The sequence below is a fragment of the Heterodontus francisci genome, chromosome 24 (genome assembly GCF_036365525.1).
Source record: "Heterodontus francisci isolate sHetFra1 chromosome 24, sHetFra1.hap1, whole genome shotgun sequence".
NCBI classification, from domain to species: Eukaryota; Metazoa; Chordata; class Chondrichthyes; order Heterodontiformes; family Heterodontidae; genus Heterodontus; species Heterodontus francisci.
Genome location: NC_090394.1, coordinates 43,790,518 through 44,078,875, shown reverse-complemented (window position 1 = coordinate 44,078,875; position 288,358 = coordinate 43,790,518). Strand labels below are relative to the sequence as shown.

The 288,358-nt window shown below is 40.5% G+C and overlaps 2 protein-coding genes across 8 annotated transcripts; both read right to left on the bottom strand.

Moving 5' to 3' along the window:
* Positions 1-152,993: 152,993 nt before the first annotated feature.
* On the bottom strand, positions 152,994-166,860 carry LOC137383354 (SUMO-conjugating enzyme UBC9-A-like). Of its 5 annotated transcripts, none has more exons than XM_068056086.1 (7): positions 166,435-166,860; positions 165,172-165,248; positions 163,877-163,960; positions 163,716-163,788; positions 162,659-162,768; positions 161,516-161,595; positions 152,994-153,147 (listed from the first exon to the last, which is right to left on the bottom strand). In XM_068056086.1, coding segments are annotated over exons 2-7 (414 nt in total). In that variant the 5' UTR covers positions 165,238-165,248; positions 166,435-166,860; the 3' UTR covers positions 152,994-153,146. The 5 variants fall into 5 exon arrangements, with proteins under 5 accessions (XP_067912187.1, XP_067912185.1, XP_067912183.1 ...); XM_068056084.1 differs by lacking the exon at positions 152,994-153,147 and adding an exon at positions 153,568-153,729 and having other exon boundaries at positions 166,490-166,860; XM_068056082.1 differs by lacking the exon at positions 152,994-153,147 and adding an exon at positions 153,568-153,729 and having other exon boundaries at positions 166,435-166,859.
* Positions 166,861-173,147: 6,287 nt separating this feature from the next.
* LOC137383353 (BTB/POZ domain-containing protein KCTD5-like) lies at positions 173,148-258,423 on the bottom strand. Of its 3 annotated transcripts, none has more exons than XM_068056079.1 (7): positions 258,143-258,420; positions 215,833-215,941; positions 215,005-215,096; positions 209,120-209,215; positions 206,053-206,169; positions 188,157-188,282; positions 173,148-176,563 (listed from the first exon to the last, which is right to left on the bottom strand). In XM_068056079.1, exons 1-7 carry the CDS (start codon positions 258,362-258,364, stop codon positions 176,534-176,536), a joined length of 792 nt encoding a protein of 263 aa, XP_067912180.1. In that variant the 5' UTR covers positions 258,365-258,420; the 3' UTR covers positions 173,148-176,533. The 3 variants fall into 3 exon arrangements, with proteins under 3 accessions (XP_067912180.1, XP_067912179.1, XP_067912181.1); XM_068056078.1 differs by lacking the exon at positions 173,148-176,563 and adding an exon at positions 180,939-181,196 and having other exon boundaries at positions 258,143-258,423; XM_068056080.1 differs by lacking the exons at positions 173,148-176,563; positions 206,053-206,169 and adding an exon at positions 180,944-181,196 and having other exon boundaries at positions 258,143-258,419.
* Positions 258,424-288,358: the final 29,935 nt, after the last annotated feature.

The following is a 288,358-nucleotide window of genomic DNA, read 5'->3' as shown; positions in this document are numbered from 1 at the left end:
TATTCAGTCACTCACACACACACAGTGACAGATTAAACATTCAGTTCCTCACACACATAGAGTGACATATTAAATATGCAGTTACTCACATACACAGTGACAGATTAAACATTCAGTTACTCATACACATAGAGTGACATATTAAATATTCAGTCACTCACACACAGTAACATATGAAATATTCAGTCACTCACACACAGACAGTAACATATTAAACATTCAGTTACTAACACACACAGTAACATATTAAATATTCAGTCACTCACACACAGTAACATATGAAATATTCAGTCACTCACACACACACAGTAATATATTAAACATTCAGTTACTAACACACACGGTGACATATTAAACATTCAGTCACTCACACACACACACAGTAACATATTAAACATTCAGTTATTAACACACACAGTGACATATGAAATATTCAGTCACTCACACACACACAGTGACATATTAAACATTCAGTCACTCACACACACACAGTAACATATTAAACATTCAGTTACTAACACACAAAGTGACATATGAAATATTCAGTCACTCACACACACACAGTAACATATTAAACATTCAGTTACTAACACACACACAGTGACATATTAAACATTCAGTTACTAACACACACACAGTGACATATTAAAGATTCAGTTACGAACACACACACAGTGACATATTAAATATTCAGTCACTCACACACACAGTAACATATTAAATATTCAGTCACTCACACTCACACAGTGACAGATTAAACATTCAGTTACTCACACACACACAGTGACATATTAAAGATTCAGTCACTCACACACACAGTAACATATTAAATATTCAGTCACTCACACACACAGTAACATATTAAATATTCAGTCACTCACACACACACAGTGACATATTAAATATTCAGTCACTCACACACACACAGTGACATATTAAATATTCAGTCATTCACACACACAGTAACATATTAAATATTCAGTCACTCACGCACACAGTAACATATTAAATATTCAGTCACTCACACACACACAGTGACATATTAAATATTCAGTCATTCACACACACAGTAACATATTAAATATTCAGTCACTCACACACACACAGTAACATATTAAATATTCAGTCACTCACACACACAGTAACATATTAAATATTCAGTCACTCACACACACACAGTAACATATTAAATATTCAGTCACTCACACACACAGTAACATATTAAATATTCAGTCACTCACACACACAGTAACATATTAAATATTCAGTCACTCACACACACACAGTGACATATTAAATATTCAGTCATTCACACACACAGTAACATATTAAATATTCAGTTACTCACACACACACAGTGACATATTAAATATTCAGTCACTCACACACACAGTAACATATTAAATATTCAGTCACTCACACACACAGTAACATATTAAATATTCAGTCACTCACACACACACAGTGACATATTAAATATTCAGTCACTCACACACACACAGTGACATATTAAATATTCAGTCATTCACACACACAGTAACATATTAAATATTCAGTCACTCGCACACAGTAACATATTAAATATTCAGTCACTCACACACACACAGTGACATATTAAATATTCAGTCATTCACACACACAGTAACATATTAAATATTCAGTCACTCACACACACACAGTAACATATTAAATATTCAGTCACTCACACACACAGTAACATATTAAATATTCAGTCACTCACACACACAGTAACATATTAAATATTCAGTCATTCACACACACAGTAACATATTAAATATTCAGTTACTCACACACACACAGTGACATATTAAATATTCAGTCACTCACACACACAGTAACATATTAAATATTCAGTTACTCACACACACACAGTAACATATTAAATATTCAGTCACTCACACACACAGTAACATATTAAATATTCAGTCACTCACACACACAGTAACATATTAAATATTCAGTCACTCACACACACACAGTGACATATTAAATATTCAGTCACTCACACACACAGTAACATATTAAATATTCAGTCACTCACACACACAGAAACATATTAAATATTCAGTCACTCACACACACACAGTGACATATTAAATATTCAGTCATTCACACACACAGTAACATATTAAATATTCAGTCACTCACACACACACAGTGACATATTAAATATTCAGTCACTCACACACACTCAGTGACATATTAAATATTCAGTCATTCACACACACAGTAACATATTAAATATTCAGTCACTCACACACACACAGTGACATATTAAATATTCAGTCACTCACACACACTCAGTGACATATTAAATATTCAGTCATTCACACACACAGTAACATATTAAATATTCAGTCACTCACACACACACAGTGACATATTAAATATTCAGTCATTCACACACACAGTAACATATTAAATATTCAGTCACTCACACACACTCAGTGACATATTAAATATTCAGTCACTCACACACACACAGTGACATATTAAATATTCAGTCACTCACACACACTCAGTGACATATTAAATATTCAGTCATTCACACACACAGTAACATATTAAATATTCAGTCACTCACACACACACAGTGACATATTAAATATTCAGTCACTCACACACACTCAGTGACATATTAAATATTCAGTCATTCACACACACAGTAACATATTAAATATTCAGTCACTCACACACACACAGTGACATATTAAATATTCAGTCACTCACACACACTCAGTGACATATTAAATATTCAGTCATTCACACACACAGTAACATATTAAATATTCAGTCACTCACACACACTCAGTGACATATTAAATATTCAGTCACTCACACACACACAGTGACATATTAAATATTCAGTCACTCACACACACTCAGTGACATATTAAATATTCAGTCATTCACACACACAGTAACATATTAAATATTCAGTCACTCACACACACACAGTGACATATTAAATATTCAGTCACTCACACACACTCAGTGACATATTAAATATTCAGTCATTCACACACACAGTAACATATTAAATATTCAGTCACTCACACAGACTCAGTGACATATTAAATATTCAGTCATTCACACACACAGTAACATATTAAATATTCAGTCACTCACACACACACAGTGACATACTAAATATTCAGTCATTCACACACTCAGTAACATATTAAATATTCAGTCACTCACACACACTCAGTGACATATTAAATATTCAGTCATTCACACACACAGTAACATATTAAATATTCAGTCACTCACGCACACAGTAACATATTAAATATTCAGTCACTCACACACACAGTAACATATTAAATATTCAGTCACTCACGCACACAGTAACATATTAAATATTCAGTCACTCACACACACACAGTGACATATTAAATATTCAGTTACTCACACACACAGTAACATATTAAATATTCAGTCACTCACACACAGTAACATATTAAATATTCAGTCACTCACACACACAGTAACATATTAAATATGCAGTTGCTCACGCACACACAGTGACATATTAAATATTCAGTCATTCACACACACAGTGACATATTAAAAATTCAGTCATTCACGCACACAGTAACATATTAAATATTCAGTCACTCACACACACAGTAACATATTAAATATTCAGTCACTCACACACACAGTAACATATTAAATATGCAGTTGCTCACGCACACACAGTGACATATTAAATATTCAGTCACTCACACACATAGAGTGACATATTAAATATTCAGTCATTCACACACACAGTAACATATTAAATATTCAGTCACTCACACACACAGTAACATATTAAATATTCAGTCACTCACGCACACAGTAACATATTAAATATTCAGTCACTCACACACACACAGTGACATATTAAATATTCAGTCACTCACACACACACAGTGACATATTAAATATTCAGTCACTCACACACACTCAGTGACATATTAAATATTCAGTCATTCACACACACAGTAACATATTAAATATTCAGTCACTCACACACACTCAGTGACATATTAAATATTCAGTCACTCACACACACAGTGACATATTAAATATTCAGTCACTCACACACACTCAGTGACATATTAAATATTCAGTCATTCACACACACAGTAACATATTAAATATTCAGTCACTCACACACACACAGTGACATATTAAATATTCAGTCACTCACACACACTCAGTGACATATTAAATATCCAGTCATTCACACACACAGTAACATATTAAATATTCAGTCACACACACACTCAGTGACATATTAAATATTCAGTCATTCACACACACAGTAACATATTAAATATTCAGTCACTCACACACACACAGTGACATATTAAATATTCAGTCATTCACACACACAGTAACATATTAAATATTCAGTCACTCACACACACTCAGTGACATATTAAATATTCAGTCATTCACACACACAGTAACATATTAAATATTCAGTCACTCACGCACACAGTAACATATTAAATATTCAGTCACTCACACACACAGTAACATATTAAATATTCAGTCACTCACGCACACAGTAACATATTAAATATTCAGTCACTCACACACACAGTAACATATTAAATATTCAGTCACTCACACACACAGTAACATATTAAATATGCAGTTGCTCACGCACACACAGTGACATATTAAATATTCAGTCATTCACACACACAGTGACATATTAAAAATTCAGTCATTCACGCACACAGTAACATATTAAATATTCAGTCACTCACACACACAGTAACATATTAAATATTCAGTCACTCACACACACAGTAACATATTAAATATGCAGTTGCTCACGCACACACAGTGACATATTAAATATTCAGTCACTCACACACACACAGTGACATATTAAATATTCAGTCATTCACACACACAGTAACATATTAAATATTCAGTCACTCACACACACAGTAACATATTAAATATTCAGTCACTCACACACACACAGTGACATATTAAATATTCAGTCATTCACACACACAGTAACATATTAAATATTCAGTCACTCACACACACAGTAACATATTAAATATTCAGTCACTCACACACACACAGTGACATATTAAATATTCAGTCATTCACACACACAGTAACATATTAAATCTTCAGTCACTCACACACACAGTAACATATTAAATATGCAGTTGCTCATGCACACAGTGACATATTAAAAATTCAGTCATTCACGCACACAGTAACATATTAAATATTCAGTCATTCACACACACAGTAACATATTAAATATTCAGTCACTCACACACACACAGTAACATATTAAATATTCAGTCACTCACACACACAGTAACATATTAAATATTCAGTCACTCACGCACACAGTGACATATTAAATATTCAGTCATTCACACACACAGTAACATATTAAATATTCAGTCACTCACACACACACAGTAACATATTAAATATTCAGTCACTCACACACACAGTAACATATTAAATATGCAGTCACTCACGCACACAGTGACATATTAAATATTCAGTCACTCACACACACACAGTAACATATTAAATATTCAGTCACTCACACACATAGATTGACATATGAAATATGCAGTTACTCACACACACAGTAACATATTAAATATTCAGTCACTCACGCACACAGTGACATATTAAATATTCAGTCACTCACACACACACAGTAACATATTAAATATTCAGTCACTCACACACACAGTAACATATTAAATATTCAGTCACTCACACACACAGTAACATATTAAATATTTAGTTACTCACACACACAGTGACAGATTAAACATTCAGTTACTCACACACTTGAGTGACATATGAAATATGCAGTTACTCACACACACAGTAACATATTAAATATTCAGTTACTCACACACAGAGTAACATATTAAATATTCAGTCACTCACACACACAGTAACATATTAAATATTCAGTCACTCACACACAAAGTAACATATTAAATATTCAGTCACTCACACACACAGTAACATATTAAATATTTAGTTACTCACACACACACAGTGATAGATTAAACATTCAGTTACTCACACACACACAGTAACATATTAAATATTTAGTTACTCACACACACACAGTGACATATTAAATATTCAGTTACTCACACACACACAGTAACATATTAAATATTTAGTTACTCACACACACACAGTGATAGATTAAACATTCAGTTACTCACACACACACAGTAACATATTAAATATTTAGTTACTCACACACACAGTAACATATTAAATATTCAGTCACTCACACACACACAGTGACAGATTAAACATTCAGTTACTCACACACACACAGTGACAGATTAAACATTCAGTTACTCACACACACAGAGTGACATATTAAATATGCAGTTACTCACACACACAGTAACATATTAAATATTCAGTCACTCACACACACAGTAACATATTAAATATTCAGTCACTCACACACACACAGTGACATATTAAATATTCAGTCACTCACACACACACAGTGACAGATTAAACATTCAGTTACTCACACACATAGAGTGAAATATTAAATATGCAGTTACTCACACACACAGTAACATATTAAATATTCAGTCACTCACACACACAGTAACATATTAAATATTAAGTCACTCACACACACACAGTGACATATTAAATATTCAGTCACTCACACACACACAGTGACAGATTAAACATTCAGTTACTCACACACATAGAGTGACATATTAAATATGCAGTTACTCACACACACAGTAACATATTAAATATTCAGTTACTCACACACACAGTAACATATTAAATATTCAGTCACTCACACACACACAGTGACAGATTAAACATTCAGTTACTCACACACACACAGTGACATATTAAATATTCAGTCACTCACACACACAGTAACATATTAAATATTCAGTTACTCACACACACACAGTGACAGATTAAACATTCAGTTACTCACACACACAGTGACATATTAAATATTCAGTCACTCACACACACACAGTAACATATTAAATATTCAGTCACTCACACACACACAGTGACATATTAAACATTCAGTTACTCACACACACAGTGACATATTAAATATTCAGTCACTCACACACACAGTAACATATTAAATATTCAGTCACTCACACACACACAGTGACATATTAAATATTCAGTCATTCACACACACAGTAACATATTAAATATTCAGTCACTCAAACACACACAGTAACATATTAAATATTCAGTCACTCACACACACAGTAACATATTAAATATGCAGTTGCTCACGCACACAGTGACATATTAAAAATTCAGTCATTCACGCACACAGTAACATATTAAATATTCAGTCACTCACACACACACAGTGACATATTAAATATTCAGTCATTCACACACACAGTAACATGTTAAATATTCAGTCACTCACACACACAGTAACATATTAAATATTCAGTCACTCACGCACACAGTAACATATTAAATATTCAGTCACTCACACACACACAGTGACATATTAAATATTCAGTCATTCACACACACAGTAACATATTAGATATTCAGTCACTCACACACACACAGTAACATATTAAATATTCAGTCACTCACACACACAGTAACATATTAAATATGCAGTTGCTCACGCACACAGTGACATATTAAAAATTCAGTCATTCACGCACACAGTAACATATTAAATATTCAGTCACTCACGCACACAGTAACATATTAAATATTCAGTCACTCACACACACACAGTGACATATTAAATATTCAGTCATTCACACACACACAGTGACATATTAAATATTCAGTCACTCACACACACAGTGACGTATTAAATATTCAGTCACTCACACACACACAGTGACATATTAAATATTCAGTCACTCACACTCTCACAGTGACATATTAAATATTCAGTCGCTCACACACACACAGTGACATATTAAATATTCAGTCACTCACACACACACAGTGATACATTAAATATTCAGTCACACACAAACACAGAGTGACATATTAAATATCCAGTCACTCACACACACACTGTGACATATTAAATATTCAGTCACTCACACACACACAGTGACATATTAAATATTCAGTCACTCACACTCTCACAGTGACATATTAAATATTCAGTCACTCACACACACACAGTGATACATTAAATATTCAGTCACACACAAACACAGAGTGACATATTAAATATCCAGTCACTCACACACACACAGTGACATATTGAATACTCAGTCACTCACACTCACAGTGACGTATTAAATATTCAGTCACTCACACACACACAGTGACATATTAAATATTCAGTCACTCACACTCTCACAGTGACATATTAAATATTCAGTCACTCACACACACACAGTGATACATTAAATATTCAGTCACACACAAACACAGAGTGAAATATTAAATATCCAGTCACTCACACACACACTGTGACATATTAAATATTCAGTCACTCACACTCTCACAGTGACATATTAAATATTCAGTCGCTCACACACACACAGTGACATATTAAATATACAGTCAACAACACACACACAGTGACATACTAAATATTCACTCACTCGCACACACACAGCGATATATTAAGTATTCAGTCACTCACACACAAACGGTGACATATTAAATATTCAGTCACTCACACACACTCAGTGACATATTAAATATTCAGTCACTTACACACACATAGTGAAATACTAAATATTCTGTCACTCACACACACACAGTGACATATTAAATATTCAGTCACACACACGCAGAGTGACATGTTAAATATTCAGTCACTCACATACTCAGTGACATATTAAATATTCAGTCACTTACACACACATAGTGAAATACTAAATGTTCTGTCACTCACACACACACTGTGACATATTAAATATTCAGTCACTCACACTCTCACAGTGACATATTAAATATTCAGTCGCTCACACACACACAGTGACATATTAAATATACAGTCAACAACACACACACAGTGACATACTAAATATTCACTCACTCGCACACACACAGCGATATATTAAGTATTCAGTCACTCACACACAAACGGTGACATATTAAATATTCAGTCACTCACACACACTCAGTGACATATTAAATATTCAGTCACTTACACACACATAGTGAAATATTAAATATTCTGTCACTCACACACACACAGTGACATATTAAATATTCAGTCACACACACGCAGAGTGACATGTTAAATATTCAGTCACTCACACACTCAGTGACATATTAAATATTCAGTCACTTACACACACATAGTGAAATACTAAATGTTCTGTCACTCACACACACACAGTGACATATTAAATATTCAGTCACTCACACACACACAGTGACATATTAAATATTTAGTCACTCACACATAAACAGTCACATTTTAAATATTCAGTCACTCACACTCTCACAGTGACATATTAAATATTCAGTCGCTCACACACACACAGTGACATATTAAATATACAGTCAACAACACACACACAGTGACATACTAAATATTCACTCACTCGCACACACACAGCGATATATTGAGTATTCAGTCACTCACACACAAACGGTGACATATTAAATATTCAGTCACTCACACACACTCAGTGACATATTAAATATTCAGTCACTTACACACACATAGTGAAATACTAAATATTCTGTCACTCACACACACACAGTGACATATTAAATATTCAGTCACACACACGCAGAGTGACATGTTAAATATTCAGTCACTCACACACTCAGTGACATATTAAATATTCAGTCACTAACACACACATAGTGAAATACTAAATGTTCTGTCACTCACACACACACAGTGACATATTAAATATTCAGTCACTCACACACACACAGTGACATATTAAATATTTAGTCACTCACACATAAACAGTCACATTTTAAATATTCAGTCACTCACACACACACAGTGACAGATTAAATATTCATTCACTGACACACACACAGTGACATATTAAATATTCAGTCACTCACACACACACAGTGACATACTAAATATTCAGTCACTGACACACACACAGTGACATATTAAATATTCTGTCACTCACACACACACAGTGACCTATTAAACATTCAGTCACTCACACACACAGTGACATGTTAAATATTCAGTCACTCACACACTCTCAGTGACATATTAAACATTCAGTCACTCACACACACAGTGACATATTAAATATTCAGTCACTCACACAGACACAGTGACATATTAAATATTCACTCACTCACACACACTCAGTGACATACTAAATATTCACTCAATCGCACACACACAGCGACATATTAAATATTCAGTCACTCACACACATTCAGTGACATACTAAATATTCAGTCACTCACAAACACACAGTGATACATTAAATATTCAGTCACACACAAACACAGTGACATATTAAATATTCACTCACTCGCACACACACAGCGATATATTAAGTATTCAGTCGCTCACACACACACGGTGTCATATTAAATATTCAGTCACTCCCACACACTCAGTGACATATTAAATCTTCAGTCATTCACACACACACAGTGACATATTAAATATTCAGTCACTCACACACACACAGTGACATATTAAATATTCAGTCATTCACACACACACAGTGACATATTAAATATTCAGTCACCAACACACACACAGTGACATATTCAATATTAGGTCACTCACACACACACAGTGACATATTAAACATTCTGTCAATCACACACACAGTGACATATTAAGTATTCAGTCACTCACACAGTGACATATTAAATATTCAGTCACTCACACACACACAGTGACATATTAAATATTCAGTCACTCACACACACACAGTGACATATTAAGTATTCAGTCACTCACACAGTGACATACTAAATATTCAGTCACTCACACACAGAGTGATATATTAAATGTTCACTAACCAACACACACACAGTGACATATTAAATATTCAGTCACTCACACAGACACAGTGACATATTAAATATTCAGTCACTCTCACACACACAGTGACATATTGAATACTCAGTCACTCACACTCACACAGTGACATATTAAATATTCAGTCACTCACACACACTCAGTGACATATTAAACATTCAGTCACTTACACCCACATAGTGAAATACTAAATATTCAGTCACTCACACACACACAGTGACATACTAAATATTCAGTCACTCAAACACAAACAGTGACTTATTAAATATTCAGTCACTCACACACACTCAGTGACATATTAAACATTCAGTCACTTACACCCACATAGTGAAATACTAAATATTCAGTCACTCACACACACACAGTGACATATTAAATATTCAGTCACTCATACTCACACAGTGACATAGTAAATATTCAATCACACACACACACAGTGACATACTAAATATTCAGTCACTCACACACAAACGGTGACATATTAAATATTCAGTCACTCACACACACTCAGTGACATATTAAATATTCAGTCACTTACACACACATAGTGAAATACTAAATATTCTGTCACTCACACACACACAGTGACATATTAAATATTCAGTCACACACACGCAGAGTGACATGTTAAATATTCAGTCACTCACACACTCAGTGACATATTAAATATTCAGTCACTTACACACACATAGTGAAATACTAAATGTTCTGTCACTCACACACACACTGTGACATATTAAATATTCAGTCACTCACACTCTCACAGTGACATATTAAATATTCAGTCGCTCACACACACACAGTGACATATTAAATATACAGTCAACAACACACACACAGTGACATACTAAATATTCACTCACTCGCACACACACAGCGATATATTAAGTATTCAGTCACTCACACACAAACGGTGACATATTAAATATTCAGTCACTCACACACACTCAGTGACATATTAAATCTTCAGTCATTCACACACACACAGTGACATATTAAATATTCAGTCACTCACACACACACAGTGACATATTAAATATTCAGTCATTCACACACACACAGTGACATATTAAATATTCAGTCACCAACACACACACAGTGACATATTCAATATTCAGTCACTCACACACACACAGTGACATATTAAACATTCTGTCAATCACACACACAGTGACATATTAAGTATTCAGTCACTCACACAGTGACATATTAAATATTCAGTCACTCACACACACACAGTGACATATTAAATATTCAGTCACTCACACACACACAGTGACATATTAAGTATTCAGTCACTCACACAGTGACATACTAAATATTCAGTCACTCACACACAGAGTGATATATTAAATGTTCACTAACCAACACACACACAGTGACATATTAAATATTCAGTCACTCACACAGACACAGTGACATATTAAATATTCAGTCACTCACACACACACAGTGACATATTGAATACTCAGTCACTCACACTCACACAGTGACATATTAAATATTCAGTCACTCACACACACTCAGTGACATATTAAACATTCAGTCACTTACACCCACATAGTGAAATACTAAATATTCAGTCACTCACACACACACAGTGACATACTAAATATTCAGTCACTCAAACACAAACAGTGACTTATTAAATATTCAGTCACTCACACACACTCAGTGACATATTAAACATTCAGTCACTTACACCCACATAGTGAAATACTAAATATTCAGTCACTCACACACACACAGTGACATATTAAATATTCAGTCACTCATACTCACACAGTGACATAGTAAATATTCAATCACACACACACACAGTGACATACTAAATATTCAGTCACTCACACACAAACGGTGACATATTAAATATTCAGTCACTCACACACACTCAGTGACATATTAAATATTCAGTCACCTACACACACATAGTGAAATACTAAATATTCTGTCACTCACACACACACAGTGACATATTAAATATTCAGTCACACACACGCAGAGTGACATGTTAAATATTCAGTCACTCACACACTCAGTGACATATTAAATATTCAGTCACTTACACACACATAGTGAAATACTAAATGTTCTGTCACTCACACACACACTGTGACATATTAAATATTCAGTCACTCACACTCTCACAGTGACATATTAAATATTCAGTCGCTCACACACACACAGTGACATATTAAATATTCACTCACTCGCACACACACAGCGATATATGAAGTATTCAGTCACTCACACACAAACGGTGACATATTAAATATTCAGTCACTCACACACACTCAGTGACATATTAAATATTCAGTCACTTACACACACATAGTGAAATACTAAATATTCTGTCACTCACACACACACAGTGACATATTAAATATTCAGTCACACACACGCAGAGTGACATGTTAAATATTCAGTCACTCACACACTCAGTGACATATTAAATATTCAGTCACTTACACACACATAGTGAAATACTAAATGTTCTGTCACTCACACACACACAGTGACATATTAAATATTCAGTCACACACACCCACAGTGACATATTAAATATTTAGTCACTCACACATAAACAGTCACATTTTAAATATTCAGTCACTCACACACACAGTGACAGATTAAATATTCATTCACTGACACACACACAGTGACATATTAAATATTCAGTCACTCACACACACACAGTGACATACTAAATATTCAGTCACTGACACACACACAGTGACATATTAAATATTCAGTCACTCACACACACACAGTGACATACTAAATATTCAGTCACTGACACACACACAGTGACATATTAAATATTCTGTCACTCACACACACACAGTGACATATTAAACATTCAGTCACTCACACACACAGTGACATGTTAAATATTCAGTCACTCACACACTCTCAGTGACATATTAAACATTCAGTCACTCACACACACAGTGACATATTAAATATTCAGTCACTCACACAGACACAGTGACATATTAAATATTCACTCACTCACACACACTCAGTGACATACTAAATATTCACTCAATCGCACACACACAGCGACATATTAAATATTCAGTCACTCACACACACTCAGTGACATATTAAACATTCAGTCACTTACACCCACATAGTGAAATACTAAATATTCAGTCACTCACACACACACACACGGTGACATATTAAATATTCAGTCACTCACACACACTCAGTGACATATTAAACATTCAGTCACTTACACCCACATCGTGAAATACTAAATATTCAGTCACTCACACACACACAGTGACATATTAAATATTCAGTCACTCACTCACACACAGTGACATATTAAATATTCAGTCACTCACACACACACAGTGACATATTAAATATTCAGTCACTCACTCACACACAGTGACATAGTAAACATTCAGTCACTTACACCCACATCGTGAAATACTAAATATTCAGTCACTCACACACACACAGTGACATATTAAACATTCAGTCACTTACACCCACATCGTGAAATACTAAATATTCAGTCACTCAAACACACACAGTGACATATTAAATATTCAGTTACCAACACACACACAGTGACATACTAAATATTCAGTCACTCACACACACACAGTGACATATTAAATATTCATTCACTCATACTCACACAATGACATAGTAAATATTCAATCACACACACACACACACACGGTGACATATTAAATATTCAGTCACTCACACAAACTCAGTGACATATTAAACATTCAGTCACTTACACCCACATCGTGAAATACTAAATATTCAGTCATTCACACGCACAGTGACATATTAAATATTCAGTCACTCACACACACTGCAACATACTAAATATTCAGTCACTGACACACACAGAGTGACATACTAAAAATTCAGTCACTCACACACAGAGTGACATGTTAAATATTCAGTCAGTCACACACACAGTGACATATTAAATATTCAGTCACTCACACACACACAGTGACATATTAAATATACAGTCATTCACACACACACAGTGACATATTAAATATTCAGTCGCTAACACAGTGTCATATTAAATATTCCGTCACTCACACACACACAGTGACATGTTAAATATTCAGGCACTCAGACACTCTCATGGACATATTAAATATTCAGTCACTCACACACACACAGTGACATATTAAATATTCAGTCACTCAGAGACTCTCAGTGACATATTAAATATTCAGTCACACACACACAGAGTGACATGTTAAATATTCAGTCAGTCACACACACAGTGAAATATTAAATATTCAGTGATTCACACACCTACAGTGACATATTAAATATTCAGTCACTCACACACACACAGTGACATATTAAATATTCAGTCCTTCACACACACACAGTGACATATTAAATATTCAGTCACTCAGACACACAGTGACATATTAAATATTCAGTGATTCACACACACACAGTGACATATTAAATATTCCGTCACTCACACACACACAGTGACATATTAAATATTCAGTCCTTAACACACACACAGTGACATATTAAATATTCAGTCACTCAGACACACAGTGACATATTAAATATTCAGTCACTCACATACACACAGTGACCTACTAAATATTCAGTCACTCAGACACTCTCAGTGACATATTAAATATTCAGTCACTCACACACACTCAGTGACAGATTAAATATTCAGTCACTCACACTCACACAGTGACATATTAAATATTCAGTCGCTCACACACACACAGTGACATATTAAATATACAGTCAACAACACAAACACAGTGACATCCTAAATATTCACTCACTCGCACACACACAGCGATATATTAAGTATTCAGTCGCTCACACACACACGGTGGTCATATTAAATATTCAGTCACTCACACACACTCAGTGACATATTAAATCTTCAGTCACTTACACACACATAGTGAAATAATAAATATTCTGTCACTCACACACACACACAGTGACATATTAAATATTCAGTCACTCACACACACAGTGACATATTAAATATTCAGTCACTCACACACACACAGTGACATATTAAATATGCAGTCACTTACACCCACTTTGTGAAATACTAAATATTCAGTCACTCACACACACACAGTGACATATTAAATATTCAGTCACTCAGACACACAGTGACATATTAAATATTCAGTCACTCACACACACACAGTGACATACTAAATATTCAGTCACTCACAAACACACAGTGATACATTAAATATTCAGTCACACACAAACACAGTGTGACATATTAAATATTCACTCACTCGCACACACACAGCGATATATTAAGTATTCAGTCGCTCACACACACACGGTGTCATATTAAATATTCAGTCACTCCCACACACTCAGTGACATATTAAATCTTCAGTCATTCACACACACACAGTGACATATTAAATATTCAGTCACTCACACACACACAGTGACATATTAAATATTCAGTCATTCACACACACACAGTGACATATTCAATATTCAGTCACTCACACACACACAGTGACATACTAAATATTCAGTCACTCACAAACACACAGTGACATATTAAGTATTCAGTCACTCACACAGTGACATATTAAATATTCAGTCACTCACACACACACAGTGACATATTAAATATTCAGTCACTCACACACACACAGTGACATATTAAGTATTCAGTCACTCACACAGTGACATACTAAATATTCAGTCACTCACAAACAGAGTGATATATTAAATGTTCACTAACCAACACACACACAGTGACATATTAAATATTCAGTCACTCACACAGACACAGTGACATATTAAATATTCAGTCACTCACACACACACAGTGACATATTGAATACTCAGTCACTTACACCCACATAGTGAAATACTAAATATTCAGTCACTCACACACACACAGTGACATACTAAATATTCAGTCACTCAAACACAAACAGTGACTTATTAAATATTCAGTCACTCACACACACTCAGTGACATATTAAACATTCAGTCACTTACACCCACATAGTGAAATACTAAATATTCAGTCACTCACACACACAGTGACATATTAAATATTCAGTCACTCATACTCACACAGTGACACAGTAAATATTCAATCACACACACACACAGTGACATACTAAATATTCAGTCACTCACACACACACAGTGACATATTAAATATGCAGTCAACAACAAACACACAGTGACATATTAAATATTCAGTCATTCTAACACACACAGTGACATATTAAATATTCAGTCACTCACACACACACACAGTGACATATTAAATATTTAGTCATTCACACACACACTGTGACATATTAAATATTCAGTCACCAACACACACACACAGTGACATATTAAACATTCAGTCAATCACACACATAGTGACATATTAAATATTCAGTCACTCACACAGTGACATATTAAATATTCAGTCATTCACACACAAACAGTGACATATTAAATATTCAGTCACACACACACAGAGTGACATATTAAATATTCAGTCATTCACACACACACAGTGACATATTAAATATTCCATCACCAACAGACACACAGTGACATATTAAATATTCAGTCACCAACACACACACAGTGACATATTAAATATTCAGTCACTCACACAGTGACATATTAAATATTCAGTCACACACACACACAGTGACATATTAAATATTCAGTCACTCACACACACACAGTGACATATTAAATATTCAGTCACTCACACACACACAGTGACATATTAAATATTCAGTCACTCACAGACACACAGTGACATATTAAATATTCAGTCATTCACACACACACAGTGACATATTAAATATTCAGTCACTCACAAACACACAGTGACATATTAAGTATTCAGTCACTCACACAGTGACATATTAAATATTCAGTCACTCACACACACACAGTGACATATTAAATATTCAGTCACTCACACACACACAGTGACATATTAAGTATTCAGTCACTCACACAGTGACATACTAAATATTCAGTCACTCACACACAGAGTGATATATTAAATGTTCACTAACCAACACACACACAGTGACATATTAAATATTCAGTCACTCACACAGACACAGTGACATATTAAATATTCAGTCACTCACACACACACAGTGACATATTGAATACTCAGTCACTTACACCCACATAGTGAAATACTAAATATTCAGTCACTCACACACACACAGTGACATACTAAATATTCAGTCACTCAAACACAAACAGTGACTTATTAAATATTCAGTCACTCACACACACTCAGTGACATATTAAACATTCAGTCACTTACACCCACATAGTGAAATACTAAATATTCAGTCACTCACACACACAGTGACATATTAAATATTCAGTCACTCATACTCACACAGTGACACAGTAAATATTCAATCACACACACACACAGTGACATACTAAATATTCAGTCACTCACACACACACAGTGACATATTAAATATGCAGTCAACAACAAACACACAGTGACATATTAAATATTCAGTCATTCTAACACACACAGTGACATATTAAATATTCAGTCACTCACACACACACACAGTGACATATTAAATATTTAGTCATTCACACACACACTGTGACATATTAAATATTCAGTCACCAACACACACACACAGTGACATATTAAACATTCAGTCAATCACACACATAGTGACATATTAAATATTCAGTCACTCACACAGTGACATATTAAATATTCAGTCATTCACACACAAACAGTGACATATTAAATATTCAGTCACACACACACAGAGTGACATATTAAATATTCAGTCATTCACACACACACAGTGACATATTAAATATTCCATCACCAACAGACACACAGTGACATATTAAATATTCAGTCACCAACACACACACAGTGACATATTAAATATTCAGTCACTCACACAGTGACATATTAAATATTCAGTCACACACACACACAGTGACATATTAAATATTCAGTCACTCACACACACACAGTGACATATTAAATATTCAGTCACTCACACACACACAGTGACATATTAAATATTCAGTCACTCACAGACACACAGTGACATATTAAATATTCAGTCATTCACACACACACAGTGACATATTAAAAATTCAGTCACTCACACACACACAGTGACATATTAAACATTCAGTCAATCACACACAGTGACATATTAAATATTCAGTCACTCACACACTGACATGTTAAATATTCAGTCTCTCACACTCACACAGTGACATATTAAATATTCAGTCACTCACACGCACACAGTGACATATTAAATATACAGTCAACAACACACACACAGTGACATACTAAATATTCACTCACTCGCACACACACAGCGATATATTAAATATTCAGTCACTCACACACACACAGTGACATATTAAATATTCAGTCACTCACACACACAGTGACATATTAAATATTCAGTCAATCAGACACACAGTGACATATTAAATATTCAGTCACTCACACACACACAGTGATCCATTAAATATTCAGTCACACACAAACACAGAGTGACATATTAAATATGCAGTCACTTACACCCACTTTGTGAAATACTAAATATTCAGTCACTCACACACACACAGTGACATATTAAATATTCAGTCACTCAGACACACAGTGACATATTAAATATTCAGTCACTCAGACACTCTCAGTGACATATTAAATATTCAGTCACTCACACACACACAGTGACATATTAAATATTCAGTCACCAACACACACACACTGACATATTAAACATTCAGTCAATCACACACACAGTGACATATTAAATATTCAGTCACTCACACACACACAGTGACATATTAAACATTCAGTCAATCACACACACAGTGACATATTAAATATTCAGTCACTCACACACACAGTGACATATTAAATATTCAGTCATTCGCACACACAGTGATATATTAAATATTCAGTCACTCACACAGTGACATATGAAATATTCAGTCACTCAGACACTCTCAGTGACATATTAAATATTCAGTCACTCACACACACACAGTGACATATTAAATACTCAGTCACCAACACACACACAGTGACATATTAAACATTCAGTCAATCACACACACAGTGACATATTAAATATTCAGTCACTCACACACACACAGTGACATATTAAACATTCAGTCAATCACACACACAGTGACATATTAAATATTCAGTCACTCACACACACAGTGACATATTAAATATTCAGTCATTCGCACACACAGTGATATATTAAATATTCAGTCACTCAGACACTCTGAGTGACATATTAAATATTCAGTCACTCACACAGTGACATATTAAATATTCAGCCACTCACACACACACAGTGACATATTAAATATTCAGTCATTCACACACACACAGTGACATATTAAACATTCAGTCAATCACACACACAGTGACATATTAAATATTCAGTCACTCACACACACAGTGACATATTAAATATTCTGTCAATCAGACACACAGTGACATATTAAATATTCAGTCACTCACACACACACAGTGACATACTAAATATTCAGTCACTCACACACACACAGTGATACATTAAATATTCAGTCACACACAAACACAGAGTGACATATTAAATATGCAGTCACTTACACCCACTTTGTGAAATACTAAATATTCAGTCACTCACACACACACAGTGACATATTAAATATTCAGTCACTCAGACACACAGTGACATATTAAATATTCAGTCACTCAGACACTCTCAGTGACATATTAAATATTCAGTCACCAACACACACACAGTGACATATTAAACATTCAGTCAATCACACACACAGTGACATATTAAATATTCAGTCACTCACACACACACAGTGACATATTAAACATTCAGTCAATCACACACACAGTGACATATTAAATATTCAGTCATTCGCACACACAGTGATATATTAAATATTCAGTCGCTCACACAGTGACATATGAAATATTCAGTCACTCAGACACTCTCAGTGACATATTAAATATTCAGTCACTCACACACACACAGTGACATATTAAATATTCAGTCATTCACACACACACAGTGACATATTAAATATTCAACCACCAACACACACACAGTGACATATTAAATATTCAGTCACTCACACATACTGTGACATGGTAAATATTCAGTTACTCACACAGTGACTTATTAAATATTCAGTCACTCAGACACACAAAGTGACATATTAAATATTCAGTCACTCAGACACTCTCAGTGACATATTAAATATTCAGTCACTCACACACACACAGTGACATATTAAATATTCAGTCATTCGCACACACAGTGACATATTAAATATTCAGTCACTCACACAGTGACATATTAAATATTCAGTCACTCACACACACACAGTGACATATTAAATATTCAGTAAATCACACACACAGTGACATATTAAATATTCAGTCACTCACGCAGTGACATATTAAATATTCAGCCACTCACACACATACTGACATATTAAATATTCAGTCATTCACACACACAGTGACATATTAAATATTCAGTCACTCACACAGTGACATATTAAATATTCAGCCACTCACACACACAGTGACATATTAAATATTCAGTCATTCACACACACAGTGACATATTAAATATTCAGTCACTCACACACACACAGTGACATATTAAATATTCAGTCACTCAGACACTCTCAGTGACATATTAAATATTCAGTCACTCACACACACACACAGTGACATATTAAATATTCAGTCACTCACACAGTGACATATTAAATATTCAGTCACTCAGACACTCTCAGAGACATATTAAATATTCAGTCACTCACACACACACAGTGACATATTAAATATTCAGTCACTCACACACTGACATGTTAAATATTCAGTCACTCACACTCACACAGTGACATATTAAATATTCAGTCGCTCACACGCACACAGTGACATATTAAATATACAGTCAACAACACACACACAGTGACATACTAAATATTCACTCACTCGCACACACACAGCGATATATTAAGTATTCAGTCGCTCACACACACACGGTGTCATATTAAATATTCAGTCACTCACACACACTCAGTGACATATTAAATCTTCAGTCACTTACACACACACAGTGAAATACTAAATATTCTGTCACTCACACACACACACAGTGACATATTAAATATTCAGTCACTCACACACACAGTGACATATTAAATATTCAGTCAATCAGACACACAGTGACATATTAAATATTCAGTCACTCACACACACACAGTGACATACTAAATATTCAGTCACTCACACACACACAGTGATACATTAAATATTCAGTCACACACAAACACAGAGTGACATATTAAATATGCAGTCACTTACACCCACTTTGTGAAATACTAAATATTCAGTCACTCACACACACACACAGTGACATATTAAATATTCAGTCACTCACACAGTGACATATTAAATATTCAGCCACTCAGACATTCTCAGAGACATATTAAATATTCAGTCACTCACACACACTCAGTGACATATTAAATCTTCAGTCACTTACACACACATAGTGAAATAATAAATATTCTGTCACTCACACACACACAGTGACATACTAAATATTCAGTCACACACACACACAGTGACATATTAAATATTCAGTTACTCACACACACACAGTGACATATTAAATATGCAGTCACTTACACCCACTTTGTGAAATACTAAATATTCAGTCACTCACACACACACAGTGACATATTAAATATTCAGTCACTCAGACACACAGTGACATATTAAATATTCAGTCACTCACACACACACAGTGACATACTAAATATTCAGTCACACAAACACACAGTGATACATTAAATATTCAGTCACACACAAACACAGTGTGACATATTAAATATTCACTCACTCGCACACACACAGCGATATATTAAGTATTCAGTCGCTCACACACACACGGTGTCATATTAAATATTCAGTCACTCCCACACACTCAGTGACATATTAAATCTTCAGTCATTCACACACACACAGTGACATATTAAATATTCAGTCACTCACACACACACAGTGACATATTAAATATTCAGTCATTCACACACACACAGTGACATATTAAATATTCAATCACCAACACACACACAGTGACATATTCAATATTCAGTCACTCACACACACACAGTGACATACTAAATATTCAGTCACTCACAAACACACAGTGACATATTAAGTATTCAGTCACTCACACAGTGACATATTAAATATTCAGTCACTCACACACACACAGTGACATATTAAATATTCAGTCACTCACACACACACAGTGACATATTAAGTATTCAGTCACTCACACAGTGACATACTAAATATTCAGTCACTCACACACAGAGTGATATATTAAATGTTCACTAACCAACACACACACAGTGACATATTAAATATTCAGTCACTCACACAGACACAGTGACATATTAAATATTCAGTCACTCACACACACACAGTGACATATTGAATACTCAGTCACTCACACTCACACATTGACATATTAAATATTCAGTCACTCACACACACTCAGTGACATATTAAACATTCAGTCACTTACACCCACATAGTGAAATACTAAATATTCAGTCACTCACACACACACAGTGACATACTAAATATTCAGTCACTCAAACACAAACAGTGACTTATTAAATATTCAGTCACTCACACACACTCAGTGACATATTAAACATTCAGTCACTTACACCCACATAGTGAAATACTAAATATTCAGTCACTCACACACACAGTGACATATTAAATATTCAGTCACTCATACTCACACAGTGACACAGTAAATATTCAATCACACACACACACAGTGACATACTAAATATTCAGTCACTCACACACACACAGTGACATATTAAATATGCAGTCAACAACAAACACACAGTGACATATTAAATATTCAGTCATTCTAACACACACAGTGACATATTAAATATTCAGTCACTCACACACACACACAGTGACATATTAAATATTCAGTCATTCACACACACACTGTGACATATTAAATATTCAGTCACCAACACACACACACAGTGACATATTAAACATTCAGTCAATCACACACATAGTGACATATTAAATATTCAGTCACTCACACAGTGACATATTAAATATTCAGTCATTCACACACAAACAGTGACATATTAAATATTCAGTCACACACACACAGAGTGACATATTAAATATTCAGTCATTCACACACACACAGTGACATATTAAATATTCCATCACCAACAGACACACAGTGACATATTAAATATTCAGTCACCAACACACACACAGTGACATATTAAATATTCAGTCACTCACACACTGACATATTAAATATTCAGTCACACACACACACAGTGACATATTAAATATTCAGTCACTCACACACACAGTGACATATTAAATATTCAGTCACTCACACACACACAGTGACATATTAAATATTCAGTCACTCACAGACACACAGTGACATATTAAATATTCAGTCATTCACACACACACAGTGACATATTAAAAATTCAGTCACTCACACACACACAGTGACATATTAAACATTCAGTCAATCACACACAGTGACATATTAAATATTCAGTCACTCACACACACACAGTGACATATTAAATATTCAGTCACTCACAGACACACAGTGACATATTAAATATTCAGTCACTCACACACACAGTGACATATTAAATATTCAGTCACTCACACTCACACAGTGACATATTAAATATTCAGTCACTCACACGCACACAGTGACATATTAAATATACAGTCAACAACACACACACAGTGACATACTAAATATTCACTCACTCGCACACACACAGCGATATATTAAATATTCAGTCACTCACACACACTCAGTGACATATTAAATCTTCAGTCACTTACACACACATAGTGAAATACTAAATATTCTGTCACTCACACACACACACAGTGACATATTAAATATTCAGTCACTCACACACACAGTGACATATTAAATATTCAGTCAATCAGACACACAGTGACATATTAAATATTCAGTCACTCACACACACACAGTGATACATTAAATATTCAGTCACACACAAACACAGAGTGACATATTAAATATGCAGTCACTTACACCCACTTTGTGAAATACTAAATATTCAGTCACTCACACACACACAGTGACATATTAAATATTCAGTCACTCAGACACACAGTGACATATTAAATATTCAGTCACTCAGACACTCTCAGTGACATATTAAATATTCAGTCACTCACACACACACAGTGACATATTAAATATTCAGTCACCAACACACACACAGTGACATATTAAACATTCAGTCAATCACACACACAGTGACATATTAAATATTCAGTCACTCACACAGACACAGTGACATATTAAACATTCAGTCAATCACACACACAGTGACATATTAAATATTCAGTGACTCAGACACACTCTGTGACATATTAAATATTCAGTCACTCACACACACACAGTGACATATTAAACATTCAGTCAATCACACACACAGTGACATATTAAATATTCAGTCACTCACACACACACAGTGACATATTAAACATTCAGTCAATCACACACACAGTGACATATTAAATATTCAGTCATTCGCACACACAGTGATATATTAAATATTCAGTCGCTCACACAGTGACATATGAAATATTCAGTCACTCAGACACTCTCAGTGACATATTAAATATTCAGTCACTCACACACACACAGTGACATATTAAATATTCAGTCATTCACACACACACAGTGACATATTAAATATTCAACCACCAACACACACACAGTGACATATTAAATATTCAGTCACTCACACATACTGTGACATGGTAAATATTCAGTTACTCACACAGTGACTTATTAAATATTCAGTCACTCAGACACACAAAGTGACATATTAAATATTCAGTCACTCAGACACTCTCAGTGACATATTAAATATTCAGTCACTCACACACACACAGTGACATATTAAATATTCAGTCATTCGCACACACAGTGACATATTAAATATTCAGTCACTCACACAGTGACATATTAAATATTCAGTCACTCACACACACACAGTGACATATTAAATATTCAGTAAATCACACACACAGTGACATATTAAATATTCAGTCACTCACGCAGTGACATATTAAATATTCAGCCACTCACACACATACTGACATATTAAATATTCAGTCATTCACACACACAGTGACATATTAAATATTCAGTCACTCACACAGTGACATATTAAATATTCAGCCACTCACACACACAGTGACATATTAAATATTCAGTCATTCACACACACAGTGACATATTAAATATTCAGTCACTCACACACACACAGTGACATATTAAATATTCAGTCACTCAGACACTCTCAGTGACATATTAAATATTCAGTCACTCACACACACACACAGTGACATATTAAATATTCAGTCACTCACACAGTGACATATTAAATATTCAGTCACTCAGACACTCTCAGAGACATATTAAATATTCAGTCACTCACACACACACAGTGACATATTAAATATTCAGTCACTCACACACTGACATGTTAAATATTCAGTCACTCACACTCACACAGTGACATATTAAATATTCAGTCGCTCACACGCACACAGTGACATATTAAATATACAGTCAACAACACACACACAGTGACATACTAAATATTCACTCACTCGCACACACACAGCGATATATTAAGTATTCAGTCGCTCACACACACACGGTGTCATATTAAATATTCAGTCACTCACACACACTCAGTGACATATTAAATCTTCAGTCACTTACACACACACAGTGAAATACTAAATATTCTGTCACTCACACACACACACAGTGACATATTAAATATTCAGTCACTCACACACACAGTGACATATTAAATATTCAGTCAATCAGACACACAGTGACATATTAAATATTCAGTCACTCACACACACACAGTGACATACTAAATATTCAGTCACTCACACACACACAGTGATACATTAAATATTCAGTCACACACAAACACAGAGTGACATATTAAATATGCAGTCACTTACACCCACTTTGTGAAATACTAAATATTCAGTCACTCACACACACACACAGTGACATATTAAATATTCAGTCACTCACACAGTGACATATTAAATATTCAGCCACTCAGACATTCTCAGAGACATATTAAATATTCAGTCACTCACACACACTCAGTGACATATTAAATCTTCAGTCACTTACACACACATAGTGAAATAATAAATATTCTGTCACTCACACACACACAGTGACATACTAAATATTCAGTCACTCACACACACAGTGACATATTAAATATTCAGTTACTCACACACACACAGTGACATATTAAATATGCAGTCACTTACACCCACTTTGTGAAATACTAAATATTCAGTCACTCACACACACACAGTGACATATTAAATATTCAGTCACTCAGACACACAGTGACATATTAAATATTCAGTCACTCACACACACACAGTGACATACTAAATATTCAGTCACACAAACACACAGTGATACATTAAATATTCAGTCACACACAAACACAGTGTGACATATTAAATATTCACTCACTCGCACACACACAGCGATATATTAAGTATTCAGTCGCTCACACACACACGGTGTCATATTAAATATTCAGTCACTCCCACACACTCAGTGACATATTAAATCTTCAGTCATTCACACACACACAGTGACATATTAAATATTCAGTCACTCACACACACACAGTGACATATTAAATATTCAGTCATTCACACACACACAGTGACATATTAAATATTCAATCACCAACACACACACAGTGACATATTCAATATTCAGTCACTCACACACACACAGTGACATACTAAATATTCAGTCACTCACAAACACACAGTGACATATTAAGTATTCAGTCACTCACACAGTGACATATTAAATATTCAGTCACTCACACACACACAGTGACATATTAAATATTCAGTCACTCACACACACACAGTGACATATTAAGTATTCAGTCACTCACACAGTGACATACTAAATATTCAGTCACTCACACACAGAGTGATATATTAAATGTTCACTAACCAACACACACACAGTGACATATTAAATATTCAGTCACTCACACAGACACAGTGACATATTAAATATTCAGTCACTCACACACACACAGTGACATATTGAATACTCAGTCACTCACACTCACACATTGACATATTAAATATTCAGTCACTCACACACACTCAGTGACATATTAAACATTCAGTCACTTACACCCACATAGTGAAATACTAAATATTCAGTCACTCACACACACACAGTGACATACTAAATATTCAGTCACTCAAACACAAACAGTGACTTATTAAATATTCAGTCACTCACACACACTCAGTGACATAGTAAACATTCAGTCACTTACACCCACATAGTGAAATACTAAATATTCAGTCACTCACACACACAGTGACATATTAAATATTCAGTCACTCATACTCACACAGTGACACAGTAAATATTCAATCACACACACACACAGTGACATACTAAATATTCAGTCACTCACACACACACAGTGACATATTAAATATGCAGTCAACAACAAACACACAGTGACATATTAAATATTCAGTCATTCTAACACACACAGTGACATATTAAATATTCAGTCACTCACACACACACACAGTGACATATTAAATATTCAGTCATTCACACACACACTGTGACATATTAAATATTCAGTCACCAACACACACACACAGTGACATATTAAACATTCAGTCAATCACACACATAGTGACATATTAAATATTCAGTCACTCACACAGTGACATATTAAATATTCAGTCATTCACACACAAACAGTGACATATTAAATATTCAGTCACACACACACAGAGTGACATATTAAATATTCAGTCATTCACACACACACAGTGACATATTAAATATTCCATCACCAACAGACACACAGTGACATATTAAATATTCAGTCACCAACACACACACAGTGACATATTAAATATTCAGTCACTCACACACTGACATATTAAATATTCAGTCACACACACACACAGTGACATATTAAATATTCAGTCACTCACACACACAGTGACATATTAAATATTCAGTCACTCACACACACACAGTGACATATTAAATATTCAGTCACTCACAGACACACAGTGACATATTAAATATTCAGTCATTCACACACACACAGTGACATATTAAAAATTCAGTCACTCACACACACACAGTGACATATTAAACATTCAGTCAATCACACACAGTGACATATTAAATATTCAGTCACTCACACACACACAGTGACATATTAAATATTCAGTCACTCACAGACACACAGTGACATATTAAATATTCAGTCACTCACACACACAGTGACATATTAAATATTCAGTCACTCACACTCACACAGTGACATATTAAATATTCAGTCACTCACACGCACACAGTGACATATTAAATATACAGTCAACAACACACACACAGTGACATACTAAATATTCACTCACTCGCACACACACAGCGATATATTAAATATTCAGTCACTCACACACACTCAGTGACATATTAAATCTTCAGTCACTTACACACACATAGTGAAATACTAAATATTCTGTCACTCACACACACACACAGTGACATATTAAATATTCAGTCACTCACACACACAGTGACATATTAAATATTCAGTCAATCAGACACACAGTGACATATTAAATATTCAGTCACTCACACACACACAGTGATACATTAAATATTCAGTCACACACAAACACAGAGTGACATATTAAATATGCAGTCACTTACACCCACTTTGTGAAATACTAAATATTCAGTCACTCACACACACACAGTGACATATTAAATATTCAGTCACTCAGACACACAGTGACATATTAAATATTCAGTCACTCAGACACTCTCAGTGACATATTAAATATTCAGTCACTCACACACACACAGTGACATATTAAATATTCAGTCACCAACACACACACAGTGACATATTAAACATTCAGTCAATCACACACACAGTGACATATTAAATATTCAGTCACTCACACAGACACAGTGACATATTAAACATTCAGTCAATCACACACACAGTGACATATTAAATATTCAGTCACTCACACACACAGTGACATATTAAATATTCAGTCATTCGCACACACAGTGATATATTAAATATTCAGTCACTCAGACACTCTGAGTGACATATTAAATATTCAGTCACTCACACAGTGACATATTAAATATTAAGCCACTCACACACACACAGTGACATATTAAATATTCAGTCATTCACACACACACAGTGACATATTAAACATTCAGTCAATCACACACACAGTGACATATTAAATATTCAGTCACTCACACACACAGTGACATATTAAATATTCTGTCAATCAGACACACAGTGACATATTAAATATTCAGTCACTCACACACACACAGTGACATACTAAATATTCAGTCACTCACACACACACAGTGATACATTAAATATTCAGTCACACACAAACACAGAGTGACATATTAAATATGCAGTCACTTACACCCACTTTGTGAAATACTAAATATTCAGTCACTCACACACACACAGTGACATATTAAATATTCAGTCACTCACACACACAGTGACATATTAAATATTCAGTCACTCACACACACACAGTGACATATTAAACATTCAGTCAATCACACACACAGTGACATATTAAATATTCAGTCACTCACACACACAGTGACATATTAAATATTCAGTCATTCGCACACACAGTGATATAATAAATATTCAGTCACTCACACAGTGACATATGAAATATTCAGTCACTCAGACACTCTCAGTGACATATTAAATATTCAGTCACTCACACACACACAGTGACATATTAAATATTCAGTCACCAACACACACACAGTGACATATTAAACATTCAGTCAATCACACACACAGTGACATATTAAATATTCAGTCACTCACACACACACAGTGACATATTAAACATTCAGTCAATCACACACACAGTGACATATTAAATATTCAGTCACTCACACACACAGTGACATATTAAATATTCAGTCATTCGCACACACAGTGATATATTAAATATTCAGTCACTCAGACACTCTGAGTGACATATTAAATATTCAGTCACTCACACAGTGACATATTAAATATTCAGCCACTCACACACACACAGTGACATATTAAATATTCAGTCATTCACACACACACAGTGACATATTAAACATTCAGTCAATCACACACACAGTGACATATTAAATATTCAGTCACTCACACACACAGTGACATATTAAATATTCTGTCAATCAGACACACAGTGACATATTAAATATTCAGTCACTCACACACACACAGTGACATACTAAATATTCAGTCACTCACACACACACAGTGATACATTAAATATTCAGTCACACACAAACACAGAGTGACATATTAAATATGCAGTCACTTACACCCACTTTGTGAAATACTAAATATTCAGTCAATCACACACACACAGTGACATATTAAATATTCAGTCACTCAGACACACAGTGACATATTAAATATTCAGTCACTCAGACACTCTCAGTGACATATTAAATATTCAGTCACCAACACACACACAGTGACATATTAAACATTCAGTCAATCACACACACAGTGACATATTAAATATTCAGTCACTCACACACACACAGTGACATATTAAACATTCAGTCAATCACACACACAGTGACATATTAAATATTCAGTCATTCGCACACACAGTGATATATTAAATATTCAGTCGCTCACACAGTGACATATGAAATATTCAGTCACTCAGACACTCTCAGTGACATATTAAATATTCAGTCACTCACACACACACAGTGACATATTAAATATTCAGTCATTCACACACACACAGTGACATATTAAATATTCAACCACCAACACACACACAGTGACATATTAAATATTCAGTCACTCACACATACTGTGACATGGTAAATATTCAGTTACTCACACAGTGACTTATTAAATATTCAGTCACTCAGACACACAAAGTGACATATTAAATATTCAGTCACTCAGACACTCTCAGTGACATATTAAATATTCAGTCACTCACACACACACAGTGACATATTAAATATTCAGTCATTCGCACACACAGTGACATATTAAATATTCAGTCACTCACACAGTGACATATTAAATATTCAGTCACTCACACACACACAGTGACATATTAAATATTCAGTCACTCACACACACACAGTGACATATTAAATATTCAGTAAATCACACACACAGTGACATATTAAATATTCAGTCACTCACGCAGTGACATATTAAATATTCAGCCACTCACACACATACTGACATATTAAATATTCAGTCATTCACACACACAGTGACATATTAAATATTCAGTCACTCACACAGTGACATATTAAATATTCAGCCACTCACACACACAGTGACATATTAAATATTCAGTCATTCACACACACAGTGACATATTAAATATTCAGTCACTCACACACACACAGTGACATATTAAATATTCAGTCACTCAGACACTCTCAGTGACATATTAAATATTCAGTCACTCACACACACACACAGTGACATATTAAATATTCAGTCACTCACACAGTGACATATTAAATATTCAGTCACTCAGACACTCTCAGAGACATATTAAATATTCAGTCACTCACACACTCACAGTGACATATTAAATATTCAGTCACTCACACACTGACATGTTAAATATTCAGTCACTCACACTCACACAGTGACATATTAAATATTCAGTCGCTCACACGCACACAGTGACATATTAAATATACAGTCAACAACACACACACAGTGACATACTAAATATTCATTCACTCGCACACACACAGCGATATATTAAGTATTCAGTCGCTCACACACACACGGTGTCATATTAAATATTCAGTCACTCACACACACTCAGTGACATATTAAATCTTCAGTCACTTACACACACACAGTGAAATACTAAATATTCTGTCACTCACACACACACACAGTGACATATTAAATATTCAGTCACTCACACACACAGTGACATATTAAATATTCAGTCAATCAGACACACAGTGACATATTAAATATTCAGTCACTCACACACACACAGTGACATACTAAATATTCAGTCACTCACACACACACAGTGATACATTAAATATTCAGTCACACACAAACACAGAGTGACATATTAAATATGCAGTCACTTACACCCACTTTGTGAAATACTAAATATTCAGTCACTCACACACACACACAGTGACATATTAAATATTCAGTCACTCACACAGTGACATATTAAATATTCAGCCACTCAGACATTCTCAGAGACATATTAAATATTCAGTCACTCACACACACACAGTGACATATTAAATATTCAGTCACTCACACACTGACATGTTAAATATTCAGTCACTCACACTCACACAGTGACATATTAAATATTCAGTCGCTCACACGCACACAGTGACATATTAAATATACAGTCAACAACACACACACAGTGACATACTAAATATTCACTCACTCGCACACACACAGCGATATATTAAGTATTCAGTCGCTCACACACAAACGGTGTCATATTAAATATTCAGTCACTCACACACACTCAGTGACATATTAAATCTTCAGTCACTTACACACACATAGTGAAATACTAAATATTCTGTCACTCACACACACACACAGTGACATGTTAAATATTCAGTCACTCACACACACAGTGACATATTAAATATTCAGTCAATCAGACACACAGTGACATATTAAATATTCAGTCACTCACACACACACAGTGACATATCAAATATTCAATCACTCAGACACTCACACAGTGACATATTAAATATTCAGTCACTCACACACACACCGTGACATGTTAAATATTCAGTCATTCACACACACACAGTGACATATTAAATATTCAGTCACTCACACACACTGTGACATATTAAATATTCAGTCACTCAGACACTCTCAGTGACATGTTAAATATTCAGTCACTCACACACACAGTGACATATTAAATATTCAGTCACTCACACACACAGTGACATATTAAATATTCAGTCGATCACATACACAGTGACATATTAAATATTCAGTTACTCACACAGTGACATATTAAATCTTCAGTCACTCACACACACACAGTGACATGTTAAATATTCAGTCATTCACACACACACAGTGACATATTAAATATTCAGTCACTCACACACGCTGTGACATATTAAATATTCAGTCACTCAGACACTCTCAGTGACATGTTAAATATTCAGTCACTCACACACACAGTGACATATTAAATATTCAGTCATTCGCACACACAGTGATATATTAAATATTCAGTCACTCACACAGTGACATATGAAATATTCAGTCACTCAGACACTCTCAGTGACATATTAAATATTCAGTCACTCACACACACACAGTGACATATTAAATATTCAGTCATTCACACACACACAGTGACATATTAAATATTCAACCACCAACACACACACAGTGACATATTAAATATTCAGTCACTCACACACACTGTGACATGGTAAATATTCAGTTCCTCACACAGTGACTTATTAAATATTCAGTCACTCAGACACACAAAGTGACATATTAAATATTCAGTCACTCAGACACTCTCAGTGACATATTAAATATTCAGTCACTCACACACACACAGTGACATATTAAATATTCAGTCATTCGCACACACAGTGACATATTAAATATTCAGTCACTCACACAGTGACATATTAAATATTCAGTCACTCACACACACACAGTGACATATTAAATATTCAGTCACTCACACACACACAGTGACATATTAAATATTCAGTAAATCACACACACAGTGACATATTAAATATTCAGTCACTCACGCAGTGACATATTAAATATTCAGCCACTCACACACATACTGACATATTAAATATTCAGTCATTCACACACACAGTGACATATTAAATATTCAGTCACTCACATAGTGACATATTAAATATTCAGCCACTCACACACACAGTGACATATTAAATATTCAGTCATTCACACACACAGTGACATATTAAATATTCAGTCACTCACACACACACAGTGACATATTAAATATTCAGTCACTCAGACACTCTCAGTGACATATTAAATATTCAGTCACTCACACACACAGTGACATATTAAATATTCAGTCACTCACACAGTGACATATTAAATATTCAGTCACTCAGACACTCTCAGAGACATATTAAATATTCAGTCACTCACACACACACAGTGACATATTAAATATTCAGTCACCAACACACACACAGTGACATATTAAATATTCAGTCTCTCACACACACACAGTGACATATAAACATTCAGTCAATCACACACACAGTGACATATTAAATATTCAGTCACTCAGACACTCTCAGTGACATATTAAATATTCAGTTACTCACACACACACAGTGACATATTAAATATTCAGTCATTCACACACACACTGACATATTAAATATTCAGTCACTCACACAGTGACATATTAAATATTCAGTCACTCACACACACACAGTGACATATTAAATATTCAGTCACTCAGACACTCTCAGTGACATATTAAATATTCAGTCACTCACACACACACAGTGACATATTAAATATTCAGTCACCAACACACACACAGTGACATATTAAACATTCAGTCAATCACACACACAGTGACATATTAAATATTCAGTCACTCACACACACACAGTGACATATTAAACATACAGTCAATCACACACACAGTGACATATTAAATATTCAGTCACTCACACACACAGTGACATATTAAATATTCAGTCATTCGCACACACAGTGATATATTAAATATTCAGTCACTCACACAGTGACATATTAAATATTCAGTCACTCACACACACACAGTGACATATTAAATATTCAGTCACTCAGACACGCTCAGTGACATATTAAATACTCAGTCACTCACACACACACAGTGACATATTAAATATTCAGTCACTCACACACACAGTGACATATTAAATATTCAGTCGATCACATACACAGTGACATATTAAATATTCAGTTACTCACACAGTGACATATTAAATATTCAGTCACTCACACACACACAGTGACATGTTAAATATTCAGTCATTCACACACACACAGTGACATATTAAATATTCAGTCACTCACACACGCTGTGACATATTAAATATTCAGTCACTCAGACACTCTCAGTGACATGTTAAATATTCAGTCACTCACACACACAGTGACATATTAAATATTCAGTCATTCGCACACACAGTGATATATTAAATATTCAGTCACTCACACAGTGACATATGAAATATTCAGTCACTCAGACACTCTCAGTGACATATTAAATATTCAGTCACTCACACACACACAGTGACATATTAAATATTCAGTCATTCACACACACACAGTGACATATTAAATATTCAACCACCAACACACACACAGTGACATATTAAATATTCAGTCACTCACACACACTGTGACATGGTAAATATTCAGTTCCTCACACAGTGACTTATTAAATATTCAGTCACTCAGACACACAAAGTGACATATTAAATATTCAGTCACTCAGACACTCTCAGTGACATATTAAATATTCAGTCACTCACACACACACAGTGACATATTAAATATTCAGTCATTCGCACACACAGTGACATATTAAATATTCAGTCACTCACACAGTGACATATTAAATATTCAGTCACTCACACACACACAGTGACATATTAAATATTCAGTCACTCACACACACACAGTGACATATTAAATATTCAGTAAATCACACACACAGTGACATATTAAATATTCAGTCACTCACGCAGTGACATATTAAATATTCAGCCACTCACACACATACTGACATATTAAATATTCAGTCATTCACACACACAGTGACATATTAAATATTCAGTCACTCACATAGTGACATATTAAATATTCAGCCACTCACACACACAGTGACATATTAAATATTCAGTCATTCACACACACAGTGACATATTAAATATTCAGTCACTCACACACACACAGTGACATATTAAATATTCAGTCACTCAGACACTCTCAGTGACATATTAAATATTCAGTCACTCACACACACACACAGTGACATATTAAATATTCAGTCACTCACACAGTGACATATTAAATATTCAGTCACTCAGACACTCTCAGAGACATATTAAATATTCAGTCACTCACACACACACAGTGACATATTAAATATTCAGTCACCAACACACACACAGTGACATATTAAATATTCAGTCTCTCACACACACACAGTGACATATAAACATTCAGTCAATCACACACACAGTGACATATTAAATATTCAGTCACTCAGACACTCTCAGTGACATATTAAATATTCAGTTACTCACACACACACAGTGACATATTAAATATTCAGTCATTCACACACACTACTGACATATTAAATATTCAGTCACTCACACAGTGACATATTAAATATTCAGTCACTCACACACACACAGTGACACATTAAATATTCAGTCACTCAGACACTCTCAGTGACATATTAAATATTCAGTCACTCACACACACACAGTGACATATTAAATATTCAGTCACCAACACACACACAGTGACATATTAAACATTCAGTCAATCACACACACAGTGACATATTAAATATTCAGTCACTCACACACACACAGTGACATATTAAACATTCAGTCAATCACACACACAGTGACATATTAAATATTCAGTCACTCACACACACAGTGACATATTAAATATTCAGTCATTCGCACACACAGTGATATATTAAATATTCAGTCACTCACACAGTGACATATTAAATATTCAGTCACTCACACACACACAGTGACATATTAAATATTCAGTCACTCAGACACGCTCAGTGACATATTAAATACTCAGTCACTCACACACACACAGTGACATATTAAATATTCAGTCATTCGCACACACAGTGACATATTAAATATTCAGTCACTCACACAGTGACATATTAAATATTCAGTCACTCACACACACACACAGTGACATATTAAATATTCAGTCACTCAGACACTCTCAGTGACATATTAAATATTCAGTCACTCACACACACACAGTGACATATTAAATATTCAGTCACCAACACACACACAGTGACATATTAAACATTCAGTCAATCACACACACAGTGACATATTAAATATTCAGTCACTCACACACACAGTGACATATTAAATATTCAGTCATTCGCACACACAGTGATATATTAAATATTCAGTCACTCACACAGTGACATATGAAATATTCAGTCACTCAGACACTCTCAGTGACATATTAAATATTCAGTCACTCACACACACACACAGTGACATATTAAATATTCAACCACCAACACACACACAGTGACATATTAAATATTCAGTCATTCACACACACACAGTGACATATTAAATATTCAGTCACTCACACACACACAGTGAAATATTAAATATTCAGTCACTCACACACACTGTGACATATTAAATATTCAGTCACTCACACACACACAGTGATATATTAAATATTCAGTCACTCAGACACACAAAGTGACATATTAAATATTCAGTCACTCAGACACTCTCAGTGACATATTAAATATTCAGTCACTCACACACACACAGTGACATATTAAATATTCAGTCATTCGCACACACAGTGACATATTAAATATTCAGTCACTCACACAGTGACATATTAAATATTCAGTCACTCACACACACACAGTGACATATTAAATATTCAGTGACTCAGACACACTCTGTGACATATTAAATATTCAGTCACTCACACACACACAGTGACATATTAAACATTCAGTCAATCACACACACAGTGACATATTAAATATTCTGTCACTCAGACACTCTCAGTGATATATTAAATATTCAGTCACTCACACAGTGACATATTAAATATTCAATCACTCAGACACTCTCAGTGACATATTAAATATTCAGTCACTCACACACACACCGTGACATGTTAAATATTCAGTCATTCACACACACACAGTGACATATTAAATATTCAGTCACTCACACACACTGTGACATATTAAATATTCAGTCACTCAGACACTCTCAGTGACATGTTAAATATTCAGTCACTCACACACACAGTGACATATTAAATATTCAGTCACTCACACACACAGTGACATATTAAATATTCAGTCTATCACATACACAGTGACATATTAAATATTCAGTTACTCACACAGTGACATATTAAATATTCAGTCACTCACACACACACAGTGACATGTTAAATATTCAGTCATTCACACACACACAGTGACATATTAAATATTCAGTCACTCACACACGCTGTGACATATTAAATATTCAGTCACTCAGACACTCTCAGTGACATGTTAAATATTCAGTCACTCACACACACAGTGACATATTAAATATTCAGTCACTCACACACACAGTGACATATTAAATATTCAGTCTATCACATGCACAGTGACATATTAAATATTCAGTTACTCACACAGTGACATATTAAATATTCAGTCACTCACACAGTGACATATTAAATATTCAGTCACTCACACACACACAGTGACATGTTAAATATTCAGTCATTCACACACACACAGTGACATATTAAACATTCAGTCAATCACACACACAGTGACATATTAAATATTCAGTCACTCACACACACAGTGACATATTAAATATTCTGTCAATCAGACACACAGTGACATATTAAATATTCAGTCACTCAGACACACAAAGTGACATATTAAATATTCAGTCACTCAGACACTCTCAGTAACATATTAAATATTCAGTCACTCACACACACACAGTGACATATTAAATATTCAGTCATTCGCACACACAGTGACATATTAAATATTCAGTCACTCACACAGTGACATATTAAATATTCAGTCACTCACACACACACAGTGACATATTAAATATTCAGTGACTCAGACACACTCTGTGACATATTAAATATTCAGTCACACACACACACAGTGACATATTAAACATTCAGTCAATCACACACACAGTGACATATTAAATATTCTGTCACTCAGACACTCTCAGTGATATATTAAATATTCAGTCACTCACACAGTGACATATTAAATATTCAATCACTCAGACACTCTCAGTGACATATTAAATATTCAGTCACTCACACACACACCGTGACATGTTAAATATTCAGTCATTCACACACACACAGTGACATATTAAATATTCAGTCACTCACACACACTGTGACATATTAAATATTCAGTCACTCAGACACTCTCAGTGACATGTTAAATATTCAGTCACTCACACACACAGTGACATATTAAATATTCAGTCACTCACACACACACAGTGACATATTAAATATTCAGTGACTCAGACACACTCTGTGACATATTAAATATTCAGTCACTCACACACACACAGTGACATATTAAACATTCAGTCAATCACACACACAGTGACATATTAAATATTCTGTCACTCAGACACTCTCAGTGATATATTAAATATTCAGTCACTCACACAGTGACATATTAAATATTCAATCACTCAGACACTCTCAGTGACATATTAAATATTCAGTCACACACACACACCGTGACATGTTAAATATTCAGTCATTCACACACACACAGTGACATATTAAATATTCAGTCACTCACACACTGTGACATATTAAATATTCAGTCACTCAGACACTCTCAGTGACATGTTAAATATTCAGTCACTCACACACACAGTGACATATTAAATATTCAGTCACTCACACACACAGTGACATATTAAATATTCAGTCTATCACATACACAGTGACATATTAAATATTCAGTTACTCACACAGTGACATATTAAATATTCAGTCACTCACACACACACAGTGACATGTTAAATATTCAGTCATTCACACACACACAGTGACATATTAAATATTCAGTCACTCACACACGCTGTGACATATTAAATATTCAGTCACTCAGACACTCTCAGTGACATGTTAAATATTCAGTCACTCACACACACAGTGACATATTAAATATTCAGTCACTCACACACACAGTGACATATTAAATATTCAGTCTATCACATGCACAGTGACATATTAAATATTCAGTTACTCACACAGTGACATATTAAATATTCAGTCACTCACACAGTGACATATTAAATATTCAGTCACTCACACACACACAGTGACATGTTAAATATTCAGTCATTCACACACACACAGTGACATATTAAATATTCAGTCACTCACACACACTGTGACATATTAAATATTCAGTCACTCAGACACTCTCAGTGACATGTTAAATATTCAGTCACTCACACACACAGTGACATATTAAATATTCAGTTACTCACACAGTGACATATTAAATATTCAATCACTCACACAGTGACATATTAAATATTCAGCCACTCACACACAGTGACATATTAAATATTCAGTCATTCACACACACAGTGACATATTAAATATTCAGTCACTCACACACACACAGTGACATATTAAATATTCAGTCATTCAGACACTCTCAGTGACATATTAAATATTCAGTCACTCACACACACACAGTGACATATTAAATATTCAGTCACTCACACACACACAGTGACATATTAAATATTCAGTCATTCAGACACTCTCAGTGACATATTAAATATTCAGTCACTCACACACACACAGTGACATATTAAATATTCAGTCACTCACACACACACAGTGACATATTAAATATTAATTCACTCCCACACACACAGTGACATATTAAATATTCCGTCACACACACACACAGTGACATATTAAATATTCAGTCACTCAGAAACTCTCAGTGACTTATTAAATATTCAGTCACTCACACACACAGTGACATATTAAATATTCAGTCATTCGCACACACAGTGACATATTAAATATTCAGTCATTCACACACACACAGTGACATATCAAATATTCAGTCACTCACACACACACAGTGACATATCAAATATTCAGTCACTCAGACACTCTCAGTGACATATTAAATATTCAGTCACTCACACACACAGTGACATATTAAATATTCAGTCAATCACACACACAGTGACATATTAAATATTCAGTCACTCACACACACACAGTGATATATTAAATATTCAGTCATTCACACACACAGTGACATATTAAATATTCAGTCACTCACACACACACAATGAAATATTAAATATTCAGTCACACACACACACAGTGACATATTAAATATTCAGTCACTCAGACACTCTCAGTGACATATTAAATATTCAGTCACTCACACACACACACAGTGACATATTAAATATTCAACCACCAACACACACACTGTGACATATTAAATATTCAGTCATTCACACACACACAGTGACATATTAAATATTCAGTCACTCACACACACACAGTGAAATATTAAATATTCAGTCACTCACACACACTGTGACATATTAAATATTCAGTCACTCACACACACACAGTGATATATTAAATATTCAGTCACTCAGACACACAAAGTGACATATTAAATATTCAGTCACTCAGACACTCTCAGTGACATATTAAATATTCAGTCACTCACACACACACAGTGACATATTAAATATTCAGTCATTCGCACACACAGTGACATATTAAATATTCAGTCACTCACACAGTGACATATTAAATATTCAGTCACTCACACACACACAGTGACATATTAAATATTCAGTGACTCAGACACACCCTGTGACATATTAAATATTCAGTCACTCACACACACACAGTGACATATTAAACATTCAGTCAATCACACACACAGTGACATATTAAATATTCTGTCACTCAGACACTCTCAGTGACATATTAAATATTCAGTCACTCACACACACACAGTGATATATTAAATATTCAGTCACTCACACAGTGACATATTAAATATTCAATCACTCAGACACTCTCAGTGACATATTAAATATTCAGTCACTCACACACACACCGTGACATGTTAAATATTCAGTCATTCACACACACACAGTGACATATTAAATATTCAGTCACTCACACACACTGTGACATATTAAATATTCAGTCACTCAGACACTCTCAGTGACATGTTAAATATTCAGTCACTCACACACACAGTGACATATTAAATATTCAGTCACTCACACACACAGTGACATATTAAATATTCAGTCTATCACATACACAGTGACATATTAAATATTCAGTTACTCACACAGTGACATATTAAATATTCAGTCACTCACACACACACAGTGACATGTTAAATATTCAGTCATCCACACACACACAGTGACATATTAAATATTCAGTCACTCACACACGCTGTGACATATTAAATATTCAGTCACTCAGACACTCTCAGTGACATGTTAAATATTCAGTCACTCACACACACAGTGACATATTAAATATTCAGTCACTCACACACACAGTGACATATTAAATATTCAGTCTATCACATGCACAGTGACATATTAAATATTCAGTCACTCACACAGTGACATATTAAATATTCAGTCACTCACACACACACAGTGACATGTTAAATATTCAGTCATTCACACACACACAGTGACATATTAAATATTCAGTCACTCACACACACTGTGACATATTAAATATTCAGTCACTCAGACACTCTCAGTGACATGTTAAATATTCAGTCACTCACACACACAGTGACATATTAAATATTCAGTTACTCACACAGTGACATATTAAATATTCAGTCACTCACACAGTGACATATTAAATATTCAGCCACTCACACACAGTGACATATTAAATATTCAGTCATTCACACACACAGTGACATATTAAATATTCAGTCACTCACACACACACAGTGACATATTAAATATTCAGTCATTCAGACACTCTCAGTGACATATTAAATATTCAGTTACTCACACAGTGACATATTAAATATTCAGTCACTCACACAGTGACATATTAAATATTCAGCCACTCACACACAGTGACATATTAAATATTCAGTCATTCACACACACAGTGACATATTAAATATTCAGTCACTCACACACACACAGTGACATATTAAATATTCAGTCATTCAGACACTCTCAGTGACATATTAAATATTCAGTCACTCACACACACACAGTGACATATTAAATATTCAGTCACTCACACACACACAGTGACATATTAAATATTAATTCACTCCCACACACACAGTGACATATTAAATATTCTGTCACACACACACACAGTGACATATTAAATATTCAGTCACTCAGAAACTCTCAGTGACTTATTAAATATTCAGTCACTCACACACACAGTGACATATTAAATATTCAGTCATTCGCACACACAGTGACATATTAAATATTCAGTCATTCACACACACACAGTGACATATCAAATATTCAGTCACTCACACACACACAGTGACATATCAAATATTCAGTCACTCAGACACTCTCAGTGACATATTAAATATTCAGTCACTCACACACACAGTGACATATTAAATATTCAGTCAATCACACACACAGTGACATATTAAATATTCAGTCACTCACACACACACAGTGATATATTAAATATTCAGTCATTCACACACACAGTGACATATTAAATATTCAGTCACTCACACACACACAATGAAATATTAAATATTCAGTCACACACACACACAGTGACATATTAAATATTCAGTCACTCAGACACTCTCAGTGACATATTAAATATTCAGTCACTCACACACACACAGTGACATATTAAATATTCAGTCACTCAGACACTCTCAGTGACATATTAAATATTCAGTCACTCACACACACAGTGACATATTAAATATTCAGTCAATCACACACACAGTGACATATTAAATATTCAGTCACTCACACACACAGTGACATATTAAATATTCAGTCATTCACACACACAGTGACATATTAAATATTCAGTCACTCACACACACACAATGAAATATTAAATATTCAGTCACTCACACACACACAGTGACATATTAAATATTCAGTCACTCAGACACTCTCAGTGACATATTAAATATTCAGTCACTCACACACACACAGTGACATATTAAATATTCAGTCACTCAGACACTCTCAGTCACATATTAAATATTCAGTCACTCAGACACTCTCAGTGACATATTAAATATTCAGTCACTCACACACACACAGTGACATATTAAACATTCAGTCAATCACACACACAGTGACATGTTACATATTCAGTCACTCACACACACAGTGACATACTAAATATTCAGTCACTCACACAGTGACATATTAAATATTCAGTCACTCACACACACACAGTGAAATATTAAATATTCAGTCACTCACACACACACAGTGACATGTTAAATATTCAGTCACTCACACACACAGTGACATATTAAATATTCAGTCACTCACACACACACAGTGACATGTTAAATATTCAGTCACTCACACACACAGTGACATATTAAATATTCAGTCACTCACACACACACAGTGACATATTAAATGTTCAGTCACTCACACTCACACAGTGACATATTAAATATTCAGTCACTCACACACACACAGTGACATATTAAATATTCAGTCACTCACACAGTGACATATTAAATATTCAGTCACTCACACACACACAGTGACATATTAAATTTTAATTCACTCCCACACACACAGTGACATATTAAATATTCTGTCACACACACACAGTGACATATTAAATATTCAGTCACTCAGAAACTCTCAGTGACATATTAAATATTCAGTCACTCACACACACACAGTGACATATTAAATATTCAGTGACTCAGAAACTCTCAATGACATATTAAATATTCAGTCATTCGCACACACAGTGACATATTAAATATTCAGCCACTCACACACACACAGTGACATATTAAATATTCAGTCACTCACACACACACAGTGACATATTAAACATTCAGTCAATCACACACAAAGTGACATATTAAATATTCAATCACTCAGACACTCTAAGTGACATATTAAATATTCAGTCATTCGCACACACAGTGACATATTAAATATTCAGTCACTCACACACACACAGTGACATATTAAATATTCAGTCACTCACACACACACAGTGACATATTAAACATTCAGTCAATCACACACAAAGTGACATATTAAATATTCAATCACTCAGACACTCTCAGTGACATATTAAATATTCAGTCACTCACACACACACAGTGACATATTAAACATTCAGTCAATCACACACAAAGTGACATATTAAATATTCAATCACTCAGACACTCTCAGTGACATAGTAAATATTCAGTCACTCACACACACACAGACATATTAAATATTCAGTCACTCAGACACTCTCAGTGACATATTAAATATTCAGTCACTCACACACACACAGACATATTAAATATTCAGTCACTCAGAAACTCTCAGTGACATATTAAATATTCAGTCACTCACACACACAGTGACATATTAAATATTCAGTCACTCACACAGTGACATATTAAATATTCAGTCACTCACACACACACAGTGACATATTAAATATTCAGTCACTCATACACTCTCAGTGACATATTAAATATTCAGTCACTCACACACACACAGTGACATATTAAATATTCAGTCACTCATACACTCTCAGTGACATATTAAATATTCAGTCACTCACACACACACAGTGACATATTAAATATTCAGTCACCAACACACACACTGTGACATATTAAACATTCAGTCAATCACACACAAAGTGACATATTAAATATTCAGTCACTCAGACACTCTCAGTGACATATTAAATATTCAGTCACTCACACACACACACAGTGACATATTAAATATTCAGTCAATGTCACACACAGTGATATATTAAATATTCAGTCACTCAGACACTCTCAGTGACATATTAAATATTCAGTCACTCACACACACACAGTGACATATTAAATATTCAGTCACCAACACACACACAGTGACATATTAAATATTCAGTCACTCACACACACACAGTGAAATATTAAATATTCAGTCACTCACACACACTGTGACATATTAAATATTCAGTCACTCACACACACACAGTGATATATTAAATATTCAGTCACTCAGACACACAAAGTGACATATTAAATATTCAGTCACTCAGACACTCTCAGTGACATATTAAATATTCAGTCACTCACACACACACAGTGACATATTAAATATTCAGTCATTCGCACACACAGTGACATATTAAATATTCAGTCACTCACACAGTGACATATTAAATATTCAGTCACTCACACACACACAGTGACATATTAAATATTCAGTGACTCAGACACACCCTGTGACATATTAAATATTCAGTCACTCACACACACACAGTGACATATTAAACATTCAGTCAATCACACACACAGTGACATATTAAATATTCTGTCACTCAGACACTCTCAGTGACATATTAAATATTCAGTCACTCACACACACACAGTGATATATTAAATATTCAGTCACTCACACAGTGACATATTAAATATTCAATCACTCAGACACTCTCAGTGACATATTAAATATTCAGTCATTCACACACACACAGTGACATATTAAATATTCAGTCACTCACACACACTGTGACATATTAAATATTCAGTCACTCAGACACTCTCAGTGACATGTTAAATATTCAGTCACTCACACACACAGTGACATATTAAATATTCAGTCACTCACACACACAGTGACATATTAAATATTCAGTCTATCACATACACAGTGACATATTAAATATTCAGTTACTCACACAGTGACATATTAAATATTCAGTCACTCACACACACACAGTGACATGTTAAATATTCAGTCATTCACACACACACAGTGACATATTAAATATTCAGTCACTCACACACGCTGTGACATATTAAATATTCAGTCACTCAGACACTCTCAGTGACATGTTAAATATTCAGTCACTCACACACACAGTGACATATTAAATATTCAGTCACTCACACACACAGTGACATATTAAATATTCACTCTATCACATGCACAGTGACATATTAAATATTCAGTTACTCACACAGTGACATATTAAATATTCAGTCACTCACACACACACAGTGACATGTTAAATATTCAGTCATTCACACACACACAGTGACATATTAAATATTCAGTCACTCACACACACTGTGACATATTAAATATTCAGTCACTCAGACACTCTCAGTGACATGTTAAATATTCAGTCACTCACACACACAGTGACATATTAAATATTCAGTTACTCACACAGTGACATATTAAATATTCAGTCACTCACACAGTGACATATTAAATATTCAGCCACTCACACACAGTGACATATTAAATATTCAGTCATTCACACACACAGTGACATATTAAATATTCAGTCACTCACACACACACAGTGACATATTAAATATTCAGTCATTCAGACACTCTCAGTGACATATTAAATATTCAGTCACTCACACACACACAGTGACATATTAAATATTCAGTCACTCACACACACACAGTGACATATTAAATATTCAGTCATTCAGACACTCTCAGTGACATATTAAATATTCAGTCACTCACACACACACAGTGACATATTAAGTATTCAGTCACTCACACACACACAGTGACATATTAAATATTAATTCACTCCCACACACACAGTGACATATTAAATATTCTGTCACACACACACACAGTGACATATTAAATATTCAGTCACTCAGAAACTCTCAGTGACTTATTAAATATTCAGTCACTCACACACACAGTGACATATTAAATATTCAGTCATTCGCACACACAGTGACATATTAAATATTCAGTCATTCACACACACACAGTGACATATCAAATATTCAGTCACTCACACACACACAGTGACATATCAAATATTCAGTCACTCAGACACTCTCAGTGACATATTAAATATTCAGTCACTCACACACACAGTGACATATTAAATATTCAGTCAATCACACACACAGTGACATATTAAATATTCAGTCACTCACACACACACAGTGATATATTAAATATTCAGTCATTCACACACACAGTGACATATTAAATATTCAGTCACTCACACAGTGACATATTAAATATTCAATCACTCAGACACTCTCAGTGACATATTAAATATTCAGTCACACACACACACCGTGACATGTTAAATATTCAGTCATTCACACACACACAGTGACATATTAAATATTCAGTCACTCACACACTGTGACATATTAAATATTCAGTCACTCAGACACTCTCAGTGACATGTTAAATATTCAGTCACTCACACACACAGTGACATATTAAATATTCAGTCACTCACACACACAGTGACATATTAAATATTCAGTCTATCACATACACAGTGACATATTAAATATTCAGTTACTCACACAGTGACATATTAAATATTCAGTCACTCACACACACACAGTGACATGTTAAATATTCAGTCATTCACACACACACAGTGACATATTAAATATTCAGTCACTCACACACGCTGTGACATATTAAATATTCAGTCACTCAGACACTCTCAGTGACATGTTAAATATTCAGTCACTCACACACACAGTGACATATTAAATATTCAGTCACTCACACACACAGTGACATATTAAATATTCAGTCTATCACATGCACAGTGACATATTAAATATTCAGTTACTCACACAGTGACATATTAAATATTCAGTCACTCACACAGTGACATATTAAATATTCAGTCACTCACACACACACAGTGACATGTTAAATATTCAGTCATTCACACACACACAGTGACATATTAAATATTCAGTCACTCACACACACTGTGACATATTAAATATTCAGTCACTCAGACACTCTCAGTGACATGTTAAATATTCAGTCACTCACACACACAGTGACATATTAAATATTCAGTTACTCACACAGTGACATATTAAATATTCAATCACTCACACAGTGACATATTAAATATTCAGCCACTCACACACAGTGACATATTAAATATTCAGTCATTCACACACACAGTGACATATTAAATATTCAGTCACTCACACACACACAGTGACATATTAAATATTCAGTCATTCAGACACTCTCAGTGACATATTAAATATTCAGTCACTCACACACACACAGTGACATATTAAATATTCAGTCACTCACACACACACAGTGACATATTAAATATTCAGTCATTCAGACACTCTCAGTGACATATTAAATATTCAGTCACTCACACACACACAGTGACATATTAAATATTCAGTCACTCACACACACACAGTGACATATTAAATATTAATTCACTCCCACACACACAGTGACATATTAAATATTCCGTCACACACACACACAGTGACATATTAAATATTCAGTCACTCAGAAACTCTCAGTGACTTATTAAATATTCAGTCACTCACACACACAGTGACATATTAAATATTCAGTCATTCGCACACACAGTGACATATTAAATATTCAGTCATTCACACACACACAGTGACATATCAAATATTCAGTCACTCACACACACACAGTGACATATCAAATATTCAGTCACTCAGACACTCTCAGTGACATATTAAATATTCAGTCACTCACACACACAGTGACATATTAAATATTCAGTCAATCACACACACAGTGACATATTAAATATTCAGTCACTCACACACACACAGTGATATATTAAATATTCAGTCATTCACACACACAGTGACATATTAAATATTCAGTCACTCACACACACACAATGAAATATTAAATATTCAGTCACACACACACACAGTGACATATTAAATATTCAGTCACTCAGACACTCTCAGTGACATATTAAATATTCAGTCACTCACACACACACACAGTGACATATTAAATATTCAACCACCAACACACACACTGTGACATATTAAATATTCAGTCATTCACACACACACAGTGACATATTAAATATTCAGTCACTCACACACACACAGTGAAATATTAAATATTCAGTCACTCACACACACTGTGACATATTAAATATTCAGTCACTCACACACACACAGTGATATATTAAATATTCAGTCACTCAGACACACAAAGTGACATATTAAATATTCAGTCACTCAGACACTCTCAGTGACATATTAAATATTCAGTCACTCACACACACACAGTGACATATTAAATATTCAGTCATTCGCACACACAGTGACATATTAAATATTCAGTCACTCACACAGTGACATATTAAATATTCAGTCACTCACACACACACAGTGACATATTAAATATTCAGTGACTCAGACACACCCTGTGACATATTAAATATTCAGTCACTCACACACACACAGTGACATATTAAACATTCAGTCAATCACACACACAGTGACATATTAAATATTCTGTCACTCAGACACTCTCAGTGACATATTAAATATTCAGTCACTCACACACACACAGTGATATATTAAATATTCAGTCACTCACACAGTGACATATTAAATATTCAATCACTCAGACACTCTCAGTGACATATTAAATATTCAGTCACTCACACACACACCGTGACATGTTAAATATTCAGTCATTCACACACACACAGTGACATATTAAATATTCAGTCACTCACACACACTGTGACATATTAAATATTCAGTCACTCAGACACTCTCAGTGACATGTTAAATATTCAGTCACTCACACACACAGTGACATATTAAATATTCAGTCACTCACACACACAGTGACATATTAAATATTCAGTCTATCACATACACAGTGACATATTAAATATTCAGTTACTCACACAGTGACATATTAAATATTCAGTCACTCACACACACACAGTGACATGTTAAATATTCAGTCATCCACACACACACAGTGACATATTAAATATTCAGTCACTCACACACGCTGTGACATATTAAATATTCAGTCACTCAGACACTCTCAGTGACATGTTAAATATTCAGTCACTCACACACACAGTGACATATTAAATATTCAGTCACTCACACACACAGTGACATATTAAATATTCAGTCTATCACATGCACAGTGACATATTAAATATTCAGTCACTCACACAGTGACATATTAAATATTCAGTCACTCACACACACACAGTGACATGTTAAATATTCAGTCATTCACACACACACAGTGACATATTAAATATTCAGTCACTCACACACACTGTGACATATTAAATATTCAGTCACTCAGACACTCTCAGTGACATGTTAAATATTCAGTCACTCACACACACAGTGACATATTAAATATTCAGTTACTCACACAGTGACATATTAAATATTCAGTCACTCACACAGTGACATATTAAATATTCAGCCACTCACACACAGTGACATATTAAATATTCAGTCATTCACACACACAGTGACATATTAAATATTCAGTCACTCACACACACACAGTGACATATTAAATATTCAGTCATTCAGACACTCTCAGTGACATATTAAATATTCAGTTACTCACACAGTGACATATTAAATATTCAGTCACTCACACAGTGACATATTAAATATTCAGCCACTCACACACAGTGACATATTAAATATTCAGTCATTCACACACACAGTGACATATTAAATATTCAGTCACTCACACACACACAGTGACATATTAAATATTCAGTCATTCAGACACTCTCAGTGACATATTAAATATTCAGTCACTCACACACACACAGTGACATATTAAATATTAATTCACTCCCACACACACAGTGACATATTAAATATTCTGTCACACACACACACAGTGACATATTAAATATTCAGTCACTCAGAAACTCTCAGTGACTTATTAAATATTCAGTCACTCACACACACAGTGACATATTAAATATTCAGTCATTCGCACACACAGTGACATATTAAATATTCAGTCATTCACACACACACAGTGACATATCAAATATTCAGTCACTCACACACACACAGTGACATATCAAATATTCAGTCACTCAGACACTCTCAGTGACATATTAAATATTCAGTCACTCACACACACAGTGACATATTAAATATTCAGTCAATCACACACACAGTGACATATTAAATATTCAGTCACTCACACACACACAGTGATATATTAAATATTCAGTCATTCACACACACAGTGACATATTAAATATTCAGTCACTCACACACACACAATGAAATATTAAATATTCAGTCACACACACACACAGTGACATATTAAATATTCAGTCACTCAGACACTCTCAGTGACATATTAAATATTCAGTCACTCACACACACACAGTGACATATTAAATATTCAGTCACTCAGACACTCTCAGTGACATATTAAATATTCAGTCACTCACACACACAGTGACATATTAAATATTCAGTCAATCACACACACAGTGACATATTAAATATTCAGTCACTCACACACACAGTGACATATTAAATATTCAGTCATTCACACACACAGTGACATATTAAATATTCAGTCACTCACACACACACAATGAAATATTAAATATTCAGTCACTCACACACACACAGTGACATATTAAATATTCAGTCACTCAGACACTCTCAGTGACATATTAAATATTCAGTCACTCACACACACACAGTGACATATTAAATATTCAGTCACTCAGACACTCTCAGTCACATATTAAATATTCAGTCACTCAGACACTCTCAGTGACATATTAAATATTCAGTCACTCACACACACACAGTGACATATTAAACATTCAGTCAATCACACACACAGTGACATGTTACATATTCAGTCACTCACACACACAGTGACATACTAAATATTCAGTCACTCACACAGTGACATATTAAATATTCAGTCACTCACACACACACAGTGAAATATTAAATATTCAGTCACTCACACACACACAGTGACATGTTAAATATTCAGTCACTCACACACACAGTGACATATTAAATATTCAGTCACTCACACACACACAGTGACATGTTAAATATTCAGTCACTCACACACACAGTGACATATTAAATATTCAGTCACTCACACACACACAGTGACATATTAAATGTTCAGTCACTCACACTCACACAGTGACATATTAAATATTCAGTCACTCACACACACACAGTGACATATTAAATATTCAGTCACTCACACAGTGACATATTAAATATTCAGTCACTCACACACACACAGTGACATATTAAATTTTAATTCACTCCCACACACACAGTGACATATTAAATATTCTGTCACACACACACAGTGACATATTAAATATTCAGTCACTCAGAAACTCTCAGTGACATATTAAATATTCAGTCACTCACACACACACAGTGACATATTAAATATTCAGTGACTCAGAAACTCTCAATGACATATTAAATATTCAGTCATTCGCACACACAGTGACATATTAAATATTCAGCCACTCACACACACACAGTGACATATTAAATATTCAGTCACTCACACACACACAGTGACATATTAAACATTCAGTCAATCACACACAAAGTGACATATTAAATATTCAATCACTCAGACACTCTAAGTGACATATTAAATATTCAGTCATTCGCACACACAGTGACATATTAAATATTCAGTCACTCACACACACACAGTGACATATTAAATATTCAGTCACTCACACACACACAGTGACATATTAAACATTCAGTCAATCACACACAAAGTGACATATTAAATATTCAATCACTCAGACACTCTCAGTGACATATTAAATATTCAGTCACTCACACACACACAGTGACATATTAAACATTCAGTCAATCACACACAAAGTGACATATTAAATATTCAATCACTCAGACACTCTCAGTGACATAGTAAATATTCAGTCACTCACACACACACAGACATATTAAATATTCAGTCACTCAGACACTCTCAGTGACATATTAAATATTCAGTCACTCACACACACACAGACATATTAAATATTCAGTCACTCAGAAACTCTCAGTGACATATTAAATATTCAGTCACTCACACACACAGTGACATATTAAATATTCAGTCACTCACACAGTGACATATTAAATATTCAGTCACTCACACACACACAGTGACATATTAAATATTCAGTCACTCATACACTCTCAGTGACATATTAAATATTCAGTCACTCACACACACACAGTGACATATTAAATATTCAGTCACTCATACACTCTCAGTGACATATTAAATATTCAGTCACTCACACACACACAGTGACATATTAAATATTCAGTCACCAACACACACACTGTGACATATTAAACATTCAGTCAATCACACACAAAGTGACATATTAAATATTCAGTCACTCAGACACTCTCAGTGACATATTAAATATTCAGTCACTCACACACACACACAGTGACATATTAAATATTCAGTCAATGTCACACACAGTGATATATTAAATATTCAGTCACTCAGACACTCTCAGTGACATATTAAATATTCAGTCACTCACACACACACAGTGACATATTAAATATTCAGTCACCAACACACACACAGTGACATATTAAATATTCAGTCACTCACACACACACAGTGAAATATTAAATATTCAGTCACTCACACACACTGTGACATATTAAATATTCAGTCACTCACACACACACAGTGATATATTAAATATTCAGTCACTCAGACACACAAAGTGACATATTAAATATTCAGTCACTCAGACACACACAGTGACATGTTAAATATTCAGTCACTCACACACACAGTGACATATTAAATATTCAGTCACTCACACACACACAGTGACATATTAAATGTTCAGTCACTCACACTCACACAGTGACATATTAAATATTCAGTCACTCACACACACACAGTGACATATTAAATATTCAGTCACTCACACAGTGACATATTAAATATTCAGTCACTCACACACACACAGTGACATATTAAATTTTAATTCACTCCCACACACACAGTGACATATTAAATATTCTGTCACACACACACAGTGACATATTAAATATTCAGTCACTCAGAAACTCTCAGTGACATATTAAATATTCAGTCACTCACACACACACAGTGACATATTAAATATTCAGTGACTCAGAAACTCTCAATGACATATTAAATATTCAGTCATTCGCACACACAGTGACATATTAAATATTCAGCCACTCACACACACACAGTGACATATTAAATATTCAGTCACTCACACACACACAGTGACATATTAAACATTCAGTCAATCACACACAAAGTGACATATTAAATATTCAATCACTCAGACACTCTAAGTGACATATTAAATATTCAGTCATTCGCACACACAGTGACATATTAAATATTCAGTCACTCACACACACACAGTGACATATTAAATATTCAGTCACTCACACACACACAGTGACATATTAAACATTCAGTCAATCACACACAAAGTGACATATTAAATATTCAATCACTCAGACACTCTCAGTGACATATTAAATATTCAGTCACTCACACACACACAGTGACATATTAAACATTCAGTCAATCACACACAAAGTGACATATTAAATATTCAATCACTCAGACACTCTCAGTGACATAGTAAATATTCAGTCACTCACACACACACAGACATATTAAATATTCAGTCACTCAGACACTCTCAGTGACATATTAAATATTCAGTCACTCACACACACACAGACATATTAAATATTCAGTCACTCAGAAACTCTCAGTGACATATTAAATATTCAGTCACTCACACACACAGTGACATATTAAATATTCAGTCACTCACACAGTGACATATTAAATATTCAGTCACTCACACACACACAGTGACATATTAAATATTCAGTCACTCATACACTCTCAGTGACATATTAAATATTCAGTCACTCACACACACACAGTGACATATTAAATATTCAGTCACTCATACACTCTCAGTGACATATTAAATATTCAGTCACTCACACACACACAGTGACATATTAAATATTCAGTCACCAACACACACACTGTGACATATTAAACATTCAGTCAATCACACACAAAGTGACATATTAAATATTCAGTCACTCAGACACTCTCAGTGACATATTAAATATTCAGTCACTCACACACACACACAGTGACATATTAAATATTCAGTCAATGTCACACACAGTGATATATTAAATATTCAGTCACTCAGACACTCTCAGTGACATATTAAATATTCAGTCACTCACACACACACAGTGACATATTAAATATTCAGTCACCAACACACACACAGTGACATATTAAATATTCAGTCACTCACACACACACAGTGAAATATTAAATATTCAGTCACTCACACACACTGTGACATATTAAATATTCAGTCACTCACACACACACAGTGATATATTAAATATTCAGTCACTCAGACACACAAAGTGACATATTAAATATTCAGTCACTCAGACACTCTCAGTGACATATTAAATATTCAGTCACTCACACACACACAGTGACATATTAAATATTCAGTCATTCGCACACACAGTGACATATTAAATATTCAGTCACTCACACAGTGACATATTAAATATTCAGTCACTCACACACACACAGTGACATATTAAATATTCAGTGACTCAGACACACCCTGTGACATATTAAATATTCAGTCACTCACACACACACAGTGACATATTAAACATTCAGTCAATCACACACACAGTGACATATTAAATATTCTGTCACTCAGACACTCTCAGTGACATATTAAATATTCAGTCACTCACACACACACAGTGATATATTAAATATTCAGTCACTCACACAGTGACATATTAAATATTCAATCACTCAGACACTCTCAGTGACATATTAAATATTCAGTCATTCACACACACACAGTGACATATTAAATATTCAGTCACTCACACACACTGTGACATATTAAATATTCAGTCACTCAGACACTCTCAGTGACATGTTAAATATTCAGTCACTCACACACACAGTGACATATTAAATATTCAGTCACTCACACACACAGTGACATATTAAATATTCAGTCTATCACATACACAGTGACATATTAAATATTCAGTTACTCACACAGTGACATATTAAATATTCAGTCACTCACACACACACAGTGACATGTTAAATATTCAGTCATTCACACACACACAGTGACATATTAAATATTCAGTCACTCACACACGCTGTGACATATTAAATATTCAGTCACTCAGACACTCTCAGTGACATGTTAAATATTCAGTCACTCACACACACAGTGACATATTAAATATTCAGTCACTCACACACACAGTGACATATTAAATATTCACTCTATCACATGCACAGTGACATATTAAATATTCAGTTACTCACACAGTGACATATTAAATATTCAGTCACTCACACACACACAGTGACATGTTAAATATTCAGTCATTCACACACACACAGTGACATATTAAATATTCAGTCACTCACACACACTGTGACATATTAAATATTCAGTCACTCAGACACTCTCAGTGACATGTTAAATATTCAGTCACTCACACACACAGTGACATATTAAATATTCAGTTACTCACACAGTGACATATTAAATATTCAGTCACTCACACAGTGACATATTAAATATTCAGCCACTCACACACAGTGACATATTAAATATTCAGTCATTCACACACACAGTGACATATTAAATATTCAGTCACTCACACACACACAGTGACATATTAAATATTCAGTCATTCAGACACTCTCAGTGACATATTAAATATTCAGTCACTCACACACACACAGTGACATATTAAATATTCAGTCACTCACACACACACAGTGACATATTAAATATTCAGTCATTCAGACACTCTCAGTGACATATTAAATATTCAGTCACTCACACACACACAGTGACATATTAAGTATTCAGTCACTCACACACACACAGTGACATATTAAATATTAATTCACTCCCACACACACAGTGACATATTAAATATTCTGTCACACACACACACAGTGACATATTAAATATTCAGTCACTCAGAAACTCTCAGTGACTTATTAAATATTCAGTCACTCACACACACAGTGACATATTAAATATTCAGTCATTCGCACACACAGTGACATATTAAATATTCAGTCATTCACACACACACAGTGACATATCAAATATTCAGTCACTCACACACACACAGTGACATATCAAATATTCAGTCACTCAGACACTCTCAGTGACATATTAAATATTCAGTCACTCACACACACAGTGACATATTAAATATTCAGTCAATCACACACACAGTGACATATTAAATATTCAGTCACTCACACACACACAGTGATATATTAAATATTCAGTCATTCACACACACAGTGACATATTAAATATTCAGTCACTCACACACACACAATGAAATATTAAATATTCAGTCACACACACACACAGTGACATATTAAATATTCAGTCACTCAGACACTCTCAGTGACATATTAAATATTCAGTCACTCACACACACACAGTGACATATTAAATATTCAGTCACTCAGACACTCTCAGTGACATATTAAATATTCAGTCACTCACACACACAGTGACATATTAAATATTCAGTCAATCACACACACAGTGACATATTAAATATTCAGTCACTCACACACACACAGTGACATATTAAATATTCAGTCATTCACACACACAGTGACATATTAAATATTCAGTCACTCACACACACACAATGAAATATTAAATATTCAGTCACTCACACACACACAGTGACATATTAAATATTCAGTCACTCAGACACTCTCAGTGACATATTAAATATTCAGTCACTCACACACACACAGTGACATATTAAATATTCAGTCACTCAGACACTCTCAGTCACATATTAAATATTCAGTCACTCAGACACTCTCAGTGACATATTAAATATTCAGTCACTCACACACACACAGTGACATATTAAACATTCAGTCAATCACACACACAGTGACATGTTACATATTCAGTCACTCACACACACAGTGACATACTAAATATTCAGTCACTCACACAGTGACATATTAAATATTCAGTCACTCACACACACACAGTGAAATATTAAATATTCAGTCACTCACACACACACAGTGACATGTTAAATATTCAGTCACTCACACACACAGTGACATATTAAATATTCAGTCACTCACACACACACAGTGACATGTTAAATATTCAGTCACTCACACACACAGTGACATATTAAATATTCAGTCACTCACACACACACAGTGACATATTAAATGTTCAGTCACTCACACTCACACAGTGACATATTAAATATTCAGTCGCTCACACACACACAGTGACATATTAAATATTCAGTCACTCACACAGTGACATATTAAATATTCAGTCACTCACACACACACAGTGACATATTAAATTTTAATTCACTCCCACACACACAGTGACATATTAAATATTCTGTCACACACACACAGTGACATATTAAATATTCAGTCACTCAGAAACTCTCAGTGACATATTAAATATTCAGTCACTCACACACACACAGTGACATATTAAATATTCAGTGACTCAGAAACTCTCAATGACATATTAAATATTCAGTCATTCGCACACACAGTGACATATTAAATATTCAGCCACTCACACACACACAGTGACATATTAAATATTCAGTCACTCACACACACACAGTGACATATTAAACATTCAGTCAATCACACACAAAGTGACATATTAAATATTCAATCACTCAGACACTCTAAGTGACATATTAAATATTCAGTCATTCGCACACACAGTGACATATTAAATATTCAGTCACTCACACACACACAGTGACATATTAAATATTCAGTCACTCACACACACACAGTGACATATTAAACATTCAGTCAATCACACACAAAGTGACATATTAAATATTCAATCACTCAGACACTCTCAGTGACATATTAAATATTCAGTCACTCACACACACACAGTGACATATTAAACATTCAGTCAATCACACACAAAGTGACATATTAAATATTCAATCACTCAGACACTCTCAGTGACATAGTAAATATTCAGTCACTCACACACACACAGACATATTAAATATTCAGTCACTCAGACACTCTCAGTGACATATTAAATATTCAGTCACTCACACACACACAGACATATTAAATATTCAGTCACTCAGAAACTCTCAGTGACATATTAAATATTCAGTCACTCACACACACAGTGACATATTAAATATTCAGTCACTCACACAGTGACATATTAAATATTCAGTCACTCACACACACACAGTGACATATTAAATATTCAGTCACTCATACACTCTCAGTGACATATTAAATATTCAGTCACTCACACACACACAGTGACATATTAAATATTCAGTCACTCATACACTCTCAGTGACATATTAAATATTCAGTCACTCACACACACACAGTGACATATTAAATATTCAGTCACCAACACACACACTGTGACATATTAAACATTCAGTCAATCACACACAAAGTGACATATTAAATATTCAGTCACTCAGACACTCTCAGTGACATATTAAATATTCAGTCACTCACACACACACACAGTGACATATTAAATATTCAGTCAATGTCACACACAGTGATATATTAAATATTCAGTCACTCAGACACTCTCAGTGACATATTAAATATTCAGTCACTCACACACACACAGTGACATATTAAATATTCAGTCACCAACACACACACAGTGACATATTAAATATTCAGTCACTCACACACACACAGTGAAATATTAAATATTCAGTCACTCACACACACTGTGACATATTAAATATTCAGTCACTCACACACACACAGTGATATATTAAATATTCAGTCACTCAGACACACAAAGTGACATATTAAATATTCAGTCACTCAGACACTCTCAGTGACATATTAAATATTCAGTCACTCACACACACACAGTGACATATTAAATATTCAGTCATTCGCACACACAGTGACATATTAAATATTCAGTCACTCACACAGTGACATATTAAATATTCAGTCACTCACACACACACAGTGACATATTAAATATTCAGTGACTCAGACACACCCTGTGACATATTAAATATTCAGTCACTCACACACACACAGTGACATATTAAACATTCAGTCAATCACACACACAGTGACATATTAAATATTCTGTCACTCAGACACTCTCAGTGACATATTAAATATTCAGTCACTCACACACACACAGTGATATATTAAATATTCAGTCACTCACACAGTGACATATTAAATATTCAATCACTCAGACACTCTCAGTGACATATTAAATATTCAGTCATTCACACACACACAGTGACATATTAAATATTCAGTCACTCACACACACTGTGACATATTAAATATTCAGTCACTCAGACACTCTCAGTGACATGTTAAATATTCAGTCACTCACACACACAGTGACATATTAAATATTCAGTCACTCACACACACAGTGACATATTAAATATTCAGTCTATCACATACACAGTGACATATTAAATATTCAGTTACTCACACAGTGACATATTAAATATTCAGTCACTCACACACACACAGTGACATGTTAAATATTCAGTCATTCACACACACACAGTGACATATTAAATATTCAGTCACTCACACACGCTGTGACATATTAAATATTCAGTCACTCAGACACTCTCAGTGACATGTTAAATATTCAGTCACTCACACACACAGTGACATATTAAATATTCAGTCACTCACACACACAGTGACATATTAAATATTCACTCTATCACATGCACAGTGACATATTAAATATTCAGTTACTCACACAGTGACATATTAAATATTCAGTCACTCACACACACACAGTGACATGTTAAATATTCAGTCATTCACACACACACAGTGACATATTAAATATTCAGTCACTCACACACACTGTGACATATTAAATATTCAGTCACTCAGACACTCTCAGTGACATGTTAAATATTCAGTCACTCACACACACAGTGACATATTAAATATTCAGTTACTCACACAGTGACATATTAAATATTCAGTCACTCACACAGTGACATATTAAATATTCAGCCACTCACACACAGTGACATATTAAATATTCAGTCATTCACACACACAGTGACATATTAAATATTCAGTCACTCACACACACACAGTGACATATTAAATATTCAGTCATTCAGACACTCTCAGTGACATATTAAATATTCAGTCACTCACACACACACAGTGACATATTAAATATTCAGTCACTCACACACACACAGTGACATATTAAATATTCAGTCATTCAGACACTCTCAGTGACATATTAAATATTCAGTCACTCACACACACACAGTGACATATTAAGTATTCAGTCACTCACACACACACAGTGACATATTAAATATTAATTCACTCCCACACACACAGTGACATATTAAATATTCTGTCACACACACACACAGTGACATATTAAATATTCAGTCACTCAGAAACTCTCAGTGACTTATTAAATATTCAGTCACTCACACACACAGTGACATATTAAATATTCAGTCATTCGCACACACAGTGACATATTAAATATTCAGTCATTCACACACACACAGTGACATATCAAATATTCAGTCACTCACACACACACAGTGACATATCAAATATTCAGTCACTCAGACACTCTCAGTGACATATTAAATATTCAGTCACTCACACACACAGTGACATATTAAATATTCAGTCAATCACACACACAGTGACATATTAAATATTCAGTCACTCACACACACACAGTGATATATTAAATATTCAGTCATTCACACACACAGTGACATATTAAATATTCAGTCACTCACACACACACAATGAAATATTAAATATTCAGTCACACACACACACAGTGACATATTAAATATTCAGTCACTCAGACACTCTCAGTGACATATTAAATATTCAGTCACTCACACACACACAGTGACATATTAAATATTCAGTCACTCAGACACTCTCAGTGACATATTAAATATTCAGTCACTCACACACACAGTGACATATTAAATATTCAGTCAATCACACACACAGTGACATATTAAATATTCAGTCACTCACACACACACAGTGACATATTAAATATTCAGTCATTCACACACACAGTGACATATTAAATATTCAGTCACTCACACACACACAATGAAATATTAAATATTCAGTCACTCACACACACACAGTGACATATTAAATATTCAGTCACTCAGACACTCTCAGTGACATATTAAATATTCAGTCACTCACACACACACAGTGACATATTAAATATTCAGTCACTCAGACACTCTCAGTCACATATTAAATATTCAGTCACTCAGACACTCTCAGTGACATATTAAATATTCAGTCACTCACACACACACAGTGACATATTAAACATTCAGTCAATCACACACACAGTGACATGTTACATATTCAGTCACTCACACACACAGTGACATACTAAATATTCAGTCACTCACACAGTGACATATTAAATATTCAGTCACTCACACACACACAGTGAAATATTAAATATTCAGTCACTCACACACACACAGTGACATGTTAAATATTCAGTCACTCACACACACAGTGACATATTAAATATTCAGTCACTCACACACACACAGTGACATGTTAAATATTCAGTCACTCACACACACAGTGACATATTAAATATTCAGTCACTCACACACACACAGTGACATATTAAATATTCAGTCACTCACACTCACACAGTGACATATTAAATATTCAGTCACTCACACACACACAGTGACATATTAAATATTCAGTCACTCACACAGTGACATATTAAATATTCAGTCACTCACACACACACAGTGACATATTAAATTTTAATTCACTCCCACACACACAGTGACATATTAAATATTCTGTCATTCGCACACACAGTGACATATTAAATATTCAGTCACTCACACACACACAGTGACATATTAAACATTCAGTCAATCACACACAAAGTGACATATTAAATATTCAATCACTCAGACACTCTCAGTGACATATTAAATATTCAGTCATTCGCACACACAGTGACATATTAAATATTCAGTCACACACACACACAGTGACATATTAAATATTCAGTCACTCACACACACACAGTGACATATTAAACATTCAGTCAATCACACACAAAGTGACATATTAAATATTCAATCACTCAGACACTCTCAGTGACATATTAAATATTCAGTCACTCACACACACACAGTGACATATTAAACATTCAGTCAATCACACACAATGTGACATATTAAATATTCAATCACTCAGACACTCTCAGTGACATAGTAGATATTCAGTCACTCACACACACACAGACATATTAAATATTCAGTCACTCAGACGCTCTCAGTGACATATTAAATATTCAGTCACTCACACACACACAGACATATTAAATATTCAGTCACTCAGAAACTCTCAGTGACATATTAAATATTCAGTCACTCACACACAAAGTGACATATTAAATATTCAGTCACTCACACAGTGATATATTAAATATTCAGTCACTCACACACACAGTGACATATTAAATATTCAGTCACTCATACACTCTCAGTGACATATTAAATATTCAGTCACTCACACACACACAGTGACATATTAAATATTCAGTCACTCATACACTCTCAGTGACATATTAAATATTCAGTCACTCACACACACACAGTGACATATTAAATATTCAGTCACCAACACACACACTGTGACATATTAAACATTCAGTCAATCACACACAAAGTGACATATTAAATATTCAGTCACTCAGACACTCTCAGTGACATATTAAATATTCAGTCACTCACACACACACACAGTGACATATTAAATATTCAGTCAATGTCACACACAGTGATATATTAAATATTCAGTCACTCAGACACTCTCAGTGACATATTAAATATTCAGTCACTCACACACACACAGTGACATATTAAATATTCAGTCACCAACACACACACAGTGACATATTAAATATTCAGTCACTCACACACACACAGTGAAATATTAAATATTCAGTCACTCACACACACTGTGACATATTAAATATTCAGTCACTCACACACACACAGTGATATATTAAATATTCAGTCACTCAGACACACAAAGTGACATATTAAATATTCAGTCACTCAGACACTCTCAGTGACATATTAAATATTCAGTCACTCACACACACACAGTGATATATTAAATATTCAGTCACTCACACAGTGACATATTAAATATTCAATCACTCAGACACTCTCAGTGACATATTAAATATTCAGTCACTCACACACACACCGTGACATGTTAAATATTCAGTCATTCACACACACACAGTGACATATTAAATATTCAGTCACTCACACACACTGTGACATATTAAATATTCAGTCACTCAGACACTCTCAGTGACATGTTAAATATTCAGTCACTCACACACACAGTGACATATTAAATATTCAGTCACTCACACACACAGTGACATATTAAATATTCAGTCTATCACATACACAGTGACATATTAAATATTCAGTTACTCACACAGTGACATATTAAATATTCAGTCACTCACACACACACAGTGACATGTTAAATATTCAGTCATTCACACACACACAGTGACATATTAAATATTCAGTCACTCACACACGCTGTGACATATTAAATATTCAGTCACTCAGACACTCTCAGTGACATGTTAAATATTCAGTCACTCACACACACAGTGACATATTAAATATTCAGTCACTCACACACACAGTGACATATTAAATATTCAGTCTATCACATGCACAGTGACATATTAAATATTCAGTTACTCACACAGTGACATATTAAATATTCAGTCACTCACACAGTGACATATTAAATATTCAGTCACTCACACACACACAGTGACATGTTAAATATTCAGTCATTCACACACACACAGTGACATATTAAATATTCAGTCACTCACACACACTGTGACATATTAAATATTCAGTCACTCAGACACTCTCAGTGACATGTTAAATATTCAGTCACTCACACACACAGTGACATATTAAATATTCAGTTACTCACACAGTGACATATTAAATATTCAGTCACTCACACAGTGACATATTAAATATTCAGCCACTCACACACAGTGACATATTAAATATTCAGTCATTCACACACACAGTGACATATTAAATATTCAGTCACTCACACACACACAGTGACATATTAAATATTCAGTCATTCAGACACTCTCAGTGACATATTAAATATTCAGTCACTCACACACACAGTGACATATTAAATATTCAGTCATTCAGACACTCTCAGTGACATATTAAATATTCAGTCACTCACACACACACAGTGACATATTAAATATTCAGTCACTCACACACACACAGTGACATATTAAATATTAATTCACTCCCACACACACAGTGACATATTCAATATTCTGTCACACACACACACAGTGACATATTAAATATTCAGTCACTCAGAAACTCTCAGTAACTTATTAAATATTCAGTCACTCACACACACAGTGACATATTAAATATTCTGTCATTCGCACACACAGTGACATATTAAATATTCAGTCATTCACACACACACAGTGACATATCAAATATTCAGTCACTCACACACACACAGTGACATACCAAATATTCAGTCACTCAGACACTCTCAGTGACATATTAAATATTCAGTCACTCACAAACACAGTGACATATTAAATATTCAGTCAATCACACACACAGTGACATATTAAATATTCAGTCACTCACACACACACAGTGATATATTAAATATTCAGTCATTCACACACACAGTGACATATTAAATATTCAGTCACTCACACACACACAATGAAATATTAAATATTCAGTCACACACACACACAGTGACATATTAAATATTCAGTCACTCAGACACTCTCAGTGACATATTAAATATTCAGTCACTCACACACACACAGTGACATTAAATATTCAGTCACTCAGACACTCTCAGTGACATATTAAATATTCAGTCACTCACACACACAGTGACATATTAAATATTCAGTCAATCACACACACAGTGACATATTAAATATTCAGTCACTCACACACACACAGTGACATATTAAATATTCAGTCATTCACACACACAGTGACATATTAAATATTCAGTCACTCACACACACACAATGAAATATTAAATATTCAGTCACTCACACACACACAGTGACATATTAAATATTCAGTCACTCAGACACTCTCAGTGACATATTAAATATTCAGTCACTCACACACACACAGTGACATATTAAATATTCAGTCACTCAGACACTCTCAGTCACATATTAAATATTCAGTCACTCAGACACTCTCAGTGACATATTAAATATTCAGTCACTCACACACACACAGTGACATATTAAACATTCAGTCAATCACACACACAGTGACATATTAAATATTCAGTCACTCACACACACACAATGAAATATTAAATATTCAGTCACACACACACACAGTGACATATTAAATATTCAGTCAATCACACACACAGTGACATATTAAATATTCAGTCACTCACACACACACAGTGATATATTAAATATTCAGTCATTCACACACACAGTGACATATTAAATATTCAGTCACTCACACACACACAATGAAATATTAAATATTCAGTCACACACACACACAGTGACATATTAAATATTCAGTCACTCAGACACTCTCAGTGACATATTAAATATTCAGTCACTCACACACACACAGTGACATTAAATATTCAGTCACTCAGACACTCTCAGTGACATATTAAATATTCAGTCACTCACACACACAGTGACATATTAAATATTCAGTCAATCACACACACAGTGACATATTAAATATTCAGTCACTCACACACACACAGTGACATATTAAATATTCAGTCATTCACACACACAGTGACATATTAAATATTCAGTCACTCACACACACACAATGAAATATTAAATATTCAGTCACTCACACACACACAGTGACATATTAAATATTCAGTCACTCAGACACTCTCAGTGACATATTAAATATTCAGTCACTCACACACACACAGTGACATATTAAATATTCAGTCACTCAGACACTCTCAGTCACATATTAAATATTCAGTCACTCAGACACTCTCAGTGACATATTAAATATTCAGTCACTCACACACACACAGTGACATATTAAACATTCAGTCACTCACACAATGACATATTAAATATTCAGTCACTCACACACACACAGTGAAATATTAAATATTCAGTCACTCACACACACACAGTGACATGTTAAATATTCAGTCACTCACACACACAGTGACATGTTACATATTCAGTCACTCACACACACAGTGACATACTAAATATTCAGTCACTCACACAATGACATATTAAATATTCAGTCACTCACACACACACAGTGAAATATTAAATATTCAGTCACTCACACACACACAGTGACATGTTAAATATTCAGTCACTCACACGCACAGTGACATATTAAATATTCAGTCACTCACACACACACAGTGACATGTTAAATATTCAGTCACTCACACACACAGTGACATATTAAATATTCAGTCACTCACACACACACAGTGACATATTAAATATTCAGTCACTCACACTCACACAGTGACATATTAAATATTCAGTCACTCACACACACACAGTGACATATTAAATATTCAGTCACTCACACAGTGACATATTAAATATTCAGTCACTCACACACACACAGTGACATATTAAATTTTAATTCACTCCCACACACACAGTGACATATTAAATATTCTGTCACACACACACAGTGACATATTAAATATTCAGTCACTCAGAAACTCTCAGTGACATATTAAATATTCAGTCACTCACACACACACAGTGACATATTAAATATTCAGCCACTCACACACACACAGTGACATATTAAATATTCAGTCACTCACACACACACAGTGACATATTAAACATTCAGTCAATCACACACAAAGTGACATATTAAATATTCAATCACTCAGACACTCTCAGTGACATAGTAAATATTCAGTCACTCACACACACACAGACATATTAAATATTCAGTCACTCAGACACTCTCAGTGACATATTAAATATTCAGTCACTCACACACACACAGACATATTAAATATTCAGTCACTCAGAAACTCTCAGTGACATATTAAATATTCAGTCACTCACACACACAGTGACATATTAAATATTCAGTCACTCACACAGTGACATATTAAATATTCAGTCACTCACACACACACAGTGACATATTAAATATTCAGTCACTCATACACTCTCAGTGACATATTAAATATTCAGTCACTCACACACACACAGTGACATATTAAATATTCAGTCACTCATACACTCTCAGTGACATATTAAATATTCAGTCACTCACACACACACAGTGACATATTAAATATTCAGTCACCAACACACACACTGTGACATATTAAACATTCAGTCAATCACACACAAAGTGACATATTAAATATTCAGTCACTCACACACACACAGTGACATATTAAATATTCAGTCACTCACACAGTGACATATTAAATATTCAGTCACTCACACACACACAGTGACATATTAAATTTTAATTCACTCCCACACACACAGTGACATATTAAATATTCTGTCATTCGCACACACAGTGACATATTAAATATTCAGTCACTCACACACACACAGTGACATATTAAACATTCAGTCAATCACACACAAAGTGACATATTAAATATTCAATCACTCAGACACTCTCAGTGACATATTAAATATTCAGTCATTCGCACACACAGTGACATATTAAATATTCAGTCACACACACACACAGTGACATATTAAATATTCAGTCACTCACACACACACAGTGACATATTAAACATTCAGTCAATCACACACAAAGTGACATATTAAATATTCAATCACTCAGACACTCTCAGTGACATATTAAATATTCAGTCACTCACACACACACAGTGACATATTAAACATTCAGTCAATCACACACAATGTGACATATTAAATATTCAATCACTCAGACACTCTCAGTGACATATTAAATATTCAGTCACTCACACACACACAGACATATTAAATATTCAGTCACTCAGACACTCTCAGTGACATATTAAATATTCAGTCACTCACACACACACAGACATATTAAATATTCAGTCACTCAGACACTCTCAGTGACATATTAAATATTCAGTCACTCACACACACACACAGTGACATATTAAATATTCAGTCAATGTCACACACAGTGATATATTAAATATTCAGTCACTCAGACACTCTCAGTGACATATTAAATATTCAGTCACTCACACACACACAGTGACATATTAAATATTCAGTCACCAACACACACACAGTGACATATTAAATATTCAGTCACTCACACACACACAGTGAAATATTAAATATTCAGTCACTCACACACACTGTGACATATTAAATATTCAGTCACTCACACACACACAGTGATATATTAAATATTCAGTCACTCAGACACACAAAGTGACATATTAAATATTCAGTCACTCAGACACTCTCAGTGACATATTAAATATTCAGTCACTCACACACACACAGTGACATATTAAATATTCAGTCATTCGCACACACAGTGACATATTAAATATTCAGTCACTCACACAGTGACATATTAAATATTCAGTCACTCACACACACACAGTGACATATTAAATATTCAGTGACTCAGACACACCCTGTGACATATTAAATATTCAGTCACTCACACACACACAGTGACATATTAAACATTCAGTCAATCACACACACAGTGACATATTAAATATTCTGTCACTCAGACACTCTCAGTGACATATTAAATATTCAGTCACTCACACACACACAGTGATATATTAAATATTCAGTCACTCACACAGTGACATATTAAATATTCAATCACTCAGACACTCTCAGTGACATATTAAATATTCAGTCACTCACACACACACCGTGACATGTTAAATATTCAGTCATTCACACACACACAGTGACATAATAAATATTCAGTCACTCACACACACTGTGACATATTAAATATTCAGTCACTCAGACACTCTCAGTGACATGTTAAATATTCAGTCACTCACACACACAGTGACATATTAAATATTCAGTCACTCACACACACAGTGACATATTAAATATTCAGTCTATCACATACACAGTGACATATTAAATATTCAGTTACTCACACAGTGACATATTAAATATTCAGTCACTCACACACACACAGTGACATGTTAAATATTCAGTCATTCACACACACACAGTGACATATTAAATATTCAGTCACTCACACACGCTGTGACATATTAAATATTCAGTCACTCAGACACTCTCAGTGACATGTTAAATATTCAGTCACTCACACACACAGTGACATATTAAATATTCAGTCACTCACACACACAGTGACATATTAAATATTCAGTCTATCACATGCACAGTGACATATTAAATATTCAGTTACTCACACAGTGACATATTAAATATTCAGTCACTCACACAGTGACATATTAAATATTCAGTCACTCACACACACACAGTGACATGTTAAATATTCAGTCATTCACACACACACAGTGACATATTAAATATTCAGTCACTCACACACACTGTGACATATTAAATATTCAGTCACTCAGACACTCTCAGTGACATGTTAAATATTCAGTCACTCACACACACAGTGACATATTAAATATTCAGTTACTCACACAGTGACATATTAAATATTCAGTCACTCACACAGTGACATATTAAATATTCAGCCACTCACACACAGTGACATATTAAATATTCAGTCATTCACACACACAGTGACATATTAAATATTCAGTCACTCACACACACACAGTGACATATTAAATATTCAGTCATTCAGACACTCTCAGTGACATATTAAATATTCAGTCACTCACACACACACAGTGACATATTAAATATTCAGTCATTCAGACACTCTCAGTGACATATTAAATATTCAGTCACTCACACACACACAGTGACATATTAAATATTCAGTCACTCACACACACACAGTGACATATTAAATATTAATTCACTCCCACACACACAGTGACATATTCAATATTCTGTCACACACACACACAGTGACATATTAAATATTCAGTCACTCAGAAACTCTCAGTAACTTATTAAATATTCAGTCACTCACACACACAGTGACATATTAAATATTCTGTCATTCGCACACACAGTGACATATTAAATATTCAGTCATTCACACACACACAGTGACATATCAAATATTCAGTCACTCACACACACACAGTGACATACCAAATATTCAGTCACTCAGACACTCTCAGTGACATATTAAATATTCAGTCACTCACAAACACAGTGACATATTAAATATTCAGTCAATCACACACACAGTGACATATTAAATATTCAGTCACTCACACACACACAGTGATATATTAAATATTCAGTCATTCACACACACAGTGACATATTAAATATTCAGTCACTCACACACACACAATGAAATATTAAATATTCAGTCACACACACACACAGTGACATATTAAATATTCAGTCACTCAGACACTCTCAGTGACATATTAAATATTCAGTCACTCACACACACACAGTGACATTAAATATTCAGTCACTCAGACACTCTCAGTGACATATTAAATATTCAGTCACTCACACACACAGTGACATATTAAATATTCAGTCAATCACACACACAGTGACATATTAAATATTCAGTCACTCACACACACACAGTGACATATTAAATATTCAGTCATTCACACACACAGTGACATATTAAATATTCAGTCACTCACACACACACAATGAAATATTAAATATTCAGTCACTCACACACACACAGTGACATATTAAATATTCAGTCACTCAGACACTCTCAGTGACATATTAAATATTCAGTCACTCACACACACACAGTGACATATTAAATATTCAGTCACTCAGACACTCTCAGTCACATATTAAATATTCAGTCACTCAGACACTCTCAGTGACATATTAAATATTCAGTCACTCACACACACACAGTGACATATTAAACATTCAGTCAATCACACACACAGTGACATATTAAATATTCAGTCACTCACACACACACAATGAAATATTAAATATTCAGTCACACACACACACAGTGACATATTAAATATTCAGTCAATCACACACACAGTGACATATTAAATATTCAGTCACTCACACACACACAGTGATATATTAAATATTCAGTCATTCACACACACAGTGACATATTAAATATTCAGTCACTCACACACACACAATGAAATATTAAATATTCAGTCACACACACACACAGTGACATATTAAATATTCAGTCACTCAGACACTCTCAGTGACATATTAAATATTCAGTCACTCACACACACACAGTGACATTAAATATTCAGTCACTCAGACACTCTCAGTGACATATTAAATATTCAGTCACTCACACACACAGTGACATATTAAATATTCAGTCAATCACACACACAGTGACATATTAAATATTCAGTCACTCACACACACACAGTGACATATTAAATATTCAGTCATTCACACACACAGTGACATATTAAATATTCAGTCACTCACACACACACAATGAAATATTAAATATTCAGTCACTCACACACACACAGTGACATATTAAATATTCAGTCACTCAGACACTCTCAGTGACATATTAAATATTCAGTCACTCACACACACACAGTGACATATTAAATATTCAGTCACTCAGACACTCTCAGTCACATATTAAATATTCAGTCACTCAGACACTCTCAGTGACATATTAAATATTCAGTCACTCACACACACACAGTGACATATTAAACATTCAGTCAATCACACACACAGTGACATGTTACATATTCAGTCACTCACACACACAGTGACATACTAAATATTCAGTCACTCACACAATGACATATTAAATATTCAGTCACTCACACACACACAGTGAAATATTAAATATTCAGTCACTCACACACACACAGTGACATGTTAAATATTCAGTCACTCACACGCACAGTGACATATTAAATATTCAGTCACTCACACACACACAGTGACATGTTAAATATTCAGTCACTCACACACACAGTGACATATTAAATATTCAGTCACTCACACACACACAGTGACATATTAAATATTCAGTCACTCACACTCACACAGTGACATATTAAATATTCAGTCACTCACACACACACAGTGACATATTAAATATTCAGTCACTCACACAGTGACATATTAAATATTCAGTCACTCACACACACACAGTGACATATTAAATTTTAATTCACTCCCACACACACAGTGACATATTAAATATTCTGTCACACACACACAGTGACATATTAAATATTCAGTCACTCAGAAACTCTCAGTGACATATTAAATATTCAGTCACTCACACACACACAGTGACATATTAAATATTCAGCCACTCACACACACACAGTGACATATTAAATATTCAGTCACTCACACACACACAGTGACATATTAAACATTCAGTCAATCACACACAAAGTGACATATGAAATATTCAATCACTCAGACACTCTCAGTGACATATTAAATATTCAGTCATTCGCACACACAGTGACATATTAAATATTCAGTCACTCACACACACACAGTGACATATTAAATATTCAGTCACTCACACACACACAGTGACATATTAAACATTCAGTCAATCACACACAAAGTGACATATTAAATATTCAATCACTCAGACACTCTCAGTGACATATTAAATATTCAGTCACTCACACACACACAGTGACATATTAAACATTCAGTCAATCACACACAAAGTGACATATTAAATATTCAATCACTCAGACACTCTCAGTGACATAGTAAATATTCAGTCACTCACACACACACAGACATATTAAATATTCAGTCACTCAGACAATCTCAGTGACATATTAAATATTCAGTCACTCACACACACACAGACATATTAAATATTCAGTCACTCAGAAACTCTCAGTGACATATTAAATATTCAGTCACTCACACACACAGTGACATATTAAATATTCAGTCACTCACACAGTGACATATTAAATATTCAGTCACTCACACACACACAGTGACATATTAAATATTCAGTCACTCATACACTCTCAGTGACATATTAAATATTCAGTCACTCACACACACACAGTGACATATTAAATATTCAGTCACTCATACACTCTCAGTGACATATTAAATATTCAGTCACTCACACACACACAGTGACATATTAAATATTCAGTCACCAACACACACACTGTGACATATTAAACATTCAGTCAATCACACACAAAGTGACATATTAAATATTCAGTCACTCAGACACTCTCAGTGACATATTAAATATTCAGTCACTCACACACACACACAGTGACATATTAAATATTCAGTCAATGTCACACACAGTGATATATTAAATATTCAGTCACTCAGACACTCTCAGTGACATATTAAATATTCAGTCACTCACACACACACAGTGACATATTAAATATTCAGTCACCAACACACACACAGTGACATATTAAATATTCAGTCACTCACACACACACAGTGACATATTAAATATTCAGTCACTCCCACACACACAGTGACATATTAAATATTCAGTCATTCGCACACACAGTGACATATTAAATATTCAGTCACTCACACAGTGACATATTAAATATTCAGTCACTCACACACACACAGTGACATATTAAATATTCAGTGACTCAGACACACTCTGTGACATATTAAATATTCAGTCACTCACACACACACAGTGACATATTAAACATTCAGTCAATCACACACACAGTGACATATTAAATATTCTGTCACTCAGACACTCTCAGTGACATATTAAATATTCAGTCACTCACACAAGTATCATCACCTCATTCCATGACAATATGAAAGGCACAATTCAACATGGTGGCTCCTCATCAGAGCCCTTTCCTATCCTGAGTGGTGTGAAACAGGGCTGTGTTCTCGCACCCACACTTTTTGGGATTTTCTTCTCCCTGCTGCTTTCACATGCGTTCAAATCCTCTGAAGAAGGAATTTTCCTCCACACAAGATCAGGGGGCAGGTTGTTCAACCTTGCCCGTCTAAGAGCGAAGTCCAAAGTACGGAAAGTCCTCATCAGAGAACTCCTCTTTGCTGACGATGCTGCTTTAACATCTCACACTGAAGAATGCCTGCAGAGTCTCATCGACAGGTTTGCGTCTGCCTGCAATGAATTTGGCCTAACCATCAGCCTCAAGAAAACGAACATCATGGGGCAGGATGTCAGAAATGCTCCATCCATCAATATTGGCGACCACGCTCTGGAAGTGGTTCAAGAGTTCACCTACCTAGGCTCAACTATCACCAGTAACCTGTCTCTAGATGCAGAAATCAACAAGCGCATGGGTAAGGCTTCCACTGCTATGTTCAGACTGGCCAAGAGAGTGTGGGAAAATGGCGCACTGACACGGAACACAAAAGTCCGAGTGTATCAGGCCTGTGTCCTCAGTACCTTGCTCTACGGCAGCGAGGCCTGGACAACGTAGGCCAGCCAAGAGCGACGTCTCAATTCATTCCATCTTCGCTGCCTTCGGAGAATACTTGGCATCAGGTGGCAGGACTATATCTCCAACACAGAAGTCCTTGAAGCGGCCAACATCCCCAGCTTATACACACTACTGAGTCAGCGGCGCTTGAGATGGCTTGGCCATGTGAGCCGCATGGAAGATGGCAGGATCCCCAAAGACACATTGTACAGCGAGCTCGCCACTGGTATCAGACCCACCGGCCGTCCATGTCTCCGTTATAAAGACGTCTGCAAACGCGACATGAAATCGTGTGACATTGATCACAAGTCGTGGGAGTCAGTTGCCAGCATTCGCCAGAGCTGGCGGGCAGCCATAAAGACAGGGCTAAATTGTGGCGAGTCGAAGAGACTTAGTAGTTGGCAGGAAAAAAGACAGAGGCGCAAGGGGAGAGCCAACTGTGCAACAGCCCCAACAAACAAATTTCTCTGCAGCACCTGTGGAAGAGCCTGTCACTCCAGATTTGGCCTTTATAGCCACTCCAGGCGCTGCTTCACAAACCACTGACCACCTCCAGGCGCGTATCCATTGTCTCTCGAGATAAGGAGGCCCAAAAGAAAGAAAGAAGAAAGAAAACACACACACAGTGATATATTAAATATTCAGTCACTCACACACACACAATGAAATATTAAATATTCAGTCACACACACACACAGTGACATATTAAATATTCAGTCACTCAGACACTCTCAGTGACATATTAAATATTCAGTCACTCACACACACACAGTGACATATTCAATATTCAGTCACTCAGACACTCTCAGTGACATATTAAATATTCAGTCACTCACACACACAGTGACATATTAAATATTCAGTCAATCACACACACAGTGACATATTAAATATTCAGTCACTCACACACACACAATGAAATATTAAATATTCAGTCACTCACACACACAGTGACATATTAAATATTCAGTCACTCAGACACTCTCAGTGACATATTAAATATTCAGTCACTCACACACACACAGTGACATATTAAATATTCAGTCACTCAGACACTCTCAGTCACATATTAAATATTCAGTCACTCAGACACTCTCAGTGACATATTAAATATTCAGTCACTCACACACACACAGTGACATATTAAACATTCAGTCAATCACACACACAGTGACATGTTACATATTCAGTCACTCACACACACAGTGACATACTAAATATTCAGTCACTCACACAGTGACATATTAAATATTCAGTCACTCATACACACACAGTGAAATATTAAATATTCAGTCACTCACACACACACAGTGACATGTTAAATATTCAGTCACTCACACACACAGTGACATATTAAATATTCAGTCACTCACACACACACAGTGACATGTTAAATATTCAGTCACTCACACACACAGTGACATATTAAATATTCAGTCACTCACACACACACAGTGACATATTAAATATTCAGTCACTCACACTCACACAGTGACATATTAAATATTCAGTCACTCACACACACACAGTGACATATTAAATATTCAGTCACTCACACAGTGACATATTAAATATTCAGTCACTCACACACACACAGTGACATATTAAATTTTAATTCACTCCCACACACACAGTGACATATTAAATATTCTGTCACACACACACACAGTGACATATTAAATATTCAGTCACTCAGACACTCTCAGTCACATATTAAATATTCAGTCACTCAGACACTCTCAGTGACATATTAAATATTCAGTCACTCACACACACACAGTGACATATTAAACATTCAGTCAATCACACACACAGTGACATGTTACATATTCAGTCACTCACACACACAGTGACATACTAAATATTCAGTCACTCACACAGTGACATATTAAATATTCAGTCACTCACACACACACAGTGAAATATTAAATATTCAGTCACTCACACACACACAGTGACATGTTAAATATTCAGTCACTCACACACACAGAGACATATTAAATATTCAGTCACTCACACACACACAGTGACATGTTAAATATTCAGTCACTCACACACACAGTGACATATTAAATATTCAGTCACTCACACACACACAGTGACATATTAAATATTCAGTCACTCACACTCACACAGTGACATATTAAATATTCAGTCACTCACACACACACAGTGACATATTAAATATTCAGTCACTCACACAGTGACATATTAAATATTCAGTCACTCACACACACACAGTGACATATTAAATTTTAATTCACTCCCACACACACAGTGACATATTAAATATTCTGTCACACACACACACAGTGACATATTAAATATTCAGTCACTCAGAAACTCTAAGTGACATATTAAATATTCAGTCACTCACACACACACAGTGACATATTAAATATTCAGTGACTCAGAAACTCTCAATGACATATTAAATATTCAGTCATTCGCACACACAGTGACATATTAAATATTCAGCCACTCACACACACACAGTGACATATTAAATATTCAGTCACTCAAACACACACAGTGACATATTAAACATTCAGTCAATCACACACAAAGTGACATATTAAATATTCAATCACTCAGACACTCTCAGTGACATATTAAATATTCAGTCATTCGCACACACAGTGACATATTAAATATTCAGTCACTCACACACACACAGTGACATATTAAATATTCAGTCACTCACACACACACAGTGACATATTAAACATTCAGTCAATCACACACAAAGTGACATATTAAATATTCAATCACTCAGACACTCTCAGTGACATAGTAAATATTCAGTCACTCAAACACACACAGACATATTAAATATTCAGTCACTCAGACACTCTCAGTGACATATTAAATATTCAGTCACTCACACACACACAGACATATTAAATATTCAGTCACTCAGAAACTCTCAGTGACATATTAAATATTCAGTCACTCACACACACAGTGACATATTAAATATTCAGTCACTCACACAGTGACATATTAAATATTCAGTCACTCACACACACACAGTGACATATTAAATATTCAGTCACTCATACACTCTCAGTGACATATTAAATATTCAGTCACTCACACACACACAGTGACATATTAAATATTCAGTCACTCATACACTCTCAGTGACATATTAAATATTCAGTCACTCACACACACACAGTGACATATTAAATATTCAGTCACCAACACACACACTGTGACATATTAAACATTCAGTCAATCACACACAAAGTGACATATTAAATATTCAGTCACTCAGACACTCTCAGTGACATATTAAATATTCAGTCTCTCACACACACACACAGTGACATATTAAATATTCAGTCAATGTCACACACAGTGATATATTAAATATTCAGTCACTCAGACACTCTCAGTGACATATTAAATATTCAGTCACTCACACACACACAGTGACATATTAAATATTCAGTCACCAACACACACACAGTGACATATTAAATATTCAGTCACTCACACACACACAGTGACATATTAAATATTCAGTCATTCGCACACACAGTGACATATTAAATATTCAGTCACTCACACAGTGACATATTAAATATTCAGTCACTCACACACACACAGTGACATATTAAATATTCAGTGACTCAGACACACTCTGTGACATATTAAATATTCAGTCACTCACACACACACAGTGACATATTAAACATTCAGTCAATCACACACACAGTGACATATTAAATATTCTGTCACTCAGACACTCTCAGTGACATATTAAATATTCAGTCACTCACACAAGTATCATCACCTCATTCCATGACAATATGAAAGGCACAATTCAACATGGTGGCTCCTCATCAGAGCCCTTTCCTATCCTGAGTGGTGTGAAACAGGGCTGTGTTCTCGCACCCACACTTTTTGGGATTTTCTTCTCCCTGCTGCTTTCACATGCGTTCAAATCCTCTGAAGAAGGAATTTTCCTCCACACAAGATCAGGGGGCAGGTTGTTCAACCTTGCCCGTCTAAGAGCGAAGTCCAAAGTACGGAAAGTCCTCATCAGAGAACTCCTCTTTGCTGACGATGCTGCTTTAACATTTCACACTGAAGAATGCCTGCAGAGTCTCATCGACAGGTTTGCGTCTGCCTGCAATGAATTTGGCCTAACCATCAGCCTCAAGAAAACGAACATCATGGGGCAGGAAGTCAGAAATGCTCCATCCATCAATATTGGCGACCACGCTCTGGAAGTGGTTCAAGAGTTCACCTACCTAGGCTCAACTATCACCAGTAACCTGTCTCTAGATGCAGAAATCAACAAGCGCATGGGTAAGGCTTCCACTGCTATGTTCAGACTGGCCAAGAGAGTGTGGGAAAATGGCGCACTGACACGGAACACAAAAGTCCGAGTGTATCAGGCCTGTGTCCTCAGTACCTTGCTCTACGGCAGCGAGGCCTGGACAACGTAGGCCAGCCAAGAGCGACGTCTCAATTCATTCCATCTTCGCTGCCTTCGGAGAATACTTGGCATCAGGTGGCAGGACTATATCTCCAACACAGAAGTCCTTGCAGCGGCCAACATCCCCAGCTTATACACACTACTGAGTCAGCGGCGCTTGAGATGGCTTGGCCATGTGAGCCGCATGGAAGATGGCAGGATCCCCAAAGACACATTGTACAGCGAGCTCGCCACTGGTATCAGACCCACCGGCCGTCCATGTCTCCGTTATAAAGACGTCTGCAAACGCGACATGAAATCGTGTGACATTGATCACAAGTCGTGGGAGTCAGTTGCCAGCATTCGCCAGAGCTGGCGGGCAGCCATAAAGACAGGGCTAAATTGTGGCGAGTCGAAGAGACTTAGTAGTTGGCAGGAAAAAAGACAGAGGCGCAAGGGGAGAGCCAACTGTGCAACAGCCCCAACAAACAAATTTCTCTGCAGCACCTGTGGAAGAGCCTGTCACTCCAGATTTGGCCTTTATAGCCACTCCAGGCGCTGCTTCACAAACCACTGACCACCTCCAGGCGCGTATCCATTGTCTCTCGAGATAAGGAGGCCCAAAAGAAAGACAGAAGAAAGAAAACACACACACAGTGATATATTAAATATTCAGTCACTCACACACACACAATGAAATATTAAATATTCAGTCACACACACACACAGTGACATATTAAATATTCAGTCACTCAGACACTCTCAGTGACATATTAAATATTCAGTCACTCACACACACACAGTGACATATTCAATATTCAGTCACTCAGACACTCTCAGTGACATATTAAATATTCAGTCACTCACACACACAGTGACATATTAAATATTCAGTCAATCACACACACAGTGACATATTAAATATTCAGTCACTCACACACACACAGTGACATATTAAATATTCAGTCATTCACACACACAGTGACATATTAAATATTCAGTCACTCACACACACACAATGAAATATTAAATATTCAGTCACTCACACACACAGTGACATATTAAATATTCAGTCACTCAGACACTCTCAGTGACATATTAAATATTCAGTCACTCACACACACACAGTGACATATTAAATATTCAGTCACTCAGACACTCTCAGTCACAAATTAAATATTCAGTCACTCAGACACTCTCAGTGACATATTAAATATTCAGTCACTCACACACACACAGTGACATATTAAACATTCAGTCAATCACACACACAGTGACATGTTACATATTCAGTCACTCACACACACAGTGACATACTAAATATTCAGTCACTCACACAGTGACATATTAAATATTCAGTCACTCACACACACACAGTGAAATATTAAATATTCAGTCACTCACACACACACAGTGACATGTTAAATATTCAGTCACTCACACACACAGTGACATATTAAATATTCAGTCACTCACACACACACAGTGACATGTTAAATATTCAGTCACTCACACACACAGTGACATATTAAATATTCAGTCACTCACACACACACAGTGACATATTAAATATTCAGTCACTCACACTCACACAGTGACATATTAAATATTCAGTCACTCACACACACACAGTGACATATTAAATATTCAGTCACTCACACAGTGACATATTAAATATTCAGTCACTCACACACACACAGTGACATATTAAATTTTAATTCACTCCCACACACACAGTGACATATTAAATATTCTGTCACACACACACACAGTGACATATTAAATATTCAGTCACTCAGAAACTCTCAGTGACATATTAAATATTCAGTCACTCACACACACACAGTGACATATTAAATATTCAGTGACTCAGAAACTCTCAATGACATATTAAATATTCAGTCATTCGCACACACAGTGACATATTAAATATTCAGCCACTCACACACACACAGTGACATATTAAATATTCAGTCACTCACACACACACAGTGACATATTAAACATTCAGTCAATCACACACAAAGTGACATATTAAATATTCAGTCACTCACACACACAGTGACATATTAAATATTCAGTCACTCACACACACACAATGAAATATTAAATATTCAGTCACACACACACACAGTGACATATTAAATATTCAGTCACTCAGACACTCTCAGTGACATATTAAATATTCAGTCACTCACACACACACAGTGACATATTAAATATTCAGTCACTCAGACACTCTCAGTGACATATTAAATATTCAGTCACTCACACACACAGTGACATATTAAATATTCAGTCAATCACACACACACAGTGACATATTAAATATTCAGTCACTCACACACACACAGTGACATATTAAATATTCAGTCATTCACACACACAGTGACATATTAAATATTCAGTCACTCACACACACACAATGAAATATTAAATATTCAGTCACTCACACACACACAGTGACATATTAAATATTCAGTCACTCAGACACTCTCAGTGACATATTAAATATTCAGTCACTCACACACACACAGTGACATATTAAATATTCAGTCACTCAGACACTCTCAGTCACATATTAAATATTCAGTCACTCAGACACTCTCAGTGACATATTAAATATTCAGTCACTCACACACACACAGTGACATATTAAACATTCAGTCAATCACACACACAGTGACATGTTACATATTCAGTCACTCACACACACAGTGACATACTAAATATTCAGTCACTCACACAGTGACATATTAAATATTCAGTCACTCACACACACACAGTGAAATATTAAATATTCAGTCACTCACACACACACTGTGACATGTTAAATATTCAGTCACTCACACACACAGTGACATATTAAATATTCAGTCACTCACACACACACAGTGACATGTTAAATATTCAGTCACTCACACACACAGTGACATATTAAATATTCAGTCACTCACACACACACAGTGACATATTAAATATTCAGTCACTCACACTCACACAGTGACATATTAAATATTCAGTCACTCACACACACACAGTGACATATTAAATATTCAGTCACTCACACAGTGACATATTAAATATTCAGTCACTCACACACACACAGTGACATATTAAATTTTAATTCACTCCCACACACACAGTGACATATTAAATATTCTGTCACACACACACACAGTGACATATTAAATATTCAGTCACTCAGAAACTCTCAGTGACATATTAAATATTCAGTCACTCACACACACACAGTGACATATTAAATATTCAGTGACTCAGAAACTCTCAATGACATATTAAATATTCAGTCATTCGCACACACAGTGACATATTAAATATTCAGCCACTCACACACACACAGTGACATATTAAATATTCAGTCTCTCACACACACACAGTGACATATTAAACATTCAGTCAATCACACACAAAGTGACATATTAAATATTCAATCACTCAGACACTCTCAGTGACATATTAAATATTCAGTCATTCGCACACACAGTGACATATTAAATATTCAGTCACTCACACACACACAGTGACATATTAAATATTCAGTCACTCACACACACACAGTGACATATTAAACATTCAGTCAATCACACACAAAGTGACGTATTAAATATTCAATCACTCAGACACTCTCAGTGACATATTAAATATTCAGTCACTCACACACACACAGTGACATATTAAACATTCAGTCAATCACACACAAAGTGACATATTAAATATTCAATCACTCAGACACTCTCAGTGACATAGTAAATATTCAGTCACTCACACACACACAGACATATTAAATATTCAGTCACTCAGACACTCTCAGTGACATATTAAATATTCAGTCACTCACACACACACAGACATATTAAATATTCAGTCACTCAGAAACTCTCAGTGACATATTAAATATTCAGTCACTCACACACACAGTGACATATTAAATATTCAGTCACTCACACAGTGACATATTAAATATTCAGTCACTCACACACACACAGTGACATATTAAATATTCAGTCACTCATACACTCTCAGTGACATATTAAATATTCAGTCACTCACACACACACAGTGACATATTAAATATTCAGTCACTCATACACTCTCAGTGACATATTACATATTCAGTCACTCACACACACACAGTGACATATTAAATATTCAGTCACCAACACACACACTGTGACATATTAAACATTCAGTCAATCACACACAAAGTGACATATTAAATATTCAGTCACTCAGACACTCTCAGTGACATATTAAATATTCAGTCACTCACACACACACACAGTGACATATTAAATATTCAGTCAATGTCACACACAGTGATATATTAAATATTCAGTCACTCAGACACTCTCAGTGACATATTAAATATTCAGTCACTCACACACACACAGTGACATATTAAATATTCAGTCACCAACACACACACAGTGACATATTAAATATTCAGTCACTCACACACACACAGTGACATATTAAATATTCAGTCATTCGCACACACAGTGACATATTAAATATTCAGTCACTCACACAGTGACATATTAAATATTCAGTCACTCACACACACACAGTGACATATTAAATATTCAGTGACTCAGACACACTCTGTGACATATTAAATATTCAGTCACTCACACACACACAGTGACATATTAAACATTCAGTCAATCACACACACAGTGACATATTAAATATTCTGTCACTCAGACACTCTCAGTGACATATTAAATATTCAGTCACTCACACAAGTATCATCACCTCATTCCATGACAATATGAAAGGCACAATTCAACATGGTGGCTCCTCATCAGAGCCCTTTCCTATCCTGAGTGGTGTGAAACAGGGCTGTGTTCTCGCACCCACACTTTTTGGGATTTTCTTCTCCCTGCTGCTTTCACATGCGTTCAAATCCTCTGAAGAAGGAATTTTCCTCCACACAAGATCAGGGGGCAGGTTGTTCAACCTTGCCCGTCTAAGAGCGAAGTCCAAAGTACGGAAAGTCCTCATCAGAGAACTCCTCTTTGCTGACGATGCTGCTTTAACATCTCACACTGAAGAATGCCTGCAGAGTCTCATCGACAGGTTTGCGTCTGCCTGCAATGAATTTGGCCTAACCATCAGCCTCAAGAAAACGAACATCATGGGGCAGGATGTCAGAAATGCTCCATCCATCAATATTGGCGACCACGCTCTGGAAGTGGTTCAAGAGTTCACCTACCTAGGCTCAACTATCACCAGTAACCTGTCTCTAGATGCAGAAATCAACAAGCGCATGGGTAAGGCTTCCACTGCTATGTTCAGACTGGCCAAGAGAGTGTGGGAAAATGGCGCACTGACACGGAACACAAAAGTCCGAGTGTATCAGGCCTGTGTCCTCAGTACCTTGCTCTACGGCAGCGAGGCCTGGACAACGTAGGCCAGCCAAGAGCGACGTCTCAATTCATTCCATCTTCGCTGCCTTCGGAGAATACTTGGCATCAGGTGGCAGGACTATATCTCCAACACAGAAGTCCTTGAAGCGGCCAACATCCCCAGCTTATACACACTACTGAGTCAGCGGCGCTTGAGATGGCTTGGCCATGTGAGCCGCATGGAAGATGGCAGGATCCCCAAAGACACATTGTACAGCGAGCTCGCCACTGGTATCAGACCCACCGGCCGTCCATGTCTCCGTTATAAAGACGTCTGCAAACGCGACATGAAATCGTGTGACATTGATCACAAGTCATGGGAGTCAGTTGCCAGCATTCGCCAGAGCTGGCGGGCAGCCATAAAGACAGGGCTAAATTGTGGCGAGTCGAAGAGACTTAGTAGTTGGCAGGAAAAAAGACAGAGGCGCAAGGGGAGAGCCAACTGTGCAACAGCCCCAACAAACAAATTTCTCTGCAGCACCTGTGGAAGAGCCTGTCACTCCAGATTTGGCCTTTATAGCCACTCCAGGCGCTGCTTCACAAACCACTGACCACCTCCAGGCGCGTATCCATTGTCTCTCGAGATAAGGAGGCCCAAAAGAAAGAAAGAAGAAAGAAAACACACACACAGTGATATATTAAATATTCAGTCACTCACACACACACAGTGACATATTAAATATTCAGTCACTCACACACACTGTGACATATTAAATATTCAGTCACTCACACACACACAGTGACATGTTAAATAGTCAGTCATTCACACACACACAGTGACATATTAAATATTCAGTCACTCACACACACTGTGACATATTAAATATTCAGTCACTCAGACACTCTCAGTGACATGTTAAATATTCAGTCACTCACACACACAGTGACATATTAAATATTCAGTCACTCACACACACAGTGACATATTAAATATTCAGTCTATCACATACACAGTGACATATTAAATATTCAGTTACTCACACAGTGACATATTAAATATTCAGTCACTCACACACACACAGTGACATGTTAAATATTCAGTCATTCACACACACACAGTGACATATTAAATATTCAGTCACTCACACACTCTCAGTGACATGTTAAATATTCAGTCACTCACACACACAGTGACATATTAAATATTCAGTCACTCACACAAACAGTGACATATTAAATATTCAGTCTATAACATACACAGTGACATATTAAATATTCAGTTACTCACACAGTGACATATTAAATATTCAGTCACTCACACACACACAGTGACATGTTAAATATTCAGTCATTCACACACACACAGTGACATATTAAATATTCAGTCACACACACACTGTGACATATTAAATATTCAGTCACTCAGACACTCTCAGTGACATGTTAAATATTCAGTCACTCACACACACAGTGACATATTAAATATTCAGTTACTCACACATTGACATATTAAATATTCAGTCACTCACACAGTGACATATTAAATATTCAGTCACTCACACACACACAGTGACATGTTAAATATTCAGTCATTCACACACACACAGTGACATATTAAATATTCAGTCATTCACACACACACAGTGACATATTAAATATTCAGTCACTCACACACACACAGTGACATATTAAATATTCAGTCATTCACACACACAGTGACATATTAAATATTCAGTCACTCACACACACACAGTGACATATTAAATATTCAGTCATTCAGACACTCTCAGTGACATATTAAACATTCAGTCACTCACACACACACAGTGACATATTAAATATTCAGTCACTCACACACACACAGTGACATATTAAATATTCAGTCATTCAGACACTCTCAGTGACATATTAAATATTCAGTCACTCACACACACACAGTGACATATTAAATATTCAGTCACTCACACACACACAGTGACATATTAAATATTAATTCACTCCCACACACACAGTGACATATTAAATATTCTGTCACACACACACACAGTGACATATTAAATATTCAGTCACTCAGAAACTCTCAGTGACTTATTAAATATTCAGTCACTCACACACACAGTGACATATTAAATATTCAGTCATTCGCACACACAGTGACATATTAAATATTCAGTCATTCACACACACACAGTGACATATCAAATATTCAGTCACTCACACACACACAGTGACATATCAAATATTCAGTCACTCAGACACTCTCAGTGACATATTAAATATTCAGTCACTCACACACACAGTGACATATTAAATATTCAGTCAATCACACACACAGTGACATATTAAATATTCAGTCACTCACACACACACAGTGACATATTAAATATTCAGTCATTCACACACACAGTGACATATTAAATATTCAGTCACTCACACACACACAATGAAATATTAAATATTCAGTCACTCACACACACACAGTGACATATTAAATATTCAGTCACTCAGACACTCTCAGTGACATATTAAATATTCAGTCACTCACACACACACAGTGACATATCAAATATTCAGTCACTCAGACACTCTCAATGACATATTAAATATTCAGTCACTCACACACACAGTGACATATTAAATATTCAGTCAATCACACACACAGTGACATATTAAATATTCAGTCACTCACACACACACAGTGACATATTAAATATTCAGTCATTCACACACACAGTGACATATTAAATATTCAGTCACTCACACACACACAATGAAATATTAAATATTCAGTCACTCACACACACACAGTGACATATTAAATATTCAGTCACTCAGACACTCTCAGTGACATATTAAATATTCAGTCACTCACACACACACAGTGACATATTAAACATTCAGTCAATCACACACACAGTGACATGTTAAATATTCAGTCACTCACACACACAGTGACATACTAAATATTCAGTCACTCACACAGTGACATATTAAATATTCAGTCACTCACACACACACAGTGAAATATTAAATATTCAGTCACTCACACACACACAGTGACATGTTAAATATTCAGTCACTCACACACACAGTGACATATTAAATATTCAGTCACTCACACACACACAGTGACATGTTAAATATTCAGTCACTCAAACACACAGTGACATATTAAATATTCAGTCACTCACACACACACAGTGACATATTAAATATTCAGTCACTCACACACACACAGTGACATATTAAATATTCAGTCACTCACACACACACAGTAACATATTAAATATTCAGTCACTCACACCGTGACATATTAAATATTCAGTCACTCACACACACACAGTGACATATTAAATATTAATTCACTCCCACACACACAGTGACATATTAAATATTCTGTCACACACACACACAGTGACATATTAAATATTCAGTCACTCAGAAACTCTCAGTGACATATTAAATATTCAGTCACTCACACACACACAGTGACATATTAAATATTCAGTGACTCAGAAACTCTCAGTGACATATTAAATATTCAGTCATTCGCACACACAGTGACATATTAAATATTCAGTCACTCACACACACACAGTGACATATTAAATATTCAGTCACTCACACACACACAGTGACATATTAAACATTCAGTCAATCACACACAAAGTGACATATTAAATATTCAATCACTCAGACACTCTCAGTGACATATTAAATATTCAGTCATTCGCACACACAGTGACATATTAAATATTCAGTCACTCACACACACACAGTGACATATTAAATATTCAGTCACTCACACACACACAGTGACATATTAAACATTCAGTCAATCACACACAAAGTGACATATTAAATATTCAATCACTCAGACACTCTCAGTGACATATTAAATATTCAGTCACTCACACACACACAGTGACATATTAAACATTCAGTCAATCACACACAAAGTGACATATTAAATATTCAATCACTCAGACACTCTCAGTGACATAGTAAATATTCTGTCACTCACACACACACAGACATATTAAATATTCAGTCACTCAGACACTCTCAGTGACATATTAAATATTCAGTCACTCACACACACACAGACATATTAAATATTCAGTCACTCAGAAACTCTCAGTGACATATTAAATATTCAGTCACTCACACACACAGTGACATATTAAATATTCAGTCACTCACACAGTGACATATTAAATATTCAGTCACTCACACACACACAGTGACATATTAAATATTCAGTCACTCATACACTCTCAGTGACATATTAAATATTCAGTCACTCACACACACACAGTGACATATTAAATATTCAGTCACTCATACACTCTCAGTGACATATTAAATATTCAGTCACTCACACACACACAGTGACATATTAAATATTCAGTCACCAACACACACACTGTGACATATTAAACATTCAGTCAATCACACACAAAGTGACATATTAAATATTCAGTCACTCAGACACTCTCAGTGACATATTAAATATTCAGTCACTCACACACACACACAGTGACATATTAAATATTCAGTCAATGTCACACACAGTGATATATTAAATATTCAGTCACTCAGACACTCTCAGTGACATATTAAATATTCAGTCACTCACACACACACAGTGACATATTAAATATTCAGTCACCAACACACACACAGTGACATATTAAATATTCAGTCACTCACACACACACAGTGACATATTAAATATTCAATCACTCAGACACTCTCAGTGACATATTAAATATTCAGTCACTCACACACACACAGACATATTAAATATTCAGTCACTCAGACACTCTCAGTGACATATTAAATATTCAGTCACTCACACACACACAGACATATTAAATATTCAGTCACTCAGACACTCTCAGTGACATATTAAATATTCAGTCACTCACACACACAGTGACATATTAAACATTCAGTCAATCACACACAAAGTGACATATTAAATATTCAATCACTCAGACACTCTCAGTGACATATTAAGTATTCAGTCACTCACACACACACAGACATATTAAATATTCAGTCACTCAGAAACTCTCAGTGACATATTAAATATTCAGTCACTCACACACACAGTGACATATTAAATATTCAGTCACTCATACACTCTCAGTGACATATTAAATATTCAGTCACTCACACACACACAATGACATATTAAATATTCAGTCACTCATACACTCTCAGTGACATATTAAATATTCAGTCACTCACACACACACAGTGACATATTAAATATTCAGTCACTCACACACACACTGTGACATATTAAACATTCAGTCAATCACACACAAAGTGACATATTAAATATTCAATCACTCAGACACTCTCAGTGACATATTAAATATTCAGTCACTCACACACACACAGTGACATATTAAACATTCAGTCAATCACACACAAAGTGACATATTAAATATTCAATCACTCAGACACTCTCAGTGACATAGTAAATATTCTGTCACTCACACACACACAGACATATTAAATATTCAGTCACTCAGACACTCTCAGTGACATATTAAATATTCAGTCACTCACACACACACAGACATATTAAATATTCAGTCACTCAGAAACTCTCAGTGACATATTAAATATTCAGTCACTCACACACACAGTGACATATTAAATATTCAGTCACTCACACAGTGACATATTAAATATTCAGTCACTCACACACACACAGTGACATATTAAATATTCAGTCACTCATACACTCTCAGTGACATATTAAATATTCAGTCACTCACACACACACAGTGACATTTTAAATATTCAGTCACTCATACACTCTCAGTGACATATTAAATATTCAGTCACTCACACACACACAGTGACATATTAAATATTCAGTCACCAACACACACACTGTGACATATTAAACATTCAGTCAATCACACACAAAGTGACATATTAAATATTCAGTCACTCAGACACTCTCAGTGACATATTAAATATTCAGTCACTCACACACACACACAGTGACATATTAAATATTCAGTCAATGTCACACACAGTGATATATTAAATATTCAGTCACTCAGACACTCTCAGTGACATATTAAATATTCAGTCACTCACACACACACAGTGACATATTAAATATTCAGTCACCAACACACACACAGTGACATATTAAATATTCAGTCACTCACACACACACAGTGACATATTAAATATTCAATCACTCAGACACTCTCAGTGACATATTAAATATTCAGTCACTCACACACACACAGACATATTAAATATTCAGTCACTCAGACACTCTCAGTGACATATTAAATATTCAGTCACTCACACACACACAGACATATTAAATATTCAGTCACTCAGACACTCTCAGTGACATATTAAATATTCAGTCACTCACACACACAGTGACATATTAAACATTCAGTCAATCACACACAAAGTGACATATTAAATATTCAATCACTCAGACACTCTCAGTGACATATTAAGTATTCAGTCACTCACACACACACAGACATATTAAATATTCAGTCACTCAGAAACTCTCAGTGACATATTAAATATTCAGTCACTCACACACACAGTGACATATTAAATATTCAGTCACTCATACACTCTCAGTGACATATTAAATATTCAGTCACTCACACACACACAATGACATATTAAATATTCAGTCACTCATACACTCTCAGTGACATATTAAATATTCAGTCACTCACACACACACAGTGACATATTAAATATTCAGTCACTCACACACACACTGTGACATATTAAACATTCAGTCAATCACACACAAAGTGACATATTAAATATTCAATCACTCAGACACTCTCAGTGACATATTAAATATTCAGTCACTCACACACACACAGTGACATATTAAACATTCAGTCAATCACACACAAAGTGACATATTAAATATTCAATCACTCAGACACTCTCAGTGACATAGTAAATATTCAGTCACTCACACACACACAGACATATTAAATATTCAGTCACTCAGACACTCTCAGTGACATATTAAATATTCAGTCACTCACACACACACAGACATATTAAATATTCAGTCACTCAGAAACTCTCAGTGACATATTAAATATTCAGTCACTCACACACACAGTGACATATTAAATATTCAGTCACTCACACAGTGACATATTAAATATTCAGTCACTCACACACACACAGTGACATATTAAATATTCAGTCACTCATACACTCTCAGTGACATATTAAATATTCAGTCACTCACACACACACAGTGACATATTAAATATTCAGTCACTCATACACTCTCAGTGACATATTAAATATTCAGTCACTCACACACACACAGTGACATATTAAATATTCAGTCACCAACACACACACTGTGACATATTAAACATTCAGTCAATCACACACAAAGTGACATATTAAATATTCAGTCACTCAGACACTCTCAGTGACATATTAAATATTCAGTCACTCACACACACATACAGTGACATATTAAATATTCAGTCAATGTCACACACAGTGATATATTAAATATTCAGTCACTCAGACACTCTCAGTGACATATTAAATATTCAGTCACTCACACACACACAGTGACATATTAAATATTCAGTCACCAACACACACACAGTGACATATTAAATATTCATTCACTCACACACACACAGTGACATATTAAATATTCAATCACTCAGACACTCTCAGTGACATATTAAATATTCAGTCACTCACACAGTGACATATTAAATATTCAGTCACTCACACACACACAGTGACATATTAAATATTCAGTCACTCATACACTCTCAGTGACATATTAAATATTCAGTCACTCACACACACACAGTGACATATTAAACATTCAGTCAATCACACACAAAGTGACATATTAAATATTCAATCACTCAGACACTCTCAGTGACATAGTAAATATTCAGTCACTCACACACACACAGACATATTAAATATTCAGTCACTCAGACACTCTCAGTGACATATTAAATATTCAGTCACTCACACACACACAGACATATTAAATATTCAGTCACTCACACACACAGAGACATATTAAATATTCAGTCACTCACACACACAGTGACATATTAAATATTCAGTCACTCACACAGTGACATATTAAATATTCAGTCACTCACACACACACAGTGACATATTAAATATTCAGTCACTCATACACTCTCAGTGACATATTAAATATTCAGTCACTCACACACACACAGTGACATATTAAATATTCAGTCACTCATACACTCTCAGTGACATATTAAATATTCAGTCACTCACACACACACAGTGACATATTAAATATTCAGTCACCAACACACACACTGTGACATATTAAACATTCAGTCAATCACACACAAAGTGACATATTAAATATTCAGTCACTCAGACACTCTCAGTGACATATTAAATATTCAGTCACTCACACACACACACAGTGACATATTAAATATTCAGTCAATGTCACACACAGTGATATATTAAATATTCAGTCACTCAGACACTCTCAGTGACATATTAAATATTCAGTCACTCACACACACACACAGTGACATATTAAATATTCAGTCACCAACTCACACACAGTGACATATTAAATATTCAGTCACTCACACACACACAGTGACATATTAAATATTCAATCACTCAGACACTCTCAGTGACATATTAAATATTCAGTCACTCACACACACACAGTGACATATTAAATATTCAGTCATTCAGACACTCTCAGTGACATATTAAATATTCAGTCACTCACACACACACAGTGACATATTAAACATTCAGTCAATCACACACAAAGTGACATATTAAATATTCAATCACTCAGACACTCTCAGTGACATATTAAATATTCAGTCACTCACACACACACAGTGACATATTAAACATTCAGTCAATCACACACAAAGTGACATATTAAATATTCAATCACTCAGACACTCTCAGTGACATAGTAAATATTCAGTCACTCACACACACACAGACATATTAAATATTCAGTCACTCAGACACTCTCAGTGACATATTAAATATTCAGTCACTCACACACACACAGACATATTAAATATTCAGTCACTCAGAAACTCTCAGTGACATATTAAATATTCAGTCACTCACACACACAGTGACATATTAAATATTCAGTCACTCACACAGTGACATATTAAATATTCAGTCACTCACACACACACAGTGACATATTAAATATTCAGTCACTCATACACTCTCAGTGACATATTAAATATTCAGTCACTCACACACACACAGTGACATATTAAATATTCAGTCACTCATACACTCTCAGTGACATATTAAATATTCAGTCACTCACACACACACAGTGACATATTAAATATTCAGTCACCAACACACACACTGTGACATATTAAACATTCAGTCAATCACACACAAAGTGACATATTAAATATTCAGTCACTCAGACACTCTCAGTGACATATTAAATATTCAGTCACTCACACACACACACAGTGACATATTAAATATTCAGTCAATGTCACACACAGTGATATATTAAATATTCAGTCACTCAGACACTCTCAGTGACATATTAAATATTCAGTCACTCACACACACACAGTGACATATTAAATATTCAGTCACCAACACACACACAGTGACATATTAAATATTCAGTCACTCACACACACACAGTGACATATTAAATATTCAATCACTCAGACACTCTCAGTGACATATTAAATATTCAGTCACTCACACAGTGACATATTAAATATTCAGTCACTCACACACACACAGTGACATATTAAATATTCAGTCACTCATACACTCTCAGTGACATATTAAATATTCAGTCACTCACACACACACAGTGACATATTAAACATTCAGTCAATCACACACAAAGTGACATATTAAATATTCAATCACTCAGACACTCTCAGTGACATAGTAAATATTCAGTCACTCACACACACACAGACATATTAAATATTCAGTCACTCAGACACTCTCAGTGACATATTAAATATTCAGTCACTCACACACACAGTGACATATTAAATATTCAGTCACTCACACAGTGACATATTAAATATTCAGTCACTCACACACACACAGTGACATATTAAATATTCAGTCACTCATACACTCTCAGTGACATATTAAATATTCAGTCACTCACACACACACAGTGACATATTAAATATTCAGTCACTCATACACTCTCAGTGACATATTAAATATTCAGTCACTCACACACACACAGTGACATATTAAATATTCAGTCACCAACACACACACTGTGACATATTAAACATTCAGTCAATCACACACAAAGTGACATATTAAATATTCAGTCACTCAGACACTCTCAGTGACATATTAAATATTCAGTCACTCACACACACACACAGTGACATATTAAATATTCAGTCAATGTCACACACAGTGATATATTAAATATTCAGTCACTCAGACACTCTCAGTGACATATTAAATATTCAGTCACTCACACACACACAGTGACATATTAAATATTCAGTCACCAACACACACACAGTGACATATTAAATATTCAGTCACTCACACACACACAGTGACATATTAAATATTCAATCACTCAGACACTCTCAGTGACATATTAAATATTCAGTCACTCACACACACAGTGACATATTAAACATTCAGTCAATCACACACAAAGTGACATATTAAATATTCAATCACTCAGACACTCTCAGTGACATATTAAATATTCAGTCACTCACACACACACAGACATATTAAATATTCAGTCACTCAGACACTCTCAGTGACATATTAAATATTCAGTCACTCACACACACACAGACATATTAAATATTCAGTCACTCAGAAACTCTCAGTGACATGTTAAATATTCAGTCACTCACACACACAGTGACATATTAAATATTCAGTCACTCATACACTCTCAGTGACATATTAAATATTCAGTCACTCACACACACACAGTGACATATTAAATATTCAGTCACTCATACACTCTCAGTGACATATTAAATATTCAGTCACTCACACACACACAGTGACATATTAAATATTCAGTCACCAACACACACACTGTGACATATTAAACATTCAGTCAATCACACACAAAGTGACATATTAAATATTCAGTCACTCAGACACTCTCAGTGACATATTAAATATTCAGTCACTCACACACACACAGACATATTAAATATTCAGTCATTCGCACACACAGTGACATATTAAATATTCAGTCACTCACACACACACACAGTGACATATTAAATATTCAGTCAATGACACACACAGTGATATATTAAATATTCAGTCACTCAGACACTCTCAGTGACATATTAAATATTCAGTCACTCACACACACAGTGACATATTAAATATTCAGTCACTCACACACACACAGACATATTAAATATTCAGTCATTCGCACACACAGTGACATATTAAATATTCAGTCACTCACACACACACACAGTGATATATTAAATATTCAGTCACTCAGACACTCTCAGTGACATATTAAATATTCAGTCACTCACACACACACACAGTGACATATTAAATATTCAGTCAATGACACACACCGTGATATATTAAATATTCAGTCAATGACACACACAGTGATATATTAAATATTCAGTCACTCAGACACTCTCAGTGACATATTAAATATTCAATCACCAACACACACACAGTGACATATTAAACATTCAGTTAATCACACACACAGTGACATACTAAATATTCAGTCACTCACACATACACAGTGAAATATTAAATATTCAGTCACTTACACACACAGTGACATATTAAATATTCAGTCTATCACACACACAGTGACATTTTAAATATTCAGTTACACACACAGTGACATATTAAATATTCAGTCAATCACACACACAAAGTGACATATTAAATATTCAGTCACTCAGACACTCTCAGTGACATATTAAATATTCAGTCACTCAGACACTCTCAGTGACATATTAAATATTCAGTCACTCACACACACACAGTGACATATTAAATATTAATTCACTCACGCACACACAGTGACATATTAAATATTCAGTCACTCACACACACACAGTGACATATTACATATTCAGTCACTCACACACACACAGTGACATATTAAATATTCAGTCACTCACACACAGTGACATATTAAATATTAATTCACTCACACACACACAGTGACATATTAAATATTCAGTCACTCACACACACACAGTGACATATTAAATATTCAGTCACTCACACACTCAGTGACATATTCAATATTCAGTCACCAACACACACACAGTGACATATTAAATATTCAGTCACTCACACACACAAAATGACATATTAAATATTCAGTCACTCACACACACACAGTGACATATTAAATATTCAGTCACTCACACACTCAGTGACATATTCAATATTCAGTCACCAACACACACACAGTGACATTTTAAATATTCAGTTACTCACACAGTGACATATTAAATATTCAGTCACTCACACACACAAAGTGACATAATAAATATTCAGTCACTCAGACACTCAGTGACATATTAAATATTCAGTCACACACACACACAGTGACATGTTAAATATTCAGTCACTCACACACACAGTGACATAATAAATATTCAGTCCCTCACACACACAGTGACATATTAAATATTCAGTCATTCACACACACATAGTGACATGTTAAATATTCAGTCACTCACACACACAGTGACATATTAAATATTCAGTCATTCACACACACATAGTGACATGTTAAATATTCAGTCACTCACACACACAGTGACATATTAAATATTCAGTCATTCACACACACATAGTGACATGTTAAATATTCAGTCACTCACACACACAGTGACATATTAAATATTCAGTCATTCACACACACATAGTGACATGTTAAATATTCAGTCCCTCACACACACAGTGACATATTAAATATTCAGTCATTCACACACACATAGTGACATGTTAAATATTCAGTCACTCACACACACACAGTGATATATTAAATATTCAGTCACTCACACACACTGTGACATGCTAAATATTCAGTCCCTGACACACACACACAGACATACTAAATATTCAGTCAATCACACACACAGTGACATATTAAATATTCAGTCACTCAGACACTCTCAGTGACATATTACATATTCAGTCACTCACACACACACAGTGACATGTTAAATATTCAGTCACTCACACACACACAGTGACATGTTAAATATTCAGTCACTCACACACACTCAGTGTGATATTAAATATTCAATCACACACACTCACAGTGACATAATAAATATTCAGACGATCACACACTCTCAGTTTTGGTTGCAGCTGCTTGGACAGAAGCGGAGGTGCGGAGCGAACTTGCAGCTGGGAGGTCAATTTCAGTGTAAGTTAAAAGTTAATTCCGTTTTGTTTTCGGAGGACCAGGGGACTGCTGGGTAAGTAAAACTATATATTTGGGTGGTGGCTGTACCTGAGACACTACACGTGTAGTGTCTCCCACCCACGCTCCTCCTCTAAACAAAGAAAATGGACTCTGGTGTGTTGATAAGGTAAGCTTTTTAATTAAAAAGTTCTGTCCGTCGGATTGCTAAGCTAACAAGTTTTGACTTTTTTTTTGGTTTTTCAGTAGATTTGTTGGGAATTTAGAATAGTGGGAATGGAGGTTAAGGCAGTTGTATGTTCCTCCTGCAGAATGTGGGAGGTAAGGGTCGCCAAGAGTGTCCCTGCTGACTGCATCTGCGGGAAGTGCACCCAACTCCAGCTCCTCGAGAACCGCGTTAGGGAACTGGAGCTGGAGCTGGATGAACTTCGGATCATTCGGGAGGCGGAGAGGGTTATTGAGAGGAGTTATGGGGAGGTAGTCACACCTCAGGTAAAAGAAGTAGGTAGATGGGTTACTGTCAGGGGAAGGAGAGGGAACCAGCAGGCAGTACAGGGATCCCCTGTGGCCGTTTCCCTCAACAACAGGTATACCGTTTTGGATACTGTTGCGGGGGACGACTTACCAGGGGTAAGCAATGGGGTACAGGTCTCTGGCACAGAGTCTGTCCCTGTTGCTCAGAAGGGAAGGGGGAAGAGGAGCAGAGCATTAGTCATTGGGGACTCCATAGTTAGGGGAACAGATAGGAGGTTCTGTGGGAACGAGAGAGACTCACGGTTGGTGTGTTGCCTCCCAGGTGCCAGGGTTCGTGATGTCTTGGATCGTGTTTTTGGGATCCTTAAGGGGGAGGGGGAGCAGTCCCAAGTCGTGGTCCACATAGGCACCAACGACATAGGTCGGAAGAGAAATGGGGATTTAAGGCAGAAATTCAGGGAGCTAGGGTGGAAGCTTAGAGCGAGAACAAACAGAGTTGTTATCTCTGGGTTGTTGCCCGTGCCACGTGATAGCGAAGCAAGGAATAGGGAGAGAGGAGTTGAACACGTGGCTGCAGGGATGGTGCAGGAGGGAGGGTTTTGCTTTCCTGGATAATTAGGGCTCTTTCTGGGGTAGGTGGGACCTCTACAAACAGGATGTTCTTCACCTGAACCAGAGGGGTACCAATATCCTGGGGGGGAGATTTGCTAGTGCTCCTCGGGGGGGTTTAAACTAATTCAGCAGGGGAATGGGAACCTAAATTGTAGTTCCAGTGTACAGGATGTTGAGAGTAGTGAGGTCAGGGATAAGGTTACAAGGACGCAAGAGGGCACTGGCAAGCAAGAACCTGGTTCAAAGTGTGTCTACTTCAATGCCAGGAGCATCCGGAATAAGGTGGGTGAGCTTGCAGCATGGGTTGGTACCTGGGATCTCGATGTAGTGGCCATTTCGGAGACATGGGTAGAGCAGGGGCAGGAATGGATGTTGCAGGTTCCGGGATTTAGATGTTTCAGTAAGAACAGAGAAGATGGTAAGAGGGGGGGGTGTGGCATTGTTAATCAAGGAGACTAGTACAGCGGCAGAAAGGACGTTTGAGGACTCGTCTACTGAGGTAGTATGGGCCGAGGTTAGAAACAGGAGAGGAGAGGTCACCCTGTTGGGAGTCTTCTATAGACCTCTGAATAGTTCCAGAGATGTAGAGGAAAGGATAGCCAAGATGATTCTCGACAGGGGCGAGAGTAACAGGGTAGTTGTTATGGGGGACTTTAACTTTCCAAATATTGACTGGAAATACTATAGTTCGAGTACATAAGATGGGTCAGTTTTTGTCCAGTGTGTGCAGGAGGGTTTTCTGACACAGTATGTAGACAGGCCAACCAGGGGCGATGCCACATTGGATTTGGTACTGGGTAATGAACCCGGCCAGGTGTTAGATTTAGATGTAGGTGAGCACTTTGGTGATAGTGATCACAATTCGGTTAGGTTTACCTTAGCGATGGGCAGGGACAGGTATATACCGCAGGGCAAGAATTATAGCTGGGGGAGAGGAAATTATGATGCGATTAGGCAAGATTTTGGATGCGTAGGATGGGGAAGGAAACTGCAGGGGATGGGCACAATCGAAATGTGGAGCTTATTCAAGGAGCAGCTACTGCGTGTCCTTGATAAGTATGTACCTGTCAGGCAGGGAGGAAGTTGTCGAGCGAGGGAGCCATGGTTTACTAAAGAAGTTGAAGCGCTTGTCAAGAGGAAGAAGAAGGCTTATGTTAGGATGAGACGTGAAGGCTCAGTTAGGGCGCTTGAGAGTTACAAGCTAGCCAGGAAGGATCTATAGGGAGAGCTACGAAGAGCAAGGAGAAGACACGAGAAGTCATTGGCGGATAGGATCAAGGAAAACACTAAGGCTTTCTATAGGTATATCAGGAATAAAAGAATGACTAGAGTTAGATTAGGGCCAATCAAGGATAGTAGTGGGAAGTTGTGAGTGGAATCAGAGGAGATAGGGGAAGCATTAAATGAATATTTTTCGTCAGTATTTACAGTAGAGAAAGAAAATGTTGTCGAGGAGAATACTGAGATTCAGACTACTAGGCTAGATGGGATTGAGGTTCACAAGGAGGAGGTGTTAGCAATTTTGGAAAGTGTGAAAATAGATAAGTCCCCTGGGCCAGATGGGATTTATCCTAGGATTCTCTGGGAAGCCAGGGAGGAGATTGCAGAGCCTTTGTCCTTGATCTTTATGTCGTCATTGTCGACAGGAATAGTGCCTTAAGACTGGAGGATAGCAAATGTTGTCCCCTTGTTCAAGAAGGGGAGTAGAGACAGCCCTGGTAATTATAGACCTGTGAGCCTTACTTCGGTTGTGGGTAAAATGTTGGAAAAGGTTGAAAGAGACAGGATTTATAATCATCTTGAAAAGAATAAGTTCATTAGCGATAGTCAGCACGGTTTTGTGAAGGGTAGGTCGTGCCTCACAAACCTTATTGAGTTTTTCGAGAAGGTGACCAAACAGGTGGATGAGGGTAAAGCAGTGGATGTGGTGTATATGGATTTCAGTAAGGCGTTTGATAAGGTTCCCCACGGTAGGCTATTGCAGAAAATACGGAAGTATGGGGTTGAAGGTGATTTAGAGCTTTGGATCAGAAATTGGCTAGCTGAAAGAAGACAGAGGGTGGTGGTTGATGGCAAATGTTCATCCTGGAGTTTAATTACTAGTGGTGTACCGCAAGGATCTGTTTTGGGGCCACTGCTGTTTGTCATTTTTATAAATGACCTGGAAGAGGGTGTAGAAGGGTGGGTTAGTAAATTTGCAGATGACACGAAGGTCGGTGGAGTTGTGGATAGTGCCGAAGGATGTTGTAGGGTACAGAGGGACATAGATAGGCTGCAGAGCTGGGCTGAGAGATGGCAAATGGAGTTTAATGCGGAAAAGTGTGAGGTGATTCACTTTGGACGGAGTAACAGGAATGCAGAGTACTGGGCTAATGGGAAGATTCTTGGTAGTGTAGATGAACAGAGAGATCTTGGTGTCCAGGTACATAAATCCCTGAAAGTTGCTACCCAGGTTAATAGGGCTGTTAAGAAGGCAGAAGAGGTGTGTTAGCTTTTATTAGTAGGGGGATCGAGTTTCGGAGCCACAAGGTCATGCTGCAGCTGTACAAAGCTCTGGTGAGACCGCACCTGGAGTATTGCGTGCAGTTCTGGTCACCGCATTATAGGAAGGATGTGGAAGCTTTGGAAAGGGTGCAGAGGAGATTTACTAGGATGTTGCCTGGTATGGAGGGAACGTCTTACGAGGAAAGGCTGAGGGACTTGAGGTTGTTTTCGTTGGAGAGAAGGAGGAGGAGAGGTGACTTAATAGAGACATATAAGATAATCAGAGGGTTAGATAGGGTGGATAGTGAGAGTCTTTTTCCTTGGATGGTGATGGCAAACACGAGGGGACATAGCTTTAAGTTGAGGGGTGATAGATATAGGACAGATGTTAGAGGTAGTTTCTTTAATCAGAGAGTAGTAGGGGCATGGAACGCCCTGCCTGCAACAGGAGTAGACTTGCCAACTTTAAGGGCATTTAAGTGGTCATTGGATAGACATATGGATGAAAATGGAATAGTGTAGGTCAGATGGTTTCACAGGTCGGCGCAACATCGAGGGCCGAAGGGCCTGTACTGCGCTGTAATGTTCTAATTCTAACAGTGACATATTAAATATTCAGTCACTCCCACACACAGTAACATATTAAATATTCACTCACACACACACACACGGTGACATATTACATATTCAGTCACCTACATACACACAGTGACATACTAAATATTCAGTCACTCAAAGACACACACACAGTGAAATATTAAATATTCAGTCACTCACACACACACAGTGACATATTAAATATTCAGTCTCACACACACACACAGTGACATATTAAATATTCAGTCACTCACACAGTGACATACTAAATATCCAGTCACTCAAACACACACAGTGACATATTAAATATTCAGTCACTCACACACACAGTGACATAATAAATATTCAGTCACTCACACACACAGTGACATATTAAATATTCAGTCACTCACACACACGGTGACATATTAAATATTCAGTTACTCACACACACGGTGACATATTAAATATTCAGTCACTCAGACAGACACACAGTGACATAATAAATATTCAGTCACTCACACACACAGTGACATAATAAATATTCAGTCACTCACACACACAGTGACATTAAATATTCAGTCACTCACACACACAGTGACCAAATAAATATTCAGTCACACACACGCAGTGACATATTAAATATTCAGTCACTCACACACACAGAGTGACATATTAAATATTCAGTTACTCACACACACACAGTGACATATTAAATATTCAGTCACTCACACACACACAGTGACATTATAAATATTCAGTCACACACAATGACATATTAAATATTCAGTCACTCACACAAACACAGTGACATAATTTATATTCAGTCACTCACACACACACTGTCACACACTGTCACACACACACACACACACACACACAGTCACATATTAAATATTCAGTCACTCACACACACACAGTGACATATTAAATATTCAGTCACTCACACAGTGACATACTAAATATCCAGTCACTCAAACACACACAGTGACATATTAAATATTCAGTCACTCACACAGTGACATACTAAATATCCAGTCACTCAAACACACACAGTGACATATTAAATATTCAGTCACTCACACACACAGTGACATAATAAATATTCAGTCATTCACACACACAGTGACATATTAAATATTCAGTCACTCACACACACGGTGACATATTAAATATTCAGTTACTCACACACACAGTGACATAATAAATATTCAGTCACTCACACACACGGTGACATGTTAAATATTCAGTCACTCACACACACGGTGACATATTAAATATTCAGTTACTCACACACACAGTGACATAATAAATATTCAGTCACTCACACACACGGTGACATATTAAATATTCAGTCACTCAGACACACACACAGTGACATAATAAATATTCAGTCACTCACACACACAGTGACATAATAAATATTCAGTCACTCACACACACAGTGACATTAAATATTCAGTCACTCACACACACAGTGACCAAATAAATATTCAGTCACACACACGCAGTGACATATTAAATATTCAGTCACTCACACACACAGAGTGACATATTAAATATTCAGTTACTCACACACACACAGTGACATATTAAATATTCAGTCACTCACACACACACAGTGACATTATAAATATTCAGTCACACACAATGACATATTAAATATTCAGTCACTCACACAAACACAGTGACATAATTTATATTCAGTCACTCACACACACACTGTCACACACTGTCACACATACACACACACACACACACACACACAGTCACATATTAAATATTCAGTCACTCACACACACACAGTGACATATTAAATATTCAGTCACTCACACACACCCAGTGAAATATTAAATATTCAGTCACTCACACACACACAGTGACATATTAAATATTCAGTCACTCACACACACCCAGTGATATATTAAATATTCAGTCACTCACACACACACAGTGACCAAATAAATATTCAGTCACACACACGCAGTGACATATTAAATATTCAGTTACTCACACACATAGTGACATGTTAAACATTCAGTCACTCACACACACACAGTGACATATTAAATATTGAGTTACTCACACACATAGTGACATATTAAACATTCAGTCACTCACACACACACAGTGACATATTAAATATTCAGTTATTCACACACACAGTGACATATTAAATATTGAGTTATTCACACACATAGTGACATGTTAAACATTCAGTCACTCACATCCGCAGTGACATATTAAATATCCAGTAACTCTCTCTCACACAATCACACACGCACACAGTGACATATGAAATATCCTGTAACATTCTCTAACACACACACATGCACACACAGTGACATATTAAATATTCAGTCACTCTCACGCACACAGTGACATATTAAATTTTCTGTCACTCACACACACAGTAACATAATAAATATTCCATTACTCACACACCCGCAGTGACATATTAAACATTCAGTCACTCACACACCCAATCACATACACACACACACAGACTCAGTAACATATTAAATATTCAGTTACTCACACACATGCTCACACCACACACACACACAGTAACCTATTAAATATTCAGTTACTCACACACACACACGGTATCATATTAAATATTCAGCTACTCACACACACAGTGACATATTGAGTATTCAGTTACTCACACACAAACACACACTGTAACATATTAACTATCCTGTTACTCACACATTCTGTCACATATATATTTAAGATCCCTGTACCTGCACTGTAAAGTATGTTTAAGGTACTTGTACTTACTGTGTGGCTTATGTTCCACTTTGGTCGGGAAGTTGAGGGTTGGACCCTGAAGGCAAGAGTTTGAAGCTTTCTTGTGTTTTGTTGAAATTCCTGAACAGAAAGGGAATCACAAGCCTTTTTTTTAAGACACAATCTTTACACATTATTCCCCAGTAAATCAGAGGAGTTAAGAGCCTGTGAGAGTATGTGCGTGGGTGAGAGCTGGGCATGTGCTCTCTGAAGGAGACAGAATTCACTGTTGCAGGAAATAATTGGAAAAGAAGTAAAAGAAATTCAAATACGAGACAGCTACTTACTGCTGGTGTCAGAGACTTCAATCAGCTCGACTCATCTCACAAATCCACACAAGCTAAGAGCTCGCTTGCCACCTGTACCTACTGCTGTGATTCACAACTCCCGGAGTCTGCATGTCCAGGTTCAGATGCTGATCTGTGTTGAATTTGCTGTTCGTCGCCCCTGACCCTTGGGTTAAGGTCGATCATCCAGGGTTTTCACACCTGATCACCATCTCGTTTCTATCCCACTATCCACGTAGCTAGGATGCGCATGAGAGACAGATAGGGGAGGACAGAATCATTTCAAACTGCGATGGTCTCTCAATTAAAATCAACCAGGGAACCCAGCACAAGTTAGCACCTTCAAGGACACCGAGGAACAAGTTACTAAACCTCTGATAATGTCAGTAACTTTTCCGTCCTTCCTCCTGCTTTGTTGTCTCCACATTCCAAATGAAAGTAAATTCAAGTAGTACATTTTAGAAAACAAACCTGAGAATGGAAATATCAGGAATGAGGAATGTATAACTGGAACGCAGCAAAATACACCTGGAAGAGTGGAATATACTTGAAACAGGGACATTTATTTATGGGAACATAGTACAAAAGGCAATAGGTTATGAATCTGTCCAGGCACTGAAATAATCTTCGAATCATTGAATGGTTACAGCACAAAAGGAGGCCGTTCGGCCTGTCATGTCAGTTGCTGGCTCTTTGCAAGAGCAACTCAGCTCATGCCACTCTCCCGCCCTTTCCCCATAGCCCTGCAAAAATCTTGACTCTTCAGATAATTATCGAATTCCAGTTTGAAAGCAATGATTGAATCTGACACCAGCACACACTTAGGTAGTGAATTCCAGATCCTTATCACTGGCTGTAAACAAAGTTTTCCTCAGGTCTCTTTGGTTCTTTACCATTCATCTTAATACCTTGCTATTTTTTAGTCTAGTGCTATCTATCTCTCCCAATCCTTTGTGCACCTTGTTTTTCCTTTCTAATGTTACATCCTGGTTCCCATTCCCCTGCCATGTTAGTTTAAACCTCCCCAATTGCCCTAACACTGTGCGCAATTTGCGGCTCCTTGTTATATGAGAAATATTGGAGCCATGGAAAAGGTGCAGCATAAATTCACATGGTCCCAGGGATTGAGGTACAGAGTTATGCGGAGAGAATTGAAAAATTTAAAGCCATATCATTAGAGTCAGAAGTTTAGTGGGGATCTTCTGATTCCAGTCCTACAGCTCAATTTTCAAGTTTCACCATCACTCATAATACAGTGATGGAGTTTCCTAAAGTTTGTAAAAATGACTTACTTTACAAAAAAACGTACAAGTTCATGTGTAAAAAATGAAAATTTCCTTTACAGGACTGGGGCGGGGGCAGAGGGGGTGGTGGTTGTGGAACATACCTCCAGACCCCGTCAGGGAATGAATCTCACAGCTTCAGTATTCACATCCCTTTCAGTAATTCTCAAATCCACTGCCACCAACTCTGTTTACCAGGAGGAGGGTTCAGCGGGCTGAAGGGAATACTGAGGCTGTGGGGAGGGGGGGGGGCTTGATGGGCAGAAGGTCTTCTCCGGCCTGAAACTGTTTGCCATCTGTCCCTTTATATCACCGGCTACAGCTTGGAGTTCCTGGGCTTTCAAAGTGACACACATTCAGGACCATGTAATGTTGTGGTGGGATGGTGGCGATTTCTAGGTTTGGTAAAATGGAGACCGTGGAGACTATGGGGTTATTTTTGACTTTTTGCCTTTGGCAGGTAAGCCGCTGGGAGAGTGGATCAGAAATCCAACCGAGCTCCGCATCATTTTTCACCATGATGCAGCCCAGCCCCGATGGGATCCATATATAAATGACTGGTTTCTGAATGAATTTGTCTTTATCAGATTCCAGATGTCTGATAGCAATTGCCTTATGACTGACTTGCCATTTGAGAACTGTTATGGATGCGTTTACATTTCGTTTCTCATTGTTCCGGTTTCCATGGTACCATGTTTATTTTGTCTTAAAATATTTATTAAAAGCACAAGGAGTATTGAAGTGTGAGATTAAGGTTTTCTAAGAATAAGTACAGACAGATGGTCAAATCTCTGTGGAACCAAATGTTGTGGTAGTGCTGGGACAACAGGGCAGTCTCCACTGTACCTGCAGCCGCTCCTCAGATTAAATGGGATGGGTACACCCAGCAAGGGGTCAGTGCCAGAAGACAGCCAGTGGAACTGTACCCCAGTGAGGAATCAGCTCCAGAGGACAGCCAGTAGATCTGTAGTCCAGCGAGGAGTCAATGCCAGTGGCCACCGGTGGAACTGTACCCCAATGAGGAGTCAGTGCCAGTGGATAAACAGTGGAACTGTACTTCAGTGGAAGTCAGTGCCACTGGACATACAGTGGAACTGAACCCCAGTGAGGAGTTAGTGCTCGAGTTGGAACTGTACACAGCAAGGAGTCCAGGTGCTTTAGAAAGGGGGTGAAACATATAAAAATAGATGAATGGATTGGAAATCAAACCATGGGGAGAGGACTGAAAGCTGAGTAAAATAAATAGCACAGAGGTTTGTTGAGAGAGTGCCAGAGAAAGAGGTTAAGGCAGCTGAAGGCCCTGCTGCAAATGATGGGGCAAAGGGTGTGGGATGCTCAGGGAGTCAGAGTGAGAGACCGGACAGGGGATCAAAGGCAAGAGGTCAGAGAGGCTTGGGTTGAGTTGCTGTGAGGATTTGCTCGTCTGGCAATTGTAGTTTCAGGTGGCCTCTGACTAGCTAAGTGTCAGTGACCCCTGTACCCAATGGAATATCCTTAAACAACACCAAGCCCGACATTATAGGGAACTGGAGGCTTGAACAGCATCAACTGGCTCTAATTAATAATCCATTTGCATTAATTACTATTACAGATTCAAAACTCTTTCAGTCTTTTCAAGAAATGTAAATTACACTGAATGGTTCAGATTTATTTTTAATGTTATTCTGCATGTTTTAATTTTCCCTCTGAAGTAACCTGAGAATGGATCAGTGAACCTGATTCCTATTTCGTAAAACCATTTTCCTGACTTTCTTCTATCAGTTTAAAGAGAGTGCAGAGGTTTCTAACTCAATCCAATTGATTTTGTGTGAACAATTTTCTGTCCTAAATCTGCAGTTTAACAGTTTGAACCTGCTTTCAGTTCTGGGCACCGCACATCAGGAAGGAAATATTGGTCTTGGAGAGGATGATACCAAGGCTTAAAGGATTCAATTGTGAGGACAGGTTGCATAAATATAGCTTGTACTCCCTTGAGTTTAGAAGATTGAGGTGTAATCTGATTGAGGTGTTTCAAATATTAAAAGGAGTTGATTGTGTTTTATACGGAGAAACTATTTCCTCTGATGGGGGAATCAAGAATGAGGGGACATAATCTTAAAATTAGAACTAGGTCAATTAGGACTGAAAAAGGAAGCACTTTTACATACAAATGGTAGGTGAAATCTGGAATTCTCTCCCACAAAAGGCTGTGAATTCTCAGTCAATTGAAGCTTTCAAGACTGAGATTGATGGATTTTTGTTAGGTAAGAGTATCAAAGAATATGAAACAAAAGTGGGTGGATGGAGTTGAGGTGCAGATCAGCCACGATCTAAATGAATGACAGAGCAGGTTTGCGACACTGAAGAGCCTCCTTCTGTTTCTATAACCTGTGTCTCCTTGTTCTACTGTTACGGTATTATTTTCTTTACCATGAACCATCTTGTGTACCTCTACCAAATTACCTCCTTTCAGGACAGACTTGTATCCAGATACCATATTATTGTGATTTTCAATAATGTGCCATAGGGGGACACACACACACAACCTATGAAGTTGAAGTCCAGTCACTAATATTAGATTTTGCATGCAGCAAGATCCCACAATCCAAAGTGACACAAATGACCAGTTGATCTATTTTTGGCGTAGTTGGTTGTAGTTCGAATGTAGTTTGGGACAGTGGGAGAACTCCTTGATCTTCGACGCTGAGCTCACATAGAAAAGCACGAGATTTTCCAGCCTTTCCTACAGCTAACTCCTCCATTTCGTGCCAGCTTGGCTAATTTGGTAGCAGCCTCGTTGGTTCCTAAGCAAGGGGTCAGTGTCAGAGGACAGCCAGTGAAACTGTATCCCTGCTTGGATTCAGTGCCAGAGGACATACAGTGGAATTGTACCTTAGTAAGTGGCCAGTGCCAGAGGACAGGCAGTAGAACTGTACTGCAGAAAGGGGTGAGTGCCAGAGAACAACCAGTTGAATGTACCCCCTCAAGAAGTCAGTGCCAAGGCACATACAGTGGAACTGTACCCGAGTGAGGCGTTAATGCCAGAGGACAGCCATTGGAACTATAATGAAACATGAATTAGGCATCCACAGAGGGGAAGAGGGAAACAAATGACAAAAGCCAGGAAGCCTGAGCTCAGATAAACTCAGCCACTGCAGGTGTCTGCACTGTGTGCAATAATTAATGGCTGCATTATTATAGGTTGTAGTTCAAACATCAGATTACATGCTTAAAACTGTGGATTTGACCTTTCCTACTCTCACCTTTGTAAATGCTAATGTTTTAATTATTCTGTTAACTGCATAATTTAACATCTCCTTATTCAGTAACTATGACATGATCTTTTAGTGCAAATGTCATCCTTGTGATCCTTAATGAAACAAAAATAGCATAATTATTAATTAAAATAAAAATGTTCCTTTTAAGAAATTATTTATTTATATTCTTGAATGAATGTTTATGTTTACCAAACAGGTGTCGGTACTGAGAAAAATTAATCTTTCAAAGTTGGCACTATGTGTCAGCAACAAGCAATTATAGTACAAGTTAGATACAGAATAAAACGCAGAATCACAGAATTGTTACAGCACAGAAGGAGGCCATTCGGCCCATCATGTCCGCACTGGCTCTCTGAAAGAGCAATTCACTTAGTTACATTCCCCTGCTTTCTCCCCATAACCCTCCACATTCTTCCTTCTCATATAACTGTCTAATTCCCTTTTGAATGCTTCAATTGAATCTGCCTCCATCACACTCTCAGGCAGTGCATTCCTGACCTTAACCACTCGCTGCGTAAAAAAAGTTTTTCCTCAAGTCACTTTTGCTTCTTTTACCTATTACATTAAATCTGTGTCCTCTCATTCTTGATCCTTTCATGAGTGGGAACAGTTTCTCTCTATCTGCTCTGTCCAGACCCCTCATGATTTTGAATACCTCTATCAAATCACCTCTTAACCTCTTTTCCAAGGAAAACAGTCCTAATTTCTCCAATCTGTCTTCATAATTGAAGTTCCTCATCCCTGGAACCATTCTCGTGAATCTTTTTTGCACTCTCTCCAATGGCCTCAGATCTTTCCCAAAGTGCGGCGCCCAGAACTGGACACAATACGCCAGCTGAGGCTGAACTAGTTTCTTATATAAGTTCAACATAACTTCCTTGCTCTTGTACTCTATGGCCCTATTAATAAAGCTCAGGATACTGTATGCTTTATTAACCACTCTCTCACTTTCACTGACTTATGCACATATAACCCAGGTCCCTCTGTCCTGCACCCCCTTTAGAATTGTACCCTTTATTTTATATTGTCTCTCCATGTTTTTCCTACCAAAACTCATCACTTCACCTTTCTCTGCATTGAACTTTATCTGCCCCCTGTCTGTCCATTGCACCAACTTATCTATGTCCTTTTGCAGTTCTACACCATCCTCCTCACAGTTCACAATGCTTCCAAGTTTTGTATCATCCGCAAACTTTGAAATTTTGCCCTGTACACCAGGGTCTAGGTCATTAATATATATCAGGAAAAGCCAGGGTCCCAACAGTGACCCCTGGAGAACTCCACTGCAAACCTTCATCCAGCCCAAAAAACACCCATTAACCACTACTCTTTGTTTCCTGTCACTCAGCCAATTCCATATCCATGTTGCTATCATCCCTTTTATTCCATGAGCTATAACTTTGCTCACAAGTCTGTTGTGTGGCACTGTACCAAACACTTTTTGAAAGTCCATGTACACCACATCAACAGCATTTCCCTCATCAACCCTCTCTGTCACCTCCTCAAAAAACTCCAGCAAGTTAGTTAAACATGATTTTCCCTGAAGAAATCCATGCTGGCTTTCTTTAATTAACCCACATTTGTCCATGTGACTATTAATTTTGTCCAGAATTATTCTTTCTAGAAGTTTCGCCACCACCAAAGTTAAACTGACTGGTGCATAGTTCCTGGGCTTACCTTTATGCCCTTTTTTGAACAAGGATGTGACGTTTGCAACTCTCCAGTCCACTGGCACCACCCCTGAGTCTAAGGAAGACTGAAAAATTATGGCCAGTGCCTCTGCGATTTCCACCCTCGCTTCCCTCAGTATCCTTGGATGCATCTCATCTGGTCGTGGTGCTTTATCCAGTTTAAGTACAGACAGCCTATCTAATACGTCCTCCTTAGCTATTTTAAATCCTTCTAGTGTCTGAATTACCTCCTCTTTCACCATTGTCTGGGTTACATCTTCTTCCTTGGTAAAGACAGATGCAAAGTATTTGTTTAACACCTCAGCTATGCCCTCTGCCTCCATGCTTAAATCCCCTTTATGGTCCCTAATTGGCCTCATTCCTCTTCTTACCATCCTTTTACTATATATATGTCTATAGGAAACTTTGGGATTCTCTTTAATGTTAGCTGCCAGTCTCTTTTCATGCTCTATCTTTTCTTCTCTTATTTGCTTTTTCGCTTCCCCTCTGGACCTTCTATATTCAGCCTGGTTCCCAATAGTATTTTCTAGCTGACATCTGTCATAAGTACACTTTTTCTTCTTTATCTTAATCTCTACGTCTTTTGTCATTCAGGGAGTTCTGGATTTGTTTACCCTACTTTTCCCCTTTGAGGGAACATGCTTGACTGTGCCTGAACTACCTCTTCTTTGAACTACTGTTTTTCCTGTCAACCTTTGACTCCAATTTAATCTCCCAAGCTCTTATTCTTTATTCTTACCCCATTGAAGTTGACCTTCTCCTAGTTAGTTATTCTTACTCTGGATTGTTCTTTGTCCTTTTCCATTGTCAACCTAAACTTTACGATACAATAATCACTGTCCCCTAAATGATCTCCTACTGATACTTGATCCACTTGGCCCACCTCATTCCCAAGAACCAGGCCTAGCAGTGCCTCCTTTCTCATTGGACTAGAAACATACTGCTGTAGAAAATTATCCTGAACACACTCTAGGAACTCTTGCCCCTCATTGCCCTTTACCCTACTACTATCTCAGTCTCTATGTTTGGATAATTAAAGTCCCCCATTATAACTACCCTATAATTTTTGCACCTCTCTGTAATTTCCTTGCAAATTTGTTCCTCCACATCCTTCCCACTAGTTGGTGGCCTATAGACAACACCGAGCAATGTAACTGCACCTTTTTTGTTCCTTAGCTCTAGCCAAATTGATTCTGTCCTTGACCATTCTGGGACATCCTTTTTCTCTAGCACTGCATTGCTCTCCTTAAACTCCCTCTACACTGTCCCATCAAACACTCCCGGGGCAGGTACAGCACAGGTTAGATACAGACTAAAATTCCCTCGACACTGTCCCAGGTAACTCTCCCGGGGCAGGTACAGCATGAGTTAGATACAGAGTAGAGGTCGATGAGGAGGGACAGTAAGTAGGGTAGGCAGAGCATGAATTTGCCAGGTTAAGTGAGTGAGCAAAATTGTGGCAAAGCAGAGTTTAAGACAGGCAAGTAGGAGGGTATCTACTTTGGATATAAGAAAGATAAATTGGAATGTTTTCTAAAGAGTGAAAAGCTAGGAACTGCGGAGGAGCAAAATCATTTGGGTGCCCAAGTACAGAAATCATTAAAAGCTGGTGCGTAAGTACAAAAAAAAATTAAAAAGGCAGATGGAATGTTGGCCTTTACCTCAAGGAGGGCTGGAATATAAAGGGAAAGAAATTGTACAGAGTCTCGGTGAGACACTATCTGGATTATTGTGCCCAGTTTTGGGCACGGCAACTCAGGAAGGAGGGGCTGCAGTGCAGATTCACCAGAATAACACCAAGGTTTAAAGGGTTAAGTTATGAGGAGAGGTTACATAGACTTGGTTTGTATTCCCTTGAGCAAAGAAAATTCAACGGAGATCTGATTGAATTGTTCAAAATGTTAAAAGGATTTGGCAGACTATTTCCTTGAATTGGGATATCAAGAATGTGGGGAGTGGGTTTGGGAAGGGGTTATAATTTTAAAATTATAGCTAGGCCATTTAGGAGGAAAATCAGCACTTTTGTTACACAAAGGTCGTGGAAATCTGGAAATCTCTCCCCCAAAAGATGACATTGGGATAATTAGAGTTTTCAAGACTGAGATCAATAGAAGAGTGAGGAATGTTCTGGGTCATGTGGTTGTGGCTATATACAGTTCTGTTGCTGTTTTTGATGGCCCAGATTTGAGCTGCTAGATCTTTTCCAATTATGGCAATATTAATGCCACATTACATGACGAAGATTGTCTTCACTGTTAAGATGAGACACCCGATATCCCTTTACATGCCCCTCACTCTAGACTGGTTAGGAAGGGTTTGCCATAGGGAAATGCCAGCCAGCCAAGAACTAAATTATCCTAAACCTATACAAACTCTTGGTACATTGCCATGATATCCCTAAAATAACCTTAATTACCATGAGCAACAAAGGACTCAGCGAGTCTCGTTATTTCAAAAGAATTGAACATCTGAACAAGAATCATCTGCTCTTGCATTTTGATTCAAATATCAGTTCAAATAATTGCACTCTGCTTCACGTATCCTGTCACTGAGATCCTGTCAGAGATGAAAGACTGGTTTCACTGAGCTGCATAATACTTGTGTAAGGGAGCGGAGATGGAAGGAGAGAATTCACTTCTCCTGATGTCTTTGAATTACCATCAAAGTGTATCTTTGATTAATAAGGGGAGGCTAATTACTTTTGTTTGTTTTTAGCACACATTTTCAAAAGAAAATTTTTAATTAGACCAGATAATAATGGCAGTTTTATGATCCTTTATCAACAGCCTCAGTGCCATTAGTAACTGATGGGCATTGGAAAAACCAGAGTAGGCAGAATGGGAAGGGGAGAGGGAGAAATGAAAGGGTCTCTTGGAAGTGATAAAAACCTTATATGGATATTGAAGTAGGGTATTTAAAGAATGAAATTTTGAGGGAAGGATTAGCTCTGTATGTTAGTGCCAGCCCTTGCACCAAGAATGTGGGAGTGCTGATGTACAGTGTGCACAATGTGTCGGTGTACAGTGTGTCGGTGTACAGTGTGTTGGTGCACAGTGTGTAGTGTGTTAGTGTACAATGGGTACAGCATGTTGATGTATAGTATGTTAGTGTACAGTGTGTCGATGTACGGTGTATTGTGAACAATGTGTACAGTGTCTCGGTGCACAGTGTATCAGTGTACAGTGTGTTGCGGTACTGTGTGTCATTGTACAGTGTGTACTGTGTGTCAGTGTTTGGATGCTGCGGAAAAATTATTGAAATGTTCAGCGAATCACGTTGAAGGCACAGATGTGCAATTTGCCTCCTTTTTAGCTGCTTAGGAAATACAACTACACCCTGTCAGTTTACCAGCATTCTCTTGGTTTCTTTCAGCCCATAATGGGGTCACTATTAAAATCATTGAATAGCTTTGGAAAATGCACAACTGGAATTGTGACACTTGATGATTTTCTGTTAATAATATGATTTATGATTTTATGAAAGTGAACATTCGCTTTTTGATGCAAATTTACTCTTCCTGAAAATTTGATTGAGCAAAATATGAAATACTTTGCCCTCATGCCCTCGCTGTGAGTGATCTTCAGCCTGTAACCTTGGTAACCAACAGCCTCATAGCTCTATTTGGCGCTGCACTCTGCATTAATGCACTATGTTCAGTCCGTCTCATCCGCACAGCTCCTAATTACAGCTCATAGATTTATGTGACTGAGCTGGTTTCCAGCACTTCACAGAGAGGGCGAGAGAGACACACCGAGCGGGTGAGAGAGCGACACAGAAAGGGAGAGAGAGACAGACAAAAACAATAACATCTGTGAGCAGGGATGATATGCTAGAAGAATCATCAAATGAGGTCATGTGGGTTGAACTGAGAAACAAAAATAGGGGCAATCACACTGCTGGAAGTGTACTATAGACTCCCAAACAGTTGGAGAGAAATAGAAAAGTAAATATGTAGAGAAATTACTGAGAAGTGCAGAAATAATAGGGCAGTAGCAGTAGTGGGGATTTAAACTACCCTAATATTAACTGGGAGAAAATCAGTGTAAAAGGTATAGAGGGTACACAGAATTCTTAAAATACATTCAGGAGAACATCTTTTAGCCGTTTTTAGTACATAGCAGACCCTACAAGAGAAGGAGTAGTTCTGGACTTAATTTTAGGGAATGAATCTGGGCAAGTGTAAAGGGTATCAATGGGAGAGAATTTTGATGGAAGTTATCACAATTTTGGTTAGAATTAGCATAGTTATGGAAAAGAGCAAAGATAGACCAAGTGCAGATTAATTAAGGAAAACCAGCACGGATTTATTAAAGGCAAATTGTGTTTAGCTAAACTGATTGAGTTTCTTGATGAGGTTACAGAGAGGGTTAATGAAGGTAATACAATTAATGTGGTACATATGGACTTCTAAAAGATGCTTGATAAAGTGCTACATAATAGACTAGCCAGGAAAGTTGAAGTCCACGGAATAAAAGGGACAGTGACACCATGGATACAAAGTTGGCTGAGTGACAGGAAACAGACAGAAGAGCTGAGCAGTTGTTTTTCTGACTGGAGGAAGATATACAGAGGGGCTCCCCAGGGATCGGTATTAGGACGACTGCTTTTCTTGATCTATATTAATGACTTAGACTTGGGTGTATAAGGCATAATTTCAAAATTTGCATGATGACACAAAACTTGGAAGTATTATAAACTATGAGGAGGATAGTGATAGACTTCAAGAGGACATAGATAGGCTGGTGGAGGTCAATTACCAGGGGGCACAGATTTAAGGTGATTGGTAGAAGGATTAGAGGGTCATGAGGGAAAAGATTTTCACCCAGAGGGTGGTGGCTGTCTGGAATTCACTGCCAGGCATGTTGGTGGAGGCAGAAACCCTCAACTCATTTAAAAGGTACCTGGACATGCAGCTTAAGTGCTGTAACCTGCAAGTCTATGGACCAGGTGCTGGAAGGTGGGATTAGATTGGACGGCTAGATTTTTCAGCCGGTGCAGACACGATGGGCTGAATGGCCTCCTTCTGTGCCGTAACTTTTCTATGGTTCTGTGGTTCTATGGTGGAATGGGCAGACACGTGGCAGATGAAATTTAATGCAGAGAAGTGTGAAGTGATACATTTTGGTAGGAAGAATGAGGAAAGGCAATATAAAATAAAGGGTACAATTCTAAATAGGGTGCAGGAACAGAGTGACCTGGGGGTATATGTGCACAAATTGTTGAAAGTGGCAGGACAGGTTGAGAAAGTGGTTAAAAAGTCATACAGGATCCTGCACTTTATAAATTGAGGCATAGATACAAAAGCAAGGAAGTTATGCTGAAACTTTATAAAACACTGGTTCGGTCTCAATTGGAGTTTTGTGTACAATTCTGGGCACCACACTTTAAGAAGGTGTGAAGGGTTTAGAAAGGGTACAGAAAAGATTGATGAGATGGGTTCTAGGGCTGAGGGGCTTTGGTTACATGGATAGATTGGAGAAGCTGGGGTTGTTCTCCTTAATGACGATAAAGTTGAACAGAGATTTGATAGAAGTGTTCAAAGTCATTAAGGTCCAGACAGAGTAGCTAGAGAGAAACTGTTCCCATTGTCAGAAGGGTCGAGAACTATAGGACACTGATTTAAGGTGACGGAAAAGAACCAAAGACGACACGAGGAAAAACATTTTTATGCAGCGAGTGGTTAGGATCTGGAATTCACTGTCAGAGAGTGTGGTGGAGGCAGATTCAATCATGGCTTTCAAAAGGAATTTGGATAAGCACCTGAAGTGAAAAACTGTCAGGGCTACAGGGTAAGGGCAGACGAATGGGAATAGCTGAGTTGCACATGGACCAAGCCAGCAGAGACACAATGGGCCAAATGGCCTCCTTCTGTGCTTTAACCATTCTATGATTCTAATTGCGGATAGGCTAATTTTACTAAGCTGAAATGTGGTTTTGCAAAAGTGGCCTGGAAACAGCTACTTGAAGGTAAATCAGTGTCAGAGCAGAGAGAGGCATTCGAGAGGAGATAGTGAGGGTTCAGAACAAATAAGTTTCCACAAAGAAAATGGGTGGAACTCCCAAATCTAGAGGCTCTTGCATGTTAAGGAACATACAGAGTGGGACAAGACAAAAAAGGGAAGCTTTTGTCAGAAACAAAGAGCTCAATACTGCAGAAAGCCTAGAGGAATATAGAAAGTGCAGAGGTTAACTTGAAAAAGAAATTAGGAAAGTAAAGAGAAGGCATGAAAAAATATTGGCAAGTAAAATCAAGGAAAACCCAAGATGTTTTTTGAATATATAAAGAGCACGTGGATAACTAAGGAAAGAGTAGGGCCAATTGGAGACCAAAAAGTGAACCTGTGTGTGGAGGCGCAGAATGTGGTTACAGTTCTTAATAATACTTGGTGTTTGTCTTCACAGAAGAGCAGGACATGCAGACATCATGAAGGAGACGTGTGAAATGTTGGATTGGATAAACATAGTGAGAGAGGAAGTATTAAGGGGTTTAGCATCTGTGAAAATAGATAAATCATCAGGCCCAGATGAAATGTATCCCATGCTGCTAAGAGAAGGAAGGGTGGAAATAGTGGCAGCTCTGACCATCATTTTCCAATCCTCTCTGGCTACAGGTGTGGTACTGGAGGACTGCTCACATTGTAATGTTGTTTACAAAGGGAGGAAGGGATAGGCTGAATAATTACAGGTCAGTCAGCCTGGGTGGTGGGAAATTCTGAGGGATTTAGAAAGGCAGAGATTAATCAGGGACAGTCAGCATTGTCATGCAGGCCCCCACGTGCCAAGAATGAGATACATTAATTTCGCCACATGAACTTTGATTTTTAAACTGTTACTGGAGTAAAGAAAGAACTTGTTTAAAAAAAAAACACCAGACCCTTGACTGGAAAGACATTTGCATAGTAACAGACAGTACTTGGAAAGAACAAAGGGGCCACGCCCTGCTCCAATTTAATCCACAATGGACTTTTGATTACCAGGCATTGAAGGTGGAGAGGCTGGCACTTCAGGTTAACTGCTAAAATGGCCAAATACACAAACAGATGTGGTCAGACCAGTTTAGTCACATGGCTGTTGGAGTTTTTTTGAATTTGAACTTGCCACAGAGAATTGGAACGCAAAGCTATTTGCTCCTGGACTGAAAAGACCTCTCTCCTGTCTGCTTCCATTTCTTTCTCATGGAACTGAAGACCCATTGAAGACACATGAACCCCAAGAGAGAAGTCTCCTACAGTGAACAAGGTTTAAGAAGAATACTTGGCCCCATGGAAAAGCAAGACTACCTACAAAAAGACTACAGTGAACTTGAAGCACAGTAACAAGAAACCCTTCTGATATTGCCTCAAACCTCTACACTTTATTTTTCTTCTGCTCTTTTCTGTCTCTATTTGCATGTGTGTATCGTGTATGCATGCTAGCGTGTGGCGCGTCGTGTATCTGTAGGCGTTAATTGAATTAGAGTTTAAGTTTAAGTTTTAATAAATTTCAATTTTCTTCTTTAAACCTAAGAAAGCCTGGTTGTGCTCATTTTTGTGCCTTACAATTGGAAAGCGGTGAACAAGGATTCACCAAGGGGGAGCTCAAAACACAGTGTGCTTAAAAGCCAAATCCTGTTACAATAAGACCAAGTGAAGGCTGAAAGAGACCCCTAGACACCTTTCTCACCTGGTCCTAATAGCATGGATTTGTTAAGAGAAGGTTGTGTCTGACTAACTTGATTGAATTTTTTGAGGAGGTTATAAGGAGGTGGATGTGGGTAGCTTGTTTGATATAGTCTGTTGGATTTCAGCAAGGCTTCCGACAAGGTCCCACATGGCAGACTGGTCAGAAAAGTAAAAGCCCATTGGATCCAAGGGAAAGTGGTAAGTTGGATCCAAAATTGGCTCAGTGTCAGAAAGCAAAGGGTTATGGTTGATGTGTGTATTTGCAAATGGAAGGCTGTTTCCAGTGGGGTTCCGCGTTGCTCAGTACTGGGTCCCTTGCTTTTTGTGGTATATATCAATAATTTAGACTTGAAATGTAGGGGACATGATTAAGAAGTTGGCAGATGATACAAAAATTGGATGTGTGGTTGATAGTGAGGAAGAAAGCTGTAGACTGCAGGAAGATATCAATGGACTGGTCAAGTGGGAAGAAAAGTGGCAAATGGAATTCAATCTGGAGAACTGTGAGATAATGCATTTGGGGAGGACAAACAAGGCAAGGAAATACATAATAAATGGTAGGATACTGAGAAATGTAGAGGAACAGAGGGACCTTGGAGTGCACATTCACAGATCACAAGGGTGGCGCAGTGGTTAGCACTGCAGCCACACAGCTCCAGCGACCTGAGTTCAGTTCTGGGTACTGCCTGAGTACTGTGTGGAGTTTGCAAGTTCTCCCTGTGACTGTGTGGGTTTCCACTGGGTGCTCTGGTTTCCTCCCACAGCCAAAGGTTGATAGGCAAATTGCCCCTAGTGTAGGTAGGTGGTAGGAGAATTGTGGGGATGTGGTAGGGAATATGGGATTAATGTAGGATTAGTATAAATGGATGGTTGTTGATTGGTACAGACTTGGTGGGCTGAAAGTTTTGTTTCAGTGCTGTATCTCTCTATGACCATCCCTGAAGGTAGCAGGACAGTAGATAAGATGGCATATGGGATTCTTTCCTTTATAAGCTGAGGCATAGAATGAAGACCAGAGAGGTTATGCTAGAACTGTGTAAAACACTAGTTAGGCAACAGCTACAGAACTGTGTACAGTTCTGATCACCACATTACAGGAAGGATGTGATTGCACTAGAGAGGATACACAGGAGATTTACCAGGATGTTACCTGAGGAAAGATTGGATAGGCTGGGGTCTTCTTTGGTACAGAGGAGACTGAGGGGAGATTTAATTGATGTGCTAAGAATTATGAGGGGCCTAGATAGAGGGGACAGGAAGGACCTATATCCTTTGGCAAAAAGGTCCATAACCAGGGGGCATAGATTTAAAGTAATTGGTAGAAGGATTAGAGGGCAGTTGAGAAAAAAATTTTCACCCAGAGGTGGTGGGGGTCTGGAATTCACTGCTTGAAAGGGCAGTAGAGGCAGACATTCCCATTGTATTAACAAGTACTTGGATGAACACTTGAACTGCCGTAATTTACTGGGCTACGGTTCAAGAGCTGGAAAGTGGGATTAGATTAGGTAGCTCTTTTTCAGCTGGCACAAACTTGATGGGTTGAATGGCTTGCTTCTGTGCAGAAATTTTCTTTGTTTCTATGTAGAGAGACACAGAGTGAGAGAGACATGAAGAAAGAGACACAGACAGAGATACAGAGAGAGACACATACACAGAGGGACAGAGATACACACATACGGCAAGAGACAAACAGGGAGAGACACAGACAGAGACGGAGAGACATACATAGATAAGAGAGACGCACAGAAGAGTTCAGCAGTTTGTGGGAGAAAGTAATGGAAGCAGAGTGGAATTTTAAAAAATGTGCCAAAAGATCAGAGACCAGAGAGAAAGCAGCAGGAGCAGAGCGGAGATTCAGAGCCAAATCAAACATGGGATAGAAAAATTGAAAAGTGACATCAGAATGAATTCACAATCAAGAGAGAGCTGAGAAACCGATAGCCGGCTGGGCCGAGTATACCAGTAAGCTTTTAAGTTAATCTAAATGAATCAAATATAAAATAAGACTTGATCGATTCATTAGCATAAAAACAAAAAATTAAGGTGGATTTTATAATTTATCATAGAGAGACAGGGAGAGAGAGACCAGCGGGGAGTTTAAAAGAGCAGCAGCAGAGAGAGAGAGAGACACCCACAGGGAGGGTATTGGTTCAAATAAGAAGGTGGGAAGTTAAAAAATATTCAATAGTGGTAGTGTAATAAGAGTATAAGCACAGAGCAGGACTAGAGGTATTAATCAAATTGATAGTTTAAATAGGGTACTTAAATAGTGTTTAAAACAGGAATCGAGGGTTTTTGTTTCGATTAACGAAGGACAGCTGCGACCTATTGCTTGTAATTTCTGCGCCATGTAGAACTCTGGGGGCCCACATGTGTAGAAAGTGTCTCCAGCTGCTTCAGCTCGAGCTCAGGATTTCTGGGCTTGGGGACAGCTGGAATCATTGCAGAGCATCAGGGAGCAGGAGAGCTTTCTGGATCATACATTCCAGGAGGTGGTCCCCCTAGTAAGAGTTCAGGACAGTAGGTGAGTGGTCATCCAGAAGAGTAGGAAGAGGCAGGAAGTGCAGGAGTCTTCGGGTGTGTGCCAGCTTTGGAGACTGCTGGGAGTGATGACACCTTGAAGGAGGGCAATCCAGACAATGGCACCAATGGGCAAGGGACTACACAGGAGGGAGCATCAAAGTGCAGGAATGCAGTTGTTATAGGGGATTCCATAGTCAGGGGGACAGACAGGCATTTCTGTAACTGTGATTGTGAGACCCGCATGGTGTGTTGCGTCCCTGGTGCCAGTACAAAGGACATCACGGAGAGGGTACAGGAAATTCTGCAGGTGGAAGGGAGTGAGCCAGAAGTTCTGGTACTCGTTGCTACCAATGACATAGCAAGGGCAGGTATTGAGGTCCTACAGTCAGATTTTCAGGAGCTAGGGAGGAAGTTAAAGAGTAGGACCTCGAAGATAGTAATCTCTGGATTACTCCCAGTGCCACATGCTAGCGCGAGTAGAAATAGGAAGATAGGGAGGATCAATGTGTGTCTTGAGGCACAGTGCAGGAGGGAGGCCTTCAGATTCTTGGGACATTGGGACCAGTTCTGGGGCAGGAGGCACCTATTCAAAAGAGACAGGTTGCACCTCAACAGGACTGGGACCAATGTCCTTGCAGAAAGATTCAATAGTGTGGTTGGAAGGGGTTAAGCTAAATTGGCAGGGGGATGGGCATCAGCATATAGAAGTAGAAAAGAGGAATAGGCTGCATAAGGTGAGAGTGTTGGACAGTACTAGAGAAGGGAATCGTTCCGTATTAGATGGGAGTGGACTGAGAAGGACTATGAGAAATGCAAAGACAGGATTACAATGCATGTGTATAAATGCACAAAGTGTGATGAGTAAGGTTGGTGAGCTACAGGCACAAATTGCAGTATGGGAATATGATGTAGTGGCAATAACGGAAATGTGGCTTAAAAATGGTGAGGACAGGGTGCTTAACATACAAGGATATAATGTGTTCAGAAAAGCTAGAGAAGGAAAAAAGTGAGGTGGGGTGGCTGTACTGATTAGGGAAGACACGGTAGTGTTGGAAAGGGAGGACAGAATCCATTTGGTTAGAGTTGAGAAGCAAAAAGGGGATGTTCACAATATTAGGGGTATTCTATAGGTCTCCAAATAGTGAGAGAAAGAGAGATAGAGGAGCAAATCTGCAGAGAAATCACAGAGATGTGCAAGAACTATAGAGATTGGGGGATTTTAATTACCCAAATATCGATTGGGATAATTTTAGAGTAAAGGGAAAGGAGGGGAAGGAATTTCTGAAATGTGTTCAGGAGAACTTCCTTGATCAGTATGTTCTCAGCCCAACTAGAAAGGAGGCATTGCTGGAGCTGGTGCTGGGAAATGAGGTGGACCAAGTGAACCAAGTGTCTGTGGGGGAGCACTTGAGTCAGAGTGATCATCATATCATATGATTTAGACTAGTAATGCAGAAAAGCAAGGAACAAAATAAAGTAGAACATCTAGATTGGAAGAGGGCTAATTTCAACACGATGAGAAGAGATCTAGCCAGGTAAAATGGAACCAACGACTGACAGGAAGAGCTGCATCAGAACAATGGGTGATCTTTAAGGAAGAGTTGCTTCAGGTGCAGGCTAGATACATTCCAACAAAGGCAAAAGGTAACAAAACCAATAACAAGGCTCCTTGGATGATGAAGGAGATAGAGATTATGATGAAACAAAAAAAGCGGGTGTATGATGAGTGTCAGGTAAGTTCTTCAAGTGAGAACCAGACCATATACAATAAGTTGAAAGGTGAGGTGAAGAGGAAAGTAAGACTGGGAAAGAGAGAATAGAATGGCAGTCAACATAAAAGGGAACCCAAAATTATTCCACCAGCATGCAAATAGTAAGAACTGGAGTGGGGCCTATTAGGGACAAAGAGGGTAATATATTCTTAGAGGCACAGGGCAAGGCTAATATACTTAATGAGTACTTTGTATCAGTGTCCACTAAGGAAGTGGAATCTGACAAATTATCAGTAGAAGCAGAGAGCGTGGAGGAAATGGATAGGGTAAAAATTGAGAGTGAGGAGATACTGGAGAGGCTGACTATGCTTAGGGTGGATAAGTCACCTGGGCTGGATGGCTTGCATCCGAGGTTGCTAAAAGAAGTGGGGATGGAGATAGTGGAAGACCTTGTCGTAATCTTCCACTCTTCCCTAGATATGGGGGAGGTGCCAGAGGATTGGATAATGGCAAATGTGACACCCTTATTGAAGACAGCAACTACAGGCCAGTTAGTTTAACGTCAGCGGTGGGTAAGATTTTAGAAACAATAATCAGGGGAAAAAATCAGCAGACACTTGGAGAGATTTGAGTTAATTAAGGATAGTCAGCATAGATTTGTAAAAGGCAGATCATGCTTGACTAATCTAATTGAATTTTTTGATGAAGTAACAGAGAAGGTTGATAAACGGGAATGCGATGGATGGTGTTTATATGGATTTTAGGAAAGCATTTGATAAGGTGCCACATAAAAGGCTGGTTAGCAAAAGTGAGGCTCATGGAATAGAAGGGTCAGTGTCCAATTGGATAAAAAATTGGCTTAAGGACAGAAAACAGCGAGTCATAGTAAATGGCTGTTTTTCAGACTGGAGGATGGTAGACAGTGATGTTCCCAAGGGTCAGTGCTGGGACCACTGCTTTTATTGCTATATATAAATGACTTGGATCTTGGAATACAGAATAGAATCTCAAAATTTGCTGATGACACCAAACTTGGAGATGTGGCAAACAGTACAAACTGCCTGCAGCAGGACATAAATAGGCTAGCAGAATGGACAGATAGGTAGCAGATGCAATTTAATATTGAAAAATGTGAGATGATGCATTTTGGCAGAAGGAATAGGGAGAGGCAATATATACTTAATGGCACAGTTCTAAAGAGTGTGCAGGAACAGAGGGATCTGGGGTGCATGTGCATCGATCTTTGAAGGTGGCAGGAAATATTGGGAGAGTGGTTAGTAAAGCATATGGGATCTTGGGCTTCATAAATAGAGGCATTAAGTACAAAAGCAAGGAAGTTATGCTGAACCTTTATAAAGGTCTGGTAAGGCCCCAACTTGAGTATTGTGTCCAGTTCTGGTCACCACATTTTAGGTAGGATGTGAGGGTCCTTGAGAGGGTGTAGAGGAGATTTACCAAAATGGGGGGAGTGGGGGGGTGCGGTTCCAGGGATGGGGGATTTTAGTTACAAGGTTAGGTTGGAAAAGCTGGGGTTGTTCTTCTTAGAACGAAGGAAATTGAGGGGTGATTTAATACAAGTGTACAAGATTATGACAGGCTTAGATAAGTTAGACAAGGAAAAGCTGTTCCCACGAACTAATGGTACAAGGACTAGGGGACACAGATTGAAGGTTTTTGGGCAAGAGATGCAGGGGGACTGTGAGGAAGCACTACTTTATGCACTGGTGGTAATGACCTGGAACTCACTGCCCATAAGGGTGGTGGAAGCAGAGATAATCAATGACTTCAAAAGGAAATTGGTTGGCCACTTGAAGAAAATAAATTGCAGGGTTACAGGGATCGAGCAGGGGAGTGTAACTCCGTGGAGAGCCGGCATGTACTCAATGGACTGAATGGCCTCCTTTTGAGCTGTAAATGATTCTATGATCATTTAGTAATCAGCAGGTTTTCTTGCACTTGTGTAGAATTGATGTTCAGGATTCCCAGGGCCAAATCCTCAGCCCGACTCTATACCACCGTGCCTCCACCTCTGCTGGTGGGACAGGACATACCCATGGGTTGGTGATGGAGGATTCTGGAATACTGGCTGATGGATGCAATCCTGTGAGTACAACTGCGTCAGGCTGTTGCATGAACATTCTGTGGGACGGCTATCTTAACTCATATGCCACCCCCACCCCACCAAGCTGTTGTTAAGGAAGACCCCTCAGTGATGACTGGACTTGCTTGCATGTTTGAGGCAGCCACTTGCACATGTATCAGAGCTCCCATTCTTGCGATACCATATGCAGACCATGGACTGGTTTTAGATTGTATCTGGCATCAATTCCTAGGACAGGGGGGCGAGAACCTGTGGCTCCGGAGCCACATGAGGCTCTTTAACATCTAATTTGCGGCTCCCAACATTTTGCAGTTGGATTACATTATCATGCAAAAAGCCTAAAAATTCTTAAGTCAAGAAAAGTAAGTGCCATGTTTTTATTGTGGGGATTAAAGTCTAATCATTATGCTACACTTCGTGGTTCCAAATGGTTATTTCAATGAAAAACATCATCGTGCTCTAAATAAACCTGTTCCAGTGGTTCAAGGACCAGGTTTTCTGGTTGTGACCATTATTGTTTTTAATATAGTTGAGACGATAATGTATTCTGAATGTGCTCTTAGAAGTTTTTTTTTAATCATGAGAATCAGTCGCCGAAAATTGTCTTAAGTTAAAGTTTGTTTTGAAGATGACTCTACTGACAAAATTATAGTTAAAAAATTCCATTTATCACAAAGACAAAAAGCATGCTTTCAGTTTTATATGTAAATTTCTTAATTTTTTATTCAAAGTGGAAACGTGCTGTTTTTCCATTAAATTAATATGGTTCACCATTTTTACATTTTCTTTCTGCACATGCTTATCCATAATTCATGTAAATTGACGCCTAAAACCTCAACATACATATACTGGAGATAGACAAAAAAATCAGGACACTAAATACATCAAAAAATGCAATAATTAAGAATTAGTTCTATTTTATTATCAATTTTTTTTCTACTGATATATAATTTCAATACAGGTATTTTATTTATTATATATGCAAATTATGCAATCTACTGCAGACACTTGACAATTTGCCATGTATTTGGTTTAGAAATGCTGAATTTCCGTCTTGCAGTTCCCAATAGCTTTTATTTTAGGAAATATTTTTTTTAAACGGCTCTTCAGATTAAAAATGGTTGCCAACCCATGTCCTAGAAGGTTGGATGTCCCTTATGTTGGGGAGCTGTGCCCAGGATATTACTGAGGTGCGTGAGCCCAGTGCACCCACAGCAGTAAAAGGGTAATTTATATTTGAATCCGATTATTAGAAAACATCTGTATTGAAAACATGATGAATATTGGAATAATCTGCAGGTGTTGAGGTGGAGTCAAAAATATTATGTAAGTTATGGGGGTGGTGTATTGGAAAAGCGTCAAAGTGGGAAAGCATGGATCGACCCGGGTTCAGTTCTGGGTGCTGCCTGTGCGGAGTTTGCAAGTTCTCCCTGTGACCGCATGGGTTTCCTCCGGGTGCTCCGGTTTTCTCCCACAGCCAAAGACTTGCAGGTTGATAGGTAAATTGGCCATTGTAAATTGCCCCTAGTGTAGGTAGGTGGTAGGGGAATGGTGGGGATGTGGTAGGGAATATGGGGTTAATGTAAGATTAGTATAAATGGGTGGTTGTTGGTCAGCACAGACTTGGTGGGCCGAAGGGCCTGTTTCAGTGCTGTATCTCTAAATAAAATAAATAAATAAAATATTATAGAGGTACAACACTGACACCTTAAGGTAGGTAACTGATATGCACAGTGATAACACAGCAGGGAGCTAAAGCAGGAGAGCCCCAGCCACCCATAGAATCTGAAACAGGAGAACTCCAGTTTCCATTTGACTATATAGCGCCCTTCTATTCTCAAAATGCTGCTGTTGCTGGGATACAGTTCCAGTGGTCACCCTCCGGTCTGTTGTCCAAGCAGCCACTCAACATGTAATTCTCGCCATCGTGTCAGTGTTGTATCTGTACTGGAACAGCTTGGCCACAGTCGCGGCTAGTTCTGGAGCACAGGTCTTCAGTACTATTACCGGAATGTAGTCAGGACCCATGGCCTTTGCAGTATCCAGTGCCTTCAGTCGTTTCTTGATATCACATGCAGTGAATCGAATTGGTTGAAGACTGACATCTGTGATGCTGGGGACTTCAGGAGGGGGCCGAGATGGATCATCCACTCAGCACTTCTGTCTGAAGATTGTTGCAAATGCTTCAGCCTTATCTTTTGCACTAGAATGTTCTTCACGGATTGAAATTTAGCATTTATCAAACGTAACCCCACTATTCAAGAAAAGAGGGAGAGAGGAAGGGAACTATAGGCCACTTAGCCTGATGTCAGTAGTAGGGAAAATATTGGAATCTAATACTGGGGACATGGTAACAGAGCAATTAGAAAATCATAATATGACTGAGATAATTCAACACAATTGCCCAGGTATGTCCTGTACACAAAAGGCAGGACAAATCCAACCTAGCTAATTACCGCACCATCAGTCTACTCTCGATCATGAGTAAAGTGATGGAAGGTGTCTTTTTTTAGTTTAGTTTAGAGATACAGCACTGAAACAGGCCCTTCGGCCCACCGAGTCTGTGCCGACCATCAACCGCCCATTTATACTAATCCTACACTAATCCCATATTCCTACCACATCTCAATCTGTACCTATATTTCCCTACCACCTACCAACACTAGGGGCAATTTATAATGGCCAATTAACCTATCAACCTGCAAGTCTTTGGCATGTGGGAGGAAACCGGAGCACCCGGAGGAAACCCACGCAGACACAGGGAGAACTTGCAAACTCCACACAGGCAGTACCCAGAATTGAACCCGGGTCGCTGGAGCTGTGAGGCTGCGGTGCTAACCACTGCGCCACTGTGTCATCGAGCTATCAAGCGGCACTTGCTTAGCAATAACCTGCTCAGTGATATTCAGTTTGGTTTCTGCCAGGGCCAATCAGCTCCTGACCTCATTACAGCCTTGGTTCAAACATGGAAAAAGATCTGAACTCCAGAGGTGAGGTGAGGTGACATCAAAGCAGCACTTAACTGAGTATGGCATCAAGGAGCCCTAGTAAAGCTGAAGTCAATGGGAATCAGGGGAAAAATCTCCATTGGTTGGAGTCGTACCGAGCGCAAAGGAAGATGGTTGTGTTTGTTGGAGGTCAATCATCTCAGCTCCAGGACATCACTGCAGGAGTTCCTCAGGATAGTATCCTAGGCCCAACCATCTTCAGCTGCTTCATTAATGACCTTCCTTCCATCGTAAGGTCAGAAGTGGGGATGTTTGCTGATGATTGCACAATGTTCAGCACCATTCACGACTCTTCAGATACTGAAGCAGTTAATGTAGAAATGCAGCAAGACCTGGACAATATCCAGGCTTGGGCTGATAAGTGGCAAGTAACATTCACGCCACACAAGTGCCAGGCAATGACCATCTCCAACAAGAGAGAATCTAACCATCTCCCCATGATATTCAATGGCATTACGATTGCTGAATACCCCACTATCAACATCCTGGGGGTTACCATTGACCAGAAATTGAACTGCAGTAGCCATATAAATACTGTGGTTACAAGAGCAGGTCAGAAGCTAGGAATCCTGTAGCGACTAACTCAACTCCTGACTCCCCAAAGCCTGTCCACCATCTACAAGGCACAAGTCAGGAGTGTGATAGAATACTGTCCACTTGACTGGATGGATGCAGCTCCAACAACACTCAAGAAGCTCGACACCATCCAGGACAAAGCAGCCCGCTTGATTGGCACACCATCTACAAACATTCACTCCCTCCACCACCGACGCACAGTGGCAGCAGTGCATACCTTCTACAAGATGCACTGCAGCAATGCACCAAGTCTCCTTAGACAGCACCTTCCAAACCCACGACCTCTACCATCTAGAAGAACAAGGGCAGCAGATGCATGGGAACACCACCACCTGCAAGTTCCCGTCCAAGTCACACACCATCCTGACTTGGAACTATATCGCCGTTCCTTCACTGTCGCTGGGTCAAAATCCTGGAACTCCCTTCCTAACAGCACTGTGGGTGCACCTACCCCACATGGACTGCAGTGGTTAAAGAAGGCAGCTCACCACCATCTTCTCTAGGGCAGTTAGGGATGGGTAATAAATGCTGTCCTAGCCATCGACACCCACATCCCGTGAACGAATAAAAAAAAATCTAAGGTATTCTGGAATATCAAACTCAATGCATCCAGTATCTCTGCAGTCACCTAGAAACACAGAATGGTTATAGTACAGAAGGAGGCTATTCTGCCCATCAAGCCCTTGCCAGCTCTCTTCAAATGCAATTTAACTAGTTCTACTTCCCCATCCTTTCCCCATAGCCCTGCAATTTTTTCCCTTCAGATTTTTATCCAATTGCCTTTTAAAAGCCACAATCGAATTTGCCACCACCACCCTTTCCAGCAGTGCATTCCAGATCCTCGCCACTTGCTGCGTAAAAAAAGATTTTCCTCATGTTGCCTTTGATTCTTTTAACAATCACTTTAAACCCGTGTCCTCTGGTTCTTGACCCCTCGGCCAATGGGAGCAGCTTCTCTCTATCTACTCTATCTAGAGCCCTTATGATTTTGTGCACCTCTATCACATCTCCTCCCAACCTTCGCTTCTCTCAGGAGAACAGTCCCAGCGTCTCCAATCTATCCATGTAACTGAAGTCCCTCATCCCTGAAACCATTCTTGTAAATCTTTTCTGCATCTCTCTAAAGTCTTCACATCCTTCCTAAAGTGTGATTAGATTAGATTAGATATACAGCACTGAAACAGGCTCTTCGGCCCACCGAGTCTGTGCCGACCATCAACCACCCATTTATACTAATCCTACACTAATCCCATATTCCTACCACATCCCCACCTGTCCCTATATTTCCCTACCACCTACCTATACTAGCGACAATTTATAATGGCCAATTTACCTATCAACCAGCAAGTCTTTTGGCTTGTGGGAGGAAACCGGAGCACCCGGAGAAAACCCACGCAGACACAGGGAGAACTTGCAAACTCCACACAGGCAGTACCCAGAATCGAACCCAGGTCCCTGGAGCTGTGAGGCTGCGGTGCTAACCACTGCGCCACTGTGGTGGCCAGAATTGGAGACAATACTCTAGTTGAGGCCAACACATGTTTTATAAATGTTCATCATAACGGCCTTGCTTTTGTACGCTATGTCTCCATTTATAAAGCCCAGGATCCGTATGCCTTTTTAACCACTTTCTCAACCTGCCCTGCCACCTTCAATGATTTGTGCACTTATACCCTCAGGTCTCTGTGTTTCTAAATCCCCTTTAGAAATTTACCCTTTATGTTTACATTACCTCTTCAAAAATCCTAGGATGCAGGCCATCAGGTCCATGGGATATGTCAACATTTAGTCCCATTAATTTCTCCAGTACAATTTAATGACTACTACTAATTTAAGTTCCTTATTCCCCATTGTAATTTCTCTTGTTTCTGTCTCTAACAGACCCATGTTCTCTTTCACTACTCTCTTCTTTTTTACATTGTTACGAAAGTGCTTCCATTTTAAAAAATATTTTATTTTTGAGGACTTGTGTTAAAACTGAAAAGATTCGATGAATGTTTTTTTTTACCAAGTTCACCGAAAGGACGTGTAAGATATTGTTTGAAAGCCACTTGTGCTGGAAATCATGTGCTTTCGGCTCAGAACAACAGAACCCTTGGTGACCTGGGGAAAGATAGTTATAGAGAAGCCACATGTCAAGATTTATGGAGGTCGACTCTCTGTTTGGGGATTGGATATTGTTTTCACCGCAGTTGGGATGTGAACTGTTTGAAGATAGTTGGTGTTTTCCTGACAAGGAAAAGAAACCACCCAGCTCACCTCCTTCGCTACCTCTTTGAAGAAATCCTGCAAAGATCCAGTGTAGGAGAGCTAGAATCCCTGGTGCTGCATTGCACCTGAGAAGTTGAAAAAAATCCTGTGATTCAAGTGTGTGCTACTGGAAAACCCTGATGTAACATTTCTCCTGGAAAGCCTACTAGAATAATTCTTAACATCTCCAGAACAGACTGCTTCTGAAATGATACCAGCAATCTATCTCTGTATACCTGGACGCCAGACCAAAAGAAGGGACAACTGACTTCCTTCCATATCTTCTTTTTTTTCATCAAGAATTAGCTAGTATTTGGCCAAAGTATCTTTTTTGTCTTTTTTTGGTAACAAACCTCTGCAGAGAGAATTTCTGTATTTTTTTCAAGTATGTGCATGAGTGTAATTGGAGGATTTTAGAAAGGGAACTTTCATATTTCAATATGTGTGTCAATGCTTTACTTTGTTACTGGTTAAGTCTTATTTTATAATAAATGGATAATTTTGTTGTTTATTCTGGGATATAAAAATAGGGTATATGATTGGCTGCATTGGTAACCAGGTAAACATTTAAAAATATGTTGTGACCTGTGGAGAAGTGGAACTAGAAAAGACAGTGCACTCCTCCTGCCTCAGTCATAACAACATATCTATAGAAGTTTTGACAATCTGTTTCTATGTCTCTTGCTAGTTTACTTTTATATCCTAGTTTCTGTATCAGTCTCTTTGTTGAATCTTAAAATCCTCTAAATTCTCAGGCTTACTACTCTTTTGGCAACATTTTAAGCCTCCTTCTCTAATCTAATACTATTCTGAACTTCTTGTTAACAACAGTTGGACCATTTTTCCCACTGGGTATATACTAACAATGTATAATTGTTGAAAATTATGAATTAATTCTTTAAATGTTTTCCATTACCTAGCTACCATCATATCCTTTAATCTAGTTTCCTAATTTACCTTAGCCAACTCAGCCCTCATGCCTATATAGTTTGCTTTGTTCAGATTTAAGACCCTAGTTTCAGGCTTAACTAAATCACTCTCAAACTCAATATAAACCTTTATCACAGTATGATCACTCTTTCCTAGAGGCTGCTTTGCTACAAGGTTATTAATTGACCCATTTCTCATTGCACAATATAAGATCCAATATAGCCTGTTCCCTAGTTGGTTACGTGACATACTGATCTAGAAAAATATCTTGAATGCATCCCATGACCTCGTCCTCCATATTATTACCGCAAATCTGATTTGCCCAATCTATATGAAGATTAATGCTTCCCCCCATTATTACAGTACACCTGTTACATGAACCTCTAATTTCCTGATTTACACCCTGCTTGATATTACAACCACGGTTAGTGGTTTTTAAACTACTCCCATTATTGTTTTCTGCCCCTTGTTGTTTCTTAGCTCCACCCAAACTGATTCCTCATCTTGATTTTCCAAGCGAAGATCCTTCCTCTCTACTGTTTTTATCCCATCCTTGATCAGGGCTCATCCAACCACACCCCCTTTCTCTTGTAAAAGTCAAACATCCTGGGATATTTAATTCCCACCCTTTGTCACTCTGCAACCATGTCTCTAATTGCTATGAGATCAAGAAAAATAGGAATGCAAGGAAAGGGAGGGGTGACCGTTTTGAGTCAGGAGAACATTGCAGACCTGGAGAAAGAGGATATCCCAGTGGGGTCAAGGATAGAATCTATTTGAGAAACTAAAAAAGGTACAATTATAGTGCTCGGTGTGGTCCCCAGGCCACCAACTAGTGGAAAAGATGTAAAGGAACAAATTTGCAAGGAAATTAGAGAGAGGAGCAACTGAAGCAGCAGCGGCGGCGGTGAGAGGAGCTGGAGTATAAAAGGAGTGGAGAGCAAGGCCCGACACCAGAAGCAGCAGCAGTGGCGGTGGTGAGAGGAGCCGGGGTATAAAAGGAGCGGAGAGCGAGGCCCGACACCAGAAGCAGCAGCAGTGGCGGTGGTGAGAGGAGCCGGGGTATAAAAGGAGCGGAGAGCGAGGCCCGACACCAGAAGCAGCGGCGGTGGTGACAGGAGCTTTGTTCTGTTCTGTGGAACTACTTGACCAGCAAAAATTGAAGTGTGGCGTCACAGGAAGGCTGGTAAGTGATTGGTGGGTATTTCTTTACTTCTTCCATGTCTCGTGTTGTTTTTTCTTGATTTATTTTTGGTTTTGGTCAAGTAATTTAAATCAGGCGACGTCATTACAGGTTAAGTGTACATTTAAATAGTTCTCTTTTCTTAAATACTGTGATCCAAATTAATTAATTAAACAGGATAGAGATGGCTGGGCAGGCGATGTGTTGCAGCTGTAATATGTGGGAGCTGGTGGACGCCGGTGCGATCCATGGTGACCACATCTGCAGCAAGTGTTGGCTGCTGGAGGAACTTTGGCTCAGAGTTGATGAACTGGAGTCTGACCGGTGGAGACTGCGACACATCAGGGAGGGGGAGAGTTACCTGGACACTGTGTTTCAGGAGACAGTCAAAGAACAAAGAACAGTACAGCACAGGAACAGGCCATTCGGCCCTTCCATCCTATTCATGTATTTGTCAAGATGCCTCTTAAACGTCGCTATCGTACCTGCTTCCACCACCTCCCCCGGCAGCAAGTTCCAGGCACTCACTCTGTGTAAAGAACTTGCCTCGCACATCCCCTCTAAACTTTGCCCCTCGCACCTTAAACCTATGTCCCCTAGTAACTGACTCTTCCACCCTGGGAAAAAGCTTCTGACTATATCCACTCTGTCCTTGCCGCTCATAACTTGTAAACCTCTATCATGTCGCCCTCCACCTCCTTTGTTCCAGTGAAAACAATCCGAGTTTATCCAACCTCTCCTCATAGCTAATGCCCTCCAGACCAGGCAACATCCTGGTAAACCTCTTCTGTACCCTCTCCAAAGCCTCCAGGTCCTTCTGGTAGTGTGGCGACCAGAATTGCACGCAATATTCCAAGCGTGGCCTAACTAAAGTTCTGTACAGCTGCAGCATGACTTGCCAATTTTTATACTCTATGCCCCGACCGATGAAGGCAAGCCTTCTTGACTACCTTATCCACCTGCGTTGCCACTTTCAGTGACCTGTGGACCTGTACGCCCAGATCTCTCTGCCTGTCAATATTCCTAAGGGTTCTGCCATTTACTGTATACTTCCCACCTGCATTAGACCTTCCAAAATGCATTACCTCACATTTGTCCGGATTAAACTCCATCTGCCATTTCTCCGCCCAAGTCTCCAACCGATCTATATCCTGCTGTATCCTCTGACAATCCTCATCACTATCCGCAACTCCACCAACCTTTGTGTCGTCCGCAAACTTACTAATCAGACCAGCTACATTTTCCTCCAAATCATTTATATATACTATAAACAGCAAAGGTCCCAGCACTGATCCCTGCGGAACACCACTAATCACAGCCCTCCATTCAGAAAAGCACCCTTCTACTGCTACCCACTGTCTTCTATGACTGAGCCAGTTCTGTATCCATCTTGCCAGCTCACCTCTGATCCTGTGTGACTTCACCTTTTGTACCAGTCTGCCATGAGGGACCTTGTCCCTGAAGTCCATATAGACAACATCCACTGCCCTTCCTTCATCAATCATCTTTGTCACTTCCTCAAAAAACTCAATCAAGTTCGTGAGACACGACTTCCCCTTCACAAAACCATGCTGCCTCTCGCTAATAAGTTCATTTGTTTCCAAATGGGAGTAAATCCTGTCCCGAAGAATCCTCTCTAATAATTTCCCTAGCACTGACGTAAGGCTCGCCGGCCTATAATTTCCTCGATTATCCTTGCTACCCTTCTTAAACAAAGGAACAACATTGGCTATTCTCCAGTCCTCTGGGACCTCACTGTAGCCAATGAGGATACAAAGATTTCTGTCATGGCCCCAGCAATTTCTTCTCTTGCCTCCCTCAGTATTCTGGGGTAGATCCCATCAGGCTCTGGGGACTTATCTACCTTAATGTTTTGCAAGACGCCCAACACCTCCTCCTTTTTGATAATGACATGACCCAGACTATCTACACTCCCTTCCCTAGACTCATCATCCACCAAGGCCTTCTCTTTGGTAAATACTGATGCAAAGTACTCATTTAGTACCTCGCCCATTTCCTCTGGCTCCACACATAGATTCCCTCCTTTGTCCTTGAGTAGGCCAACCCTTTCCCTGGTTACTGTCTTGCTCTTTATATACGTATAAAAATGCTTGGGATTCTCCTTAATCCTGTTTGCCAATGACTTTTCATGATTCCTTTTAGCCCTCCTGACTCCTTGCTTAAGTTCCTTCCTACTGTCTTTATATTCCTCAAGGGCTTCATCTGTTCCCAGCCTTCCAGCCCTTACGAATGCTTCCTTTTTCTTTTTGACTAGGCTCACAATATCCCGTGTTATCCAAGCTTCCCGAAACTTGAAAAACTTATCCTTCTTCCTCACAGGAACATGCTGGTCCTGGATTCTAATCAACTGACGCTTGAAAGACATGTCAGATGTTGATTTACCCTCAAACAGCCGCCCCCAATCTAAATTCTTCAGTTCCTGCCTAATGTTGTTATAATTAGCCTTCCCCCAATTTAGCACCTTCACCCGAGGACTACTCTTATCCTTATCCACAAGTACCTTAAAATTTACGGAATTATGGTCACTGTTTACGAAATGCTCCCCTACTGAAACTTCGACCACCTAGCCGGGCTCATTCCCCAATACCAGGTCCAGTATGGCCCCTTCCCTAGTTGGACTATCTATATATTGTTTCAAGAAGCCCTCCTGGATGCTCCTTACAAATTCTGCCCCATCCAAGCCCCTAGCACTAAGTGAGTCCCACTCAATATAGGGGAAGTTAAAATCACCCACCACTACAACCCTGTTACCTTTACATCTTTCCAAAATCTGTCTACATATCTGCTCCTCTACTTCCCGCTGGCTGTTGGGAGGCCTGTAGTAAACCCCCAACATTGTGACTGCACCCTTCCTATTCCTGAGCTCCACCCATATTGCCTCGCTGCATGACCCCTCCGAGGTGTCCTCCCACAGTACAGCTGTGATATTCTCTTTAACCAGTAATGCAACTCCCCCACCCCTTTTACATCCCCCTCTATCCCACCTGAAGCTTCTAAATCCCGGAACATTTAGCTGCCAATCCTGTCCTTCCCTCAACCAAGTCTCTGTAATAGCAACAACATCATAGTTCCAAGTACTAATCCAAGCTCTACGTTCATCTGCCTTACCTGTTATACTTCTCGCATTGAAACAAATGCACTTCAGACCACCAGTCCCGCTGTGCTCAGCAATATCTCCCTGCCTGCTCTTCCTCTTAGTCTTACTGGCCTTATTTACTGGTTACCCCTCATTTATTTCACCTGCCGTCCTACTGCTCTGGTTCCCACCCCCCCCCCCCCCCCGCCACACAAGTTTAAACCCTCCCGAGTGAAGCTAGTAAACCTCGCAGCCAGGATATTTGCGCCCCTCCAGTTTAGATGCAACCCGTCCTTCTTGTACAGATCCCACCTGTCCCTGATGAGATCCCAATGATCCAGATATCTGAAACCCTCCCTCCTACACCAGCTGTTCAGCCACGTGTTTAGCTGCACTACGTTCCTATTTCTAGCCTCACTGGCACGTGGCACAGGGAGTAATCCCAAGATTACAACCCTAGAGGTCCTGTCTTTTAACTTTCTACCTAACTCCCTAAACTCCCCCTGCAGGACCTCGTCACTCTTCCTGCCAATGTCGTTGGTACCGATGTGTACCACAACCTCTGGTTCTTCACCCTCCCCCTTCAGAATGCCCCCTGTCCGTTCAAAGTCATCCTTGACCCTGGCACCAGGGAGGCAACATACCATTCTGGAGTCTCTTTCACGTCCACAGAAGCACCTATCTGTGCCCCTGACTACAGAGTCCCCTATAACTATTGCTCTTCTGCACTTTGTCCCTCCCTGCTGAACAACAGTGCCAGCCATGGTGCCACTGCTCTGGCTCGTGCTGTTGTTTTCCCCTGATAGGCCATCCCCCCCAACAGTATTCAAAACGGTATACTTGTTAGAGAGGGGGATCGCCACAGGGGATTCCTGCACTGACTGCCTGCCCCTTCTAGCGGTCAACCATCTATCTGCCTGCACTTTGGGTGTAACCACTTCTCTAAAACTCCTGTCTATGATGCTTTCCGCCATCTGCATGCTCCTAAATGCATCCAATTGCTGCTCCAACCGATCCATGCGGACTGTGAGGAGCTGCAACTGGGTACACTTCCTGCAGATGTAGTCGTCCGGAACGCTGGAAGCGTCACGGACCTCCCACATCTCACAGGTGAAGCACTTTACCCCTCTAACTGACATTTCTAGCACTAATTAATAAATTAATTTAAAATAAATACTTATTAAATCCTTACTAAATTATGTTACAATTAACTATATGGTCCTTAGTGCTAGATTTCTACTATAAATATTAAATGCTAACTAAATACAGTAATCTCCTCCCTCTGGTTTAGTTACTCTACTTATTAATTAGTTAATTAGGGTTTTAATCAATTTTTATCAATGTTTTATTTTCAAATTCAGTACAGATTCCCTACCAGCCAATCAAGTCACAGCTTTCCTGTGACGTCACTTTTTCAGATTTTTTCAGTTTATTTTTTCAGGTTTTTTTTACTAGAGGTAAGTTTTTTATACTTACCGGTCCGGAACTCCGCCCTCCGAGTCTTCTCCTTAGATGTCGGCTGCAAATCCCTGAGGTAAGATTTTTATACTTACCGGTCCGGAACTCCGCCCTCCGAATCTTCTCCCTGGATGTAGTCACACCCCTTAGATGAATTACATCCAATCTGGACCGTGGTCAGGGACAGGAGGGTGTGACTGCGAGTGAGGCAGATATGGGGATCCAGAATTTAGCTTTGGAGGAGCCTCAGCCAGTGCCCTTATCCGATAGGTACGACTTTCTTGCTCCCGGTGTGGACAAGGGCACAGGTTGCAGGGAGGATGAGCGAACTGACCACAGCACCGTGGTTCAGAGTGTCATTCAAGTGGGGGGACAAAAATGTGTTTTTTTATTCATTCATGGTATTTGGGCATTGCTGGCCAGGCCAGCATTTATTGCCCATCCCTAATAACCCTTGAGAAGGTGGTGGTGAGCTGCCTTCTTGAACCACTGCAGTCCATTTGGGGTAGGTCCACCCACAGTGCTGTTAGGAAGGGAGTTCCAGGATTTTGACCCAGCGACAGTGAAGGAACGATGATATAGTTCCAAGTCAGGATGGTGTGTGACTTGGAGGGGAACTTGCAGGTAGTGGTGTTCCCATGTATTTGCTGCCCTTGTCCTTCTAGTTGGTAGAGGACACGGGTTTGGAAGGTGCTGTCTAAGGAGCCTTGGTGCATTGCTGCAGTGCGTCTTGTAGATGGTACACACTGCTGCCACTGTGCGTCGGTGATGGAGGGAGTGAATGTTTGTAGATGGTGTGCCAATAAAGCGGGCTGTTTTGTCCTGGATGGTGTTGAGCTTCTTGAGTGTTGTTGGAGCTGCACCCATCCAGGCAAGTGCAGAGTATTCCATCACACTCCTGACTTGTGCCTTGTAGATGGTGGACAGGCTTTGGGGAGTCAGGAGGTGAGTTACTCGCCTCAGGATTCCTAGCCTTTGACCTGCTCTTGTAGCCACAGTATTTATATGGTTACTCCAGTTCAGTTTCTGGTCAATGGTAGCCCCTGGGATGTTGATAGTCGGGGATTCAGCGATGGTAATGCCATTGAATGTCAAGGGGAGATGGTTAGATTCTCTCTTGTTGGAGATGTTCATTGCCTGGCACTTGTGTGGTGCGAATGTTACTTGCCACTTATCAGCCCAAGCCTGGATATTGTCCAGGTCTTGCTGCATTTCTACACGGATTGCTTCAGTATCTGAGGAGTCACGAATGGTGCTGAATGGTTGTAGTAGGGGATAGCATAGTTAGGGGAATAGATACTGTTCTCTGCAGCAAAGATAGAGAGGCCCGAAGGCTGTGTTGCCTACCTGCTGCCAAGGTTAAGGACATCTCTTCTGGGCTGGAGAGGAACTTGGAGTGGGAGGGAAAAGATCCAGTTGTTGTGGTCCACGCAGGTACCAACGACATAGGTAGGACTAGGAAAGAGGTTCTGCTGAGGGACTATGAGCAGCTCGGAGCCAAATTAAAAAGCAGAACCTCAAAGGTAATAATCTCCGGATTACTACCTGAGCCACGTGCTAATTGGCATATGGTAAATAAGATTAGAGAGGTAAATGTGTGGCTCAAAGATTGGTGGGGGAGAAATAGGTTCCGATTCACGGGACACTGGCATCAGTACTGGGGAAAGAGAAAGCTGTTCTGTTGGGATGGGCTTCACTTGAACCATGCTGAGACCAGTGTCCTGGCGAATCTTATAACTAGGGTTGTAGATAAGGCTTTAAACTAACTACTGGGGTGTGGGGGTGGGTTCAATTGAAGGCAAGTTTAAAAAGTCGAAAAGTAATGAGAGAGCAGAGGTGCGGGGCAGTGAAGGAACATACATTAATCAGAGAGTGACAGGAAGGGACAGAGAATACGAGCACAAGAGTACAGCAGAAATTAGAACCAGAGTAGGTAAAAATGGTAAAAAGTCAAAACTTAAGGCACGTAGCATTTGTAACAAGATAGATGAGCTGACGGCACAGATAGAAATAAATTAATATGATTTGATAGCTATCACTGAGACATGGTTTCAGGATGACCAGGACTGGAATCTAAACGTTCAAGGATATTCAATGTTCCGGAAGAATAGGCAGAAAGGAAAAGGAGGTGGGGTAGCTTTGCTATTAAAGGAAGGGATCAGTGCAGTTATCAGTAATGATTTTGGTGTAATAGATCGTGATGTAGAATCAGTTTGGGTGGAAAAAAGGAATAGCAAGGGAAAGAAATCACAGGTGGGAGTGGTCTATAGGCCCCTGAAGAGTTGCCTCTCTGTAGGACAAGATATTAATCAGGAAATAATGGAGGTGTGTAAAAAGGGCACTGCAATTATCATGGGTGATTTTAATCTGCATATAGACTGGATAAATCAAATTGGCAAGGGTAGCATGGAAGACAAATTTGTAGAGTGCCTCAGGGATTGTTACTTAGAGAAATATGTTGCAGAATCTACCAGGGAACAGACTATTTTAAATTTGGTATTGTGTAATGAGGTAGGATTAATAAGAGATCTCATAGTTAAGGATCCTTTAGGGGGAAACAATCATAACATGGTAGAATTTCAAATTCAGTTTCAGGGTGAGCAACTCAGGTCTCAAACCAGCGTCTTCAACTTAAACAAGGGCAATTACAAAGGTATGAAGAAAGAGTTGTCTAAAGCGGGCTGGGAAGATAGACTACAGGGGAAGTCAGTGGATGAGCAGTGGCAGACTTTTAAGCAGATATTTCATAACACTCAGCAAACATTTATTCCAGTCAAAAGGAAGGACTCAAAGAGAACAATGAACCACCTGTGGATAACAAAGGAAGTTAAGGAGAGTATCAAATCAAAAGCAAAGGTGTACAATGTGGCGAAAATGAGTGGTAGGCCAGAGGATTGGGAAGTTTTTAGAAACCAGCAGCAGATGACTAAAAAACTATAAAGAGGGAGAAAATTGATGATGAGAGTAAATTGGCAAGAAATATAAAAATGAACAGTAAGAGCTTCTATGGGTATATTAAAAGGAAGAGAGTAGCTAAAGTAAGTGTGGGGCCCTTAGAGGATGAGACTGGGGAATTAATAACAGGGAACAGGGAAATAGCAGATAATTTAAACCAATATTTTGCATTGGTCTTCAAGGTGGAGGACACTATAAACATCCCAACAATAATAGATGAACAAGGTGTAAATGGGAGGGAGGAACTTGTAACAATCTCTATAATGAGGGAAAAGGTGCGAGACAAACTGATGGGATTAAAGGCAGACAAGTCGCCAGGACCTGATAGCCTGCACCCAAGGGTTTTAAAAGAAGTGGCTGCAGAGATAGTGGAGGCATTGGCCATAATATACCGAAACTCATTGGATTCCGGTAGGGTACCAGTGGATTGGAAAACCGCTAATGTGACGCCCCTATTCAAGAAAGGAGGGAGACAGAAAGCAGGAAACTATAGACCAGTTAGCTTAACATCTGTCATTGGGAAAATGCTACAGTCCATTATTAAGGAAGAAATAGCAGAACATTTAGAAAAACAGAATGCAATCAAACAGAGTCAACATGGTTTTATGAAAGGGAAATCATGTTTAACAAATTTGTTGGAGTTCTTTGAGGATGTAACAAGCAGAGTGGATAAAGGGGAACCAGCAGATGTTGTGTATTTGGATTTTCAGAAGGCGTTTGATAAGGTGCCACATAAAAGGTTATTGCACAAAATAGGAGCTCAGGGTATTGGGGGTAATGTGTTGGCATGGATTGAGGACTGGCTAACACACAGAAGGCAGAGAGTCAGGATCAATGGGTCTTTTTCAGGTTGGAAAGCCGTAACTAGTGGGGTGCCACAAGAATCGGTCCTAGAGCCTCAGCTATTTACTATCTACATTAATGACTTAGAGGAAGGGACAGAGCGTATCCAAATTTGCTGACGAAACAAAAATAGGTGGGAAGGCATGTTGTGATGAGGATACAAAGAATCTGCAAAGGGCTATAGATAGGTTAAGTGAGTGGGCAAAAATTTGGCAGATGGTGTTCAATGTGGGAAAGTGTCAGGTAATCCATTTTGGTAGGAAGAATAAAAATGCAGATTATTATTGAGATGGAGAAAGACTACAAAATACTGCAGTACAGAGGGATCTGGGTGTTCTTGTGCATGAAACACAAAAGGTTAGCATGCAGGTGCAGCAAGTAATTAGGAAGGCGAATGGAATTTTGGCCTTTATTTCTGGTGGGTTAGAGTTTAAAAATAGGGAAGTCCTGTTACAACTGTACAGGGTGGTGAGGCCACACCTGGAGTACTGCGTACAGTTTTGGTCCCCGTATTTAAAGAAGGATATACTAGCATTGGAGGCAGTTCAGAAAAGGTTCACTAGGCTGATTCCTGGGATGAAGGGGCTATCTTATCAAGAGCGGCTAAACAGGTTAGGCCTTTATTCATTGGAATTTAAAAGAATGAGAGATGATCTTATAGAAACATATAAGATTTAAAGGGGGCTCGACAGTGTAGATGTTGAGAAAATGTTTCCACTAGTGGGGGAATCTCGAACTAGGGGACATAATTACAGAATAAGGGGGCACACATTTAAAACTGAGACGCGAAGGAATTTCTTCTCTCAGAGGGTGGTGAATCTCTGGAATTCTCTGCCTCAGAGAGTTGTGGAGGTTAGGTCACTAAATGTATTTAAGGAGGAGGTAGATAGATTTTTGAAATCTCGGGGAGTCGAGGGTTAGACAGAGCAGGTCCGAAAGAGAAGTTGAGGACTGGACAGATCAGCCATGATCTTATTGAATGGCGGGGCAGGCTTGAGGGGCTGAATGGCCTACTCCTGCTCCTATTTCTTATCTTCTTATGTTCTAATTATAGAATGGTGGACTTTAATTATACGAATATAGTCTGGGATAGTAGTAGTGTAAAGGACAGAGATTGGCAAGAGTTCCTAGATTGTGTTCAGGAGAATTTTCTGCAGCAGTATATTTCCTGTCCAATGAGAAATGAGGCACTGCTAGACCTGGTTCTTGGGAATGAGGTGGGCCAGGTTGATCAAGTGTCAGTAGGGGAACATTTAGGAACAGTGAACATTGTTTAGGTTGGCTATGGAAAAGGACAAGGAACAATCCAGAGTAAGAATAATTAACTGGGGAAAGCCAACTTCACTGGGGTCAGAATGGATCTGATCCAGATAAATTGGAATCAAATCTTGGCAGGCAAAAAGGTAACTGAAGAATGGGCTGCCTTTAAAAAAGATAGTTCGGGCACAGTCAAGGTATAGTCCCATGAAGAGGAAAGGTAGGGCAAACAAATCCATATCTCCCTGGATGACGAAAGAGATAGACATGAAGATAAAGAAGAAAAAGTGTGCTTATGACTGATGTCAGGTGGATAATACAACTGAGAACCATGCGGAATATAGAAGGTTCAGAGGGGAAGTGAAAAAGCAAAGAGAAACAAAGAGAGAGTATGAAAGGAGACTGGCAGCTAATATAAAAAGGAATCCAAAAGTCTTCTATAGGCTTATTAATTGTAAAAGGGTGGTAAAAGGAGTGGGGCCAGTTAGGGACCAAAAAGGGGATTTACGCATGGAGGCAGGTAGGGGATTGGTGTTGGCTGAGGAGGTATTAAATGAATACTTTGCATCTGTCTTTACCAAGGAAGTTGCTATGCAGGTCATGGTGAAAGAGGAGGTAATTCAGACACCTGAAGGCTTTAAAATTTATGAGGAGGGGACATTGGATGGGTTAGCTGTACTTAAAGTTTATAAGCCCCCAGGTTCGGATGAGATGCATCCAAGGATACTGAGGGAAGTGAGTGTGGAAATTACGAAGGCACTGGCCATAATTTTCCAGTCTTCCTTAGATTTAGGGGTGGTGCCAGAGGACTGGAGAATTGCAAATGTTATACCCTTGTTCAAAAAAGGAGTAAGGACAAGCCCAGCAACTACAGGTCAGTCAGCTTAACCTCAGTGGTGGGGAAGCTTCTAGAAAAAATAATTTAGGACAAAATTAATAGTAACTTGGGCAAATCTGGGTTAATTAGGGAAAGCCAGCACAGATCTATGAAGGAGAAATCGCGTATAACTTGCTACCGTTTTTTGATGAGATAACAGAGAAGGTTGATCAGAGCAATGCAGTTGATGTGGCATACATGGACTTCCAAAAAGCATTTGATAAAGTGCCACACAACAGACTTGTGAACAAGGTTATAGCCCATAGAATAAAAGGGACAGTCGCAACATGGATACGAAACTGGCTGAGTGATAAGAACAGACAGTAGTGGTTAATGGATGTTTTTTGGGCTGGAGGAAGGTTTGTAGTGGAGTTCCCCAACAGTCAGTGTTAGGACCATTGCTGTATCTGATATTAGTGATCTAGACCATGAAAGCTACTTCTGATAAAAGAAATCATGTTACTTTATATCGAAAAAATATGGATAAAGGCAAACTAAATATGTAGCTATTATAATTACATTATACTATTATGTTTAATATGTAGGAAAACTGATCTCAACTTTATTTCAATGTGATACTTGACACTGCATGGTCGTGATCACTGTACTTGCCAGTGTCCAGAAGCCCGGTAGCGGGTTCATTGAGCGGTTGATGTCCCGTTTAGCAACATCATCTCCCCTAGAATCTACCTCCCTTGGCAGTCTCATTGGAAATTGTTGGGCTTGACTAGGCTGAAAAGTACTTGGGGTTAAACCCAGCAGCTTTCATCAGAACATAAAAAGTCACAGACCTGAAATGTTAACTCTGTTTCTCTCTCCAATGATACTGCCAGACCTGCTGAGTATTTCCTGCATGATCTGTTTTTATTTCAGATTTCCAGCAGCTGCAGGATTTTGCTTTTATTCTTATTGTGGGTGTTTGAGGGCTACACTGGTTGTTTATGAAGTCTCCCTGCCCACCTGCCGCTCCATTCCTCTTCTGCACTCAGCAGTGTTTCACCTGCTGCGGATCTGACACGACCTCCTCCGCCCAGCTTCAGCACCCACACACTCCAGTTACCGCTTGAACTACGCACGCTCCAGTCACCATCGGCTCTACGAACACTCCAGTCACCATCAGCGAGCTACTAGTAGCTCGTGATCAACATCCTGATCTAGACCATAATGGGCAGGGCATAATTTCAAAATTTGTGCATGATACGAAACCTGGAAACATTGTGAACTGTGAGGATAGTGTAGAACTTCAGAAGGACATTGATAGGTTGGTAGAATGGGTGGACAAGTGGCAGATGAAATTTAATGGGGGGGTGTGGCATTGTTAATCAAGCAGAGTATTACAGCGACAGAAAGGACGTTTGAGGACTCGTCTACTGAGGTAGTATGGGCCGAGGTTAGAAACAGGAGAGGAGAGGTCACCCTGTTGGGAGTCTTCTATAGACCTCCGAATAGTTCCAGAGATGTAGAGGAAAGGATAGCGAAGATGATTCTCGACAGGGGCGAGAGTAACAGGGTAGTTGTTATGGGGGACTTTAACTTTCCAAATATTGACTGGAAATACTATAGTTCGAGTACTTTAGATGGGTCAGTTTTTGTCCAGTGTGTGCAGAAGGGTTTTCTGACATAGTATGTAGACAGGCCAACCAGGGGCGATGCCACATTGGATTTGGTACTGGGTAATGAACCCGGCCAGGTGTTAGATTTAGATGTAGGTGAGCACTTTGGTGATAGTGATCACAATTCGGTTAGGTTTACCTTAGCGATGGGCAGGGACAGGTATATACCGCAGGGCAAGAATTATAGCTGGGGGAGAGGAAATTATGATGCGATTAGGCAAGATTTAGGATGCGTAGGATGGGGAAGGAAACTGCAGGGGATGGGCATAATCGAAATGTGGAGCTTATTCAAGGAGCAGCTACTGCGTGTCCTTGATAAGTACGTACCTGTCAGGCAGGGAGGAATTTGTCGAGCGAGGGAGCCGTGGTTTACTAAAGAAGTTGAAGCGCTTGTGAAGAGGAAGAAGGCGGCTTATGTTAGGATGAGATGTGAAGGCTCAGTTAGGGCGCTTGAGAGTTACAAGCTAGCCAGGAAGGATCTAAAGGGAGAGCTAAGAAGAGCAAGGAGAGGACACGAGAAGTCATTGGCGGATTGGATCAAGGAAAACCCTAAGGCTTTCTATAGGTATATCAGGAATAAAAGAATGACTAGAGTTAGATTAGGGCCAATCAAGGATAGTAGTGGGAAGTTGTGTGTGGAATCAGAGGAGCTAGGGGAAGCGTTAAATGAATATTTTTCGTCAGTATTTACAGTAGAGAAAGAAAATGTTGTCGAGGAGAATACTGAGATTCAGACTACTAGGCTAGATGGGATTGAGGTTCACAAGGAGGAGGTGTTAGCAATTTTTGAAAGTGTGAAAATAGATAAGTCCCCTGGGTCAGATGGGATTTATCCTAGGTTCTCTGGGAAGCCAGGGAGGAGATTGCAGAGCCTTTGTCCTTGATCTTTATGTCGTCATTGTCGACAGGAATAGTGCCGGAAGACTGGAAGATAGCAAATGTTGTCCCCTTGTTCAAGAAGGGGAGTAGAGACAGCCCTGGTAATTATAGACCTGTGAGCCTTACTTCGGTTGTGGGTAAAATGTTGGAAAAGGTTATAAGAGACAGGATTTATAATCATCTTGAAAAGAATAAGTTCATTAGCGATAGTCAGCACGGTTTTGTGAAGGGTAGGTCGTGCCTCACAAACCTTATTGAGTTTTTCGAGAAGGTGACCAAACAGGTGGATGAGGGTAAAGCAGTGGATGTGGTGTATATGGATTTCAGTAAGGTGTTTGATAAGGTTCCCCATGGTAGGCTATTGCAGAAAATACAGAAGTATGGGGTTGAAGGTGATTTAGAGCTTTGGATCAGAAATTGGCTAGCTGAAAGAAGACAGAGGGTGGTGGTTGATGGCAAATGATCATCCTGGAGTTCAGTTACTAGTGGTGTACCGCAAGGATCTGTTTTGGGGCCACTGCTGTTTGTCATTTTTATAAATGACATGGAAGAGGGCGTAGAAGGGTGGGTTAGTAAATTTGCAGATGACACGAAGGTCGGTGGAGTTGTGGATAGTGCCGAAGGATGTTGTAGGGTACAGAGGGACATAGATAGGCTGCAGAGCTGGGCTGAGAGATGGCAAATGGAGTTTAATGCGGAAAAGTGTGAGGTGATTCACTTTGGATGGAGTAACAGGAATGCAGAGTACTGGGCTAATGGGAAGATTCTTGGTAGTGTAGATGAACAGAGAGATCTTGGTGTCCAGGTACATAAATCCCTGAAAGTTGCTACCCAGGTTAATAGGGCTGTTAAGAAGGCATATGGTGTGTTAGCTTTTATTAGTAGGGGGATCGAGTTTCGGAGCCACAAGGTCATGCTGCAGCTGTACAAAACTCTGGTGAGACCGCACCTGGAGTATTGCGTGCAGTTCTGGTCACCGCATTATAGGAAGGATGTGGAAGCTTTGGAAAGGGTGCAGAGGAGATTTACTAGGATGTTGCCTGGTATGGAGGGAACGTCTTACGAGGAAAGGCTGAGGGACTTGAGGTTGTTTTCGTTGGAGAGAAGGAGGAGGAGAGGTGACTTAATAGAGACATATAAGATAATCAGAGGGTTAGATAGGGTGGATAGTGAGAGTCTTTTTCCTCGGATGGTGTTGGCAAACACGAGGGGACATAGCTTTAAGTTGAGGGGTGATAGATATAGGACAGATGTTAGAGGTAGTTTCTTTACTCAGAGAGTAGTAGGGGCGTGGAACGCCCTGCCTGCAACAGGAGTAGACTCGCCAACTTTAAGGGCATTTAAGTGGTCATTGAATAGACATATGGATGAAAATGGAATAGTGTCGGTCAGATGGTTTCACAGGTAGGCGCAACATCGAGGGCCGAAGGGCCTGTACTGCGCTGTAATGTTCTAAATTGTTCTAAGAAGTGTGAAGTAATTCAGTTTGGTAGGAAGAAGGTGAAGATACACTATAAAGGGTGCAATTCTAAAGGGGGTGCAGCAGCAGAGGGACCTGGGTGTATATGTGCCTAAATCATTGAAGGTGGCAGGATAGGTGGAGAGAGCAGTTAATAGAGCATACACCATCCTAGGTTTCATTAATAGGGGCAGAGCGTAAAAAAGCAAGAAATTTACGTTAACCCGTATAGAACACTGGTTCGGCCTCAGCTGGAGTATTGTGCCCAGTTCCGGGCAGCTTTAGAGAGTGCGGCAGAAGAAATTCACCAGAATGGTTCCAGGGATGAGGAACTTCAGTCACATGGATAGATTGGAGAAGTTGGGACAGTTTTCCTTAGAGAAGGTTGAGAGATTAGATGGAGGGGTTCAAGATAATGAGGGGTCTGGACAGAGTAGATAGGGAAAAACTGTTCCCATTGGTAGAAGGATTGAGAACAAGGCGGCACAGATTTAAGGCAATTGGCAAAAAAAGCAATGGCGACATGAGGAAAGGCTTTTTCACACAGTAAGTGGTTAGAATCTGGAATGCACTGCCTGAAAGTGCAGTGGAGGCAGGTTTAATCGAGGCATTCAAGAGGGAATTTGATCATTATCTGACTAGGAAGAATGCACAGGGCTACGGGAAGGCGCTGGGGGAGAGACAGTAGGTAAATTGCTCACTCAGAGAGCCTGTGCAGACACGACAGGCCGAATGGCCTCCTTCAGTGCTGTAACAACTCTGTTTCTGTGAATGCTTCACAGATATCGTGCATTTAGCCGTAACTTTTTTTTCCCTTTTTCCCTCTTAAGCTGTCTGTCCCTTCTTCATACATTCCATTTTTACCCAAATCATCACTCTGCTCTGCAGCCTTGACTTTTCTCGCTGCTTTTGAATTTACCCTTTCCTCAATCCCTCCTACCCCCACTTTATTAGTTTAAATCTCTATTTCCCTCGTTAATGAATTTGCCAGGAAACTGGGCCCAGCCCAGTTTAAAGTGAAACGCATCCCAATGGAACAGCTCCTTCTTTCCCCAGTACAGATGCCAGTCCCCCATGAATCAAAATTCCCACACCACTCTCAGCCATGCATTTAACCTTCTAATTTGTTGCCCCTATGTCACTTTGCACATGGCTCAGGTAGAGATTGTTACCTGTGAGATTTTGTGTTTTAATTTCGACCCTAACTCCTCAAACTCTTCCAGTAGAACTTAATTCTTAGTTCTACCTATGTTATTGGTTCCAACATGGGGCACATCAAATGAATTTTCCCCCTCCTTCTCCAAACCTGAGATGTCGTCTTTAACCCTGACCCAGGTAGGCAACACAACTTTCCAGACTCCAGGTCATGACTGCACAGAACAGTATTTATCCCCTGTGACTATACTATGCCGTACCATTATCTCATGTCTTTTCACATTCCCCACTTGAATGGTGTCCTGTACCATGGGCCATGGTCAGTTTGCTCATCCACTCTCCAGATTTTTCCCTCATCCACAGATGCAGCAAGAAACACATACCTGTCGGGTAAGGGCAAAGGCTCCTCCAGCACTGCACCTGGATTCCACTTATCTGCCTGACTAGGTGTAATTGGTCCCTGGATTTGGAATTATAGAGGGAACAGAGGCCTGGGGAGTGAAGGCATAACAGGTAAACCAGTGCCACCCGGGGAGGATAAATCAGCAGGCACACAAGAATATTTTGTACGAATCCTTTATTACCTCTCTAAAGACACACATGGACACAAGACTGTGTAAACAATGGGAATGCAGCACAGACCGTACCGGATGGGAGTCCAGCCCGCTTCCTGGTGGAGCATATGACCCCAACATTCTCAAATGCACCCTCCACATCTGGGTAAACAGCAGAAAACAAACAATATTCCTCTCTTTAAACATTGACAATGAATGGAGATGGCATTATTATTTGGACTAGTATATTATGCAAAGTATAAAAGTTTTAGCTTTTTACAGTATTCAGAATATCAGCTTCTTCCTTATTAAAATAAAAGCAAGTTTATTTTTTCTTTATATTTTATCATAAACCATCAAAAATACAAATGGTCAGTCGGGACCCTGAAACTGGTTTGGATCAAGCCGAGTCAGCAAGTACCTGGCTTAAGTGACCAACATTCATTTCCACAACAGGGGACAACCATACGAAGCAAGGAAAAAAATCTGGGACTGGAGGAGAGGGAAAATAAACAAGGCGCAGTCATCAGATGGTTCCTGATGGAAAGAATACATTGGGACTTTATAAAACAAAGGCCCAATTTAAAATCTGGTAATTTTAACAAAAAACACAAAGGACTTGCTGAGCCATTTCCCTGCCATCTTCTGTCGTCCATTCCACAACCCGCTCTGGCTCGCACCTATGTTGGTGTAAACCGTCGGGCCTGGGCACGAATCCTCTTGTCATACTCCAAACGGTTTTGGCTGTAAAAGGAGCGAGAACAGATATTGCTCACAGCCCACTATGAACCGTGCAAAGCAATAAAATCTACTGAATGGGACAAAAGTGAGGCCCTGTTAAGTGAATAGGTTCGGCCAGAGGCAATTATTTAAAAAAAAAATCACAGAACGGTTACAGCGCAGAAGCAAGCCATTCAGCCCACTGTGTCTGCACCGGCTCTCCGAAAGAGCAATTCACTCAGTACCATTCCCCTGCCTTCTCCCTGTAACCCAGTACATTCGTCCTTTTCATTTAACAGTCCAATTCCCTTTTGACTTCTTCAATTGAACCTGCCTCCACCACACTCTCAGATAGTGCATTCCTGGCCTTATCCTCACATCGGTTTTGCTTCTCTTACCCGTTACTTTAAATCTGTGCCCTCTCGTCCTTGATACTTTCAAGAGTGGGAACAGTTTCTCTCTACCTACTCTGTCTAGACCCTTTATGATTTTGAATACCTCTATCAAATCATCTCTCAGCCTTCACTTCTCCAAGGAAAATATTCCAAACTTCTCCAATCTGTCTTCATAACTGAACCATTCTTGTGAATTTTTTCTGCACTCTCTCCAATGCCCTCACATCTTTCTTAAAGTGCGGCACCCAGAACTGGATGCAATACTCCAGCTAAGGCCGCACTAGTGTCTTTTAGAAGTTCAACATAGCTTCCTTGCTATTGGATGCCATGCCCCTATTAATAAAGCCAAGGATACTGTATGCTTTATTAACCACGCTCTCAAACTGTTCTGCCGTTGATGATTTATGCATATATACACCCAGGACTCTCTGCTCCTGCACCCGCTTTAGAATTGTACCCTTTATTTTATGTTGTGTCTCCTTGTTCTTCCCACCAAAAATGAACCACTTCACATTTTTCTGCATTGAGCTTCATCTGCCACCTGTCCGTCCATTCCATCAACTAGTCTACGTACTTTTGCAGTTCTACACCATCCTCCTCACAGTTCACAATGCTTCCAAATTTTGTATCATCCGCAAACTTTGAAATTGTGCCCTGTACATCAAGGTCTAGGTCTTTAATATCAGGAAAAGCAAGGGTCCCAACACTGACCCCTGGGGAACTCCACTACAAACCTTCCTACAGCCTGAAAAACATCCATTAACCACTACTCTTTGTTTCCTGTCACTCAGCCAATTTCATATCCATGTTGCTATCATCCCTTTTATTCCATAAGCTATAACTTTGCTCACAAGTCTGTTGTGTGGCACTGTATCCACTGCCTTTTGAAAGTCCACGTACACCACATCAGCATTGCCCTCATCAACCCTCTCTGATACCTCCTCAAAAAACTCCAGTAAATTAGTCAAACATGATTTTCCCTGAAGAAATCCACACTGGCATTCCTTAATTAATTCGCATTTGTCCATGTGACCATTAATTTTGTCCTGAATTATTATTTCTAGAAGTTCCCCACCACCGAAGATAAACTGACTGGCCTGTAGTTGCTGGGCTTATCTTTGCACCTTTTTTTGAACAAGTGTGTAATGTTTGCAATTCTCCAGTCCTCTGGCACCACTCCCGAGTCTAAGGAAGACTGAAAAATTATGGGCAGTGCCTCCGCGATTTCCATCCATCAGTATCCTGGGAGGCATCACATCCGGTCGTGGTGCTTTATCCACTTTAAGTACAGACGGCCTAATACGCCCTCATCAATTTTAAACCCTTCTAGTGTTTGAATTACCTCCTCCTTCACGATTACCTGGAATGCATCTTTTTCCATGGTAAAGACAGATGCAAAGTATTCACTTAATACCTCAGCTGCGCCCTCTGCCTCCATGCGTAAATCCCCTTAATGGTCCCTAATCAGCTCCACTCCTCCTTTTACCATTTATATGTCTATAGAAAACTTTGCGATTCCCTTTAGTGTTAGCTGCCAGTCTCTTTTCATGCTCTCTCTATGCTTCTTTTATTTTCTTTTTCACTTGCCCTCTTGACTTTCTATATTCAACCCGGTTCTCAATAGTATTTTCTACCTGGCATCTGTCGTAAGCACACTTTATCTTCTTTATCTTAATCTCTACCTCTTTTGCCATCCAGGGAGCTCTAGATTTGTTTACCCTGAAAGCCATTCAAGTGGAGGGGAAAAAAAGGAATATAGTGGTAGTTGGGGGACAGTATGGTTAAGGGGATTGACACTATTCCCTGCAGCAAAGAGCAAGAATCCAGACGGCTGTGTTGCCTGCCCAGTGCCAGGGTTCGGGACATCTGCTAAGGGCTGGAAGGGAACTTACAGTGGGAGGGGGAGGATCCAGTTGTCGTGGTCCATGTAGGTACCAACGACATAGGCAGGACAAATAAAGTGGTTCTGCATAGTCAGCATGAGGAACTACACACCAAATTAAGAAGCAGAACCTCAAAGGTCATAATCTCTGGATTATCCGAGCAACGTGTAAATTGGCATAGGGCAAAGAAGATTAGAGAAATTAATGTGTGGCTCAAAGACTGGTGTGGTAGAAGTGGGTTCCGGCTCGTGGGGCACTGGCACCAGTACTGAGGAAAGTGGTGGCTAGCCCTCCAACTTTTCCTATCTTCCTGTCCTTCCTAAATACCATGTTACCTTCAGTTTTGGGACGGTCTACACCTGAATCGTGCTGGGGCCGGTGTTCTGGCGAGCTGCATAACTAGGGAGGTAGAGAAGGTTTTAAACTGAATAGTGGGGGTAAGGCATCAAATTTGGGAAGATATGGTAAATCAGGGAGTAGAGACAAGGCTAGAGAGAAAGGTATTAATATGGGAAATGATAAATAGACCGTGACAGGAAGGGACAGGGCGTACAAAATCTAAGAGTAAATCAAAAGATAAGGCTAGAGGTTACAAAAATAATAAAAGGACAAAACTAAAAGACTCTGTATCTGAATGCAGGTTGTATTCGAAACAAACAGATGAACTGAGAGTGCAAATAGAAATAAATAAGTACGATCTGATAGCTATTACAGAGACATGGCTGCAGGATGACATAGATTGCGACCTGAATATTGAAGGTAACATGGTATTTAGGAAGGACAGGAAGATATGAAAAGGTGGAGGGCTACTCTGTTAATTAATTATTAGCGCAATAGAGACGGATGACCCAAGTTCAGGAGACCAGGATGTAGAAGCAGTTTGGGTACAGATGGGACATCATAAAGACAAGAAGTCACTTGTGGGAGTGGCGTACAGGCCACCTAACATTAACCACACTGTAGGACAGGGTATAAAGGAAGAAATAATGGCAGCTTGTCAGAAAGGTACAGCGATAATTATGGGGGATTTTAAATCTACATATAGACTGGAAAAATCAGATGGGCAGAGATAGCCTAGATGAGTACATAGAATGTTTTCAGGATAATTTATTGGAACAATACATTCTAGAGCCAACCAGACAACAGGCTATACTCAACCTGGTATTGTGCAACGAGATAGGATAAATTAATGACCTCATAGTTAAGGCGCCCCTAGGTTGTAGCGATCATAATGTGATTGAATTTTACATCCCGTTTGAGGGAGAGAAGAGTGGGTCCAAGACTAGTATTTTAAACTTAAATAAGGGTAATTATGAGGGCATGAAAGCAGAGTGAGCTAAAGTAAACTGGCAAATTAGGTCAAGGGATAGGTCAATTGAGATGCAGTGGCAGACATTTAAGGGGATATTTCAGAATACACAGAATAGATACAATTCAACGAAAAAGAAAAATTCCAAAGGTGGGACCTGCCATCCGTGGTTAACTAAAACAGTTAAAGATAGTATCAAACTTAAAGAAAAAGCCTATATTTGCGCAAAGATGGCAGGCAGGTCAGAAGATTGGACAGAATATAAAAAACAGCAAAGAATGACTAAAAGATTGATAAGGAAGGTAAAATTAGAGAACGAGAGAAAGCTAGATAGAAATATAAAGAGATAGAAAGAGTTTCTATAGATATTTTAAAAAGTGTTAAAGTGAGTGTTGGTCCTGTAGAAAGAGCATCTGGGGAATTAATAATGGAAATTAAGGAGATGGCAGATGAATTGAATAGATATTTTGCATCCGTCTTCACTATTGAGGATACAAGTAACATCCTAGTATTAGCTGCAAGTCAGGAAATGGAAGGGAGGGAGGAACTCAAGAAAATTACTATCACCAGGGAAGTGGTACTGAACAAATTGTTGGAGTTGCAGGCTGACAAATCCCCAGGTCCTGATGAACTTCATCCTGGGGTGTTAAAAGAAGTTTCTAGTGAGATAGTTGATGCATTAGTTTTAATTTTCCAAAATTCCCTAGATTTGGGGAAGGTTCAGTTAGATTGGAAAATAGCAAATGTAACTCCTTTATTCAAAAAGGGAGGGAGATAGAAAGCAGGAAAGTACAGGCCTGTTAGCTTAACATCTGTCTAAGAGAAAATGTTAGAAGTCATTATTAAAAATGTTATAGCAGGGCACTTTGAACAATTCAAGGTAATCAGGCAGATTCAACATGGTTTTGTGAAAGGGAAATCATGTTTAACCAATTTATTGGAGTTCTTTGAGGGAGTTACATGTGTTGTGGATAAAGGGGAACTGGTGGATGTATTGTACTTCAATTTCCAGAAGGTATTTGATAAGGTGCCACATCAAAGGTTATTGCAGAAAATAAAAGCTCATGGTGTAGGGGGTAACATATTGGCATGGATAGAAGATTGGCTAGCTAACTGGGTTAGTATAATTGGGTGGTTGTTGGTCGGCACAGACTCGTTGAGCCGAAGGGCCTGTTTCAGTGCTGTATCTCTAAATAAAAATAAAAAATAAATAAAACAGGAAACAGAGAGTAGGCATAAATGGTTCATTTTCTGGTTGGCAAGATGTAATGAGCGATCTGTGCTGGGGCCTCAACCTTTTACAATTTATATAAATGACTTAGATGAAGGGACCGAAGGTATGGTTGCTAAATTTGCTGATGCCACAAAGATAGGTAGGTAAGTAACTTGTGAAGGAGACATCAGGGGGCAACAGAGATACAGATAGGTTAAGTGAGTGGGCAAAGACCTGGCAAATGGAGTATAATGTGGGAAAGTGTGAAATTGTCCACTTTGGCAGGAAGAATAAAAAAAGCACATTATCTAAATAGTGAGAGATTGCAGAACTCTGAGATGCAAAGGGATCTGGGTGTCCTAGTGCATGAATTGCAAAAGGTTAGTATGCAGGTACAGCACGTAATTAGGAAAGATAATAGAATGTTATCGTTTATCGCAATGGGAATTGAATAAAAAAGTAGGGAGGTTATGCTTCAGCTATACAGGACATTGGTGAGACCACATCTGAAGTACTGTGTACAGAACTGGTCTCCTTATTTAAGGAAGTATGTAAATGCGTTGCAGGCAGCACAGAGGTTACTAGACCAATACATGGAAAGGGCGGGCTGTCTTACGAGGGAAGATTGGACAGGCTAGGCTTGTATCAGCTGGAATTTAGCAAAGAGGCGACTTGATTGAAACATATAAGAGCCTGATGGGTCTTGACAGGATAGATGTGGAAAGAATGTTTCTCCTTGTGGGAGAAACTAGAACTAGGGGTCACTGTTTAAAAACAAACGGTTGCCCATTTAAGACACAGAGGTGAGGAGAAACTTTTTCTCTCAGAGGGTCGTGAGTCTTTGGAATTCATTTCCTCAAAAGGCAGTGGAAGCGGCCCAGAGTCTTTGAATATTTTTAAGGCAGAGGTAGGTGGAAATGTGGAGTATGGAAATGCGGAGTAATCAGTTCAGTCATGAACATATCGAGTGGCGGAGCAGGCTCGAAGGGCCAAGTGGCCTACTCCTGCTCCTAATTCATATGTTTGTACCTTTCCCTCTTTGAGGGAACATACCTTGACTGTGCCCGAACTCTCGCTTCTTTGAAGGTAGCCCATTGTTTAGCTACCGTTTTTCCTGCCAACCTTTGACTCCAATTTATTTGCCCCAGCTCCATTCTTAACCAGTGAAGTTGGCTTTCCCCCAGTTAATTATTCTTACTCTGAATTGTTCTTTGTCCTTTTCCATAGTCAGCCTAAATCTTGTGACACAATGATCACTGTCCCCTGAATGTTCCCCTACTGATACTTGATCCACTTGGCCCACCTCATTCCCAGGAACCAGGTCTAGCAGTGCCTCCTTTCCCATTGGACTAGAAACATATTGCTGTAGAAAATTTTCCTGAACACATGCTAGGAACTCTTGCCCCTCACAGCCCTTTACACTACTACTATCTCAGTCTATGTTTGGATAATTAAAGTCCTACCCTATAATTTTTGCACCTCTCTGTAATTTCTTTGAAAGTTTGTTCCTCCACGTCCTTCCCAAAAGTTGGTGGCCTATAGAGAACACCGAGCAATGTAACTGCACCTTTTTTGCTCCTTAGTTCTAGCCAAATTGATTGTCCTTGACCCCTCTAGGACATCCTTTTTCTCCAGCACTGCAACATTCTCCATCTTTTTTTCCCCTTTCCTATCTTTCCTGAACACCTTGTAATCAGGGTTATTCAATACACAGTCATGTCCTTCTTTGAGCCAGGTCTCTGTTATAGTCACATTTCTACATGTCAATCTGCGCCTGTAATTTACCAATGTTATTAACAACACTCCGTGCATTCACAGACGTGCACATTAACTCTGATTTAGATTTTATTACTTTCTCCCTTACTCTGACCCCACCTAATAACTTACTGTCCTCTACTCTGGTGCTATCTATCTCTTCCAGTATTCTGTGCACCTTGGTATCCCTCTGATATTTTCTCCTGGTTCCCACACCCCTGCCAATAGCACTAGCATATTGCCCCAGCTCTGTTCAGCAAACCAAAGGCAGAAAAGGGGCCAATTTTTGTTAAGAAACCCTAACCTAGTCCAGCACACCTCTCACTGGTGGGTCAGTGCTGCTAGCCTTCTTTTTTACAACACTCAGTCCCTTCCTTTATAGTGTTTCAAATTTTTCTCTTAAATAAACCTCACTGGGCCCTCAATGAGCAAGCCAGATTAGGGAAAAAAATATTCAACATGTAATTAAACTATAAAAGGGATCAAGTCCCAGTGTATTAACAATTGGATACTTGCCAATCATCCACAGTCCAGCACTACCACACTCTGCTATACATACAGAAAAAGTGAACTTGCTAGTGAATTACTGGACAAGAGCTTCAACACTCACATCAGACCTCACCCACTTCCTCCCCCCAGGCCTCATGCCCAGTCTGATATTAGCCCCCCATACTCACTCACTCCCTTTGAACCAAACACATTTACAGCACATCAGTGAGAAGAAATCCAGACTTAATGCAATATGAACAATACTGCATTTATACAATAGCCCTTTTACATTCACACTGATGTAAAGGGGAAAGAGCAGATTGAACATTCAATGTGGCCAGCTCGGGAGAATGCTTGGACTATTCCAGTGCAGCACCTTACCATGTTCTAAAAATGTGGGCTCTTAAACTGCATTCAATGGCTGCTTTTTCAACATAATCAACAAAAACAAACAAGAGAAAGGCTGTGTATGAGACAATTGCAGGTATGGAGTTCAGCTGGCAGCATTTCAGATAAATGCCATTTCAGATTTTCAAGTCTGGATCCCATGAATCCCTAAGGGCACAGCTCAAAATGCACAACAAAAATCTCCTCATATTAGCAATAAAAACACTGGACTGTCAATCTGCTAACATTTCTGGTGTGCTGCCAGATTTTTGGTTATGTCACACCCAACTCCTGAGACTCCACATGGCCAAGTTTGAAAACTACCACTGTACCCAGCAGCACAGAACTGCATGTGTACAAATAAAGAACTGATGCTTACCAGTAGATCGTGTAGGCTTCTGCTTGAGCTGGGTCCTGAACATTTGGTTCATTTAGAAGTTCTTGAATACCTAATAATATCTGGGGGAATAAAAGTAAACAAGGAAGCAAAACGTGAACACTTTACATGACCCCAAAAAGACAACTCCCCTGGAAAGGATGGAGAAAGAACAAAGAAAGAAAATAGAGAAGTTTTTTTTTCCTGAACATCAGGTTTCTGGAGTCCAGGGGAACTGCTAACTGTTGTTAATATGATGTTAATCCTATCACCTGAGCTCGTCACTTCTAAACAAAGCTTTGAAGACTTGGGTTTGAAGTACTACAAAGCACCTGATCATATCTCTGAACCTGAAAGGTACTTCATGTATGAGGAATTACCTGACATGCAATCAGTTATGTTTGCAAACCTGATGAATACAGTACACAAGCAGCAGCAAGCTGACTGATAAGTTCATTGTTTTGCAGTTACTGAGGGAGGAACGTTGGTCAGGCTTCTCTTTTGAGAAGCACCTCTCGATATCAGGTATAGCCATGGAGACCAGGAAGATGTTGGGTCTGTATTGTTAGCTGATCTGAGCAGTGCAGCAGCTTGGGTAGGGAAAAGGAGCAAAATAAAAAGTTCATTGCCATCCATTGTAACCTGCTGGCAAGGGCAGGATTAGGTCCTGTTGCAATCCTTTGCCACAAGCAGATATCCCAATGACATGGAGAACAGCTACTTAGGAGGATATCAGAGGAGTCCCAGTTAGAGTTGGCCTCACGAAAGGAAGGGCAGCATACAGAGGAAAATAAACTGCTGAATTCCAATATCAGTCATTTAACAGACAGAGAGAAGGTCTGAAGGTTGGGGTTCTAGAGGTTGGGGGAACAGCTAACTGTTAGTTAACATGTTAATAATCCCATCACCTGAACCGTACTGGGACCAACTGACTGGGGGTTGAGATACCCTACAGTGTATGAGACTATTGCAGGTGTGGAGTTGAGCTGGTAGCATTTCAGATTTTCAAGTCTGGATTATCTCTCAATCCCACCAGTAGGAAACAGATCAAACTTCTAAATTGGCCGTGAGTAACAATTAGTGAAAGTGCTCCCTGCAGAGTTGCAATTAAACCCCTCGCCGCATCCTGCTTCACACCAAGCTGACCTGTTTGATGGTGATTGCTGGCCTCCAGTCCTTCTCCTCTTCTAGGATGGACAGACACACAGTTCCCGAAGGATACACATTCGGATGGAATATTGGTGGCTCAAATTTGCCTTAAACAAAGAGCAAAAATTTAAAAAGCACTGGAGTATTGGAGGTAATTAAACGGATTGAATACAGTTCCGCCATCCCACGTGCATGAACAGCGTGCGTCAGTCACCGAACCTACATACAATGTGGCTCTTTTGTCACTAAGCTCAGTTTCCATCCAGGTGCAATACACTTAATTCACGAACAAGAGATCTGCAATCGTCAGCATTGTACTGCATTGTAGTACAGTATACTGTTTAATTCAGAGATGTAAATTACAAATTTGAAACCATCCAAATAAAATATCCCCATGTGATGTTTCATTTAAATTGGTTGGAGTCATAGCCAGTACAAAGGAGGAGGTTGTGATTGAAGGCCAAACATCTCACCCCCAGGACATTGCTGCAGGAGTTCCTCAGGGTCTTGTCCTAGGGCCAACCATCTTCAGCTGCTTCATCAATGACCTTCCCTCCATCATAAAGGTCAGAAGTAGGGATGTTTGCTGATGACTGCAGTGTCCAATACCATTTGTGACTCCTCAGATACTGAAGCAGTCTGTGTCCACATGCAGCAAGTCCTGGACACCATTCAGGCTTGGGCTGATACATAGCAATAACATTTGTGCCACACATTGACCATCTCTAACAAGAGAATCTAACCATCTCCCCTTGACATTCAACGGCATTACCATCACTGAATCCCACACCATCAACATCCTGGGGGGTTACCATTCACCAGAAATTTAACTGGACCAGCCATAGAAATACTGTGGTTACAAAAGCTAAATTCTCACCACAACATCAAAGCAAAACAAAGTGAATTAACAGTTCAGATGGAATTTCTCCACACACAACACTGTGATAGTAACGTATGCCGATTGTTCTACAGGCTGTCCTGGAACCAGCCGCCTTACACTACATTTCATATTATTTCTTTTACACAAGGATGGCTTCCTATTACAGATACTTACACTTTGGTGGTGAAGAGGGATAGTCATCCTTAAAAATCACCCGGAGTTTAAACAAGCCTCCTTCCCAAGTTGTCTGTTGGTGTAAAAGGCAATGTGATTTTATATCATAAAATGTTTATTGGACTAATTCTGTGCAATGCGGCCTCGGCTGTTTTACTTACCCCTTTTTTTCCTGGAACAGCACACTCCCAATTCATCAGGTTCATCGTGCCATCTGGATTCTTCACAGGCACAGCCACAAAACCCTGCACAAGAGTCACAAGAACTTACAACACAAGTATTGGTACTGAATTCACAAAAGCAGTGCTGTGAACACAGCCCCCCTCAGATACCATGCAATCCTGTGTTCCAGAGACACTGACCCTTAAATACCATCACGCCCCATGCAGCAAGGGCACTGACCCCCTCAAATATCACCCAGCCCCTCAGATCAAGGGCAATAACCCCTCAAATACCACCCAACCCCTCAGATCAAGGGCACTGACCCCTCAAATACCACCCAGCCCCTCAGATCAAGGGCAATAACCCCTCAAATACCACCCAACCCCTCAGATCAAGGGCACTGACCCCTCAAATACCACCCAGCCCCTCAGATCAAGGGCACTGACCCCTCAAATACCACCCAGCCCCTCAGATCAAGGGCACTGACCCCCTCAAATACCACCCAGCCCCTCAGATCAAGGGCACTCACCCCTCAAATACCACCCAGCCCCTCAGATCAAGGGCAATGACCCCTCAAATACCACCCAGCCCCTCAGATCAAGGGCACTGACCTCTCAAATACCACCCAGCCCCTCAGATCAAGGGCACTGACCCCTCAAATACCATCCAGTGCCTAAGATCATGGGCATTGACCCAAAATACCATCAGCTCCACACACCAGACACTTGCCATTTCATGACATCATGCCATCCGTCTTTCTTTTAACTGCACCCCAAGAAGCAGTTTGGCTGTGAACCACTCAGGGGCATTCTGTAGCTGTGGAAGGCATTGTATGAATCCAAGTTCTTTCTTTGTGGTTTAAAAAATAAATCTACATCAAGGGGGGGCACATTGGCGCAGTGGTTAGCACCGCAGCCTCACAGCTCCAGGGACCCGGGTTCGATTCTGGGTACTGCCTGTGCGGAGTTTGCAAGTTCTCCCTGTGTCTGCGTGGGTTTCCTCCGGGTGCTCCGGTTTCCTCCCACATGCCAAAGACTTGCAGGTTGATAGGTTAATTGGCCATCATAAATTGCCCCTAGTATAGGTAGGTGGTAGGGAAATATATAGGGACAGGTGGGGATGTGATAGGAATACGGGATTAGTGTAGGATTAGTATAAATGGGTGGTTGATGGTCGGCACAGACTCGGTGGGCCGAAGGGCCTGTTAAAGTGCTGTATCTCTAAACTAAACTAAAGTGTCATAGGAGCAGACATTGTCTGCTGTCAGAATACAACCCCTTGTAAACATACGTACAAATGGATGGTCTTTCCTCCATGCTTTTCTTTCCTGTGAAAGACGTTTCAGGGCGATCCCTGACATCTTCTCAGCCCCTAGGATTGGGGGAAAAAGGCAGATGGTGAGAGGTAGGCTTATCCTGACTATTCTACATTACACATGAAAGCAAGGCTGCTGCACTGAACCATTTATAAAGTGCTATTCAAAGCTGTGGAGAAGATCAGCAGGAAATTCACAGACATGCACTTGATGACAAGGACCAGTGGGAAGGGACCGTTGCACCAGCATATCATATCAGAGGCTTGGACAAGGCTTGGTAATGATGGCTCCCCCAGTTGAAAAACCTGCAGATGCTCAGCGGTGATTGAGTGCAGTACTTTGGGTACTGGCAATCAAAAGGAAGCACGCCCGGCAGGAAACCACAGTCACTGGTGCATGTTTTTAGAGAAACAACCCCCAACTGGTGACCGATTTTCAACAGAAATACTTGCTTCGTTGCCACATAGCATGAGTCCCCCACAAGCCCCTAATGAACTCTGTCTAAAAAGGTGCAGGTCCTGTCTGGTTACACCGGAGTGTCTCAGCTTTGTAACATTCGGGTACCTACATCCCAGGTAAATATCGGACTGTGGCAGAAAGCCACGTGAAAGTGAGGTGAGCACTCAAAATAACCATTCAAACCAATTAGAGAGGATCTGTGACAATGCCTCTTCGCCAGTATTTACACGGGACGTGTGGACCTGGACTGGAATCAATAAAGCCCACCCCGGAGAATTCGAGATGAACGGACAGCTTTACAAACCAGAGACCACAGGTATGCTCCCAGTTGATCACACTCAGAGTGGGTGTAGTAAAACTGGCTTCAGCAAACCGGGATAATGAGAATTGCTGCTCCAGATCACTATCCAAAGATCCCGGCCGGAAAATGCGCGCCTAGCGCCAGACTGCAATGCCCCCATTGCCGAATATCCTACAAGTCAAAGCTCAGAAGTGAAACAGAACCCGAATATCACCGCTGTAGGCAGATCTCGAAGGGTGGGGAAACGCTGTCAGAAAATCCAGTACCGGGACTCCGGGTTAACCAAGTGCCAAAAGCGGGAAATTCTAGTCTCCGGCAGCGCGAGGCCGCAGGCTCGGCGAACAAATCCCTGGGGGTAAGACAGCATCGTCGGACGAGGCCACATCTCAGATTGCAGGCCTTCCGGTACAAGACGGATGGAGCCAGTGCGGGGCTCAGGCCCAGGAGTAGGCCTCGACCCAGGCCCCGAGCTAGAGTTTTACCTGCGGCCTTTTCGCGGTTCTGGTTCTTCCGGCTCGAGCCGCACTTCAAACTGACCTGAAGGACCCCGTGAGCAGGTGGCCGGCGCCGCGCCGGATCATAAGGCTGAAGCCTTCTGTCGCTGTTCGGGGTTACCAGCACCTTGGGCCGAGCTCCTTGCCTTCCTGCTCCCGGCCTAACCTGGGTGGATCTGCAGCCGGACAGGAAAAATAAACCCGAGCCTGGACCTTTGGCCCTCGCCAAATAATTTCATTGAGGCATTGTGCTAGTCACCTAAACTAAACCAAGCATTTCCGGTCCGAGACCTTCCTAATGACAAGCAGAATATTGCAGATGCTGGAAATCTGAAATAAAAGCAAGAAATGCTGGATATACTCAGCAGATCTGCGGAGAAAGAAACAGAGTTGACATTTCAGATCCGTGACCTTTCATCAGAACCTTTCTAATTAGCCCTGCAAGCTATGACCCCAGCTAGACCTCTGACCCCCTGCCTGAAATCAGGGCGGAGCCACCATTCAGTGACATTCCTCTCGACTCATGTCCCAGAAACTCCACCTTGGGCCACAGTTCTATTAATTCGCCTAATTGTGCACAATGGATTGCGAACATAAGCTTTCCCGCATCTTGGCATCTGCCAAGAAAATAACTGCCCAAGACAGCAAGGAGAACACAGCTGAGCAAAATAGGGGTTCAAGACTAAGGTGCTGAAAGTGGCTGGCCAGTGTAGCTCGACGTGGTGGGGGTTCGGGAGCTACCGTGGGTTGTTTCCATTGTTGCTGAAACAGTTTGAGACCTTTCTGAGACAAGGGGTTGGATGTTAGCATCTGCAGCTTAGAAACACGCCATTCGGTTCAACGGATCTGTGCCCGTGTTCATTCACCTTCCCACGCTGCCCCCTTATCCCCTCCATTCTCTGCTCCCTCATGTTGCCTCCCCGTAATGCAACAATACTCCGCTTCAACCAATCCATTTGTCAGCACTATTCCATATTCTCACCATTATGTAGAAAGAAACTTCTAAATTCGTGATTTGATCCGTTTGTGGCTATCTATATGCTCCCTTGTTCTAAACTCAAGTGGAAACAGTTTCTCCATAGCTGTCCTACAAAAAATATCAATTTTAAAGACTTCTTAAGAAGTCTCTTTTCCAGATAATAATGCCCCAGCCTGAAAATAAATGAGATAAGGGGATTTAAACTTCAGCTGATCCAACTCAGCGGTGTGTATCCTATCCCACACTGTCCCGTTCACCCATCACCCCAGTGCTCCCTGACCTACACTTCTGGTGCATACAACACATCAACATTTAAATTCTCAGACTGCTTATCTGACATCCAGTACTGGCTGACCAGAAATTTCCTCCAATTAAATACTGGGAGGACTGAAGCCATTGTTTGCGATTTTCCCCCCTCCAAACTCTATTCCTTAGCTAACTATATCCCTTGCTCTGGCAAGTCTGAGATTAAGCCAGTCTGTTCTCAACCTTGGTGTCACATTTGACCCCAAGATGAACTTCCAACCTCATATTCGTATCATCACTAAGATTGTCAATTCCCACCTCCATAAAATCGCCCAGCTTTGCCCCTATCTTGGCTCAGCTGCTGCTGAAACCCTCATTCATGCCTTCATTATCTCTAAACCTATTTCAACGCACTCCTGGCCGGACTCTTACATTCTACTCTCTGTAAACTTGAGTCATTCAAAACTCTGCTGCCCATCTCTTAACTCGAATCAAGTCCTATTCCCCTATCAGCCCTGTGCTCACTGCCCTACGCTGGCTCCTGGTCAAGCAACATCTTGATTTTAAAATTCTTATCCTAGTTTTCAAATCCCTCCATGACCTCACCCCTCCCTATCTCTAATCATCTCCAGCCCTACAACCCTCCTAGATATCGCCGCTCCTCTAATACTGGCCTCTTGAGCACCCCAATTTTTAATCGCTCCATCAATGGCGGTCGTGCCTTCAGTTGCCTAGGCCCAAAGCTCTGGAATACCCTCACTACCTTGCTTTCCTCAAGACACTCCTGAAAACGTACCTCTTTGACCAAGCTTTTGGTCATCTGACCTACTATTGCCTTTTGTGGCTCGGTGTCATACTTTGTTCTATAATGCTCCTGTGAAGTGCCTTGGGACGTTTTATTATGTTAAAGGTGCTATATAAATAAGTTGTTGTTGTTGTAAGTTGTTCTTATCCTTGTGTTCCAAACCCTACACGGTCTCCTCCACCAGTGCTCTAACACCAAAATCACACCCTAACATTCTCTGCTGCTCTGCTTCTGAACTTCTGTGCATGCCTCTTTCTTTGTCCATGGTGGCCTTAGCTGCCCAGACTTCAAACTCTGGAATTACCCTCTAAACCCTACTCCACCCCCTCTCCTCCTTAAAACTCACCTCTTTGACCAAACCTTTGGCCGTCCCCCCCCCCCTCCCCTACCAACTCCTTGTTGTTCATTCTTGTCTACGTAAAATGTTTTACGCAATCTCAAACAGAAGATAATCCCACTGATAAAACCCCTGATCACCTTTCCACTGAATGGCTGCCATGTTTCCTACAACAGTGCCTACACTTCAAAAGTACTTCACTGCCTGTAAAGTAACAGAAGGTTGATAAACGGAAAGCAATGGATGTTGTTTGCATGGATTTTAAGAAAACCTCTGACAACGTACCACATAAAAGGCTGGTTACCAAAATTGAGGCTCATGGAATAAGGTGGTCAGTGTTAGCTTGGTTTAAAAAATTGGCTTAAGGACAGAAAATAGCAAGCCATGGTAAATGTTTTTCAGATTGGAAGATGGTACACAGCAGTGTTCCACAAGGTTCAGTGGTAAGACCACTGCTTTTTTTGACATACAAAAATGACTTGGATATTAGAATAGAGAGTAAAATTTAAATATTTTTCAATGATACCAAACTTGGAGGTGTGGCAGACCTTGAAACAGGACACAAAGGCTAGCAGAATGGGCAAACAAGTGGCAGATGGAATATGATGCAATGAAATATGAGGTGATGCATTTTGGCAAAAGGGATAAGGAGAGCCCAGGGACTAAATGGTACAGTTCTGAAGAGTGTACAGAGACAGAGGGACTTGGGGGTTCATGTGCATAGATTTTTAAAGGTGGCAGGACATATTAAGAGAATAGTTAGCAAAGCATATGGGATCTTGGTCTTCATAAATCAAGGTAACAGGGAAGTTATGCTGAACCTTTATAAAGCTCTATTTAGGCCACAAATAGAGTATTGAGTCTAGTTCTGGTCACCACATTTTAGTAAGGATGTGAGGTTCTTGAGAGGGTTCAGAGGGGATTTACCAGTAGTTCCAGGGATTTTAGCTACAAAGTTAGGTTAGAGAAACTGGGATGGTTCTCCTTGGAGCAAAGGAGATTGAGGGGAGATTTGAAAGAGGTGTAGAAGATCTGTCAGGTTTGTATAGGATAGACAAAGAAAAGGTATTCCCATTGGCTGATGGTAAAAGGACTAGGGGTCACAATTTAAGATTTTGGGTAAGAGATGCAGGGGGAATGTGAGGAAGAACTTTTTTTTTTAACGCAGCAAGTGGTAATGACCTGGAACTCGCTGCCTATGAGGGTGCTGGAAGTGGAGCTGATGAATGATTTCAAAAGGAAATTAGATGGGCACTTGAGGGAAATAAACTTGCAAGGCTACAGCTGGGGAATGGGACTGATTGAATTTCTCTGCAGAGTCAACATGGACTTGACGGCTGAATGGCCTCCTGTGCCGTTATAACGTGGGACAACCTGAGGTTTTGCAAAGTGCTGTAGAAATGCAAGACTTTCCTGTTTGTTTTTACCACAGCTCAACAGCCATTCAGTGGAATGAGCCATCATCAAAGTTCATCCAAATTGACAGGAGGTATAAGTGAGAATCTGATACAAATTGCAGCGTGTGGGTTGGGATAGTGAGCTCTGGGCAGATAGGAACTCAATATTCTTTATGGCTTTGGACCATTCGAGGGCAGTCTGGTACTGGTGCTGAAGCTTTAATAGCTAAATCAGGACTGCGCTGCTTCTGATGGTTGAACAATGTCAAGATTCACTGTCTCACCACATTAGGAAGTCACTTGTGCAAGGTACCAGAGGTAGCAGTGGATCCCACATTGTCTGGTAGGTACAGAAAACACTTAAGGGAAGGGTTTTGGAAATATATTCGTAGTAAACTGGCACTTTATCCCAAAGATGTGGACCAAGAGTGTCTGTTGCATGTCTGTTCACTCTCATAATTCAGGAATCCCAATGCAAAGGTAGAATCCTAGTCTGGAAGGACTGGAACCTCAGGAAGTAAAAAAATAACCTTGGACATGTGGCTGGAGAAGGACAGGGGAAGGGTGAATATACAACAATAGATAAGGCTTAAGGATGATCCTGGGAACGACAGAAAAATAGAATTTTGAGAGAATGCATGGATTTAGGAGAGTCAAATTGAGTTCGAGAGAAATAACCAAGCGGGTGGACAAGACTAGCTAGACACATTATGTTTTTGATTTTAGCAAAACCTTTGACAAAGAAGATGGTCCATGGTGTGGTGAAGGGATGAGGTGTTTGTTATTCTTGCTGAATCAGAGCAAAGTTGTACATGGAGCCAACAGGACACGTGAGTTGATCAACAGATTCCTTGACCTATAACTGTGTAAAGTAACGATTCCGATTTGCTTGCTAATGAACTGAGGTCCCAAATAAGAGGGAAAGGAAGAAATAACACAAGGATTTGGATAGATTAGAATGTTAGGCTGACAAATGCCATTTCAGGTGGAAAGTTCAGGAGGAATAACTCAGCATCTCAATTAAACAGGAAGACATGACCTGCAGTGAGGGAGTAGGAAGCTGCAGCTTTGCACTTTTCAGAGTTGGGATGATTTCTGACTGCTGCCTGTGGCATTAGTTTTAGGTCTGCTCGACCCGCTGCGTCTGAATACTACACAACTTTGTACTGAATCAAGATGTGAGCTTTCTGTAGTCCTTATCTCCTTCACACCCTTCTCCACACACATGCACATCAGGCCAAGAAGAAGAACTGAGACCTAGACACCAAACATATGAGCAAGAATTTTAAGAGCAAATTAAACACAACAGAATTTTCCAAGAAAGTCAATATTTGTCCATTTAATGGACTGGATTGCAACAAAACCAATTTTTGGCAAGAGTTTTATGGGACAGATATCCAACTCCATAGCTAATTAACTTTCACTTGTTGATAAGACTTGGATGGATTTAATCATCAGAGAAGACACAAAATCAAGTTCCAAGTCTCCCACCAGTGCAATGGTAACTTTGCTTGTTTAATTTTCCACTTAATCCCTTACAACCTGCTCCACATTAACTCACTCTGGTCCTTTAAAAGAGGGAAGCAGTCCCTACGCACTGATGTCCTGAATACAATTGCTCATCCCAATTTCTAATTGAAACCTCCCCTTTCTGGTGGAAATGATTTATCCTGGGGCCGGGGGTGTGGGGGGGGAGGGGAAGGTGTGATGGAAGGAAGCTGCCTTCCAATTCCTGACACCAGTGGCCGGTCTTTGCGTTGAGTGTCAACAGGCAATCAATGACAGAAGCTTAGCCCATTCACATCCTCACTCATTCCATGCACAATTGCAATTGGTTCTCAGGAATTGGCAGGTCTCAGACCCAGGCTGACTCTTCCTCACTAGTGCTGTGGTGGCTGATTCTGAGAACAGCTGGGTTAGAACAATCTAGGAACTGAAGCTGAATCTGAAGCTGAGTCAATGGCTGAGCCCCATAGCAGCTGCTTATTTTCTCTCAAATTACAAAGACAGAAAGTTGTTTAAAACCAGAAAATCTGAGGAGTGACCGGAGGACAGATTCTGGCCACTGTGTGGTGATTTTAGTCTTAGCCTGGGCAGGTAAGCTGTTTGAGGGAGTTTGATCCTCTTACATTGCTGAATTCATGAACCCCGTTGTCACCTGATGGGAATGAGGGTCTGAAGGACACAATGAAGCTGCTAAAAACCAACTGAGGAGGATGACAGTTTCTATGTGATATTTTCCCAGGATTTTTTTAATGTCTAGAATTGTTGAATAATTCTGAACCAGGCAGAAATCTGGGGCCATGTCTGGAATTTAAAACTCAAATCACCACCTCACCCACCAACCCCCCCCTTTTCTGCAGGCATGGTCTCTTGCTCTCTTTAGGTAGCTGTCCTCCAGCAGATAGTCTTCAGCTAAAAGACTTGACAGGGAGCTTTGGGAAGCCCATTAAGCATAGGTCCACAGTCCTTCCTTGACTTCTACACATATACTTTCAGGCAAGACATGGGCTGATTCTTCCCCTACCATTCAGGAGCTGAGGTCAGCTACAGAACTGCACCCACCATCCAGTCAGTCAGTCAACAGACTGGCGATCAATCTGAGACCTTCTGGCTAAGCCAATTTTCACTCTTTGGCTGTTACAGGTGCTGTTGACTCGATGCTCTTGGTAACTATCACTGGGTGAGAACATTGCAGGTTTAGGCTCAATCCAGGCAATAAGGGAATTGCCTTGCTTCAGATAACATGTAAACCAAGGCACTGTCCTTTCACATTCCATTGCCAGTGCCCTGGTTTGCTGTCTTGTTGCTGGCTATGGGAAGCATGCACAGAATGGCAGCTGCACTTGCCCAAATGTTATTGTACTTCCAGTGATCGTTTGAAGGAGTTTGGGGCATTTCAGCATGATCAGACAGAGTGTAAACACGAGTATTAGATACCATCACAGTCAGAGCGAGGGACCGGCTTTTATTCTGTTCAACCAAACCCAACAATTTACAAAAAAACTTTCAGCTTCTGCAGATTTATCACAACAAAAATTAAATAAGGTTTGGAAGAATGAACAGGAATACACAGTTCAGCTGATGACACTCCCCATAGCCCCCAATCTTCTCTCAGAGATCAACACCAGCATCTTTAGAGAACAATTCATGTGGATTCAATTCCCAAAATCAACCAACTATATTGTCATTGCAACTGGCATAGGAATGGGCTTTCCTTGGACATAAGCACAGCCCTTAAAAGATTAATGTCTCATTGCCTCCATTCCTGGACTATTTAGAGATCAAAAGTTGTGCTGTACACTGCCTTGGCCTTAAGTGGAACCACCAAGACAGCATTTTTCTCCTCTCCTAATGGGTTGATGGCTTTATCTGTGTGCTAGCGCCAAGTTTTCAAAGGTGTCAGTCAGTCTCCGATACCTCATCCCAGAGACCTGTCTTTATCTACAAGTGTTGGCAAGCTGTTTGACAATGGGAAGAGGCACCATTGACCCGGACAGTGATCAGAAGCAGGAACTTTGGTTGATTTTTCCCCCTTCCTTGTCCAGATGCTGAGGCCGATTGTAGCCTCCTACTTCCTTCCTGGCTCAGCCTCACTAATTCAGCACAGTTCAGGTGATAACCTGAGATCAACTCGTGTGTATGGGTCAGTTATAGACCGAGCCACAAAGGGAATCTGCAAGTTATAGATTCAAAATTATTTTCCCTCCTCTCTTCTGCCAAAAAACAATCAGAACAATTAATTTAACTATTTATATATTAACTACAAACATCTACAGAAATACATTAAAGTTACAATACAGGAACAGGCCATTTGGTCCAACCAGTCCATGTCAGTATTTACCCTCCACATGAGCAAAGGGTTTTAATCAGATTTACTTACCCGGTTTCTCATATCCCTCCTCCCCTTTTCCTCCATCTACCTATCCAAGTTATTCTGAAATATTGGGTTTCTGCCTCAACTCTGAAGAAGTTTTTCTTGCCCTTGGTTCTAAATTTCTTACATTTAATCTTGTATCTATGGACCCTCACTACTGAATATAGTCTGTTTCCATCAACCCTGTCCCATCCTATATAATTTTAAATTTGTTTATATTGTCCTCAATCTTAATTGTTCTAACACAAGACTGGGGGCGGCACAGTGGTTAGCACCACAGCCCCACAGCTCCAGTGACCTGGGTTCAATTCTGGGTACTGCCTGTGTGGAGTTTGCAAGTTCTCCCTGTGTCTGCGTGGGTTTTCTCCGGGTGCTCTGGTTTCCTCCCACAGCCAAAAGACTTGCAGGTTGGTAGGTAAATTGGCCATTATAAATTGCCCCTAGTATAGGTAGGTGGTAGGGAAATATAGGGACAGGTGGGGATGTGGGAGGAATATGGGATTAGTGTAGGATTAGTATAAATGGGTGGCTGATGGTCGGCACAGACTCGGTGGGCCGAAGGGCCTGTTTCAGTGCTGTATCTCTAAACTGTGTAAACACAAGGGGAAGCAGTGCACTAGACTGCGTAAACACAAGAAGAAACGGTGCATCGGGCTGTGTAAACACAAGGGAAATAGTACATGGGACTAAAGTTGTAAATGTTGACGGCCCAGCCCAGAAGGTACAGAGCAGGGGAGCCTGGCAATTATTTCTCTCCACCCGCCCTCACCGTGCTGGTGTTGGCTTCTCGCTGGGGTATCGTTTCTTGGATACCAGTCGCTCTCACCCAGGTGGCTAAGGTTTGGAAGAATTGGATAAGTTTCTTATGCAGAGGAATTGTTAAAGAAGCTACTTCACTATGGGAAGGGGCTACTGCTGAATCCGACCCTGTTCTCACTATGTCCCCACAAATGCACTTTCCAGCAGGAGTCAATGGATAGTGAACAAAAACAGGAATTCTGACTGATTCCCCCATCCCTTCAGAGATATGAAGATTAATTGTAAGGCCCATATCATCACTCTAGCCGATACACAACTGGGGTCAAAGCACTGCTAGAGGGCGTGGGCATTAACTGCTCCCGCAGATAGTTTCCATATCTGCTTAAGAAAGAAAGTGCAACAGAAAACTAGAACTTCATTAAGAGAGCGGGAGAAGGAGTAGGAACCCTTAATCTCAGCTACAGAATTGGGAAAAGGAGTTCCCTATTCAGCATGAACAGCTCACTGTAATTGTCTTTCAGCTGAACAATTTTGTTGAGGTGTCTTTCGTTTAAATAGCCATCAAACATGGACAATGTTCTTGAAGAAATAGTGAAATAGAAATGTACTAAGACAGACAGGTCTCAGTAGTTTATGACAGTGAGAACTGAGCACAAACATTGTTGAAATGTTATTCTGAAAACAGCTGAAATGTCAACAAGTCCAAGTGTTGGCTTCGGCTAGGCTTTTTTTTTTATATATAAAGTTTTTAAAAGATACTTGAAAAATTTAACAGCTCAACCTATAGGTCTTTAATAATACACAAGAACCCTAAAAAAAAAATTATATATATATATATATATATATAAAGGAATCGGAAAGCATACAAACCCCTTCTCAGGTGTTTAAAACAGCATTAAAATAAAAGCAATAAACCATGCAACCTGTTTTTAAAAATATCCAGTCAGGATTTGACAGTTTTTTGTACTCATTTGTTTCCCCATTGATATTTAATATAAACTGCTTTCAGTAGACAGCAATGGCTGACTTCCTTAATCAAACACCAAACCTCAGCTGGAGCTGCTTGGGTCCATCTCCCAGTCTCTTCCAGAGCATCCACAGAACATCCAGCAAACGGAAGCAGCCTGTTTACAAAGTACATTGAGTGACGATGATCCAGCCACTAAATCCACTTCTTCCCACCGCCGACATAACCATTTTTAAAGGAATTAGTTTAATCAAAGAGTCATTGGGTGAAGTGTGTGTCTGTTGAATGTAGTACAGCTGTTACTCCACAATCAATAAACTGTACCTCAGTTATACATTCAGTTCAGGCTCCAGGCTTCTTTGCAAAATAATTTTAACCTAATTTTTTTGTAAATAGGAATTAATTGGTCTAATCCAAGGAGTAAGATGGGGCACCAGAAAGGCCTAGGCCAGATGTATGCCAGCACTGAGGTGTTACTGCTGCCCCTAGCGAGAACAGCCATGCTTTGATATACAGCTGTCTTTATAATGCATTACCGTCAGTAAGAAAACTCAGTCTTAGTACAGTGGAGGCAGAAAGAGGGGGAAATCCAGGTTTAAAGGTTTTGCAAGAAATGTTCATGTCAGAAGCCAGGTTCCGAATAACACCATGGCTCCTCCCTCTTGCATTTTCCCCAGAAAATAAAATAACTTAAAATTGCTTCATAGGCCAATACTGACTTCACATCCGTGATCCACGCTCTTGCAGAATCTGTAAGAGAAAGCAAAAATATAAATCACAATAATCCCAGCATCACATCCCATATACACCATCTCGGCAACACATTCCATAGTATACCACAGATCTCAGACACACTGCCTCGATAATACAGCTGATGATATATACCAGTTTCCATATACACCAGCTCGAAAGTAGACCATAATATAACAAATCTCAGATACAACACCTTGATAACACAGCCCATAATACACCACAGTCAATGTGTTAACACATTGTAACTTAGCAGACTGTGAGCAAACAGCACTTTTGTACAAATTCCTGCCTTGTGAGGTACAAGAGGACAGGTAAGCCACAGTTCTCCTGCTTTCTAACACGCTCCTCAGGGAGAAGAAAAAAAGTCATCAGATAGGAGGATTGGACTCAACTCTGACGCCTGCTGTGCTCAGATACTCAGCTGACACTGTTTAGGCTCACAAAGGAACAAGGGCCACTGTTGCTCAGGTATTGTCACTCCCTGTGGAACTGTGACTCAAGAGTCAGCACCTTCACCAGGGGAGGGGGAAAAGCAACCAGAAAAGCTCAGAAGTAGTATTTACAGGCATTAGGAGCAAAGAACTCAGTGGAATGATAGGACAGCCGTTCACCCCATAACCTGGCTTCCTTTCCTCTCCCCATCATTAAAAATACTGGAATCAGTCGCAGTGCAGAACTGAGTGTTCAAGTTGTTACGACCTCAGTGAGACAGTCAATGTTAAAAAAACGAAATATGAACCCCCAGACCAATTTCATGTTTAAGAACTTTTATTATTATAACTAAACTAAAAGAAATCCCCAGTAACTATATAGTACTTTGTAAGTAGCTGATACCCCAGATAACAAAGAAACTTATTTTCTTTTTAAAATACTTGAAAACCTCACAACACACTTATCTGTTACACAGTCCTTTTTGTTGGCAAAATTCTTTGTGGTTGAAAGTTGCAAACTCCTCCCAGTAGCAATGGGTTGGATCTCCTACACATTTTCAAAAATCAATATCCGCTTCGCTCACTTCTCTGAGCACTTCCGACCTGGATGTCTGTGAATAAGGCGATTCCTGGTGATCCTGTTGGTCTTCTACTTCTCCGCAAGCTTCAACTTTCAAAAACAGGTTCAAGTCTTTGCAGCTTTTTGCTGTATCAGGCTCCCAAGAACAGGTGTTCCCTCTCTCTCTCAGCCGCCACCGCTGGTTGTCTTCCTTACAGCCTGCTCTGAGGCTGCAATCGCTAGATTCCCTTCTTATAGCCTGTCTGCCTTCAGAAAATGTTAAATTTATCTGGACTCAAAAGTCAATAGCTTATTGTCCTGTTCCAATATGCAAAGTCCAGAAATCTGGTCTCAGAGTCACCTGGGCCTACCATTGTTTCCAGGTGTGAACAGCTGCTTGGTAGATTTGCAGCTTCAGAATCACTGACCCCCTTGTTTATGACCTGAAAGTATGGAAGGATGAATTCCAATATTATTCAGGTATTATCCCGCAGTCTCCTCTTTCTTCAACAAAAATCTTTGATCTATCTTGACCTTTAGCAGAGTGGATGTGAGGTCACCTGACCGTACCGACTCCATCTTAAAACTTAAAAATAATCACAATTTTTAAAGTATAATCATGTTGCAAAGTGTCAGGTGTTAAAGCGTGGCTACCCGACCCAGACCCAATGACATGTGTCGGGTTCGGGTCGGGTCTGTCTTCCGGGTCCAACATTCGGACTCAGGCTGGACTGGATTTGGACAGTGCTGCCTTGCTCTGGGAAGTAATCTTCAAATGAACATTCAAGACGTCAAGGCAGGAAATGTGCAGTGCTCTGAAATCTGCACTATTCTACCTGTTTGAAAACATATCTCGGTAGCCTCCAGGTGGCTGCTGGGATCTTATTACTGATGCCCTCACATGAATATCGAGGTGTGAAATGCTCAAACGCACATACCCCAGCAGCTCAGAACACGCTGGCCTCACAAGCCTCTTTCACTAGATGTTTCATTTAGCCCGTTTTGGTGCACGTGTGTGTTTTTTTAAAAATAGAGTGGTTCTCTGTCCTTTTAAAGCCAGCGAGAGAGCACCAAATCGTGGAGAAACGACTGAGTGCCTGAGATACAGTGAGAAGGTGGAGTCTGGAGCCTACTTTTGGTTTGACAGCGAGGAAAGAGAGAGAGACCGAGATCAGGACAAACAAATCAGAGGTGAGAAGAGTGGGGGACAGGGGGGAAAGAGGGGAAAGAAATAGCTACAAATTCCGACATAAAGCACCCGAATGAAATTAACCCAACCACTTACACACTGAAATTTATCAAGTCTGGGAGAAACTGACAAGCCCGGGGAAGATACCAGTAACTACACGAAGTACAGAATCAACTGAGCTCTTGCTTTAATCTATACTTGGCCCAAGGATTTAAAATTATCTGGAAATAGGGAGATTAAACTTCCTAACCCGAGTTCTCCGCGAAGATTTTTTTTTGTTAATGACATTGGAACGTGATACAGTTCAGAAGTTTGTTACATTGCATGATTTCCCGAAGTGGATACTTTTTTTTTCCTGCGACTGCTCAGGGTTGCGGCGCTTTCGCCTGTTTGAAATCAGTGTTTGTTGTTTTTTTAAAAAACTTTATGATGTTAATTGAACACGGGTACCATCAACTGACACCTATATTTGATCATTGGTCACCAGCGATCGAACACAGGTGCCAGTTGTTGATGTATCCACGTTCAATTAAAATCATAAGTTTAAAAAAAAACAACAAACACTGATTTCAAACATGCGAAGGCGCCGCGACCCTGAGCACTCGCAGGAAAAAAAGGTATCCACTTCAGGAAATCATGCAATGTAACAAACAAGTTTCTGAACTGTATCAAACTCCGACGTCATTAACAAAAAATCTCCGCGGAGAACTCTGGTTGGGAAGTTTAATCTCCCTATTTCCAGATAATTTTAAATCCTTGGGCCAAGTATAGATCAAAGCAAGAGCTCAGTTGATGTTTCTGTACCTAGTGCAGTTACAGGTATCTTCCCCGGGCTTGTCAGTTTCTCCCGGACATGATAGATGTCAGAGTGGGTTAATTTTACACCGGTGCTTTATTTCAGAACTTGTATCTGTTTCTTTCCCCCCCAACTCTTCTCACCTCTGATTAAAGCCTAGCTACCCGACCAAACCTGAATACATGTGTCGGGTTCGGGTCGGGTGGGGCATTTAAAAAAATTAAAGGACTCTGGCTTGGGTCGGGTTCGGGTTTTAATTTTATACCTGAGCCAGGCTTTACCAGGTGTCCATGTCAACTGTTGCATGAGGATGCAGGTAGTACACTGGCTAGGGGAGATCTAGTGACCTGGACACTACTCTCGATAATACACCTAAATTGTCAGAGTTCCTCTAGATTGTATCTGTCAGTTGAATGTATAATTCTCGGCATCACAAAACCAGAACAATGCAAGGAGGCGAGGTATTTGCACTCGGACTGGTTTTGTTTCTACAATATATTCTACTTAATGAAAAAAATATGGCTGCTAAGTTATGTTCCTGTCGATTGGCACAAATGAAGCTTGCATTTATTGTTGCGTAAAACAATAGATGGTGTTCAAAACACAAGAGATATGGCTCACTCAAACTCAAACCAGAGCACACAGGCAAATCCACCTCACCCTCCTGAACATGTTAACTCTTCACTGTGGTATGACTTTTCAACTGCCTCAGTCAAGAGGCCATTTTTCACACACAAAGCAGAATATTAAGCATCACAGCTGAACCCAGTCCTGCACTGACAATGTTCACACACACGTGCACACATTTCCAGTAGGTTATCAATAGAGACTGATCAAAACTAGGACCCCTGGGGCACTGAGGCCAACTGCAGCACCACTATGGTCTGGTCTGGTCTAGCCTAGTCCAGTCCTGACAGGTCAGCACAAGGGATGAAGCCCGAGCCTGGATTTTATGGCACAATGGACTGCGCCTTCTACAAATGTAACAGATAAAAATGATGCATTCACTCTGGGAATGGATGTTCCACATTATGCCCTGTGACAGCAGTGGCATTGAGCTCTGCTTACCATATCCTTCATTGTGCTTATACCTCAGTCAGATTAGACTCCACCTACAGCTTCACATTTGTATATAGAATAAATGTGTGGAGTTGGAGTCAGGCAAGCTCTCAACAGTTTAAGAAGCTAACAGACCAAAATCTTTCTTCCTTTTGTAGAAAGGATCTGAGAATCTGTGGGGGCTGGACTGTGAATCTATGGGGCTAGTCATAAAGTATGTGTACCAGTAAAGCAGAAGAGGGTAAAGATGTTTAAGGTACCAATTATGAACCAGCAGGGTGAGCCAGAATGAATATATGTCCCTCTTGGAACGTTTATTTTCATAGAATTGTTATTTAAACCAAAGACAGGGTTAACGTGAATCAAAGTAGTCAGTTACTGAAGGCAGCGCTGGCTGGAATGGGAGGTTTTCCCAGATAGGTTGTAGAAGGCTGTCCTTCTTGTGGTCAGAAGGCAATTCCTGGGTGGCCTGCCTATGGGCCATTGTTGCAGGTGCTGGAGAACTGAGGACGGACTTCCTATCCCTGACTGCAGCCCTGCTTGTATTAGATTAGAGCCGAGGCTGAATGGTGATAGTGTCTTGGTGATACTCCAGCCTGTAAACAAATTGAGGATGGATTGGAAGCAGTATACTCAGTCTGCTCATGCCAAAAATAAAACATCTCTCCCCTCCCTCCCACCTTCCACCCTGAAACACAGAACCAGAGGCAGCAACACAAACTCAAAATGCAGTGCAATTAATGAGCTGAACAGATTGCAGTCACATTCTTGAAGGAGCTGGTGCACAGGGTCTCTAGTACTTGGGCAAGAGAATAATTGTTAATATTTTAGTACAGGGCACCCAGCATAGGGGGCAGAAAGCAGGGCAAGGGGACCACAAATTGGATTTTTGGTGTACATATTTGACAGATGTTCACTAAGTCAAAGTCTGGCTTTCCATGGCTGGCTGCACCAAGCATCTTTGCCTGCAGCACAGCAGAGAATCCAACACATCGCACAATACCATTCTACCAGGCACACAAGCATCCAGACTGTTCCAGTGCAGGATCACAGGTGGCAGTTCTACAGGGGTGAGGGCAAAATGAGGGAAAATAAGAGGGTTTGTGGGTTTCTACAGTTAGCCAGTGCTCACCAGTACATTTTATTTCAAATTAATCTGAGTCATTCATATCGCAATCCGTTTCTTCATCTTCGCTCTGGATTCAACATGCAGCATGCAAAAATATAAACAGGAAGGAAAAGAATGTTGTAGGCAATTTAAACTTTCAAACTATAGTCGAGTATCGTATCAGCAGTAACAGAAGAAATTATTATATAAATTATGCTCAACAGAAATAGATGGGGAAAGGTCATTAACGAAAGGTCATATAATCTGCTTTGCTATTTTCATGAATTTGAAATCCAATAGTGCACTTTTTTTTGTAGTCATCTTCCTCTCCTGAAAGTGTAGATTCACAGCAGCAGTGGGTGAGGTCACCCATGGTGGCAGAGAGTGGACCCACTGGGGTGTGGGGATAGCCCTTCAGTACCTCACCCAAGTGAGCATGGAGCCTTAGCAGGCTAACCTTATAGCCCAAGCTGGACTCTGTCCTTACTCACTGTGTCCATACTCTCCAGCTGGGATCACTGAACAGTGAGCAAGAATGGGAACTATTGCTGATTTTGTTCCCCAGTACCCAGATAAAATTGATGCCCACCCTGCTGTGTTTGGCTTAGTGCTACACTAGACAGTGTAATGTACTGTGCACCATTGCACCACCATCTCATCTCAGCACCAATCCAATCAGGAAGAACAAACTGAACTGGATCAGGCTGTTGATTTGAACCACAGCACAGAATTGAAAGGATGGTGGGTGTCTGTTTGTTGTTCCATGATTGGCAGCTGGATGGAGAGACAGCCAATGAAGTGGGAGGTCCGTTGATACCTACAGACCTGCCTTAGGTAGGCCAACATGAAATCTCTCCCCTTCCCTCCTTCTCAAAAGCTTCACACTGAAAAGGCACTTGCTGCTTTCCTGCCCATTGATGTTCCTCCTATTGAGACAAAAATAGCTTTTCCAGAGTCTCATGGGAATAGTTCTTTGCAAATTAAAGGTACTTTCCTCAACTAAAGATGTTGACTGTGTAGTTAAAAACCACAGATAGCCATTCGAGATAGAAATGATGTGTATTGTAATAAAAGTTGCTTCAAGGAACTGAGGGCAGAATGTTGAAGCTATTGCAGTTAAAAGTAGGTGCAATAATCTAACTTAATACGAAACTGGAATGAACCTGGTCACTGTGCGATAATAAAAACAGAAACTGCTGGAAATAGTAGGTCTGGCAGCATCTGAGGAGAGAGAAAGAGAGTTAACATTTCAGGTCAATGACCTTTCATCGGAACATTCCACATTGATGACTGTCCAACCTTGAACTGCTTAGAGATGTAACAGTTTTCAAGCAAAGCAGGGCAAGTGGGGAGGGGAAGGTCTGTGATAGGGTGGAGGGCAGGAGAGATTAAATGACAAAAGGTTTCATGGTGCAAGGCCAATGGGAGTGGTAATGGGACAAGTAAAAAACAAAAGATGCGTCTGGACATGGTGTAAATAGTAGGATACCTGCTGTCCGAATGCAAAGTAAAGGAAATAAGGAAGAATGGAGAGGAAAAACCAAACCAGCAAAGAAACACAAACCAAAATAGGGGCAAGAGGTTATGATCTGAAATTGTTGAACTCAATGTTGAGTCTAGAAGGCTGTAAATGGGACAAGAAAACAAAAGGGGGTGTCCAGAAGTGGTGTTAGTAGCAGGATACCTGCTGTCCGAATGCAAAGTAAAGGAAATAAGAAAGTAACGAGAGGAAAAACCAAACCAGCAAAGAAACACAAAACAAAATGGGGGCAGAGGTTATGATCTGAAATTGTTGAACTCAATGTTGAGTCTAGAAGGCTGTAAAGTGCCAAATTGGAAGATGAGGCACAGTTCCTCAAGCTTGTGTTGAGCTCCACTGCAACACTGTAGCAGGCCAAGGACAGAAAGGTCAGAGTGAGAGCTAGGTGGAGAATCAAAATGACAGGCTACTGCAAGCGCGGGGTTACCCTTGCAGACTGAATAGAGGTGTTCTGCAAAGTGATCAACCAGTCTGTGTTTAGTCACCCCAATGCAGAGGAGACAATGTCATGAACAGCCAATGTGGTATACTAATTTGGAAGTACAAGCAATTCGCTGTTCCACTTGGAAGCAGTGTTTGGGGCTTTGGACAGTGAGAAGGGAGGAGGTAAAAGGGCAGGTGTGCATCTCCTGTGCTTTCATGGCAAGGTGTCATAGAAAAGGGAGGGGCTGTTGGGGGTAACTGAGGAGTGGACCAGGGCGTCATGGAGGAAACTGGTCCCTCAGAATGCTGAAAGAGGAGGGGAGGGGAAGATGTGTTTGATGGTGGCATCGCACTGAAGGTGGCAGAAATGGTGAACGATGATCCAATGAATATGGAGGTTGGTGGGGTGGAAGGTGAGGACAAGGGGAACTCTATTGTGGTTCTGGGAAGGAGGGGAAGGGGTGAGAACAGTAGTGCATGAAATAGAGTGGACACGGTCAAGGGCCATGTTAACCACGGTGGTGGGGGAATCCTCAGCTGAGGAGAAAGGAAGACTTACCAGAGGCACTATTTGGAAGACTGCATCGTCCAAACAGATGCGACAAAGACGGAGAAAACGGAAGAATGGAATAGACTCTTTACAGGAAGCGGGGTGAGGAAATGTGGTCAAGGTAACTGTGGGAGTCAGTGGACTTTTAGCGAATATAGGTTGGTAGCTTATCCCCAGAAATGGAGACAGAAAAATCAAGGAAGGGAAGAGTCGGAGATGGATCATGTGAAGGTGACAGAAGGGTAGAACTTGGAAGAAAAGCTGATGAAATTTTCCAGTTCAGGGCGAGCACAGGAAATGGCACTAATACAGTCATCCATGTACTGGAAAAAGAGGTGAGGGAGGGGGCCTGTTATTTGGTGGAAATGTGTGGTGTTGAAGCTGTTCAATGAGAAGAAATTCAGCGAAGCAAAGGAGGGTGGTGGTGGATAGGGACTGGTTGGGTCTCTGTTCAAGAAAGAAGCGAAGAGCTCTCAGATTATTGGTGTGTCCCTTGCCATGCATTCATAATAACCTCCAACCTTCCCCTCTCTGACCCTGGATGATCTGTCCTTAGCAAAGGCCTCAGCTTCATCCCCTTACGCCCTGGCCTCAATGAATTTCAAGCTGGGCACAATGTTGAGTTCTTCAGTGACCTTCGCCTCCGTGCATACTTTGGCCAGGAGTCTTTCCCCTCCAGCTCAGTAGACCCTTTTGCTTGTCTCCAGTATTCTCCCTCTATCTGGACTCCTCCCTCTGACCTCTTACCCTCTCTAGATCTTTGAGAACTGCCAGTGTGATATCGTCCATCTCAACTTCTGTGCTTCGCTCACTCACTCTCCCCCTTGAACTTGCATCATTCCATTCTCTCAGGTCCAACCCTAACAGTCATTAAACCTGTTGACAAGGGTGATGCTGTTGTCTGGCGTACTGGCCTCTACCTAGCAGAGGCCGAACGCCAACTCTGACACTTCCTCTTACCTCCTCCTGGACCATGACCAGGAACATCAAGACATTGTTTTCAGGACTGTCACTGACTTCATCTCCTCTGGAGATCTTCCCTCCACAGTTTCCAAACTCAAACCCCCAACAGCTTGTTTCTACCTCCTTCCCAAAACCCAAAAACAGAACTGCCTTGGTAAGACCCATTGTTTCAGCCTGTTCCTGCCCCACTGAAGTGATTTCTTCCTATCTTGACTATTTTTTCTCCACTTGTCCAGTCGCTTCCCAACTACTCCCGTGACTCTTCCAATGCCCTCTGTCACTTTAACAGATTCGAGTTTCCTGGCCGTAACCATCTCGTTTTCACCATGGATGTCCAATCCCTCTGCACTCACCAGGATGGTCTGGGGGCTCTCCACTTCTTCCTTGAACAGAGGCTCAACCAGTCCCCATCCACCACCAACCTCCTTCACCTGGCTGAACTTGTTCTCACATTGAACAACAACTTCTTCAACTCCACCCACTTTCTACATGGGTTGTAGCTTTGCCTGCCTTTTGGTGGGATAAGCCAAACATTCTTTGTTCCAGTCCTATTCAGGCCCCCCCTCCCTCACCTCTTTTTCCCGTTACAGCAATGACTCGATCTGAACTGGAAAATTTCATCAACTTTTCATTCAATTTCCATTCTTCTCTCACCTTCACAAGGTCCATCACTGACTCCTTTCCTTGACTTCTATGTCTCCATTTCAGGGGATAGACTAAGATTTACTATAAGCCCAATGACTCCCACAGCTACACTGTCCACACCTCCTCACACTCCGCTTCCTGTAAGGATTCTATTCCATTCTAGTTTCTCTGTCGCACCTGTGCATACAGGTGCTTCTGATGTGTCATCCTTTCTCCTCAACTGAGGCTTCCACCCACCGTGGTTAACATGGCCCTTGACCGTGTCCATTCTATTTTATGTACTACTGCTCTCACCCATTCCCCTCCTTCCCAGAACCACAATAGGGTTCCCCTTGTCCTCACCTTGCACCCCACCAGCCTCCATATTTAACAGATCATCCTCCACTATTTCCGCCACCTCCAGCACGACACCACTATCAAACACATTTTCCCCTCCCATTTCAGCATTCTGAAAGGATCATTCCCTCCATGACACCCCAGTCCACTCCTCAGTCATCCCCAATACTCCCTCCCTTTCCTATGGCACCTTGCCGTGCAAGTATAGGAGATGCAACACCTGCCCTTTTACCTCCTCCCTTCTCACTGTCCAAGACCCCAAACACTCCTTCCAGGTAAAACAGCGATTTACTTGTACTTTTTTCAATTTAGTATACTGTACTGGCTGCTCACGATGTGGTCTCCTCTATACTGGGGAGACCAAACACAGAATGGGTGACTGCTTTGCGGAAGACCCCAAGCGTACAGTCGCCTGTCATCTTAATTCTCCACCTTGCCCCCACTTTGACTTTTCTGTTCTTGTCCTGCTAGTGTTCCAATGAGGCTCAATGCAAGCTTGAGGATTAGCACCCCATCTTTTCACTGGGCACTTTACAGCCTTCTGGATTCAACACAAAGTTCAACAATTTTAACCATAACTTCTGCCCATATTTTGTTTTGCGCTTCTTTGCTGGTCTGGTTTTTTCTCTCGTTTCTTTATTTCTTTTACTTTGAGTTCGGACAGCAGCTATCCTGCTATTCACACCTCCTCTAGATGCATCTTTTGTTTCTTTATTTGTCCTATTACCACTCCCTTTGGCCTTGCACCATGAAACCTTTCGTCATTTAATCTCCCTTGCCCTCCTCCCTATCACAGACCTTCCCTTTTGTTGTTCTTCCCACCCTCCTCCCTTTTCACTTGCTCAAAACCTACTACATTTCTAGCTTCTCCCAGTTTTGATGAAAGGTCACAGATCCGAAACTTTATAACTCTCTTTCACTCTCTACAGATGCTGCCAGATTTGAGTATTCCCAGCTTTTTTCATTTTTATTTCAGATTTCCAGTATCCGCAGTATTTTGCTTTAGTATTACTGGTCACTGTTGGTTTGGCTGTGTTTTGAAGAGAGAATAGGAAGCACAGCGAGCGAGAATGAAATTAGATATGGTCAGTGTTTGAATGATTAATGTGTACAAATATCCAGTGTAATGTTCAGATGAAGCCACATTTTTGTTCACTTGCTCACAGGGAGGACTGGAGTTAGGATCAGAGTCTCTTGAATGGCTGTTGAGGTATAATCTAGTTAGTGTTTTGTTATTTTATGACGTGATGGAGTCCAATGGTAAATGCCAGTTTCAAACTCTAAACCAGCACAGCTTAAAGAAAGGCACCAGGGCAGGGGAATTTCTTGTATCAGTACCTGCTTTGGCAAAAGAGACAGCTGCACATTTGAAGTCCTGGGTATACAAAATTCCTTCATATTCACTTTTAAATGCAGCACTGGAATATGCAGAGCCCCAAACTATATTACTGTGTGATAAATACCAGTACAATATTCAGGAATGCAGTAACCAAAGTATGGTCTTTGTCAGATAGATCCCACCTAGGGCAAACCAACTTTGCGCATTACACTTGACACTGCACCTGTCAAAATAATGTACAGCGATGCCCAGTCAGCTGTATGTAGTGAGCTTAAAATATAATTAGTGACTTTTTTCTATGCGTCACAGTGAGGGTTGGTGCACATTACTCCTTGCGCCCAGTGTTTTCATGATGTACTCCCAGATGCAGCAAGAGCTGTGATGCCCCCTCCACAAGCTATAACCCAACCTTATTGCAACACTCCTGGAACCCAAGTGTGATTGTGAATGAGGTGCACAATGCTGGACCATTTTGTGCTGTTGACTCAGACCATTTGACACTTCCCCAAACTCATTTCCCTTATATCCTCAGAGCAAATAAAAACTTTTATCACAACAGTCTGGGCTGGATTCATGCCAGAGGTGAAAACCACAGGAACAAGCATCTCAATCCCATGAGCCACATTTAATCTCCTTGTACAATTTCACTCACCTTGGCTTTTTCGCTGGGTTCAGTGTTTGTGCCATATGGAGCATTATGCAACTCCCTGGAGACAACACAAAGAAATTCAGCCTGGTCTTCATTTCCATAGTTATAGGAAGAGCCAATACTGACCAGCTGGAGAGAGAGAAATTAGACTATTTAATACATAAATGTACAAACAAACATGCCAACATATCAAGAAATGTGTCCCACGGCACGCATGCAAACAGGGAAATCAGGTGACAAACACTAATGAGATGTTACCTGACCCTACTCCCCTCCCTACCAAAAAGCATCAATAATTGCCTTCAGTTAACATCACGTTAGGTAATATATGTACAGTAGGTTGTGTTTATAAGAGTGACACACAGTACAAGCAACATAAAGGCAGAAGGAGGGAGCGGTGTAGTGGTTTATGGTCATGCTTCTCAAGCTGTCAGTGCTGAAAGTTTCAACAGGTCACCAAATCACTGTTAAAATGCACACTGAATGGCAGGTGTGAGTGAAACACTGACACTGGCTGAAACAAACCAGGGTAGACATAGCCAATTTTGGAGGAGCAAAATCTTGAAGCTCTGGAGCAAAAGGACAATTTATAAAAAGGACATTTATATTTTGAAACCGACCTCTGCTCATGACATAACCACAGAACAGGTCAACCTGACAGTATGTACACAAACAACAATCCAAGTAGATCTCGGTTAAAAAAACTTGCACCCTCAAACTAAGGGTATGATAATCCACAGAAAATTCCCTCCACCTCCTTTGCTTATATCTTCATTTTCTTTCTTTCAGTCTCTCTCATTTCCCTTCTCTCACTCCCTCTATCCTTCCCTGCAGTGTCTTGCTCCCTCCGTTTCCGTTCATTTGGTTTCTCTATCATCTCCTTAATTTCGGTCTCCTCTTCATCCCCTATTTTCCAGGGCCTGGGGGAGGGTGGGGGTTGTACATTGTGAGGCACTGGACCCTCACCAGACCCTCCTTAGCTGAATGGCTTCAAGTCATTGGTGGCTGTCACAGGGCAACAAAAGCAGGAAACTCAGGGCTAAATACGTTATTAAATACACCTGCACATAAAACAAGCTCTGTCCCTGAAATATATTCTATACATTAACCACTTTTTAAAAAAAATGCCAAGATGTGTGTGTGGTCAGAGGGTGGATGCGATTACTTACAGATGAGGCAGTGGTTTGTGGATTTGGTTACTACCACATCAAAGTCCTCTAACTGTGGCAGAGGGCAAAAAGAAACTAAGCCAGACTCTCATATGACTGGCTTTGTGATTGGATCAGAACCACAGCTTCAGTGAGCCTGTGACATTCCTCTGTAGCTGTAGATGCAGGGGGCCAGGAACCAGACACAGCAGTGCCTGACAGTGGTAGAGATAGAGGGGTGAGTGAGGGGCCCCACACTGCACACCAACATCCTATTCGGGCAATGTCAAATTTCAGTGCTAGTTTACCAAACAGTAAAATCTTGTTCCTAAACCTAATTCTTTTCTAACCTTTGCCAGTTCTGATGAAAGATCACAGACCTGAAACGTTAACTCTGCTTCTCTCTCCACAGATACTGCCTGACCTGCTGAGTATTTCCAGCACTGTTTTTATTTTAGTAAAATCTGGTCTCAAGTTTCATTCACACATCTGATCCACAATAAAACAGCCCCCTGTATCTGCTTCCAAGAGTGCTTGAGATTTGGGGAATATCATGTGGAATTTAGCTGTGGACCCTTTCTCACCAAATTTAGACAGGTCCCAGCTAATAAATATTTTAATCCAATCTTCCCTTTGCTCCACAAAAATCTGGGTTACAGTTCCATGGTTCCTCTGATACCTTGTCCAACTTGCCACTACTTCAGAGTATCAGAGCCAAATCTACTGCTGTATTCACCCAATTTCTACATACATGCAATTTCCAGCAGAGCTGGTGGCTAGTGTTAACGATTGGGTGCCCTGGTCCATTTCCCCTCTTATACAAAGCTGTGGGTACTGTACACAGCGGCTGACCAGTGAGCTTGAGGAACAGCACCTCATCTTTCAACTAGGCACTTTACAGCCTTCCACACTCAACACTGAGTTCAACAAATTCAGTTCATAACCTATGCCTTTTTTTTTCTCTTTTTGTGTTTTTCTGTTGTTGCACGACAGCTATTGGTGATGATTCCGCTATTCCCATTTACTCCTCCTTTAGACCCATCTTTTGTTTCTTTACTTGTTCCACTACCATCATCTTTTGCCTTGCAGCATCATTTAATTTCTCCTGCCCTCCAATTTATCACAGATCTTCCCTTTTGTTCTTTCTTCCCCTCTCCATTTGCCCTGCCTGGCTTAAAAACTTACATCTCTCAGAAGTTCTAGTTTTGATAGAGTCATCAATGTGGAACATTCTGATGAAAGGTCATCGACCTGATACGTTAACTCTGTTTCTCTCCTCTCTCTCCACAGATACTGCCAGACCTGCTGACTATTTCCAGCACTTTCTGTTTTTATTTCAGATTCCAGCATCCACAGTATTTTGGTTTTATTATATTGTGAAACATTAACTGTTTCTCCGCAGATGCTGAGAGACCCGATTACTTCCTCCATTTTCTGTTTTTATTTCAGATATACAGCATCTACAGTATTTTGCTCTTGTATTAGCAATGGGATCCTGGCTGACCTCCCATCGTGTACACTGGGCCTTGCCAGCGATCGGGAAAGAGTACCCTGGCACATCTCCCATCATGTACACAGGGGCTGGCCAGTGATCAGGAGCAGGGTTCGCTGAATTACATCAAGCAAGAGCTGAACTTGTGTCTGGCTGGGGCAGAGAACACCTCACGCAAATAGGTACTGTATAACATTCATCTGGGCCTATATGATCTGGATGGGCTTGTGGTTGCACATGGGGGTTAGACAGCAATTTTCTAGATTTCCTCCACCCACAAACTGCCTGGGTTTTTGTCCATTTTTGTCTCTCCCAGGAGATGACATGGCTCTGGATGGGCCAGGCTTGTCTGTATTGTGATGCATAAGGCATTACAACTGTGTGGGAGAGGATGAATGGACAAGTTGGTCATTTCCTGTCTGTTATTTTAATGACTTTGGGAGCAGAGAAAGAAAGTAATGTGGTAAAACCTGTCTCAGTCACATCCCATAAAGCCAATCATACTGCCCACTCGACAAACGGCAACACTAACTGCCTATAGTGGAGTATCTCAACAGAAACTCCACCCTTCAAAAAGTAAGCTAACTTCATCCAATAGTAGGTTTTTTTTAGCCAGTTGTTTAATTGTTATATTCCTTGTAAAAGGGAAAACAAGTACACGAAATGTTTTGTTAACAAGGTCCTGAGGGAAGATACTTCTGGGAGCAGCAATAAAGGCCACTAAAAACAGGTTCAACCCATAAATAATACCAGCTGCTGCTTACACCTACTACAATACCAACACTTGGCTCTGGTCCCATCTAGTCAAAAACACAAAACAGGCAACTGCACGTAGAAAGAAGACACTTGTGAAGGCAGCACTCAATGTGGAGCTCATTCCAGAGTCTCTTTCTCTGCTAAGCAGCATGTGTTTTTATTAACAGATTGCTGTTGTGCAGATGTTGGCAATATTGGTTAGGTGGTGAGCAAGAAATACAGCCTTGTCCACGTCACTTGCGTCTTGAGAACCAAGGGGATTTAAGTTCAGTGTAGAACATCGAGACTACTAACCCAAGACAATCTGATAACAGAAGCTCATTATTTCCACCCCTGCACGGAATGACCAGGTGACCAGGTCAGAGTAGGAACGGATAGTTGTGGTTTGGTTAGGATAAATTTCATTATATAAAATCAATGGATTTTGAATGTTGCAGACATTCTGGTTTATGGTCCTCCAATACTCAACCCAACCCAAGGGCCATTACTCGTGTGAGTTTCAGAGTCAGTGTTTGCAGGCTATTTCTTCACAGGAAGCATCACAGCCAAGTCCAACACTGTCCTACCCAATGGACCTACACACATGATCACTGGACTACATTCAGGAGGATCATCCTTGGCCAGTTTCCTCCCTACCACTGAACACCAAGGACAATGGCAGCACCTGTCACCCTAGCTGAGATCAGTTAACAACACAGTTGGAGGCTGAACTGCAGTATTCTGGTCTATATACACACACCACCTTTACCAAGGTATAAAATTCCAATAGTGCTAGGATGGAAATCATGAGCTTCTGTTATCAGTTTGTCTCGGGTTAGTCTCCCAACGTCATAGGTAGGACCAAGAAAGATGTTCGGCTGAAGGAGTATGAGCAGCTAGCTGCAAAGGTAATAATCTTTGGATTATCATCTGAGCCACAAGCAGATTAGCACAGGATAAATGAGATCAAACAGTTGAATGCATGGCTCAAAGATTGGTGTGTAAGATATGGGTTTCCACTCATGGGGCACTGGCACCAGTATTGGGGAAAGAGGAAGCTGTTCAATTGGGATGGGTTTCTCTTGAACTGTGCTGGGATTAGTGTTCCGGCGAATCAAATAACTAGGGCTGTAGATAGAGCTTTAAACTAATTCATAGAAAGTTTAAGGCACAGAAAGAGGCTACTTGGCCCATCGTGGCTGTGCTGGCCAAAAAAGGATCCATCCATTCTAATCCCACTTTCCAGCATTTGGTCCGTAGCCCTGCAGATTACGGCACTTGAAGTGCATATCCAGACTCCTTTTGAATGAGTTGAGGGTTTCTGCCTCAACTACCCTTTTCAGGCGGTGAGTTCCAGATCCCCACCACCCTCTGGGTGAAAAAGCTTTTCCTCATCTCCCCTCTAATCTTTCGACCAATCACTTTAAATCTATGCCCCCTCATCACTGACCACTCTGCTAAAGTGAATAGACCCTTCACCTCCTCTCTATCCAGGCCCCTCAAAATTTTGTACATTTCAATCAGATCTCCCCTCAGCCTTCTCTGTTCCAAGGAAAACACCCGTCTTTCCTCATAGCTGCATTTTTCCAGTCCTGGCAACATCCTCGTAAATCTCCTCTGTAGCCTCTCCAGTGCAGTTACATCCTTTCCATAATGAGGTGACCAGAACCACACACAGTACTCAAGTTGTAGCTATAAATAGTGAGGGCTGGGGCGGTGGTGGTGGGGGGGGGGGGGGGGGGTTCAAATGAGGGGAAATTTCAAAAGTTAAAGGGAAAGGACATGGCAATAGTGCAGGGTAGTGATATGGGTAATGATGACCGGAGTGTGACAGGAAGGGACAGAGTGCACAAACAAGAGTACACCAGCAAATAAGGTCAGAGTAGAGAAAAATGGTAAAAAGATAAAATTAAAGGCTCTTTGGCTGAATGCAGGCAGCATTTGTAATAAGATAGATGAACTGATAGCACAAATAGAAATAAATGCGTATGATCTGATACAGAGACATAGTTGCAGGGTGACCAAGGCTGGGAAATGAATATGCAGGGTTACTTGACATTTTGGAAGGATAAGCAGAAAGGAAAAGGAAGTGGGCTAGCTCTGTTAATAAAGGATGAGATCAGTACAGAAGTGGGAAATGATCTTGGCTCAGAAGATCAAATTGTAGGATCAGGTGGGGTGGAGATAAGAAATAGCAAGAAATCACTGATTGGATTGGTCGAGAGGCCCCTCCAACAGTAGTTACACTGTAGGACGGAGTATAAGTCAAGAAATAATGGAGGCTTGTAAAAAAAGGTACTGCAATAATCATGGGCAACTTTAATCTTCATATAGATTGGACAAATCAAATTGGTAAAGGTAGCCTGGAGTACAGGTTCAGAGAGTGCATTCGGGACAGTTTCTTAGAACATGCTGTGAAACCAACCAAGGAACAGGCTATTTTAGATCTAGTAATGTGTAATGAGACACGATTAATTAATGGCCTCATAGTAAAGGATTCCCTAGGAAAGAGTGATCATAACATGATGAATTCCACATTCAGTTTGAAGGGGAGAAACATTGGTCTGAAACTAGTGTCTTAAACTTATAATAAAGGGAATTCCAAAGGATTGAAGACAGAATTGACTAAAGTGGACTGGGAAAATAGATTATAAGGTAAGATGGTGGATAAGCAATGGCAGGCATTTAAGGAGATACCTCCTAATTCTCAACAAAGATATAATCCATTGAGAAAGAAAGGCTCTGAGAAGGATGAACCATCCGGGGCTAACTAAGGAAGTTAAGGATCAAATTGAAAAAAAAGGCATACAATGCTGCAAAAGTTAGTGGTAAGCCAGAAGATTGGAAAAAATTTCTAGAAACCAACAAAGGATGAATGCAAAAGGGAGAAAATAGATGAGAATAAACGAGCAAGAAATATAAAAACAAATATATAAAAAGGAAGAGAGTAGCTAAAGTAAATTAAAAGCAAAATACTGCGGATGCTGGAAATCTGAAATAAAAACAAGAAATGCTGGAAATACTCAGCAGGTCTGGCAGCATCTGTGGAGAGAGAAGCAGAGTTAACGTTTCAGGTCAGTGACCCTTCTTCAGAACTAGCCAGCGACGTCCACATCCCATGAATGAATAAAAAAGCAGGAAACTAAATGCCAGTTAGCCTAACATCTGTCATTGGGAAAATGCTGGAATCAATTATTAAGGAAATAGTGGCAGAACATTTAGAAAATCATAATACAATTCAGCAGAGTCAACATAGTTTTATGGCAGGCAAATTGTGTTTGATAAATTTATTAGAGTTCTTTGAGTATGTAACAAGCAGGATGGATAAAGGTGTATCAGCAGATATAGTGTTTTTTGATTTCCAAAAGGCATTGATAATGTGCCACATAAAAGGTTACAGCACAAGATAAGGACTCACTGTGTCAGGGTTAATATATTAGCATGGATAAAGGATTGGCTAGCTAACAATAAAACAGAGTCGGGATAAATGGGCCATTTTCAGGTTGGCAAACTGTAACTAGTGGGTGCCACAGGGATCAGTGCCGGAGCCTCAACTATTTATAATCTATATTAATGACTTGAATGAAGGAACCGAGTGTATTTGTAGCCAAATTTGCTGACGATACAAAGATAGGTGGGAATAGAAGTTGCAAGGAGGAAACAAAGGGATATAGAAGGTGAGTGAGTGGGCTAAAAATTAGCAGATGGAGTATAATGTGGGAAAATGTGAGGTTATCCACTTTTGTAGGAATAGAAAAGCAAAATATTTTAAATGGAGAGAAACTACAGAACGCTGCAGTACAAAGGGATCTGCGTGCCCTCGTACATGAATCACAAAAAATTAACATGCAGGTATAGCAAGTATTTAGGAAAGCAAATGGATTGTTGGCATTAATGCAAGGGGGATAGAGTATAAAAGTAGGGAAGTCTTGCTACAACTGTATAGGATGTTGATGAGACCACACCTCGAGTACTGCATGCAGTTTTGGTCTCCGTACTTAAAGAGAGATCTACTTGCATTGGAGACACTTCAGTCAAGGTTCACTAGGTTGATTCTTGTGATAAAGGGACTGTCTTATGAGGAAAAGTTCAGCAGCTTGGACCTATACTCACTGTAGTTTAGAAGAATGAGAGGTGATCTTATTGAAACATACAAGGTTCTGAGGGGGCTTGAGAGGATGTTTCCCCTTGTGGTGGAATCTAGAACTAGGGGGCATAGTTTCAGAATAAAGGGCCACCTTTTTAAGATGGAGATTAGGAAGCACGTCTTCTCTCAGAGGGTTGTGAATCTTTGGAATGCACTGCTCCAGAGAACTGTGGAGACTGAATCATTGAATATATTCAGGGCAGAGGTAGAATTATTTTTGAACTATAGGGGAGGCAAGGGTTATGGAGAACAGGCAGGAAAGTGGGAGTTGAGGCCAGGATCGGATAAGCCATGATCTTATTGAATGGCTGAGCAGGCTTGAGGTGCCATATGACCTACTCCTGTTCCTATTTCTTATGTTCTAATCTTGGACATGGGCACATTGCTCTGATTTAAATGTGAGTACACAACAGACAGCTAGCTACGCTGCCCCAACAGTTCCAACACAGGTCTGAGAACCATGGAGAAATAAATGATAGTGTCTTATTTTCAACCAGTACATGCCTAGACATGCCTGGCCTGCCCATCGAGTATATCCAGCTGTTGCAACTCTCTGCCAAAGATCAGTAGCTGAAGAGTGTAAAAATAACAAAAACAAAGCACCTTTCATTCTTAATCAGCAAACCTGCACAAACAGATCTTCAGGTCACATTATGCTGCTCCACTCAAATCCTACCCATGCTTCTTATCCATCTGCCTGGGAATAGTCTATGTAGCTTTGTATCAGACAGTCCACCTGGAATCCTATAACCTTAACCATGGGTCAGAGAGAGGCTGCGGGAAGTGTCAGTTTACATGCTTGGCCACTGGAAGTTTACGGAACAAGGCATGTTCTGAAGTACTGCAGGTGTCAGTACTTAATTGTGCTGATTACCAGTTTTCCTCCCACTGCATGTGGTCTTTTGCCATACTTAACACTGGACCAACAGACAATCCATCCCTTTCCAAATGATTTAGAACAAAAACAAACAGCAAAACTAGAAACAGCCAAGGTCATGCCAGGTGTGTGCTGATGACTGAACAAGTACTAAGAAAAATACAGAGACAATTTTAAAAAATTCTTTCATGGGATATAGACGTCGCTGGCTATGCCAGCATTTATTGTCCATCCCTAATTGCCCTTGAGTAGTGGTAGTGGTGGTGGTGAGCCACCTTCTTGAATCGCTGCAGTCCATGTGGTGTAGGTCCACCCACAGTTCCGTTAGGAAGGGAATTCCAGGATTTCGACCCAGCAACAGTGAAGGAATGACAATATAGTTCAAAGTTGGGATGGTGAGTGACTCGAAGTTGCAAGTGGTGCCATTCCCATGGGTCTGCTGCCCTTGTCCTTCTAGGTGGTACAGGTCATGGGTTTGGAAGATGCTATCGAAGAAGGCTTGGTGAGTTGCTGTCGTGCAGCTTGTACATGCTGCTGCCACTGTGCGCGGTGGTGGAGGGAGTAAATGTTGAAGGTGGTGGATGGGGTGCCAATCAAGTAGATGGTGTCAAGCTTCAGTGCTGTTGGAGTTGCACCCATCCAGCCAAATGCAGAGTATTCCATTACACTCCTGGCTTGTGCCTTGTAGACAGTGGATAGGCTTTGGGGAGTCAGGAGATGAGTTACTCACCGCAACATTCCTAGCCTCTCAGCTGCTCGTAGCCATAGTACTAATATGGCTGGTCTAGTTCAGTTTCTGGTCAATGGTAACTCCCCAGGATGTTGATAGTAAGGGATTCAGCGATGGTAATGCCATTGAATGTCAAGGGGAGATGGTCGGATTCTCTTTTGTTGGAGATGGTCATTGCTTGGTACTTGTGTGGCGCGAATGTTACTTGTCACTTTTCAGTCCAAGCCTGAATATTGCCCAGGTCTTCCTGCATAGGGACACGCACTGCTTCAATACCTGAGTTGTGAATGGTAAACATTGTGCAATCAGCGAGCATCCCCACTTCTGACCTTACGATGGAGGGAAGGTCATTGGTAAAGCAGCTGAAGATGGTTGGGCCTAGGACACTACCCTGAGGAACTCCTGCAGTGATGTCCTGGGACTGAGATTATTGACCTCCAACAACCACAACCATCTTCCCTTAACTCCAAATAGTGCAGAGTTTTCCTCAATTCCCATTGACTCCAGTTTTCCTAGGGGTCCTTGATGCCACACTTGATCAAATGCTACCTTGATGTCAAGGGCAGTCACTCTCACCTCGAGTTCAGCTCTTTTGTCCATGTTTGGACACAGGCTGTAATGAGGCCAGGAGATGAGTGCCCCTGGCAGAACCCAAACTGAGTGTCAGTGAACAGGTTATTGCTGAGTAAGTGCTGCTTGATAGTGCTGTCGACCACACCTTCCATCACTTCGTTGATGATCAAGAGTAGACTGATGGGGTGGTAACTGGCCAGGTTGGATTTGTCCTGCTTTTTGCGTACAGGACATACCTGGGCAATTTTCCACATTGTCGGGTAGATGCCAGTGCTGTGGCCAAGTTACTCTTCCCTGAAGATGTGAACTTGAGTAGTGTTCATAAACCAACCTTATTATTGAGGCCAACATTAACCAATAATCAACTACGCTGCAGGTTCAAGGATGTTAGAGTTCATTAAGGTGCAAGGTGAAGTCGCACTCTAACAGAGCCAGGGGTTCTTAGAGACACAGCAGGGATCCAACCACATTACTGAGATAGAAAAGAAAGAGAGAGGAGTACACATACTGGAAGTATTTGAAAAGAGAAGATTATACAGGGTATACATCACAGAAAGAGGCCATTCTGCCCAACCAGTCTATATTGGCATTTATGCTCCACTCAAGGCTCCTCCCATCTTTGCTCATCTAATGATCAGCATAACCCTTTATTCCCTTCTTACTCATATGTTTATCCAGCCACCCCTTACAGCAGTTTGGTGTTTCAGATGGGGAGCTGAGCTGATGAAAGCTCTCCACCGTGAATGCTAAAATATCTTCTCTTCAGATGTGAATCCAACATTTTATTCCTTAACTGCTGACACTATTAGGTCAGGGACCAAAGACAAAACAAGGGGGTCTATTTTCTTAATAGTTGAGAGCAAGACTCTTTCCCCACCTCCCTTGGAGTAGATCCAATTCAAATCCAAAGGTGCATGACTATAGAAATTGTATTGTTTCTCATCCAGGATGAATATGCAATCTTCAGTTTGGCCCTTGGACTATTTAAGCTCAAGTTAACAAGCTGGGAAAGTATGCGAGTGTGCTGATACATTCACTAATCCATGCCACAGTATAAGTTTGTCGTTGTTAAAAATGTCCAAGACAAACTGCATTTATATAGCGCCTTTAACAAAGTAAAACATCCCAAGGAACTATAACTGATATCTTGATCTCAGAAGCACTGCCAGGGGGTGGTATTGAAAACAGGGAGGCAATTCTCACAGGGCACCAAGGATGAGTCATTACAGATAAATTTCAGAACCACTGACAAAAGTTACATAGGATTACATAGGATATACGGCACAGAAACAGGCAATTTGGCCCAACCAGTCCATGCTGGTGTTTATGCTCCACGCGAGCCTCCTCCCATCTTTCCTCATTTAAATCTATCAACATAATCCTCTATTCCCTTCTCCCTGATATGCTTGTCCAGCTTTCCCTTAAATGCATCTATACTATTTGCTTCAACGACTCCCTGTGGTAGTGATTTCCACATTCTCATCACTCTTTAGGTAAAGATGTTTCTTCTGAATTCTCTATTGGATTTCTCGGTGACTATCTTATATTGATAGCCTCCAGTCATGCTCTTCTCCACAAGTGAAAACATTCTCTCTGTATCAACTCTATCAAAACCTTCCATAATTTTAAAGACTTCTATTAAGTCACCCCTCAGCCTTTGTTTTTCGAAGAGAATAGAGATCCAGCCTGTTCATCCTTTCTTGATATGTATACTCTCACATTTCTGGTATCAGAAATTACAGCCTTGGTCCAAACATGGACAAAAGAGCTGAACTCAAAAGGTGAGGTGTGACTGTCCTCGACATCTAGGTAGCATTTGACCGTGTGTGGCATCAAGGACCCCTAACAAAACTGGAGTCAATGGGATCGCAGGGTGAAAACTCTCCATTGGTTGGAGTCATACCTAGCACAAAGGAATATGGTTGTGGTTGTCAGACGTCAATCATTTCAGTCTCAATACATCACTGCAGGAGTTTCTCAGGGTAGTATCCTAGGCCTGACCATCTACAGCTGCTTCATCAATGGTCTTCCCTCCATCATAATGTCAGAAGTGGGGATGTTCGCTGATGGTTACACAATGTACAGCACTATTTGCAACTCCTCAGATACTGAAGCAGTGCGTGTCCGCATGCAGCAAGACCTGGACAACATTCAGGTTTGGGATGATAAGTGTAAGTTACATTTGCGCCACACAAGTGCCAGGCATAGTTTCAGAAGAGAGAATCCAACCATCTCCCCTTGACATTCAATGGCATTACCATCACGGAATCCCTCACTATCAATATCCTGGGGGTTACCACTGACCAGAAACTGAACTGGGCCAGTCATATTAGCGCTGTGGCTACAAGAGCAGGTGAGAGGCTGGGAATTCTGCCGCGAGTAATTCACCTCCTGACTTCTCTAAACCTGTCCACCATCTACAAGGCATATGTCAGGATTGTGATGGAATACTCTCCAGTTGCCTGGATGAGTGCAGTTCCAACACCATCCAGGACAAAGTAGCCCACTTGATTGGCACCCCATGCACAAACATTCACTCCTTCCACCACCGGTGCACTGTGGTAGCAGTGTGTACCATCTACAAGATGCACTGCAGCAACTTATCAAGGCTCCTTCAACAGCACCTTCCAAACCCGCGAACTCTATTACCCAGAAGTACAAGGGCAGCAGATGTATGGGACCACCACCTGCAAGTTCTCCTCCAAGCCACACAAAATTCTGACTTGGAACTATATCGCTGTTCCTTCACTGTCGCTGGGTCAAAATACTGGAACTCCATTCCTAATAGCACTCTGGGCGTTACTACAACACATGGACTGCAGCGGTTCAAGGTGGCTCACCACCTTCTTAAGGGCAATAAATCAGTGACACTCACATCCCAGAAACGAATAAAAATCATCCTTGTAAATCTTCCCTGCAACGCCTCTATATTCTTTTATAATATGGCCACCAGAACTGCATGCAGTACTCGAAGTGTAGTCTAATCAAGGTGCAATACAAGTTTAGCACAACTTCCCCACTTTTCAATTCTATTCCTCTAGTAATAAAGTCCAGTATGTGGTTAGCTTGTTTTGATGACCTTGCTAACTTGTGGCACAACTTTGTGATTGGTGCATTTGTACTTCGTGATCCCTTTGTTCCTCTACCCACCTAGACTCGCAGCTTCCAAGTTTTTTTTTTGTTTGGGGGATGTGGGCGTCGCTGGCTAGACCAGTATTTATTGCCCATCCCTAATTGCCCTCGAGTAGGTGGTGATGAGCTGCCTTCTTGAACCGCTGCAGTCCTTGGGGTGTAGGTACACCAACGGTGCTGTTCGGAAGGGAGTTCCAGGATTTTGACCCAGTGAGAGTGAAGGAACGGCGATATAGTTCCAAGTAAAAGTGACCTCCCTTTTCTTCTTACCGAAATGTGCTACTTCACATTTATATGTGTTGATTTTCATTTGCGAATTATTTGCCCATTCTGCAAATTTATTAATGTCCTCCTGTAATTTGTTGCAGTCCTCCTCAGTATTGACTATCCCACCCTCTTCTCCCCACCACCCCACTACCCCACCCCAGTTTGTTGTTAGAACAGTCTTGTCGGAACAGATTGCTAGTATAAACATGAACAAGCTTAGGAGAAGAATCAACTACAACATGGGAGGACAGCATCAAAAATATGTTATTGAAATCAGCACAGTAATCTTAAGAAAAAGCAGCAATTGTTGGAAAAGGATTAGGCAAGAAAGGTTGGGATAAAGCTGAAGTCTCAAGCAGCAGCCATGGTTAAGAATGTGGTGGTACTTCTGATTCACAGAAAGAGAAATGTTGGTCATGCCTGCCTAAGGCAAAGCATCTGACTGATCATTTTCAAGAAAAAAATTCCTCTATAATTGCCATTGCATGTTCAATAGATTCCCTCCACTGCTGTGTTCTTATGGAAGAGTTTGAACTGTTTAGCAATAATAAAAGCCAGACTGACTGGGCAACACTAACATAAGCTGCCCAGTTTATGTTCTATAATTTTCAGGAAGACAATAACATGGCTGCCAGGCTGACTGCTCAATCCCTTCAAGAAATCCAAAGACCACATTCCACCATGGCACAGCTGTCACAAGTAACAACCTCTCTGTATCTTCATAAATGCTAAAGCAAAATATTGCGGATGCTGGTAATCAGAAATTAAAAAAAAGAAAATGCTGAAAATACTCAGCAAGTCAGGAAGCATCTGTGGAGAGGGAAACAGATTGAATGTTTCAGGTCAATAACCTATCAGCAGTTCTGAGGCGCTATGGAAATGCAAGTCTTTTTGTTTCCCACTGTCTGCCTGCAGGTACAAGTGTTCCTAGAAGTTCCATTGGTTTAGATTCAGCCCTTAGTTTTAGTTTTTTTAGTTTTAGAGATACAGCACTGAAACAGGCCCTTCGGCCCACCGAGTCTGTGCCGACCATCAACCACCCATTTTATACTAATCCTACATTAATTCCACATTACTACCACATCCCCACCTGTCCCTATATTTCCCTACCACCTACCTATACTAGGGGCAATTTATAAAGGCCAATTAACCTATCAACCAGCAAGTCTTTGGCATGTGGGAGGAAACCGGAGCACCCGGAGGAAACCCACGCAGACACAGGGAGAACTTGCAAACTCCACACAGGCAGTACCCAGAATTGAACCCGGGTCGCTGGAGCTGTGAGGCTGCAGTGCTAACCACTGCGCCGCCCAATGAAGCCCTGAATGAAGTATGAAAGGAACCATTCATGCACAAAAAAGGTTTTCATCAACTGCAGCTCTATCAGTTTTCTCCCTCCCTTCAGCACTATTTTTACTGCAATACAGTTTCATAGGTACCAATTGTCACTCTATATCAGTAATCCCAGGTTCCTGACCCACTGATTACTCTGTACCAGTAATCCTAGGTTTCTAACCCAATCACCATTCTGTACCAGTAATGCCAAGTTCCTGGACCAATCACCACTCTGTAATTGAGCCTAAGCAGCAAGTGCTAGAAGATACTGGAGCATGGATTGTCATGAGAATTGAGCTTGGTCCACTTTGATACCCGATTCCCAAATAGAAGTGCTGGGAATTTTAGGGTGTGACCAGGATAACCGAGCTCATTTTAAAATAGTTTTGCCCTAGTAGGTTGTTCAGCCAAAGTTGAGCATTCAGTAAACTTTTAATTATTAATTTGCCACATGCAACTCCTTTAAATCACTCAAAGGCACATCATGATCTCCATGGATTTGGAAATCTACTCATCCCTGGTTTATTCTCATTAGTCTAGATTTTGAGACACTGCTAATTTATACTCTACAAACTTTGTAAACCATCTGTCACAGACTCCACCGCACTGAATTGTAAAGCCTCAATCTTCTTGCGGTAAACACTTACCTAGCCCTAAATTTAGGTATTTATTTTTTCTGCCCAGTAGCCTGTCTTTTCCAGACATATTTGCTGAGCCTTTGTGTATTTTGACGATTGCTGGCCTTTGAAGCATCCGACATTTTAAAAGCTTGGTCTTGCTCGATTTTAAGCTTGATGCAGTGATATATTTAGTGAGTAAATGTTCTTCAATGGTGTGAATAAATTGTGAAACACTATTTCTGGCTTGGTATATGCATATCAGGTGGCAGGACCGTATCTCCAACACAGAAGTCCTCGAGGCGGCCAACATCCCCAGCATATACATCCTACTAAGCCAGCGGCGCCTGAGATGGCTTGGCCATGTCAGCCGCATGGAAGATGGCAGGATCCCCAAGGACACACTGAACAGCGAGCTCATCACTGGTACCAGACCCACCGGCCGTCCATGTCTCCGCTTTAAAGACGTCTGCAAACGCGACATGAAGTCCTGTGACATTGATCACAAGTCGTGGGAGTCAGTTGCCAATGATCGCCAGAGCTGGCGGGCAACCATAAAGGCGGGGCTAAAGCATGGCGAGTCGAAGAGACTTAGCAGTTGGCAGGAAAAAAGACAGAAGCGCAAGGAGAGCGCCAACTGTGGAACAGTCCCAACAAGCAATTTTATCTGCAGCACCTGTGGAAGAGTCGGTCACTCTAGAATTGGCCTTTATAGCCACTCCAGGCGCTGCTTCACAAACCACTGACCACCTCCAGGCGCTTACCCATTGTCTCCCGAGACAAGGAGGCCAAAGAAGAATATGCATATTAAATACTTAAACAAGTTGCTGTGGCGCCAATAGCAGAAACCATCACATACTCCCGTGCATTTTTTCTTCCCTTTCTACTTTCTTTTGATCTTGCAAACTTCATCCTTTAACCACCACATAGAAATAAAACGCCACTTGAACTACATAAGTGCAGTCATGTTCTTTTCCAACAGGTGATGTAATTTCCTGTGGAAGATGACTAGCTATGGGAGAATCTTTCAAAAAGGAAACAGCTATCTTTCTCCTTGACTCCCAGGAATCAAGTGAACATTCAAGGTATCAATTTATTATTCAGTCCTGCACTCAGCCAATCTGAGCAACATTTCACACAGTGACACTGATAGCAGGTATATGAACAACAGGAGGGAATGCAACTTAAACAGAAGTGACAGTGCCCTGACCATCTCTACTACCATACAGTGGCATTAGCTGCATCCTGTATTCTCCTTTGTGCCCTGTACTTAGTTCTTTGTATGGTGGTCTATTGTTGAGTTTAAATCTTTTCACCAGCTAACTGTTATACTACAGAAGCTCTCAAATTCAGTGTTAAGGGGAGTGAAGAGAAAGCGAGGGGACCATGTGCATGACATAAGAATGGCCAGAGTAACTAAAGCCAATGAGGTCAAGCTGGATACAGGTCTGGCCATTACTTTTTTGTCTAATTTTATCCATCTTCTCTTAAAGGTGCCTACAACATTCCAGTACCCTGATCAAGTAGGCTCACACAAGGTGAATGGATAAGGGACCAGCAAGGTTGTTTAACCATGGAGCATAACAGGCTTGACTGATTCAGTCCTCATCCAACCACACTGTATTGAACAGGACTAAGATCCTGTCCTGATTTTCCCCTTTGCAGGTGGCTCCCCTGGCTGAGATCAGATAAATGAGCAGAAACGAGGTATTGAACCCAGGAATTCTAGTCTCTATTGTCCCCAACGGTTAAGATCTAGCGCCATCCTACAGAGGAAATGGTTGCAGTTTAGATCCATCAGCTGGTAACAGGTCCTAAGACCTGTGCTGTTGGGTCTATTTAAATTATAAACATGTATTGTCAAGAAAAAATATCCAACTTTGAAATCTAAATTAGGAGAAATTACAATTTTTTGGAAGTTTTCAGCTGGCCTGCTGTTTGCATTGAATATGCAGGGAGTATCTTGGAATCAGCCTGTGCACACAGAGATCCTCTACTCCATCAGACTCACTCTGCACTTCAGGCACCAGTGCTTTATTAAAACAAAACAGCAAAATATTGAAGAAGCTGGAACTCAAATAACATCAGAAAATGACAAAAACATTCAGTAGGTCAGAGAACATCTGTGGAGCGAGGAAAGGCCATCGACAAGAAATATTAACCCAACATGGCTCTCTTCAGCAATGCAGCCCGCCCTGCTTTGGATTTCTGGCATTTTCTGCTTTTATACCAGAGCTTCAGTGCTGCTGCTCAAAGGCAACTCAAAAAGGTTTTCAAAGCAGTTTTACAACAATTTTTATAAGAAAAGGCTGTTCTCAAACCTTCAAGACATAGCCCAATGGAAAAGCAATGATCGTGCAATGAGACAGCTTAGAGTTGACTCCTTAGCTAAATGTTTAACCAAGCCTGCTGCAGATTTCATCAAAACACTGTGCAAAATGGAAAAAAGACTTGTCACATGAAACAGATTAATTTTTGGATCTGATTTCATAACTTGTATTTTAGATCTACATTTTCATAACTTGAATTTTAGGTCTCCATATATTTTGAAATCTGTTAAAAAATACATTCGGGAAGCAAAACGTGATGCATTATAAGCAGTGCAAACAGCTGGTGTACAAAATTATGAAAAATGTGTTCGGTGTACATTAAATATATATTATATATACTCACACACACATATATAAACACAAAATGATATCAGCACACCACAGACTTGAAACACAGATGAAAAATTACCTTTCAAACAATGGGAAGAATGTAAGGTAAAGCAAGCAATGGTAACAAGCGGGGAAAATGGCCGTGCATTGTTAGAGTGAGAAGTGGAGGGTATTACTGGGACAGACCTCGCTGCTGCTGTTGTGGAAACTGGTCTCCTCCCCCTTCACTTCCCGCGACACAATCAGCAGAAACTCTGACTGATGGTCCCGCCCATAGCCATACGGGGAACCTATACTGACCAGCTGTAACAACCAGAGCAGAGAGTTTGTAACACTAGGTATACTAAAGGAGTGTTGTTTTCAAAAAGTGTAAACACATTTTAAAATTATTTTTATAACATTTCAAATACAGTTTCACAGTGATAGTTTTCCACACTGGTAGAGTGGCAATAATTCAAAATATGCACCAGAAATATTGATCAGCAAACAAGTTCTGCTTTCCATGGTAGAGTGGCAATAATTCAAAATATGCACCAGAAATACTGATCAGCAAACAAGTTCTGCTTTCCATTAAGGTCCTAGAATCTTGTGTGCAACAGAATGGTGAAAGGTATCCTGCAATTGCCCACTCAATGACCTCAGTCATTTCATTGTAGCTAGGTGAGGCCAGGCGTTTTTTTTGTCTGGGGATTGAAAAGAATCTCCCATAGGTCTGCTCCTATACAAAGTGCTGGTGGCTAGTTATAGAGAAGCATTCAACAGATTTGCCAATGATACCACCTACATTCACTTAAATGTAGAGTGCGCAAACTCAGGTTGGGGAAGAGGAGAAGAGTGAGGGGTCCTCTCTCAAAGCAAAAAGTAGTTACAAACTCCCCAGTGACCTGGATCCAGAATATCGCAGGTTCAATTCCTGGCTTGCACCAAGTTAGATCAGTTAAGACTGTTGCTGCGGCATTACCTAGCCTCAGCAGCTCTGGATTAGAGGAGAGGGTGGGGAAAAAAAAAATCAGAAAGGTTTCCATTAGTTATCCACGGACCACCCTTCCTGTTAGAAAGCGCATGCATGGTGAGGACACGATGGGGTTTGACTGTGACTCCCCAGAGCCAGCATGGACCCGATGGGACGAATGGCTTCTTTTTGTGCTGTAATGATTCTATGACTGTGATTCTATTCAGCTGAATAGCCTGTGAACATCACTGTCTCGGCTCATATGTAAAGAATGGCCATCTAGGGGAGCAACTGTGAAAAGCTACCATAATAGGCAATCACTTCAGAACAGGTGGAAATCTGCAAAAAAAAAAGTTAGAGTCCCTAACTCATTTTAGTTCAAAAGATTACATTTAAATTGGTGGAAGGCAAAAATAATGGTACAGATCAAGCATAGCCACTTTCTGGGATACGCAGTGCAATATTTGTAATACAAACAACTCTCAAAAAAGTGATTAAGATGTAAAGCTACAGTATTTGAATTAAAATTCCTTACTAAATTCAACCTTGAAAACTACTGTTTTCCAACCAAGTGATTTAAGATCTTTTCTCTAGCACAAAAATATTGACTTCGATCTTTAATTGCCATTTAGCCCAAACAACGTTTTTGAAGGAGAAACAGCTGTTCTCTAAGCCAATTCTACAGTTTTCAAAACACCACATGTTGGCTATAAAAACCCAGTCAGAAAGGTTGAATTGCGCAAAGGATGCTGGGAAGCAGGAAACAGCAGTTGCCAGGGAAGAATTACTGGATTTGGGAGAGCAAGAGGGTCAAACAATTGGCTTTGGGCATGTGACAGGTTGGAGAGACTGCACGTGATATAAACAGAGCCAAACACTTAACCAACAGTGCTCTCAGAAAAAGGGGCAGGTCTCTCTCATCAGGTCAATGATCTGCCTATAAAACAGTCACTGCAAAGTAACGTTTGTACATTGCATGTGAAACACTGAGGTGTTTGAGAAATGGAATCAGACACTATGTAAATGCAAGCCTTATGTTTTGCAAATACAAAAAAAGGGCTAAATATACGGTCTGATTTTCTCCCACTTACTAGGGCCTCGGAGATGCAGACTGAAGAGCTACATCAATCTCCTTTGGTGTTAAACATGGGGAGTCAAAACCAAAGTGTAGTCTTCCAGTAAGGTGGGTGAGGGGGCATGGGAACATTGAGCCAGGACTCAACCAGTGTTCCTGCTGTTGAGCAAGATCCAGCAACTACTTTTGAAAGGCTTCACTTTTAATTGTCAAGTGAAGCTAAACTCGAGTTCAGCTGTGATGCTAACCAAGGCTATAGATACCCGCCTGATAAAATACCCCTGTTTTATAGTCATTGACTTTTTAAAAATTATTATAAACACCTACATCCACACTTATAATGGAAATTGTCAATGTAAACTGGTCATGCTATAATCACACCTTCCTACCAGTGGTAACACTGCAGTGCCTTATAAATGTGGGTATGCAAATTTATAATGGAAAATGTTGACAAAGTATATTGACTTCTGCTAACCTACTCTAAGTCATAAATGTACAGTTACAAGTCTTATATATAACCTCCCCCAAAAAAGATATGTTGAAATAATGCAGTAACTTAAATGTGATTCCTAATAAGGAATGGCAGTGTTCTAAGGGTCAGTGTGGATGTGCACCATCAGTACAATCTGATGTATCTAAAATGGCAGACCTGATGTTTTTAGTCAAGGAAAAAAAAAATGCAGTTACAATATAGCTACTGCCACAATCATAAATACATTGCACAGTTATGCTTCTAATTACTGGAATGGGGATTGTAACATGCAGAAACTTTTTAAAGAATATTCCCTTGGAATGGAAAACCAACCATATCCCCAGGTCCACACAGAGGAAGTTTGGAAGGTATTATACTGAAGAGTCACAGACTGCAGCAGAGTACAATTTTTGAGAATTCAGGCATTATTTACATCACTAAATGCTTCCACACCTTTTGGTCAGATTCATTTTGCATTTTATATATACATATACAGTTCCAGGTCAAAAATGTCAGTTAATTAAGTAGCTATAGAAGTTGAATGAAGGTTTTAGTCAGGAAGGTCACATGTCTTTGAATCTGTATTTGGTTCAGCCAACTATTGAGGTTGCCTTCAAAAGGATAAGGTGCTTCTGTTCATTTCTAATAGCATGGTATGTTGGACCAAAGTGAAAAAGGAGTTCTTACGTTATATCCACTAGAATCGAATGCTGGATAGATCTCAAAGTCTAACTGATTGCTTTCATGTCCTTACCTGTTCAAACTTCCAGCCGTCAGACATTGTGGACACCATCTGGGTGAGCTCCTCTTCCTGGCACTGCAACACTCTATAGACATGTTTCATTGGGATCTGAGGGTTACAAGGCAAGAGGAATCAAATCAATTTCTAGCACAAAGACCCATTAAAGAAAGAGATATGGAATCACAGTTAGTAAACTTGGGGATTTTTCCAATGATGGAAATAGTGCTGGTAAAATCAAATTAAAGCTTGGGATAGAATCTTAAAATGCAGCTGAAATGAAGAAAAGGTTCTTTGGCGCAAGTTACATCTCAAAATATGTGAATTATTAAATTGGGATTATGATTTGACAGCGTATATATTTTCACTGAAAGCACGCATCCCGTGTACACGTAGAAATGAAAGTAAAATTGCCCCATCAGTTGTACTGTGCATTTCAATGCAAATTGGCTCTATTCTATGCTATCAAGTAATCCATTATATTTTACCTTACAGACAATACTGAACTCTCTTAAACAACACCATGCTTTCTGGTCACCAATTCCCTTCCCTGTAATCTAAAAGCAACTCTTTGCTTTGATACCTTCCCAGATGGTCATTATTCACGTGACACCAAACAATGTGTATTAGTTATTCACAGCTCAGCCTGACCCATAGGGTCATAAGATAAGAACTAGGAGCAGGAATAGGCAATTCAGCCCTTGAGCCTGCTCCGCCATTCAATACGATCATGGCTGATCTCATCTCGGCCTCAACTCCACTTTCCTGCCCATTCTCCATAACCCTTCAACCCTTTACTAATTAAAAATCTGTCTATCTCCTCCTTAAATTTACTCAATGCCCCGGCATCCAGCGCATTCTGGGGTAGTGAATCCCACAGATTCACGACCCTTTTGAGAGAAGTAATTAGTCCTCATCTCTGTTTTAAATCTGCTACCCCTTATCCTAATCCTCGTTCTAGATTTCCCCACAAGAGGAAATATCGTCTCGACGTCTACTTTGTCAATCCCCTTAATCATCTTATATACCTCAATTAGATCTCCCCTCATTCATCTAAACTCTAGAGAATAAAGGTCTAAATCTCTCTTCATAAGACAAACCCCTCATCCCTGGAATCAATCAAGTGAACCTCCTCTGAACTGCCTCCAATGCAACTACATCCCTCCTCAAGTAAAGGGACCAAAACTGTATGCAATACTCCAGGTGCGGTCTCACTAATGCCACTTCCCTACTTTTATATTCTATTCCTTTTGCAATAAATGCCAAAATTCCATTTGCCTTCCTTATTACCTGCTGTACCTGCATACTAGCTTGCTGCGATTCATGCACGAGGACACCCAGATCCCTCTGCACCAAAGCATTCTGAGGTTTCTCTCCATTTAGATAATAATTTGCCTTTCTATTCTTCCGACCAAAATGGATAACCTCACACTTATCCATGTTAAACTGCATCTGCCAAATTTTGGCCCATTCACCTAACCTATCCATATCCATTTGTAAATTTCTTATTTCTTTATTGCAACTTACTATCCCACCTATTTTAGTGTCATCTGCAAATTTGGCTGTAGTACCTTCTATCCCTGCATCCAAGTCATTAATATATATTGTAAATAGTTGGGGCCCAAGGACCGAACCCTGTGGCACCCCACTAGTTACATCTTGCCAACCAGAAAAAGACCTATTTATCCCAACTCTCTGTTTTCTGTTGGTTAGCCAATCCTCTATCCAAGCTAATAAATTGCCCCAACCCAATGTGATCTTACCTTGTGTATTAACCTTTTACGTGGCACCTTATCAAATGCCTTCTGAAAGTCCAGATATACTACATCTACAGGATCCCCATTATCCACTTTGTTTGTTACAGCTTCGAAGAACTTTAGCAAATTAGTCAAACACGATTTATCCTTCATAAATCCATGTTGACTCTGATGGATTGCGTTTTGACTTTCTAAATGTCCTGTTATTACTTCCTTAATAATGGATTCCAACAATTTCCCAACGACAGATGTTAAACTAACTGGTCTGTAGTTTCCTACTTTCTGCCTCCTACCCTTTTTGAATAAGAGCGTTATATTAGCTCTTTTCCAATCCACTGGAACCTTTCCCGCATCCAGAAATGTTTGGAATATTATAACCAATGGATCCACTATCTCCGCTGCCACTTCCTTTAGGACCCTAGGATGTAGGCCATCAGGCCCTAGGGGTTTGTCTGCCTTTAATCCCAATAGTTTGGTCAGTACTTTTTCCCTAGTGATGACGATTTTTCTAAGTTCCTCTCTTTCTATAACTTCTGCATTTCCTGTTACTATTGGGATGATACTAGTGTCCTCCACCGTGAAAACTGAGGCAAAATACTGATTTAGTGTCTCCGCCATTTCTGTGTTCCCCTCTATTAACTCCCCAGTCTCATCCTCCAAAGGACCAACATTCACTTTAGCTATTCTCTTACCGTTTATATACTTATAGAAGCTTTTGCTATCCATTTTTATATTCTGCCTGTCCCTGGCCCCCCTCACCCATATACATGCATTTCCACCAAGGGTTTCTGGATCGATAAAAGTAGCAAGAAATCCTGGCTGATTTTCCTCTCCCTAATACAAGAACAGGAGCCAATTCTAGTAATTCTAACAAAGCCGCAACTGAGATCAGCTAACTCAGCATAGAGATTAAACGCCGACCCTTGGTCTCACTGTGTAAGCTAAACCATGCGGGGAGCTGCACAACACCTTTTAAAGGCTTTTTTAAAGCAGGCAATGCAGAGCGTAAGCTATAGCTTTCACTGTACTGCAGGCCTGACTTGGCAGCTCCTGTTCAGTCACTTTTCCTCTTGTCAACTGAAGCAGCATAATGTTATCAACACACACTGTCTGAGCACACAGGACTGCACTAGTTCCTTGTAAATCTCTGACAACAGCTTGTATGTTTAAATACATTTACTGCAGTACTCTTCAAATATACTTAAGTGTTGCTGCAGTCTTTGCATTTTCTTGGTAGCAGTTATCTCTATTAATTGCTAAAAATATTCTGGCAATGGGCAAGGATTTGCACCTCATTTAACCACTATCTACAAAACATGTCTTTCTATCAGTGGTTGTAATCTGGAATACAAATTTTTTAAAAGCATTTTGGGTGTTGGATCTCCACATAACCCTACGTCACCATGCTTTCAGTTCCTGCTGGTTTCCCCTTCACCTTCCCATAAGAACATAAGAATAGGAGTATACCATACGGCCCCTCAAGCCTGCTTTACCATTCAATACGATCATGGCAGTGTCTACCCTATTAAGCCCCTTCAGAATCTTGTACGTTTCAATGAGATCACCTCTAAATTATAGACCCAATATACTCAGCCTTTCATCATGGAACTAATCTAGTGAACCTTTGCTGTACCACCTCCAATGCAAGTATCCCCTTCCTTAAATATGGGGACCAAAATTACACCCAGCACTCCAGGTGTGGTCTCACCAAAGCCCTGTTGTAGCAGAACTTCCTTATTCTTGTACTCCAGTCCCCTTGCAATAAAGGCCAACAGGCTATTTGCCTTCCTAGTTGCTTGCTGTACCTGCATTTGAACCTTGTGTACGAATATACCCAAGTCCCTCAGAACATCAACATTTACAAGTTTCACACCTTTTCAAAGCTAATACTTCCCATATGGTACAATTCTATGGTATTGGTCACTTTCTGACACCTCATCCAACTGGCCATTCTTCAGCCTCAAGGTGAGGTTATGAGTGACAGCAGGCTATTTGGTCCAGGGACAAGCACACCACAGCATAGTCTTACCCTATCCTGCACCCACCATCAGTACCAATACAAGTGCACTTTTCTAGCACTGGACAGTAAACAAGAACAGAAACCAAGGCTGACTTTTCTCAAATCCATAGGTGTGGAGATCAACTGTCATTCCAACTCCGATCAGGTAACTCAGCATGGACCTGGAATCACCACAGGTCTGTCTATATCGTCCAATTACACTTCACTTTTATAAATTGAAACATGGTCAGCTAATGAGTGAGGTAATGAGTGACAGCAGGCTATCTCACCTTGCTGATATCTGTAGAAGAGATCTACACAAAACTACAGATTTTTTATTCATTCAGGGGATGTGAGAATCGCTGGCAAGGCTAGGATTTATTGCCCAGCCCTTACTGCCCTCGAGAAAGTGGTGAGCCCCTGCAGTCCATGTGGTGTAGGTACATCCACAGTGCTGTTAGGGAGTGAGTTCCAGAATTTTGACCCAACAACACTGGAGTGGCGATACAATTCCAAGTCAGGATGTGTGTGACTTGGAGGGGAACTTGCAGGTGGTGGTGTTTCCATGCATCTGCTGTCCTTGTTCCTCTAGGTGGTAAAGGTCGTGGGTTTGGAAGGTGATGGAGCCATGGCGAATTGCTGCAGTGCATCTTGTAGATGGTGCACACAGCTGCTGCTGTGCACTGATGGTGGAAGGAGTGAAGGTTTAAGGTGGTGGACAGGGTGCCGATCAAGCAGGCCGCTTTGTCTTGGATGGTGTCGAGCTTCTTGAGTGTTGTTGGAGTTGCACTCATCCAGGCAAGTGGATGACTTGTATATGGTGGATAGGCTTTGGGGAGTCAGGAGCTGAGTTACCCACTGCAGAATTCCCAACCTCTGACTTGCTCTTGTAGCCACAGTATTTATATGGTTGGTCCAGTTAAGTTTCTGGTCAATGGTGACCAACACCCCACTGCCTCACCAAGGTGTTGATGGATTCAGCAGTGGTGCTGCACTTAAATGTCATGGGGAGATGACTGCATTCTCTCTTGTTGGAGATGGTCATTGCCTGACACTTGTGTGGCGCGAACATTATTTGCCACCCTAATGATCTTGGTATGAACAGCTGGGAGCATGTAATGATGCTGAGGGGCTAAGAGCTGTGGAGGAGCAGCAAAGGGATTGGAGAGTGTCCATGGACACAAATCACTAAAAGCTAGTCTAAAGGTACAAAAAGCAAATCAAAGATGCTAACAGAATGTTGGCCTTTATCACTAGGAGAACTGGAATACAAAGAGGAGGATGTACAGGGCCTTTGTCAGATTCCCATCTGGAGAACCGTGTTCAGTTCTAGGCACTGCAGCTCAGGAGAGATACATTGGCCTTGGAGGGGGTACAGCACAGATTTACCAGAACCATACCAGGGCATGGATGATTAAATCATGAAGATGGGTTGCTTAAAACTGACGTACTCCCTTGTGTTTAGAAAGTGGAGGGGTCATTTAAGTGAGATGTTTAAAATGATTATAGGATTCTACAGCAAAAATAGAAAGAAATTATTCCCTCTGGTGGAGACTCCAGAAGCTTGGAATGTTGGAGAGAGCTGTACTCTTTCCAATGATGGATCGTTTGCTTACTTTGGAGTTCACTCACTCTAGAGAGTGATTTATAAGTAGAGATAGGCCATTTAGAAGTGAAATCAGGAAGCACTTTTTCGACACAAAGGGTAGTGGAAATCTGGAACACTCTCCCACCCAAAAAAAGCCTGTGGATGCCGGAGGACAACTGAAATTTTCAAGACTGAGATGGATAGATATTTGGTAAGGATATCAAGGGATATGGAACAAAGGTGGGCAGATGAAGATATAGATCAGCCATGATCTAATTGAATAGCATAACTGGCTCAAGGGGGGTGAATGGCTGACTCTTGTACCTATGTTCTACCTGCAAGCACTGCTTTCCAAAGACCCTGTAGGAGACTGCATGATTGACAAAATGGAAAATGTGACTGCTCTCAAGAGTGAGTGAACTCCAAAGTAAGCAAACGATCTATTATTGGAAAGAGTACAGCTCTCTCCAACATTCCAAGTTTCTCACTCCCAACCTCCGCCCATCAATCCCCCAAGATCACCTCACATATTTGCACTGGATCTCTTTCCACTCACCTGTGAGGTTTTGGTGTCTCTTTCTCTTATCCTGTCTTTCACTAACTTTATTAGTGATGTGATGTTGTAAAACTCTGCTTCCTCCAGCACACCTGAAAGGGACAAAACTACCATCAACTATTTCCAATCTATACTGCAGAGAGGTTAAAGAGAACTCTTTTCAACCACACCTCAATAATTTACAACTTGTTAAAAAAAAATTGTTCTTGGGATGTGTGTGTCACTAGCTAGGCCAGCATCTGTTGCCCATCCCTAATTTCCCTCAAGAAGGTGGGGGTGAGCCGCCTTCTTGAACTGCTGCAGTCCACATGGCGTGGGTACACCCACACTGTTGTTAGGGAGTTCCAGGTTTGTGACCCAATGACAGTGAAGGACTGGCGATATAGCTCCAAGTCAGGATGGTGCGTGCAAGCGGTGGTGTTCCCATGCACGTGCTGCCCTAACTCTTCCAGGCGACAGAGGTCGCCGGTTTGCAAGGCGCTGTCACAGGAGCATTGGTAAGGTGCTGCAGTGCATCTTGTAGATGGTACACACTGCTGCCACTGTGTGCCAGTGGTGCAGGGAGTGAATGTTGAAGGTGGTGTATGGGGTGCCAATCAAGCGAGCAGCTTTGTCCTGGATGGTGTCAAGCTTCTTGTGTTGTTGGAGCAGCACTCATCCAGGCAAGTGGAGAGTATTTCATCACACTCTTGACTTGTGCCTTGTAGACGGTGGCTTTGGGGAGTCAGGTGAGTTACTCGCTGCAAAATTCCCAGCCTCTGACCTTTCCTTATAATCCAAGAATGTAGTAAACAAACAAAAGCTGAAGATGTAACAAACAGATCTTGCCTTCCTCTGCTAAATCCTTGTTAATAACCAGCTTCCCATGTCGCAGGTAGTTCAGTACTGGCCCAAAATAGGTGGGATCTCGGTCTATTAGATAGGCACCAGTCTCATCCTGAAATTTCAAACACAGAATAGTCTAGTTAAAAAAAAAAATCACATTTGCAAGTATTTACGAACATACTTCTGTTAGGATGAAAACAATGATCTGATTGAACTTTCATTAACCCCCACTTCTAGCCTTTCTATTCCCAAACAGTACACAACCAAGGAGTCAGTCAGGATTATAGTTCTTAACAGGCCTTTAAGTGGCTCAATTGTCTCCCCACCACCCCCTCCTCCTGAGGTCCCAACTATCACAGATGCTAATCTTCAGCCAATTAGATTCACTCCACATGATTTCAAGAAATAGCTGAAGGGGACGGGGTGGGCGGGGCGAACGACACAGAGTGGAGGCGGGGAACAAGACAGAGGGGCGGTATGGAGGGGGAGGGGGAGGGGGAGGGGGAGGGGGAGGGGGAGAAGGAGTGATCAAGATCACTCCTGACAGATGGACATCTATCCTAAGTACTCCGCATCGCTACAAGTGTACAAACATCGACTACTTGTGCAAGCAAAAAAATGCCAGGTATCTCACTCTATCACTTTCTTGTCACTATGTTGGAAACTAAGTCAATAAATTAATCTTCTCAGTTCAAGGTTCTTCACAAAAATGCACAATTGTTGCTTTGATTAATAGCAAGATAAATTTTTAACGCCTTTATCTTTCAAAAATTCTCTCACCGGCCCCCTATGTAAGACAAAAATTGTCACGTGGCCCCCCACATGAAAAGGTGGGACACCCTTTGTATAGACACATGCTACACAATCTCTCCTTATAGGCAATCCGTCTCATCCCAGGAATCAATCTAGTGAACCTTGGTTGAACCCAACCCCTATCCCAAGGCAAATATATCCATCCTCAGGTACTGAGACCAAAACAGGACACAGTACTCCAGGTGCAGTCTCAAAGCCCTGTACAATTGCATTAAGACTTCCTTACCCTTGTACTCTAATCCCCTTGCAATAAAGGGAAACATACCATTTGTTTTCCTAGTTACTTGCTGTACATGCGTGTTAACATCTGGTGTTTTGTGTACAAGGACACCCAAACCCATCTCAGCACCAACATTTAATAGTTTCTCATGATCTAAAAAATAATCTGTTTTTCTATTCTTCCTATCAGAAGCCAATAACCTCACACTATCCCACACTATACTCCATCTGCCACCTTCTTGCCCACTCACTTAACCTGTTTATATCATTTTGCAGACCCTGTGTCCTTCGCACAGCTTACTTCCCCACCTAACTTTGTATTATCGACATACTTAGATATATTAGATGAAGGGCCCTTCATCTGTCATTAATCTAGACTGCAAATAACTGAGGCCTAAACACTGAGCCATGCACACCCCGCGAATATCTAGTACAAGGAGGTACAAATACCCCCCAAAAAATGGAGCTGCTTTTATATTTAATAGCCCCAGAATAAACTTGCGAGATTCCCTAAAGGCCATCAGGAAGACCAGGGTTTTTATTTTAAAATGGATCTTGCAGCCTTAGTGAAGCAGCAAGTTCACTTTAGGGATCCAATGTGCAGGCAAGCAGTGTGCACTCACACAGCTTGTGATCAATAAAAAAGGAGCCTCAGACAGCTGCACTGGGCATCCAAACACATTTAAAAGATATCTGAAAAGCAGATGCTGAGATAAAGTAAATCCTGCTGTGATGTATGTCAATCAGTGCAACACAAATGCATTACTGTCTAACTTTAAACTTTTTAAAGCAGAAAGTGTTAAGTGTTAGTTGCAAAATGAAAATTTGTGAAATTATACCAGGACAGAATGGCCAAAATTTTCTTTTTAAAAGTTGCAATCTGATTGGCAGGCAGCGTTGTATCAAAATCCTGATGTTTCTACTGTGTGACTGGCTCCTCTTTCATTATTGACCAAATTGCACTATCCTGACCATTCAAGTAGATATCGATCCCCTCTGGAGCCTTGCAATATCATCGCTCTAAGTTCAGTACAAAAAGCAAGCAGCAGTGGATTGGGGAACATGGGTGGAACCAAGTCGTGCTATTAGTGCTGTACACAAAGCAGACTGAGGTTTGGAATCATAAGATTTAGTTACCTGCATCCTTTGTTGGTGAAAAACACACACTAACTTGTGCCCATTTCAAAACATAATGCAGAAACATTTAACCATAACGTGCCTTGTTGGATCTTGAGAATATGTTATAATCTGCAACACCATCAAGCACTTGTGCAGCAACATACAAGGTGAAACCTAGTGACAGCACCCAATAGTAATGCACTTCAGGTAATTCCTTAATTGTAGATTCAACACTGAGTCAAAGTATTGCTGGGACAGTAACAACATGACTGCTTACAGCCAGATGGCTTTCAGGTAGATTCTACTGTGAAACAAGCTAGAAACTATTTAGTCACAAAGATTACATTGATGTCAGTCACAATTTTGGGTAACTCGAGAAAAAAGTATAATAAACCATCAATACCCCATTAGATTTTCATAAAACCAAGTTTTGTTCTTTCCAAGTTTCAAAAAGGGCCCGTTTCTCTCTTCTCTTCCCTCGCCCTCCAAAGATCAGTGATTTTATGCTGTAGTAACTGAGCTAAAATAGCTCCTGGTCCTTGGTAATTATGAATCCCAGACTGAAGAATTTTACAGCCCAGGAGGTGGCCACTCAGTTTCAGCCTATGACGCCTGTGCCAATTTTTTGAAAATGATCCCTATACCCACTGCCCTTTTCCCACAGCTTTTTAATTTTCCTTTTTCAAATTGTATCTATGACCCTTTTAAAACTTATTATGGACTCTGCCATTCCTAGAAGTACACTCCATGTCCTAACATCTCTGCGTAAAAGAACTTCTCATACCTCACTCAAGTGACCAGAGGTTATCAGAAGTGAAAAAAAAGCAAAATACTGCAGATGCTGGAAATCTGAAATAAAAACAAGAAATGCTGGAAATACTCAGCAGGTCTGGCAGCATCTGTGAAGAGAGAAGCAGCGCTAAAGTTTCAGGTCAGTGACCCTTCTTCAAAAGAAGTTCTGAAGAAGGGTCACTGAACTGAAATGTTAACTCTGCTTCTCTCTCCACAGATGCTGCCAGACCTGAGTATTTCCAGCATTTGTTATTGCTATCAGAAGTGGACAAGCAACCAGAGAACCAAGCCTTAAGTAAGAAATCAATGCCTTTAAGAGACAAGGGCAGAAATTTGGCAACAGGAATAATGTTTAAATGGGACATCTGTGCATGAGTTTCCGCATTATTCCCCTTTACCACCTGAAGTCATTGACTTATATTGCTGCCCACAACATAAAGTTCACTGCCCTAGACAGAAATGTTCAACAATGCCAATCGTTCTTTAATACTGAAGCTCAACTGCAGGGAAAAAGTCTGAAGTTCAAACACTCGAATATGGGGAAGAGATCTACAAATGATTAGCTCCTCAACACAATATTGAAACATGTAGTGGTACGGTGACTCTACTGTTTGAAATACAGTTAAGCTGGAAAACATATTGAATGAAGTGAAAGAGCCACATTGATTAAAACGGTTGAAATTCCAAGTACCCTTCTCATCTTTCTCTTCCTTCCTTCCCATCCTGCCATATCAAAGAAATGAGGTCACTTCTTTCATGAACAGGGAAAGTTGCCTGAGGAGATTTCAAGATATTTATAAAGCAGATAAAACAGAAGGCCAGCCCAGCAATCTGCTGTCACTGGCTCTAATGCCAATTAGAAGAGCATGGATGAGAATCAAAACCAGAAAATGGTGGAGACACAGGTCAGCCAGCATCTGTGCAGGGGGAAAAGGTCAATGTTCAAACTTCAGATGAACAAGCATTTTAATATCAGAATAAAAAGGCAGAGAAAGGGAAGGGGGAAAAAAACAAGCAAACAGATACCGTTAAGTGACTTTGGCACCTGACTGTGGAAACAACTGGATTCAGCCTAGCCTCTCCAAAAACAAATCTGCAATTGTCTTATGCATGCTCCAGACAAGAGCCACAAGGCTGATCCCAGCATCAGAGGACTGTGAGAACCCCCATCCAATCGGACCACTGTTCTTTTCTTTTGGGCCTCCTTATCTCGAGAGACAATGGATACGCGCCTGGAGGTGGTCAGTGGTTTGTGAAGCAGCGCCTGGAGTGGCTATAAAGGCCAATTCTGGAGTGACAGGCTCTTCCACAGGTGCTGCAGAGAAATTTGTTTGTTGGGGCTGTTGCACAGTTGGCTCTCCCCTTGCGCCTCTGTCTTTTTTCCTGCCAACTACTAAGTCTCTTCGACTCGCCACAATTTAGCCCTGTCTTTATGGCTGCCCGCCAGCTCTGGCGAATGCTGGCAACTGACTCCCACGACTTGTGATCAATGTCACACGATTTCATGTCGCGTTTGCAGACGTCTTTATAACGGAGACATGGACGGCCGGTGGGTCTGATACCAGTGGCGAGCTCGCTGTACAATGTGTCTTTGGGGATCCTGCCATCTTCCATGCGGCTCACATGGCCAAGCCATCTCAAGCGCCGCTGACTCAGTAGTGTGTATAAGCTGGGGATGTTGGCCGCTTCAAGGACTTCTGTGTTGGAGATATAGTCCTGCCACCTGATGCCAAGTATTCTCCGAAGGCAGCGAAGATGGAATGAATTGAGACGTCGCTCTTGGCTGGCATACGTTGTCCAGGCCTCGCTGCCGTAGAGCAAGGTACTGAGGACACAGGCCTGATACACTCGGACTTTTGTGTTCCGTGTCAGTGCGCCATTTTCCCACACTCTCTTGGCCAGTCTGAACATAGCAGTGGAAGCCTTACCCATGCGCTTGTTGATTTCTGCATCTAGAGACAGGTTACTGGTGATAGTTGAGCCTAGGTAGGTGAACTCTTGAACCACTTCCAGAGCGTGGTCGCCAATATTGATGGATGGAGCATTTCTGACATCCTGCCCCATGATGTTCGTTTTCTTGAGGCTGATGGTTAGGCCAAATTCATTGCAGGCAGACGCAAACCTGTCGATGAGACTCTGCAGGCATTCTTCAGTGTGAGATGTTAAAGCAGCATCGTCAGCAAAGAGGAGTTCTCTGATGAGGACTTTCCGTACTTTGGACTTCGCTCTTAGACGGGCAAGGTTGAACAACCTGCCCCCTGATCTTGTGTGGAGGAAAATTCCTTCTTCAGAGGATTTGAATGCATGTGAAAGCAGCAGGGAGAAGAAAATCCCAAAAAGTGTGGGTGCGAGAACACAGCCCTGTTTCACACCACTCAGGATAGGAAAGGGCTCTGATGAGGAGCCACCATGTTGAATTGTGCCTTTCATATTGTCATGGAATGAGGTGATGATACTTAGTAGCTTTGGTGGACATCCGATCTTTTCTAGTAGTCTGAAGAGACCACGTCTGCTGACGAGGTCAAAGGCTTTGGTGAGATCAATGAAAGCAATGTAGAGGGGCATCTGTTGTTCACGGCATTTCTCCTGTATCTGACGAAGGGAGAACAGCATGTCAATAGTCGATCTCTCTGCACGAAAGCCACACTGTGCCTCAGGGTAGACGCGCTCGGCCAGCTTCTGGAGCCTGTTCAGAGCGACTCGAGCAAAGACTTTCCCCACTATGCTGAGCAGGGAGATTCCACGGTAGTTGTTGCAGTCACCGCGGTCACCTTTGTTTTTATAGAGGGTGATGATGTTGGCATCGCGCATGTCCTGGGGTACTGCTCCCTCGTCCCAGCACAGGCATAGCAGTTCATGTAGTGCTGAGAGTATAGCAGGCTTGGCACTCTTGATTATTTCAGGGGTAATGCTGTCCTTCCCAGGGGCTTTTCCGCTGGCTAGGGAATCAATGGCATCACTGAGTTCCGATTTGGTTGGCTGTATGTCCAGCTCATCCATGACTGGTAGAGGCTGGGCTGCATTGAGGGCAGTCTCAGACCACTGTATTCCCAGAATAATTTAACATTACAATTTGTAAACTGGTTCAGACTGTTGGGTGGCCAAAAAACAAGGGAGAAATTCAACTACTGGAGGCAGTGCAGAGAAGAGTCATAAGATTTAGTATTCAGAGGGATTTGGGTGTCCTTATACATGAGGCACAGAAAGTTAATACGCAGATACAGCAAGCAATTAGGAAAGCAAATGTAATGTTATACTTCAACCCCTACAATAAAGTATGAAAGTAAGGAAGTCTTGCTGCAATTAGGTAGGATTCAGTGAGGCTACACCTGGAGTACTGTGTACAATTTTGGTCTTCTTACCCAAGGAAAGATATATCTGCATTAGAGGGAGTGCAACAAAGGTACATTAGATTGATTCCTGGGATGAGAGGGTTCTCCTATGCAGAGAGATTGAGTTTAATGGGCTTATATTCGCTAATGTTTTAAAAAATGAGAAGTGATTCAGAGGTCTGATGGGTAGACATTGAAAGGCTGTTTTCCCCAGCTGGAGAATCTAGAACTAGTGATCACAGTCTCAAATAAGGGGTCACCCATGTAAGTCTTAATGAGGAGACATTTCTTCACTCAGGATGTTGTGAATCTTTGAAATTCTCCATCCCAGAGGGCTGTGAATGCTCAGTCGTTGAGTACATTCTATTTAAGACTGTGATCGATAGATTTTTTGGAAACTAAGGAAATCAAGGGACATGGGGTTTGGGCAGGAAAGTGTAGGAATTGCAAAAATTCAGCCATGATCTTATTGAATGGCAGAGCAGGCTCAAGGGGCCATACTGCTTATATTTCTTATCTCCTTATGAGATTGGCTCCCGTGTCAGGGCCTGAGGAACGGCTGAACACACTTGGGCTTTGAGCTGGGACAGCAGAAATTTGAGAGGTGAACTGGGTACAGGCCTTGATTTAATGGAGCTACAGCAGAAAAATTCTCCCAAACTGTAAGACTGATCAAAACAATTCTGTAAAAAAAAACACCTGCACCTTTTCAACTGAGGAAAAGGCAAAAGCCTGACGACAGCTCCATCCAAAAGACACAGAGTTCCTGCAATATACTGCCTGGCATGTGTGAGGACATGGCTGGTAACAGTAACACTTATCATTGACTTTTTTTTAAAATAGTTTTTCTTCCTCCTCTCCTGACAGTGTTGGCTTTTACCAGACTGTGGTTCCACCTGTGCTGGCAGAAATGCAGTATCTCACTGAAAACATTCTTCACACAAGAGCCAGAGTGTGTTCTGGCAAACTATCTGATCATATGGGAGCATTACTGCTCTCACTCGCATATTCACACACATCCCCTTCAAGCAGGAGTCACTGGATAATGATTTGTTTTCAGCTGGTTCCTAGCCCAAGGGAGCTGAGGTCAATTGCAATGATACTACTGTTGCCTCAGCTAACAGCACAGCCCTGCGATGTTAGTCCTGATGCCACTCACTGGGGGCCAACATGAAAGTACAGTTTCTGCAGCAAACTATTCTAGGAATTGAAGCAGTCTAAAAGTGGTAATAACTCCAAAATCTTTCTTTCCCTTCCCCCAAAAAAGACCACAAATTCCCACGATAACAGAAATTCAGTAACAGAAACACTCAAGTCTGTCAACACCTGTAGAGAGAACAGATAAGTTTCAGATGTTGACTCATTTGACTGGACTTCCCTGGCTCAGCTATTAGTTATCACACTACAGCAGGTAAAGATGAAGCAGATTACTGCTTATTCTAGATACAAGTGAGAAGTTCAGACCCTTGTGAAAAAGCACAGGCACTATGCCTTTTTGCCTTGCATATTTCAGGTGCATTAGAAACAGGTTGAATCCAGCTGGGGTAAGATGATTGTTAGTTCTCGCCCAGGGACCTGAACCGTTCCAAACTATTTTTATCCCCTGGGCTTCTTCAGTCTCTGGAGCAGAAATGCTCTTTGTTGGTTCTGCTCCAGGATGTTGCAACTTGTCATACAGCTGAGGGCCAGCCAGTGACCTGAACGGACTGCACACACAGACTAATGATGAGGGTCTGTGACATGGCTACTAACAGGCTTTAGCTTAGTTTCAAAGTAACAGAAAAGCAAAAGGCAGAAGATAGCAACATTATATGTTTGTAACAAACTCCTTTTGAAGTGAGGGGAGTAGACTCGGCATAAAATTTTCACTCGTCCCTTTTCAACAGTAATCAAAAACTAAGTTGCAAAATTATAAAAAGCTTCTCATACCAGGGAATGGTAGCAGCTGAGTATAAACCTCAACATGGCAATCTTGTTTTTCAAAGCAAATATCTTGTTATTTTCCTGAGATATAAAACATACATAAGTCAGAATGCTGAGCAGTGTGAACGATGGTGTTTAAAAAAATAAAAACTGCAAACTGAGCTGTACATAAGAAAATAAAACAGGTGCAGATATAAAACCATTACAAATCCCACATCCTGTAGCTGTGGTCAGTCACACTGAAACCAAGCTCAGCTCATTTACATCATGCTTTCCATACAGATGATGTATTAATTGCTCAATGAATAAACTTAAGGCCAAAAATAACCTTTATTATTTGTTCACCTTCATTGCTCGCTATTTCCCTCCTGGTGTTTGATAAGGTGCTTACCAAAACTCGTTTTCACAGCCACATCTTCTTCAGGTGTAGTCTCCGACTTCAACTATTCCACATGGATTCCAACTGAAGTTTCATCTTTCAGGTTTTGAATCCACCCAGGATTACAGGTATCTTTGAGAAATACAATGTTCCTTGGACGTTCATGCCGCATCCTGATATTCATACTCAGTGCCTTGCACCGCCACATGTACACACTGGACCTCTCTCTCCAGAAGCACCGCCTCACCTTATCTCAAAGCTGTTCTACTGCGCAGTTTCATTTCATCCTTCGTCTTATCTGAAGCATTAAAAAAACTTTTTTCTTCCTTTCAGGTGTTAAGGAACGCAAGCTCCAGCAGCTGATGGGGACTAATGCCGCTCCAAATGCTTCTTCCTCTTCACTTCCCCTTGACCACACCTCTTCTATCTGACCCCTTGCTGTGCATTCACTATACCCTTTGACCTTCCCCTCTGTGACGCCGAACGTTCTGTACTCAGCAAAGGATTCAGTTTTATTCCCTTACATCCCCATCTCAATGAATTTAACACTCGGCATGACGTTGAGCTCTTCTTCCGTCACCTTCGCCTCCGGGGTCATTTCTTTGACCAGGAGTCCTCCCCCTGACCAGCAGACCCATTCACCCGTCTCCAGCATTCTCCCTCCACCTGGACCCCTCCCTCTGGCTGCTTACCTACTCTTGATCTTTTCATTGAAAACTGTCAGCGAGATATCGGCCATCTCAATTTCTCTGCCCCCCTCACTCACTCTATCCTGTCCCCCACTGAACTTTCTGCACTCCGTTCTCTCAGGTCTAACCCCGTCATTGCCATCAAACCTGCAGATAAGGGTGGTGCTGTTGTTGTATGGCATACCGACCTCTACCTTGCAGAGGCTGAGTGCCAACTCTCAGACACTTCTTCCTACCTCCCCTTAGACCATGACCCCACCACCGAACATCAAGCTACTGTCCACAGGACTGTCACTGACCTCATCTCCTCTGGAGATTTTCCCTCTACAGCTTCCAACCTTATAGTCCCACAACCCCAAACAGCCCGCTTCTACCTCTTCCTAAAATCAACAAATTGGACTGCACTGGCAGACCCATTGTTTCAGCCTGTTTCTGCCCCTCTGAACATATTTTTTCCAATCTTGACTCTATCTTTTCTCTCCTGGTCCAGTCTCTTCCCACCTACATCCATGACTCTTCTGACGCCCTACATCATTTTGGCAATTTCCAGTTTCCTGGCCCCAATGCTTCCTTTTCACTATGGACTTCAATCTCTCTACACCTCCATCCCCCAAAAGGACAGTTTGAGGGCTCTCCGCTTCTTGCTTGAACAGAGCCCCAACCAGTCCCCATCCACCACCACCCTCCTCCGCCTAACTGAACTTGTTCCCACATTGAACAACTTCTCCTTTAACTCCACTCACTTCTTCAAGCAAAAGGTGTTGCTATGGGTACCCACACGGGTCCCAGTTATGCCTTTGTGCGATATGTCAAAAATTACTTGTTCCAGTCCTACTCAATCCCCCTCCAACTCTTTTTCCGGTACATTGATGACTATATCGGTGCCGATTCCTGCTCCCGTCCTGAACTGGAAAACTTTATCAACTTTGCTTCCAATTTTCGCCCTTCTCTCACCTTTACATGGTCCATCTTCGACACTTCCCTTCCTCGACTTCTCTGTCTCCATCTCTGGGGATAGGCTGTCTACTAATATTCATTAAAAGCCCACCGACTCTTACAGCTACCTCGACTACACTTCTTCACACCCTGTGCCTGTAAGGACTCCATTCCATTCTCCCAGTTTCTCCATCGCTGACGCATCTGCTCTGATGATGCAACCTTCCACAACAGCGCTTCTGAGATGTCCCCCTTTCCCACCACCCCCACCTCCCTCCCCCCCCCCACCCCCCCCCAGCACTGTGGTTGACAGAGCCCTTGACCGTGTCCGGCCCATTTCTCGCACCTCTACCCTCACCCCTTCCTCCCAGAACCGCGACAGGATTCCCCTTGTCCTCACTTTCCATCCCACCAGCCTCCACATCCAAAGGATCATCCTTCGCCATTTCTGCCACATCCAGCATGATGCCATTACCAAACGCATCTTCTCCTCCCCCGTTGGCATTCCAAAGGGATCGTTCCCTATGCGACACCCTGGTCTACTCCTCCAATACCCCGAACACCTCCCCCCTTCCCATGCAATCGCAGAAGGTGTAACACCTGCCCTATTACCTCCTCTCTCCTCACTATCCAGGGCCCCAAACACTCCTCTCAGGTGAAGCAACGATTTACTTGTACTTCTTTCAATTTAGTATACTGTATTCGCTGCTCACAATGTGGTCTCCTCTACATTGGGGAGACCGCTTTGCGGAACACCTCTACTCAGTCCGAAAGCATGACTCCGAGCTTCCAGTTTATTTTATTTAAGTTTGTTTCATCATTCATTTTTTTAACCATGTGCCTACCCACTCTTTTTTTTCATGTTTGTGCTTTGGGCCAGGGCTGTTCATTTTTCTGTCAATTAACACCCTCTCTGCACACCATTAACATACCGTTTGCCTTTGCTCCATGACCTTCTGGAGCAGTGGCAAATGGAATTTAATCCTGAGAAATGTGATGCGATGCATTTTGGGGGACTAACAAGGCAAGGGAATATACAATGGTAGGACCCTAGGAAGTACAGAGGGTCAGAGGGACCTTGTCAATAGAGCACTGAAGGCAGCAGCACAGGTAGATAAGGTGGTTAGGAAGGCATATGGGATCCTTGCCTTTATTAGCTGAAGCACAGATTATAAGAGCAGGGAGGTTATGATGGAGCTGTATAAAATGCTAGTTAGGCCACAGCTGGAGTACTGTGTACAGTTCTGGTCACCACACTTTAGGAAGGATGTGATTGCACTGGAGAGGGGGCAGAGGTGATTCACCAGGATGTTGCCTGGGCTGGAGCATTTCAGCTATGAAGAGAGACTGGATAGACCAGGGTTATTTTCCTTAGAGCAGCAAAGGCTGAGGGGGGACATGATTGAGGTATACAAAATTATCAGCAGCATAGATAGGACGAAACTTTTTCCCTTAGCGGAGATGGCAATAATCAATCAGGGGGCATAGATTTATCAGGGGGCAGGAGGTTTAGAGGAGAATTCAGGAAATTCTTTTTCACCCAGAGGGTGGGTGGAATCTGGAACACACTACCTCAAGGCGTGGTAGAGGCAGGAACCCTCACAACATTTAAGTAGTATTTAGGTGAGCACTTGAAATGCCATAGCATACAAGGCTACGGGCCAAGTGCTGGAAAATGGGATTAGAATAGATAGGCACTTGATGGCTGACACAGACATAATGGGCCGAAGGGCCTGTTTCTGTGCTGTATAACTCTATGGTCAGTTATTCTGAGACCCTCTGTCCTATCAACACCTTGCTTTTTGTCATCTCTTGCCCCACCCCGCTTTATTTGCTCAAAAACTATTACATTTCTAACATTTGCCAGTTCTGATGAAAGGTCACTGATCTGAAACGTTAACTCTGCTGCTCTCTCCACAGATGCTGCCAGGCCTGCCTAAGTATTTCCAACATTTCTTGTTTTTATTTCCGATTTCCAGCATCTGCAGTAATTTTGCTTTTATTTTATTATTTGATTAATTTGAATGTTATCCCAGGTATTTTTATAGAACAGGAAACAGATTGGATGAAACGCCCAGAGCACTATTAAGTGTTGTTTTGTTGTCACAGTTCCACATTTTCAGCTTTTTTTTATAAAAGAAAATTGCTGTAATTTTTCAGGGTTTCGTTTGGACCTTTCGAAAGCAAGTTAAAATTGGGAGTGGGGGAAGGAAAGAGAAAATGAGTCAACAGTTCAGTCAGAATTGAAGGGTTTCTTTTTGCAAAAGGTCCATTATTAGTTACATTTCCTCACGGTAGAGCAGATATAAGCCCTTTAAAGGATGCTTCAAAGAACTGACCTTTTTACGTTCACCATATACAGTAAACGAAGCAGGTGACGAGCTTAGAGCAGAGCAAGACATATTCACAGTGGAAAGCAATTTTGCGGAGAGGGTGGGGGGAAGAAAGTGTAGCAGCAGCCTTTTGTTAGGTCCTTGTAAATTACTGTAGCATATTAGGTTGTATCCTTAAAGAAAAAAAAAACATGGCTCAAACTCAGTTGGGAAGATTAATCATGCAACAAGAGAATTGCTGATTACATCATCAATTATTAAGCATAAACCTCGGCTGCTTCAGCTAATCTATGCACCCAGACATTAACAGTTTAAAAAAAACATGCCCAAGCAATTGTTCAACAGGCTAATTTTCCCGGATGGTTGCACTTCCACACTGCCGAGCAATGTGCACTTGTGCATAATGACAAAGTAGGCTGGTTGGGGTTGCGGGGGGTACGTGAAATATTTGAACAGTAGTGTTTACTCAGTTTGATAATTTAGTACACTGCACAGGCATTGGTTTCATGCCAGTCACTACACAACAGAATGAATTGCACCAGACTCCCATCCGCAGCTGTAATGGAACCAACATGAATAATGCAGGGCAACATTAAAACCGTCCAGTGATGGAATTACCCACACTGCAAAATACAACGTGGCCTTTATGGTTAGTACACTATCCATAAGAGAGTGAGCAGTGGATAATGAAGGAAAGCATTTTTGCTGATTCTTCACTCCACTTAAAATGTGTATCAATCTCAACTCATTTAAAATAGCACATTCCTTCTTTGGCCTCCTTGTCTAGAGACAATGGGTAAGCGCCTGGAGATGGTCAGTGGTTTGTGAAGCAATGCCTGGAGTGGCTATAAAGGCCAATTCTAGAGTAAAAGACTCTTCCACAGGTGCTGCAGATAAAATTGGTTGTCAGGGCTGTTACACAGTTGGCTCTCCCCTTGCGCTTCTGTCTTTTTTCCTGCCAACTGCTAAGTCTCTTCAACTCGCCACACTTTAGCCCCACCTTTATGGCTGCCCGTGCTCACTGGCAACTGACTCCCACGACTTGTGATCAATGTCACAGGACTTCATGTCGCGTTTGCAGACATCTTTAAAGCGAAGACATGGACGGCCGGTGGGTCTGATACCAGTGATGAGCTCGCTGTACAATGTGTCCTTGGGGATCCAGCCATCTTCCATGCGGCTCACATGGCCAAGCCATCTCAAGCGCCGCTGGCTCAGTAGGGTGTATATGCTGGGCATGTTGGCCGCCTCGAGGACTACTGGGTTGGAGATATGGTCCTGCCACCTGATACCAAGGATTCTCCGGAGGCAGAGAAGATGGAATAAATTGAGTCGTCGCTCTTGGCTGACATACGTTGTCCAGGCTTCGCTGCCGTAGAGCAAGGTATGGAGGACACAGGCTTGATACATTTGGACTTTTGTGTTCCGTGTCATAATAGCACATTAAGTAATCATTAAAGCATTTGTTCCTGACTGCACCAAATAGGTTTTTCCACAAGAGGTTTTTTTTGCTAAAATACAAATTCTAATCTGTACTTTGGCTGCTTTTATATCAGCATGCTTCTGATGGTGAGTCCACTTTAATATAAAGGAGGTAAACAGACCTGCAGTGGTACATGGAACTTGTTGGTTAGTATTTCTTGAGAATATCAGCTAGCACTGTTGATTTTGTTTTTCCAAAAATATACTGTATTCATAAAATTTGTAAAAGTACATTATGTAATGTCAAATTTGAACTGTTATGTAAAGTGCAATACAAATCAGTTTCTTTCAATACAGTACATGAAGTGCCTCACTACACTTGCCATTACAGGTTATATTCACAATGCACATTTACACTCCATGTCTAAAATTTTCTGGTGTGTATACCAACTCTGTGACAAACACAGATATTGGATTGGAGTAGCACTTGCAGATTGTAGGACTACCCTACGAGTGCCCAATCTTACACATTACATAGGTGCTGCCTTATTTTCTCTGATCTTTTGCTCTGCTCACTGCTGAGATTTTTTAAATATAAAGAATTGATAAATTTTATATTGACTATATCTTTTACCAAAAAATCAGTTATCAATTCAGTTATAACTGGTGTTAACAAACATGAAAATGTACTGACAACTAAAATACACCCATGTACTAAAAATATCCCAAACTGCTTCACAAGGGAGACTGGGAGATTTGGGAAAGTATGGCTTGGGAAGATAATTGGACCATCTGTCCAAAACCCGTCGAAGCAGAATGACTTAGGAAGAGAATTCCAGAGCACATGGAATCAGAAGCTGAAGATTTGGCCAGCAATGGTGCAGGAACAGAGGAAGGTTTGCAATAGAGCAGAGGGGAGAGGTTGGGATGTAGAGCTGGAGGAAATTGCAGAGGTAGAGTGGAGACGGGCACTGGAGGGATTTGTAAAGTAGGCTGCGAATTTCAAAACTACTGCACCCTGTGGAGGTCAGCAAGCGACTTAATACTGGTGGGAAGGGGCAGTGGATTTTTGGATGTTAGAAAAAAGAGCTCAAAAAGCTCACGAGGGAAACATCTAAGAAATCAAGCCTGGAGGTGACAAAGGTGTAAGTAAGTATTTTGGCAGCGCAGTGTAGGATTCTGAGCTCAATTCTCTATCAAGAAGAATACACACACTGTGGACTGAGAGTTTAAGAGATGTTATCCAGTGACCACAAATAAAATTGGGACAAAATATGCTTTCTGAATGAGACGTTAAAACTGAGGCCCCGTTTGCAACCTCAGGTGGATGCAAATGCTCCCACTGCACTATTTGAACAGCATGGAAGATCTCCAAGTGGCCTGGCAAACATACATCCGTCAACCACTAAAAACATTTATCTCAATGTTTGAGACATCTTATGGTGTGGAAATTGGTTGCTGTATTTACTTACATTAAAACAATGACTAACCCTCAAAAGAACTTTATTGGCTGTGAATTGCTTTGGGATGTTCTGATGTTGTGATGGTGCTACATAAATGGAAGTTTCTTATTCGTATACATAAAATTGTACACCAAGAAAAGCAGACACTGCTATGCACAAATATTGAAAGACTATTAGAAGTGCAAAGGGAACCCCAGTTTTTGAAAATAAGCCATCCTGCAACACCGTACAGGTCCCAATGACAGTATCAATGTATCTAACCATTAACAAATGGGTGTTCCAGACTGGTTACATATCAATGCAGTTGTACAGCATTTACAAGTGTAACTATAGATATGGGTGAGTATTGGCACAGTATTGTAACACATTCAGGATTGCCAGTATTGTTACATTCCTCAGTTGATTGGTTGTGATCTTAGATGAGGATAACTGCAGTGACCTTAGCAGAATTGCTTAACTAAATAGTGCACTCATAGGTCCTTAAGTATGCAACATGCAAAACTTGTTGCCCTTGAGAGCCTATATCCTAATCAGTTTAGGCAAGTGAACATGAACATACTCTAGGAACTATATAATGGAGCAACTGGCTGCTCCCAGGTAGGTTACCAGCACTGTTTATTCAATGCAAATTGACTCATAAAATGCTCAATCCATTTTCTTACTATAGACAAGGACTAGAAAATAGTTTCTTCTCATCAGCCCAGGCGACTCTACTTTCTGATAAATGCTGCAAAGGGAGTGAAATCTTGATGATTTGAAAGATTACCAGCTGCAAAATCTCTATGTTTAGGAAGCAAAATTCTGTTCAATAAGAGGTATAGCCATGTTACACAATTCAAGTGAGCTGTTGTGTAGTAAAATCCTGCATTTACATAGCACCTTTAATGCAGGAAAACATCACAATTTGCTTCACAGAGGCACAAGGAAACTCAAAGTGAGAAGACACACAACTATCCTATTCCTGTCCTAGCAGAGTGACAGTGCTGACGAACATTTAAGCAGGGAAGGAAATAAAAAAAGAACTGGACAATGCAGGTGTTAGAAACTAGCCTGTCATCTCAAACGTCAGTTCAAGTCCAGCACAGTCTAGTAAATGCAGAAAAGCAAGGAACAATTTAAGACAGAACGTCTCGATTGGAAGAGAGCTAATTTCAATGTGATGAGAAGGGATCTTGCCAGGGTAAAATGGAACCAAAGACTGACAGCAAAAACTGTAATGGAGCAATGTTATGTTTAAGGAAGAGATGCTTAGGGTACAGGCTAGGTACCTTCCAACAAGGGAGAAAGGTAGGGAAACTAAAAAACAGGGCTCGTTGGATGATGAGGGAGATAGAGATTATGAAGAAACAAAAAGAGAGTGTATGATGCATGTCAGGTGAATTCAAGTGAGAACCAGGCGAAGTACGATAAGTTGAGAGGGGAGGTGAAGAGAAAAATAAGATGGGCAAAGAGAGAATGGGAATAGAATGGCAGTCAACATCAAAGGGAACCCAAAAATCCTCTACCAGCATGTAAGTAATAAGTGGGTAGTGAGAGGTGGAGTGGGGCCTATTAGGGACAAAGAGGGTAATATGTGCTTAAAGGCGCCGGGCAAGGCTAGAATACTTAATGAGTACTTTGTATTGGTGTTTATTAAGGGAGCGAAATCTAACAAAATAATCAGTAGAAACGGAGAGAGTAGCGGCAATGGATAGGATAAAAATTGAGGGGCAAGAGGTACTGGAAAGGCTAGGTACGCTTAGGGCAGATAAGTCACCTGGTCCGGATGGCTTGCATCACAGGTTGCTAAAAGAAGTGGGGGTGGAGATAGCAGAAGGCCTGGTCATACCCTTAACCTTCGCTAGATATGGAGGAGATGCCAAATGATTGGAGAGTGGCAGATATGACACTCTTATTCAAGACAGGGTGTAATGACAGTCCTAGCAACTACAGACCAGTTAGTTTAACATCAGTGGTGGGTAAGGTTTTAGAAACAATAATCAGGAAAAAAAAAATCAACAGCCACTTGGAGAGGTTTGAGTTAATTAAGGATAGTCAACAAGGAACTGTAAAAGGCAGATCATGCTTTACTAATCTAATTGAATTTTTTGATGAAGTAACAGATAAGGCTGATGAAGGGAATGCAGTGGATGTTGTCAATATAGGTTTTAAGAAAGTCTGCAACCAATATCACATAAAAGGATGTTTAACAAATCTAAGGTTCATGGAATAGGAGGGTCAGAGTCCAAGTGGATAAAAAATTGGCTTAAGGACGGAAAGCAGCAAGTCGTGGGAAATGGTTAATTTTCAGAATGGAGGATGGTAGACAGTGGTGTTCCCTAAGGGTCAGTGCTAGGACCACTGCTTGTTTTTGGTATATACAATGACATGGATCTTGGAATACAGAGTAGGATCGCAAAATTTGCCGATACCACCAAACTTGGAGGAGTGACAAATAGTGAGGATGATTATGAATCACCTGCAACAGGACATAGAAAGGCGACGCTAGCAGAATGGGCAGACATGTGGCAGATGCAATTTAATACAGAAAAGTGCAAAGTAATGCATTTGGGCAGAAGGGACTGGGTGAGGCAATATAGACATAACAGCACAATTCTAAAGAGTGTGCAGGAACAGAGGGACTTGGGGGTGCATGTGCATCAACCTTTGAAGGTGGCAAAACATATTGAGAAAGTGGTTAGCAAGGCATATGGGATTTTGGGCTTCATAAATAGACACATTGAGTACAACAGCAGGGAAGTTATGCTGAACCTTTATAAAGCTCTGGTTAGGTCCCAACTGTATTGCATGCAGTTCTGGTCAGCACACTTTAGGAAGGTGGTGAGGGTCTGAGAGGGAGCAGAGATTATTTACCAGAATGGTTCCAGGAATGGAGGATTTTAGTTACAAGGTTATGTTGGAAAAGGTGGGGTTGTTTTCCTTGGAGCAAAGGAGATTGAGGGGAGATCTGAGAGGCGTACAAGATTATGATAGGCTTAGATAAGGTAGACAAGGAAAATCTGTTCCCATTAACTGATTGTACAAGGACTAGGAGACATAGACTTAAGGTTTTGGGCAAGAGATGCAGGCGGAATGTGAGGAAGAGCTTTTTTTTTAAAAAAAAACACAGCAAGGGTGGTGGAAGCGGAAACAATGATTTCAAAAGGAAATTGGATAGGCACTTGAAAGAAATAAACTTGCAGGGCTAAGGGAATCGAGCAGGGGAATGGGACTAATTGGATTGCTCCGCTGGCATGGACTTGATGGGCCAAAAAACCTCCTTCTGTGCCGTAAATAAATGACTATGACCTACTGGGATGAAATCTCCTCCCTGTAAAATGGGTTTGGGTCCACCGCATAAAACTGGTAGTGTCAATCTCTCATTGATGGATTACAGAGTGGCCAGTGTGGGAAATGGAAAATGTTACACTGGTGCAATAATGGCATGCCCTGGTGAGGTTGGTGCAAAGTAGGAAGAGTATCTTACTGTACTGTACTGCTTAGTGTCGACTCCTGGTCTCCAAACGACATTCAAAATTCACTAAGAAGCCTTTGGGTACCATGTGATGGTTTGTCCAATGGCACCTGGATGATGGGATACTTTGGAATTAGAGCAGTTCATTTTCCTACAAAGTTATTTATATCAGCTTGGAATTGTGTCCTTCATATCAGCTGCTCCTTTTATATTGAACCATTTAATCAATCTTAGCATTTGCCCTCCCCCACTCCCTTCATACGATCTAATCTTTCCAGAAACTTGCAGAACAGATTGTGAATTGTATAATAATGAATTTCAAAGCCACAAGACCAAATTCCACCATACAAGTGATGAGCTGCTCTAACACTGGACAAACAAGGCATCAGAACACCAGCAGCTTGAACTATCCCCTCAGCATGCAACTTCAGCTAAAATGGAGACATCCGTAAAAAGACATTTTTAAAATTTAAGATTTAACTGATCAAGATGACCTCACATTGGAATAAGTGTCTAGCTTCCTGAAGTGGAAAAGCAATGAGTTTTGCATTTCCTTTCTGGTGGCTCAGCAACACATTCCTCCACGAGCGTTAACACCTAAGGAATGGATTAATTTGCAGTCAATCACAATTTTATTTACAAAACTGAAAAAAAGCTACACCAACCCTAGCATAGGCACATTAGTTGAGAAATTACATCTGTCCAAATTGTCCAGCCAGTTGACGGTTTATTTCCAATTAGTGAGTGCTGTCATATGGCAGTGTGACAATACACCAAGTGCTTTGACAGAAAGTAGCACCAGATAGACCTGCAACCTATCCCTCAACACAATGAGTCACAATCTGACTGTCAGTGTGGCATTCTGTAGAGGAAAGAAAAGATCAGAGGGTTGTGAGAGGGGCTTTTTAACATTACATACAACATTCAAAGTTCAGACCTATTCAAATTCTCACATTTTCTAACTCCATATGCAAAGGTGCCCGAACTTCAAGCCGAAAAGCTTTGCAGCACAGCAAGTAACAAATTCCAACCTTATATTATGAAGTAGCTGTTATTTTCTAATAAACTAGCAAAATCTTTCTGTATTATTTGCCTCTAGTAATAGAATACACTGAAATTTTACGCATACGAGTCATGACAGCTGAGGGGACAAGGCAGGGCAGATACTACTTGAAATTGCAGGCTACCACATTCTATTGCACAACATCCTCACGTCTCCATCAGTTATTTATGCATCTTCTTCCCAAAGCATGTATAATTTCCTAGTTGAGTAGTCACGTTGGTTACCTGTTACTAACCTTCCAATGGCTCCGGAAGTTATGGTTGAATAGTCCAGATTACCAGATGTGTCTGAATGAATTGCAGACTCTTGTCTGGATAGGGCTTAATGCATTTAAATTCCTTAATTTTTTCAACAATTTGTAATTCACTCCAGTCATTTTGAATGTAGTTGGTCACTGAAGAAACGTACTGGAACATTCTTGGACAAAATTAACCATGGGCTATCATGCAAATTAAAATACTGGGGACTAGCACATACAAATATTGCTAAACTGAACCCAGATGGACAATGGAAAAAGACCAATAATCTTCCTGTACGGTTGAGTTGGCCTTGACCAAGCTCAATGCCATTCAATTCCAATGTGATATATAATCCAGCAGTAGTCTAACCTACAGCTCAAATGAAGGTGCTAAATTGCTCAAAGCTGTGCACTTGTTGTTTAGAGTGTCATGTAAAACCCTTTATTCGATTACTTATGAAATAATGGATAGCTGGAAAGTCTTACAAGGCAGCAATGAGCATCAATTGCAGATTACAGATCGCCAAGTTTTACCCTCTGCTTTTACCTAGGAGATACCATACCAGGGAGGAGGGAGAGATGAGACCTGGTTAAAAAATTCTAGATGGCACGATATGTGTAACGTCAGTACTTAGCATTGCGCACAGTGCTCTTCATCGAATGAGTCACATGGAGATAAAGAGCAATGTTTGCATCAAGGACTCGATGACTAAGTTTTGATACCAACAGAGCCTAACTTCAGACTATTTTTTGCAAAAAGACTTGTGAAATAAAATCAAAAGTTCAGGGACAAATGAATAGGATTAAACCAATGACAAGTAGTAACACAAACCAGGGAGAAGTAAATGAGGCTGAATTGCTTACGGGACACAAACCCTTCCACAGGACCACCCATGAGCAGGCAGCATCACAATCAGCTACTTCCATGGTGGCAGCAGGGAAAGTTAAAGGGGTATAGTTAAACTAAAGCAATCTGGACCAGGCCATTTGGTCTGTTCAGTTTATGTCATGGATTGGGTCTGATGGGTCTTTCTTGGTTAGAAAGAAGGAAGGCGACTGGAAATCTGTAACTGATCTAAAGTGTCAATACACATTACTGCCTTAAAAGCAATCTCAGATGTCCATTATTTCAGCCTAATTTTGTTCTCAGCCAACACACACACACACAAAGTGGGATTACTAGATAATGATTTTACAGAAACTCCGACTGATCTCCCCTCTCCAACCCAGATGATAAAGGCCAAATACAGAATCCCCATATGCTGCTCAGCTAAGATTGTCTAACTCAGACCAGTGATAAAGCTTGGGACTCTCAGATCTGTGTGACTTAGAATCACACAACAGGCACACTTTTTCTTACCCCCATAAAACTTATTTTTGCAGGAATATCTGTGTGGGTCGTGGCAGGGAGAGGTGGATGAGGAGAAATGGCCATATCTCGATAAATCGGAATTAATGCGCATTGCTGAAGCATCACTGGGTTAATCATCCTTACTGATGTTAATGCAGCTCTCAGGCTGGTTTTATAACTCCTCCCCCTAAAGCAGTTTCCGCCTGATTGAAGCTGCGCTCAGAGTTTAAGCAGAAATGTTGGAAACAAAACACTCAGCATTTTAGATAGGCAATGTTTTCCTTAATCAAGTGAAGATGAAGAGCTGTACTAATCAAACACTACTCATAAAATAAGCACAACAGTTGCAAATGTTTAGAATGGATGCAGCTTCTTTCACCACATTGCACCCCGTTCATACTCCACTAAAACAAGCTTGCTCAGACACTATTTTTAATCATTTCAATAAAATTTTTGTTTCACATCTTCCCACTTAGATTCTACCATTCAACATGACTAGTGATAAGTTTCCTGGCTAGGTTATTGTGTTGAAGTCAAGAATCAATCTCCCAATCAGTGCCAAAGACTCCACTTCAAGGCCAAGACGATACTAGCACCAATTTCTATTTAGATCGAGGACAAATTGCAGCTGATCCTCCAAGAGACAACCATTGATCCAATAACACATCTCCCCATAACCACTTCAGGTAGGAATTACTGTTAGTGAGACACAGACATGTGAGCTAACTGTACAGGTGCACCTACTTTAAAGTAGTCAGTAAATTCTGACTAATTGCACATACATAGTATGAATGGGGTGGACAACAAGCAAACGGGATATCAAAAAAAACAGAACTAATGACAAACTTTAGGTGTATATAAGAGTGCAACATTCAGGTGCAATTGCTTGAACATCTACTTAATACATTTTCAAGTGAAGATAGATTTGGGAAAAATTTACTTCAAAAAAGCATCAAATGAGGCTACATCTTATATTGCCATGTACCTCAGTTCTGCAAATAGTTGGCAGTACCTTCACTGGGACTTCAATGAAGCATGATCGTGGGCATAAGGCATTATTGCATCATGTCGACCTGAGCTACGTAACTCCCAACAGCAGATAGATAAATCCAGTGTCTAAACTCGGGCTGCATCTGGAAGATGCAAGTTGAGCAATATAGCAGTAGGGTGCTGTATAGTTGGTACCGACAGTGGTCAGTGTAATTTGAAGTGATGGTGTGTAAAGCATTTTGCAGAGCATTAGCTCCAGAGTTTGTTCCCCAGTGTAGAGAGCTGAATTATGAGGAAGGAATAAAGAAACGTGGGATTTGTACACCTGAATGGTTAAGAGGTATACCGAATAGAAAACTGCATAGGAACAGTCAAACCAGCCAATTGTGTTAACAAACTCTCAAATAGGACAAGGAGGCACAGGTTCAAACTGGTGATGGCAAATTTAGGACTGATATCAAATTCTTCATAGTGAGGTCAAGACAATGAAATGGACTTCCAGGTAAGGTAATGGAAACAAAAAAAAAACTATATACAATATCAAAGACTTAGTCGAGGGGGCCACTGACCCGAAACGTTAACTCTGCTTCTCTTTCCACAGATGCTGCCAGACCTGCTGAGTGATTCCAGCATTTCTTGTTTTTGTTTCAGATTTCCAGCATCCGCAGTATTTTGCTTTTATTTTGTTGATGATACAATGTTAGGTGGAATGGTAAGCTGTGAAGAGGACGCAGAGGCGCTGCAAAGGGATATAGACAAGTTAAGTGAGTGGGCAAGAATATGACAGATGGAGTATAGTGTGGATAAATGTGAAATTATCCACTTTAGTAGGAAGAATAGAAAAACAGGATATTTTTTAAAACACAAGAGACTCGTAAGTGTTGGTGTTCAGAGGGATTTGGAAGCCCTTATACATGAATCACAAAGTTAGCCTGCAGGTACAGAAAGCAATTTAAAAAAGCAACTAGTATTTTATCCTTTATTGTAAGGGAATTGCAGTATAAGAGAAAGGAAGTCTTGCTCCAATTATATAGGGCTTTAGAGAGACCACAACTGTGCAGAGTTTTGGTCTCTTTATCTGAAGGAGGAGATACTTCCCTTAGAAGGGGTGCAATAAAGGCTCACTAGATTGATTCCCAGCATAAAAGGGCTGTCCTATGAGGAGAGATTGAGTAGACTGGGTCTGCATTTTCTGGAATTTAGAAGAATGAGAAGCGATCTCATTGAAATGTACTAATTTCTTAAGTGGGCTTAAGAGTGTAGATGCAGAGAGGCTGTTTATCCTGGCTGGAAAGTCCAGAACTAGGGGTCATAGCCTCAGGACGGGGGGGGGGGGGGGGAGGTCGATCAATTAGGACAGAGAAATGGAAAAATGTCTTCATTCAGCAGGTTGCAAATCTTTGAAATTCTGTATTCCAGAGGGCTGTGGCTGCTCAGTCATCGAATACATTCAAGACTGAAATTGACAAACACTAAGGAAATTAAGATTTATGGGAATAGGGCAGGAAAATTGAGTTGAGGTCAAAATCAGTCATCAGTGGTATGGCTACTCCTGCACCCATTTCTTAAGTCCTTAATCAATTAAGAGGCGTGGGAGGAGTGCCACTGAACTGAACTTGTTCTTCCAGGCATTCACACACAGGACACATTGCAGCAGTTAACCAGCATCAGGTAACCTGGCTGATATTTCTCTTTCTCACAGCAGTGAACAGGACTTTGCTGCATCACCCCTCCAATATTGAGATCAGCTAATGAATCTGGACCTTCTCGGTTGGTGTAGCTCAACAGTAGCACCATGAGCCACTGAGCCCTCAGGAAACCTTGTAAACATTTCTGTTGCATTCCAGGGGATGAGAGGTCCAATAAAACCAAAACATAGAACACCTACACAGACTAACATTCATGCATTAAGCGGGGAGAGCACATCAGTTACCAAATGGCTTGAATCTCAGCAGTTTCCTAATGGAACAGTACGTGAATACTGCCGCTCAACCTAGAACTGCAAGAAGTCAGGACATAATAAGGCTCTGCCCAAAACAACACCTTTAATAGCAATACTGTCCTCAGAGACATTACTTCACAATCCAAAGTACGCCACTCATTTTACTAAATTAATTGGATTAAGTTCAGTACTTTACATGTTTTATATAATTATAGAAAAAACTCGTTTCATGAAATTCCATATGATGATTCTTTTTTGTACACGACACAGCTGTGCATCTGTCCTTGCAAGATGTTTTATTTTCCCCTCTCTACTTCTGAGACTCAGTTAAATGTTGGCCTTCAAGCAGACCCCTTGAAAATATTATGAACGAGATGTGGAACAGCTCCGCACTCTATACAGACACGGACATCTGCAATTAATTGGTTTTATATTAGGTTTATGAAATAAACTCCCAGTTAATGATGATCCTAGAGTCTTTACAATGAGAAAGGATGCTGCTGAGCAGGATTCTGGGCAGGCAGTGTCAGGGAGGCAGATTACCAAAATGATGGTTAGTGAGTTTTTTTTTCAAAGGAAGGTTTTGAAAGGAAAGGAAAAGTTTGCAAGGCAAGCCAAGGAACAGGGGCATTACGAACACTGCCATCAGCTCCCCTCTGAGAGGTTACGAGCAATTATGTTATAAAATAGGGACAACCACCTAATCAGCAGAAATAGGTTGAAATATTTGATTAAACAGAGGTGTTCAAAATTCTGAGAGGTTTTGATAAGGTTGAGGAATAAATAATGGCCTAAAATTCCCCCTCAAATAGTCCATTAGACCTTTTACATCTACCGGACAGGGCAGATGGGATCTCAGTTTACTATCTCATTAGAAAGACTGGACTTTCAACAGTGCGGCACTCCCTCAGTGCTTCCTTAAAGTGACAGCTGCAATTATGGTTAAGTCTTTGGAGTGAGACTTGAACCTACGACAACATGATTTGGGAGGTGAGAGCGCTGAACCATTCAGAGCAAAGCATTCCATGTTCTAATGACAAAAAAAAAACTTGCCTACATTGGTCTTTTAACAAGAACCTTGATTCTATGCCCTTTTAGTAACATCTGTCTCAACCAAAACCATCAATAAAAACAGATGATCTGGTCAAAAATCTCATTGCTGTTTGTGGGACTCTGTTGCATGCAAATTGGCAGCTAGGTTTCGTAAATTAATAAATACTGTGTTGGCGGTGAACGCAATGCTCTTTCTAAAAGAACACCTCTGACAATTTTGCTGACATTCTCCCCACCCCAAACTTGTTACGAGATTTGCACGATTCAGAATTCCTGTGCACTTCTGATTCTGAATTCTCTTTCTGCTCAGTAAACACGGTGGTTCAGGTGACCTGTCGACACAGTCAGCATGGCAATCAGGTTTACTCATTATTAAGGAAAAACAATTATATCATTGTTCAATATTAGCAGTGACAGTCAAATCCCAAAGTCATGTTTCCTCAGATTTGTGGAGTACCTGCTGCAAATAGAGAACAGCTCTTTACAAAGCTAACTATTCCCCTCTCCAACCATAGTCTTGACTCAGGTCTTCAGGAATCTCAGGAACTTCAGGAAGCACAACCATTTGATATCTGTGGTATTTCTTCCCATTACACGATTACTCACACTACGTAATACGAGACTCGGTGAAGCCTCGGAAATTAAGGTTAACTTTTAATCTGAGCTATTAAACAAGAACAAGAGGAAATAACTCGAGACAAGGCGAACTAAAATATTTTAAGGGTAAAAGTCATAGAAGTTAAAAGAATGGATATTGTGTAGCACAGTATGTTAGCTCTAGTATATAAAAGCATGACTCAAAAAAACTGCACTGTTAAGATGACATTAAGCAACATCAGAACTATATATACAGGTTAGTAAACAAGACAGATGAAGATTAATGCTGAGAAATATGAGGTGATACACTTTGGAGGAATAAGGAGGTAATACATACACTAAATGGTAAACCATTAAAATGAATGCAGGAGCATCACGCTTGTGGCGCTGGGAAAGCACCACCACAGAAAATTAGTTGAAATTAAAGATTCTGCAGGAAATCTGAAAAAATGTATATTCATGACAGTAAGAAAAGTGTCATGTAGCAGTTATGTTACTGGATTAGTAATCCAGAGACCTGGATTAATGATTCAGAAACACAAGTTCAAAATCTACCACACCAGTTGGGGGATTTAAATTCAGTTAGTTAATTAAATTAATCTTCAGTAATGGTGATCATGAAACTACCGAATCTGGTTCACTAATGGCCTTTAGGGAAGGAAATCTGCCATCCTTACCCAGTCTGACTCCAGACCCACAGCAATGCGGTTGATTCTCAACTGTCCTCTAAAATGGCCTAAGCAAGCAACTCAATTGTATCAAAACTGCTATGATAAACTATCTTAATAAAACTGGACAGACCACCTGACATCCACCTAGGCAGTGAACATGACAAAGGCACACCCAACTACGTTGCCCTACAAATTCCTCCTCATTAATATCTGGGAACTTGTGCCAAAATTGGAACAGCTATTCAACAGACTAGACAATCATGCCTTTCAGACAACATTCCAGACTCCTTCATCACCATCAGGTCAGCCAGCATCTGTGGAGAGAAAAACAGGTAACATTTCAGATCGACCTGAAACGTCAACTGTGTTTCTCTCTCCACAGATGCTGCCTACCTGCTGAGTATTTCCAGCATTTTCTGGTTTTGTTTCAGATTTCCAGCATCTGCAGTTTTTTGCTTTTGTCCTCTATCACTATTCCTGGGTACAATCACTCCCACTGGCAGGACAGACCCATCAGAGGTGGCAGCACAGTGGTATTCAGGAAGCGGCAGCCCTGGAATCCTCAACATTGACCTGATGCCATGAGACCAGAGTCAAACTCCCTTAGCTGATGACCCAGTGCTCCTCCATGTTGAACACCACTTGGAAGAAGCACTGAGGGTAGCAAGGGCACAGAATGCACTCTGGATGGGAGACTTCAATTTCCATCACCAAGAGTGGATAGGTAGCTCCACTACTGATCGAGCTGGCAAAATCCTGAAGGACACTGCTGTCAGACTGTACCTGCTGCAGTGCTGACAGAACCAGCAAGAGGGAAAACCCACAACCTCATCCTCACCAATCTACCTGTCACAGATGCACCTGCTCATGGCAGCATTGGTAGGAGTGACCACGGCACAGTCTTTGTGGAGACGAAGTCCATTCTTCACACTGAGAATACCTCCAATGTTCTGTGTGGCATTACCATCATGCTAACTGGGATAGATTCAGAACAGATCTAGCAGCTCAATACCGGGCAACCAGGAAGCACCATATTCTGCAACCTCATGGCCCAGCAAATTCCTCACTCTACCATTACCATCAAGCCAGGGGACCAACCCTGGTTCAATGAAGAGTGTAGAAGAGCATGACAGGAGCAGCACCAGATGCATCTAAAAAACAGTTTCCAACCTGGTGAACCTACACAGAGGACTAAATGCATGCTAAACAGAAGTAGCATGCTATAGAACTAAGTGATCCCAAAACCAACAGATCAGATCAAAGCTCTGCAGTCCTGCCACATCCAGTCGTGAATGGGAGTGGACAATTAACCAACTAACAGTGTGGGGGTTCCACGAATATCCCCATCCTCAATGATGGCAGGGCCCAGCATCTAAGTGCAAAAGACAACGTTGAAGCGTTTGCATACATCTCCAGCCAGAAGCGTCAAGCGGATGATCCATCTTGGCCTCCTACTGAGGTCCCCACCATCACAGGTGCCTGTCTTCAGCCATTCAGATTCATTCCACATGATATATAGAAACAGCTGAGTGCACTGGATACAGCAAAGGCTATGAACCCCGACAATATCCTGACTGTAGTGCTGAAGACCTGTGCCAGACAATAACCATCCCAACGAGAGAAAGTTTCTTCACTTGCCCTTGACATTCAATTGCATTATCATTGAATTCCCCATCAATATCCTGGGGGTTACCATTGACGAGAAACTTAACTGGACTAGTCACACAAACACTGTGGCTACAAGAGCAGATCAGAGGCTGGGTATTCTGCACTGAGTGACTCACTACCTGACTTTCCACCATCTACAAGTACATGTCAGAAGTGTGATAAAAATCCTCTCCCATTTGCCTGGATGAGTGCAGCTTTAACAATCAAGAAGCTCAACACCATCCTGGACAAAGTAGCCTGCTTGATTGGCATCCATCCACCACCTTAAACATTCACTCCCTCCACCATCGGCACACCACGGCTGCAGTGTGCACCATCTACAAGATGCACTATAGACACTTGCCTAGGACAAACATTTTTTTTATTCATTCATGGGATTTGGGCATCGCTGGCCAGGCCAGCATTTATTGCCCATCCCTAATTGCCCTTGAGAAGGTGGTGGTGAGGTGCCTTCTTGAACTGCTGCAGTCCATGTGGGGTAGGTACAACCACAGTGCTGTTAGGAAGGGAGTTCCAGGATTTTGACCCACCGACAGTGAAAGAACTGCGATATAGTTCCAAGTCAGGATGGTGTGTGACTTGGATGGGAACTTGTAGGTGGTGGTGTTCCCAAGTATTTGCTGCCCTTGTCTTTCTTGTTGGTAGAGGTCGTGGGTTTGGAAGGTGCTGTCTAAGGAGCCTTGGTGCATTGCTGCAGTGCATCTTGTAGATGGTACACACGGCTGCCACTGTGCGTTGGTGGTGGTGGGAGTGAATGTTTGTAGATGGGGTGCCAATCAAGCAGGCTGCTTTGTCCTGGATGGTGTCGAGATTCTTGAGTGTTGTTGGAGCTGCACCCATCCAGGCAAGTGGAGAGTATTCCATCACACTTCTGACTTGTGCCTTGTAGATGGTGGACAGGCTTTGGGGAGTCAGGAGGTGAGTTACTTGCCTCAGGATTCCTAGCCTCTGACCTGCTCTTGTAGCCATGGTATTTATATGGCTACTCCAGTTCAGTTTCTGGTCAATGGTAGCCACTAGGATGTTGATAGTGGGGGATTCAGTGATGGTAATGCTATTGAATGCCAAGGGGAGATGGTTAGATTCTCTCTTGTTGGAGATGGTCATTGGCTGGCACTTGTGTGGCGCGAATGTTACTTGCCACTCATCAGCCCAAGCCTGGATATTGTCCAGGTCTTGCTGTGTTTCTACACGGACTGCCTCAGTATTTGAGGGGTCACGAATGGTGCTGAACAATCAGCGAACATCCCCATTTCTGAACCTTATGATTGAAGGAAGGTAATTGATGAAGCAGCTGAAGATGGTTGGTCCTAGGACAGTACCCTGAGGAATTTCTGCAGTGATGTCCTGGAGCTCAATGATTGGCCTCCAACAACCACAACCATCTTCCTTTGCGCTAGGTATGACTCCAGCCAGCGGAGGGTTTTCCCCTATTCCCATTGACCTCAGTTTTGCTAGGGCTCCTTGATGCCATACTCGGTCAAATGCTGCCTTGATGTCAAGGGCAGTCACTCTCACCTCATCTCGAGTTCAGCTCTTTTGTCCATGTTTGAACCAAGGCTCTAATGAGGTCAGGAGCTGAGTGGCCCTGGCGGAACCCAAACTGAGCGTCACTGAGCAGGTTATTGCTAAGCAAGTGCCACTTGATAGCACTATTGATGACACCTTCCAATCACTTTACTGATGATTGAGAGTAGGCTAATGGGGTGGTAATTGGCCGGGTTGGACTTGTCCTGCTTTTTGTGCACAGTACATACCTGGGCAATTTTCCACATTGCAGGGTAGATGCCAGTGTTGTAGCTGTACTGGAACAGCTTGGCTAGGGGCGCGGTAAGTTCTGGAGCACAGGTCTTCAGTACTATTGCCGGAATACTGTCAGGGCCCATAGCTTTTGCAGTATCCAGTGCCTTCAGTCGTTTCTTGATATCACGTGGAGTGAATCGAATTGGCTGAAGTCTGGCATCTGTGATGCTGGGGATTTCAGGAGGAAGCCAAGATGGATCACTAACTCGGCACTTCTGGCTGAAGATTGTTGCAAATGCTTCAGCCTTATCTTTTGCACTGATGTGTTGGGCTCCCGATTCATTGAGGATGGGGATATTTGTGGAGCCACCTCCTCCAGTTAGTTGTTTAATTGTTCACCAGCGTTCACGGCTGGATGTGGCAGGACTGCAGAGCTTAGATCTGATCCGTTGGTTATGGGATCGCTTAGGTCTGTCTGTTGCCTGCTGCTTATGCAGTTTGGCATGCAGATAGTCCTGTGTTGTAGCTTCACCAGGTTGACACCTCATTTTGAGGTATGCCTGGTGCTGCTCCTGGCATGCCCTCCTGCACGCTTCATTGAACCAGGGTTGGTCTCCTGGCTTGATGGTAATGGTAGAGTGGGGGATATGCCAGGCCATGAGGTTACAGATTGTGGTTGAGTACAATTCTGCAGCTGCTGATGGCCCACAGCGCCTCATGGATGCCCAGTTTTGCATTGCTAGATCTGTTCGAAATCTATCCCATTTAACACGGTGGTAGTGCCACACAACACGATGGAGGGTATCCTCAATGTGAAGGCGGGACTTCGTCTGCACAAGGACTGTGCGGTGGTCACTCCTACCAATACTGTCATGGACAGATGCATCTGCGGCAGGCAGATTGATGAGGACGAGCTCAAGTATGTTTTCCCCTCTTATTGGTTCCCTCACCACCTGCCACAGACCCAGTCTAGCAGATATGTCCTTTAGGACTCGGCCAGCTCGTTCAGTAGCGGTGCTACCGAGGCACCCTTGGTGATGGACATTGAAGTCCCCCACCCAAAGTACATTCTGTGCCCTCGCCACCCTCAGTGCTTCCTCCAAGTGCTGTTCAACATGGAGGAGTACTGACTCATCAGCTGAGGGAGGGCGGTAGGTGGTAATCAGTAGGAGGTTTCCTTGTCCATGTTTGATCTGATGCCATGAGACGTCATGGGGTTCGGAGTCGATGTTGAGGACTCCCAGGGCAACTCCCTCCCTAATGTATACCACTGTGCCACCACCTCTGGTGGGTCTGTCCTGCCGGCGGGACAGGACATTCCCGGGGATGGTGATGGCAGTGTCTGGGACATTGTCTGTAAGGTATGATTCTGTATGACTATGTCAGGCTGTTGCTTGGTTAGTCTGTGGGACAGCTCTGTCAACTTTGGCACAAGCCCCCAGATGCTAGTAAGGAGGACTTTGCAGGGTCGACAGTGCTGGGTTTGCCGTTGTCGCTTCCGGTACCTAGGTCGATGTCAGGTGGTCCGTCCAGTTTCATTCCTTTTTATTGACTTCGTAGCGGTTAGATACAACTGAGTGGCTTGCTAGGCCATTTCAGAGGGCATGTAAGAGTCAACCATATTGCTGTGGGTCTGGAGTCACATGTAGGCCAGACCAGGTAAGGACAGCAGATTTCCTTCCCTAAAGGACATTAGTGAACCAGATGGGTTTTTACATCAATCGACAATGGTTTCATGGCCATCATTAGACTAGCTTTTTAATTCCAAACTAGTTCAAACTGGGTGGCACCTTCGCGGATGCTTCTTCTCCATTTTGGGCAGTCTTGGGCAAGAGATTTCCACGAATCACTAGAGATGTCACATTTTTTCAGGGAGGCTTTAAGGACATTCTTGTAGAGTTTCCTCTGCCCTCTTGCCGTGACAGAGCTTGGAGTAGAAGTAGAAATTCTGCACATTCAGTGGCAGGACAGGCGCTCCAATATCAGTGTCCTCTCTCAGGGCAACATCCCCAGTATTGAGACAATGGTCATAGCTAATCAGTTACGTTGGGTGGGCAACATCATCCGCATGCCTGACACAAGACTCCCAAAGGAATCTGGACAACAGCAGCTACAGGCTGTTTGACTGTGGAAGATATCAGAAAACTTAATTTTGGTCTCACCCAGAATTCTCACATGCACATAACAGAAGTCACTGAGCAATGATTAAAGTAAAGACACTAAAGCAGCAACACGACACTGTAGAGTGGAGAAATTCAAGAGTTCTCAGTGGGGAGATCATGCTGTTGCTGAGAACGCCAAATAAACGGAGAGGGAAGGAGCTGCAAATCATCTAGGAAGAACCATCCCATGCTGTTCATGGATGTCTCCTCACAGCCACTTACACAGACCAGTGACAGCAGTGCTAGAGAACAGCTCATTCATCCAGTGTTTCTGGGACAGAGAGGGATGACAGGCAGATACAATGAACTGGATAGGGAGAAGTCAGAGGAATGAGGCTCATCAACAATTACATGACATTTAAACAGGAAGAAGGTCCAAAAAATTTGTGACACGCACAGCAGCAAAATCAAAATCAGCAAAGTTAAAGACTACAAAAGTGGATTTAAGCTATGAAATCTAAAAATTTTAAAAAGGAGTCACAAATTAGTAGATCTTGGTTGCCCTTATCCACCAAAAATGTGAACTATCTTATATATAAAATTCAAAATCCCTCTGCAGCTCAACCGCATTCGTTGTCCAAAGTGTATCAGCAAGATTCCACTCAACAGCTAAAAATTCCCATCATACACATACTCAAGGAAAAACAGCTTTTTAAGAGTTTTGGTCCACCCTCATGGTCCCCGAGCCATAAGGAATATTTCAGTTGCAAAACCAAAGTTATTAGAATGAGATGTGTTTTGAATGCTCAGTCACTTGGAATGTCCAGATTAGAGTGGGTTAAGAAGCTAACTGAAAACAATACATGTTTAGACACAGAATCAAACTAAGCACTTTCTCGCACCAAAAACTGCACTTCAAACAATATCCTCTAATATCCAACACTCTGACTTACTCCTACCAGTACTTCATCCTTGTTAATATATATTCAGCCACTCACTCCAGAATCCTTCTGCAAGGTCCTTTGATGCACTAGCCTTCACATTTGCCAAATATCTTGCAACATTAACAAAACACCAACAGCAAACACCTCGTTCTCCTCTGCTACCCTACCCGTGCAAGCAGAGGTAATGTAACCCCTCTCCGTTTGTCTCCACCAATTCCACAGCCCAGTTCTGTAAACACTGCTTACATGTGAGATTTATAAGTCCTTCCCTCCAGTTTAGCACATCGTGTCCACTGCTCACAATATGATCGCACCTTCACTGGGGAGACTCTTCTGCAAACTCCCCCTGGTCTATCCATGTGTGGCCATGAACTCCCTGTGGCTTGCTGTCCCATTTCCACTCTGACCTCTCCATCTTCAGCCATCCAGAGGTTAACAGAAGCTCAACACAAGCTCCAGCTACAGCATATTATTTTTTTCTAAGGCACTGCGTGGCCCTCTGGTCAGAACCCTGACTTTAGCAACTTTGGACCGTAACTACAGGCTCTACATTCTTTACAGCAGAAAGGGCTGCAGATATAGAATAAGTCTGTCAGTGTCAGACTCTAGGGGAGACTGGCTGAATCTTGGGGTGGAAACTCCATCAGAGAACACTGCTGGTAGGGGAGTCAGTTCCCTTGCTATCAGTCTGCTTCCATTCTCCCACCACATAGTGGACCCTAACCTATTTAGCAGCTTTTGACGTTTTAATTGTAGAACCAATCTACAAATTTTCCATGTCTCTGAGCTTCTGTCTCTTCTTGCCTGCCACTGCTGTAGCTATTTACATAATCTTTTGTTTTTCTAATGTTTTTAATGATTCTTTCCATTACCCAATGGAAAAATCACCTCAGTTATTTATTATTTCTTCTTTTAAGCAAGGTACCAGGGCATTCTGCTGATACTGCCTCACTTCTTCCCTTCCGTCCTCTTAGTTTTGATTTTATTAAAATGCTTGTACATCTTTCATTCCTTCAGTTTTGATTAAGGGCTGCAGCCTTAAACCTTAACCTGTCTGCTCTCTTCACAGATGCTGACTGACCAGCTGTGTTTCCTTTAAAAAGATAAAATCTATGACCTAACTGCACTGCTGAGTGCCTTCCACAGCTATTAAGTACAAATGTTTCACACATTCACGCCTGTGTGCTACTTGCAAAAACCTATTAATGTGCAGCTGCAGCCACCATTAGAGCTGTGACAACATTTCAAAAGTTTGGCAAATACTTACCTGACTGAGTTCTAATTCAATGTACAGTAACAGAAATATCATAGTAATGGAAACTTTCATATCTGTCACTGGAAATACCCCAACCCAGCAATGTTTCAAAATGTTATAATGCAGTCCCAGTCAACTGATATTCTCTACACAACATCTGCAGTTGGATAGTTCCTGTTGCCTTAGCAGGAGTCCGAAAAAGTACTTAATTAAACCTACTGGGGTTGACCCCGGCCCAGAAGGCTGCATTTTTGTGACGATCAGTGGTAATGCCCTACACATACTGGGTTAATATACAGATAAGCATATACACACGTTTATCTGTCATTTACAAGAAAGTATTGCATATTTTTAAATTGTACAATCTGAGTGGTTACCACAGTTTTACTGTTTACAAGAAAGAAAGCATGCGATTTTAGGGCTCCGTCAGACATTTTTGTTCCTGTGTTCAGCTCTTGCTGTTGTTCCCGACAATGGGAACAGAAAGGATTCAAGCCATAGTCTTACAACATGCGACACAAACAAGATTCACTTAAATATTGATACTAAAACTAACCTATTCATTGCACACCTGTGTTATTTAGCACATTCTTCCCAGGAGGCTGATCCCAACTGGCTGCTGACAACAGATACGCATGGTCTTACCTGTACTCTGCTTCAACAACATTTAAAGGGGCTGTGTTCCAATTTGTCAGCACAGACTGAAACTACGTGCTAAGATATATCAACCATGCCAAAAAATGAAAATCTCCAACCTCCGTCAGCTTGCAGAAAGACTGCACTATCCTTGATAGAGAACAGGCACTATACAAATGGATTCTAGTGGCTGCTATCACTCCATCCCATCACTGGCACCACTGCGTCCAGCCTCTTCGGAGGTTGTCCCTACTCTGCCCCCAAGTTTCCCCACACTTTCACCCGGGGGGGGTGCAAGTTTTTGGTACCATTCTGAGAGGTCATTTTTTGCACATCATAGAAACAGTGCTTTAGTTTAGTTTAGAGATACAGCACTGAAACAGGCCCTTCAGCCCAACGAGTCTGTGCCGCCCATCAACCACCCATTTATACTAACCCTATACTAATTCCATATACCACATCCCCACCTGTCCCTATATTTCCCTACCACCTACCTATACTAGGGGCAATTTATAATGGCCAATTTACCTATCAACCTGCAAGTCTTTGGCATGTGGGAGGAAACCGGAGCACCCGGAGGAAACCCACGCAGACACAGGGAGAACTTGCAAACTCCACACAGAAAACAGAATATATAACAGAAAAAACAGACAAAACTTAGGTCTGTAAACAATTTCAACAAATCAGATCAAAGATTGGTTCAGATTATCTCAGGGCTCCAAAGAGACACAATTATACTATCTACATTCTTCTGGTTACTGTACCTCTCAATTTGTCTCCATCCTTTCTATCTCTCCCCTATTATTCAAAATCAGGCTCTCCAAGTGGTTAGTAGTGTGGGATTTCATAGATGAGAACCATTGAAATAAATGAAGAGCAAGTTATTTTGAAGGTCAAAGCATTTAACCATATTTCAATGTAAAGCCTCCTATAAATCAGGATGGAGTTTTAATTAGAAGCTTCCAAATTAAGTGCATTGAACTAGTATCAGTACTATAATAATCCTTCAAATGTTTTGCCATAAGTATCACAGGCATTGTTTCCCCCTCCTCTTCAATTCACCAAAACACTGACAGTAATGCATCATATCCTGGGACAGACAAACAGCTTGACTACAGAACGAGACGCCTTTAACAGAGCAACAACTAGGTACAGCTCAGTTAGAACACACTCCCCAGTGTTCAAGTCAGATTACCGCTCAACATTTTATCATAATAGATGGAGGGCCACACACAGGTTTACTGTATGTGATGAAAGACCAAAAACAGTTTAAATAAAGATTGCAGACATCTGCAGTTTTTCCCACATGGATTTCCAATAGTGCTTTAGTGAGGAGTTTAATGGAGTAACAGACGACAAGGGCTGTGTGCTCCCAAGTTAATTTCAGGCCAGCATGGTGCACAGATGATTTGCTTATTTCAGTCACTACAGGGTAAAGCTTCTTTATCCCAAATAGAGAGAAAATGTTGGAAACATTCACAGGTCAGGTAGCATCTGTGGATAAACAGAATTAACGCTTCAGAACAATGACCTTTTGTCAGAACTGGCAACAGTTAGGGATGATTTAATCAAGTACAGAGACAGGGAAAGGGGGGGGTGGGGGAGAACAAAAGAGAAGGCCTGCGATAGGGTGGAAGTCAGGAGTGATTTAAATGACAAAATGGATGATGGTGCAAGGCAAACGGGGTGGGGTAATGGGAAGTAAAAAGATAGATGTAGAGGAGGTGCAAATGGCAACAATAGAATCATGACCAGAACCTGCTGTCTGAAAAAATGGGTGCAGTGGTTACCATCCGAAATTAATGAACTCAAATGTTGAGTGGTAGGCAATCTGAAAGGTTAACTGTTTCTCCACAGATGCTGCCTGCCCTGAGTATTTCCAGCACCTACAGGGCCTTCCCTGTCAGATCCTTCCTGCAAGCCCCGAGTCTCACCGCTTCCGCACGCTGCCCTCGAGGTGGCTGTGGTAGGGAAGAGACCGTCGTCCACCTCCTTCTGGAATGTGCCTTTGCAAAACAAGTGTGGAAAGAGATGCAGTGGTTTTTATCGAGGTTCATCCCGAGCAGCTCTGTAACACAGGACTCTGTGCTCTACGGGCTGTTCCCAGGGACACACACCGAGATAAACATCAACTGCTGCTGGAGGACCATCAACTTCGTGAAAGACACTCTTTCATCTGCCTGAAACTTGCTGGTCTTCCAGTGCAAAGAGTTGTCCACGACCGAGTACTGCAGAATGGCACATTCCAAGGTCCAGGACTATGTGCTGAGGGACGTACTAAAGCATGGGGCAGACACCGCAAAGGCACAATGGGGAAAGGCCACGGTGTAAGGTCCTACCTGCCATTGTATACCGAGGGACTGGAACCGATGTACAAAACCCTCGGGCTGTATGCACCAAAATATGTTTTTGCTGTGCAAGGCAAATGTTCATTGCATGTAAAATGGAATGGCAAGGACTGTGAGGCAACTCACGTTCTGTATCGAAGGAAACAGATTTCTTTTGCACTTTCTGGAATGTCAAATTGGAACTGTTTTGTAATGTATTTGTGTACAAAATCATGAGAGGTATAGACAGGGTGGATAGCAAGAAGCTTTTTCCCAGAGTGGGGGTTTCAATTACAAGGGGACATGAGTTCAAAGTGAAAGGGGAAAGGGGAAAAGTTTAGGGGGGATATGCGTGGAAAGTTCTTTACGCAGAGGGTGGTGGGTGCATGGAACGCATTGCCAGCGCAGGTGGTAGACGCGGGCACGATAGCGTCTTTTAAGATGTATCTAGACAGATACATGAATGGGCAGGAAGTAAAGAGATACAGACCCTTAGATAATAGGCGACAGGTTTAGATAGAGGATTTGGATCGGCGTAGGCTTGGAGGGCCGAAGGGCCTGTTCCTGTGATGTAATTTTCTTTGCTCTTTGTTCTTTTTACAGATTTTTACGAACAAAGTATATTTTTGGAAAAATAAAGTATTTTTTCTTTTTCTTATCCCATCAGCTCCAAATGTTCTCCCTAACAGAATCCACTGTGTCCTGTTTTAATTGGCTTGGTTTGTACATTGTTACATTCTTCTTGCTCCTAACTGGATCAGACAGGATCCCACCCTCCCAGGAAGGATACGGAAACTCTGCTGATTGAAGTGGTGCCTGAAGCTGAGATAAAAACCAACTACATTTTCAGAGCAGAGGGAAAGGAGATTGAGGAAGAAATGGACAGACTCCACAGCTCATGGGAAGCAGGATTTCCTGCCTGTCACATGCCTCAAAAAAATCAAATACACATTTATGGTTCTATTCCACCGTGCACACGGATTTTTTTCCCCCCAGACTCTCAGGATCAAGGATTATTTTTAATCCTGCACAAAAACTAAATGTAACCGTAAAGCAACAGTGATTTCAGAACGTTACATTTGTCCTCTGAGACAAAAATGCGACAGATACCTTAATTTACATACAAACAGGATTCATCCTCATGCATAAGGTTTCTCAAAAAACATGTAAGGATTGTGATCCCACAAGTACCAAAAGCGATTCCAGACAAGAATTCTTGGAAATTGTCCACTGTTAATGCAGTCCCTTTGTCCTCCTACAACCCCAAAGAACCAGCTCATCTGAAATGAAATCCTGGTTAAGAGAAATTCCATTTGCAGTCTCCTTCCTGTACATTGCATTACACCTAGTCCTCAGGTTCTGGTAACTGACATTCACTGAGCATTGCCACACCACCCACTGAATTCTGGCCAGTTTATACATGCTTTCCATTGAACAGTCGCCTCCTGCGCTGATACAGCCTGGGTGCTAACCAGAGTCTTTGACCTCGATATTGTGATCTCAAACATCTCAACAAATCAAACACAAGTCCTGAAGCTTCAGACTAAGCTTAGAGACAACTAGTCCAAACAAAATCCAAACATTTCAAATAAAGAAAATATTTCAAATAAAGAAAATACTCATCGCAAATACTTTATTTTCAAGAATGAAACAGCAGTCTGCCCTAAAATATACAATAAACTTTTTGTAAAGGCTATTTTTTTTCTTGAGCAACAGAGACTTTTATATTAAGCATGTGCAAAGTGGCAGGACAGCAGGACTGCAATTCCCAATATGGCAAACTCTGTCTCAGTACTACAGAAAACTCCACACAGGTTTTGTAGGAAATCTCTTATCTTTTTGGACTTACAAAAAGATACATAAAGCAAGGTCCCACAAGCAGCAATGTGATAAATAACCAGGGAAATAAATAGTGATGCGGTTGAGGGATAAATATTGGCCAGGCTCAAACAGTGCCATGGGATCTTTTACGTCCACCTGAGAGCACAGACTGGGGCACTCCCTAATAATCCTGTCAAGTTTGACCATTGCAAGTCACTACAGCCCGATGCTCTGGAGCTCTCTCCCAAAACCACTCCACCTTGCCACTTCTTCCTTTTCCTTCTGACAGTGCTTTTCGTTCAACCCCTCCCTTCAGGTTTCCCACCTCCTTCTCAGCACCAAGCAAGGTGCTACAGATACTCTTCTAGGTATTGTAGTGGGTTTAAAACAGAAGCTCCAGGATAACAGACCACTTGTGATGAGATCTGTTAGCCCTCTTACAGTCTTTACTATGTTGTTTCTGTGCTGTGTACCAGCGCACAGTTCATGATGAAAGCACCCTTTTCCTGTGTAAATCTCTGCCCAGAAGTTAAAGGGTGCTCAGAGGTGTGGGTCAACAGATGTAATGCATCAACTGTGCTGAAAGGCTTGGAAACTGCCAACCTAAGGACAGCTACAAATACCAGTTGTCGAAGGTACAGTTCTTCACAGGTTGTTGCCTACAATTTGTTAAGAGGTGGGAGAGAAAATAAATCATTTGATAAGAAAATCGGACCACAAAATAAAACATTTTAACCAGTTAAAATGCCACATTCGGAGTGCTGCTTATTTTCCAATTTAGGACTCCACACTTTGTGACACTTATCAAACCCATCAAAACATAACCACAAGGAGTGTCTCATATTTTGTTATGGTTATAGTACTGGGTTTGGGATGTCCATACAACAGAAATGAATGGTCAATTATATTCTGTAGGTTGGGGTGTTAAGGAAGTCACATACAACTACAATCACTAGTGTCCAGATTTCACTTTTAGTGCTACTGCTCCATTGGTGTCTCTTGGGCTCCTTGGCTAAGTAGATCCAGGAATTCAGCTCCTGCAAGCTCAGGTCTACCTCCACTGTTGGATGCTGTCGAGGGCAACTACTGTTTGCTTATCTCCCTGTCAACAGATGCCAAAGCGAAGGAAGCCATACTGAACTAGAACTAACAGCAACAGATGCCATTCACCGAGCACCAGATCTGTCCTCCATCTCAGCCACTGAAAGACTGTAGCTCAATTGTGCTTTTTACAAGACACCAGTTCAAATATTCTCTTGCACAAATACCTTCTTCACTTCTCACCATCCAGCTGCCATTGCAAATCCTCTGCGGGATTTTTAAAACAAAAATTGTCTGCTTTACAGTTTCTCAAGTCATTGTATTTTGTCAGAATACAGCATATAGACAATACACAACCTCTCAGGGTCAGTGTGAAGTATTTATCAGTGGGGTAGGGCACTGTGAACACCCAGTCAACACTCCCACAATCAGGATAGGAATCAATGAAAAAACAGCTTCAGGGGAGAGGGTGCTGTGCTCAAGACTGAGTTCCAAGGAATGACCACAACAACTAACATTGATATAGTACCTTCAACATAATAAAACGTCTAGGCTTCCAACCACACCAAGAAAAACAGCAGTAAAGCTCAAACAGTTTGCAGTTAAATGGGGGTTTATCTTTACCTACATACACAATTAATAAAATAACTACTTTTGTATGTGGGGTACAGTACCACTGTATTCCTTGATTTGTGCCTAGATAAGAGAGTGACAGTCGACTATCATCATGGGACATCAGAATCAAGCCCAATCTCCTCGCTCAACCCATACCTTCCACTGTAGATACGTCTATAGACAGACTGAAGAATACTTTATATTGTGAAGACAATCGCATCACCTCACCTAAGATCTATAAGCAAGCACAGGGCAGGGGCTGATCCTGGGATCTTCCTGGCAGTGTGATTTTCTATTCTCCTGGGAACTTACATTGCAACAAACAAACTGCTGACTCAAATACCAGTCTCTTTTACAGATATCAAAACAGGCCTTACAGCTTGCTACCTGAGATATCACTGAGAACGCGACAGATTGAGAAGTTTCTCCAGCAAGCTGCTTGCTCAAGTCTCAAAACAAATTACTTTTAAGTGGGCACTATGGCTTCATACTGCAGCCCCAGGCAAGGCAATTTACCATATTAATTGAAATGAGGATGTTAACAATATCCAGCACAAGCTTATAAACAGCAGAAACAAACCATCAGCATTTGGATAAAGAAACAATGGATAATGTTTGGGATAAACTTTAGGAAAATTGTGGTACATTTTTGCCCTCACCTCTACCAACTGTGCAGGCTTCCGATGCCTTATAAGGGCCAACTGTCACCACGGAAAACTCTGTACAGTCGATGAACATCGTGTTCGTCCATACAACATAACTTCGTTAAAGTGTTACTATGCAACATCAACCATACAGACAACAGCTGTTCTCCTCCCTAAAGTCACGTTACATCAATCATGCAGCATTCCCACATTCTTGGGATGAGAAATTAAAAAGCCCTGAATGACAACAGTTGTTTGGTGCCATGAATTAACTGTACATACATCCAGAAAAGCAAAATGAATAGAAATACAACAGGCAAAAGGTGATCCACAGATACACAACCCAAATCTCTAATTTTGCTATAAAAACAGAAAGTACTGGAAATGCTCAGCAGGTCAGGCAGCATCTGTCGAGAAGCAGAGTTAACGTTTCAGGTCTGTAACAGTCACTTGAAACGTTAACTCTGTTTCTCTCTCTTCAGATGTTGCCTGACCTGCTGAGTATTTTCAGCACTTTCCGTTTTTATTTCAGATCTCCAGCAGCTGCAATATTTTGCTTTTATTCTCTCATTCTGCGAGCGGTTTTTGGTGCCAACCACATTTTATTATTCCCCCTCCCCACCGGTTCTCTTCACCCTCTCTCCTTCTCACCCCCTACCCTCCCCACTTCACAACCCAGGGACTCTAATCTGCGCCAGCCCCTTCTATCCTCCCTCTCTCCTAATCTGGTCCTAATACCTTGTCAGAATCCAGGTCAGGGTCGGCTTGGCACAGGCGGTACAGGAATGACTTGGGGTCGCGACACAGGGTCTGGCGGGTGCTGAGGAACCTGGTGCCGCCTACATTCAGCCGGACCCACTTAGCGGCAGCAGTCGCGCGCTCCAGGCCAGAGCATTTCCGGCATAGGGAACCGTTGGAGTTTTCCGGGAGCTCCGAAACCGAACCGCTCATCGCCGCCATCCTCGCACGCACTCGCCAACCGCCAGCCACCCGACCTCCCGGCAGACACCGCGCCAGCCACCCGCAAGCCACACCTCCCGGCAAACTCCGCGCTGCCCGCCCCACATCCCAGCAAACACTGCGCCACCCGCCGCCACACCTCCCGGCAGACTGCGCGCCACCCGCCACACCTCCCGGCAGACACCGCGCCGCCCGCCACATTTCACGTGCCACCTGTCGTCTCTTGGGTTTATTCCATCCCCCACACTGGAGCAGAAAATCTGTAATCGGACGGAAGGGTCTTCATTAAAAAAATTATAACATTCTACAGTTAGTCTTTAAAGGACATTATAATTCATGTTTAATAATTGAAAGGATATATTTGTCATGTAAACTTTACCCAAATGTATAGACTCATAGAAAGTTTAAGACACAGAAAGAGGCCACTTGGCCCATCGTGTCTGTGCCGACCAAAAACAATCCACCTATTCTAATCCCACCTTCCATCATTTGGTCCGTAGTCCTGCAGATTATGGCACTTGACGTCCATATTCAGACTCCTTTTGAATGAGTTGAGGGTTTCTGCCTCAACTACCCTTTCAGGCAGTGAGTTCCATACCATCACCACCCTCGAGTGAAAATGTTTTTCCTCGTCTCTCTAATTTTTCTACCAATTACTTTAAATGTATGCCCCCTCGTCACTGACCTCTCATAGACCCTTCACCTCCACGCTATCCAGGCCCCTCAAAATTTTGTACATTTCAATCAGATCTCCCCTCCGCCTTCTCTGTTCCAAGGAGAACAAGCCCAGCCTATCCAATCTTTCCTCATCGCTGCATTGTTCCAGTCCTGGCAACATCCTCATAAATCTCCTCTGTACCCTCTCTAGTGCAATTGCATCCTTTCTGTAATGAGGTGACCAGAACTGCACACATTACTCAAGTTGTGACCTAACCAATGAGTTATACAGTTCCAGCATAATCTCCCTGCTCTTGTATTCTATACCTCGGCTAATAAAGGAAAGGATTCCATATGCCTTCTTAACCACCTTATCGACCTCTCCTGCTACCTTCAGGGATCTGTGGACATTCATTCCAAGGTCCCTTACTTCCTCTACAATTCTCAGTATCTTCCCATTAATTGTGTATTCCTTTGCCTTGGTTGACCTCTCCAAACGCATCATCTCAGACTTCTCCAAGTTGAATTCCATTTGCCACTTTTCTGCCCATCTGACCAGACCCATCAATATCTTCCTGCAACCTATAGCTATCCTCCTCACTATCTACCACACGGCCAATCTTTGTGTCGTCTGCAAACTTCTTGATCATGCCCCCTACATTGACGTCCAAATCGTTACTATATACCACAAAAAGCAGGGGACCCTGTACTGAGTCCTGCAGAACGCCACTAGAAACAGCTCTCCAGTCGCTAAAAGAGCCGTCAACAATTACTCTTTGTTACCTGCCACTGAGCCAATTTTGTATCCACCTTGCTGCATTTCCCTGGATCCCATGGGATTTTTTTTTAAACCAGACTGCCATGTGGGACCTTGTCAAAAGCCTTGCTAAAATCCATGTAGACCACATCAACTACACTATCCTCATCTATCTTCCTTGTTATCTCTTCAGAAAATTCGATCAAGTTGGTCAAACAAGATCTTCTCTTAACAAATCCATGTTGACTATCCTTGATTAACCTGTGCCTTTCTAAGTGACAGTTTATCCTGTCTCTCAGAAAAGTGGCAAATGGAAGTCAACATGGAGAAGTGTGAGTGATGCATTTGGAGAGGTCAAACAAGGCAAAGGAATACATGATTAATGGGAAAATTCTGATTTGCCCACAATAATTTGCCTATTACTGAGGTTAGACTGACTGGCCTGTAATTATTTGGTCTATCCTTCACTCCCTTTTTAAACAGAGGTACAATGTTAGCAGTTCTTCAATCCTCTGGCATCATACCTGTATCCAATGAGGACTGGAAAATGATCGTCAGACCTTATGCTATTTCCTCTCTTGCTTCTTTTAACAGCCTGGGGTACATTTCATCCAGCCCTGCTAATCCCATTAATACTTCCTCTCTCCCTATGTTTATCACATCCAATACTTCACACTCCTCCTCAACTACAATATCTGCATCATTCCCCTCTTTTGTGAAGGCAGACGCAAAGTATTCATTAAGAACCGTACCAACATCTTCCACCCCTACACTTGGGTTACCTTTTTGGTCTTTTATGGGCCCTACTCTCTCTTTAGTTCTCCTCTTACTCTTAATGTATTGATAAAACATCTTTGGGTTCACCTCGATTTTGCTTGCCAATATTCTTTCATGCCCTCTCTTTGCTTCCTAATATCCTTTTTGATTTCACCCCTCAACTTTCTATACTCCTCTCGGCTTTCTGTAGTATTGAGTTTTTGGGTCGGACTTAAGATTTCCTTTTTTGCCTCATCTTACCATGTAAACATCCATGGGGCTCTAGATTTGGCCGTCTCACCCTTTATCTTTGTGGGAGCATGTTTATTCTGAACCCCTTGAATCTCCCCTTTGAATACCTCATACGACCATATGGATTAGGAGCAGGAGTAGGCCACTTGGCCCTTTGAGCCTGTTCCGTCATTCAATAAGTTCATGGCTGAACTGATTACTCCACATTTCCACCTACCCCTGATAAGCAAGGGGGTGGAAGGTTATCAAGAATCTATCTACCTCTGCCTTAAAAATATCCAAAGACGCTGCTTCCACTGCCTTTTGAGGAAAAGAATTTCAAAGACTCACGACCCTCAGAGAAAAAAATTATCCTCATCTCTGTCCTAAATGGGTGACCCCTTATTTTTAAACACTGACCCCTAGTTCTAGATTCTTCCACAATGGGAAACATCCTTTCCACATCCACCCTGTCAAGACCCCTCAGGATCTTCTATGTTTCAATCAAGTCGCCTCTTACTCTTCTAAATTTCAGCGGATACAAGCCTAGCCTGTCCAATCTTTCCTCGTAAGACAGCCCGCCTATTCCAGGTATTCGTCTAGTAAACCTACTCTGTACTGCCTCCAACAGATTTACATCCTTCCTTAAATAAGGAGACCAGTACTGTACACAGTACTCCAGATGTGGTCTCACCAATGCCCTGTATAGCTGAAGCATAACCTCCCTATTTTTGTATTCAATTCCCCTCGTGATAAACAATAACATTCTATTAGCTTTCCTAATTACATGCTGTACCTGCATACTAACCTTTTGTAATTCATGGACTAGGACACCCAGATCCCTCTGCATCTCAGAGCTCTGCAATCTCTCACCATTTAGATAATATGCTTCTTTTTTATTCTCCCTGTCAAAGTGGACAATTTCCCACTTTCCCACATTATACTTCATTTGCCAGGTCTTTGCCCACTCACTTAACCAATCTGTATCTCTGTGTTGCCCCCTTATGTCTTCTTCAAAAGTTACTTTTCTACCTATCTTTGTGTCATCAGCAAATTTAGCAACCATACCTTTGGTCCCTTCATCTATGTCATTTATAAAAATTGTCAAAAGTTGAGGCCCCAGCACAGATCCCTGTGGCACACCACTCATTACATCTTGCCAACCAGAAAATGACCCATTTATGCCTACTCTCTGTTTCCTGTTAGCTAGCCAATCTTCTATCCATACCAATATGTTATCCCCTACACCATGAGCTTTTATTTTCTGCAATAACCTTTGATGTGGCACCTTATTAAATGCCTTCTGGAAATCTAAGTACAATACATCTACAGGTTCCCCTTTATCCATAGCACATGTAACTCCCTCAAAGAACTCCAATAAATTGGTTAAACATGATTTCCCTTTCACAAAACCATGTTGACTCTGCCTGATTACCTTGAATTTTTCTAAATGCCCTGCTATAATGTTTTTAATAATAGCTTCTAAAATTTTCCCTAAGACAGATGTTAAGCTAACTGGCTTGTACTTTCCTGATTTCTGTCTCCCTCCTTTTTGAATAAAGGAGTTACATTCGCTATTTTCCAATCCAACAGAACCTTCTCTGAATCTAGGGAATTTTGGAAAATTAAAACTAATGCATCAACTATCTCACTAGCCACTTCCTTTAATACCCTAGGATGAAGTCCATCAGGACCCAGGGACTTGTCAGCCTGCAGCTCCAACTATTTGTTCAGTAACACTTCCCTGGTGATTGTAATTTTCTTGAGTTCCTCCCTCCCTTCCATTTCCTGACTTACAGCTAACACTGGGATGTTACTTGTATCCTCAATAGTGAAGACCAATGCAAAATATCTGTTCAATTCATCTGCCATCTCCTTATTGTCCATTACTAATTCCCAAAACTCACTTTCTATAGGACCAAAGCTCACTTTGTTAATTCTTTTCTTTTTTAAATATATATATAGAAACTCTTACTATGTCTTTATATTTCTAGCTAGCTTTCTCTCGTTCTCTAATTTTACCTTCCTTATCAATCTTTTAGTCATTCTTTGCTGTTTTTTATATTCTGTCCAATCTTCTGACCTGCCTGCCATCTTTGCGCAAATATAGGCTTTTTCTTTAAGTTTGATACTATCTTTAACTGTTTTAGTTAACCACGGATGGCAGGTCCCACCCTTGGAATTTTTCTTTCTCGTTGAAATGCATCTATTCTGTGTATTCTTGAAATATCCCCTTAAATGTCTGCCACTGCATCTCTATTGATGTATCCCTTAACCTGATTTGCTAGTTCACTTTAGCTAGCTCTGCTTTCATGCCCTCATAATTGCCCTTATTTAAGTTTAAAATATCCACTCTTCTCTCCCTCAAGCTGAATGCAAAATTCAATCATATTATGATTGCTGCTACCTAGGTCACCTTAACTATGAGATCATTAATTAATCCTATCTTGTTGCACAATACCAGGTCTAGTATAGCCTGCTCTCTGGTTGGCTTCAGAAAGTATTGTTCCAAGAAATTATCCCGAAAACATTCTATGTACTCCTCATCTAGGCTACATCTGCTCAGCTGATTTTTCCAGTCTATATGTAGGTTAAAAGCTCCCATAGTTATTGCAGTACCTTTCTGACAAACTGCCATTATTTCTTCCTTTATACCCGTCCTACAGTGTGGTTAATGTTAGGGGGCCTGTACACCACTCCCACAAGTGCCTTCTTGCCTTTATGATTTCTCATCTCTACCCAAACTGCTTCTACATCCTGGTCTCCTGTACTTAGGTCATCCCTCTCTATTGCGCTAATACCATCATTAATTAATTAATTAACCCCTCCACCTTTTCCTAGCTTCCTGTCCTCCTAAATGCTATGTACCCTTCAATATTCAGGTCCCAATCTATGTCATCCTGCTGCCATGTCTCTGTAATGGCTAACAGATTGTACTTATTTATTTCCACTCGGTTCATCTGGTTTTTTTCGAATGCTGTGTGCATTCAGATAAAGAGCCTTAGTCTTGTCCTTTTATTATTTTTGTAACCTCTAGCCTTATCTGTTAATTTACTTTCAGATTTGTACGCTCTGTCCCTTCCTGTCATAGTCTATCATTTCCCATATTAATACCTCTCTTTTGCCTTGTCTCTACTCTTTGATTTACCACATCTTCCCAAATTTGATCCCTTGCCCCCACTATTCAGTTTAAAACCCTCTCTACTTCCCTAATTATGCAGCTCGCTAGAACACCGGCCCAAGCACGGTTCAGGTGTAGACCGTCCCAATGGCACAGCCACCACTTTCCCCAGTACTGGTGCCAGTGCCCCACAAACTGGAACCCACTTCTACCACACCAGTCTTTGAGCCTCGCTCTAATTTCTCTAATCTTATTTGCCCTGTGCCAATTTGCACGTGGCTCAAGTAATAATCAAGAGATTATTAACTTTGAGGTTCTGCTTCTTAATTTGGTGCCTAGTTCCTCATACTGACTATGCAGAACCTCTTTTCTTGTCCTGCCTATGTCATTGGTACCTACATGGACCACGACTGGATCCTCCCCCCCCCCACTGTAAGTTCCTCTCCAGCCCTGAGCAGATGGCCCGAGCCCTGGCACCGGGCAGGCAACACAGCAGCTCTTTGCTGCAGAACAGTGCCAATCCCCCTCACTATATTCTCCCCTACTACCACTACATTCCTTTTTTCTCCCTCCACTTGAATGGCTTCCTGTACCATGGTGCCATGGTCAGGTTTCTCATCCACCCTGCAGCCCCCACTCTTGTCCAAACAAGCTGAAAGAACCTCAAACCTGTTGGACAATCGTAAAGGCTGAGGCTGCTACACTCCTGCCCTCTGGGTCCGCTTACCTGCCTCAGCTGCAGCCACACACCCCTGTGCCTGACCACTGACCAAATCAGAAGACCCTATCCTAAAAGGTGTGACTGCCTCCTGGTACAAAATGTCCAGGTAATTTTCCCCCTCCCTGATGTGCCGCAGTGTCTGCAGCTCGGACTCCAGTTCAATGACTCTGAGCCGAAGCTCTTCGAGCTGCAAACACTTACTGCAGACGTATTTGCCCTGGATCACACTGGCATCCAGGAGCTCCCACATGCTGCAGCTGTGACACATCATCTGTCCTGCTATCCTTAATGTGTTTTAATTAACTACTTAATTATTTTATTCAATTATTTATTTTATTTTCCTTTAATATATTTTATTAAGCTTACCACTAGTTCCTTTACAATTTTAAACATTAGGATTAGAATGGACCTTAATCACTTAACAGATACTCACCAAACAGGTCGCTTCTTTCCAAACCAATCACCAATCTGCTTGCCTGTGATGCTTGATGCTATGTTTGTTTTAAAGTAAATTAAATAAAATGCTTACCTGTATACACACCCCGGCAGCTCGCTGTATCCCTGCTCTCTCTGTTGATTGTGCCTTCCATTGCTCTGACACTGATTTATTTACCTTCAAGTAGCTGTTTCCAATCCACTTTCGCTAAATCACACCTCAATTTAGTCAAATTGGCCTTGCCCCAATTGAAAACTCTAACTCCTGTTCTATCTCTGTCTTTTTCCCTAATTATGTTAAAACTGACTGAATTATGATCACTACCACCAAAATGCTCTCCCACTGCCATTCCTTCCACCTGTCCATCTTCATTACCTAAAACTAAGTCTAAAACTGCACCCTCTCTTGTTGGACTTGCGACATACTGGGCAAAAAAGCTCTCCTTCATTCTCCTGAATAATAGATCAACAAAATGTGCTACATAGACCAGACATTTCATTGAAAACTCATGCACATAAGCATGTTACTGTGAATCATCATTACTTGACAAAAAACAAATGACTACTATGACAATAGTATGATTTAATTTATTAATTGAATTGTTTTGTAATTAATTATTAATGCATTTATTTAAAAGTTTATTCGAGAGCTTCAGCTCCTCTGAGAATCTTGGTCTTGGACTTGGTATTTTTGCCTTGAGCTTTAACTGCATTAGTTGAATGCAGATTGTGCAGTTGCTCAGGATGTAGCATTACCACTTGGACATATCAACAATTACCATGACCAAACGCATCTTCCCCTCCCCTCCCCTGTCAGCATTCCGAAGGGATTGTTCCCTCCGCGACACCCTGGTCCACTCTTCCATTACCCCCGACACCTCGTCCCCTTCCCTTGCAATCGCAGGAGGTGTAATACCTGCCCATTTACCTCCTCTCTCCTCACTATCCAAGGCCCCAAACACTCCTTTCAGTTGAAGCAGCGATTTACTTGTACTTCTTTCAATTTAGTACACTGTATCTGTTCACAATGTAGTCTGTTTTACATTGGGGAGACCAAACGCAGATCGAGTGACTGCTTTGCGGAACATCTCCGCTCAGTTCAAAAGCGTGACCCCGAGCTTCCGGTTGCTGGCCATTTCAACACCCCTGCCGCCTCTGCTCTCATGCCCACATCTGTGTCCTGGGATTTCTGCAGTTCCAGTGAACATCAATGCAAGCTCGAGGAACAGCATCTCATTTACTGATTAGGCACACTACAGCCTGCCGGACTGAACATGGAGTTCAATAATTTCAGAGCCTGATGGGCCCTTTTTATTTTTCATTATTTTTTCTTTTTTCTTTGTTTATTTTATCTTAGTTTGTTTAGTTTGTTTCTACTGTGCCTACCCACTTTTTTTTCATGTTTGTGCTTTGGGCCAGGGCTGTTCATTTTTCTGTCAATTAATACCCTCTCTGCACTAATGCGTTGTCTTTCACCACACAATATTAACATACCATTTGCCTTTGCTCCATGACCTTCTGGTCAGTTATTCTCTGCGACCTTGTCCTATCAACACCTTGCCTTTTGTCATCTCTTGCCCCATCCCCGCTTTATTTGCTTAAAACCTATTACATTTCTAATATTTGCCAGTTCTGATGAAAGGTCACTGACCTGAAAGGTTAACTCTGCTTCTCTCTCCACAGATGCTGCCAGACCTGCTGAGTATTTCCAGCATTTCTTGTTTTTATTTCAGATTTCCAGAATCTGCAGTATTTTGCTTTTATATCAACAATTAGAATATTTTTATTTGGCTGTCAATAGTCTTTGGTCTTGTGCTTTTCCAAAAACAGAGGGGGACAAAAAAGAGAAAAGGGGAGAGAAAAAGAGAAAGGGGAAATAAAGAAAAAATGGCAAAACAGAAAAGGAGGGGAAAGAAAAGGGAGGAAGAAAAAAGGAGGGGGGCAAGAGAAAAGGGATGGAAAGAGAAAAGGGAGAAAGAGAAAGGGGGGGGGGGGTTAAGAAAAAAGGGGGGCTGTGGGCGGACAACTCCCCAGGTCCTGATAGAGTTCATCCGAGGGCTTTAAAAGGAAGTGGCTAGTGGGATAGAGATTCGTTGGTTTTAATTTTTCCAAAATTCCCTAGATTCGGGGAAGGTTCCATTAGATTGGGAAATAGCCAATGTAACTCCTTTATTCAAAAAGGGAAGGAAACAGAAAGCAGGAAACTACAGGCGAGTTAGCTTAACATCTGTCTTAGGGAAAATGTTAGAAGCAATTATTAAAGACGTTATAGCCGGGCACTTAGCAAAATTCCAAGGTAATCAGGCAGAGTCAACATGGTTTTGTGAAAGGGATATCATGTTTAACCAATTTATTGGAGTTCTTTGAAGTAGTAACATGTGCTGTGGATAAAGGGGAACCGGTGGATGTACTGTACTTCGCTTTCCAGAAGGTATTTGATAAGATGTCGAAAATTGCCGAGTGATGGAAGGTGTCATCAACAGTACCATCATGCGGCACCAGCTTTGCAATAACCTGCTCAGTGACGCTCAGTTTGGGTTCTGCCAGGACCACTCAGCTCCTGACCTCATTACAGCCTTGGTTCAAACATGGACCCAAGAGCTGAACTCCAGAGGTGAGGTGAGAGTGGCTGCCCTTGACAGAGTAAGGCATCAAGGAGCCCTAGCAAAACGGAAGTCAATGGGAATCAGGGGGAAACTCTCTGCTGGTTGGAGTCATACCTAGCGCAAAGGAAGATGGTTGTGGTTGTTGAAGGTCAATCATCTGAGCTCCAGGACATCACTGCAGGAGCTCCTCAGGGTAGTGTTCGAGGTCCAACCATCTTCAGCTGCTTCATCAATGACCTTCCTTCAATTATACGGTCAGAAGTGGGGATGTTCGCTGATGATTGCACAATGTTCAGCACCATTTGCAACTCCTCAGATACTGAAGCAGTCCGTGTAGAAATGCAGCAAGACCTGGACAATATCCAGGCTTGGGCTGATAAGTGGCAAGTAACATTCGCGCCACACAAGTGCCAGGCAATGACCACCTCCAACAAGAGAGAATCTAACCAACTCCCCTTGACATTCAATGGCATTACCATTGCTGAATCCCCCACTATCAACATCCTAGGGGCTACCATTGACCAGAAACTGAACTGGAGTAACCAAATAAATACCATGGCTACAAGAGCAGGTCAGAGGCTAGGAATCCTGTGGCGAGTAAGTCACTTCCTGACTCCCCAAAGCCTGTCCATAATCTACAAGGCACAAGTCAGGAGTGTGATGGAATACTCTCCACTTGCCTGGATGGGTGCAGCTCCAATAACACTCAAGAAGCTTGACACCATCCAGGACAAAGCATGCAGCTTGATTGGCACCCCAGCTGTAAACATTCATTCCCTCCACCATCGACACACAGTGACAGCAGTATGTACCATCTACAAGAGGCACTGCAGTAACGCACCAAGGCTCCTTAGACAGGAACATAGGAAGATAGGAACAGGAGTAGGCCATTCAGCCCCTTGAGACTTTCCCCCATTCAATGAGATCATGGCTGATCCGTGGCCTAACTCCATATACCTGCCTTTGGCCCATATCCCTTAATATCTTTGCTTAACAAAAGTCTATCTCAGATTTAAAATTAATAACTGTTCTAGCTTCAACTGCTGTTTGTGGGAGAGAGTTCTAAACCTCTACCACCCTTTGCGTGAAGAAGTGCTTTCTAACATCTCTCCTGAACGGTCTGCTCCTAACTTTTAGACTATGCCCCCTAGTTTTTGAATCTCCAACCAGTGGAAATAGTTTATCTTTATCTAGTCTGTCTTTTCCTGTTAATATCTTGAACACTTCAATCAGATCACCACTTAACCTTCTAAATTCTAGCGAAAACAGGCTTCCAAATAACACCTTCCAAACCCACGACCTCTACCAACTAGAAGGACAAGGGCAGCAAATGCATGGGAACAGCACCACCTACAAGTTCCTCTCCAAGTCACACACCATCCTGATTTGGAACTATATTGCCGTTCCTTCACTGTTGCTGGGTCAAAATCTTGGAACTCCCTTCCTAACAGCACTGTGGGTGTACCTACCGCACATGGACTGCAGCAGTTCAAGAAGGCAGCTCACCACCACCTTCTCAAGGGCAATTAGAGATGGGCAATAAATGCTGGTCTAGCCAGCGACGGCCACATCCCATGAATGAATAAAAAACAAGATGCTACATCAAATGTTATTGCAGAAAATAAAGCTCATGGTGTAGGGGATAACACATTTTCATGGATAGAAGATTGGCTAGCTAACCGGAAACAGTAGGCATAAATGGGTCATTTTCTGGTTGGCAAGATGTAATGAATGGTATGCCACAGGGATCAGTGCTGGGGCCTCAACTTTTTACAATTTATATATGTGACTTGAATGAAGGAACCGAAGGTATGGTTGCTAAATTTGCTGATGATGCAAAGATAGGTAGGCATATAAGTTGTGAAGAGGACATAAGGCGGCTACAAAGGGATATAGATAGGTTAAGTGAGTGGACAAAAACCTGACAAATGGAGGATAATGTGAGAAAGTGTGAAATTGTCCATTTTGGCAGGAAGAATAAAAAAGAAGCATATTCTTTAAATGGTGAGAGATTGCAGGGCTCTGAGATGCAGAGGGATCTGGGTGTTTTTGTGCATGAATCGCAAAAGGTTAGTATGCAGGTACAGTACGTAATTAGGAAAGCTAATAGAATGTTATCGATTATTGTGAGGGGAGTTGAATAGAAAAGTAGGGAAGTTCTGCTTCAGTTATACAAGGCATTGGTGTGACCACTTCTGGAGTACTGTGTGCAGTATTGGTCTCCTTATTTAAGGAAGAATGTAAATCTGTTGGAAGCAGTTCAGAGAAGGCTTATTAGACTAATACCTGGAATGGGCGGGTTGTCTTATGACGAAAGGTTGGACAGGCTAGGCTTGTATCTGCTGGAGTTTAGAAGAGTAAGAGGTGGCTTGATTGACACATAAGATCCTGAGGGTCTTGACAGGATGGATGTGGAAAGTATGTTTCCTCTTGTGGGAGAATCTGGAACTAGTGGTCACTGTTTAAAAATAAGGGGTCGCCCATTTAAGACAGAGATGAGGAGAAATATTTTCTCTCAGAGGGTCGTGAGTCTTTGGAATTCTCTTCCTCAAAAGGCGGTAGAAGCATATTCTTGGAATATTTTTAAGGCACAGTTAGATAGATTCTTGATAAGCAAGGTTATTGGGGGTAAGTGGGAATGTGGAGTTGAAGTTACAATCAGATCAGTCACGATCTTGTTGAATTGTGGAGCAGGCTCGAGGGGCTGAGTGGCCTACTCCTGCTCCTAATTCGTAAGTTAGTATGGGAAAGAGAAAATGGAAGGGCAAGAGAGAAAAGGGGGGAAAGGAGAAGAAAGGGGAAGGAAAAGGGAGAGAGAGAGGGGAAGATGGGTGAAGAGAAAGGGAAGAAGAAAGATAGAGGTGAGGGGCGAGAGAGGGGTTGAAAATGGGGAGGGGGCAGAAAGGGGGGGGGGAGGGATGGAGAAAGGGGAGGGCAAGAGGGGAAGCTTACCCTCAGAAAGGCAGAGCAGGGGTAGCCTAGCCCCAACCTTACGTTAAATATTAGAAAAGGGACGATGAGTCTGACCGTTTCCATGTGTTGCACTGCGTCCCGTTTATACTGTTCCTATTAAATTGAACTTTCTGAAATTGAAGGTTCTGCAATTTGTTATGACGTCTTTCCCTAAAGTTCCAAGAGCTTAAGTAGCTTTCTAGTAGAAAGCGCCATCTACTGGTATCAAAATGCATACCTAAAGAATCAAACTGAAATGCTAACGCTGGCCCGACCATACAAGAAACAAACTTCCCGCACCTGGAAATATTACTGGCAAATGCTTCGCTATGTATTTGCAGAATTTTGCGTTTTTGTGTCGTGCTCAAATCCCTACGCGCATTGGATCAAAATTCACGTCTGTTGTGTTTGTGGAATGAGAGTCATGCAAGTGCGAAAATATTTTTTGGGAGTATAGATTTATAAGAACTCAGATCTCGCAGCTCAGCTGCGCAGTCAATGCCCTGTAACGGTCCTGCAACTTGTTTTAAACCTAATCTCAAAAGATCTTTTAATCCCACTCTCTTTCCACCCACCATCCAATACCCATCCAGGCTCTCCTCACTCCTCATACCCTTCAATATTCCACCCAGTCTAATCTCACTCTTTCCCTGCAACCTTTAATACCCCACATAGACCTAGCCCACTCTTACCATCACTCCCTGTACCCTTTAATAACCCATCCTGTCTAACCCCATCATACCAAATAACATCCCAATGGAAGTGACTAATAAATTCTGCTACCTTGGGTGACAATCTGTCCCTTGATGCAGACCTCGATACACGCATAGGGAAAACAGCTACCACCTTTGGCCAAATTGTGAAATGCATATGGATTAACACCAAACTGACCCTTGGGACCAAGCTGATGGTTTATAAGGCCTGTGTTCTCAGCATCTTGCTGTATGGCTGTGAAACATGGGCGACTTACAACTACCAGGAAAAGAAGCTCAATAATTTCCATCTTCACTGTCTGGGTGCATTATGGGTATATCCTGGCAGGACAAAATCAGTCCTCTCAGAGGCAGAGCTCCCAAGCGTGTTGGCACAAATCAAACAGAGGCAGCTTCGGTGGATCGGACACATCCGCAGGATGGAAGACGGTCGCTTACCCAAGGACCTTCTGTACGGTGAGGTAGCCAGGGCCAGATGACCAGTGGGGTGCCCAAAATGCCACTTCAGGGATGTTTGCAAGCGTGACATGAAGGCCCTAAATGTCGACTATCGTACCTGGGAGTCACTAGCTGGCGAGAGAGGGAAATGGCAACACATCCTGTGGACTGGTGTACACCACCATGATGACCAGTTGCTCCAGCAGCTTGGCAACAGGCACCAATGTCAAAAACAACTCACAGTGTCACTTGGCAGCTTCATATGCAGCACTTGTGGCAGTACCTTCCTCTCAAGGATTAGCCTTCACAGCCATCAGCAAAGGTGCACCAAGGCATCCCATCTAAATGGATTGTTTGCTGCATTTTCATCATCTTTTGTAGATGGAAGGATGCCAATCAACAATCTAATCCGACTCTCCTGCTCACTCACCAGACATCAGCCCCAAGCAATACATGTCCCTCCTATTCTGCATTGAACATTTCTCACTGACCAACTCGGGTGTAAACCGTGCCGAGCTCTTTTGTAAAATCTTGGCTGCTTCTCTGAACCCATAATCCCACCTTCCTGGATATCAGCATCGTATGAGAATCTAACAAGCAGCGTTAAAACTGTAATTCCAATTTACTTAAGTATTAAAGGATCAGAAAGGTCTCACCATGGACTCCAATACAACTCAATTCAGTACATTGCAACCTTGCTCCTGTAACGACCCTCTGCTTTCTTGTCTTTAGACAATTAATTCACATCTATGTCTTACATATGCTTACTGACCTTGTTTTGTAAGGAAGTCTTATACATCACTTTGTTAAAGGCTCTTTGGAAAGTCTACACACACATTTTGGGACATCACTTAAAAAAAAAAATCTACGAGATTGGTCAGATAAGATTTGCAACACTGCCCTCCCCCAATACCATGTTCGTGCCATTGTGTTTTCTGGGTAATAAGTTCAATTTCTTGAATAAAGGGCACATTGCCCATACTGTTTGAAGATGGTTTGGTTATGCTGAACATGTTTTGATGCCGCGATTACTAAAAAGGTACCTCATCTCTGTAAATTAATGCAATCAATGCTGAAATGGTGGAAAAGGTAATATAAATAATAGTTTGAAAAAAAACAGAAGGGAAGAGAGTAGAGTAACAGTCAGAAATTATACTTTAGACACAACAGATAAAAGGAAAACTAAAAGATGTAAAGTAATTAAACCAGGAAATAGGAAACATGCAAGTAAAACATTAGAGCAGAGGGATAGGTTATGATGTGTGGCCCAAATAAGTGTTCTTTATACAAACCCATGAAGTATAAGGAACAAACTGAATGAATTGCAGGCACAAATTCAACTTGGAAGGCATGACATGGTAGCTATTACAGAGACATGGGTCAAGACAGTCAGGACCAGGAACTAAATATATCTGGTTATAAGATCTACAGGAAAAATAGAGAAAATGGTATATGGGGAGGAATAGCCTTAATCATTAAGGATGAAATGATGAGAGGATAGATCGAGAGGTAAGCAGGCAGTGGAGACTTTATGGGTAGAATTAAGAAATAGAGGATTTAAGACTATAGTGGAATTGGGTAGTAGCTGTGAAGTGGTAGCTTGTATAAAAGCTGAAATTAAACAAGTATGTAGCAAAGGCAGAGTGGTTTTAATGGGGGAATTTTAACTTTCATATAGATTGGGATAAGCAGACCAGCATGTCAGAAAGGTAATGAATTTCCTGAGTATGTCCGGATAGTTTTCTGAAACAATATGGGGGCAGGCCATATTAGATTTAGTAATGAGTAATGGGCCAAATTTAGTTAACAGGCTAATTGTGCATGAACATTTATTTAATGACAATCATAATATGATCATTTCAACAGCGTTTGAAAGGGAGAAAGGTGAAACAGCTAAGATTCTAGATTTAGGTAAGGCTGACTTCAATATGATGAGACAGAGACTGACCACAGTAAACTGGGCAAATTTGTTAATGGATAAAATGACAGATCAGTGGGAGGTGTTCAAAAAAGAATTGAACATGATACAGAACCAGTTTGTCTCTAAAGAGCAAGAGTTCTACTTGCCAAAAGAGACAGCCATGGACAACTAAATAGGTAAGAGACAACATAAAATTAGAAGGAAAAGCATACAAAAATGCAAGAAATTGCACAGGTCTTGATGAATGGGACAGATACAAAGAACAGCGAAGTGTGACAAAACAGATAGTAAGCAGTATGAAAAGGAAGTATGAAAAGAAACTTACAAGGGATATCAAAATCAACACAAAACTTTTACACTTACATTAAGAAAAAAGAGGGTGATCAGAAGCAATGTGAGCCTCTTGAGCCAAAAAGACTCAGAGGCCCAGGTACACAGACTAAAATGTAATGAACAGGTACAAAAAAAAAATCAAAAAGGCTAATGGAATACTGGCCTATATCTAGAGGACTAGAACACAAGGGGATAAAAGTCATGTTTCAGCTATACAAAGTCTTGGTTAGACCACATCTGGAGTACTGCGAGCAGAGCTGGGCACCACCATTCAGGTTCCAGTATATTGCTAATTCTTATCTCTGTAGTGATAGTGGGTGTTAAACTGTGTTTTAACTCCTGTGAGGTGTCTGAGATTTCCTCCAGGCCCTTGTTCTTGCCGAGTTCTCAATCTAAATTAAAAGCAAAATACTGCAGATGCTGGAAATCTGAAATAAAAACAGAAAGTGCTGGAAATACTCAGCAGGTCTGATGAAAGGTCACTGACCTGAAATGTTAACTCTGCTTCTCCCTCCACAGATGCTGCCTGACCTGCTGAGTATTTCCAGCACTTTTTGCTTTTCTTTCTGAATCTAAATTGTTGGGTTTGATTAGCTTTGGATTTGGGACACGATTGTTGGATTCTTCAGTGGGTATATCCACACTGATCTCACTTTTAGTTTTCTGGTGAGTTACACAATGCTGTTTACTTTAGGGCATTTTCCCCTTTACTTTGGGGAGGTTTTTTTTTCTAATCTGCCCTATGTCCCCTGGGACATCACTGCACTTCCCTGTGGCACTTCAATTAGGTGAGGTATCTCCTCACTTTTGGGAACTTTTCTTGTCCCTGCAGATTTCTGTAAATGCTGTGAGCAGATTTTTTAGTGCTTCTCTTTGTTCTGCCTTTAAGTAGGAGACCGTGGTGTCTACTTTTTCTAACATTTCAGTGTTGGCTAACCAGACAGTAGGGGGATCCGTTTGGAAATCCAATGGCCCTCCTCTAACATGGAAGGCTTATCCCTGTGTCCCAGAAACCTCTCCTTGATTAGTTTAAGAGGACCTCTCACCTCGTGTCCATAAACTAATTCAAAGGGACTAAAGCCGGTGGACTCATTGGGTGAGTCCTTGGTGACAAACAGAAGAAATCTCAATCCTTTGTACCAGTCATGGGTGTATTCATAGCAGTATGTCCTGGTCATTGTCTTTGGGGTCTGGTGGTACTGTTCCAAAGCCCCTTGTGACTGTGGGTGGTAGGCGGAGGACTTTAGCTGGGTTATGCCCAGATTTTGGGGTGGCACAGTGGTTAGCACCGCAGCCTCACAGCTCCAGCGACCCGGGTTCAATTCTGGGTACTGCCTGTGTGGAATATGTAAGTTCTCCCTGTGACTGTGTGGGTTTTCGTCAGGTGCTCCGGTTTCCTCCCACAGCCAAAGACTTGCAGGTTGATAGGTAAATTGGCCATTATAAATTGCCCCTAGTATAGGTAGATGGTAGGAGAATTGAGGGAAGTGAGGAATATGGGATTAATGTAGGATTAGTATAAATGGGTGGTTGATGGTCGGCACAGACCCGGTGGGCTGAAGGGCCTGTTTCAGTGCTGTATCTCTAAATAAATAAAATAAATATTACCCATGACTTTTTGAAAGATCCCAGACATAAAATTCATGCCCTGATCCAACTGGATCTCAGCAGGCAGCCCAAATTGGGCAAAGAATTGGATTAGCCCCTCCACCACTACTTTGGCAGATAGTTCCTAAAGGAATGGCCTCTGGGAAGCCCACATCCATAATGGTGAGAAGATACTGGTAGCCCCCTTTGGTTTTTGGCAGGGGACCCACAGAATCCACTAACATTCTGAAGGTTTCACCAAAAGCCGGTGTGGGAATTAAGGGTGCAGGTTTTTATTGCAGGTTGGGGCTTCCCCACAACCTGGCACACGTGGCAAGTTTTACAGAACTCCATCACATCTTTGTGGAGTTTTGGCAAGTCAAAATACTGTGTTACACGAGCTTGGGTTTTGTGTACACTGACACATCCAGGCATTGGAAGTTCATGGGCTATTCTTAGTATTTCCTTACGGTACCTCGGCGACACCACTATCTAGCGAACCACTGTCCACTCTTCATCCGCAGGCCTGTGAGGAGGTCTCCATTTCCTCATCAGAACCTCATTCTTTAAATAGTACCACTGGGACTCCCTCTACTTCGGCTTCAGTTTGGGCCGTTGGTGCTAACTTTTTAAATACTGGGTTGGCTTGCTGAGCTTCAACCAAGGAAGATCTGTTTAACCCATCCTCTGGATCCTCTAACTTCACAAAGGAGGTTTCAGATAACCAGACAGTAGAATCATCTGTCTGCAGTGCCAGTTCAGCTTCCTCTGATGGAGCTTATTTGGCCATGGACCAGGTCACCACACAATCAGGGAAAATGCCAGGGAGCATCTCCTGCCATTGCTCTCTCTCCCTGACCTTTTTCAGTCTCTCTAAAATCTCTGGGGAAGCTACCACCTTCGCCCCCGCCAGATCACTACCCAGGAGCAGGTCGACCCCGTCCACAGGTAAATTAGAGACAATCCCCACAGTTACCAGTCCTGGTGCACCCGGTATAAAAGGTATGTGCATATACAGCCCTCTGATCCCATTCACTAACACCCTAGCTTCAATGTACTCTGGGGGAAAGGTCATGCCTTATCCCAGCAAAGAGATTTGGTGGCCCGTTACTTGCTTGTCTCACTTAAGGGGTATAGGGTCACTTTTCCTTGGGACGCAAAATCCTGGTAACTCTCAGGGATTTTGTTAAGTTTCCCGCACTCTCAGCTGTAGGTTTACTGCGTCTTACTGCTGCAGTTAAAGCAACAGCCTGGTCTGCTGTGCTTTCCATCAGGACCCCTTTTCCTGCCTTGGTCTGGTGTGCCTTGCTTAATTCTACAGGTTTTCTCCATAACTTCCAACAGTCAGCTTGAAGGTGACCTGTCTTATTACAATGGAAATATAGGTTTTTGGGCGTCACGCCTGCTCTCAGCAGTCCCTTTTAGCCTGAGGAGAGCTCCTCGTGTGTCAGCTTTCTCTTCTCCACCATGGCTTTTCAGGCTCCTATCACCCTCCCACCTTTTATCCTTTTAGTGTTTTGGGGGGCGATTAGGGAAGGGCTTTCCTTGGGATAAGGACTTGTTTACAAGCGTAAATTCATTAGTCAGGATTGCGGCCTGCTTGGCTCTTGGAACCTTTTGTTCCTCTGTGGGTCTTAATGGAAAGGGGGAGCAAGTTTTTGAACTCCTCGAGAAGGATCACCTCTCAGAGTTTCATAGCTGGCTGTATCTTAAGTGCCCATATCCACTGGTAAAAGCAAGTTACTTAACTCTTACAAACTCAAGGCAAGTTTGTTCAAGCTGCTTTGAGGGCTCAGAATTTTTGGCAGTATGCCTCCGGTACTAGCTCATATGCACCCAGGATCACATTTTTAGTCATCGCATAGTCCGATGAACTCTCATTAGATAACGAATAAACCTCATGGGCCTTTCTTGTTAGTTTGCTTTGCAATAGTATCCAGCTCTCTGCCAGCCACTTCAGCTGTTGTGCAAGCTTTTCAAGAGACAAAAATGCTTCCATATGTCCCTCATTGAACTTTGGTATCAGCTAGGAGAATAAGAGCTCAGCACTCAGTCCTGAGCTAGGGGCAGCTCCCTCACTAGCTATGCCTTCAGTGGGTGTATTGGGTCTTCCCCTTTCCCCCTCCTTCTGGAAAGCTCTTTCTTTTTTCCTTTCCCGATACTCTGCTCTTTCTCCTTCTTGAATTCTAATTCTAGTCTGCTCTGTTCTAGTTGTACCTCAGCTAATATTACTTACTCTGTTTACAACTCTAAACCTGTTTGAGTCTTCAGGTTCAAGTGCAAAATGGTTGGCCACATGTTTTAGGACTTTGGGCTTCCTAGCTTTTGGATGGATAGTAATCCCTAACTGTCCAGCTACATTCAACTTCTCAGTAGATAGGGCATTTAACCTAGCCCAAGTTACTTCATTCTAGCTTAGGAACCTATATTAAAGTTTTTTACATTTTTGATAGGGATCGATTTGGTTTCCCAATTCCAAATTCTTGTTTGTCTTCAGTTAACAACCACAGACTTGAGCCCCAAATTTCTGTTATGAGCCACTGAAGAGGAGACACAAGGCTCCCCTGTTGTCCTTCTCCTTGTTTGATTGTAATAGGGTTTGTTCCTTTTAAAACATTAGATGTGCTTACACTTCAGTGAGTGTTTTACCTTTAGTGTAATCGTAATTGAACAATTGGACAGGCTTTCTTGATTTTAAACAAGAAAAAGGTGAGTTTATTGCACTTAAAAAATCTAAACCCAATCTAAATAAAGTAACGAGAGAGAGAGCGAGACAGACACACACATGCACACAACCCCACTGGGGTCTTGTCTGGTTAGCATGCAGTCTCATTGAAATGCTCTATGTCAAAGGGGAAATATTAATGTCATCGGTCGGAACCTTACATTAGGTGTTTAACGGAAAAATCTTACAAGTAACTTTATAAAAAACTGGAAAACTGGCAGCCAAGATGGCCACTGCAACTTACATTTGAAACACCAGAAGATTAAAACTGAAGACGAAAAGTCTCACCCAGCCTAGCCAGAACAATGGTTGGCTTTCAGTGATTGAACTATCTAGAATGGCCTGATCAACATGGCTGTCAAGGCCATCTACACCCACCGACTTTGAAAGAGCCAAATCCCCCTCCAAGTGTGACTGGACATCTTGAAACATGTAGCACCTTGAATCTCAGACAAGATTCCAGAAAAAAGCTCATTAAAAACAAAGGGGCTCGATAGTCATGTGACTGCCCGTGCAGCTTTGGAGAAACTGGAAGCTTTACCACAAAGACAGCAGAGAGGAGTAACTGAAAAGCCATCAACAAAGCAGGTGTCTCGCTCTCCCCCTAGCAAATATCAAGAGAAGATATGGCTGTGACTGGGAACCCCCTCAAGCCTACAGGCCGCCACAGCCAGCAACCAGGGGAAGAGAATCAATCTCTTCAGGAGCTCTGAGCAAAGCAAACCCACCACTGTGCATGTGGCCCAGCGAGGACTTCAGGAATACAATTTCAGCTAAGAACTACTGAACTCTCAAATTGCATTTAAATTCCATTTATTCCAGACTTTAAAATCAAATCTGTTTTCCCTCAGTAATCTATTAGCGTGTGCATGCATGCATGAATGTGTAACATATTTTTAACTGAGTTAGAGTATTAAGAGTAATAAACTTGCATCTTTCTTGGTTAAACTCAAGAAAATCTGTCCGATTGGTCCTTCTGCAATCACATTAGAGGAACGGGAGCAAATGCTCACTGAGGTGTTAAAGGATAAACCCTGTTGTAGTCAAACGAGAGAAGGGACAAAAGGGGAGGCTGAGACCTCCTCCGCCCTTGGCCAGAACGTCTGCTTCAAAGTCTCAGGAGCTTGTCCTTTTGCACAAGACTGCTAGTTTTTCAGATGGGGAGGCAGTCACATCATTGTCCAGTGTCATTTGCAATTTAATTAGATTCAAGTCTAGGAATTCTCAATCTCTCTCAGGTCACATTGTTTCAATGTTCACTGCCTGGAGGTACAATTCGACTGTTATGTTCCAAGATGACTATTTTGCCATTAGAAATGAAGCTGTTAGCTCATTCCAAATTCATACGGCATTGTTCCAGTGATTGTTAGAACACCCATCTCTTTGATACATTGATGTGTAAGGTATGCAGATGCAAGTTAGGGTGACCATCTTGGCTGCCAGCTTTTTAAAAGTTAAATAGAGGATCCCAGTTTTCCTTTTTAAAGTTAATGTAGGTTTCCAGTTAATTAAAAATCCTCATTTGGCATAGCACATTTTCTTGACAGAGTTCGTTGAGGTTGTAACATGGGAGATAATAGGGAAACGAGTAGATGTAGTGTATTTGGATTTCCAAAAGGCATTTGATAAGGTACCACATAAAAAGGTTACTACACATGTATTTAGGATAATAGATTAGCATGGATACAGGCTTGGCTAACTAATAAGAAACAAACAGTTGTCTACTTCAACGCCAGGAGCATCCGGAATAAGGTGGGTGAGCTTGCAGCATGGGTTGGTACCTGGGATCCTGATGTTGTGGCCATTTCAGAGACATGGATGTTGCAGGTTCCGGGATTTAGATGTTTCAGTCAGAACAGAGAAGAGGGTAAAAGAGGGGGGAGGTGTGGCATTGTTAATCAAGGAAAGTATTACAGCGGCAGAAAGGACGTTTGAGGACTCGTCTACTGAGGTAGTATGGGCCGAGGTTAGAAACAGGAGAGGAGAGGTCACCCTGTTGGGAGTTTTCTATAGACCTCCGAATAGTTCCAGAGATGTAGAGGAAAGGATAGCGAAGATGATTCTCGACAGGAGCGAGAGTAACAGGGTAGTGGTTATGGGGGACTTTAACTTTCCAAATATTGACTGGAAATACTATAGTTCGAGTACTTTAGATGGGTCTGTTTTTGTCCAGTGTGTGCAGGAGGGTTTTCTGACACAGTATGTGGACAGGCCAACCAGGGGCGATGCCACATTGGATTTGGTACTGGGTAATGAACCCGGCCAGGTGTTCGATTTAGATGTAGGTGAGCACTTTGGCGATAGTGATCACAATTCGGTTAGGTTTACCTTAGCGATGGGCAGGGACAGGTATATACCGCAGGGCAAGAATTATAGCTGGGGGAAAGGAAATTATGACGCGATTAGGCAAGATTTAGGACGTGTAGGATGGGGAAGGAAACTGCAGGGGATGGGCACAAACGAAATGTGGAGCTTATTCAAGGAGCAGCTAATGCGTGTCCTTGATAAGTATGTACCTGTCAGGCAGGGAGGAAGTTGTCGAGCGAGGGAGCCATGGTTTACTCAAGAAGTTGAAGCGCTTGTCAAGAGGAAGAGGGCGGCTTATGTTAGGATGAGACGTGAAGGCTCAGTTAGGGCGCTTGAGAGTTACAAGCTAGCCAGGAAGGATCTAAAGGGAGGGCTAAGAAGAGCAAGGAGAGGACACGAGAAGTCATTGGCGGATAGGATCAAAGAAAACCCTAAGGCTTTCTATAGGTATATCAGGAATAAAAGAATGACTAGAGTTAGAACAGGGCCAATCAAGGATAGTAGTGGGAAGTTGTGTGCGGAATCAGAGGAGATAGGGGAAGCGTTAAATGAATATTTTTCGTCAGTATTTACAGTAGAGAAAGAAAATGTTGCCGAGGAGATTACTGAGATACAGCCTACTAGGCTAGATGGGATTGAGATTCACAAGGAGGAGGTGTTAGCAATTTTGGAAAGAGTGAAAATAGATAAGTCCCCTGGGCCAGATGGGATTTATCCAAGGATTCTCTGGGAAGCCAGGGAGGAGATTGCAGAGCCGTTGTTGTTGATCTTTATGTCGTCATTGTCGACAGGAGTAGTGCCGGAAGACTGGAGGATAGCAAATGTTGTCCCCTTGTTCAAGAAGGGGAGTAGAGACAGCCCTGGTAATTATAGACCTCTGAGCCTTACTTCGGTTGTGGGTAAAATGTTGGAAAAGGTTATAAGAGATAGGATTTATAATCATCTTGAAAAGAATAAGTTCATTTGCGATAGTCAGCACGGTTTTGTGAAAGGTAGGTCGTGCCTCACAAACCTTATTGAGTTTTTCGAGAAGGTGACCAAACAGGTGGATGAGGGTAAAGCCGTGGATGTGGTGTATATGGATTTCAGTAAGGCGTTTGATAAGGTTCCCCACGGTAGGCTATTGCAGAAAATACGGAAGTATGGGGTTGAAGGTGATTTAGAGCTTTGGATCAGAAATTGGCTAGCTGAAAGAAGACAGAGGGTGGTGGTTGATGGCAAATGTTCATCCTGGAGTTTAGTTACTAGTGGTGTACCGCAAGGTTCTGTTTTGGGGCCACTGCTGTTTGTCATTTTTATAAATGACCTGGATGAGGGTGTAGAAGGGTGGGTTAGTAAATTTGCGGATGACACGAAGGTCGGTGGAGTGTGGATAGTGTCGAAGAGTGTTGTAGGGTACAGAGGGACATAGATAGGCTGCAGAGCTGGGCTGAGAGATGGCAAATGGAGTTTAATGCGGAGAAGTGTGAGGTGATTCACTTTGGAAGGAGTAACAGGAATGCAGAGTACTGGGCTAATGGGAAGATTCTTGGTAGTGTAGATGAACAGAGAGATCTTGGTGTCCAGGTGCATAAATCCCTGAAAGTTGCTACCCAGGTTAATAGGGCTGTTAAGAAGACATATGGTGTGTTAGCTTTTATTAGTAGGGGGATCGAGTTTCGGAGCCACAAGGTCATGATGCAGCTGTACAAAACTCTGGTGAGGCCGCACCTGGAGTATTGCGTGCAGTTCTGGTCACCGCATTATAGGAAGGATGTGGAAGCTTTGGAAAGGGTGCAGAGGAGATTTACTAGGATGTTGCCTGGTATGGAAGGAAGGTCTTACGAGGAAAGGCTGAGGGACTTGAGGTTGTTTTCGTTAGAGAGAAGGAGGAGGAGAGGTGACTTAATAGAGACATACAAGATAATCAGAGGGTTAGATAGGGTGGATAGTGAGAGTCTTTTTCCTCGGATGATGATGGCAAACACGAGGGGACATAGCTTTAAGTTGAGGGTGAAAGATATAGGACAGATGTTAGAGGTAGTTTCTTTACGCAGAGAGTAGTAGGGGCGTGGAACGCCCTGCCTGCAACAGTAGTAGACTCGCCAACTTTAAGGGCATTTAAGTGGTCATTGGATAGACATATGGATGAAAATGGAATAGTATAGGTCAGATGGTCAGTGCAACATCGAGGGCCGAAGGGCCTGTACTGCGCTGTAATGTTCTAATGTTCTAATACATGTATCAGAAAAAGTTAGCATGCAGATACAGCAAGCTTTCTCGGAGATATTTGCATCCTTGCCTATGATTTTTTTTTAAAAAAAGAAAACTACATTTGATATTCTGGCCACTACCCAAGCTATCAGAACCATGCTGGGGAAGATCTTGAAACAGACATCCCCTCTTGATTTTTTTTTGATAAGATTACCTGAATTCAAGAATGACATACTGAATGGCATGTCCGGCATGATATTGGGATACTGGTGTAAGTGTGCAGATGTGATCCATTACATGCGAAGCAACTAACATGCAAAATGCATGGTGAAATGCAGTGAAGAATGTGCAGACGTGCACAACTATTTGATAAACAGTATGGGATGAAATGGTTGTGACCAGTAGAGTGAGACAATATTTTAAATTATCAAGGCATTGACAAACACTCCATAGAGAAAATGACTTTATAGTAATCGGGACAAATTGAAAATCACTGGTAATGATCAGAGGGAGTAAAATTATAGTTCAGAGAAACATTTGAAGGGCTAGGAAAATACTTAGCAATAACCCACAAGTTGGATTCAGGTAAAAGGAGAGCTGGAGAACCTCAAGTCCATGCAGGATGGAAAGATTGTGACCTTATTGTAATGAACGTAATATGAAGTTTTTGCGACGTGTGATTGGAGCATGAATGTTGCCACCACAATTACGCGGGTCAGAATCGAGGAAGGGGAATGGTTGGGTATTGGTACAGACTGGAATAGAAAGGACCACTACCTCAAAGAAACACTGAATTGTGAAAATTTAGCTATTATAAACTAACTGACTTGTTACCAAAAGACTTGCAGGTTGGTAGGTAAATTGGCCATTATAAATTGTCACTAGTATAGGTAGGTGGTAGGGAAATATAGGGACAGGTGGGGATGTTTGGTAGGAATATGGGATTAGTTTAGGATTAGTATAAATGGGTGGTTGATGGTCGGCACAGACTCGGTGGGCCGAAGGGCCTGTTTCAGTGCAGTATCTCTTAAAAAAAAAGCTAACATTTAGCTTTATTAGAACTCTTCTTTGTAGTATCTAAGTAGGAAAACTTAAGAAAAGGGTACAGTATAGACAAGATGTCAAGGTAGAGATATTCTGAGAGATTATGCCAAGTTTTAAAAAGCTTACTTTCAGCAAAAAAAAAAACAACCTTGAGGACAGACAGTGAAAGCAGCTTTTGTGAGAACAAAATGTAGATCGTGTCTCAATAAGCAGCCACAGAATATAAACACAAAAGCATTACCTACATAAATCAGAAGGGTTAGCAATAACGAAAAGAATGATTCTTGGTTGGCTAAGAAAGACATCCTTAAACATGAGGCTAAAGATGAACAGGAAATGGAAGGCTAATTGGAAAAGAGCTAGAACAGATGTCTTCTCTGTTTCTGTATGGCTGAACATTTTTGAACGAGGAAGAGGGGTTGTGTGGGGGGGGGGGGGGGGGGGAGCGAAGAGAGGGGTTGTGTGGGGGGGGGGGGAGCGAAGAGAGGGGTTGTGTGGTGGGGGGGGGAGCGAAGAGAGGGGTTGTGTGGTGGGGGGAGCGAAGAGAGGGGTTGTGTGGTGGGGGGAGCGAAGAGAGGGGTTGTGTGGTGGGGGGAGCGAAGAGAGGGGTTGTGTGGTGGGGGGAGCGAAGAGAGGGGTTGTGTGGTGGGGGGAGCGAAGAGAGGGGTTGTGTGGTGGGGGGAGCGAAGAGAGGTTGGGGGGGAGCGAAGAGAGGTTGGGGGGGAGAAAGAGAGGTTGGGGGGGAGAAAGAGAGGTTGGGGGGGAGAAAGAGAGGTTGGGGGGGAGAAAGAGAGGTTGGGGGGGAGAAAGAGAGGTTGGGGGGAGAAAGAGAGGTTGGGGGGGAGAAAGAGAGGTTGGGGGGGAGAAAGAGAGGTTGGGGGGGAGAAAGAGAGGTTGGGGGGGAGAAAGAGAGGTTGGGGGGGGAGAAAGAGAGGTTGGGGGGGGAGAAAGAGAGGTTGGGGGGGAGAAAGAGAGGTTGGGGGGGAGAAAGAGAGGTTGGGGGGGAGAAAGAGAGGTTGGGGGGGAGAAAGAGAGGTTGGGGGGGAGAAAGAGAGGTTGGGGGGGAGAAAGAGAGGTTGGGGGGGAGAAAGAGAGGTTGGGGGGGAGAAAGAGAGGTTGGGGGGGAGAAAGAGAGGTTGGGGGGGAGAAAGAGAGGTTGGGGGGGGAAAGAGAGGTTGGGGGGGGAAAGAGAGGTTGGGGGGGGAAAGAGAGGTTGGGGGGGGAAAGAGAGGTTGGGGGGGGAAAGAGAGGTTGGGGGGGGAAAGAGAGGTTGGGGGGGGAAAGAGAGGTTGGGGGGGGAAAGAGAGGTTGGGGGGGGAAAGAGAGGTTGGGGGGGGAAAGAGAGGTTGGGGGGGGGGGAAGAGAGGTTGGGGGGGGGGGGGAAGAGAGGTTGGGGGGGGGGGGAAGAGAGGTTGGGGGGGGGGGGGAAGAGAGGTTGGGGGGGGGGGGAAGAGAGGTTGGGGGGGGGGAAGAGAGGTTGGGGGGGGGGAAGAGAGGTTGGGGGGGGGGGGAAGAGAGGTTGGGGGGGGGGGGAAGAGAGGTTGGGGGGGGGGAAGAGAGGTTGGGGGGGGGGAAGAGAGGTTGGGGGGGGGGGGAAGAGAGGTTGGGGGGGGGGGGAAGAGAGGTTGGGGGGGGGGGGGAAGAGAGGTTGGGGGGGGGGGGAAGAGAGGTTGGGGGGGGGGGGAAGAGAGGTTGGGGGGGGGGGGAAGAGAGGTTGGGGGGGGGGGGAAGAGAGGTTGGGGGGGGGGGGAAGAGAGGTTGGGGGGGGGGGGAAGAGAGGTTGGGGGGGGGGGGAAGAGAGGTTGGGGGGGGGGGAAGAGAGGTTGGGGGGGGGGGAAGAGAGGTTGGGGGGGGGGGGGGAAGAGAGGTTGGGGGGGGGGGGGGAGAAGAGAGGTTGGGGGGGGGGGGGGAAGAGAGGTTGGGGGGGGGGGGGAAGAGAGGTTGGGGGGGGGGGGGAAGAGAGGTTGGGGGGGGGGGGGAAGAGAGGTTGGGGGGGGGGGGGGAAGAGAGGTTGGGGGGGGGGGAAGAGAGGTTGGGGGGGGGGGGAAGAGAGGTTGGGGGGGGGGGGGGGGAGAAGAGAGGTTGGGGGGGGGGGGGGGGGAGAAGAGAGGTTGGGGGGGGGGGGGGGGAGAAGAGAGGTTGGGGGGGGGGGGGAAAGAGAGGGGTTGGGAGAGCTTGAAGACCAAAAGCTGCATGAGTTGTGCATTTCAGCTAGTCTCCAATACTGGTAGTATCCACATCAGACGGTTAATCACTGTCAGAGTTTGTGACTCTTGTTCATTTGAAAACTTAATAAACATGTCCTTACCTTTATCTCAATAAAGTCGATTCACAACAAAGCTTTGCTGCCAAGACCGTTGCTGCCCTAGAAGGGGGCCTAAACCCCCATTATCATACCTTACATGGGGGGATTGCAGGAAAGTGGAGTTAATGCCACAATCAGATCAGCCATGATCTCATTCAATGGTGGAGCAAGCTCGAGGGGCCAAATGGCCTCCTCTTGCTTCTATTTCTTGTGGTGAAGAGAGGGGAAACACTTCTTCACACAAAGGGTAGAAGTTTGGAACTTCCGCAACACCAATTGATGCTAGATCAATGCTAATTTTAAAACGGAAATGATGGATAGATTTTTGTTAGCCAAAGGTATTAAAAGATAAATGTAAAGGCGGGTACATGGGGTTCGGTTGCATGTCAGTCATTGTCTCTTTGAATGGCAGAACAGGCTCAAAGGGCTAAATGGCCTACTCCTGTTTCTAGACATTTCAATCAGTCTGTTCCGTATGTGGAAGCAACATCTCACTCCTGAAATCCGTGAGGTTGTGCAACTGGTGCAGTTGATGCTCTACATGTAGCTGCATTAACCACACGAGTTAACCGCCATACAGCCACTTGTTTGAATTGCAGTTTTGAAGCAGCCTCGTTGTGGGCACAGTAGCCAGACCTCTGACTCTGGGTGACTGGAAAATGCAGATCAGGCAGTGATTTTCCTTGAAAGTTTGGGGAATGATGATACCTTACACTGAATGTGGGTGGATTCAAGGCTGAAAAAAATTGCCTTCTTGGACATTGGACTTTTAACAATGCTGACAGGCCAGGATATGGATAGGTGGAGTTAGTCCTTCCATCCCTGGAAAGCAGTAAGTTGGATATACAAGATCAAATCTGGGTTTGGAAAAGAATGACAATTGCTGAAAGGCTGCAGTATTAACCACGGTAACAGACCCTTTGAATTAAGTAGAGTCAATAAGATGACTGTCTGGAGTTGTTATGCAGAAATTCTGCTGTATAATGAGCTGCACACGATCAACATGTACTTTCCTTACTTCCATAGTCACTGCACTCCAAAAAGACTGTTGGATAAAGTAATCAGACAAACCTTTCAGCAACTTGCTAAGGCGTTATACAAATGCAACATTATTTTTCCAAATACCAACATGAAGTACATTTCTTTCACACTTTTGATATTACTGAAAAGAAAATAACTCAAGACAACCACTGGGAGAGATGGTCTTAAAAACGGGAAGAATGTGCTTCTTAGGGCTGAGTCACTAAGGACACAAGTTTTGGTCTCATGACTATTCTTGGTAGCACCTCCACGGTTTGAATAGGTGACCAGGACAGAAGAGTAATTGAGTTGTGGTTTGACCACTTAAATATAATGGCTTTGATCTGTGGGTACTTAACCACAGCAGAATGTAACAGGGCCCATGTTTAATGAAAACAAAGTGCTGGAAATACTCAGCAGGTCTGTGGAGTGAGAAGCAGAGTTAATGTCCCAGGTCTGTGACCTGTCAGTCTTATAATTGTGGAATACGTGATAAGTATCTGTAATTGCAATTATTGCTGTAACAAAGGTGCAATTTTTTTCATTTATTTCCTTTCACGTACGTGGACTGAGCTGAGGTTCAGTCCCATGGATTTGCATTCTCTAGTTTTGGAGCAGTCCAGGCAAAACAGATAAACATTGGCCCCATAAGTACAAACCAAACTCAGCACAGAAAGTTCAGTCTTGACCATCCCAGTTTAGCGATGAGATAAGTGTTAATTGCTACAGAACTACCACTTTACAACTGAAAATTACAAATGTGGTGTCTCATTCTTTAAGGTTTTAATAAGTTCCAGACATTGTTATAGCAAAATTTGGCCCATTACTTCCACAGTCTAACCACAACGTGGCAACTGCTGCATTACCTCCAGAATGATATAGTCACAACTGCGTGCCACCATTCATTGTAACAACTGCTGCGTCACCTCCAGCACGAGACACAACCGTCGGGCTACTTTCTGCTTGTCCCACAGGATTACGTTTGATTAACCTATTGTAACCTTTTCCCCTGGAATTTGTACCCACTCCTCTGAAATGTCTCACATCGAGGTAGCAGCAATGTTTTTTGCACTTCACCCAAGTGGCCATTCTGCCCAAGAATGCTGACTTGGCAACAGTGGATCGCAGCCAAGCCTGAGCCAGCTCTTGCCTGACAAACACGTTCCAGCAGG

What these genes read in the sequence shown, in the direction of transcription:
- LOC137383353 (XM_068056078.1), bottom strand. Translation starts at nt 258,364, where the DNA reads ATGGCGGCGATGAGCGGTTCGGTTTCGGAGCTCCCGGAAAACTCCAAC. An exon ending in CAAGGATTTAGCAGAGGAAG is followed by an intron (nt 215,097 to 215,832) that starts GCAAGATCTGTT and finishes TGTCCCTTTCAG; the next exon opens with GTGTGCTGGAGGAAGCAGAG. An exon ending in ACGGCTGGAAGTTTGAACAG is followed by an intron (nt 206,170 to 209,119) that starts GTAAGGACATGA and finishes TGGTTGTTACAG; the next exon opens with CTGGTCAGTATAGGTTCCCC.
- LOC137383354 (XM_068056084.1), bottom strand. Translation starts at nt 165,237, where the DNA reads ATGTCAGGGATCGCCCTGAAACGTCTTTCACAGGAAAGAAAAGCATGG. An exon ending in TCCCTCTTCACCACCAAAGT is followed by an intron (nt 162,769 to 163,715) that starts GTAAGTATCTGT and finishes TCTTTGTTTAAG; the next exon opens with GCAAATTTGAGCCACCAATA. An exon ending in CAGCAATCACCATCAAACAG is followed by an intron (nt 161,596 to 162,658) that starts GTCAGCTTGGTG and finishes TTATTCCCCCAG; the next exon opens with ATATTATTAGGTATTCAAGA.